The sequence below is a fragment of the Stegodyphus dumicola genome, chromosome 11 (assembly GCF_044657685.1).
Source record: "Stegodyphus dumicola isolate Sdum_Otavi_A_Nest chromosome 11, ASM4465768v1".
Lineage (NCBI taxonomy): Eukaryota > Metazoa > Arthropoda > Arachnida > Araneae > Eresidae > Stegodyphus > Stegodyphus dumicola.
The window spans coordinates 86,968,661-87,257,018 of NC_140778.1; the positions used below are offsets into that span (position 1 = coordinate 86,968,661).

Below are 288,358 nucleotides of genomic sequence, written 5' to 3' on the forward strand. Positions count from 1 at the left end.
CTTATTCACACTTCTGCAATATCGTTTTTACAGCTTCTTGACTCTTGGCACCAAAACTGGTTGGTCATTTAAGCAGCAAAACTTGGGCATTTTGATATTAAGTAAAATCTAATCGACGTGTAACAAAGCATAACTAAAAAACTTTTTTTTTTTTTTTTTTTTTTTTTTTAGCCCAAAAGGGCGTTAGCCCAGAAGACCTATTACTTTCGTTTTGCCATTTTGCTTGACACTTCAAATACTAGAGCCCTGTATTATATTTAAAGCAAATTTGGAATTTATTTTATTATCTATTTCATATTTTGTAAAGCATTTATGAGTTTTTTATTAAGAAACTCAAAGATTTCAAAGCGAGTAATAACAACATTGTACGATGGGGAAAAAAAAAAAACTCTAGCGCGCGAGACTGTGTGTACCGGAAATTCTAAACATGTGCTCTTTTAAAATTATTTTGGAATATTGCTGTTGAATTGAATTTTATGATTTAAGTTCGAAGAACATGATATTTAAGAAATAAAGGTAACACACAAAGCGTTAAAAACACCTCTCTGGGCGTAATATAAAATCTAAAGGCTTTCAGAAATTTTTTTTGGGGGGCAGATTAGTTTTCTCCCCTCTTTTCCTTCAGTTATAAATGTTAACATCACTATGGTGATGGGTACATTAATAAAAATTTTTATTTAGACCTGTGTATTTCAGTGCAAAAACTTGAATCAAAATTTTATTAAAAGTGTCTATTTAGTAAATTGACCAAAAAAAAAAAATCTGAAACATTTCAGAATTTACATTACGCCCAAAGTGGCATTTCTTAACCTTTTGTGTGTTATCATTAATTATTAAATATCATGTTCTTCGCACATAAACCATAAAACAGCAATATCGCAAAAAAAAAAAAAAAGTTAAATGAGTATTTCTTTAGAATTTCCGATACACAGTCTCGCACGCTGGGAATAAAAATGTTATTTTTTTTTTTCGTACAATTTTGCCATTGCTCGCTTTTAAATCGTTGAGTTTGTTAATCAAAAATTCGTTAAAATTTCACAAAATATGAAATAGATAATAAAACAAATTCTGAATTCTAAATTTGGGATTTCAGATGCCCATATTCGGGTGGAACGTACATCATTCAAAATTTGATGTCTAGGTCCCGTTGTTTTATCACATACCTCACACAAAAACATTCATACATTTATGCAGTTTCTTCATTACTTAATTTCTTTAAATATAATACAGAGAGCTCTAATATTTGGTGGCAACAATTCGAAAAGTGAACCGACACTTATAGTGAATCAGCGCAAAATGCCAAAACGAAATTAATAGCCCTTCTGGGCAAATTGCCTCTTTGGAGTAATAAGCATGGTTATTTAAAAAATTGAAAGTTATGTTGCCTCACTTTAAAACCAAACCTGACCAGCCGATAAATAGAATAAATAACATGGAATCTTTATTTAAATCAATCTGCTTTAAATACCGAAGCATTTGGTTAGGCTAGGTTATCTAATTATGGCAATGCATGCCATAAGGCTATTTCCCTAACAGAAGGAATGCCTTCGTGGAGGAATTTGTAAATGAAACTACCTCGCATTCACGTTTACGCATGGAAAAACTAACCATACATAAAAGTCGATTATCCGGTCCTCACCTCATTAGTAGAGGTATCACCGGAGGAAAAAAAAAGCTATTCAGACTATTCGCCTGAGTCCGAGCCCGGGTCCAGCTACCAGTATTCAGCAGTTCAAACCACTCGGCTACCGGTGGCGCCTAATGCCGTTGCCAGATAACCGAATGTCGTTAGTACAACAGCTTGCAGAAGAATTTTGTCCCGAAAGTTTCAGAGCTGGGTTAAATGGTTAAATAATTGAATTAATTTTGTCAATATTTTCAGTTTGTCTTTAATATTTAACAAATACCATATAATTTTATCCTAAATATGAAATTCTATTTAATTTTATTTAGTTTTATTCTAAATAAGAGATTTCTGAATAAAAAATTCTTTATTCTAATTAATTTAAGCAATTTCCCTCCCCATGAAGATGCAAGTCTAAGAAATTTTTGCGTTTCATATAATTTTCTTTAATTTTTTTCTCTCCTTGTAATATAAATTCTACTTTGAATTTCGTATTAGAATGAATTTGGGTCTTATAAAACTTAGCACTTTCATTTCTGAGCACCGGATGCTAATATGTACACTTTTATTTTAGTGCAGTTTTAATAATTAACAAAATGTTAATCAATTAAGCTCAAGTGAGCGCATGAAGTACCGAAATTCCCTTTCCGCTCTATCAGGGAACTGAACTATTCAGTAAATCTAAGTTTCCTGAAATAGAATTAAATACTGAATCATTGATATAAGTAGTTGAATCCGAGAGAAATAGTTTAATTACTGGAACGCTTCGAATCCAAAAAATTGATAAAATATGAGGATGATCAGAAAGAAATGCACGATTTTTGGCTTACCAAATTTCAAGGATTTAGAAGTGTTTTAAAGTGATATTGTTGTCTACAGATTATTATAATCTTGATACTGTGTCTTTTATTTCCCAACTCCAGCGAAATAATATTAAGTTTTTTATACGTAAATGATAAACGATGAGCTTATGTTCTTCTTATCATACTTAATATGAGTCCTGATGAAAACATGGTGAAAAAGCCAGTCGAAAATCCATCCCCCCCCTTTCTTCCTTCTATATATACAAGTGCTATGCAGAAAATAGTGTCATGGCAAAGGTTGCTTAAGATATGGATGTTTGTAAATGTTGGTGCGTCATGGCGGCATTCTAAATATGCGGCGAGGCAAAAGTTCTCTCGAGTTGTTTGGTGGAAGGGAAGAGGGGTGGAAGACCCCTGGATTTCCCCTACGGTGTGCTTTCCGTCATTGGGGTGGAAAAACAGAGAGAAGTTTTCACTGCAAAAAGAAGTCCAACCTCTTCCACTCCTACTCCAAAGAGAAGTCCAACATCTTCCACTCCTACTCCAAAGAGAAGTCCAACCTCTTCCGTTCCTACTCCAAAGAGAAGTTCAAGCTCTTCCGCTCCAACTCCAAAGAGAAGTCCAACATCTTCCACTCCTACTCCAAAGAGAAGTCCAACATCTTCCACTCCTACCCCAAAGAGAAGACCAACCTCTTCCACTTCTACTCCAAAGAGAAGGCCAACCTCTTCCACTCCTATTCCAAAGAGAAGTCCAACCTCTCTTTGAAGTAGGCTGTGGCAACCATTGTTCCATGTAATATGGACAAGAGAACAACAACATAGAATTGGACATTTTAGTATTTCGTCACGTGATTACTTGCGCTACTCGTACTCTACCTAGATTTCATGCCTCCAGTGTAATTGATTACACTTGAGAATTGCTTGCCATAAAAAGAATTGCTTATTCCAATTATTGCCATCAACGAAGAAATTTTTCCGTTTTATTCGGAACTTTCACGCACTCAATCGACAGCCCTAGTCGAAGACGAGATTTAGGGAAGTTAAGCGCCGAAAGATCGAAGATTTCTCCTACGAACGCTGATCTATTGATCCACTGACTATCCATCATGAAAGAAATTCGCGACAGATTATGCGTGAAATCGAGAAAGACAACTCGCAACCAGCAGAGGTAGTCATATCTCAACTGTCGGCTAATATTGTTACGAATTTTGTACATATATAAATGATTTTAGTGCAATTACATGTGAAATTGTTGTATTTTTCTGTGTAATGTAACATGAAACATGAAACATCGAGAGAGAGAAGCTATGCCGGAAGAGTAAGAATATAGGGGCAAGTGTTTTTTAACGTTGAGTGAATGGGTGTCTCAGTAATTTGGCGAGATAGCTGCAAGCTGGCAACGGTTTTGACGACTAATTTTTGTCGCCAAATTTGGAAAGAAAAAGCCAAAAGTCGCCAAAGTAAAAAAACGAAATTCGGTCAACGAGTAGGGAGACAAAAATTCCGGCCCACAAAACTTTCAGTCCCAATGGGGAAAAAGACGCTAAAGGAGACGCACCAACTGACTTAACTCACTATTCTACTAAGAGTTTGAAAGTAAACAAATGGCGCCCTCGTTAGAGGCTCTAGCACCGCTTAAAACTTTAAATTGTAGATATATCTTCAACTATTGCGTGCAGATTAACTAAAGGCAAAAAAAACTCAACCGGAGCATAAAAACTAATTATTCAATTTTTTTCCCCCAATGGCAGATTGTGAACAGTTACAAATGTAACCCAGTCCATTAATCTATACAAGGCCGGATGTGGTGGTCTCTATATTATGGAGGCACCTAATAGGTAGGCCACTATCGCCTTTCCTATGAAGGGACGGACAGACAGAGGACCAGTATATAAGAGTAAAAACATAGAGCTCAACGAACCGGATAATAGAGTGGGTATAAAGTGTATATGTTTCGTGCGTCTGATTTCAACAAAAAAAGGAGATGCACAACTACGTGATACAGTAGTCCCATACACAAAATTTCAATATTCTGCGACTTATTGTTTTTGAGTTATGCGAGATACATACATACGTACGAACAGACATCACAAAAAAAATTCCCTTCTAAATCCATTTTAAATACATCCTAAAATCTGTTTTGGAAAAAAGAGTCTTTTATTCTGTCCATTTGTACAGACGTTAGGCAAAAAAAACCGTTTAAATGGATTCGAGAGCTGTCAGAACGGATATTTTTGTTGAAATATGACAACCGAAAATTTTCGCGATTACAATACCACCTTTGTACAAGAAAGTAAAAAGTATAATTTATGTAATCACTAATATATAATTTAATATCTTTGAGTCGTTAAGTTAAATTTTATTCTGTTTGTAAATATCTATTGCGGCTTATACGGACAATATTTTGAATGAATTACATCATGGGCGGATCGTTTTAAATGAATTATTTTTCTGCTTATCTGTGACGGCTTTGAATTGCAATCGATAGTTTTTTTTCATCGTATGAAATAATCAGTAATCAAAACATCGATATCAAATCGACCAGGCGAAGTACGAAGTGACTGCAGTGAACTGTTTACATTGCGTGGAACAACTTTTCGACACAGCTGAAATGGTGTGACGTCATTTTACAACTGACAAAGCAATTCCTTCAGAAAATTTCGTAATAAATTCCGTTTCGATGATTCGTGAATAATGAGTAAATAAACTCTGCTTTATCACATATACAAGAAAACTAACTATTTAACCGAAAGAGCCTGTCTCAAATATATCGTAATTAATTTACGCGCTCTTTAATCTCTTTGAAATGACTCGGAATTTCTGGAATAATGTATTCATATTTTTTATTTGTTTTTGCATCTATTTACTTAATTATTCAGGATTAACGTTAATTTAATGTTTCCATGATATGTTATTGAGCTTTTGTGGTTTGTAGAGGAAAGTTGAAGGAACAGCTAAGAAGTTATGTTTTCAAAAGCTACTTTTCGTACTTCTTCGATTCTAAGGTGCTAACGATTGTAATATGGAGTTTTTAATTTAATTACTCTCAACGGAGGAAAAAACTTATATATTAAGAATATAAAAATATATAAAATGATACGCTAAAATACAAGACTAGAAAATATTAGGTCAGTCCATAAATTCGTGCTCATTTCTTGGTAAATTTTTAAATAATATAACATAAAAAACCACAATTTAACATTTTAATCAATTATATATTTTTCTCCATTATCTACAATGTCTCGCCATCTTAGAGGCAGCTTTTTTATGCCATTGCTGTAGAAAGACTCAGGTTTTGATGCAAAAAAATAGAAAGTTCATTGTGTACATCCTGTTTAGAATTAATTTTTTTTCCCAGTAAAAAAAATTGTAAGGCACGAAATAAATGAAAATCACTTTGGGTAACATCTGGGGAGTAATCAGGATGTGGCAAAAGCTCCTAATTAAATTGACTAATTTTTTTCAGCGTTGTTCGAGCCGTATGCGGTCTCGCGTTATCACGAGGAAACAACACTTTCTTGATATTCACCAATCGTGTGCGTATTTTGATCAATTCTGATTTTAGACGGCAAAGTTGTTCACTATAAACTTCTGAATGAATCGCTTGATTTGGTTCTAACAGTTCAAAGCGTCCTGAACGGGGTTCATCATCAATGCTGCTTTTCCAACTTAAAAATTTTTAAACCATTTCTGGGCAGTCCTTACACTAATAGTGTGTTCACCATGTACACAATTAATTTTTATCGCTGCAAACCTGGCAGATTCACCACACGAAAATAAAAAATGTAGCACAGCATGTTCGTACTGATCTTCTATGAGTACTAAAATGAGTTCGATATTTACGAAAGTTGGTGATGAACTGAATAATATGTTAGTCAAACGATGACAAGTTTCAGCAGGTTCAAAATTGTATTGTTTTAGTAAATGCGTCATATTGAATTCCACGCATACTCTTAATGCGCACGAACTTATTGACTGACCCGATATTTTTTAATAATCGACTTGTGTCTTAATTAATATTATTGTTGAATCATTAACAACAATAATATTAATTAAGACACAATAACACGTCGAACCGTTACATTTTCAAATTTCACTAGTCCTGTGAAAATTTGAAAATTTAACGCTGATTTTTGTTGTTTGACTTCTGAATTAACAATAATATTATTTTATATATAATATTTAATAACCATTAACAACAATAATGTTCCATAATCAACAATACTATTTAAAAAAAAGAAAATCTTTAGATTTTATATTATGCTCAAAAGGGCGTTTTTTCTACGTTTTGTGTGTTACCTTTATTGATTAAATATCAAATTCTTCTCACTTAAACCACATAAAATTCAATTCAACAGCAATATCACAAAATATTTAAAAACAGCGAAACACCGTATCTTTAGAATTTCCGATACATAGTCTCGCGCGCTGGAGAAAAAAAGGTTTTTTTTTTTTTTTTTCTTTTTTTTCCCCCGTACAAGTATTGCCATTGCTCAGTTTGAAATCGGTGAGTTTGTTAATCAAAAATTCGTTAAAGGTTTACAAAATTTAAAATAGATAATAAAAAGGTTCGAAATTCAAAATTTTGGCTTCCAAGTACCCATGTTCGGTGGGAGACTACGTTATTCAAAATTTGATGGCTCTAGGTACCGTTGTTTTTCACAATGCGAGAAACATTCATGCGTTGATGCAGATTCTTCATTATTTACTTTCTTTAAATGAAAATATGGCGATAATATTTGGTGGCAACAGTTTGAAAAGTAAACCAACGCAGAAAGTAAAACGACGCAAAATGACGTTTTGAGACTAATAGCCCTTTGTGTCTAACTCCCCTTCGGGCTAATAATCATTAACTAAATAATATTTTAATAATCAACAATAATACTTAATAATCATTTAGCAACAATAATATTCCTAATTATGTTAATCATTTGGAAAAGTTCATCGTTTCTTAAACAATGAAATAAAGTGAGTCGGTAATTCGGGAAAATTTACGATTCTAAGATGCCATCGATATTGAGATGCACCTGTTTTTAACAATAATAATGGGGCAAAAATATGCCTTTAGAATCGAAGACATTATTTTATTCTTAAGATCATTTCTATTGACGTTTCAGAAACTAAAAACCTTTTTGATTTTGCTAGACTTATTATTGCCTTTTGATAAATCACACTCAGTGTTGATGCAAAAATACCTCCGATGCTCTTAGTCAAAGGAATTTAGGTACCTGTGTTTCTTAATAAAAAATTGGTTAAAGTTTATAAAACATAAAATAGATAATAAAACAAATCGAAATTCAAGATTCGGACTTCCAGGTGCCTATATTCCGATGGAGGACTATATTATTCAAAATTTGATGGCTCTAGATATCGTTGTTTCTTCACAATGCGAGAAACATACGTACATCCATGCAGATTCTTCATTATTCAATTTCTTTTAACGTAATGCAGGGCGATAATATTTGGTGGCAACAATTTGAAAGGTCATACAGCCGTTTATAGCGATTCGACGCAAAATGCTGCTTCGAGACTAATAGCGCTTCTGGGCTAAAAATATATTATAATTAATCTTTGAATATTCCCCTTAGTTATTGCTGTAATATATCATTTAGGATTTGTTTGATAGTTTAATTATTAGGCGACTTGAATTCGCAAAAAAATTCATTCTTGTTGCTCTGTAAATTAAAATACTCCACTTCAGATTTTCCTAAGTTTTTTCTTTGTTTTAGATTATGATGAAAATTTACGTTAATTTATTTTGAAGACTTATCAGTATAAAAGATTAGCACCAAATATAAGCGCATAAAGTTTAACAATGTGAAATGTAGTTATAAAGAAGAATAAAGATTCTGGAATATTTTTACTAGCTTAATTTATCTGCTCCAGATCAACATGGCCTAATATATTTAACTTGAACATATGCCATGAATTTTAATCTCATTGGTTTCTTGTATAACTAGATAGAAAGCGTGAAAAATCAAAAATAAAGCTCCTTTTGCAGTTTACAAGCGTGTCTGTCTTGATGCAAGACCTGCGCAGTAAAACCTGAATAACAATTCGTAAACGAAGCAAAGCAGTCGGTTGACCCTTTTTAAGGAAACAAAAACATAAACGCACTTATAGTTCAACAAACTTTAGAAACTGAAATATTTTCGAGTGCCAATTAAACAGTCAACGTCACTGAGCACAATGATACTGCTAATCTCTCGCATGCACTATAGTTGAAGAGACTTGAGAATATCGTATTCTAGGAATAGAATCCATCAACCATTTCAGTAAAAATCTCGCGCGACGGCATCCTTCACCAAACTGGACTAGATAATGAGTTCTTGCAAATTTTTCAAATGAGGGAATCGTGATATTACCCCTTTTGCGCAGTTCTCCAGAATCCTAATCTTGGACAGCAACATTTATTTATTAAGTTGGGGTACTTTATGGTTATTTATAAATGTATTTACTTCTGAAGTATAGAATATCGTTTTGGCACTCGGTATTATTTACATTACCTAATGCAACAACTGCGTCAAAAACGTACAACTGTTTTCATTAATACAGACATCACCTGCTTCTTCAGCACTAATTAAATGACTCATTTATGTGTTGGTGGTTTATTTAATACTTTAGGGACCATGATACGGATGAACACTCAGTCGTCGAAATGACATGCGTTTTGGTAACTGAAAAGCATTAAGTCTTTTCTTGGCTTTCATATGAATTTATGGAGCGGAAAAAAATGCAACAGCCTATGTGTTTGAAAGCTAAAATAACGTATTTGTAGATTTCATAGCGCAGAAGAAATTCATGAATTAAAATCGAATAAGGCCAAAACCTATTCGCATATGCGAAGGATTCAGTTAAATGGATAAGTTTTGTCTACACGACGAATACGTATTTTACCGTGGCGCAAATGAGGAGCGATGTTTTTACTTCCTTCTACGAAGTAAAGGAAGTATTGTAATCCCGAAAAATTCCATGTACCATATTGCAAAAAAAAATATACATTTTGAACGCCATCGAATGCAATTTAACGATGTTTGTGCGTGGCAACTGTACATATGGATAGAATAAAAGACTCTTTTTCACCAAACAAATTATAAAACTGATTTAAAATGGATTCAGAAAATATTTTTTTCCTGCCGTCTACGTGCGTATGTATGTATGCATAACTTAAAAACGAGTAGTCTCAGAACGTTGAAATTTTGTATGTAGGACAGCTATAGGATATAGTTTCCCAACTCCGTTTTTGGTGGCAATCGGCTGCACCAAAAGTAAATAAATATATATATATCACTCTGTTACTAGGCTCCGTGAACTCAGTTTTTTTATTCCTACATGTTGGTAAATTGAGCATTTTTTGCTTTAAAAATGATTGAATTATGTTGCTCTTATCTTCCGGTTAAGATTTTTAGTTTTTAACCTGTATGCAATATTTATATAATTATCAACAATTTAAAAGTTGTGGAAGCTGCGTTTTGTGGAAGATTGACATGAGGTCTTTTCTTTCTTAAGAAGTAAAAATATTCTGCCAGTATTGTTGTTCTCTGCAAAAACCATTGCAAAGTGCATAAGTGCGGCTAAGCCGAACTTTTTGTTTACCATGGCAGCCATACTTGTTTACATTTGTAACTTAGCAGAATAGTGGATTTGTTGGCAATCTAAAGAAACAAAGCTTCGCAACAACAACTGTTTCTTTTTTATTTGTCTAATTTCTTTTATACATCGTTTTAGATTTATTATAGTATTTGAAGAGAACATGTGTCAACGATTAGATAATTCTTCGGATGATATAATGTTTGCTCATTCTGAGTTATAAAATGAATGAGATGTAACGCTGTTAAGTGAACCTAACGCCAGAGTGTCGCTATGGTAAATAAATATAGTCAATTTTAAAGTGTGCATGTATTCTACTGGGGTTTATGCGCTATTAACGAAGTAGATTTAATTCAATTAAATACGTTTAGGAAAAAGTGCGTATAATGCAAGGATGTCATGTGGTGTACACATCAGATTTTTCCTTTATTGTATTTGTTTCAAAAAAGACTGTGTAGAAAGAGGGAAAAAAAAAAAAAAAAAAAAAAAAAAAAACGAAATACAGGATTATTCAAAATGAATATAGCGATTACAAACGACTATAACTAAGAATTTATCGATAAGAAATTATACAGAATGTAAAATGGCTTTCGAAATTTTACTTACATTAAATGGTAACATGAACATCATCCAAGCACTAAAATATTTCACGCCATACATTCCGAGGCATGTCTAGAGACATCAACGCAAGCGCATTAGAAATGTACATTTTTAATTCTGGAAATGTTTTTCGCAAAACAATTGTTTTCTGTAGCGTTAATGTGAAAGACGTTGTTTTCAGTAGAAATTTGATCTCGGAAAATTTTCTTTTTAGCAAAAAAATTATATTAAAAATAAATTATTAAACTTTAAATATATTTCTTTAGATTTTTTAAAATTTTAGTTATTTAATTACTTTAATAATCAATTATTTAATTATTTTAAGGATTAATTATTTAATTTTTAATTATTAATGACTTTTATTAGTCATTTTATTAGTCCAAAGACGCAATTTGCCCAGAAGGACTATTAATTTCCTTTTGGCATTTTACGTGGATTCACCACAAGCGTTGTTTCACTTTTCAAATTGTTGCCACCAAATATTATCGCCCTGTATTATATTTAAAGAAATTAAATAATGAAGAATCTGCATAAATGTATATATGTTTCTCTCATAGTGATAAAACAACGGTACCTACAGTCATCTAATTTTGGATAGCGTAATCCTCCCGCGAATATGAGCATCTGGAAGCCCAAATTTGAAATTCAGAATTTGTTTTATTATGGATTTCATAATTTGTAAAAGTTTAACGAATTTTTGATTAACAAACGCAAGGATTTCAAAGCGAGATGGCAACACTGTACGGAAAAAACCGTCTTATCTCCAGCGCGCGCGACTGTGTATCGCAAATTCTAAAGATATGCTCATTTTAATATTATTTTCCGATATTTCTGTTGAATTGAATTTTCTGGCTTAAGTGCGAAGAACACGATATTTAATGAGTAAAGCTAACACACAAAATGTTTAAAAAAATGCCTTTTGGATGTAATTTTTTTAAAACTTTTAAATTTTTTAAAATTATTTATTTATTCCTGTTCGTCTTTCCTGACGGTCTACCATAAGGTTCCGGCACTTCTAATTTTAAAAAAGGCCCTGCATAAACTATTAGGAAACTAGCGTAGTCCCTCTAGTCCACTGATGGCACACCACTGAGTGGAAGTTGAGTGCAAATTCACCTTCTGCTACTATTGGAAAAGTAAAACTGAAAGCGTTCAGAATGAATAGTTTGCGTACCAATAATTACTCTTTCTCATTTCTCCCAACTTTTGGGCATGCTATCATTTAGTGGGTCGGGAATAACATGGTGAATGTCAGTTGGTTCTCAGTTGTGACAGCCATTCTCAAGCATTTGCGAGATTTTTTTACACCTCATTTGGGCTCTCGCTTTTATGAGTAAAATGCAATTCTTCACTTCTGTTATATACACTCTTTAAAAAAAAAAAAAAAAAAAAAAAAAATCGAAGCACCAAGAAGGGTTTTTGCGATCGTGACGAAATTTGGTATGCAAAAACTTCTTGATAGAACATGCAAATGAACAAAGTTTGTTTCAAGGCAAATGAACAGGATCACGCATTTCTAGTGTGCGATTCGCAAAATATATAACCAGTAACAGAGGCGGAAAATTTATCTTTTTTTGGTTGCTGCCACTGTAATTCCGTAAAGAAAGCAACTAAAGATGCCATTACGACTATATCGAAGACCTTACAACTAAACGACTTCGAACGTGGTCGCATTGTAGGGTTGCGTAAAGCTGGATTGTCATACCGAACAATAATCCGTCACCTGCAGACACTGCTGTGCAACGATGTTGGTAGCATTGGTTGTACAAGGAAATTGCCGGCGAAATGAAGGCTCTTAAAAGCCAAGGAGCACAAATGCGAGGCAAGATAGGATGATTGTTCGCCAGGCCTGAACCACCCCAACGGTATCATTGTCGACTATTCAACGCATTACAGCCACGTCTGTACCTCCCGTGGTACCGTCCACCATCTCACTGCGCTTGTCTGAGGCGGGGTTACGCTCACAGAGGCCTTTAAGGCATTTACCTTTGACCCCACAACATCGGCGGACTCGTCTGGAGTGGTGTTGCAGCTGATCATCATGGCCGCCATCAGACTGACATTGTATAGTGCTCAGCAATGAATCTTGATTCACCCTTGAAGCAGGTGACCACCGTGTTCGTGTCTGGAGAGGACGCGGCCAGCGGTCTCAATCAGCTTTTGTTTTACAAACGCATACAGCCATAACGCCTGGTGTGATGGTGCGGGGCGCTATTTCTTATGAGAGCAGGTCATCTTTAGTCATCCTCGGTATATCTTCAACAGCTCAACGATATGTTGATACCATCCTGCGGCCGATTGCATTACCCTTCATGGCACGTCATGCTGGGGCCATTTTCCAACTAGATAATGCCAGGCCATATACCGCTCGCATTATCTCTGGACTGTCTCCGTGCGGTTGATACTCTTCCTTGGCCAGCAGCCCAAGTAGCACACGACGTTGCAAACTGGTCCGAGAGGTTGCAAAGTGGTCGTGGTAACTTTTACGACGTTCTTTACAACGTTGCGAAGACGCAAAATATTTGCCGTTGCATCTTGGAAATTTGTCGACGCCGCTGACACGTCATGATATGACCGCTTTTAGACGTGGTCGTTATAGCATTTCAGCATTACTTTTAGAATGAAAAGAGACTAAATTTGCCCTTTCAAGAATCTGAAGTTCGCATAAGATTTACTTTACAATGTTTCATTACTTTATTTCATCAAAATATATTAGTCTAAGATAGATTCATATAATGAAATGCAAATTTAATATAAATACTTTTGATTTATTAAATTTAATTAGTACTAAAAATACGTGCTAAGTAATTATTTGCAATTTTGTTAAAATAATTAATACTTAAAATATTTTTATAAATATTATAGCAAAATATTTAAAAATGAAACTAATCTACTATAAAGTAAATTATTAAGTTATGCATTTTATATACTTTAAAAAATCATATTTCCAAAATCAATGCAAATCACATGTTAGCAATTATTTCGCTCTGGAAAGCTGCCAAATTCGAACAAGAAACTGCGCAATTAATTCGGATTCTAGCAGTTCTTTCAAGTAATTAGGTAAAGATGCCATCTGTAAGGCGTTTGAAAATACTGACTTCATGTTGAAATTGAATCAAGCAATGACTGATATAAATAATATTGCTTATATTAAAAGTAAATGTAATGTACTCGCAATCAAAGAACGCAATGTGAGTCTTCTCATTGTTCTGCAGCTGCTTACTTCAACTGCCTTCAGCGAGTGAAATTCTATTGCTGTGAGTTCCTGTTTGGAAGCCTCTAAAATGAGGGGAAATCATCGTGAGAATGCTGAATTTGTGCTTATTATGTGTGTGAATATCTGCTGTACAAGAAATGCTACAATGTTACTCGTGAATTTAGTTTTCGTGAAATAGTGTCTCTGTGGTCTACAGTGGTCTGTGGAATATAGTGGTCTGTGGAATATAGTGTTCGTGAAATAGTGTCTCTGTGGTCTACAGTGGTCTGTGGAATATAGTGTTCGTGTCTCTGTGGTCTGCAGTGGTCTGTGGAATATAGTGGTCTCTGGAATATAGTGTTCGTGAAATAGTGTCTCTGTGGTCTACAGTGGTCTGTGGAATATAGTGTTCGTGAAATAGTGTCTCTGTGGTCTACAGTGGTCTGTGGACTGTGGAAATAATGTCTGTCTCCAATCACTGGGGTTCCAGCGGCGCAATATTTGGATACCTTGTGTGCTTCGGTTATAACTCCTAAGCGCTATATCGCGTATCGTTCATATTAATCGATTATTGTGTTCATATTGAAAAGTTGGCTCAGAATTAATTCATACAAAACCAAAAATAACATACAACGGTAAGCCACTTTCTGGTGTTGCTGAAAATGTAATCAATACAGAAGCAACAACAATTCAAGCTGTTATGGTATGTTCATTATTTTCAAAATACAAAGAAATTACTGCACTGGTACCAGTACTCAATATGACTGCTGAAGATGAATTAGATACATGTATAATATAAGCAATTAATTAATTATTAAAATTAATAATAATGCACATTCTATAGTATATTGTCTTTTGTACAGTATGCAGAAAACGTTAATGATTTTATACAGTGTATGAAACGTATGATCGAAAAACTAGTGTTAAGGAAACATCAACATGTCTATGAAATATTGTAATCTATAATTATGTGATAATTAATTGTGTAATATTAAAGAACACTAAATATTTTTTATTGATTGCAAATTGCAGTTTTATTACTTTTCGTTTGGTATCTATTCTTCCAAACAGTGTGTAATTCGCGTTTTTTTAAATATTGCCATTGTGTATGTTTATTAGATTATCTCAATAAATGAATGTTGGAAATTAGGTTAAATTTAAGTATATTCTATTTTCTTCGCTTCCTTTTTGTGTGCTTGTGATAACAAAGAAATTCATAAGAAATAGAAACAAATTTTCATCGTGTGCTATTTAACGAAGAGCTTACTTTAACGTACTTAGCTTACTATCGTATACTATATTATTTCAATTGTTTTTGTACAATAACAAAAGGAAAGTTATTGATTATAAAAAGTGCATGATATTAATCACTGTAATCTACCACTATTCTAAAATGTAGAAACTAAAAAGAAGTAAATACATTAACATATGATGGAAAGAAATAGTTTTAAGTAACATCGGCACTACTAGTAAATACTGCAATCCATAATTATTGCACTTTTAATTGCTTACTATTTAAAAAACACAAATATTTTTTTATTAATTGGAAATTTTAGTTTTGTTACCTTCCTTCTGCTATTGGTACTTTCAAACACTACTAGTTAATGTTTTCTTAAATAGTGCTATCACGTATGTTGTTTGTTAGGTTATTATTTCATTTTGGATATGAATATGAGAAGTTATTAGATTTAGGTATATTTTCGATCACATTTATTAATTACCTTATACTGTCTTTCATTTGCATATCATGGAGATATAGAAGTTAATGGTTATATTTTTTACTGTGAAACGCGAATAAATTTATACTTGAGTTTAGGTAAAACACTGATTATGTTACCTTAAGAACCGCTTCCTAATTGATCATGACAGGGCCAATTTTCAATGTCTTTGAGATTTAACAGAAATAAATGTGATAATGCTGTTATCAGATAATGCTGTTATCATGTTTTTTTACCCACATATATATCTTTACTTTTATTTATGCCTAATTGAGTTTTATTAAAACCTACTATTCATGTTATATATTTATAATAACCACTTTCATAATTACTTTCCTTTAAGGAAAAAAAAAATGATGAAATCTTAAATAATCGTAACTGAGAATTTAAGTTATTTAAAAAATATAGTTTAAAGTACTGAAAATAATTAAGGCTGTTATTAATTATGCATATTTAGTCTAAAGAGAAAAAATTGCTTTATCTTCTGGTTTTCAGGAAATGATAAAATATTTAAACTTTAGATAAATACAAGGAATACAAAATTTTAGAAAAAGAAGAAAAAGATATTAATTATTAAGCTTATTTTTCTGCATAAATCAATATGTAACACAAGGAAGTTATGTAACACAACCAATACTGACATTTTCACAACTGTTGTAAAAAGGGGGAATTTTGCGAACATTTAGGCGTCTTTAAGACGGCACGTGAAACGATGATACGATGATTTCTCGGAACGTGATACGATGCTTTCACAACCAAAATATCACCTTCGAAAGACGCAATAATGACGTCTATGCGACAAAAACCTCATTTGCGTCTTTGCAACGGTTGCAAAACAGTGGAGTTTCGCGGACATTTGGGCGTCTTAAAGACGACATATTGCAACATTTTTGAAACGACATCCACGACGAGTTTGCAACGTCGTTATGGCGTTGCTGTTCTACTTGGGAAAAGTCACCAGACCTTTCACCAATCGAGCATGTCTGCGGCATGGTAGGCAGCCAGATTCGGGCACCACAAAATATCGCAGATCTGGAGCAACAAGTGATGAATGCCTGGCAGAATGTGTCGCAGGATGACATTAGGAACCTCTACCACTCCTTGCCTCGACGAATTCAAGCATTCATTGCCGCCAGAGGCGATTCGACCAACTACTTACTAATTTGGGCACTCAATGGGTGGTTGTGAGCCGCGAACAGATACTTATGACCTTAATTTTTAATCGTTTTATTATCTGTGTATGAGCTATACACATATTCAATTTCATCAAAAAGAAACATTTTCTTCATGGTCCTTGGATTTTTTTCAAAAGAGTGTAGTTTAAAGGAGTTGCTTTTCCTGCTATTTTTAAACTAAAAGTTATCACTTTTGCTGAGGAATGCTATGACTGGAATTGATTTGGAGTGAATAACGACGACACTACTTGATGAAGTATCGAAACACACTTTATTAGCCGGTATTAATCAGGACAGCTCCAATAACACTTTTTACAGTCGTCGAAGATCTACTATAAACACGCTGGAACAATCAGCGACACAGCCTTCAGGTTATCAGGCTATCAAAGTAAAGACAGCTTCACTGCAAGCACCAGAGTACAGCTCCCGACTCCGCTCGGTCGTTCTCGGAACTCCACGTACTCTCGAGACTCTCCACGCTACAACTCGCGATGCACTCGACGACACACAAAGCACAGCTCCCGACTCTTCGGTTCAGTCGCTGTCGGAGCTCAACACGCTCTCTCGACGATGCACTAACCGCGATACACTACGAGACTCTTTCGGTGCACTCGACGACCCACTCGGTACTCGCTGCCCGGCTGTCAACGCGATCGACTCCGCAGAGATTGAGTCGCTAGACGAGACAGCAACTCGATACTAACTCTCTCGCACTCCAGATGAGGCACTCTGACTCGCCCTCTCGATGAAGCACACCCACTCACTGACTGTGGACCAGCAGGGTTTATATAGCTTTCGGCTTGTGTTCGAGAACATTCTGGGCTAAACCGGTAAAAATTCGTTCCATAAGGTTCTCCATGCGTCCATGGCATATCGCCAATTTTGTCGCCAAATATCGCCAAAATGGCGATTTCTCGCCATATGTGGCAACCCCGCTTTTCTTTGTCATTTTATGGCAACCAAAAACTGCTTTGCGGGGAAGCCATCTCACCGCGCGTGTATATTTCGTAACAATATATAAATAATCCATTTGTAAATAAATTAAAATCCTTCATTAAATTTTATTAAATCCATAAATAAATAAATTTATAGTAAAATTATTATTATAAACTATTCCACTGTGTTACCCGGCTCGTTGAGCTCAGTATTTTTATTCTTATCTGTTGCTAAATTGTTCATTTTTTGCTTTAAAAGTGGTTTCATTGTGTTGTGTTTATGCCTTTAATTAATCTGCATACAATAGTTGTAGAACTATCAACAATTTAAACATTCAAGTAGTGCTAGGTCTAACGAGTCTGTCATTTGTTTACATTTGAAACTTAGTAGAATAATGAATTAAGTCAGTTGGTTCACCAACTTCAGTGTCTTTTTGTCCAGTGGAACCAACATTTAACTGTCAATTTTGTGTACCGAAAATTTTGTCTTCGTTGTCCGCCGGCCGAATTGTTTGTTTTTGTGTAGAAATTCTATTTTTAACTGTAAAAATTGTTCTTTTAACTGCTTTTAACTGTATTAGTTGTTTAAGGTTTTTCTCTGTTTTACAAATTTTAATGAAGGTATTTCGAGTGTATTTACAAGGAAGTCATGTCGCATTTACAAGGAATATATGCGGCACTCGCATCAAATGTTTTATTTCTGTAATGTAGAAAATTATCATATTGTGTTCGCATATTCATAATAGAATGCTTGAGTGATTTTGATTGATTTAAATATGAATGGATGTTAATCCGAATTTTTGATACTATTTGAATTTGTTTTAAACCATCCAGCTATTTATATCAGATTATTTGAAGTGCAAGACAGCTGCTCCTCTTTGTTCTTCATCAATACTCGAATGATGAATTCATGACAGCAGATTACTTCAATATTTTATTGTTATCGAGAATATGTTATGTTGTGCGCTTAATATTTTCATTTAATGCACGTTAATACAAAAGAAAAAAAAAATCTGATATCTTTCGGATTTTACATTACGCCCAAAGGGTTTTTTTAACGTTTTGTGGGTTATCTTTATTTATTAAATACCATGTTCTTCTCACTTAAATCATAAAACTCAGTCAAAGCAATATCGCAAAATAATTTTAAAATGAGCATGTATTTAGAATTTCCGATACACAGTCTGGCACGCTGAAGATATATATATATATATGTAATAATAAAATTCCATAGTCAAGAATACGCTTAATTTTCTATAATTAATTATACAGTTTCTTCACTAACTGTATATTCTTTTCATATTTAATGGCGACGTTCACTTATTTGAAAGTACGTGGAATTAAATCCACAGCCCCGTAGTCAAGTTGTTTTTCCCGCCTTTTCTACACGTACAGTTATAGAATGTTCTCGAAATATTTAAAGCGAACTGGATTGGCTGACGAGGCTGACGTCATTTCTTGGAAGCTCCGATTTTACAGAGGCTATAAAAAGACTCGCAAAAGGAATATCAGGGCTTTTTCTTAAATGTCACGATGCAGTAAACTTCATACAAAAGGTTATTAGTAATTCTTTTTATTTACTCCGGATATCTGATTTTTGTAACTGTTATTTCTATTGAATAATAATAAATGGATCCTGTTTTTTAAACTTATCGTCTGATTATTTAAGCTACGACTAAAGCTGGTACATCACATATATATATATATATATGTAATAATTTATTTCCTAAACAGTATTGATTTCTTCATTATTTAATTTCTTTAAATATAATACAGGACTGTAATATTTGGTGGCAACAGTTTGAAAAGTGACCCGACATTTAAAGTTTTCAACACAAAACGTCAAAACGAAATTAATAGCCCTTCTGGGCTAACGCCTTTTGGGCTAAAAAAGAAAGTAACTTAGTTATGTAAAAATAAAAAAATTTTAAAAATTAAAAAATTGGGAAGCTTTTAGACTTTACATTACGCTTAAAGGGGCGTTTTTTTAACGTTTTGTGTGTTACCTTTTTTTAATAAATATCATGTTCTTTGCACTTAAACCATAAAATTCAATTTAACAGCAATATCACAAAATAATTTTAAAATGAGCATATCTTTATATATTTTAAAATGAGCATATCTTTATATATTTTAAAATGAGCAAAATAATTTTAAAATGAGAATTTCCGATACACAGCCTCGCGTGCTGGAGACAAAAATGTTTCTCTTTTTCATACAGTGTTGCCATTGCTCGCTTTGAAATCGTTGAGTTTGTTAATGAAAAATCTCTTACTTAAGTGTTACAAAATATGAAATCGATAATAAAACAAATTCCAAATGAAAGCTTTCAGACGCCCATATTCGGATGGACACGTAAAATATTCAAAACTGGATGGCTCTAGGTACCGTTGTTTTAACACAATGCGGGAAACATACATACATTTAGGGTGATTCTTCATTATTTTTTAATTTCTTTAAATATAACACTGGGCGATAATATTTTGTGGCAACAAATTGAAGAGTGAAACGGACATTTTTAAAGTTTTTGACACAAAATGTCAAAACGAAATTAATAGCCCTTCTGGCCCTAACTTCCTTTAGGCTGATAAAATTATTTTCGTGTATTACATATATTAATGCAAAACTAGAATTTCAAAAATAAAGAATTCAATAAAACTTTTGTAAATAAACGTTGAACAATAAAACTTTTGCCATAAACTTATTTAATAACAGTAAAACTTTTGCGGGATTTTGTGCTTTAAATATTATAAGGTATTTCTCCCGCCTTCTTAGCGTGCCTTCGCGGTGTAGTGGTCTGCACGCTGGGCGCGTATTCCAGGGTTCCGTGGTTCGATTCCTGGCGAGGGCGTTGCTCATTTTTCATGACTCCTGCTTCCAAAAAATACCTTATGTCTCTACAAGATATTATCTACAAATATGCCGTCATCGAAATCCTATTCTTCAATAATATGAAGCGCAATAGAACTTAGTTATACAAAATTATTCTTCTTGTCCCATACCGAAACGACTGTTTAACGGCCAAATAAAATTAAGCCTGAATGTTAAGAACATTAGCAGGAAAAATTGGCAAATTTGTAAGCGTAAATAATTAGCAACAGGAATTGGCAAATTATTAACATGACAATCAGCGACAGAAATTTGTGTAATATGCATAAACCTTGCAGGAATTAAACCACGAAGTGTAAACTTGTAGGTAAGTAACCTGATAAAGAAGAAATAAAAGTAAAGTTGTAAGCATTACAAACTGAATTCTGCTACGCCAATTTCTGTAACTAGTTACTGTGCTGATAATTAACCAATTTCTGTTAGGATTTGTCTTCAGCATTTATTTCATCTGGCGTGTTATTTCTTGGCAAAAATAAACGTGTTGTTAATGTTTTACATAATTTTTAATTTTTTGTTTACATGTAAAAGGATAACAAAAAATTTAGTTGATTCATAAATATAAACGCATTTTCGCAATAGAACTAGCGAAATTTTCTGGCCTCTCTTTACAAAAAAAAATTTTAATTTATCATTAATTTATGACTGAAAAATAGTGCTTATCACTTTCCATAATTTTCTTGTTTTATACTGTTAAGAAATGTCTTAGTTTAATTTTAGTTAAAAAGAAGTGTTTTAGGAAAAATTCCTTTTGTTCTACGTAAATAAAAAAAAATAATTCTTTGTTTAATTTTAGTAAAATAAAGTAACAAAATTGTATGTGGACACCACATGACATCCTTGTACTACCTATTATATACATTATACATATATATTATATACATAAGCCATATTGTAGAGTCATTAGGATTTTTTGGAAGCAGGAAAGATGAAAAATAAGCAACGCCTTCGCCGGGAATCAAACCACGAACCTCTGGAATACGCGCCCTGCGTGCAGTCCACCACACCACGAAGACACGCTAAGAAGGCGGGAGAAATACCTTACATGCTCTCCCTTTTAAAGGGCGACTGGGGTTTTTAGGGGACCCAATCGTCAAAATCTGGGTGTGGAGATTCATTATCCACCACCCTTTTAGTTCGGGCGCCAATGTAGAGACATTAGGTATTTTTTTAACAGGAAGAAGTGAACAATGAACAACGCCTTCGCTGGGAATCGAACCACAGACCTCTGGAATACGCGCCCAGCATGCAGACCACTACACCACGAAGGTGGTAGAAATACCTTATAAGGTATACGTATATATGTTTGGTATTGTCGATTGGAATAAGAAAGGGAGGTGCATAACTAGATGATATAGCAGCCCCATATACAAAATTGCAACATTTTACGACTCATAGCTTTTGAGATACCTACGTACAGACGTCACGAAAATTCTCTTTGAATCTATTTTACAATCCTTTTTGGGAAAAAGCGTCGTTTATTATATAAACGCGTGTAGACGTCAAGGAAAAAAATAATCCGAATGGGTTTCGAAATTGTCAAAATAGATATTTCTGTTGAAATATGATACCCGAAATTTTTCGCGATTGCAACACTTCCTTTACTTCGCACAAGGAAGTAAAAATCGTGTGTTTAATCGCAGAACTTACGTAAATGAAAATTAGTTTCATGTTTCAGTTTATGTCAAACAGAAAAGGATTGTGCATTTAGATAAATTAAAAAATAAAATTTATTATTTATGAAAATGTGGGTTCTTATTATTTTTTTTTTTTTCTTAAGCAGTGTGAAGTTTCTTAAAATAACGTACGACAAACGTACGTAAAAGCAAAATGTAACTACTTGTATTGCAAGTGGTATTCCGTAGAGGAAGAAACCTAGGAAAATAATTAATGAAATAAAGTAACGAAATTTAAAATTTCAGATATAGTATACTTTCAGATACGGTTTCAAATGCGGCTTCAGATATTTTAAGGAACAGCTTACCATTAAAATGTCCTAAAACAATACTGCAACTATAAAATTAAAAGCACGAAAAACCAAACAAAAATTTTGTGTTTTTTCTTAATAAGTGATGTTTCCTGCTGCCACTTCATGAAATTCAATATTTACTTTTGCCTAAAGCTAACTCAAAAGGAATCTCAGTTTTGAAAGATCCCCTTGTTTTGCTATTTTCCCTTCCTTATACGAAGTAAAGAAAAATATTTTAATCACAAAAAATTTCGAGTGTCGTATTTAAACGGAAATACTCATTTTGACCATTCCAGAATTTATTAGGGCGATTTTTTTTAGTCCAAAGGGACTTTGTCCCTGAAGGACTATTGTTTTCGTTTTGCGTCGATTCACTACAAACGGCGAATCACTTTTCGAACTGTTGCCATAAAGTATTATCACCCTGTGTTATATTTAAAGAAATTAAATAATGAAAAATCTGCATAAATGTATGTATATATTTCTCGCATTGTGATAAAACAACGGTACATAGAGTAACCGAATTTTGAATGACGTAATGCTCCTACGAATATGGGCATGTGGAAGACCAAACTTGAAATGTGGAATTTTTTTATTATCGATTTTGTAAAACTTTAACGAATTTTTGATTACTCAAAGATTTCAAAGTGAGCAATGGCAACGTTGTACAGAAAAAACATTTTTATCTTCAGCGCGTGTGTCTCTGTATCGGAAATTCTAAAGACATGCTCATTTAAAACTATTTTGCGGTATCCTCCTCAGACCCGAGACAAAAATAAAAGCTTGATATTTTGTAAGAGGTATTTAAATAGTTGTTTCGATCACTTTGATGTAGAAAAGTGCAATAAAATTTTTTTTTTAGTTAATGAAAGCTAGAGGGGGATGTATCACATGTGATACATCAGGAACAAGGCACTACAATCAGAATTTTCTTAAGTATTAAGCAAGATTGAAGTAATTAATTTAATCTTAGTCTTTAATCACACAATACATACAATTCATAAATTCAACACGAAAATTAAGTTTTATTGGAGTTGTAGGTACATATTATTATTATTTATATTCGTGAAATGCCTTGAAACAATTTCTACTAGTTGTAAAGCATAGAAAAACCTTGCAGTCTGTACATTGTACATTTTTTAAGGCCGAGCAGTTCTCATTCCTGCACCTACTTCAATGAGTTCTACCCCCAGCCATTTCAGGCATGTGCCTAGCTTCATTGTTACGAGCTGCTTGATGTGGAATGCAAGTTGTAACTCTGCGTTTTGGAGGGGGTTCATCATTTTCATCTTCGGCTAGGGAAGGAGTGGGAGATGGCTTCTTCAGTAAGCCGTGGATGAGTGATTTGCAATACTGAGTCTAAACGCAAAATTGTCCAGAATGTTCTTCTTCGGTTCCTCTAATTCTGTCATAGTATTTCTCCTGAAAATCAAATGAAACTGGATTGAACTTATCTGTATGTATTCCCCATTGATTTGGAGCAGAAAAGTCAAAAGTTACATCCTGATCTTCATCAACATCATTCACCTCACATCCATTATCTCTTTGATAATCATCTTCATCTGACAGTTAACTCAAATCAGAATCATCGCGATTCATCAGCTCTAAAATTTCATCTGGTGTCAAATATTTCACTGAAAAAAAAATACTTATTAAATAAACAATTATAAGGAAAAAATGGGTAAAATGGAATGCAAACACCTCAACTAAAGATTTGAATTCAAGAAATAATTCTATCAATCTTCAAATCCCCCCAAAATATAACTAAAAATTAAAACAAAATTGACTTAAAAAGTGTGTTCATAAGTGATTGGGTCCCATTGTATCACAAGTGATACAAACAAATTTCACAAGTCATTATGCTTTAATATATCAGTAAAAATTTCTTTTTTTGCTGTTAACTAGTAAAACGTACATATACAAAGAGAAAGCATATTTTAAAAATAGTTTAATATTTGTATATAAATAAGAAAAAAATACTTACTTCGACGACGTGCAGACATTTTGTTTTGATTCAGAGATGCTACTAGAAATCGCTATCATGGACAAGTACTGCCATCTGTTGACTAAACGAGGAAAATATATGAGGTATTTCACTTTGTATCTTATGTGATACAACCGGTCCCAGATTTGTTTTTGCAGCTCAGCCTTCACAAAAAATTATGAAACTTTTGTATCACATGTGATACAAGGGAACCGAGGAGGGTATTGCTGTTGAACTGAATTTTATGGTTTAAGTGCGAAGAACGTGATATTTAATAAATAAATGTAACCCACAAAATGTTAAAAAAACGCCCCTTTGGACGTAATTTAAAATCTGAAACATTTCAGAGTCCCCCTTTTTTTCCCTTAATTTTTCTTTTTTTCATAACGGCCGTATGTGCGCACACAATAAAGGACTCGTTTTTCCAAAACGATTTGTAAAAGGGATTTAAAATGGACTCGAAAGGGATTTTTTTTCCTTTGAAGTCTGTAGGTAAGTATGTATCGCGCGTAATTAAAAAACAATTAGCCGTAGAACATTAAAATTTTGTATATAGTGCTGATGTAACATCTAGTTCTGCACCTTCTTTTTATCCCTGTCGGCAGTAACATATGTATATATATATATATATATATATATATATATATATATATATAATTAAACAAACATGCTCTATTCGTAAAAAGCAAATTTAAAGTTAATTAAATTTTAAATGAAATTGAATCACAAATAAATGGTTATTATTAATTATTGTTCTCAGAACTTAAATGATATTGTAGATTAGTTCGCAGCAATAATTAATCACGTATTTGTAATTCAATTTCATTTAAAATTTAATTAACTTTATATAAATTAAACCTAAAGCATCTAGAGTTGAAATTAAATTGCAATCAAAACAAGGCAATTCCCCAACAATATTAGTTATCGCAATCGTGGATAAGAGGTCTAACATTGTATTTAAACAAATCAAAATTAATATTATAAAAATTCATAAGTAGAATAAACCCGAAAAATAAAATCGGGAAAAGGAAGAAAAACATATATAAAAATTACAAGAATATAAAAATATAAAAGTAAAAAAAAAAAAAAAAAAAAAATCTCCTTTTTTCTGAAACTGTAATTCAGAACTCATCAGGCGAAACTGAATTAAAGTTTCATAATAAGAGTCGATTAATATGTTTCGAGTACATGTTTCGTTCTTCTGATTTATTTGAGATTAAGAAACGAAAAAAGATTCAAAATTAAATTTTCACTTAAAACATTAAAATTCATTTAAAACCGAAAGATCAACTTGCAAACGTATCCAGAATTTTACCTACACGCATTCGAAACACTTGGAAAAAAGAGAGAAAATTGAATAAAACATTACATTATGCAAAACTGAATACTCAAAAAAAAAAAAAAAAAAAAAAAAAAAAAAAAAAAATCAAATAGACATTATATATATATATTATTAGCAGCTTCGCTGCCAGCCTTCGTCTGGCTTTTAAATGTACCGGGAAAATGGCTGAAGGGAACAACCAAACGTTAAATTTAAAAACTGCGTAGAATTTTACTCTGCAGAAAAACTATATAAAAAAAAAGGTATTAAGTATAACAAAATTACAATGAAATAAGCAATATCCGTTAATACAAATATTAATTATCCTAATAAGTAAATTAACTAACTTCCCCTTGCAAAATCTTAAGAACTCAAATGGCATAAAGGAGGTTAAGAACTTTGTTTCCTAAAAAAATCACTCAAAACCTTTCAGTATTTTAAAAACAGTGAAATGAGCAATAAATAACATAAAAGAATGAAAAAAAAAAAAAATTCTGAAAAGCAAAGTATAATTAAGGATATTTTATCTAATATTTTCAAGAGAAAAAAAAATTACAATGAAATAAACTATATATATATTAATATTTGTATTAAGTTTATTTATATATATATATAAATAAACTATATATATATATATATATATATATATATAAACTTAATACAAATATTAATTATCCTAATAAAAATAATTAACCAACTTTCCGTTGAAGAAAAAAAAAATCATGCAAAACTTTTCAATATCTTACAAACAGTGAAATAAGCAAAAAATAACATGAAAGAAACTCAAAAAAACAAAAAATTCTGCGCACAATTTTACTCTGCGGAACAACTTTGTAATAAACATCAATAAAAATGTATTATATATATAGTATAAAAAATTGACAATGAAATATGCCAATCTCTTAAAAACAGTGACATAAGAAATACGATGAATAAATTGTTGCCAAACCCATATTTCTAAAAGAATGAAACTATTCAAAATGATGCGGTTTCACCAAAAGTCTATCAACATCAAGGAAAAAGAAAGGAAAATTGTTGCCAAAATCACATTTTTAAAGATGTGAGATGTGAGAAGTGTACTCGGAAGCTTCATTAAAAAAAAAAAAAAAAAAAAAAAAAGAAAAAGAAAAAAAGAAAAGAAAAAAAAAAAAAAAATCTTTTTTAAATACAAAATATTATCATTTTTCCAAAATTCTTTTTGTAAAAGCAGTCGCAAGGATGAAAGTTTAACGTGTCCAAAAATCAAAGAAAAATAAACTGTACATTTTTAAAAATAAACTTTTTTAGAAAAAAATCCCGTTAAAAAGGTGTTAAATAAATTTTGTTAAATAAATTCGCATTTAATCGATTTATTGAAACACGAAATTTATTTTAAGTTCGTAAAATAGCTAAGTGCTTACGTTTCATGACGATGTGAAAATGGAGTATGTAAAGTAAAATCTCGCTTTCCTATAGCCCTTTATATCTCAAAATGACGCGATTTCGTCACAAAACATAAAATAAAAAAAAAAAAAATTCGAATTCGAAAAAATCGCTCCGAGGTGCACTGGCTCTTGTTTAGATGCACCTATGTATCAAATTTCGTAGCCGTGGGTCTATTAGCTTACTCGCAGCGCGAACGAAAGACACACACATACACACAGACTCTTTCTTTTATTATATGTAGAGAAGAAGAAGATATTGCTAATATAACGCGATATGAGGTAAAAATTACTTATTTTTCAGATAATAAAACGTTGCGCATAAATATGTTAACGTGAACGATCTAGAAACAAAGAGTTTCATGCTAATATTTTGATAGTTCATTATTAGTATCATAATAGGAGAAGTTTCTGTATAACATCATATTGCACTGATTTCTTTCTGATACAACCACCTAAAATTTGGTCTTTTGTGGAGGTGGTCATCTTAAAGAGGTAATATCGAATAAAGAATGTTTCAGAAAAAAATAAATTCATGTTTTCAGAAAATAAATTTCAAAGATAGTTTTAAAGATACAAAACATAAATTTCAAAGATAGTTATCGTATTATTGGCTGCCTCGAAAATATTTACGGTACTTTTTAAATTTTCTGTCCGTTTTTTATCGTGTGTAATAAAGTTCTACAGATGTCATTCATCTTTACTGATTTATTTTTTAGTTTCTTTTTAAATGTTAAGGAATTTATGTTGCTATGTAAGCATTATTTTTATATAAAAATACTTCGAAATAAATGGCTTCTATTTCAGCAATATTCCGTTGCTAGGCATGGACCCGCACGTTTCTTCACTATGAAATTGCGCAGCATTCACCCTCCCCCTTGCCAAATGTGTTCAGTCTTTCAGAGGAAGTTCGGCAGAATTTTGAAGCTTTCGCCCATTTCACTCCTAGGTAAAAAGTAGTCAAAACTCTTCTTTTACCAACTGCGTATACAGCGCCATCTGCTAGTGAAAAGTCAAAGTAATAATTCATGCATAAAATTTCAAATTTCTTCTCCGTGCCTTAACTACTAAATGAGTTTTACTTAGTGCTAATATTTCAAGCATAACAAGGAATAATTTATAATGGAAAATTTAGCAATACTTTCTGTTAAAACAAATGATTCATTTTGGGAATGTTATTCATTTTGGGAATGTTTAAATATCAGTTTTATCGTTTAAAATAATATTGGAATTTTAAATACCTGAATAAATTAGAACCAAAGATTATTTGTTAGAATTACAGTAGTGAGATCACGTTTATTAACGTCCATTTTGATAGCATTAATAGATGAGAAACTATGACTTAATGGAATTTAACTAAGTAAATTAATATAGCTATAAATAAACATATAGATGCATACTTTTATAGCATTTTATTTAGAAAGATACTAATGGAATATATGTAACTGTTACACGAGAACTGTTCATAAAGTTTCTCAAAATTAGTTGAGTGATTCTGTACCCTTAATCTTAATAATCAGAGGGCATCACTCACCGATTTGAACTGATTTCGAAGTAATTATCTTCTCAAAGTTTGTCATTTGGCAAGGATGTATTTCGGAAGGAGACTGGCAAATTCCAATTGTGGTTAGCTGGTTAGTCTAGCACAGGGTTTCTTAAACTTTTTTCAGTCGCGACCCCTTTTTATCACTGAGATTTTTTCGTAACCCCAAGGACTCCATAGTATTTTTTAAATGTTTGTGGGACTCTATAAGTATTGCACAAATCCGACACACGCTTGAGGAAAACTGTGAATTTTTTCACTTGTACTCTAAGTGACTTGTCACTAAAACTGTCACTTTTTTCACTTGTATTGCAGTTTTAGGTCATTAACTTTAATTTCTAATTTTAAGACAGAGAGCAATGTGAAAATCTGAAATAAGTAACAGACGAAATGACAGCGTCACGTGCAAAGCAAGGAAAACGAACGTTTATGTTATAAAAAGAATGCGCCGAAGCGTTTTCGTTTTTTTCTTTGTCTGTATTGTCTTATCTTTATCTATTTTTCGGATACATTGTATAAAAATATTTGGAAATTGATAAAATTATTATAATAAAAAATATCAAAACTGCTAAAATTTTTGGCGATTCTCTGCTGCAGGTCCCGCGACCCCCTTAGGGATCGCGACCCACAGTTTAAAAAACCCTGGTCTAGCAGATCTCCGTAAAACTTCGAAAACAAGTTCTTTTTTGATGGTTGGCTTAATCGAAATGAAAAACAGGATGCCAATGTAAGAGTTAAAAAATTATGAAGGGAGAAAAAAAATAATAAAATCTGAAAGTTTTCAGATTTTAAATTACGTCCAAAGGGGCATTTTTTTTTTAACGTTTCGTGTGTTAACTTTATTTATTAAATATCATGTTTTACATATTCAAAGTATACAATTCAGTTCAACAGCAATATCGCAAAATAATTTTAAAATGAGCATATCTTTAGAATTTCCGATACACAGTTCCGCGCGCTGGAGATAAAAAGGCTCCCCCCCCCCTCCCTGTAGAGTGTTGCTATTGCTAACTTTTAAATCGTTGAGTTTTTTAATAAAAAAATTCATTAAAGTTTTACAAAATATGAAATCGATAATAAAACAAATTCAAAATTTGGGCTTCCAGATGCCCATATTCGGGTGGATACGTACGTTATTCAAAATTGGATGGCTCTAGGTATCGTTGTTTTATCACAATGAGAGAAACATACACACATTTATGCAGATTCTTCATTATTTAATTTCTTTAAATGCAACACAGGGTGATAATATTTGGTGGCAACAATTTGAAAAGTGAGTCGGACATCTATAGTGAACCAACACAAAATGCCAAAACGAAAATAATAGTCCTTCAGGGCAAATTGCCCCCCCCTTTGGACTAAAACTTTAGAGTGGTGTACATTTTTTTTCCAGAAATGTTTTTATGAAAGAGAAAAAAATGTGCAGCAATTGTTTTATTTCAAAAGAAGATGGACTGTGTCTGATAGTCCTAGAAATCTTGGTTATTAAAAATCTACCCTAAACTGGGGTTCATATCCTGATGAGTTCTGAACTGGAGTTTCAGGTAAAGGAAGATTAATTTATATTTTTATTATCTTGTATTCAGTTTTTGCATTTTCATTTTTATTTTTAGCGTTTGTACTACTATGAATTCTTATTTTAATTTTGATTTGCTTTAGCTATTGTGTTAAATTTACTTTTTACTTTAGATTCTTTAAGTCTATTTTACTTCAATCCTGCAGCTATAGCCAAGACTAGATTTAGGCTTGATAAGGCCCTAAGCTATTTGAGATATGGGGTCCTGTATAAGTCCAGATATTATATGTCAGTGCCAAATATGATTTTCGGATACCTAGAGGGTTTTTTGGAGGGCCCTTAAGAAAGCGACAGGTCCTAAGCTATAGCTTGCGTAGCTTATACTTAAATCCTGCACTGAGCCTATCTTTGAGTAGAGCCTTGAGCACCAGTAGGCGATAGTACGACTTCCCTCAGTTCCGCCCCAATTTTAATGGAGAGCAACCCGGGAAGATAGGCCCCGAGAGATTGGGCCCGTCTCCTTACTCCTCTTCCTCTACCACTAACCTCTCTAAAGGATTTTGGGCTAGGCATATATGTAGAGTGCCCCCATGCTGCAAAGACATTATACATTTACGAACATCCATGCCTTATCCGGGATTTGAACCCGGGTCCTTGGGTATCGCAGTATGCTCCCTTACTGTACTAGCAATTACTCTTCTGACACTGGAAGATAGTAGTCATAAAAGTCTATATAAGCTAGTTCAATATGTCAGCAACGGAGTATGTGATATGTATATACAATATGTAATTTTGTATTTATGCTGTGTCATGTTCTCATACATAAAGTTCGTACTGTATCTAAATGTTGTAATGTATCTGTTAATGTTTATATCTTTTATTTATGGTACCTAATTTATACTAAGGATCACGCGTACCTCAGTGGCATGCTTCTTGTAAACTTTAACTATCATGATAACGTATATGTATGGGTGTATATATCAATATGAGTGAGAGTATGTGTACTTTTATTTGTTTCGGAATATCTATGTATGTTAGTGTGTATATATCTGTATATGAGCTTATATTTATATGTATATACATATATTTTGATTGTACTCATCTTCAAGTGTCTTGTATGCACATGTATATATTTCTTTCTACATTGTTGTACTCTTCTTCAAGTGCCTTGTATGCATATGTATATTTCTTTTTTGCATTTTATAAATGTCGTCTGCTCAGCAGGGGCTGCCCAGGGCTGCGGCCTGGTAGCTAGTGGTTAACTCCCGCCGAGTTAGTAACCAATTCTGCATGGATATATTCATACCCGGGTCGGAAGCGAACTCAGCGGTTTACCTCCCCTAACTACTATACCGTCTGGGCGGCACTCGGTTAAAACTTTCATACCCTTAGTTAATCTGCATGCAACTGTTCCAAAATCTAACTTAAAATTTTGTGCTTCGAAAATTACGTTTTCCTACCGGCTAGTCAATTGCCTTGTTTTTGCTTAGAAATTAATTTTAATTGTAATTTTTAATCCAAAGGGACAATTTGCCCAGAAGGACTATTAAGTTCGATTTGGCATTTTGCGTCGATTCACGTTGCTTCACTTTTCAGATTATTGCCACCAAATGTTATGATGACAATTATACCCGTATTACATTTAAAGAAATTAAATAATGAAGAATCTGCATGAATGTATGTATATTTCTCGCATTGTGATTAAACAACGGTACCTAGAGCCATCAAAATTTGAATAACGTTATCTTCCATAAAATATGGTCATGTGGAAGCCCTAATTTGAATTTGAAATTTGTTTTATTATTGATTTCATATTTCGTAACACTTCAACGAATTTTTGATTGAGAAACTTAACGATTTCAAACCGAGCAATAGCAACACTATACGGAGGGGGAGGGGGATTATCTCCAGTGCGTGAGACTCTGTATCGGAAATTCTAAAGATATGCTCATTTTAAAATTATTTTCCGATATTGCTGTTGAATTGAATTTTATGGTTTAAGGGGACTCATACACCTTAAACCCCTCATGATCTTCGAATATGTGACTGTTGCAAGAATTGGGATATTTTATTTATTTTAAAAGCAATTACTTCCAACTTTTTACAGCTGACTACATAACATAGCTGATTTGGAAAAGAGTAACCAGAAAGTTTGTGTTGCCACAAATATTTTTGTAATTTAATCCTCTTTGTGACAAAATATTTCGCCATGTTTCCACCTTGCGCGCATGATATTTTAAAAATGGCTAATGGTGCATACTTGAAATTTGATGGAATTCTTTATATGGGTACTATTTTCTGACTGAACCAACAATCTGATGAATGATTGTTGATGATGATGTTTTAATACTGAAACATTTTATGGAGGAAAACATTAAAAATTTTGTTCATAAAATATATTTTATAAACTTATCTCAAAATAAAATAAAAATTGAACATGAAATTTTTATAATTTTAGGTTAACAGTAGTTTCCAAATGTTATAAAAGCTATATATTAAATATGGAATTAAATAATGAAACATAATGTTTTAAACTGTGCGCGCAAGTTGGAAACATGACGAAAAATGTTGTCCCAAAGCGGATTAAATTATAAAAATATTTGTGGCAACACAAACTTTCTGATTACTATTTCAGAAAGCAGCTATATTATGTAGTCAGCTGTAAAAAGTTGTAGTAATTACTTTTAAAATAAATAAGTTATCCCAATTCTTGCAACAGTCCCCTATTCGAACATCTTATGGGTTTTAAGGTGTATGAGTCCCCTTAAGTACGTAGAACATGATATTTAGTGAGTAAAGTTAACGCACAGAACGTTAAACAAAATGCCCCTTTGGACGTAATTTGAAATCTGAAACCTTTCAGATTTTTTTTTATTCCGAAGGGATTTGAGTCCCCGAAGGACTACTACTTTCGTGTTGGCATTTTGCGTCGGACTCCTATAAATGTCGGTTCACTTTTCAAACTGTTGCCACAAAATGTTAGAGTCCTGCATTATATTTGAAGAAATTAAATAATGAAAAATCTGCATAAATGTATGTATATTTCTCGCATTGTGATAAAACAACGGCCAATTTTGAATTTGAGCCATCCAATTTTGAATGACGTAATCTTACTGCATTTGAAATCCCAAATTTGAAATTTGTTTTATTATGGATTTCATATTTTTTAAAACTTTAACGAATTTTTGAGTGACAAACTCAACGATTTAAAAGCGAGCAATGGCAACACTCTACGGGGGGGGGAGCTTTTTATCTCTAGCGCGTCGAACTGTGTATCGGAAATTCTAAAGATATGCTCGTTTTAAAATTATTTTGCGACATGGCTATTGAACTGAATTTTATGGTTTAAGTGCAAAGAACATGATATTTAATAAATAAATGTAACACATGAAACATTAAAAAAACGCCTCTTTGGACATAATTTAAAATCTGAAGCCTTTCAGATTTTTTTTTTTTTTTAACTCTTCTTATTGTACTTGATATTCTAGTTTTTTTATGTAGTTCACAATTTTTAATGAAAGTGTTTGATCAAACTGATCGAATGAGAAAAAGATCTCTAATAAAATTCAAGGAAATATGTTTAAATGAAGTGCAGCAAAAATGTGTTATAATTTAAAAGGCGTACAAGGATGTTATGCGATTGATGTCCACGTCAGATATTTTTATTATGTTTTGTTTTACATTTGAGACTTAATATGAGGCAGATAATTTAATTTTGAAATGTTTCTTCTCTTCATAAAAGAACAATCGCTTTGTAAACGTATAAGGTATTTCTCCGACCTTCTTGGCATGCCTTCGTGGTGTGGTGGTCTATACGCTCAGCGCATAATTGAGAGGTCCGTGGTTCGATTCCCGGCGAGAGCGTTGCATATTTTTCATCTTGCCTACTTCCAAAAAATTACCAAATGTCTCTACAAACGTAAATAATGCTTTTTGAATTTTTAAGTAAGAGCAAGAAAAAAAAAATCAAACTTAGTGTGCACATGTCTTGGAATATACTATCGAAAATATATTTTAGACTATAATTTTGGAAATTTTTAATTGAGCAGTCATTAATAACATGTAATTAAATACAGCATGCTGTAGCATCAGTACGTTTTTGAAGCAGGGTATATGAAAAATGTGCAGTATCCTTGCCGGGACTCAAACCTTGACCTCTCGAATTTGAATATTCATATTCATGAATAATAAAAAATAATTAAAATTTTACTGCAATCTCATCTTAAATAATAGAAGAAAAATCGTACATTTTTGATGTATCAAAACAAATAAACTAATATAAAAAATACATACATTATTTCTAAATATTATTTCTAAATTTTTGTAGGAGTACTTCGTTCTGTGTCCTAAGCTCTTTTTAATGAATTTTGTTTCCTTTGAAGGACTTGAGAAATATTCTATTTTATTAAAAAAAAAGAGTAAAATAAAAATATCATTCATCGTCTCCTGTAGTCAATGCAAAAAGTATGACTCAAAGGGAACTTTAAATTAGTGAGTTTGAAACAGTTTACTAAAATGCTTTTCAAGTGCTACAGAGAACTATACGAGAGAAGACAAATACCTGCGTCTAGATCTAGAATAAAATATGACAGAATTATTGACTGTTTAGAGTCTAGGTAGTCAACAATTGTCATATCTCAGTTTTTAGCAATAAGAGATGCCAGACCATGGCCTTTGAAACACAGTCATGTAAAGTCATAAAAATGTCGAGTCCGTGACCTGCCTGACCTAATGGATTCAAACAACAATAGATGTTGAAAGGCATTGAAACATTCTTTCGAAGCGTTTTATCTGGTGCAATAGTCAGCACATTGTCCCATTAATGCGAGGATCTTGACTTCATTTCTCGAACGTATTTTCAATGACGTTTTGCTTCCAAACTATAAAAAGATCATTCTTAAGGAAATATCGACGATTTTTTGTGGGACAAATGTTTAATATATCCAGCAAACGATTGAAAGTTCTGTGATTAGAAACCTAGAACCTAAGTTCATTTCTTACATTTCCTACTTGGAAAATTTTAATAATATCTGAAGAGACACGCTAACTAAAATGTATCAAGTATAAAATGTAGTGGATAATAATTTGTCGCCACTTGGATTTGGTCGATGTATCTCATGCCTTTCTCTTTAAGTATATAACATATTTTATTCTCCCCCCTTTGCGTACCTTATAGTGTAAATCGGTGGTCTTCAATTTGTGTTCCGCGGAACCCCGGGAACCCTTGGGGCTCTGCGAGTCAAATGAGAATCCGACAAGAAAATTATAAACCACTGGCGCTAGTTGATTAGCGTTTATTTAATAAAAAATATAAATACACATTTACTAGTTATCTTTGAAAATTAATGAGAAGCTTCGTGTGTGCAGTAACGTACGAACGAGAGTATCTCCGGATTTTCGATTATTCAATCGATATGCATAGAGAAATGTTTCTTACACACCTATAAACATTTTAATGTTATTCGAAACAACGTATTTGCGAAAAATCTCTCTCAACATATATAGCAACAGAAACAAAATACGGAGGCTGTTCACACATTTTGCAGACGATTTTGCTTTGCTATGTAAAAAAAAAAAAAAAAAAAAAAGTAGTTTGCTTGGAAAATTCTTTTTAACTGCAACTTTATTTTTGAAGGTATAAATTATTATTTGCTACTTGATGGTTTCATACAATATAACGTTTTAAAGAAGCAATGGATACAAGGCTATGTTTGTGATCTTTCCAAAAAAATTTATTCGCATGTAGTTACTAAATTACGCTGTGAAAGGTGTGGTTCTTCGATATCTAAAGCTACGATAAATAATATTGTCAAAAAGAAAGGATAAAAAAGGTCAAAGTTTGGTTTCAAATAGAAAAATTGTTCCAAATACATATCCAATGAAAAAACGGAGTGTTTCGAATGTTGCAAAGGTAAGACCTTTAATGTTAAAACAAAATCCGCCAAATCAAAGGAAAGTTTCAAAATCGTTAAAATTATCAGTGTTAACTATAAACAAAGTGATGAATGCTGATTTGAATCTTAAAAAGGCAAAGAAACATAATCGTCTTTCTCCACGACATATCGCCGAAAGCAGAACGCGCTGCAGAATTCTTTATGAGAAATCCAGATAAAAAATGGGAAAGTGTTGTCGCAATAGACGTATATCTTGGGTGTACTTAAATGACTGCGATGAAAAGACATCCATTTATTATCATCAAAGAGGAGAAAAAAAAATCTTAAGACATGATTCAAAGAATCTTTTTGAAGAAAAAGAACGTTTTTTAAAGGGATTTACGATTGTTGCTTGTCTTTCATATAACGACAAATAAAAATTAAAAACATTGCAGAAAACTGTTTGGTTGATTCCATATTATCTGGAATATATTTTATACCAATATCAAAATATGAAATACCTTCTCTTTACCCTCAGTACCATTAATCAGTAGAACTTCAGCAAGATAAAGCAAGCAGCTACAAGTCAAAATCAAAGCAATCAATCAGTAGAACTTCAGCAAGACAAAGCAAGCAGCTACAAGTCAAAATCAAAGTAATCAATCAGTAGAGCTTCAGCAAGACGAAGCAAGCAGCTACAAGTCAAAATCAAGGCAATCAATCAGTAGAACTTCAGCAAGACAAAGCAAGCAGCTACAAGTCAAAATCAAATTAATCAATCAGTAGAACTTCAGAAAGACAAAGCAAGCAGCAGCTACAAGTCAAAATCAAATTAATCAATCATTAGAACTTCAGCAAGACAAAGCAAGCAGCTACAAATCAGAATCAAAGTAATCAATCATTAGAACTTCAGCAAGACAAAGCAAGCAGCTACAAGTCAAAATCAAGGCAATCAATCAGTAGAACTTCAGCAAGACAAAGCAAGCAGCTACAAGTCAAAATCAAATTAATCAATCAGTAGAACTTCAGAAAGACAAAGCAAGCAGCAGCTACAAGTCAAAATCAAATTAATCAATCATTAGAACTTCAGCAAGACAAAGCAAGCAGTTACAAATCAGAATCAAAGTAATCAATCAGTTGAACGTCAGAAAGACAAAGCAAGCAGCTACAAGTCAAAATCAAAGTAATCAATCAGTAGAACTTCAGAAAGACAAAGGAAGCAGCTACAAGTCAAAATCCACTGTTAATTTCCTGGAAAAAAAAATGGAACAAGGAACAGGTATCAAGGCATTTCCTTCACTCATATCCCCACTCAGTCTTCTGATGTATCATCCACGAATTTTTGCGCTTTTAGACTTTTAAAAAATGAGTTGTCAACGACCTACAACTCTCCTTAGGATCTGGAACGTTTTTCAAGATAAAATGGGATAAAATACCTTTTTTAATACTAAAAAAGTCTTTATTTATCTTGAGAATTACAGTATAGAAAGATAGTGAAGAAAAATTAAAACACAAAAATTTTATTTAAAATATTTCGGAAAATATAATGAAAATCGTTTAAAAAATGCGAACAGCTAGATGCTTTTGAACAGGCTGGAAGTCAGTGACGTCACATAAAACCAAATCTTATAGAATACTAACCTTGGGAAATACAAGCAAATTAACTGTTGTCTCTCGGCTTTTCTCTCGCATTTTGGAAAAAAAAAAAAAAAAAAAAAAAAAAAAAAATTGTTGCGTTCTACGGGCTCGTGGGTTTAGAGTGACTGGTAACAACATTTATTAAACACAATGAAAACACAATATTACTCAGGACAGTTTCAACGTTTACAGGCGTTGAAAAACTACGACAAACATGCTGAAACAATCAGCTACAGAACCTTCAGACTATTAGGCTATAACGGTGAAGGCAGCTTCACGGCAAAATACTAGTACAGCTCTCGACTCGGTCTATCACTCTCGGAAGTCGGCACACTCAAGATAAAACTCGACGATACACTAACTCGCGATACACTTCTTCTCCGCGACAGGCAGAGTTTATATAGCTTTTGGCCTGCCTTCGAGAATATTCTGGACCAAACCGGTAAGAATTCGTTCCAGAATGTTCTCCATCCGTCTATGGCATAACGCCAATTTTGTCGCCAACTGGGCGATTTCGCGCCAAATCTGATAACCCTGCCTTTTCTTGAAATTTCATGGTAACGCTAAACGTGCTTTGTGGTGAAGCTATCTTATCGCAGTTGGGCAGTTCGTAACAATATAAAATTGTTTAACTAATCAACATAAAAGTCAGTCTTCATCAGAATTTTGGCATTTTGTAACAATATGGTTAGTATTTGGGAATCTGATTTCTCCCAAACAACTTGCAGTGGAGTATTTAGTAGTTATAAAAAAAAAAAGTGTACCTTTAAGGCACGGTATAGAGAGCTTTAATTGAAAACGGATCAATAACGGCACGTTCCTTTCAAACTTTCCTCCGTAATCATTGCGCAAGTTTGAGTGCATGTTTATTTTTTGCTTATATGCTGTATTCGTAACTTGCATCGCTTGGTTATTTAACGAAATAAAAAGCGATATATTCTTTCAAACTACCGCTAGAATGACTGGCGCCGAAATGACTGATTTTTATCATCGACAGTACGACGATGTTAAAAGACCAATTCGTCGGATTTGTCTAAATAATAAATAAGTAAAGAATCAAATGAAAGGAAATAAATTTAAAAATTCAACAAATTAAGAACTAGGGGGGGAAAATTATATTCTGCTCAAAGGGGCGTTTTTTTTAACATTTTGTGTGTTACCTTTATTTATAAAATATCATGTTCTTCACACTTACACTATAAAATTCAGTTCAACAGCAATATCGCAAAATAATTTAAACAGATCATATCTCTAGAATTTCCGACACACACTCTGGCGCGCTGAAGATGTATGTATGTTACTGTGAAAGACCGAAATTGGAGAATGTTCTCTTTCACCGGAGAATATCAACATTCACCAAATACGTCGGTGAAAGACCGAATATTTCTTGTATATTCGGACCCTCACCGGTGTATGTCGACAATTACAGATATGCTCTGGTGAAAGTCGAAAAGAGAGGTCATAAAGTGCCATAATAGTTTAAGTTGTTGCAATAAGTAAGATTTGAATCACATAATTTAGTAAGTGTTTTTATTACTGTTATTTTATTTTCTTATTTAGAACGTACTGTATAATTAAGTAAGTTTTTAACTTCTATTATTTTCCTTTCTCATTTTGAATGCATTGTGTGTTTTAGGTTCTTATGCTCTTAAGTTCTTATTTCAAGTCTCAAGTGCGTTTATTCGCGACTGAATTACGGAGAAGAAAATATAATATTGTTGTATGTTCAACATTCACCATTAGTACACTGTGAATGTCGATATTGACCGGTGTAAGTCAGAAATAAGAGTATTTGGAAAATATTTCTGACATACACCAAGAGACTATGTGAATGTTGACATTCACCGGTGAAAGTCGACATTCTCCAGATTTCGATGTTTCACAGTAACATATATACATTTTCCCTATGGTGTTGCCATTGCTCGCTTTAAAAAATTCGCTAATGTTTTACAAAATATCAAACAGATAATAAAACAGATTCCAAATTTGTGCTTCCAGAAGCCCATAGTCGAGCGGTGGACTACGCTATTCAAAATTTGATGTCTCTAGGAACCGTTGTTTTTTCACAGTGCGAGAAACATACGTGCAGATGCTTCATTATTTAATTTCTTTAAATATAACGCAGGGCTCTAATATTTGGTGGCAACAATTTGAAAAGTGAAACGCCGTTCATTGTGAACCAACGCAAAATGCCAAAACGAAATTAATAGGTTTTCTGGGCAAATTACCCCTTTAGGCTAACAAAGTAAGAACTAGAAAAACTTTGAAGTAGTATATATTATAGTTTTTAAGAAGTAGTCTATATTATAGTTTTACAATTATTCGGATAAAAAGACGTGTAACGAGCAAAAAGAAACAGTATTAAAAGTAGCGGCAAATAAACTTTTATCTTACAGAAAAACAGTTATGCTTTTATCTTTTCAGTTACAATTTTGAGATGACGGCTACAGGCAAACAAATCGGCATTGTCTCGAGTAATCCATGAGTTTCTTCCTTGAATATACAGTTCGCTACTTTTCTTCTCCTCATAAAAGTCCTTGAAAGATTTAGGTCAAAAATACTCTAAATTCTCATTTCCTAAATAGGATCTCATCTGATTTCTCAATTTGTGCCACTTGTATCTAGCAAGGAGTTTCAGCTATAAATTCAGTGCAATATTTGTACTCTTTTCTGTAATGCTTTTCAAATACTTTATATTATAACTATGAATTAACTTTTGCCGTTTCTGAATTAAGAAATACAACAAAAAATTTAAAAAAGAGGAAATTACGCCCGTAACATTTTGTGTATTACCTTTATTTATTAAATATAATGTTCTTCGCACTTAAACCATAAAATTAAATTCAACAACTATATCACAAAATATTTCAAAACAGCAAAACAGATTTCCTTTATAATTTCCGATACACGATCTCGCGCGCCGAAGATATAGAATGTTTGCCGGAGAATGTTTTTTTTTTTTTTTTTTTTTTTTTTTTTTTTTTTTTTTTTTTTTTCCCGTACAGTGTTGCCATTGCTTGCTTGAAATCGTTGAGTTTGATAATCAAAATTTCGTTAGATTTTTACAAAATTTGAAATAGATAATTAAATAAATTCGAAATTCAATATTCGGGCTTCCAAGTGCGCATGTTCGTTTGGAGGACTACTACCTTAGTCAAAATTTATTTCATAATGCGAGAAATATTCATGCATTAATGCAGATTTTCTATTATTCAGTTTCTTTAAATATAATACAGGGCGATAATATTTGGTGGTAGCAGTTCGAAAAATGAGCTAACGCAGAAAGTGAAACGACGCAAAATGCCGTTTTGAGACTATTAGCCCTTTGAGTCTAGAGCCTTTGGGCTAAAAATGGGCATTTTAAATAATTAATTGATTTAATCTTAAAGTAGACACGTATTAATAATAATAGTAATAATACTTGTAAAATTATTTTTATCAAAATTTCCATTCTTTTTTATATTTGAGTATGATAATTCTTCCGTGTCCATGCATGAAATGACCATTTTTTCCCCTCATAAATTATTAGAAAAACGCTATATCCCGCAATTACTAATCTTGCATGGTAATTTTCAATGTAAATAACATTTGCGCGTAGTTTATTAGACGTGATATTGTGTTAAAGCATACTGTTTAGTTTAATTCTAATTAAATTATTCATAAAGAAATCAAAAACCAGTGATTTTAATTCTTACGCGGTATTTTTCAACGGAGAAAAATTTTACTGCATATAGTACGTTTGAGCCAGATAAAATGCGCAGGATTGGCAAACTTTATTTCAGTAAGAATTTCAGATATTGAAATTCAAGAATGCTCGAGAGCAGCAACTAGACTTTCCAAAAACCCCAAGTCCGTATTTGCATCATTTTAAAAGACATGAAACAGGTTTCAGATTAAAAGAAACGTCATTTACTGTAGTATATACTATCGTGCTTTAGTGCCTGAAACGTAATATGCAGTATTCTGTGAAGTTCGTTTCTTTGTAAGCACACAGGCGGCCGAGCATTAAACTCGTTGAACACTGGTAATTCGATTCGACTTCAAGTCCCAGGAAATGGGCTGGGTGCATGGAAGTTTCCGGAATTTCCCCCGTGTGAAACGGGGAAACCAAGCAGTTTCCCTTAAAACATTTTTCGGTACTATTCGGTTTTGGGGGCCGTAAAAAATCGCCAAACTATTGTTGATGCCAGTGCTACCAAAAATAATTGCGGCAATCCTAACGCAAGAAAGGAAGTGTAATAGTAAATAACCATCTAAGATTGATTAATTTAGATGAACAGTTAATTTCATATAATACATTTTTATTACTATAATTTATATAAAAAAGGCTAAATAGGTTGTAGGTTACATGCACTTTTTAGATATTAAAGAATTTTTGATTAAGAAACTCAATGATTTCAAAGCGAGCAATGGCAACACTTCACCACCGACACACACACACACACACACACACACACAAAAAAAAAAAAAAAAAAAAAAATCTCCAACGCGTGAGACTGTATATCGGAAATTATAAAGATATGCTCTTTTTAAAAATCTTGTGATATTGCTGTTGAATGGAATTTTATGATTTAAGTGCGAAAAAATAATCTCTAGATATAATAAAAGAAAGAGTCTGCGTGTCTTTCGTTCGTGCTGCGCGTAAGCTAATAGACCCAGAGCTACGAAATTTGGTGTATAGGTGCATCTAGACAAGAGCCAGTGCACCTCAAAGTGATTTTTTTCAAAATTCGAATCAGATTTGTTTTTATTCTATCTTTTCGATTTTATCGCATCATTTTGAATAGTTTTATTCTTTTAAAAATGTGGTTTCGGCAACACGTTTTCATTCAGTTGTATACTGGACTACTGACTGTTGAAAATCAGCACTGTTGCCACTTGGAAAAATGAGGGCGATAATTCTGTGCCGTTTTTAATTTTAATGTTTCTCTTGGACTCTGTACGTTTGTTGAGAGAAGTCAACGGGAAGTTGGTTAATTTATTTATTAGGATATGTAATATTTGTATTAAGGGATATTGTTTATTTCATTGTAATTTTGTTATATGTAATACCATTTTTTAAAAAAAATGTGGTTATTTATTTATTTTTTTTTTCCTTCCAGAGTAAAGTTCTGCGCAGTTTCTAAATTTAACGTTTGGTGTTCCCTTCAGGCATTTTTCCGGTACATTTAAAAGCCATAATAATAACATAAATAATAATAACATGTTCAATGGTAACATATAAATCGATTTATGTGTTACATTGAATAAATAATGGTAAGACACAAATCGTTAAAAAGCACCCCTATAGGCCTAATATAAAATCTGAGTTAAATAATTTTATAATTTCCTTCATATGTAAGTTTAAGCACTTGACAAATGACCTTAACTCTTATCTTGTTCAAATTTAATATCGACCTTGCACTGTGATGAACAGATAAAATCAGCAACCGACTCCAAATACTTTATTAAGGAAAATAATTTTTTTCCTGACAGTGATTTAGCTCTGATAATTTAATTTTTTGCTGTTACCAACATGATTGTCAAGTTCGGAAGTGAGTCTCTACGTAAAACATGCATCTGATTTGCGTGCTTGACATTTGTTTATGTAAGCAATTAAAAAAAAAAAAATGAAAATGGACAAAAGAGGGGAACTTCTTTCCACTTCTACGTGAAAAATCGTTTGAATATCCGCTCAGTTTCCTTATTAGGTAAACGTCCACAGGAAAAGTGGGTCAAAATGCCGCTAGAGGAGAAACTTCTGTGAAGTTCTTAGTTCAGTAAACAGAGATGTATGATGAAAGAGTTAAGATGCTTGCTGATAGAGTTGATAATGTTGCACAGACATCTTTTGCGAAAATACCGGTTTCCTGTGAAAACTTTGCTAATCGAAATGGTGAAAGACGAAAATGCAGTTTTCATTAGTTTATATGTAGAGTATTCACATTTCCAGATTGAGTTAATAAACTATAACGAGTTGTAATGTCATTAATAGTCAAATTAGAATAAAAATCTTACACACAGATTAAAAATTTCTTTTTAAATTATATATATTAAAAAATGGACTGGAAACTTCCAAAACTGGAACTTTTCAACTGAACTGGAAACTTTCAAAACTGGAACTTTTCAACTGAAATGGAAACTTTGCTAATCGAAATGGTGAAAGACGAAAATGCAGTTTTCATTAGTTTATATGTAGAGTATTCACATTTCCAGATTGAGTTAATAAACTATAACGAGTTGTAATGTCATTAATAGTCAAATTAGAATAAAAATCTTACACACAGATTAAAAATTTCTTTTTAAATTATATATATTAAAAAATGGACTGGAAACTTCCAAAACTGGAACTTTTCAACTGAACTGGAAACTTTCAAAACTGGAACTTTTCAACTGAACTGGAAACTTTCAGATTTTATATTAGTCCCCCAAAGGGTTTTTTTTAACGTTTTGTAAGTTACCTTTATTTATTAAATGTCATTTTCTTCGCACTTAAACCATAAAATTCAATTCAACTGCAATATCGCAGAATAAATTAAAAACACCATATCTTTAGAATTCCCGATACGCAGCCCCTGGAGATAATTTTTCTTTCCGTACAGTGTTGCCATTGCTCGTTTTTGAAATCACTGAGATTGTTAATCAAAAATTCGTTAAAATTTTACAAAATAAGAAATGGATAATAAAATATATTCCAAATTCTATGTCTGGGCTTCTACATCGAGTGGAAGACTACGTTATTCAAAATTTGATGTCTCTAGGTGCTGTTGTTTTTTATAGGGCTAGAAACATGCATACATTCATGCAGAGTCTTTATAATTTGATTTCTTTAAATATAATGCAGGGCTCTAATATTTGATGGCAGCAATTTGAAAAGCGAAAAACCATTTTATAGTGGACGACGCAAAATGCCAAAACGAAATTAATAGCCTTTCTGGGCAAATTGCCCTTTTGAGCTAAAAAATTATTTTTAAAAAATAAAATCTGAAAGCCTTTTGATTTTATGTAAAGCCCAAATAAGCATTTTTTTTTTTTTTTCCCGCATTTACAGACACATACACATTTCGAGAGTATTTAGGCTAACACCACTTTGGGCTGAAAATATTTAAAAACCTCAATGATTTTGAAACCTATCTTTAGAATTTCCGATACACAATCTCGCGTACTGGAGATAAAAATGTTTTATTTCGTACAGTGTTGCCACTGCTCGCATTGAAATTGTTCAGTTTTTTAGTAAAAATCTAGTTTTACAAAATATGACATAGACAGTAAAACAAATTCCAAATTTAAATTGGGGCTTCCACGTGCCCTGTTCCGGTGGAGAACTATGTTATTCAAAATTTGATACTTCCAGGTACTTTTTTTTTTTTTCCACAATGCGAGAAACATACTGTTACGAAATGTGCAGGTGCGGTGAGATCCCGCACAGCAGTTTTAGGGTTGCCATAAAATGGCCAGAAAGGCAGGGTTGTCACATTTGGCGAGAAATTGCCCATTTGTTGACATTTGGCGACAAAATTGGGGAGATGCCATGGACGGATGGAGAACCTTCTGGAACGAATTCTTACCGGTTTAGCCCAGAATGTTCTCGAACACAAGCCGAAAGCTATATAAACCCAGCTGGTCCGCAGTTAGTCAGAGTGCCTCGTCGAGAGGGCGAGTTAGTGTGTTTCATCTAGTTAGTCCGTGCGGATATGATCGAGTTGACAGCCGGCCAGCGAGTGCCGAGTGGGTCGTCGAGTGCATCGAAGAGTCTCTTAGTGTATCGCGGTTAGTGCATCGTCGAGAGAGTGTGTTAAGCTCCGGGAACGACTGAACCGAAGAGTCGGGAGCTGTGCTCTGTGTGTCGTCGAGTGCATCGCGAGTTGTAGCGTAGGGAGTCTCAAGAGTACGTGGAGTTCCGATCGGGAGCTGTACTCTGGTGCTTTGCAGTGAAGCTGTCTTCACCGTTATTGCCTGACAATGTGAAGGCTGCGTCGCTGATTGTTCCAGCGTGTTTATTGTAGATCTTCGACGACTGTAAAACGTGACTTTGGAGCTGTCCTGATTAATATTGGTTAAATAACGTGTGTTTCGATACTTCATCAAGTGCTGTCGTGGTTATTCACTCCAAATCTGCACGAACCCGAGAAGAAAATAACGTAACACGAACCCGAGAAGAAAATAACGTTTTTCTGGTGTCAGAAAAAAACGCAACAATACATACATTCAATCAGATTCTTCATTATTTAGTTTCTCTAAATATAATACAGGGCGATAATATTTGGTCGGAACAAATGGAAAACTGATGCAGTCATTTATAGTGATTCGACATAAAATGTCGTTTCTAGACTAATAGCCCTTCTAGGCTAATGCCGCTTTGGCTAATAATGAAGAATGTGCATGTGTGTATGTATGAATGTCCCTGGCATTGTGGGAAAAAGGTGGCGTTTAAAGCCACCGAATTTTGAAAGCGCATAGTTCTTTACATGAATATGCGTACCTCTAAGCCCGAATCTTGAATTGTGAATTTTGTTTTTATTTATTTTACGCTTTATACGAACTTAATGAAATTTTTCTTAACAAAATCCGCGATTTAAAAGCAATGCATTTGCCACTTCTCAAAGATATTTAAGTTACAAATTTAATAAAGAATCTCAGCTATTTAAAAAAAACGCGCTGCCATTGTCCGAAATAAAATATTTTTATCCTTTGAATATCTTTGGATTAAAATATTTTTATCTTTTCAGTGTGTTGCCATTCGGAAAATAGTAAGGTACAGTAGAACTCCAATTATCCGAATCAATTTGGACCGGACGCCATTCGGATAATCAAAAATTCGGATAACTGGATTTTTTCGGAAGAAAGCGTCTACGTACTCTTTTGTTAATTACTGTATGCACTGTATGTTGAAGATCGGTAGAAAAACTATTTTTAAAGAAAATGAGGTTTCTAATTAATTGAAATGAAAAGGCAAGTACTGTACAGTACTTACAAATGCTGAAAGTCATTGCTTGCTTAATATCTCGGTCAAAGTAAGAGAGTAAGGTGCAGTAGAACTACAATTTTCCGAGTCAATTGGGATCGGACCCCATTCGGATAATCAAAAACTCGAATAACCGGATCTCTTCCGAAGAAAGCGTCTACGTACATTTTTGTTTATTACTGTGTGTACTGTATGTTGAAAATCGAAGAAAAAAACTGTTTTAAAAGAAAAAGACGTTTTTAATTAATTAAAATAAAAAGACAACACATTCCCGTACATGTTATATAGCGTACTGTACAGTTTCAGCATTTGTAAGTACTGTAGAGTACTTACAAATGCTGAAAGTCATTGCTTGCTGAACATCTCTGTCAAAGTAAGCCTGTTACTTGCTTTAAAGGGTAATCAGCCAAGCTTCTGAGCCAAGATCTTAGCTTTTTCACAAGGAATCTGACCCGAAATTGGATTTCCATAGAACATTGCTGCAAAAAACGACATCTTGTAAATTTTTGTTTGTTGCTGCCTTCAGTAATTTTCTTGAAGAACTACCATCTTCTTTTTTAAGCAGTAACACGAAGTTTAAAAGTGTAGGTTTGCTCCTTTTTGATGTCTGAAATCGTTGATTGTCCAACACTATGTTTCTGTCTTAATATTTTTCTTGAATTCTGAAAACAATTCGGATAATGAGCAATTCGGATATTCCGAGTTCGGATAACTGAAGTTGTTCTGTACTTCATTTTAATTTCGAATTTAATCTGCCTGCTACTCATTAACAAACTAAGCGATTTGAAAGCAATAAACGCAGTTCTTCATCTCTTTTATTATTAATTACTAACTACTGGATCATGAACTTACACTAGCTGAACTCGTTAAATTCAGTATATATGTGTATTTTTTCTTTTTTGAAACTATTTTAGGGGGATAGCCACGCAAGCGGCATAAAAACGATGCACTTGTAGTATGGTTATCACTCGTTAATACGAATCCCAAAAGACAGAAAAATAAAGAGTTCGTGTTCATTAACTTCGTGTTAACTGGAAACTGAAATTTTGTTTGGGGAATAGTTAGTCTTCACTTTAATTATTTACAGTATATACTTGTAGTTATTTAACGGGAATATACTGTACACTGCTAGGACAACTACTCTCAATTAGCCAGTGAGAATCAAATTAAGCATCACCGTTAACTCAGCCTACAATGAAGATGGCTTGAAGTTTGTTTACATTCTGCTATTGCCTGAGTTGTGCAAAAATAGCCAGGTGATCACGGCGGATATTATTAGACGGATGAGGCGTATTTCTCCTTAACTGGAAACATAAACTCCAAGAACTCATACAATTAGCTGACGAAAATCTTCATGATGTCCCATCAGCGCCTTTACGCAAAACTAAAGAGACTGTGTGAGGGGCAACGTAAGCATATTCGTTCTCTGTTCATAACTCTTCGAAGCGATCACTTCCGTAGGTACGCAAACGTTCGCCATCACAAGTCGTCGGTATACAACAACGTTGCAGAATTACGTAATTCCAGAATTATAGCAGTGAAACGTAGTTAATGACATTGCGTGGGTACAAACTGGTGCTTACCCATCCGGCCACATGTGTCCGACTTGTGCTGCGAGAGCAGTTTGGAGATAAAATCATCTCCTATAACTTTGCAGTTGCGTTGCCAACGCGATCTCCCGACCTCACTTTGTTCTATTTCTGGTTCTGGGGTTATCTGAAATCTAAAAAATACACATCTGTCGGAACGGAAAGATGCCATAGAAAGTGAAGATACACAGATTTCCTCCTGCGATATTACATTCCTCGTTGTTGTCAAGAGTCTCCGTCATGCAATGCATTAGCATCTGCTAAGATGGGCATGTTGAAAACTTGTAGTTCCAATAAAAGTTTCTTTTCCTCCTCTCCTTTCTTGTGTTGTCACTGGTCTTTTACAATACTCTTCTTTGCAGATGTTGGTCTTTTACAATACTTTTCTTTGCACTGGTCTTTCACAATACTGTTCTTTCCAACGCCGGCAATTTACTTCATATGTGTATCTGCACAGGAAAAAGTGAGTGTTGCCATTCGAAAATTTTGAAATTTTCTTCACTGTAGCCGTAACCGAGAGGGCTATATTGTTTTTAATCTTCAAATGCTTGAGTGCATACCTTCAAATACCAAAATCTGAAATTTTATTTCAATAGGTTGAACGGATATATAGACCACTAGGAGTGTCAAATATATCGAGGAATTTTTTTGTGTGGGCCAGTCTTGGTGGAAACAGGAACCCTATTGCATTGTAAGCTACATATCACACGTGGCCAGCCAGCATCTCTCAGGCTTCATACAGCCTTTTAATTATTTTTCAAGGAAAGTTGATCAAAAGTGTTATTATTAGTATTATTATTAACGATATTAATGACCATGAGCTGGTGTTAATGAGTACTTGTAACCTAGAAAATGTAAAGTCAAACACAATATCTAAAATCAGGAAAAGAAAAGCAAGGACTTTTGGCAACGGATATTATTAAAATCTTCACAGGTGCTTTGGAATTCAATGTAATTTTTATATTATATATGATTAATTCTTACTCTCCTATTTCTGATGCTAATATTATCTTCGGTAAAATCCTAGTATACGGTGCAGTCTTGGCGCGACTTTGAAAATTATCGCCAACACCAAAAATGATCCAAAAAACGTATATACACTATATACTATGTATATACACATAGTATATACACTATATACTATGTGTCTATATACATAGTATATACTATGTTTAACTATATATTTGCTTTGAATGACTCGTTAACTACTCATCGCAATGTCCGGTTTTAACTGCTTAACTTAAAGTCGCAAAAAGTAGCCAAATCCCGTGTGCACCGGATACTAGGATTAAACCTTATCTTCTTTATTAACTGCTAAAATATTATCAAAATATTTTGAAGAATCTATGACGAATCTTCTTAAGTACATCTAGCAAATTATTACAAAAAAGGATTTATATCTTTTTTATCCTTATTGCTAATGGCGAAAGATTTGCGTAGTGTCTCTTATCTTGTTCAGCTTAAAACTCTATTTACAATAAAATGTATGGTGGAATGTTTGGTAAGGGTATAACGATACGGGACTTTCTACACTCTTTTTCTTTCTACGACACAAGAATACGACAGTTTTCTCTCTACGACCAATATCGAGAAATATACATATCAAACAGAAGTGTGTGGTTTATTTAAAAACGTTGTTGACGCCACTTGATGAGAATTCATTATCATTTTAAATAATATTATTATTTCTTTTTTATTTGTCAATTTTTGGATGATGCTTGTGCATATTGGGATGAATTTTGTATAATATAGCATGAAAAGTCTGAAGAAGCGAAATTTTGCTGGAAAAATAAGACTAAGTCTATTTAACACTGGGTAATGGCTATCTCGCTAAATTGGCGAGATATCGCCAAGCTGGTAGTGGTTTTGGCGACTAATGTTTGTCTTCAAATATGAAGAAAAATCGCCAAAAGTTGCCATACATGGTAACCATTTGCCGACATTTTGGTCCAGTCCCTGTATATCTATAATTGGTACTGTAACTGAATACCTGTAATTGACCCCTATGTGTAACTGTACATATTATGCAGTATATATATATATATATATGTACATATATGTATATATGTGTAACTGTACATATATCCACATATAACTGTACATACATTATATTATGTAACTTTAATTATATATGCTTTCTAGTAATTTCTAAGAATGGAAGGTACCAGAGATTTCTCGGCGTCCGAGGTGAAACTATTAAACCCTGAGAGAGTATCAGTACTCATGTTTTCAATTCGGAGTCGACTTCGGAGTACTGAGAAGATGAAACGGTCCCGCTGTTTCAGGAACAGGAACCAATGTGTCGGACATTTATGTGAAGCTCTGTCCCTCCTTTTTCCCCAAATAAATGTTTTCGAGTTAAGTCAATCAATGAGATATTACGAAAGCCACCATCCGGCAGTCGTTTACTGTAATGATGAAACAGTGAAAGAAAAACAGTTGAACATTAAAATCAAAATAAATAGTATTTAATTACAATTACACCTATTATTAGCCAATCAGCGGCAGAGCGGTAAAATCGCTAAACACTGGTAGTTGAATCGGAGGTTCGAGTCCTGCGAATGGCTGATTGCATGAGCATTTTCATGGTTTTCCCCATTTGTGACGTGTACAGAGCCATTTTCCCTTAGAAAACTCTCCATGGACGCAACCCACCCTTTGGGCAGATAGCTCTCGAATGCTTTCTCATAATCAAATAAACCAAAATCATCTGTTATTAAATTAAGAATACTTTAAGAAAGCAATTATTTGATAAATTTTAATTCTTATACGAAAACTGAACTAAATTAGGAATAAGTGACCAAGTTTGCAAAGCTTTTTTTATTTTATATATATATATTTAATTTTCATACGTCGAAAATAAATTTACGGGAATTGTAATTAAAATGAAACAACTGGAAATTATATAGTTCTATTTGATTACATGATGTATAAAATAATATGGTCAAAACGATTCATTAATAGCTAGCATCTTCAAAATGCCTAAAACGTAAATGACATATTTATTTGACTTCAAAGAAAACATCAGGTAATGCATGGTTTTTTTCCTAGTATCCAATGTTTACAGTTTTTTTATACTGGCGAGACATGACAGATTTGGCGACAGGGTAAAAGCCTCAAAAAATAGCATGCAATTTTAAATCATGAATCCCGTACTAAAATTTAATTATAAAACGCACGTTATAGTTCAAACTACGCACAGAGTTAAACTCAAATGTAAGATATAATTCTGTAAACAATATTCATGCACGATAATAATAATAATTTAAAAAAAAACATTAAAACACATCACAAAAAAAAAAAAAAAAAAAAAAAAAAAAAAAAAAAAAAATCTGAAAGGTTTCAGATTTTAAGTGCAAAGTGGCTTTTTTTTTAACGTTTTGTGTGTTGCTTTTATTTATTAAATATCAGAATTCTTTGCACTTAAACCATAAAATTCAGTTCAATAGCAATGTCGTAAAATAATTTTAAAATGAGCATACCTTTACAATTTCCGATACACAGTTCCGCGCGCTGGAAATAAAAAGGTTTTTTTTCCTGTAGACTGTTGCCATTGCTCGCTTTTAAATCGTTGAGTTTGTTACTCAAAAATTCGCTAAAGTTTTACAAAATATGAAATAGATAGTAAAACAAATTCCAAACGTCAAATTTGGTCTTCTACCTGACCATATTTGTAGGAGGATTACGTCATTGAAAATTCGGTGATTCTATGAATACCGTTGTTTTATCACAATGCGAGAAATAAACATACATTTATGCAGATTTTTCATTATTTAATTTCTTCAAATATAATGCAGGACTCTAGCATTAGGTGGCAACAGTTTGAAAAGTGAAACGGACATTTATAATGATTCAACACAAAATCGCAAAACGAAAACAATAGTCCTTCAGGGACAAAGTCCCTTTGGACTGAAAATCATTGGCGGTGTTATTAATCAACGATAGTTAAATAAAAATACACATGTTGTTGAAACAGGAAACACTAATGTTTTTAAAAGTATGTGGAAAAACATGAAGCTGAACTGATAAGGTATTTCTCCCACTTCCCTAGCGTGCCTTCGTGGTGTAGTGGTTCTGCACGCTGGGCCAGTATTCCAGAGGTCCGTGGTTCGATTCCCGGCGAAGGCGGTTGCTAATTTTTCATCTCTCTGGCTTCTAAAAAATTCTAATGACTCTACAGTGGCGCCCGAAATAAAAGGGTTGTGGATGATGATTCTCCACACCCAGGATTTGGCGACTAGGTCCCCTAAAACCCTAGTCGCCCTTTAAAAAGGGGAGTATATAGGGTATTTCTCCCACTTCCCTAGCGTGCCTTCGTGGTGTAACGGTAGCATGCTGGGCCGATATTCCGGAGGTCCGTGGTTCGATTCACGGCGAAGGCGGTTGCTAATTTTTCATCTCTCTGGCTTCCAAAATCCTAATGTCTCAAAACGCATCTTTCCTATGCTCGGATTCCATTGGAACTGACGAGAATTAATCACCCATTTTCTTCATTTCACGAGAAACGTAACATACCAAAGTTGTTTTTGGAATGGTTTAAGCAATCTGATGCAACGCATCCATGCATATTCCTCAAAATTAGATCGCAAACGATCGACACAAATGTAAACAACGCAACACTAAATCAGTAGCGACTAGCAACAAGTAAGCTTCGTTTGGATATAACATGATTGACGAGTCAGCTGACGAGTGTAGAAGGAAGCTACACAGGTTGAGCTTCGGCACATCTTAAGCTTGTCGAAGCTCAACATCTTAGCTTCGGCAAGCTTAATATGTTGAGGCTAAAGATGATGAATCGTACGTAATAGTTGGAGTGGCATGGATGCTTCAAAGACGGAAAAATGCCCTTGAAGACTTGGGAGACCTTCCACGACCATCCATGATCACCCGCGAAATATAGAATGAATTTGAGAACTTGTGCATGCGATGTGAACTTGAACTTGCTGGTGTGTCGAATGGGTCCTAGCAAAAAATTTTATCGTCTGAAATAAGCGTGAGGCGTGGCAGTTGCGAAGTTTATCCTTCGTCCGCTGCTGATCTCTGAGAAGATGGAACATCGCAGCTCAGTGGCTAAGTTCTGCATAAATGTCCCAGGGATAATCCGGCTTCACGTCCAGAATCATATCCGGTGGCTGGATCCAGCATGTATCTTAGAAGATTATGGATTTAAAATTACCTCGAGGCCGCATAGCAGCAGGGGCACGAACAGTGGCACTAGTGACTTACTGCACAAGGTAATTATTTCGAAGGCAAAGATGTACTTAGGTAAGAACTTAGGTAAGTAACGTACTTTAGTGCCAACAGAGTTAGTGCAGGAACTTCTTGATACATCGTTTACATAGATAAAATTCCCTGTCTTGCATCGCAAGAAATACTTACTTTCTATGCAGAAAAAAGATAACCTAATTATTCTATAGGAATAATACCGGATAGGTTGTAATGTAAATACAAATATTAAGTTTCATGTATCTAGGAAAGAAGTACGTCAGTCTGAATTTTTGAAAGTGAAATAAAATTTAACCATTGACGGTAATAATTAGAACATGTCACTTTGTTAATTTTGCCTTGTCACCTTCTAAACCAGTTGTCGGGCATTACATTAATCACATTTATAAGACCTCAGTGTGAATGACGGGTTACAAAAAAAAAAAAAAAAAAAAAAAAAAAAACCTGTTCGAAAGTCAGTGACTTGTAATATTAAAAATTCTGAAGGAACTATTGGAAAAATAAATTATTTCTTTTGCTATATAGTAGAACTTGGAGCTTCTGAGAATGAATCAACCGTGGATGTCTTGAATACGTCAGAAATTTTTCAGTAATTTTTTTTTTTTTTAATCTGCCTAGCGATGCTGATCGTGTTGCAAGTCACATGGCTGTGACTCCTTTTTATTTCAGTTTCTGAAATATCGAACAATGAATGTTTTCCTATCGAAAGAATTCCAAAGCTGCTCGCACACCTGTAGCAACTTTTTCCTCTTTTCCAAGAAAATATTCAAGAAAATTTTTAAAAGAATATTCTTAGAAATATATAATGCGTAAGTCTCCAGAGCAGAAGCCCCCGATGCGCAAATAATTTCGTTTTTGCATTTATTTTTAATTCTTCCTTCACGATTTTGCTGTAATGCGAAGCTTAACGTGCGTTAAGCAAGCTAGAATTCGCTTAATATGAGAAGTTAAAAATCAAGCTAAGCTAAAATCAAGCAAGTTAAGTTAAAATCGCCTTAAACTGCTTAACGCGATCTTAACTTTGCTTGGAACTAGGAGGAGAATTCTCTGTTTACTTACATATTTTGATGTAACATGGCATTACGCCTTTTTAAAAATTCTTGTGTAAATTTAATTCCTATAAAATATACCTTAAAAAATTAAAGAAAAAATTGTTAGTCATGTCATAATGGATGAATCATAATAGTCATGTCATAATGGATATCATAATGGAATGTCATAATGAATTCTTAGTCATAATGGATGTCTTTTATGCTCAAAATCTGTAACGTAATTTTTACTTTGAAGTACACGTTTTTAGCATTAAAATCCCAAATTCTTATGTATAATTTTTTTTAGTTAGCATAACTCTTCAAAGTCGTGCTCTATTAATTCTACAAAAAAAAAAAGAGCTTTTTGATTTTTGTTATATTTATCGAAACCTTAATTTAGTGTTCTAATTTAAATGCATTTAGAAAATTAAGCTCAATATGAATGGGAATAATAAAAGTTAATTAGTTATAAGAAAAATTTTTCTTAAAAATTTTATAAAATCTACTTCATTCGAATTGAAGTGAACAAAATGCGTCGAAAAATGGCTATAATAAATTGTGTTCAGAAATAAAGGAATTAATGACATAATGTTTCCTTATGAATGATAATTTACATTATATCTCTTCAATAATATATATATATATATATATTGTAGAGACATTAGGATTTTTTGGAAGCAGAAAGATGAAAAATTAGCAACGCCTTCGCCGGGAATCGAACCACGGACCTCTGGAATACGCTTCTAGCGTGCAGACCACCACACCACGAAGGAATGCCAAGAAGGCGAGAGAAATAGCTTATAAACTCCCCCTTTTTTTAAAGGGCGACTGGGATTTCTACGGGACCCTATCACCAAATCCTGGGTGTGGAGAATCATCATCCATCAACCTTTTAGTTCGGGCGCCACTGTAGATATGCATTATAATATTTTTGGAACAGGAGTGATGCAAAAGGAGCAACGCCTTCGCCGAGAATCGAACCACGAACATCTGGAATACGCTCTCAGGGTGCAGACCACCACACCACGAAGACATGGCAAAAAGGTGGGAGAAATACCTTATAATATATATAAAGATTTCTATATGATTTTTTTTTTTTTTTTTCAAAATATATTTTAGCTGGATTCTTATTTCTGCAACCAGTTTTTAATTTCTTCACATATGCTGTACTTTTTCATATTCTCCCTCCTTTCGGAAATTGGGATATAGTATAGAAATCTAATTGGATATACGAATATTTATTTAAACATTTATTTAAGCTTCTCGTTTAAGTATTTACACCTTTGGCTCTAAATCGCTAATATTTGCATTTTCATTTATAATAAGAAATGTGTTTCAGTTTTTAAAATATATATGTATATAAAAAGAAAAAACATAACATTTCGAAACTCATCTCGTGTGCTTTTCTATACTTCCGTAAATCTAATTGTTTCAGAAGAGGCGTCTCTGATTCACTATCGAATTGACTCAGCTGGTACTTCCGGCAGATGATCAGACGCGACTGGAACCATTTTTCAAATCATTTTGCGACACCTTAAAAGTAGGTGAATGCAGTAAACTTTGGTTATCCGAATTCGGAGTAATTTCGGGTAACATTTTTTCCGGATAACTCGTAGTCAGACTGCTTCAGAAAAACAGGAGTGTCTTATATTTGCTCATTTTCTAGGAATTAATACTTTAAGCCCAAAAGGGCATTAGCTCAGAAGGGCTTTAGTCTCGAAACTGCATTTTGCATCAAATCACTAAAGGCGTTGAATAACTTTCCAGATTGTTGCCACCAAATATTATTGTCCTGTTTTATAGTTAAATAAATTAAACAATGAAGAATCTGCATGAATGTATGTATGTGTCCCGCATTGTGAAAATACAACGGTACCTAGACCCATCATATTCTGAATAACACGGTCCTTCACCCGAATATGAACACCTGGAAGCACGAATTTTGAACTTCGAATTTATTTTATAATCTATTTCATATTTTGTAAAACTTTAACAAATTTTTGATTAAATAACTCAACGATTTCAAAGCGAGCAGTGGCAACATTACACAGAAGAATAAAACATTTTTATGCCAGACTGTCGACTGGAAATTCTAAACATATGCTGTTTTTAAATATTTTTAACCCAAATATTTAAAAACAGCATATGATGCCATAAAAATATGGAAAAATTTAGAGTTTTGTATAACATTTGGGCCCAAATGGTTTTAAAACGTGTATATATGTGTAAATGAAAAAATTCCCCTTTGGGCGTATTATAAAATCTGAAAGCTTTCAGAATTTTTTTGAATATTTTTTAAAGATATTTAAAACAGAAAAGAATAAATATTACAATTTTCATTTTGAACTCATATTTTAATTAAATCGCATAAAGGAAGTAATTTACGTCTCTTTCGATAAAAGTAAATAAATATATAAAATATAAGTAAAGGGTCAAATTTTTATGGCAACAGTAAAATAAACTACAAGTGGCAAATTCTTCCGTCATCTTGAATAACAATAAAACGCTATGGATTACAAGCAGTGTTTCCAAAACTGTGTTCCGAGAAAGTTATGAAACTGAAGTTATTTGACAACTGATTTCGACATAAAATTAAAAGAACTATAGTTAAAAGAATTGTGAACAAGTTTATCAAAAAAAAAAAAAAAAAATCCGAACTTAATAAAACGAGCTACTCATATTTTATTTCCTTTTGTGACAACCTTTTTAAGCGTGGCGGGTTTCCCACATTGCACTGCAACAAAATCGAAATATAGTAACCGACTTGATGTTGCATCTGATATAGGAATTCGAGTTTCTAACATTGTGCCTCGCATAATAAAAGAATCTGAAACCTGAAGACTCAAACCACATCGACGTCATTGAAAACTACATTTTAAATATTTCTTAGTATTGTTTATTTCATTTAATTAGTTCTGTTTACTAGACAAATGGCCCGGATTTCATTTAATTAGTTCTGTTCACTAGACAAATGGCCCGGCGTATCTAACAAAGTTCTAAAATAAGTCTAAATGCGGCATTTAAATTTCTACATGTGTGGTTCAGCTGTATTTCTATCTAAATCAACTCAGTCTAATTTAAAAGGGAATTTATTAGAATACCAAACAAATTAATCTAATCTAGAATCTATATAACATATCATCAGCAGCATTCGAGATGCATCAATCAAATCGAAAAGTAAGCTCTAAATTTCAGATGGTTGCCATTTAGTGTTTTGTAAACCATTGAGCTTCTACTGATTTTTCGTGTTGCCGTTCAGAGGCAGAGGAAAATGTGTCTTCAAAGAGAATAAGCTTTATGGAATCAATTTTTAAACTAAAAACTGATAAACGTTTCTTTTTATAAGCATGATATAAAAACTGGGATAAATGCTTGTTTTGTTTATCTAATATATCTGTGTTATCATTCATTATAACCAAAAACTCAAATTTACTCTACAGGTCCTTAAAAATTTTAGAATTTAAAAAGTTTTCCGCGATTAGAAAAGTTTCAGAAACATTAGCTTAGACCAGTGTTTCCCAACGTGGGGCCCACGTCCTACGGGGGCCAATTAAATTGTTAAGGAGGGCAATTCGAAAATGGACTATCCAGAGTTTAAGGGAACAAGGGATGTTCAAATTTCGCATTTTTTTTTTAGAGATGTTGAAATTTTTCGAATTTTCGTTTTTTATTCCCAAAAATAAAGAATAATGTAAGTTATGTACACGTAAAATGTTTTTAAATTGCGGTGCATTTAAAAAATATTTTATAAAGAATTTTCGCTCCAGACATGGACATTTAAATGCTTAGAAATTTCTCCCTAAAATCATTCAAGTTTTTCCGCGAACATTTCAATTTTTGGAAATTAAAAATTATGTATTTGCAAGGGGGGGATAAGAATTTTAGAGATGATTAGGTGAAGCATAGCACAAAAAAGGTTGGGAAACACTGGTTTAGACCCTTAGAGAAAAGCAAAATTTTTCTTAAAATGCGTAGAATATTATTATTATTATTATTAAATGGAACTTTTAATGTTTTCAATTTTGATAATTTATTCATTCCCAGAGGAATCTTTTAGCATATGGCAAATTTCAAATTGCATAATTCTTCTAGACCGCTGGCAGTTAAAGATCTCTAGGAGAATGATTTCACAGCCTACGCATTTTCTATGGATACAAATATAGTCATCATTTGTTTAAATTATGAAATATGTATTTATTTTTTAATAGTGAGAGAATGAAAAAAGACTATTTAAAATTACCGGAAATTACTGGTTTGCTGACTTATTTATTCAGTCTAAGTAACATATTAATAAAGTAAATCATTGGTTAAGCAACATTTTCATAACGTAAAGCTCGTTAAGGAGGTTAATCTGGGTTTTACAATAAATAACAATAAGCTCAAAGTCTTCCTATGTTTCAATTATATATATGGAGCGTACCCCAATCAACTGCAATTAATACTAAAATTATGATGCTTTAACATTATTAAAAAAATCTTATGTGTACACCACATGACTTCCTTGTATGGAATAATAAATTATACGCATTTTTTCTTGCATTTCATTTAAACTTATTGGATTGAATTAAATCTACTTCGCCGACAGCGCATAAACCACAATAGAATAAATACATTCTTTAAAATTAACTCTAGTATTTGTTTACCATAGCGACACTCTGGCGCTAGATTCACTTAACAGTATTATATTTCGTTCATATTTATAACTCATAATGCACAAAATTTATATCATTTAAAGAATAGAATTATCTAATCGTTGCCACATGATCTATTCAAATACTATAATAAAGCTAGTACGATGTATAAAAGAAATTAAGCAAACAAAACAAAAAGGAAACAGTTTTTCACAGACGATTCAGTATTTCTCATTCAATTAATTCAGTTTTCACTTCGCGAGAAGGCAAAAATACATAAAAACTCAAAATATCTGTATTAAAAATTACGAAGTAAACACTTATTTCCTTGAAAAATTTCCAGAAAGGATTAAGCATGATTTAATTGGCAATAATAATAAATGAAGGCGTTATCTTTGTTATTGCGAAGCTACGTTTCTCTAGATTGACAACAAATCCACTACTCTGCTGTTTCAAATGTAAACAAGCAATGGCGTCATCAAAAAATTATTAGGCTTAGCGGCTCTTAAACAACTTTAAAATTGTTGATAATTCTAAAAATATTCCATACAGATTTACTAAAGGCATAAAAACTTTAACCGGAAGATAAGAACAATATAATTCAATCATTTTTAAAGCAAAAAATGTACAATTTACAAACATATAAGAGTAAAGAAACTGAGATCACTGAGCCGGGTAACAGAGTGGATATATGTATATAAATATATTTATATACGTTTGGTGCGGCCGATTGCAACCAAAATACGAGGTGCACATCTACATGTTATAGCAGTCCTATACACAAAATTTCAAAGTTCTGAGGCTACTCGTTTTTGAGTTGTGCGAGATACGTACGTACGTACATACGTTCGCACAGACGCCACGAAAAATTCTCTTCAGAATTAATTTTAAAGCAGTTTTATAACTTTTTTGGAGGGAACGAGTCTTTTATTCTGTTCTTACGTACAGATATCATGCAAAAACATCGTTAAATTGCATTCGATAGCGGTCAAAATGGATATTTTCGTTGAAATATGCTGCCTGAAACTTTTCGCGATTACAATACTTCCTTTTTACTTCGTACAAGGAAGTAAAAAATTAAATAATTTCTAAAACGTTCTTATTTTGTATTAAATTAATTTTTTTCCCTTCCTACCGCCATCGATAGTCCTCTTCGGTTCATACTCTGGTACCTGAGCCGCAGGCTCTACCCCTGTCGAACAAAATTGGGTATTTCCTAATTGTGAAAGCAATGAAGCAAAAGATGAAGTAAGAATAAATTAAGAGTACGCCCTTTAAGTTTTAGATAGTTAATAACTTGTGAGTTGCTTGGTGAACTTTGAAACCAAAATAAAGCGTTTATATATATATATATTATAAGGGAATTTCGAAGCAGTTAAGTGGATTGATAGTCTTGCATGCGAAATTTAGCAAACAAAAATGTTAAATACAAAAAGTAGGCATGAAGCGTATAAGTACGTTGCAAGAGACACTGGTGCTGAGGACAATGAATACATCAGGATATGGTGTGTAAGAACAAAATGGGAATACGTACAGTAGAACCAATATTATACATAGACATTCTGAATATGCTAATATAATATACAAGAACATAATAAACAAAACATAATACGTACAGAAACAAAATATCAATATTGTCACTTAGAATTGCCGTGGGGCGTGTTACGTTGGCAGGGTATTTTAACATTGTATTAATCAATACATTATATGAAATCTATTCGTTATTACTTACAGAGGTGCCCATGAAAATGTCTTCGAATAGATTAAACAGTAAGAATAATTTGTCGATGGAGTTTTCATTAGCATTAATTTCCGACGTTTTAGCCTCAATTTTGTGTACAACGTTTGAAGTAGAACAGGTTTTGAAAATTCCACATAAATCTTTAATAAATTTAATAGTATCCAGGAAGGCATTAAACTCAAGCTCAGTCTTTTTTCTGGTGTTTTTAACAGTTTTTTCCAATTCAGATATTTGATTCTGCACTGTTTGTTTGTCATTTTTGACAGCGTTTTACGTAGGACTGACCAGCATTAACCTGGGCAATAGGCTATGTACGTTTTACAGAATTTTGTTTAGTAGGGTTTAAACCCTACCAAACAAAGTTGCTTACGTTTTGTTCAGTAGCCTTGTAGAGACATTAGGATTTTTCGGAAGCATGAAAAATGAAATTTCGTCTTTTAATTCAGTAAGTAAAGAAGTTGTATACCAAGCTCAAAGTTAGTGGTCCATGCTAGCAGAAAGAAATATGGTGCCTTTAACGTTCATCGACAGATGGCGCCATCACCCTACTATTCCGAAAATTTACATTGGAAATTTTTATAATCCCGTGTCTTTAATTAAATTTCTTAGTATTAGCTAATTATTAAACTCCTAAATATATTAAATTCGTTAGCTCCATAACAGGTCAATACGAAGCTAAAATATTTCCAGTTCTGCAAATCTGTGTTAAGATTAAATTTTATTTCTTAATAACTCATAAATTATTGATGTATATAGGAGACACGAACTAAATATTCGCACCAAGGCATTCTACAGTTGCAGATTAATAAGCCTTGAGTGCTTTGCTATAATCTAAATAATCTTAACCCATTCTGAAGTTGATCTAATTTGCCGCTTTGTGTCATGCTTCATTTAGAAAAGTGGTTCTCAATCTTTTTTAATCCGTTTTTTATAAATTAGACAACGAAAAAGTATAGGAAATATTTATAAATACCAAAACTTGAATAAAAGTAGTTTTTATAGTCATAAATTAAAACTAAATATCTAATAAATACATAAATAAAAGTTAGACCGTCCCCCCCCCCGTTGAAAGTGCGAAATTTCCCTATGGTTGAGAACTCCGGGTTTTGAATGTATCTCACAATTTGGTGGGTTTGGTATAATGATACCTTTTTAGACTTTTATCATTTCCCTTTTGACTCATACTAGTATGCCATTTTGGGAAGGAGTAAATAAATTGAACTAGTTGCAACAATAGAAACTAAATGAGTTAGAGCAAAATCTAAGAAAAGGAATAACATCTCAGTGTCCAAATTAGGTGGAGAAAAGGGACGGTAAAGTATTAAACTTTTGGGAAAGCTCTCTGAAGCAGAATAGCGAGAAACCGCTAGTAATTATGAATTCGTTTAAAAAAAAACTATATCGAGAAAATGTTTGAAATGAAAAACTATGTGGCCCATTATTGAGGCCGTTATTCAATCGAAAAGTATAAACAAAGAAACCTTTTATTAGAAAAACTGAAACATCAGTGATTTCTACTGTAAAGTCTTCATGGATGATTCGCGAATAACCGGGTCCAATGATGATACACCACATCCACATCCATCTCTTTTGAGATCTGGTCTCAATAAGGCTATGCCTTTTTCGAATTTCCCTCTTCAGCATTAGCATTGCAAGGCTCTGTAGAGTAGTTAAATTCGGAGTTTTTCTATATTCTATTAAAAATGTAATGAGTTTTTGTCTCAATACATTTCCCGGATAATTGTGCATACATTTTTCCCGGATAATTTCGCATGGTCGTTAAGGATTGTTTTATTGTAAAGACATACTGCTCAGCCTGCCCATTACTAGGTGGTTTAAATGGTGCTGTGGTTTTGTGTTTGATTCCGTTACTCTATAGGAATATCTTAAACGCGTTTCATTCCATTACTCGGCAGGAATATCTTAATGTGAAGTAAACTGTGTCCCGTTATCACTCACTAACAATATTGGTAATCTGAACCGTGAAAAAAATCCGGTAAACATTGTATCATTTTGAATGTCGAGCTTGATTTCATTGGATAGGCTTGTGAGCATCGACAATTATCAAAAGCGTATGCTCAAAAATAGATCCTGCGTAATCGATGTGAATACGTTCCATTGGAGCGCTCGGATACTCTCAACGATAAATCTTTACTTTCGGAGGATCTATTTTATGTTTTACACATTCAGAACAGTTTTTGGAAGTTATTTAGGTACACAAAATGTTTTGCAGGATAAGCGTGGGAAAGTACTCATTTCCAGTTTGTCCGGGAAAATACATAGTCTTTTAAAAAACTGGCTGGCTCCTGATAATCCTTCCGATAAAGAAACTGAATTGATGCAGAAATCACGCTTCTATTACGAATATTTCAATGCGGCGGTGAATGGTAAGTCAATTGAAACTAAAAATGGCAAGGAAAACTTCTGTTACCAACAAAAATGTACCTTTATTTGCAGATATGAGAGTTCATAAGAGTTTCGGTTTCGCATGCCGCTCATTAAAGAATGAAACACTGTTGCCAATTCGCAGTGGCTAAAGAAAGTAAGAAAATAGATGTATTTGTCAATACTTAGTACATTTCAACCAAGAGATATAAACGAAAACCAAGTGAAAATACTTTATTTTTTCCCCTAAAAAGTGACGTGAAACTGATAGATGCATATAAATGAGAAATGTATAATTGGGGGATTGTTGTATTTATTTTATTTGTTAGAGAAAGTATTCTTGATAATATTCACGGTTCGGTTAAGACAGCTTAGATTCGTAGGCAGAACGTACAGTTTATGATCCCCAGCATTCACAACCTTTGTTTACTTGAGAAGAAAATAAGAAGATTAAAGTTATTTGGAAATCTAGATGCCCCTTAAATACAAGCACATTGTTAATCTATGGGCAATTAGGCTGTGTTAATGTTTCGCTATGTAAGTAGATGACTGCTCTTACTGCATTTATGTGAGAATATTTTTCGCAATGTGAAATCAAAATTAACTGAAATTCTACCTAACTCTCCCACCCACACATACACTAAAAAGGTTTAACAACTTGTTAAAGAATAACAGTATTTTAAAGACTATTATTACAGTCTAAAAAAAAAAGATTAAAAGCAGGAATTAACTTATCAGTCGCAGGTATTTAACAATTTTTTTTGAAGAGATTATAAACAGGGGGCGTCAACATTTAATAATCGCAAAAAAAAATTTGAGGTATTTAAATAACAGTTAAAGATTTTGAATTGGCATGGATACAGCCCCAGAAGTACAGGTCGCAGATCCGGCTACTGAAACACCAAAAAATAACGTCATGGACACTTCTCCCAGTCCGCAACCAATGCTGACGCTACCATCGACCAATCCTAACACGAGCTCAAGAAAACCACCGCCTATCATGGTTAAAGATGAAAGATTCAAATTTTCAGAAGTTAAAGCACTCCTCATCAGTTATAATCTGCAGGCTGAAAAGGATTACTTTGGTCAATTAATTCAGAGTGGATTTAAAATCCAATCCAAATCCCCTGCGCTTTATAAACAAATCGTACAGGTCTTCAAAGACAACGGTATTCGATATCACTGCTTCGAATTGCCTGAAAACAAATATGTTAAGGCTGTTATTAGACATCTCCCCAATGACACGGACGAAAGCGAAATTGCTGAGTATTTAACTCAAAAAGGTTATAGCATCATCAGAGTGAATCAACTCAAACGAAGACGAGACGGAAAAGTCATAAATATGCCTCTCTTCTTGATCACCCTGGATCGTAAGGAAAAAAGTAAAAATATCTTCGACGAAGAATTCATCCTAGGAATGAGGATTAAAGTAGAAAGATACCGAGGTAGAGCTGGACCCCTGCAGTGTTTTCGCTGCCAGGGATTTCACCATGCTCAGACACATTGCCACCATGAACCTCGGTGCGTTAAGTGTGGAGACGCTCATCAATCGTTTTTATGTAAAAAAGACAAGAATACTCCCCCTACGTGTGCGAATTGTAAGATGACTGGACACACTGCGAACTTTCGTGGTTGTGAAAAGTTTCCAAAGCCTAAAGCTCAGGTTCAGCCATCATTTTATGCAGATCGAGTAATTAGTAACAAATCCTACTCGCAAGCCTTAGCCAGTGGACTTGCCCCTGAAGCGGTAAGCGAAGCTAAAACCATTCTACATGAACTTAAAAGCTTTGTCGCAATTATTCAAAATTCTGGACTTCCCCTGCTCTTCAAGCAACTAACCCAAGAAAAAAACGCTCTACCTCAAGAAAATGTGATCTCAGATAATGGGCCAACACACTAATAAGGCAAATTTAATCCGCTTCATGGTGTGGAATTCAAATAGTCTCCGCAATAAAATCTCAGAACTGCAAGAATTTCTGTACGAGCACGATATTGACTTCGCGCTCATTACTGAGACACATGCTCAAAGATGTTACAGTCTGAATATCTCCAACTACAGAATCTATCGCTGTGATAGAACTAGCCATCGAGGCGGAGGTGTCGCCATCTATGTGAAGAGAAATTTACCATCTTGCCTAGTTAAAGAGTGTAAAGACTTTGGTTGCGAGCTGATTACAGTGTGCATTACCCTTCCGGTGTACAAAAATATTTATTTCAGTGCTTTTTATAATCCACCGCATAATGTGTTAACTTATAACCTACCAGACTCAATCCTTCCTCCTGATACTCCTACGATCCTGGCAGGAGACCTAAATGCCAAGAGCATCGCATGGAATTGCCGTAAAGGAAATACAAACGGTAAAACTCTACAAAATTACATTTTAAGCCATCCTGTTGTTATTTACACACCGGACGAATACACTTATCGCCCGGACAGAATAGAATATTCCGACATTCTGGATATTGTTTTGTCCACCACAACTATCCCTATCACGCTTGAAGTATTGCACGAACTATCCTCGGATCACTTACCGATCATTGCTACTTTAGGAGTGAACAAAAGTAATACTGCTTCCACTAGGAAAATTACTGACTGGCAGCGCTATGAACTCTTCATGAAAGACAGTGTTCTTGATGTCAGAAATTTGATCTGTGTTGATAACATCGACTCTGCAGTATCCTCATTTACCTCAAAAATTCAAAGGGCTATTGAAAATGCTAGTGATACAGTTGTAAATACAAACACGCTCTTCCGACTGCCGCCTAAAATATGTCAAATGACGAGGCATAGAAATCGCCTCAGAAAAATTTACAACCTTACCTGGGATCCTGTCGCCAAAAGGGCGATAAATCGCCTAAACCGGGACATCAAAACTGCTGTGAAGCAACACAAGGACGAACTCTGGTGTGAAAAAATGTGCAACTTAGATTTCTGTGACGGATCTCTTTGGACTTTAATAAAAAACCTGAAAGCAAATTTTGTTACCAATCGTCCCATCTTCCATAACGGAGTTGTTGCCCTTTCAAATGAAGATAAAGCAAATGTTTTCGCCTCGCATTTGGAACTACAATTTACGCCAAATGATTGGCCTGTGGACAGAAACTTTGAACTTTTCACCCTTACTCATGTGAAAGATTGGCTAAATGCCCCCACAGCACGAAATATTCCCAAATTTGCTACCCCTGTAGAAGTGTCTCAAATTATTAAAAACTCAAATCACGCAAAGCTCCCGGAAATGATGGCATTTCTAATACTGCAGTTAAAATGTTACCTCCCTGTGCAGTAGCGAATTTCACTAGCATTTTAAATGCGTGTTTATTTAACTCCTACTTTCCACAGCAGTGGAAAAGTGCAAAAATTATTTTAATTCCTAAACCTGGAAAGGACCACACGAAACCAGATGGCTATCGACCTATTAGTCTCCTGCCTGTGCTCGGAAAAATTTATGAGCGCATTATTCTCTCACGTATGCAATCCTATCTAAACATGTTGCCTCCGGAACAATTTGGTTTCCGCCAGCACCTTTCTACTACGAAGCAGTTGTTACGCATTACTGACTTTTGTGGCTCTGCTTTGCATAACAAACAAAGTGTTGCTCTCCTCATGTTGGACGTGGCGAAAGCCTTCGACCGCGTCTGGCATGAGGGGCTCATATCCAAATTAATTACTGCTAACGTGGACCGAGAAATGATCTTGACAATTCACTCCTTCATTACAAACCGGACTTTTTGTGTTTGTGTGAACGGTGCTATCTCCTCGTCTAGAAATATCCATAGCGGTATTCCGCAAGGGTCAGTTCTAGGACCTTATATGTATCTATTTTATGCTGCTGACTTTCCTCAAGCATCTCAAAATAACGCTATTCTGGCCTGTTATGCAGACGACACTGCCCTGGCAGTAAAGTCTGTTAATATGAATCACGCCATCAAAAAACTACAAGATGTCATTTCTAGCATTGAACGATGGTGCGCGCAATGGAAAGTCCAAACAAACGCAGCCAAATCTCAACTTCTCCTCATACGCAGAAATAAAAGGAACACACCTGTCAAAAGAGGACTTTATCTATTTAACGAAATTGTTCCAATTGTTCCCCATGCCAAGTACCTCGGAGTGATTATAAATGATCGCTTAACGTGGACTAACCATATAAATTACGTCAGGGATAAGGCCTTACAAATTATCAAATGTCTCTTCCCAATTATTGGTAAATACTCCACTCTCGACCTGGGAAAAAAGCGGCTCATCTACACGTCTGCGATCAGACCGATCATGACTTACGCCTCCCCAGCGTGGGCCGCCCTGACCAAAACTGACCTCAATAAATTATGTGTTGTGCAGAACCGCTATCTCAGGATTATTACGAAAGCTCATTATTTCGTGACAAATAAGTGTCTACAAGATGACCTCAAGATCGACCCCTTAGATAAGTTCATCGCAAAGCAAAATCGGAATTTCTTCAGAGAAGCCCAGGACTGCAATCATATGCGTCAATTTAACCTCTTTGAATATGAAATATTGCACGAAGACAGGCACCTTAGACCATTTACTGCATTTATCTTCAATGAAAATCAGAACTTTCCAACCTAAGTTTTTACCCTGTGTTTACTTGGAAAACTGAAATGCTTAAAGTTAAGCAGCCACTATCGGGGTCAAGGCACGGGAGGGTGACCTCCCACGGGACTACGAACTAAAGTCTTCTACTGCTTACTGTAGATCTCTCACTGCTCCTATTGGTTTCAAATTTCTTTTATTTTATTTAATTTAACTTTTAGTTTACTGGAAAGTATGTTTTTATGTCTCTGCAATTGAATATTTTGTAAATAGCAAATTCTCATGATTTTCGCATACACGTCTCAACAGCCAATCAAAAGACCTCTACTAAGAGATATCTTTGACTGCTTCTGCTGGACTCCCTGCGGAATTTTACTTTTGTATATAGTCTTTCTAGTTGTAAGAAAAATGCACTTTGATGAGTTTATGCACTGAATATTTGTAAAAATGCACAATGTACCTGAAACTCGGACCAGCATCTCTCCAGCCGACCAGACACCGCTATAGCCTCACGTGACAAAGTAGTCACACCTTCTTTCATTTTGCATCCTGTCCTCCGGACACACTCAAGCATTTGCTATACCTGCAATGTACTTTTTAATTCATGACAGCCGGTATACAGCTTGCTATCAGCAAGCTACACACGGCAATAGTGGGAAAAGGAAAGGTTTGAATTGGCAACATCTCTACTCTCTACCGCCCCCAATCAGATTTCGCTGTCTTTAACTTTCCTGAAAATATTGACTAATTGAAGTAGTGTCGTCTGTTTTAGTGTTTCGCATACTATTAATTCTTAAAAATGATGGACGGGACGACTGAAGGGCCACCTCAAGATGCTACACGTAGACTGCAACCTAAAAAACAGACTTTAGATGACGCTTATGCTGCGCCTGCTAATTTCCTTGAAATTGACGTGCTCAATCCAATTACGCATGGAGTAGCCCGAAAACGTTATACTGATTATGAAGTTCGTTTACGGGTGAGTAAATTGCCGAATCAAAAATGTCAGTAATTTATTTATTAGCCAAATTATTTAGAAGAAATTACAGCAACTATGAAAGTTATATGTATGCCTCCTGTCACTCCTTAAACGGTTTTAATGCTCCTTAAACGGTTTCTAGAAAATCAGAAAGTATGTATTATTTGATGCATAAAGTAACTTTTTTTATGTTGAATTTGGTGTTGAGAAGGAGAGTTAATTTTATATACTATCTATAATTCGCTTTTAAAGAGAAAGATAAAACTGTTCCTTGAAATTCAAAGTTCTTGGTCAAAGTTTTCCCATTTGTCGCTCCGGTTAGCTATCTCTTCTGTGTATATAATGCTGTTATATGATATAAGATTAGTATTATGTGTGGTCAGTTTTATTGGATTTCATTAAGTTTTTAAAATCAGTTTGATTTTGGGAGAACTTTTCAATTTGATTTCTTTCTGAAATCTACATTAAACTTGACTACATACATAATTATAAGGTGATAAAAATAGACAGGTTAAAGGAAAGTTGGATGAATTTTTTAAGTGCATACATATATACTTAAAATCTGTGAAAGCTGCTACTCTTATTATTGCTATAAACAAAGATTCCTGAAACAATTTTAATGTTTCTGTTCTTGACTTCAGTAGGACAAACCTGCACTCAAGTAAAGACCTACTTTAATAAAACAGCAACATATTTGTTATAGTATTAGAATTTTATAGTATATGCATATAAAGATATCCTGTCTTTTGTTGTCTCGTAAAAGTGTTAAAGTTGATTTTTCTTAATATTAACCATGCATCTTGGAATATTAAAGTTATTTGTTCAGTTTTATCATGTCTGTCTATAACTTCGCCTTCTACCAAAAATTTATTGCAATTTTTCCTGGTACTTATGTATTATCACAACCATATTGTCACAGTTAGGTGAATTTTACAGGAAAAAAAAAATTACTATAAAAAATTATGTATTAAATACATATTCTACATTTAAACTTTATATTTATTCCAAAAGCAGTTGGCAAACCAGGTTATAAATGGGTTTTTATTATGTTAGAAATTTCACATTGGTTGCTTTGTAAAAGAATTTGAAGCATTGTTCCTTTAGAGATTTTGTTGCAAAATAATGTATTCCTGCAGAAATTTTACCTCTCTTTCTTTTATTATAGAAAAATTCTACAAGTACAAATTTTGAAATCAAGACAAAAGGCAATCATAATTTTTCTATAATAGCCATTGAAACTTGGAATGCAACAAAAAGATTGCATACAAAAATGCTGACATTGGAAACTGAGTATTTGTCATGCGAATGATTGCCAGAATAATTGTTATGGACAGAATGGGGGTGTATTCTGAAGCTTTGGTAATATATATTAAGGTGGTTTTGATAATATGTAAATAGCCTTTTCTCTTCTTTGTAAATTTAAAGGAATGTTCCTCCCTCCCTTTTACCATGTTAAAGTTTTAAATCATCTATTTTATGCCTTAACTCTCTATATGTATAACTTGCTTACTCTGACTGAGTTAGACCATAATGCTTGGTATGGACTTCTGAATTTTCACATTTAATTTGCAAACTAATCTTAGCTTTCATATATAACTTTCATAATAGTTTATTCTTTTAATAATTTTCCTTTTTGTATAGTTATATCTGACAGTAATATTTTATCATGGCAGGAAAAAACAGTGTGGTTCTTATATCTTTGTGACTGAATTTTCTGTAATTACCCCTTTATGTTTATAGCCCACCATCGCCCGAGCGGTAAAGTCGCTGAACACTGGTAGTTCGGTCTGAGGTTCGAATCCCGCAAACAGGCTGGCTGCATGGGCATTTTCGGGGTTTTTCCCATGTGTAACGTGTATACGAGCCAGTTTCCCTTAAAAAGTCCTCCACGAAGGCATCCCTCCCCTGAGGCAGATAGCCCTAGTGTGCTTTCCCATAATTAAATACACCACACCTTTATGTTTATATATGCAGTACAAAGTCTGAAATCATGCTACATCTGGACTTCTGGACCACCAGACAAAAGTAAAGAAATAAAAGAATTCCTTTCTTGTAAAGCTTAGGAATGGAGAATATAATAACAAAAGGAAACAAGTGTGTCATAAAGGCAATTTTTCTCAGGATTAAGTGAGATTCCTGCACATCACATTAAAACATCTAGCTAGGGAGTCGCATTATGGCCAGTAACTGTGTATTGATTGACGCTTGCCTGACTCAGAGTTTTGAGAGTTGTGGGGTTGTAGGGGGCACGGTAGGCATTGAAGGTTTCGCCACCAGGTGCAATTTCTGTCTGTTGTAAACTCTAAAACTTTTCCCTTCCTTAAATTCTAATGCCCAGTGCCTTTCCTAAATTCTGCCATCCTAATTTTTGTTGCCTGTCTTAATTCCAATTGTTTTTACACCCATAAATTCTGACATCTGGTGCAAACGCACCAGTTGCACCTGCTTTGACGTCAGCCATGTGGTTGGGAGGGAGGTTAGCATTTTCTGACTTAAATTATTAGTGAAGGTACAGTGTTGTCATATCCATATGTCATCTTACTAGATTTAATTGCTGATTTAAACTCTGAAACTTTCCAGTATCCTTAAAAATCTTGATTTACTGTACTGGTATGGTATTAAAATGTATACATATATAGCCGTTGATAAAATATGTGAATATCTAATTAACTTCTCCTTTTAATATGGTGTTTGCTTATTTAATTTTTTTTTAATTCTTTGATGTATTAAATAAAATAAAATCTGTGTTCTTAGTCTTGTATGTCACTACAGCTAGTGCTTGTTTTGAATCAGTGCAGAATGAAATTTTTAGATCAGCAAACATTAAAATATAAGCGGTTACACATTAACTTTAGATATTAAATGGAGGTGAGTCATTCCGAAGTTTCCAGTCATCAGGAATGTACGGGTGTTCTTGAGTTTCAAATAATGAGTTCGTCGTTGCAGTATACAGAGCCATTTTGGGGGAAATTACTCACTTTTAGGCCTTTTTCTAAGCGCTTGAGAAAGTGACTCAACTGAATGTCTGATATAAAACAGTGATGTCAGTAAGAAATTGTTATAAAAAAAGAAAGCTGATAGAGTGGAGTTTCAAATATGGAATCAGAAATAATTGAGAAATCATAAATAAATAATTCGATAATTTTATAACATCAGCCAACACTGAAAGCAGTGATAATGAGAAAGATAAAGTGCTTTAAAAATGCCTTTTCCCACTGGGGTTTATCTGAGCTAACGGAGACAACTGACGTAACCAACCCATTACGTCATCTCCAAAACCAGTTTTTTCCCATAGAGCAGCAAGTTGAAAAATCTGAATTGCAGGCATAGTGGAGCTAGTCAGCACTTGGAACTGAGTTAGCTCAGATAAACCCCAGTGGGAATGGTCCTTAACTGACAGGAAGTTAAGTGAATTGTTAAAAACAGAACAGGGGACTGTCTGATTGTGCAGTGGAGATTGACCCAAATGAAAAAAGAAAAGGACACTTTATGAGAAGCAATACAAAACTCTGTGTACCATACCGCAAAACAATTTTTTGAGTTGTGTCGGTCATTGACCCAAGCAGAAATCATCAGGTTTTTAAAAATTAGTATTGCATTCTTAAAAAGAAGTAATAGAAATCCTTTCAATGAACATTTGTTTTGCTTTTTCCTTTTAATTTAAACAATATTTAAGTTTATTTAAATTACATGTATGTACTTAATCTGAATTATACCTAACACATTTTTTCCCATAGAAAATTTTGTGGATTGGGATTTTTTCATACACCCAATGTATTAATGGCATAACTGCCACATTTGGCAAAGGTTTAATGTAACATCCTTTCCTTTTGTGGTTTCAAAGGGTGATTATGTCAGATGAACTTTTACAAAACATTTTGGTTCATTTTACAAAATTATATGTAATATTTGTGTTTGATTAAAATTATATTATTCAGCTAAATAACAAGCATATTAATGAACAAATTAGTAAAAGATAAATTAGTCTTGAGAATTTTTTATAAAAGAACTTTAAGTATTAATTACTGTTAACTTGAAATTACTGAAAGAAATCTAATGAATTTTTCATTTGTAGACAAACTTACCTGTTTTCAAGTCAAAGGAATCCAGTGTCAGGAGGCGATACAGTGATTTTGAATGGCTTAGGAATGAGTTGGAAAGGGACAGTAAAGTAATTTTATATTGCTACTCTTTAGTTACATTAATTATAATTAAGTTTTGTGTGATTTTATTTTAAAAAGTAGTTATAAAAGTGTTTATTTATTATAAAAAGTAGTTTAAAAATTTTTAAGTGTTATGTAAAAAGTAAAGATTATTTGCAGACATCACTAAGTCTGCAATGTAACATTTTGAATTATAATTGGTTATACAGTATAAAGTCTTTACTCCGGATATCCATAATCCGGAATGATCTATAATCCGGACCTCAGAGCTACAAACTTTCTGCGCATGTGCATGCACATAATACGTTTATGCATGCGCATTTAATGTATAATGGACGGCATAAGCTAGGCTAAAATTATCTGTTTCACTTAATGTTGCAGATTGCGTTGTTCCTTATTGTTCCAATTGGATCCGGCTTATTATTTTTTGCAGACAGTTGGAGCAATTTTATAAAAATTAAGCTTGAACTTTCGATTATGTCAAAAAGAGTTTCCGATTCTGGAGCTGCCAAAGGATCTAGAAAGCGAAAGCATGTTTCGATGTCCATCAAACAAAAAGTGGAATTGCTGCAAAAAAGGGATAAAGGAATGAGGAAAGTGACAGAGAGGTTAGTGAAAACGAAAAAATTTCGATTGGCAAAGTTAGTTGGTATTCTCAGCACAGAAATTACAAGCCTTGAACAGTGAAACTTTGTAACTGAACAAGAAATTATGTCTGTTTATAGAATTAAAGAGAAAGTATTAGCACAAAAAATGAAACAACCTACATTGAAAGAAATGCTTAATAAAGTAAACAAATAAATATTAAGCTTTTTTTTTTTGTAAATTTTGATACCCTTTAGATCATAATTGCTCTTTATTTCATAAAAAACGGTTTCATACTTTTGGTTTTATAATTTCTGCATGCCATCTTACCAGATTTAAATTGATGATCTATAATCCGGAATCGCCGAAGTCCCGACAAGTCTGGATTAAAGACTTTGTACTGTATTTTACAGAATGAATGTTGCTTATAGAGCCAGTTATTAGTTTCGTAGTTATGAAATTACCAACCTAAACTTACTTTTTGCTTTAATAAGTAAAGGTAACACACAAAACGTTAAAATAACACTCCTTTGGACATAATTTAAAATGTGAAACCTTTCAGATTTTTTTAAGGAATTTTTTTTATGCTTTACATCTGTGCATTTGATATTTTTTCATAATAAATATGTGGTGGAGAATTCAGATTCTTAATTTCATTTCCACACTATTACCAATCTGACAAATCATTATTTATTATTTTTTGCTTTCATCGTTGCAATAATGTACAGGCAGTCTTCGGGGAAATGTCATGCATTGCCTTTAGTGCTACAAAGACTATTATTATTTTTGTAAATTAAATCTTTCCAGGTACACCAGCAAGCACCTGTGTCCAGTAATTATTTGATTGTAGTCGAAATTGCCTATCATATTTTTAGAAACTTCAAAGTTCAACAAATAATCTCCTTTTTTCCTGAAATGTTCAATTTCTCTTTCCAACAGTCATAATAGAAATCCTTGATTTTTATGAATAACTATTCTCTTTAGTATTTGAATATTGAACGCATCCCCAGCATTACACATAGCAGCCTCTTTTGCCAGCATGCCTTCCCTCTCATTGCCTATAACACCAGTATGAACTTTCACCCAATTCATTTTCACTTCATATATTTTCTCAACTTTTAAAAGATCTTTTATACATGAGACCAAAATATTAGTGTTATCAACATCTTCTAGTGTTTCCAAGCTAGATAATGAGTCTGTATATATATTAATATATGTTTTTGCAATCAGGATTTCATTAATCCATTTCAGAGCAAATATAACAGCAGCCAATTCAGCTTGAAAAACTGAATTGTAAGGTTTAAGTCTAATTTTGCCGTGATCTATTTCTGTACCAAACAAGTAAACCACATATGCTGCACCAATCCCATTGTCATAACCCGAACCATCAGTAAATATGTCCATTTTTTGTGCACAAACATAGTATAGAGTTTTCTTCCATCAAAACAATTTGTCATTAATATCTACTCTCAAATTTCTGTAATTTTTAAAAATTTTGTTATGTGTAAGTTTTCAGTTTTCCTGTATTAATTTTCTAATAATAAAATCTGGGTTTTAATGTAGCTATTACTCATAATTAATGTAAGATATTTCCATCTAGATTGTTGTCCCTCCACTTCCTGGAAAGGCATGGAAACGACAGCTTCCATTGAGGGGTGATGATGGAATTTATGATGAAGAATTTATTGAAGATAGAAGAAAAGGCTTAGAAGTTTTCATTAATAAGTAAGGAATTTTGCCAGGTCTATTAGTTTGTAACTGCTAACAATTATTTGATATTTATTAATGCTATTATAGTTGACAGTTTTTTTATAGAGGAGAATGTGCTGTATATCGGTAGATGATAGAGTTACTAATATAGCTCAGCATTTTAGGTACTGTGAGCAAAAAAGGGATGGTGTCTATAAATTAAATTAAAAGTTCAGTAGAATTCATAATTGATGCTTATTGTGTTTTTATCCCTTCCCCCCTCAAAAATAAAAAGAAAGTATGTTATCTTATGTTTAACTGTAATTTAATTTCAAAAAGTAAAGTTATCTTATGTTTTTCTGTAATTTAATTTCAAAATGGCATTAATATTGAATAGATCTGAAAAAGGATTCTTCAGTGTAATTTTTTCATTATCTTAATTATTTGAGGAAAAGTTTTATTTAAAAGATTTCAAAAACGAGAATTCGATAAGTTCATATGCAAGTAGAAAAGAATACTCTGAAAGAATAATAGTAGAGGCCAATTAAGAGACAGCCTTTGAGTAATTGATGAATATTTCATTTAATAAAGTGTAATTAATAAATCTTGAGGTTTTTTTTTTAATAATGTATATATAATGAACTTGACAAAATAAAAACTGATAATAATCAGCAAAGGAGAACTTAATGAATCATGTTGTATTTCATAATTAATTAAATTGTAAAAAACAGCATGCTGTTCTCCATAATATACTGGCATATAGAATTTCAAGAACAGGTTTCAACTTTCCATTGCAGTTGCATGGCTATAGTGAAATTATACAGCAAGCATGTTGAAGCAGGTACTTTGACAAAGAAAACAGCAGTTAGTAGAAAATGCACAAAGAGATTATTCATAAATGTATTTATTACCATTGTGGTGCTACGATATACACTCTGCATTACGTATGTGCAACATTTTAATTTATGTATTGCTGTGGGAAAAAAAAATTTATGCTTATGTATTACCTTGCCAACCTTAAAAATTGATGTAGATCCCAACAAAGTTACACGAATCATTCGTATGGAATTTTGAGCTGCACTTCTGTCTGCAGCTCTTAAAACAAAATATTTGTCAGTCTGCATAATCCACCAAATAGTCACTGCTGCAGAAGTATTTGACCTGCTTCATAAAACGGGTTTTGTCAGTTTCTGCTGTTTTGATAAGCTGTCTGATTTTACTAGCAGCTCTGTTTAGCATTAGTTATTTGTTTTAAACCTGTTGTAGTTTTATTGGCCATATCCAGCTGTTTTTTCCCCCATTCTACAGATGTTAATTCTGTTGAGCAGTTGTAAGTGAACCAAAGTGCTGTCACAAATGTGATTTTACAGCCATCAAACCATGTTTCTTTTTGAATGAATATTCTTTGTCACAATTTTTCATTGTTGCATCACCATTGTTTATGTATGGTTACGTCAAATAAAAGAGCAGATATTATGAGTTTTTCATGATGCCATGCTTATTGATAATCATATCCTGTCATGTTCTCATGAGAATAGGCTGCTAGTCAGTATGACTATGAAAAACAAAGGTCTTTTGCTGTTAGGCGAACCAAAGGTCATACACATGGATGACAAGTCAGTATAGGCCGATATTTCTTTTTTAAAGAGGGATGCTTAGATTCAAAAATTCATGGAATCATGACTGAAAGGCTAGAGGAACTTGATTTAGAAACTGATCATATTTAATATTGGTATTGGAATTTACTAAGAGGAGATCTACTACACCCTTGGATTCCAATATCGTCGACCAGCTGGTGCAAGACTTAGCACTGCTAAAGAAGGAAGCTTCCGTGGTAAAGGATAAGTTGAACTAACCTAATAACCCTGGATTACCCAAAGCTAGGATTAATAACAAAACTATTAAATAAAAAATTGTAAACCAAAAATAATGTTGAAGATAGCAATGGTTCTGATTCTGAAAGTTTCATATTTGCAACTCAAATGGCAAAGTATTTAAAAATTGACCAAAATAAGCAAAATCTACCTATTAAGAATATAGCTTATGGGAAGAAAAGAAGGAAGGAGGGGGGAAACTAAGAATACTGCTAATTATAGCAAATTTTAGTAGTCACAGCTTTGAGGATTTTCTAATCCATGGGGCAAACAGCACTGATACAAAATTTTAAGGAATCTGAAGCCTTTACCATACAAGAAAAATGTCCAAAAATGTGAATTCTTAAAATTTTACCATTCACAAAATATGACCACAGAAAGTGCATCATTTTTCAAGAAATGCAGTGAGCACTATGTTATCAATGCTAAATGCCACAAACCCATTAAAGATTGTATTTAGTGGGCTTTACACCTCAACTGATAACAAAAAAAAATATTGTTATGTAATACGTATGTTAATCCATAGCACATGATACATTTTGTCTTTAAACATCGATCATGAAACCTTCATTATGATGTGCATATAGTGCTAGTTGGTTCTCTCTCTCATATATTTTTAAAGACTCCTCATCTGATAGTTTTCAAAAATTTGCAGTATTTTTAAACATGAAGGACTAAAGAAAGTTTAAATCTTGTCTCTAGTCTTTTTAATTTCCTGATGCATACAGAAACCAATTTATGTTACCTTGAGAATTCTGTGGTGTATCTTTTGTTGGCAATACTAATTATAATACATTTATTTCGTAAATTTTGTCATCATGGTATAATAAGTCTTCAGTTTAAACATCATAACTTCAATATTGATGGAAAATAGCTAGTAGCACATTTTAATCTTTCATAGATATTTCTCCGAAATCAAAATTCTGGAAATTTGCTCTTATCTTTCTCACTGTCTATTACCCCCATATTCTTGTATTCTACATACAGCATTAAATAAATGTTCATGTTATAGAGAAAAATCTGCCCTAATTCTTTTTGGAAAATTTTAATTTTTTCTAATTCCTTTTATGAATAAGTTTTTCTTGGTCAACAATAAAAGTAAATTTAGAAGATTTAAAATTAGCTTTGATTTGAAAATTAGCTATTGATGGGCCTGCTATTTGTGTTGGTGTGCTGTTCGTTTATGTTCAGTAAATTGTTATTCAGAGAAGGTACTTTTCTTATTTAATGCAAATATTATATTTTCTGAAGTGCATAGATACAAGTTTCAGATTTTCTGTAGATTTTAAATTAAAAATATTGTAAAGTTACATACATATCTTCATGAAACTATGCTAATTTAGTAGATGTGCCGCCCACACAGTATAGTGGTTAGTCGAGCCAACTGCGATACTAATGGGCTTGGGTTCGAATCCAGGTGAAGGCATGGTTGCAACTGCCCGTTCTTTCATAGGAGGCAAAGGTGGTCGACATATTAGGTACCTGCATAATAAAGTGACCACCACTCTGGCCTTAATAGTGGCCAAGCTGAAGTTGTTTGAGGGCCTGCCATTCCGGGGGGGGGAGAGGAATTTAGTAGATATGTGTTTGCATTTATCATGTACCAACTCAGTCCTCGAAGACACCTTCACTTATTTATAATTAATTTACTCCAACACATATGAGCTGCTTAGAGAGGGTTATGTGCATTTTTTTAAATTTCGGCTCCAGACACAACAGTTCCAAACCTTCTTTGATGTAAAAACTTCACATGGTTTTGCCATTTTAAGATCTGTATAAAATTATTTAGTACGATATTATTAAAACATTTTGCACTAAGTTTTGGATGATTCAACAATTTAATAACATTTTTATTTTTTATTTTTGTGAGAAATCTTCACTTTCACAATCAAAATTACATAAGAGAAGTACCTTTTAAATAAAAAAGATAAATTTAAAGCATTTCAATTGCTTTTATTAAGTGTTTGTAAATTGTCTATATTTTTACTGTTTTATTTCTTATGTATTGATATTTTGATGGACCACATACATAAATTTGTAAACTTTTTTTTTTTAAGCTGTATTTTTGCCTTTTAGTTTGCTAATTTTAATTCTTATTGCTAATATTTTAATTTTTTTAAGGGTTGCTGGACATCCACTGGCTCAGAATGAACGCTGCCTTCATATGTTTCTTCAAGATTCACAAATTGACAAAAATTATGTTCCTGGAAAAATTAGAAACACATGAAAATGCCATGCCATAAACAACTTGAGTTATACTTTACAGTGTCCTTCAATTCATGCAGTCATGTTTTGTCTTCTTTTCAGTGGGACTATGTTTATTTCCTTTTATCTTCCTTCAATCTTTGAAAGTTCAAAATACTAATATAAACATTACACTTAGTTCTGTTGTAAATCTCTTTAACTTTATTATATTTTAAAATGTTAAATTATTTATATATATTCAAATGCAATCAGTATAAAATACCAATGTGTAATGAATGACTCTTGAAATGTTTTCACAAGAAGCATTCCCATTTTCATTTCAAAATTAAAATCATTTATTAACAAAATTTTAAGCTTTTGAATTGTTACACTATTTACATACCTTAATCAGATTTTTTAAATGCAATGTTGTTTCATATATATATGCATACATTTAGTTTTGCCATTCAATCACATTTTCTTATATTACGAATGCAGATTTTTTAATGACTGTTTATTGTTGAAAATGATCTTTGTACATTTTTCTTAGGATCAATGAAGTTGTAAACTAATAGAGAATAAATTTGACTTTTAAATCTGCATATTTTTGCTGAGTTCAATAAAGTGTAAACATTCATTAGCTGTTCTTTTCATTGTATCAGAGTGCTTGATTTCTGAAACGATAAAATTTTAACTGTCGAATGTATTCCACACCAGAGTGCAGAAATGAACACACTTCTTTTTTAATCAAACTGCTTGCCAAGATGGAGACTTAATAAAATATATTAAAACTGTAAGCTCCATTGTAGCAATAATGTAATTAAAACACTAAATATATCTTCATCTCCTTGAATTAAAATTTATTCATTATAATTGTGCAGTTTATTCTTATCTGAAAGATAAATGATTCTTAGATTCTTTTTATTCAATTTCTCCCCCTTCCCAATAAGCTGTTTTCTGTTTTTTATAAGTTTGAAAAGTTTTTAATCTTCCTCCATAATTTGTCTAGATTTAATATCAAGGCACCTAGTGAACTAAATAGCAAATTATTGCTGAGTTCAAGTAGTTACTACAGAGACTTGAGAAGGGTTAAAATACCCTTTTATTCACTCAAAGAAATAATAATGGATAGCCCCTTCTCGGGGTTACAGCCTCCACGTAGGCTTTTATAATAAGAAACTAATCCAATACTAGACTAAATAGACTTATTAATTTAGAAGTTAAACAACAAAAATCAGCATTATATTTTTTAATTTTCACAGGACATTCCATTTGCATTTTGGCAGCTGAGAATGATGGTTCGGTAAAACCATCAAACTAGTCCTGTAAAAATTTGAAAATATAACACTGATTTTTGCTGTTTGACTTCTAAATTAATGCTTGTTTGTCATGTTATTGTATGTTAATCTTGAAACAGACTTAGCCAAAGCTAGACACGAATACCTAACATAGTTGACACTTAAATTAACCTAGCCAATGGTTCTCAACAGGCACATACGATATGGCCAAGAGTACTAGATTTAAGAACGAAGTAGCCAGAGGGCAAACATGCTCCACTAAGCACTTTCTCTCAAAGTAAACTGAAATTTCCTTAAATACTTCTAATTTATTTGCAGAAAATGCAATACTAAAAATTCATTCTAGTAGAGACTAGTAGATGGGAAACAAGAATAGACCGTAAAACTTGTTTAAACTTAAAATAACTGTTAGAAACTTAATGTCTGCAAGTTCTTTGCCAAAACTAAGTTAAATTTTTTTTGATTGGAAAAAGCTTTTGTAAATAGTTTAAATGAATGGCAATAATGATTGATTTTGATAATGCTAATTCTGAATTCAAAAAGCTTGCAATTCCAGTTTTTAATGCAATTATTATACATATGTGAAAACGATTAGCCTTTTTATTATGTGCTGCTTTGAATTGGTATAACTTTTGAAGTGGATTGTTGTAAATTGCTTCTTTTTTAAATATTTTGTAGCAATTTACTACAGTGTATTTTTAAAAATTTATTATTACAGCAATTGCACCAAAAGTAGATTTATCAGCGACATAATTTGCTCCAAACTGTAGCAGGTTATTGCGTAGCTGCAATTAATTCCTGAGCTATCTGGTTTGATTCAGATCTGGAGAATTTGAAAGCCAATACTATCCACTAAATTTTTTTATTTCAAGTCACTGACGAATTAAAAATTCTCAGTGTTCTTTGTTTTGATTAAGAAGGTGATTGTACATACCTAAACATTTCATTGAGGACTTTGGAAAACCTGCATCACAGTGTTATGCAAAATGTTAACCTTGTTTTACTAGTTCATTTTATTCCTCCAAATGCCTTCTGAAACCAACCGTTTTCCAGCTGAGTTATACGTATGCAGCCATCTTACTTTGAAGCAAGAAACAGAATTAATGTCTAGACAGTTGTTACATTAACTGAGGATGTAACTCAAAATGCACTTTTATACTGATTTATTGTAACCATGTGGAGTATTTTATGAATTCCTTTTAAATGAACTATGCAACCAATACTAAATTTTATTATGCTGAAATAGCATCAAACTTATTAAATTTTTTTATTTAAAATTATTAAGTAAAAAAAAACCACTGTTGATGCAGATTTTGAATAAAACTATCATTGTTGAAGGCAATGATACTTTTTTTTTGGGGGGGGGGCTCCTGAAAAAGAGGGTCCTCTGTTTTATCCTTGAAATTGCTAGGTTTTTTTTTTTTTTTTTTTTTTTTTTTTTTTTTTTTTTTTTTTTTCCTTCTTCCTCCCAAAATCTATGCCAAGCAACAGTTGCATTTTTTCATGCATGATTTTAAATCCCACATTAATATGTGTGCCTTCTATTTTTTTCTCATTTTACATATTTTACAAATGTTTAGTGTGGTTTCTGTTGCTGAAATGATAGCCATTTGTGAAAACTCATTTTGGCTGACACTTGGCATTGTTGACCCTAGCATTAGTGATATGGTTTTGAAAATCCTGGAGGCATCCAGGATTGACTGGAGAAAAGATGGTTATAGATTGTTTTTAAGTGAAGGCATAAGGATAGTGTGCTCAATAAACTCCCACAGATTAAAGTAATGCACAAATAAATCCAAAAACCGAGAAGGACATCAAATAAACACTTCTATCTCCTCACCTATGTATCATATCCATTTTTAGGGGCTGTTTTTGTAATATCCTTGTATAAGGAAATAATCCTTGTATAAGGAAAAATTGTAAGGGAATAAGTCTTCTTCACCTTTATTTCTTTATGTTATCAACCGGCTTTGGAATATGTGAAAGACATATATAGTCTGAATTGATATCTGCTACATCAGTTAAAAGTAGAATGCTGAACATTTGTGAAATATAGCCCACCCCCCAAAAAAAATAATTTACTCTAATAAAATTTCATAGCACTTGCATAGTTTTTAATGATTTTAAATATTTCATGGTATTATGAATATTTTTATATTTAAATAGCCAAAGAATTGATTTGAATGATTCCATGCATGACGACTATTCGCTGTATCAAGACTATGAAGTTTAGCATGATCATAAAAGAAATAGTTTAATGAATTGTGTTCATTGCTGTGCAGTTGTGTGCAACAACTGCTCTGTTTACTTCTTTTTTTACTTTTCTGCATATCTCGTATTGATTTAAGGTTGTCCAGCAAATTATTGTAGTATTAGGATTTTTCTTTCAAAAATTATTATTTTGTGTTTCTGACAGTTGATATTGCAGGGATGATTCTGTTTCAGAATTTTTTGCTTTTTTTAAATCTGCAGTTTCCTATTTGTGAAATGTAGACTCATTATTATTCTCAAATTTAGTTTTAAAACAAATATACCATTCAGAGATTATAAAAATTTAAATTTTAAGCTATATAAAATTTAGTGAGAGATCAAAATTCTTGTGTGAGCAAACTAATTTTGCTCATATCTGATAGAGGAAGGTTACTTTTGCTGTTTGTGTTGTATAGAAATGGGGGGGGGGAAACTGATATTGGAAAGTTGGCTAAAGCATTCTGGCTAAAGAAAACAAATGCCCTGTATTAAAAAAAAATGTTTAAATCTATTTTAACTTGCTTACTGTTTTAACTTAAAATGATTAAATCTATTTTAACTTGCTAACTTGCTTACTATTTTAACTTGTACCCATTACTGAAAGTTCATTTATTTATATGAATGATATGACAGGATGTAGAACATCTTTGAATACTGAGAGTTCAGCTAGTTCTCAAACTGAGAAATATTGTTTATCTTCATTGTACAAATATACATGTGTAGCTTTTGGGTCAGAAAATCCTTCTGGAGATGCTGTTGTTAAAGATATTAAAGAAAATTTACTAAATAACTGGACAGATTACTAAAATTCTTTACAGTCCATGAATCATTCTCTTGCATTTAGCAGTTTCTCACCTGCAACATTTGCATACTTCAAGTTCTGATCTGTTGCTTATAAAATTTAGTGAAAAGCCGTTGTCTACTTCAAAATGTCTTGCTAATCTGCTAAACTTTCTTTTGTTACACTATGTATTATGTATGTATATATTGAATGAAATAAAATTTTAAATCATGAAAAAAGCTTTTTAAGGTAACTTTAATTTAAATCATGAAAAAGATTTTGAAAGGTATTTGAAATTAAGTCATGAATAACAAAAATTCAAACTTTGAAAAAGAAAATTAATAAACCAAATAATTATCTCCATTGATCTATTATCGTCATTGATCAAGTATTTATCATTATTATATATATTAAGATACAAAAATATGTAAATCAAAATTCTAAGTTAAATTTGCAATAGCCTCTTACCTCTTTGTTTTAATCTAAATATTTCCTCTTTACGTTCTAAAAACATTAATTGCTCATGATAAACTTTTATAGGCTGCACCATTTCCAGATTAATCCATTTCATGTAACAGTTTTACATAAGCCTGGTGATGTAAAGGTTTTGTGAACTACAGCTCAAAACAGCTGATAATAATTTTAAAGCATTATTGATTATCTAATCAAAATGTATTGAAATTGAGACTAATCCACTATGGATTGAAATTTTATTCTGCACGCATCCCATTTGCCTATGCTCCTTGGCCTAACTAGACTGTGGCTTTCTGCTTCTCTTCTTACTGCAAAACTGTCAAATTTATAAATATTCTCAACAGGCATGATTAATGAGCCAAGTTATTTGTCGTTGCAAAACTTAATTAAACAGGAATATTAAATCTGCTTCAGCTGCCCCCCCCCTTATGGATCAACATCTATGCACTCGGTTTTCTGCGTCATCACATTTATATATATATAAATATAGCAATTCCCGGAAGCTGAAGCTTCCTCTTCCTTCATAAACTCTTCTCCTTAAACTTTGTAATTATTTTTTAAATGGTAGCAGCTAACTGTGTGAAATGGTGTAGTGAAACATAAATTAATTTTTAATAAATTACAATATGTATATTGTTGCATGCATACACAGTTGCATAATAGATTGAATCCCTGCAGAACTGTTGATAACTTGATAAAAATTTATTTTACCGAAAGAAACACTTCACAGTTATGAAACTTTCCACAAAAATATTCGTGCAGCTCTTCACAGTATCACGAAGTACAATCAGTAATTGTACTTCAAACTACTAAGGACATTAAACACAGCATAATGCAAAGTGCATCTAAAAGGTAAAGCTCTCATGACTATCTCAATACTCTGAGTTCAGCCTTGAACTAACAACAACCAAGAGACATATTCTCTCCTGTACTGTGTACTGCTGTAAAGAGCTGTACGAGTATTTTTGTGGAAAGTTTCATAACTGTGAAGTGTTTCTTTTTTTAAAATAAATTTTATAAAGTTATCACCAGTTCTGCATGCATTCAATTTATTAGTAATCCTTATGCATACAGCAATATACATATTTTAATTTATTAGAAATTACTTTATATATTATACAATAACTATTCATTCTCCGGTCTTGTATAGTTTTCTCCTGACCACGAGATATTTCTAGTACCAGCCAGTTTCTTAATGAAAGCCTTCATCAAGACAAACTTACTTTTAAGCATATAACCCTCATCTGCTTTTCTACCAGTCCAATTTCTGACATACAAGAAAGAAGTTTATAATCAGAAGGTATTCATTTGCACAAAAAAAAAAAAAAAAAAAAAAAAAAAGTTTATTTAATGCTAATTTTTGCCTAAATTTAGTTTTTCTGATACAGACGAGCTGTACTTAATTGGAGAGGCATCGAAAAGACAAAAGTAAGCGATGCATTTTTTCCAAATACCGTGTAGTGGTTTCATCAGTTTTCCTTTGGCATTAGGAGCCCAAGTAGATGAGATCACTAAATCCAAGTAATCAAATGGTTCCTGTAGGTAAATAGGCAATACATGTTTTGTCATGGTCATCTAAACTAACATAAAAGATTAGCAGATATTGGAATGCATAGTTTTGCTTACATTTTTTAATGTAAATTGAAAAAAAGAAAAGTTACATTTGTATGTGATTTATTTATTGTAAAAAAAAAGTATGTAATGAATCACTTTAGTAATGAAATTATTTATACAGTATTTCTCGAATAAGTTTTGAATATTAATAAATTTTATTATTAATAGCTTTTTAAATAAACTATTAGAAAATGTTAATAAATTATTTGATTTGAAAGGTGTAATAAAATCCTCAGAATTATTTTTTAAATATTCTGAAAGATATTGCATTGCCCTTTTTCCTTTGTCTCTATTTCCTTTTTCACTGTTGACCTACATCAGTACGGCAATTAGAGATTCATTCCAAGATGAAAAATATATATATTGTGATAAAACTACTGTTTTCTAGTACCATTTTAAAAGTTGTAAAATGCAGGAATTTAAAAGGTAACCATACGATTTTGTATATTTTCTTTTCTTATTTCCCTTCATTTTATTTCGTGAATATAATTTATGAGAGTTTAGAATCATAATTTAGAAAACTAAATGGCAAAGATTTTGGGCTTTGGCATAGGAAAAATGCAGTTTTTTTAAAATTCACTGCATATTTAAAATTTTGAATCGTGTATTTGTACCAATTGAACAAGAAAACATATTTCTATTGAAAGCTACTTTGCAATTACAATAATTTGAAATAGATCCAAGTTGTTTTATTTTATTATTATAGTATTGCATATTTCTCTGGAAAACGATTTCGGAGCAGTAACACCAATAAAATTGTCGCCCTTAATTTGCAAATCAGAGCTATTTGATTCTTAATACTATTTCAAAACTCTCTGAGTAAAGATTTCTGATTCTATAAATTCTTTACTTTGTTGAAAAGGACAAGTGAGTTAAGTTCCAAGTTCCATTCATCATTACTCTTAAATTTTACTCTCCTGTTGAAGAGTCTAAAAAAATGCAAGTTTTGCTACATTCATTTGTCACATCAGCAAGACATTGCAGGATACATTTACGATCATGCAAACTTCTGTGCATATTCAAGATCTTGCAGATTCCGTAATACAGAATCCTATATCTAACACGTTGATTGATGTTATTTGAAGATATTCAGTCCACTTTAATTTTTGAATAACTGAAGTAATTAATGCCGCCCAATCGGTATAGTGGTTAGCGTCGCTGAGTGCCCTACCAAAGGGCCTGGGTTCGAATCCCGGAGAAGGTATGGACGTTTGTAAATGTATAGTATCTGTGCAGCATGGGGACACTCTAAATATGCCACGAGTCGAAAGTCCTCTCGATCTCTTGTCAACTTGAGCTCCTTGCCACCAGGAATTTTGTCGCCTTGGGCTGACTGTAGTGAGCATTAGCAACAACAACAGCAATAATTAATAAAATAGTAGCTGCACGATTCGCCTCAAACCATTCGTGAACAATTTTGTCAGGATTACTTGGTGCATTATGCGGTGATAGTAATGACTATTGCTGAAGCTTTTGTTGCTTTAGAACACAATCATCCTTTATTTTGATATACAAGCAATTGAGAAATAATCATTTGCATTTAGGGAATGCCCTAATACCTACTAGTATTATATAAGCTAAAGCCATGTTACAAACTATTACGCTGCCCCGATATTCTACCTGTGTCTCACAGTGGTGTACTGGACATGAAGTCTCCGAGAGTATTTTCGGAGGAATCGTATCCAATAAACTGCCCTTTATTCTTTCTGGGAAAAGCAATGACCTATCAATTTCTGTCTAATGTGCACTGAAGCTGTTGCTTCCCACGTGTAAACATCGTTCATGATCATCCAACTGATTCGCATTACTGCTATGATTTCAATGGTATAGAAACTTCACTACTGACACATCTTTTCATCAGCCCATTCTGTTTAGCTTCGATATATCTCCATCGTTGTAGTGCGTGGGCGTTTCACAAAATTTACTATTTTTAAGGCTTCTGCTGGATAATCACGGTTTTCCTCCCTTTTTTCAAGTCAATCTGCCGCTTTTCTTCTTAATTAAGGACATTGCTGTGTTGATGGATGTCTAAGATCCCATTTTATTTCTACCGTCAGAAGCCCATGCCCCTGGGATCAAACCTATTACGGTGAGACCAAATTTTGATTTCTGGATTTTTGAAAAATGATACTGAAACGGAATTTTAAGACCGTATTAACGACGAGTTCAGAACCATATTAACGATGACATTTGAAATAATTTTAAAAATTATTAATTCTAAATGCTGGGCAAAGTAACATTAAAAATTCACTGCGTGAGCTTTATTTGAATAAAGCCACATCTCTGAAGTACCGTCGCAATTAATGGACTAATTTTTGACTTGTTAAGCAAATATCAGTTTTTAAATGAAATATAAAGGAGTATACTTTCAAGGAACAATGAAAGCTCCTTTGTTAGGAGCTAGAAAAGCTCCTTTGTTAGAGCCTTTTCAAATAATAGGAGTGATACTTAGCAAGTCTATTCAGTTGCGTTTTTATAATAAACTTCAATACCTTTTTTATTACGTTTCTGTTAAGTAATTTTTTTCCTAATTGCTAAAATCACTTGTATTCTTTGAATAATTTTTAGAGGTGAGGTTTTTCTTCATTAGCTATTCTGAATTAAGGTACTTCGAATTATTTGAAATTGCGTTTGTAAAAGTATTCTGAAAGCGTATGCATGGAATTGTGATACTAATTGCGATCTTTTGCATAGAATTGCGATATTTTTAACCAGGTGATAAAATTATTTTTGGACATCTTTCGCCTCAGCTGGTTATCACTGAAGGCCGAAATAGAATTTCTTAATTGCTTTGGTCAAGTCTTGCATCATTTCAGTTTGGTAGATGACCACGTCATATACACTTTTTCCTGTATTTGAAGTGAGATATTGAAATTTTGATGTTAAGAGTAAATATTAGAGGCAGCACAAATAAAAATTACATTTTTACTGCACAAAGCAAGAGGAGCATGGAATGCCCAGTGGAAAAAAATGGCACAACTTTAATCTTCTTCTTGCTTCCTCTGTTTTTGAAAATTTAAGTATATGCTGTAGCTTTGCGGGCTTTGTTACTTATGTTTCGAACTTGAAATTTTAATTTGAACATTATTAAAATATCTACATCTTTAATGAAATTGTCAATGTTATTCAAATAATTTATGCCGTAGACTTAGCGTGAATGAATGCTGTAATATAGCCTCAAATATTTTTCCTCAAGTAGCCCTGCGATAATTCAACTCAAGTAACATAAACAAAATCAACGTGTTTCGCACTGAAAATCACTATAATAACGAGTTTCAAGCTGAAAATTTTAAAGTTATATTGTTATTGGATGTGAGGAAAAACAAAAAGGTACAGTTGTAATTTTTATGGATTACTAAGCTGACAGAACATATTTTGCGTCTTTAAAAATTTTATATTTGTTTGACGTAAGTGTTACAGAAAACCAAAAGTGTAAATTCGAAGTTATTTTTAAATTGTAATTTGTCATTTCTTTTTAATATTAAATTTTTACAAAAATTGTTTTTGTCGTTAACATTTCTGTCTGGTTGCGACTGAATAACGGATGTTTTTTCAAGCCTTGGTTAAATTTCGTGGTTATTTTTTTTTTAAATACAAAAGTGTTGATTTTATATTTTCGTGGTTCTGGAAAAGCAGTTGTGAATTAATTTTAATTGATTTGCATTATGCATCAAATAATACATGATAAGAATGCGTAATTATAATAAATCATGGAATAAGTTAATCAAACGAAAAATATGAAGGTGTGTGTTATATTTGAGTAAAATAGTAAAACCGTAGTTAATCAGAAAGCTGGAGAAATTTTATATTGTATTACAAGATTCTGAAAACCAGCTGTGGCTAATTTTTCACAGCTTTTTTCTTTAGAGTTTGTAATGAAAACAAAAGATTTCAGTATATTACATACAAAAATAGTGAATCATGAAATCTGTATCGCTCAGGGAACATTTTCAAATATTCTTCTCTTCAGATGGGGGTACAGCATAATTGCTGATAAGTATTGATAGAAAGTAATGCAAAAGATCGTGAATTTTAAATTACGTATGTATATAAATACAATGTGATAATCTTGCATAGTAATGTGACATATTTATATCTACCTTTAGCTGTTACAAATAACTTTTCTGCTGGCTGTCTTGATTAGTGTAACTTGTCCTAATTATATTATATGAATAAAGTTCTGTGTATGGAAACTAAGAACTGGCTGTAGGGTTGGGAAATATGAAAATGTGACAGATTGCGCCTTATGTCGTATGTGTTTGAAGTAATAAATTAATATTAAATGGCTACATATTGTAAGTATATTTGGCAGCTAGGTAAGAGGATTACTTTTCTGTTAGGTAAAATCCTAGTATACGATGCAGCCTTGGCGTGATTTTGACAATTATCGCCAACACCAAAAATGATCTAAAGAACGTCGCTATTTTGAAAATTATCACTAACACCAAAAATGATCCAAAGAACGTCTATATACTATACACTATATACTATGTGTGTACATACATAATATATACTATATATATTCTTTGAATGACCTGTTTACTACTCATCGTACATGTCCCATTTTTACTGCTCATCATAAAGTCGCCAAAAGTAGCCAAATCCCGTGTGCACCGCATACTAGGATTAAACCTTCTGTTATGGATGGAGAGAAAGAAAAATGGAAAAGGCAATTATGGTGTGTGACATGAAAAGGTTGGCAAAATAAAAAATGTTTCAAATTAACAAGGTTGCAAAAGAACTCGAGAGCAGCAATAAATTTCTTGTGTGTGAGTAAAATTCTCGGTTGATCTTTACAATATGGTAACTGGTATTTTGGCGACATTTTGGAGGCGATAAAGGTTACTACCTGGGACTTTGGTAATAATGTGAGCAGTACTCAGTTCCGATTACGCATTATTTTGCGTGAGGGAAATGAGAGGTCATGTGATATTAATGGACGAATTACGGTTCTTTAATCGGAAAAGGGAAGAAATCGGGAAAAAATGTGGAAATTTTGTATTTAGCTTTATTCTGTGTTGTGTGAAACAGTGTTGTTTAATTTTTGGATCCTATGGCCCTAACTAAAGTGAATTCGAAATGGGTATTTAGGCATTGTGATAAAGAGAAGTTTGCTTTTTATTTAGCGGAGGAAGTATGGAGGAAAAATTCGCACAAAAAATCTTTCAATAATTTTATTGAAAGAATTAGAAAAGTGTATCCGCCATGTAATCAAGATTCTGAAGAAGATTAGGTAAGTTAGTATTTTTAATTATTTGAGGATATTATTTTTATACATTGTTCTAAATGTAAGGTGGAAAGGAATTTGGTATTATTGGGAAAATTGTTATTAGCAATGATTTAGTTTAAAGTAATTAGGATTGTAAGGTAATTTTTATTAATTTAATGTATGTGCTCATTTATATTTTAAGTAGTGTTTTTGAATTTAATTATATTTTAATTAAATGATAGTTATTTTGTGAATTTTATGTTTGTAGGAATTTGGTATACGTTTAAGTTGAAATAAACGTGCATGGAAATAATTTAAATATTTGATACTAAGTATTTGTAATGCTTGCGGTATGAATTCGTTGGTAACGTGTATAATGTAATAGATGATTTAGAGGTAAAAGTTTTTGGATATTTTATTTATTTTATATGTGGAAATGTTCATATTTGTAAAGGGTAAATACTTTTTCGCGATCAGGTAATTTCATATATGTTCTTTTTACCGGGTTTAAAGATTGAGAAAATTGTCATGTATTTTCGTGAAATTTTTCTAATTTATGAGAAAAAAGCAGTGTACATGGATATAGTGAAGTGTGCGCAATGCCATTTTTGTGCAATTCTGGGATGTTTTTTTAAGTAAAAATAAGTTGACGTGTACATGGTTTATGTGTATGTGTTATTTTGAAAAACCCGTAAGGAGTATGGTATTGTGCACTTTTTCCCAATTTTGCAGTGAATATTTGTCATGATTAAGCAGTTTTGTTTGATAAAATTTCTAGCATAAGTGTAATTCGGCTAGTAGATTGTTGGAAGAAGTGTTCAGTAGATAAAAAGAAAAGAAACATGTCTTTACTTCGTGAAGACAAAATGGCGGCGGGGAAAAAAAAATAGAGGTTTGCTGTAGGAGAGTTGGTTGCCAAATTTTTGCCAAAAAATTGCCAAGTTACCATAATGTAAAGATCAACCAAATTCTCAGGTATTTACTAGAATTCACAAATGAGAGTATTTCTGTGTGAGAAATGTAATAACGTTATTTGTAAGAAATTAAGATAATATAACAGACGTTTTTAATTGAGACGACAATGCCCCAACCAGCTAACAGATTGCAAAATCTGTAGTATAGTTCTAGATTCAGAAAATAGTACTACCAATAATGAAAAAAGTGACAGAAATGTTTTTGAGAATAACAGCATTTCGACTGACAATTTAGTAGAAATTCTTGATACTGCTGTTACAGGACTTGAACAGTGGAACTTTGTAACTGAAAAAGATATTATATCTAATTGTAGAATTAAAGAAAAAGTAATAGTGTAAAAACAAAGCAACTTAAACAATTTACTTTGAAAGAAATGTTAAGTAAAGCAAATAAATATTGAGCTTTTTTTTTATTATTTTAATGAATAAATTTTGATTCTCTTAAAGTCATAAATGCTTTATTATTTCATAAACCACTATTTTATATTTTTATGTTTGATTAATTATTATATTAGTTGTTACTCTCTTTTTTGTTTTATAACTGCTATCAAATTAATGTTGATTTTGCATTAACAGTTCATGTGATCCCCAGTATTATGCAGTTAATTAGTATTAATATTCCGAGAGTGTAGAAGAAATACATGCCAGCGTCAAGCATAAATTTAAGCAAAAATGAATTTTTGATCGACTTTTTGCAGCTGCAAGTGGGGCCCTTTTCATCTAGAAGTAAACTTGTTCTGAGTGGTAAAAGTATAGTTTAGGGTACCCCTTGGCGATTTTTGGCAGTACATGGATACCGATTTTGTGCAATTCTTTGACTTGTTATTTTGGCTTGCGGCGATTTTTGCGTCAAAAATCGTCGCTACACAAAGCCAAAATAACAAGACAAATAATTGCACAAACTCGGTATCCATGTACACATCGACTTATTTTCACTTAAAAAAACCCGAATTTTACAAAAATGGCATTGCGCACTCCTTTGACTTTATCCATGTACACGTCGACCTATTTTCACTTAAAAAAAAAATCCCCGAATTGCACAAAAATGGCATTGCGCACTCTTTTAACTTTATCTATGTACACGTCAACCTATTTTCACTTAAAAAAATCCCAGAATTGCACAAACTTGCATTGTGCACTTCCTTTACTTTGTCCATGTACACATCGATATATTTTCACTTAAAAAGTCAAAGGAGCACCAAATTCTACAATATAGGCAAACAAAAAATACATAATCTCAATAAAATACATTTTAAACCAAACAATAAAATAACATAAAAAAAGGAAAAACATGTTATACATTTAAGCACTACCAAAAGCAAATACTCACTTACCATGATTTTCGAGTTCGCTTCGTACACCCAGAGCCACGTAAAAATCAAAATATCAATCATACTCAAATGACTTTTTTCAAACCAGGTACTCTTTCTGATCGAACACTTCACATAGTGACCATCTGAACCTTTCTTCCTACAAACCCATTCAAGTCCATCTAAACGGTTTTAACATACACCACAAAAATGCTTACAAAACATGCCATGATTCAAAATTTCCCAGAATCATGCACCCGATTACGTCACAATACGGTTTCCATAACATTCAACTACTCAGGCTACCATAAATGAAACAACAACTTGGCGATAAATCAAACAACAACTTCGCCATAATACAAGGGGTACCTTAAAGTCTACTCTACCCTTCTGAGTTTTATGTTGAATCACAGCCAATTGAAGGTCGATTTTTCCTGTGTAAAATATCGCATTGATAGCTTAAGAGTAAATGAACAACTGTTGAGTGGGTTTTTTTTTTTTTTTTTTTTTTTTTTTTTAATGTTCTAAATTGAGTTCTATATTTTCTAGTTAGACAAAATGCAGACACAAAAACAGAATGCTGTCAAACCAAAGCAAGTGAAATTATGGAAGAATTCTCCCAGTTCGGACAAAAAAAGTGTGAGTTAATTTTAAATATTCTTATGTTAAAAATATCATTGCTAATAAATTAAAGCAATACATTTATATGTTAAATGTGGACAACAGTAAAATTAGGTAATGCTTCAGATTTTATTTTAATTGAAAAGAGTAGGCGGAAGTTTAAATCATTGTAAACGTTGGAATGTTTTTAGTGCAATTTAAGTTTTATCAGACTATGTCTGAATTATTTTAAGGCCTCATAGTGGCTGCTTTGTTAAAACTCTTAAATGCTGGTAGTTTGACTTGGGTTTGATGCTAAGTGAATGACATGGCTGGTTTTGTAATTTTAGTACCCCGTGTGTAATGTGAATAAGGTTCTCTTAGAACAACAGTTCATAAACTGTTTGTCTCACAGAGCTGTTTTTAAAATCAATAGCATCCCTTTAGCTCATCTTACATCTTACAAGGTAATAGACAGGGGGAGAGGATAAGAGATCTAAGCAATTGTACAAAGGCCGTAAAATCATGTTTTAAAAATTTTGAAATGTATCAGAATACAGTACAAAGTCTTTAATCCGGACTCGTCGGGATTTCGGCTATTCCGGATTAGGGGTTTTTCCAGATTATAGATCATCAATTTAAATCTGGTAAGATGGCATGCAGAAATTATAAAATTAAAAATATGAAACCGTAATTTATGAAATAAAAAGCAATTATGATGTAAAGGGTATAAAAATTTACCAAAAAAAAAAAAAAAAAAAAAAAAGCTTAATGTTTATTTGTTTACTTTATTAAACATTTCTTTCAATGTAAGTTGTTTAAGTTGCTTTGTTTTATATGCTAATACTTTCTCTTTAATTCTATAAACAGACATAATTTCTTGTTCAGTTACAAAGTTCTGCTGTTCAAATCCTGTAATTGCTGTGGCGAGAATACCAACTAACTAGTCATTCGAAATTTTTTCGTTTTCACTAACCTCTCTGTCACTTTCTTCATGCCTTTATCCATTTTTTGCAGCAATTCCACTTTTTGTTTGATGCACATAGAAACACGCTTTGGCTTTGTAGATCCATTGGCAGCTCCAGAATCGGAAACTCTTTTTGACATAATCAAAGGTCAAGGTTACTTTTTATATAAAATTGCTCTAACAGTCTGCAAAAAATAATAAGCCGGATCCAATTAGAAGATTAAGGAACAATGCAATCTGCAACATTAGATGAAATAGATAATTTTAGCCTAGCTTATACCGTCCGTTATACATTAAGCGCGCATGTGTAAACGTATTATGCGCATGCATAAATGCTATACATGCACATAAATGCTATGCATGCTGTTTATGCATGTGCAGAAAGTTTGTAGCTTTGAGGTCCGGATTATAGATCATTCTGGATTATGGACATCCAGATTAAAGACTTTGTACTGTATATCAGCTTTTTCCTCATTTTTTACCAGTGCATGATAATCAACGTACATGATATTTGCAAAATGTGGCCATATATGCACCCCTTCCATGTTCAACACATTTAATACCCATTTAAAGCCATCAAGCAGATTCGCTAGAGCTGATGCAAAGTAATGTTCAAATGAATCTTTCAAAGCATCATGTGCCTGAAGATATATATATATATATTTGCGTATTGTCTTGGTTCCTGATGTTATTAAAAAAGCTTTTTATAAGATGTAAGTAGGTGGTGTTTCCAGTTTTCATGTTTTCTAATCATTACATTCATTTCTTCTTGAAAGAAGGCACTTTGGTGTTTGTGTCAAAATCTGTGGCACTTTCTTCTGTGTAATGATAGATTGATTACATTCACTTTGCTGAAAATAAGAGCCAAATATGCTATTTTGCACACCAAGTCTTCATCATTTAAAACCGTCACTAACAGAATGTGATGGTCTGTGAGAAATGCTGCTACCTGTGTATGCAGTTCCATTGAACATGTGAAAGCTTTTCCTGTGCAAAGGCATTTTACTTTTTAATATGCAGCAGAATTTATTCAAATGTGGTAAAGCACACACACGCTATCTGCCTAAGGGAAGAGATGCCTTTATGGAGGATTTTATAAGGAAACTAGCTTGTATTCACATTACAAAACAGGGAAAATGATGAAAACCAACCTTGCAGCCCATCTACTTTCTTGGGATCAAACCCAGGCTGGATTGTCAGTATATTTAGCAGCCTTAACCATTTGGCAACTTGTGGGCTGTTGTTACAGCAGAGAGGACTGATGGTGGCTAGCTACGTCTTCATACATCAGTTTGAAGAATGTGGATTTAAGAGGTTGGGTCTTATTTTTTAGTGGCATTATTTAGTATTATCATAAGCTCAGTATTTTTCTCAAGGCTAATTCGTGTCTGTGAAGAATTCAGTGACTACTGCTGCATTTCCCTGTTTTATCTTTAATTTTGGAAATGTTTCCAGCATTGTGACTATCATATATTTGCATAGTTTACTCATGGTTTTTCTTTTACTTAGATGAATTTATACAAAAGAAAAAAATATTTCATTCCTTGATGTGTTGGTTGATTAAATGGTCTCCAAAGCAGAAGGTCCTAATAGTTTTGTAAGTAAATGCAGTTAAGAGGTGTCATTGAAACCACCAAACTGGCAATACCAGTCTATACATCTGCTTTTAGTCTGACACTGGTATACCCAGTGTGACTGATAAATATATATGAATAGAATGATAGCTTTGAGGCCAGGGCTGTGGAGTCGGTAGGAAAAATGACCGACTCCGACTCCTGGAATTTTAAAGACTCCGACTCCTCCCTCATATTTATATATATATGTAAACATGTACACATGGGTTACAACTTATTTTTTTTTAATATAAAAGAAGTAATAAATGCTATAGAAAAAAAATTGATGGCATAGCAAATTTTTTATATTAATTAGCATTTATTATGAAATGGAAAAACTGGCATTAATTATTTCTATGAAACAGTATAGCTTCGGCAAGATCTTTGTTGGAGGGCCATAGATCCGATTTGTAAACTTCAGAGCTGAGAAGAGTCTTTCCATACTAACTTAAGTAGGAAGAAGACTGTTACTGTTAAGGCTACTTCTTTTAACTTTTCAGGGCAGATTTTTGTAAGTTCTAAAAGAGGTTTGAAAAAAATATGATTGCAAGCGCAATCATATTTTTCTACTTCTTCAAAGGCCGTGTAGAAATCTTGTTTGTGTTTCTTCATTTTTATATTTCTAAAGCTCTTGGTTCTTTATTTTCATTCGCTTTGCCTTAGCCTTTTCAATATTATCCAAAAATATTTCTCAAAATCTAATTCATCACTGGAAGAGGATGATGGAGACTCAGTAACAATGTTTGCAGTTTGACTGTCCTGTTTCAAATTCTCCAATTGTTCTGAGAATAATTTCATTCTTATTGAAAGTTCGTTGGTGGATTTCTTTGCCTTTTTAATTTGTCTGTCATCCAAGAAAATTCGGTGTCCAAGAAAATTTAGATCTACATATATTGAACCCAGCAAGATCTCATTGTCTAGCAAACTAGTTTCTCTTTTCTTCATTGAAGAAATGATTCCCTCTGCAGTAAACCCTCCATTTCAGAAAGGACAAACATCCCATTTTTCCATTCTCGCCTCCTGTTAATGCTTCAGATGGCAGCCTTTTTGTGGCTATATATGATGTAAAGAGAAGAGTTTCCGATTTTGCAAGATCATTCCACAGTCTTTCTGTTAGTGAAACGTTAGGGTTATCTACATCTTCTAAAACAGTTCTTAATTCTAAAACCCTCTTTATCATCAAATGTGTACTTCCTTATTGCGTTGCTTGATCAATAATTGCTCCTTTTCCTGCTTGCTTCCTAAGAATGACATCAATTTTGGGAGTTGCTGCTTACCTAAGTTTACCAGTGAGATTTGTAACTAAATGAGTCAGTTTAATCACTAATGGCAAATATCACATCCATCCTCCTCCCTTATATTTATTTATTAATATGTCAATAAAATATAAAATAACTATTTATTAATCTATATACTCCATAAATAAAAATAATAACTCAGCTTGTCAGTAATTTTTTTTTCAATTCATTTTAATTTCATGTCAAATTCAAACTTTCCAACAAAAACTGGTGTCGGAGTCGACCTGTTTTTAGCGACTCCAGCTCCGACTCCTTTTACCCCAAAATCTGCCCGACTCCACAGCCCTGTTTGAGGCACCATCGTCTCCATAGGAATGCCTCTTAGGAAATGGTAACACATAATATGCGTTTTCCAGAGTAGTTCTGGGTCTTTCTCTCGATGATATGATAGATAACAAAAATGGAGAACAGAGTTTCCGATCAACGGAATCTTTTTGTAAAAGTTTACTGTAAATCACTGTATAAAATGATTCAAGGGAAGAATTTTGTCACCATTCTGAATATCCTCATTCATAACCAAAGAGCCTTGTAAATTTGCCAAAGCATGATATTTTGGAAAATTTTTATATATTTCCTGTTAGTAATTGCTGCTGCGCCCCATACGGGACTTGCATACGTCAAAATAGGCCTTATCATTGATTTTATAGAGCAAAATCTTGTTTTTCATGAACAGGTCACTTTTTCTAGCAAAAAATGGCAGTAATTGGATTTGTCAACCTTTGCATTGGAAATTGTTTTTTGAATGCGAGGTTGCTAAGTTAATTTTGAATCAAGTATCACTCCTAGATACTTATAAGTTTAAACCCAAGGAATTGGTCTTCGGAATAATTGCAGGTTAGGTAAATTGGGGTGATTTCTTTGGATTGAACAAAGCGGCGGCACATTTTGCAACATTAATTTTGATTTTCCACAATCCAAGCCAGAGCTCTAGGCTTGAAAGATAATTCTGCAGTGCATAAATTACCATGGTGATGTTGGTATGTTGAGAGATGCTAATCAACATTAGGTATAAAGCTAGATCAACATTAGGTGATTTACGAATATCATTTACAAAAATGTTGAACATATGAGGTGAAAGTAAACTTCCCTGAGGGATGCTGGCATACATTGGGTGAGGAGTAGAGTATTCGTGATTAACTCGCACTCGAAAGGATCTACCTGCCAAGTACAAGTTAAGAATTTTAATGAGCTGTGCTGAAAAACCAAGCCGCATGAACTTGTAAATGTAGTCAGTTCGTATCTCGCAGCTACAAAGCCTACATTACAGTTGGTGGGAGGTCTTTTGAGGAGTTTCTTTGAGTATGTGTACTCCTGTTAAAAAAAAAAAAAAAAAATGTTTTCTGAAGCGTTTCCTCTCATTGTTGTATTAATTCTTTAAATGTGACAATGGAAAACTACCCTTTAATTTCTCATTGCTTGTATTCTGACCATACATTCTATGATGAATATTGCTTGTATAGCTGCCTTCTATTGCCACCAAATGTTTTGCTCACTTGTTCAGATTTACTCTGCATATCAATTTACAGTTGGTCTGATGATTTAAAAAGTCAACTTTGAAATGTGAAACCTTCAGGATCATGGTGACTGATATGCTGTTTTAAAATTAAAAATAATCTTATATTTCATTTTTGTAACTTGAATTATTGTAAAATGTCTTTAATAAAGGACTAGATACGTTTTTATGACTTGAAAATTTAATGATTCCTAAAGGCTTAATTTCTGTGTCAGGCATTTTGTGTTTCACTAAATTATTTAAATGAGGATAGTGGGATCAGAAATTTTAATTTTGTATTCTCACCAATTTTTGGAATTTTATCTAACCATTTTAACATCTTGAAAAACTTTACTGTTATCCCAGTTACCAACTAAAAATTTAAATATATGATTACAGAGTTCATCTACATTGTTTTAAAACATTGTAAGCATATAGTAGAAGATATATGTAATATATTGCTTAAGTAAACAATAAGCATATACGAAAAATAAATTTATTATCCCATATGTTTTGTTGTTATGATGACTGAATTGAAGAAAATTTCAATTTAAAAGAACATTATTGTGTACTTAACTACATTATTTTTTTTTTTTCGCTTTAGACTAAATTTAATTCTGAAAAGAAAGAAGCATTTGGAATAGGAAAATCAAATACATATAAAAGTGCTAAGAGGAAGAAGTTTCAACAAAACAAGAATGTTAATGCAGGCTATAACAAAAAATGGAACATACTTGGGAAAGATCAAGCTGAAACACCAAAAGAAGGAAGCAATAAAAGGAAAAATGAAAGTTCTGAAGGTACTGGACCTAACAAAAAGGCTAAAAAAAGCAGTATGACATTGAAAGATAGGAAAAAGTATCGTTTATCAAAAAAAGGAAAATTAGAAACTTTTGAAATTGGACAGACTCTAAAAATTTTATGGGAAGAATTACGAAGGTAATTAAGTTTGTTATTATTTTTAAGTTGAATGCTCTGTTGTTAATTTTTTGCTTGTATAAAAGCCTGGGAATTTTTTGCTTACATGGAAAACCTTAGAATATAAATTGCAAATCTTTCATTAGCATTCTGTAATATATGAATTATCCAATAGAACTCTGGTGTGTTATTCATTGTCCTTTGCCACCAAAACTCAAAGACTAGCTGCATGCATATGGATCCTGTGTTTATGACTTCTGCTTACTGTAAACTATGTCTTCACGCGTCTATCATGTCGTTATATGTTCACAACCTTTTGTAAATAAATTGTAATTAGTTTGGATTTACATTCTTTGCAGTTCTTATTTACAATACTTTTGTGATATGATAATAGTGAGTGGCTTAGAATGTAGGACATTATTTTGGCATACTTTGATATACTTTGAGTTCCATTCAATTAATGGGCGTTATTTTCTTTTGGACTATTCCCTTATCAGTGAAATCAACTCTTCATCATGCTTTACACTTGCTAGTTTTTGAAAATGAGATGGGTTTTTAGTTTAGATTACTTTGCAGTTAATCAGAACTGTAGTATGTAGGATTCAGAAAATTCTCACTAATGTTATAAAATGGTGTTCTACTGCAGATGATAAATGTTTGAAGAATCAAAGAAGGAATTAATTGAGTACATAGGCTGTATGACTTTACCTCCACATTGTCTAAGAAATTAAAAATTTACTTCAAAAGAGGAGTTCATCAAACGGGGTAAAAATTTTGAAAGCCAAATTAAATGGTTTAACACGTTGACTGCCCAACACGAGATAACTCATATTAGTGCTCTTCTTCAGGACGCCAAATACGAGTTATCTCGTAGTTTCTTGCCACTTTTGTGCCAATAAGATGTCACTTAGTGCATGTTTTAGCTGTACCTAGGCAAAAAGTCGAAGCATGTCTCTACGAATCAACTCGTAGTGGGTTTCTGAGAAGAGCTTTGTCTAACAAAAGCCAACTGCGAAATAATTCGTAGGAGCTTTTTTCTCCAAAACAAAAAATCCTGTAAACTTTTTAATAATTGTTATGAATCATAATTGGTATTTTTAATAATATAATATTAAATCAATTTGTCTTCTCGGACTGGAAACGAAGTAAAAACAAAGTAGTGTGAAAAAAGGTAAAAACATTGAAGGACTTCATTTAAATTTTGCATTGAAACTTAAAGACCAGAATCAATTTAGAAGGGGTAATCAACAACATTTTGAATAGAAAATAAAAGTGAAAAACTCCTTGATCAGTGATCATCTTTATGTGGTGTAAAAAACACAAGAACAGAACTGCCTGAGAGGGTCGGTGACTTAACCTCACAAATGCTTTGGGTCTGGGAAGATGGAGGGAAGAACCTGTTAAGCGAGTTGGATAAGAGAGTCGGTACTCAGCTGACTGAGGAGAATGCAGTCAAATTTTGTCCACAACATTAGTAGTTTTAAAAAGTTGAGATAAAATCACCTTTTGAGGTATGAAAATTAAATACCTATCCTTTCTAGGAAGGGACAAAGAAGAAATTATCAATTAAGTGTAGTTATATGCTACTGTGAAAGGCTCTTTATTAAAAGAGCATAAAACGTGTTCCAGCAGTCAATGCATTTTGTATTTGAGGCTCGGTGGCGGGAGGGAAAAGAACAAGGAGTAGGGATTCACAAGGGCCTCGTGTTTTCATACTTTCATCTTTTAAATGGATTGCTGGACATTCTGCATATAGAACCATATGCAATCTCTTTTTAGAGGATGCAACTGCAGGGTCATAAACAGGCAAGGCATATAACACTGAGTTTCCGGCATTAATGAATCTTTAATAAATTGTTCGAAAGTTGCTGCATTAAGTGAGAGATGGGTAGAATTTGAGTATCACTATGAATATTCTCATTCCTTACAAACCATGGAACATTCAGCATTTGCTCTAGCATTTTAGATTGAAAAATTTGGGTGTTTCCTGTTTTGGGTATGTTTTCTAATAAACCTCCTAGGTATTTGTAATTTGGAATCCAGGGAATTGGTTCACTGAATTTATATCGATGAGAAGAGTGGTTCATTATTTTTCTTTGAATCGGTACAGAATATGCTAGATTCTTTAAATGCAATCCATAAGGATTTTAAGAGCACATTAAACTGTTCTTTACAGTGTAATTATCAGATATCGCACACTATACAAACAGAATTATTGCGATCATATAAGAATGTAATTTATGATTGTCTCATTGACTTTTGACTTTGAAGATCTCCATTATGACTATGCATTTCATACAGACTCCATCTACAGTGGATTATGTGTAGTTTCTATGGAAATTCCTGTAAAACATTGAAACTGGGAAAATATGGAAAAAAAAAAACTAGACTTTACTGAAAGGGTAGCAAAGGAAGTGGTATTATAAAGCATTTTGTTAGTTATGTATATTTCTCGTCTCTATCTAGAATTTAATTTTTTTATTTAAATGTAGAAATCGGAACCCCAAAGCCTCAAAGACATATGGTTTATGGATTCTAATTTTCTTTATGATTATTTATAATTTTGAAATACTTGCTTCAATAATACATGAGTTGATACTTCAATAATACTTCTACATGAGTAATAAAAGGAAAATTTCTAATTAAATCTGCATTTAATTTATGAAAAGTATTTTTAATTGTTCAGTTTTTTTTTTCATTTTTGGATTGTAGTGTAATTAAATTAGTTATATTTAATGGTAAATTACAAATTAACTAATATTTAATTAAAAATTGAGTCTTACATGCACATTTTCAAAGTTATAAAAATGTCATTTGCATGTTGACTACTGACTAGTTTTAATATCTGTGTAAAAGTTGTAACTTTCACATGTGTAAACATACAAAATAAGCAACACTTTATCGTTGAAAGCTAACGAGGGCAGAGCATGAGGAGTCAATGCCATTGAGAGTAGTTAGTTTTTCTTTGCCCTTTTACTGTCTGCTTTCAAAATGATCTTAATGATTTTTTATCTGGATGATTCCACTCTAAAGACTTTTGATTTTAAATGATATGTATTAAAGATATTTTAGAACCTGTGACATGAGCATTTCGAGTTTCATGAAATGCTAATCCATTTTGTAGGACACTTTCTGTGACTGTTAAGCACAAATGGCTTAATTAAGATAAAATGACATGCCGAACAAGTATTAATTTAGAAGTCAAATAACAAAAATCAGCATTATAATTACAAATTTTTAGAGGACTAGTTTTGACAGTTTTACCGAACCATCATCCTCAACTGCCGAAGTGCAAAGTTGCGAAGCAGCTGAGGGTGATGGTACAGTAAAATCATTGAAACTAGTCCTGTGAAAATTTGCAAATATAATGCTGATTTTTGTTGTTTGACTTCTAAATTAATACAAATGGCTTGCATTAAAGATCATAATTAACTGCACAATTATCCAAATTCATAAGAGGATTGATTAAAGAATCTGAAAAATTTCTAAAGGTCTGTTCACACTAGGGTTTATCTAAATTAATTGAGACATCTGGCACAGCTGATATTGCTCCCTGATATTAGCTCCTTGATGATTAGCTCAAGCAAGCCTGAGTTTGAAAAGCTCTTAAGAGGCTAATTGAGTTATTTAGTACAGAAACCAAAGTGAATTAAAAAAAAAAAAATCTACCTTTGCTAATTGTTTGAAAATAACCATATAAGAAGTGCAATTACATTTCTTATTTTGTTTTTGCTGTCTTCAAATACCTTTTGAACTAAGTTGATTGTAGGGGACTTCCCTTATGAGCATATTTTTTGTTCCAAATAATGTAATTAGGAAACATTTTGTTACATAAATTATAAATACATAGCATAAATTATAAAAAATAAGTAACTCAAATAAAAAATTGGGTTATGTTATAGATCGTAAAATATTTTTAAATAATGTCACCATATAATATACATATTTATGTCACCATATAATATACATATTTAAATTTATTATGTTGTTAATAATCAGAAACTGCATCTAAAGCCCCGTTCACATGCAAGGCTCTTTCGCACAGCCACCATTTGTATTAGGGACAAACGGTGATATGAAGCAATTTCGCCTTCAGGATGGGTTCAGATGCACATTGTCTTCCATCCCTTAATCCATAAGCCACTGCGAGCAATGAATGATGTCATAAACGCGAATCAGATTGGCGGATGTCTAACATTTACTTACATCTTTTTTGACATTGCTTACTATTGCTATAGAACACTATTGGAGTTTAACTCTTTAATTAATTAAAATACACCTAAATTAATTTAAAATGCAATGTATATACGAGACCAAATGATTAAAAGAAGAAAAGAAACCACATATGCTGCTGAGCGGTTTTAAATAAAATGTTTTGTGGCTACTAAAATTTCAAACAATGCTTTTTGAAAAAATGAATAGAACGACAAATTAATAGCATTAATATTAATTATAAATGTTTTAATATTGATTATAAATGTTTTAGAAAATATATTATAATTAATTCATCTGTTAAAATTGTTTTGAACATGTTTTACGAAGATTTTAAATAAAAGCTTGTAATTTATGCTTTAATTTTAAAATTTAATTAAAAATAAATAATGATATTTAATTTAATTTTAAATTAAAGCTTGCAATTTTATTAACCAATTGAATAGCATTAGCCTTTATTTTATATATATGAAATGAAATTCAGTGATAAAATTTTTAAGAAATTTGAAATGATTTAATGACCGTACAGACAGCTTATATTCTTTAAACTGCATTTTCTTAATTTGCATTTCTTTGATAAATCCAATCCTTTTATTTAAATTCCTAAAACTTATATAGATCTGGTCTAAATTATTTAATATTTTTACCTCTTAATTAAAATTATATACTTTATAGAAACAAGAATGGGTTTTACTGAAAAGAAAAATTATTCGTGGAAATATAAATATTAACTTATAAAAATTATAAGTGGAAATGTGATTGAGATCATATTTGTTTCAAAGTTTTTGCATAAAAATGTGTTTTTATTTTTTTTTCAGAAACTTATTCATTAATTGCAAACTCGATCCTTAAAGTTATTAAGAACTTTCTAATAAATACAATAAGAAAATCATTGAAAATTGTAGGAGAAGAATAACATTTTGTTAATCTTTTCATCCAAAAATTTAAATAAATAAATTAAAAAAAAAAAAAAAACTGGCAAATTTTTTTGTTCTCAGCTTAAAATTATTTTGTCTTACAAAATCATTTAATAGCATTCATAAAAGTAGATAAAATTTCTTAAATAAAAAATTCATTCAAAGGGTACTGAGTCCCCTTGTCGAGTTGAAGCCGATATGTGCGTCTTTAGTTTTAATTTGAATGGTATTGCTGGAATACCCAGCATCAGATAACATTGTCCGTACTTGTTTACAAATTTCCGTATTTCGTAGTGTTCTATGTAATTTATTTAGATGATATTGCATCCTCAGAAGATATCTACCAATGCGATTGTTTCGCTGACAGTCCAGCAAGCAGTCAGTTTCACGTCAGCCATGTTGTTTGTTAAAATTAAGTGAATCGCACAGTGCAGTATGAGAAATCTCCCCATTTCCCTTGCTCCCGAAAGGTAGGAAAGTTCTACCTCCAATTCGGAGAAGCAGTTAATGCTTGTTGCCGTGTGAATGGGACACTTTTGGAAGAACCAGTTTTCGCTATCGGTCGAATCTGCTCTTGTGAACGGGGCTTAACTGGTTACAGATTAACTTAACTAAAATGTTGAAAATATGTACATGAAATAATTATTTTTTTAAATATCAGAGTAGATGTCATAAACCATAGATAGTTCTTAACACAATTTAAATTCGTTTTTATTCTTATTAAATGAAAACTCGTTCATATTTTCAGTGCATGTTTTATGTATAAGCTAAACAAGCTATAGCTTAGGGTGCCCTCTCTTTCTTGGGAACCCCCGAAAAAATTAAAATATAGTATAACAAACTTATAAAGGGCCCCTTATCTCAAATAGTTTATCAAGTGTAAATCTGGCTCTGCATATTTTCTATCTGTTAAAGTTATTTCATAGCAGTTAAAATACTTATTCTATATTTACTCTTTTGTAATTTTTTACCTTTCTATTCTAGAGATGACTGCAAACCTGAAAGAAAAATTCAACTAATAAAGCAAGTCTGTGAATTACTAAAAGGTCGAGTGAAAGAGGTAATATTTTGTTATCATTAGAAGTGCTTATAGATGAATAAATTCAAATGTTATTCTAACTTTAAATATATGGCAAAAATCTTAAGAACTATAGTTTAAAGTATATGTCTTTGTTTAAATATGTTAAGATTTATTTTAAAACATATTGTTTTAAAATTGAACAAAATTCAGTTTTAAAAGAATGCAAATTTAAAGTTGATTGATGCAAGTTTTTTTTTTTTTTTTTTTTCAAAGAGAAAAATTAATCTCTGTCATTTTTTGGAAATAACCATTTAAATAGGTAAACAGTAATAAAGGAAACAACAATTTTTAGTGCTATCTATCTGGTGAAACAAAAATAAAAATATGAAAATAAAATTAAGTTGATGAGAAAGATATAATCCTTTCCATACATCATTGGAATTTCAAACTAGATTAAAATAAAAATTATTAAATAAAGTTAAATTTTGGTTAATGTGGAAAATGTTTTAAAAAAATCTACTTCAGAAATTCTTGGATTTTTGTAGAAAGAAAATTTTTGCGGATGATTAGCTTAACCTATTTTGACACAGGATTCACATTCCTTGATTATTGAAATTCTAATGCTTTCTTACTTTTACCGAGATACATTAAATCACAGTTGGAAGATACATTATAAATTATCTCTGAGAATTAAAATGTGAAATAAGACCTTTTAAGGATTGAACAATTTATAAATATTAATAGCAGAAGAAACTTGGAGAGAGTGGAAATTATTCTGTTACTATATAGTCTGACTGAAAAATTTAAGACTGATTTTTTTAAATTCAAAGTACTCTGTAGGCCATATATTATCTCCCTTTTAACCTTTTGAGATTGGGGATTTGACTCCTGTAAGAGCCTTAAAAAGTTGGTATTTTCATACCTTATGCTTTTGCCTTTTTAAGTAGTCCGTTGCTGTTTACAACAGTGGCACTTTTAGGTAGTTTGATTCATCCTGAGAGAAAGATAATTTTATTTGTGCTTGAGCTCATTTTTCCATGTTAAAGTGTTATATTTTTTCCACTTATTTATGGCAGTAATTGCTCAGTCTGTTTTGCCTCCCGCTCTTCTTTCACCATTTTAGATCCTCCTCCTCCTTTCTTTTCCAAAAGATGATTTTTGACATATTTTATAAATAAAACAGCAAGAAGTATTCCACCCCCTGAAAACTTGGAATCTCTGATGTATGAAACCCTCTGACTATCAGTTTAATATCTGAGTTAAGGTTTCTAGCACAATATTTTGTATTAGAAGGTATTCTTTTTACTGATGAAAAACTTTGATTTACAAATTAATGTTCATTTATGTATTTAGATGTACAAACTAACAATAGCAAGCTAACTAAAGCAGTATGCTATTTTTCAAAATGTAACAACAGTATTTACTGTGTGAAGAACTACATTATTATTTTCTTTTTTTGGATTTATTTTGGAACACAGTATTTAAAAAAAAGGGGGGAAGAAGATATGTTTCTTTAGAGTGTGCATAAGAAAAACTGCAAAATGCATTTTGGAGCAAAGAACCAAAGTTTTTGAGAAAATAGAAAGATATAAATTTAAGTTTGCAAGCTGTAGTAAAAGAAAATACAAAAGTATTATGCTTATATATGAATTTTGCATCCATTCTAGAATTTAAAGGTGAAAGAAATTTTATTTAAATAAATTCAGAGAAGTGCAAGCATTTTTGATTTAAATAAAAGCCTGTTAATAAAACTATGGAAACATATTTCATAATCATAATTTTGAATGCTCTGCTTTCTGAAATTGTTAAAATGATATTTTTGTATTTTGTTAATGTAACTTGCGTAGTAAAACTATGGAAACATATTCGATAATCATAATTTTGATTAGTTTGCTTTCTAAAATTATTAGAATGATATTTTGTTAATGTAACTTGTTTAAGTTTCATCCAGATGTGTATAAGCAATTAAATTAAATTTTGTTCCTAAATGCTAAACAGCATTATCTTTTCTTTTCTTTTTATGTACAGTTTACATTTGCTCATGATACTGTTCGGGTCCTTGAATGTGTGTTTGCACTAGGAGCTGAAACTTATCGTTCTCTTTTATTTGAAGAATTAAAAGGTAATATTTTTTCATAGTTTTATGAGAACTTCTATGCAAGCTGTGACTGCTTAAATTAAAAATTATGCAAAAATCCTACGTGATGAAAAAATATTTGCAGTTTTTATCTTATTCCATCTTGTGCGTCACTCACTCGCTGCAGAATTTTTGAAAATATAATTGTTTCTTTTATTCTTTTTAATTCTTTAATTTTTAATTTTTATTTATTTATTTTAGTGTTAGTGTATTTAAAAAATGAATTCTTTATGAATATTTTGTATATTCATTATTCTGTGCTTACATATTTTCTTGTTGACTATTTTAGACAAGTAAAAATTATGACCAAAGAGATAATCACTACATGATATAAAACAAAGTCGCTTTCTCTGTCCCTATATCCCTATGTATGCTTAAATCTTTAAAACTACGCAACGGATTTTGATGCAGTTTTTTTTTTTTTTTTTAATAGATAGAGTGATTGAAGAGGAAGGTTTATATGTCTAATAACATCCATTGAATAGTGGAGAAATACTGTTATTTTTGAGGTTTCTAATGTGATGTCGTAAATAATTACATTTTTTTCGCTTACATTGCAAATGCAGGCTGAACCCTACGAGATTTATCAAAATAATGTACTAAGTATTGTACACATTGAAAAGGTCTACAGATTTAAAAATTGCAGGACGTAGCGTTTGCGGCGGTACTGGCCGGCCGGGGCGGCGGGAGCGTGCCTATAAATAGCACGTCGGAGGCCGCGGTTCTCCCTATAGCAGTTTGAATTTAGCAGCGATCGGACGCATTTATTATCGGAGCTCTCTAGCGAGGAAAATAACAATATACTTAATAAAAATGTGCTTTTCAGCGCGACAACGTATCAGTAAATATAAGTAAGTTACAATAAATAATTGTATGATAGTAGTTTTAAAATATAAATGATATTCTATTCTAAGGTTAATTTTTAAATTGCACTTATAGTAATTATAAGTACATAAGGTTAGATAAGATTAGATTAAATAAAACCATAATTTATGGATTGGAATTTTTTATTAAGATCTTGGTTAAAATTTAGAGTTAAATCAATTTAATATTAGGGAAATTATTTTCAAAAATCGTAATTTAAGGCGAGGTATGCAAGTTCAGAAAAAGAACTTAATAAAATACGTATCTTTTGTTGTTGATGATTGTTGATTATCTTTTGTTTTTAGTCGCACGAATAGCAAATTATTTTTTAAGTATTTTTAATTTAATTAAAATCGTAGTTTAAGTTGAGGTATTTCAGTTAAAAAAAAGAACTGAATAGAATAGGTATCTTTTGTTTTTTTATGATTGTTGATTATCTTTTGTTTCTAAATGGTGAGTATGTAGATATTTTTTACTGTGGCACATACTAATAATATGGCAATTTGTTCATAGGTAATCATACATATAGAACTGAGTAAATTTTTTACAGAAATTATAAAGTCATGTCTAGAAGACGTCGTCGTTCGAACATAGGTCGTAGTACAGTGAATGCCAGAACAGTACGTTCAGCAAGAGATGAAGAATTGTTTTACTCCAAATTTAACGCGTGCGGGCCACGGTCAGTAATGAATAAATCAAAACTACTGGATCGATTTTAATCATTTTTTCAGTGAGTAATATAGGCTATATATTTTATACCCGTGCAAAGCCGGAGCGTGTCGCTAGTTAGCAATAAAGTGGATAACTTAGCACCTATTGAAATTGGTGACAAGTAAAAATTGTCACCAATTATCACAAAAAATGAAGCAACTTAAACAACTTACATTGAAAGAAATGTTTAAAAAGGTACACAAATAAATATTAAGATTTTTTTTTTTTTTTTTGTAAATTTTACCCTTTAGGTCATAAATATTTCGTTATTTTATAAATCACGATTTCATATTTTATAATTTCTACATGCCATCGTACTACAAACTGATGATCTAATATCTGGAAAAATCTCAAATTCGGAATCGCCGAAGTGCTGACAGGTCCGGATTTCGGACTTTGTACTGCATAACTAAAAGTGAGCCCCTAAATGTTATGGATATAGATTATATCAAGAATTTCACACATATAGTTAAATGAAATCGTTAAAAAGTAAAACAAAATACATGCATTTCGTACTGCTATATTTAGTTGTTTCAAGACTTATTTACAAACAATTTGTTGCAAGCAGAGTATTAAGAAAAGATAGATAATGAATTTAAGAGAGATAATTAAACATTGATGCAGCTTAAAGATAACAGTTATTTCATTTGCTTCTTATTTCAGCTCTTTGTAATATAAACGTGAAAAAAAAATTTTTTTTTTTGAGAGTAAATTGATAATAAAGAAAGCATTTTAAAAACTCTTAGCAAATTCAACAGAAAAATTGAATGTAAAAGAAATAATAAGCATTGCTTTTACAACAGCAACAAAATAGTCTGGAAACGAGGTGGCATCATCTAGTATAAAAGTGATTAACTAACTAATGAAATTTGGTAAATCACCAGTTGGGACAATACCAAAAATTCATTAGAGCAAATAGCAAGTAGTTCATTTCTTTTTGACATTTTTATGTTTGAAGTATATATAGTGAATTATTCTTATAAAGAAATATATATTTAAGTATAATTCTGTATGAAAAAAGATCAAAAGCATAAGAAAATTAGATTTTATATTTTTTCAAAGCTTTGTTTTACGATGTTTTGTTTTAATACTTTAAGATGTTCTCATTTGTTTTAGTATTCTATTGAATTATAGAGTCATGAATTTCATCTCTGTTGTACAGTTTATTATTTTAAATCAGTTTTTATTCTGTTATTACAGGAAAAGCATGAGTTAATTTACAACTTACTCTTCTATCGTAGTAAAAATTGTATAACTTTTAATTTAAGTCATAATAAAAATTTAAATTCCAACTACTGTAATTTTGTTTGATTAAAACAGCAGAAAGTTCTCATAAGTCTGATGATTTTTGGCAAACTGTTTATTAAGCAAATGTTTAAAAATTGATAATCAAAACAACATGATAGTTTGTTTCAATAATGCATTAAAAAAAGCCTGTTACCAATAATGTCCCTATATAATTAGCAGTCACCAAAGCCCCATCTGTTTACTCTCATACGAAGTACAGTTTTGGTGCAAAGTTAACTCAGCCTTTTCACTTTTGCATATCCTCCCCTTCTAGCCAAGAAGCAGCAGAAAATATCTTCCAAGATCAACATTTCTTTTTGCTTTGGCATCATTTGCTATATGTTACTATTTTTTAATATGAAATTTTTGTGCTCTTATTGATGCAGATTTCACTGTTGACATTTGAGAAGCTGATTTTAGGCAATGGCAGTTTTTAAATTGGAGGATTTTCAGTCTGCTGCATTTTCTGTGCATGGCATGAACATATTTAATTTGTAGTATATTATAAATAAAAATATTTAATATCATTTTTTTTAAAACTTTTGGGACATTTTGCCCATAATAGTTAGTTTACATGTAATAGATATAAAAAGCGTGGGTTCTAAATGCACTTAGTTGGTAAAAGCCAAAATGTGTTACTTATGTTAGGAAATAAAGTTGATGCATTTTTACTAATGCAAGCAGTGCTTTTCAGGCAGTTTAAAGTAAACTAGAACATACTAAAAAACAGGATTTATTATTACAGTTGCTGGTTAACCACATATTTAAACTATAGTTTCAGTCTGAGAAGGTTACACTTTCAAAATTCCTTTTCTTTCTTCTGTGTGTAGTTGTATATAAATGTATAAAATCTAAGTAAATAGATTTTAAGACTTTTCTAAAAAGCTGTTACTGTTAAAGAAGTTGAAAAAGTCAGTCACTATGACAAAAGAATTGCACAAAAGGAAATTCTTTTAACTGCTGTTAATGTTTTTGCCATTAAAATTTAGAATTATAGTAATAATGTCTGAAAAAAACTTTTAGATTTTTAATGTTATTTATTACACATTTATGTTTACCTTAGAGCACAAAATTTTGATGTGCATCCATGAAAACATTGATTTATTTAAATAAAACTAAGCATGTAACTTGTTTCATTTATTCTATTCTGCCTCTGCTTTGTTTATCTTGAATTGTTTCTTTTATTTAGTTTGCTTTAGTCTTTATGTTTACATTAACAGAACAACTCTCCCGATTTAAGCGGGAGACTCCCGCTTTTCGACCACTTTCCCGCCAACCCGATTTACAATATATTTCTCCCGACTTTTTCTTATTCTTAAAATTTCTCACGACTTTTATGCAACTTGGCTTAATACTTTGTTATATGAATAAAAACAAAGTGCTTTTGGATGTCTAAAAGCAATTGAATTATTCTACATTATATCTAAAACAAAACCTTGCTAATCAGATAGCTTCTGCTTTGTGAGTGAGAGCATTATACGTATCCAGAAACGTCGTTCTCCAGTTCTCCAATGGGTTTCGAGCTCCACTGCGTGTCAGCTGGCATATATTAGCCAATGAGGACAAAGTAAGTTGTTATTTGGACGTGCTTTAGTTATTTCTTTCATTTTGTCCAGAGTTGTGTGAGTACACGTGCTTTAGGGAAATAGTTTTAGAAATTATCATCTTTTGTTACGTCTGTGAGAAAGTGAAATACTCGTGTACGTTTCAAAAATCGTACACAGTTGACTTTCATTCCATTATTTCCTCAAAGAAATGTAATAAATTTGCGATGTGTACCACCCGTCGTTGCGATTTTTCGATTTCGCATGGTGGAAGGGTGGATGTTCTCAAACATGTACGTACGCAAAAACACAAGGATAACATGAGTTGTTTTTAAAAAAACGGAAAATTAAATTTTTCTTCGGAAACAAAGGACCAAAAAGTTATTAATGCAGAATGTCTGTTCTCTGCCTTTTTACTGGAGCACATCCTGCCACTGAATGCATCGGATCACGCTGCAGCTTTATTTAGAAAAATGTTTCCCGATAGTGAAATCGCTAAAAAATACTCAAGGTGCAAGAATCAAAACAGGATCAATTGTTAAAGAAATGGGTTTGAAAAATAAATCTTCAGTTATTGATAGCATTAAAACAGCTCCTTTCTGCCTCTCTACGGATGGAAGTAATAATACCGATTCAAAACTGTATCCAATTGTTGTTTCTTTTTTTGATCCAGAGTCTTCAGAAATTGAGTGCAGTTTACTTTATGTTCCCACTTTAGAAGGACATTTGACAGGCTTTAATATAGCACAGCTAATTATTAAAACTTTAAAAGAAAACTGCAGGCACTCTGGATAATTGCTTAGCACTTGGTGCCGATAATGCACCAGTATTTGTAGGCTCGGAAGGCTGGTGTTGCAGGCATCTTAAGAAAGGAAAATTCAGATTATGAGGTGCACCTGTCACCTCTTAAATTTAGCAGCTGAAAAAGGGGCAGCTTCTTTACCAATAAATGTGGATGAACACATCGTTGATATTTATTATTATCTTGAAAGGAGTTCTAAAAGGAAGGAAAAATTGAAACAATCCATCCAAGTCTTCATTCAAGTTTTCTAATTGTAACAGCTGCATAACAGCAGTTTACAATTAGAAAACTTGGATGAAGTTATAAAATCAGCTAGGATTAACACCCAGTGGAGTTTAATTGGAAAAGTGAAAGGTGCTGATGGAACTGTAAAATATAGTGAACTGTCTAGAATTGTGTTACCATCTTGACAGTTCCCTATAGTAATGCAGAGTGTGAGAGGATTCTCAGTGTTGTTGCGAAAACGAGGACTAAATTTAGATCTAATATTAGTGATGACACTTTCAAAAAACTTTTATTAGCGAAAACAGGCCTACGTGGCAATTGCTGTGAACAAAATTATGAAGTTTCTTTCTTAAAGAAAGCAAAATCTGCCACTGTTTATAACATTTGTACAAAAACTAAAGTGTCTTTTTTTTTTTTTTTCCTTAAACGATGCAAGTAATAAAAATGTTTTTTATGTGTAAGGTATTTTTTTGTTGCTTGCATTTAAGAATTAGTTACTATTTAAAGTTAATTCATTATTAAAAACTATACTTTTATCATTTAAAAAGTCTTTTTAACATTGTGAAAAATCTCCTGATTTTTGAGTGTCATAGGTTGGCAAGTATGCATTAAAAAATGTGTTTTCAGAATGTATCATGCCTAATTATGGCATCTAAATTGGGGAGGGGATTGAAAATGTTCTTTCGATTAAAGATAAGCTAACTGCTATCAATAATCTAAACACAGATGAATTTATTTCCCAATGTATTAATTGCGGTTACTGCATTTTTTCTTGTATGTTTTGCTGAAAATTGTAATTGAATGAAAAAAAAATAAGATGTTGGAATATAAATTTTTGTTTAGTTAAAGTGAGTAACCAAGAACACATGGTTTGCTTTTATTCTCTGAGCAGCTCGAGTTTTTGGATCTCTCATGAAGACTTGTAATCAAAGAGCCTTTATTAGCTAAATTTGTATATTTACTTACTTTAGGCTCTATTTTCATAAACTTACATTCATTAAGATGACATGTATATTAATAAAGAAAGTAAGAAAGCAAAATATTATGAATTGTAAGTTAATATATATATATATATACACACACACCATATGACAAAAAATCTCATGACAGGTTAAAGCCAACCATGGCACTCAGAGGATTAATAGATACCTTTATAAAGAAGTATGAAACCATTCTGATCTCATATAAATTGAATAATCAAGATTTTGTTATATTTTTATGTGATTGAATTTTTTAGTCATGATGATTTTAATTTGTTTAAGATGATATCATTCCTTTGGCAAAGTCTAAATATGGAAGATTTTTGCTATTGAAAGTATTAAAATATGGGTGAGTTTCTTTTTATGCTTCTTTTCTCTGTTTTATATTGTTGTAGTTCTAATTTATTTTGTATTTGCAAATAATATGCTGTAAAATTTTAAATTCATTGGCTCCTGAAAAAGAGGGTTTGGTTTATGTGATTATGGAAAATCCTCGAAGGCTCTCTGCCTAAGGGAGAGGAATGCCTTTGGGATGGACTTTCTAAGGGAAACTGGCGTATCCATGTTACACATGGCAAAAAATGGCGAAAACGCCAGCCTGTTCACGGGATTGGAATTTCGGACCAAACTACCAGTGTTCAGCAACTTCACCACTCTACTGCTAATGGGCCCTGAAAAAGAGGGACATGTGTCCAGTTGTCTCGAAATTTATAGAATTTTATTCAATATATAAGGTAAACTAAGGTTGCTGTTTTACCTAATTTTAAATTTTACATTGGCATGCTTATTTTCCAGTTGGATGCTTGAATAGTTATTTCATGGAATAAATATATGAACCAAGTAAAGAAAATTAAAGTTTATAGGAATAAATAGGAGAATATGAAAACAGCCCATTTAAAGACCTACTGAATGCCATAAGTTTTATAATACATAATTTTGCACGTTTGAAAATGTGCGTACAGTTTAGCAATTTAGAAACATATAATCTTTAACATTTGTATATTGACCATATTAGTCATTAAAATATTTGGTTATAATCAATAAAAGATTACTTGTTTTGTATAATATTTGAAAATGGAAAATGGTTGGCCACATGGATGTTTTATGCATTTAAGTTCTGTAGATATTATCTCCTTAGAAAGTACTTAACAAAGGCAGCTTTTCAAGCAGCTGTATACCATGTGTTATATTGTAGCAATTATCTGTTAATCTCTCATCATTAATGTTTGAATAACAGCTTTAGTAATTGGAAAATTTATTACACGTAAATGTGACTGTTCTATTTTAAAGCAGTGGTCATAAGCTTAAATTGCGTGCTGGTCGAATGCACAATCTGAAAGTAGCTGATGTACCAGAATTTTGTTTTTAAAGAAAATGACAAATTTTGCTAACAAAGGGTATTTGAAATGTATTTTAGATTTTGTTTATTAAATATTTATCAAAACTTACATGTGCAATAATAATTTTGCAAAGGGAAAAATTATTGTCTGACTTCAAGTAATTAAAATCAAGGAGTCTTGGCAACACTGTATTTGTAACAAATATGTAACTGAAATATCTTTGCAGGCTGCATAAAATTGCTTCATGGACTGCATGCATTCAAGGGCCTCCAGTTTAAGAGCACTGTTTTAAAGGACTCTATTTTTAATTTCTTCCTTCCTTTTAATCGTTCCTTCATCTTTCCATCCCCCTTTTTTTGCTTTTGTTTTGTTTCGTTTGGTGGTTTGTTTGAGGAATATATCTAATATCAGAAATTGTTAATTTACTATAAAAATTACACCAAACTCTTGCATTTGTTAGATATTGTAAAATGCAGCATTTTAGGTTGAATATTTTCAAGAATTTAATATTAAAAACAATTACAGCTAAAAAGAGAATTTGTGGGTTCATTGCAATTGCAAGATCAAAATAGAGATTACTTTAAGTTTCTGTAAAATTTAAGATATTTTATTTCTCAATATGTAATGTATTTTCTCCCTCTTTAGCGCATGCCATTGTGGTGTAATTAGAAGCATGTCCGGTTAGCAGTCAAAAGTTCAGAGTTTGAGTCTCAGCTAGGGCACTGCACAATTTTCACATTTTAGGAATACAGATGTAAAGGGATAAACAATAAATAATTAAATATATTTTAAGATAATAGATACATTTAAAATATTATAAGCTCAGGTCTCATGACAATAACATTCTCATAAACCAAAATCAGTTTTTGATAATCGGGATTATTTTCATTAAATTTTTGGAAATAGCCACATTAAGTCTGCATTTTTGTGACTCTTCTATTATCTTCATAATGGAAAAACTGCATTGGGATTGTATAGGCTACCAAACATGAATGCAAACTTTTAACATTTTTAGGTGTTTGGAGGGGGCACTTGTTATCGAAAGTCATTGTCTGCAAATTTGAGTGAAAAATGAACTTGCTCTCCGTGCTATATGTTTCCTTTTGGTATACATGTTACTGCTACATTTTATATAAATTATTTCATTGTCAGTGACTGCAAATATTTCAAGTGCACTAACAGTCACTTTTAGCATTATATACTCTTGTCATGTACTTAAGGGAATTTATTAATTAACTAATTTTGTGATGCAGCTGATCACTAAAAAGAATGTTTGTTTAGTATGTAAATAGTGTATAGCAAGTTTTCTTAGTTTGGCAAAAATTTAATTTGAAAGTTTCTGAAGAAAACAGTGTCTATTATAGTTATAATAGTAGTGCTTTGGGGATTCAAAAGTAATTTTTTTTTAAATCCAAGTCATATTTAATTAGCAATTTTTGTGTGTTCAAGTGGTACTGTAATTAATTTATCCCCAGCACAGCCAATGTGCACAATGCTTCTAGTAGAATGGATTTTAGGCGACTACAATACACACCTTGAAAACTTGGAAAAGTCAGAATTTCATTCTTCTGTTTGAATGGCAACCCTGCTGCTATGTCTGTGGTATAAATCATATGACTCCTTTTGTCTGATTCCTCCCTTCAATGCCAGTGCTTTATTTTCATGTGCTATTTGTGTACCTGTTTATTGGCTTTAATACAGCGTCAGATTCTATTGAAATTAATTTTAGTGACGCATGTAAATGCATGCTGTGAGTGATTATAGAATGATATGTAAGTTTCCGAAGATTGATTGTTAAATTTTTCTAGAAACAGTATTTGTATTACATTGAAGATGGTCAGCATCTTTGAAGATGACCATGGGAGTGCCTAGAGCCATAGACAAAGAGAGAAATCTTGAGATCTTATGATTATCATGTGCTATCTAAATCTTTAGGCAATAGTTGAACTTCAGCAGAGTCAAATTTTTAAGATATTCTGGGCATTTATTCTAGTTATTCTTTTATTTTCAGTTAATATACCTTTTTTTAATATGCATTAAATTCTGTCATATCTATTGCATGAATTTAGTGTCTCATTACTTTTCTAATTGATGTTAAAAACTGAATTCATTAGGAGCATATTTGTTATTATACAAACAAAAAGAGTATATGAAAATATACTTTGGGGGGGCTTGTAATTAAAAAGTGTTGTGTTTTAGGGGGATGGTTTAAGGCAGAAGAATTCTTACAGAACTTTGAATGCCTTTTAAAGCTCTTGAGTATTCTCCCCCTCCCAGAAAAAAATGTTTACATTTTCTAATTATTATCAAATGATATTTTGTTGTTTTACAAAAATTTCTTTTAAAATAAACTAGTTATAAAAAATTTTGTTATTCTTTGTTTCAAAAAAATTGTTTCATCAAATTCTTAATAAAACTGAAAGTAGTGTTTCACCAGAAAGTATTTTTTAAAAGATACTTTCCTTTAATAAATAAAGCATAATTAATACTTATACAAGTATCGTACTGGTTCAAATGCAATACAACCTTACATATCTGAAAACCATATAGTTTTCAAGATATTTTACAGAGACTGGACTAGGCTAAGGCTGATTGTCTGTGTGTGTATGCTTTAATTGCTGGAAGAACATTTCATTAATGTTAGGTGGTATAGATAGCATACAGCACAAGCACATAATTTATTAGTTCGTACACAATCTGAAATTTAACACTGTGATACTGTAAAGTAACTTCATGAAACTGTAATGGTAGGTTTATGTGTTTATTGATGAATTCATAATGCTTTTGTTACAGTTTTAACGTATTCTGCATTTTATGTAGTCTTTAATACAAAATTTCAAACCATTAATGATTTGTTTGTCAACTAAAGCAGAAAGCATTTGCTGTTTTATTTTTTATATTGGTTTCATAAAGTGTGCAGTATGTATCAGAAGAAATGCAACAAAATTAAATGGCATATACAGAAGATTAGAAGAAACAAAACAAGCTTCGCTACTGAAATAGTTCTGTCCATCATTTTTCTCAAGACCTCTGCAATTTCAAAATATTGCATTGTCATTTTCAGCTGGGCAAGTGAAGGAACTGTATGATGTTCTTGGTGATGTTCTCTGTCTGTATATTGTAGATTTGAAAACATACTAATTTCATCTTATAAAATTATGTGAAACTAGTTTTGCACCAGAAGTCCTTAAACACAGCAAAGGACTCATTGCATGTATTCAGTTAGCATTTCACAACATTTGGGAATCTTTGAAAATGTCAGACAGGCAATGTTAATCATACTATATTAATAGTCAGCAAGTTGAGCACTTACTATGAGATTACTTCATATGGAGGGACATCTTGAACTCAGTTAATTCTTTTTACATAACATTTTTTGTACTTCAGAAAAGGGAAAAAAAAAAAAAATCTATTTATATTTTCTTTTGCCCTTCAGGAGGAGGAAATAATGAATATATAATATAATTATCTCTTAACACAAAATGCATATTAACATAAAATGCATGAAATTTTGAATTTAATAGAAATACTTTTTTTAATTTACTTTTATTTTTAGTACCAAGGAGCATAAAAATGCAATAATGAAGGCATTTCATGGAAAGGTCATCTCACTGATGAGGCATACTGTAAGTATATATTAAAATATTCTAGCTTTTAAGCCCAACGGGCGTTAGCCCAGAAGGGCTATTATTATTATTATTATTATTATTATTATTTGTCACTTTGCGTTGGTTCACTATAAATGTTGATTTACTTTTCAAATTGTTGCCAACATTAGAGCCCTGTGTAATATTTAAAGAAATTAAATAATGAAAAATCTGCATAAATGTATATATGTTTCTCACATTATGATAAAACAACAGTACCTAGTGCCATCAAATTTTGAATAATGTAATCTTCCACTGAATGTCAGCATCTGGAAGTCTGAATTGGAAATTTGAAATTTGTCTTATTATCGATTTCATATTTTGTAACACTTTAACGAATTTTTAATTAAAAAATTCAACGATTTCAAAGCGAGCAATGGCAATACTGTATGGGGGGGAGAGAAAAAAACATTTTTATCTCCAGCGCACAAGGCTGTGTATCGGAAATTCTAAAGATAGGCTCATTTAAAAATTATTTTGCAAAATTGCTGTTGATGTTGAATGTTATGGTTCTGTGCATTTGAATTGTTTTACAATCAGTTAGCAGAAATTTTCCAACTTTAAAGTATCTTGGGCTTTTGCTTAGCCTTATTAGAGATTTCAGTTTTTTGTTTTGCTGTACTGGCAGTGAGCAAATTTATCACATATTTTTTTTTTTTTTACTTTTCCTGTTAATGTGCATTTAGTCTTTATTTTACTTTATAAAAATGTTAAAATAGTCCTATTGCATCTAAGTTAAAAATATATTTGATTCTAAATATTAGGTGAAAAGTATTTTTCAATGTAATATTTTTGTATTTTTCCTTTGAATTAACATGAGTATTAGTTGCTTCTTTGCATTTAGTGAAACACAGACTATGTCTTTTTAAAAAATATTCTCTATGCAGCAGTGGGATTTTCAACATTTAAGTTCCTTCTTAATTCCATTGCATGTAGAGCCACCAAATTTTGAATATATGTAGTTCTCCACCTGAACATGTGAACCTCAACGCTTCAATTTTGAATCTCTTATTGCTCATTTTATATTTACTGCAAATTTAATGAACTTTTGATTATAAGTGATTTAAAAGTTAGTGTTGGCACTTTGCAAAGCATAAGATATTTCTATTTCAAATTTACTTTGAAAACTCAGTGATATAAAATGTTTTGCCACGCACCAAATCACGGTGCATTGGTCTTTCAAATTTTATCATACTGCTGAAAAATGGCAGCACTTAAAGCCACCAAATTTTGAACATACATAGACCTCCAACTGAAAATCTGCATCTTAAGACCGGAAATTTGAATTTGTGTATGTTTTATTTCATATTTTGTGCAGAATTAAGGAATTTTTGATAAAAACTTCAATATAAAATGTTTGTGCTTCTACTCAGCAAAACATAAGATAATTTAAGACATATTTGAAATTTAAACAGAAACTTTAATATTTAAAAGAAATGTGTTGCCACCTGGCAAAACATAAGAAATTTCAGATTTAAAAAAAGAGCTCAGTGGTTTAAAAGAAATGTGTTGCCACTGCCTGATGTAAAATACTTTTATTTTCCACCTGCCAGTTTGTTGCCATTTGATAAAGCATGAGATATTTAATTTTTCTTTCAAATTTGTTGCATTATTAATTAAAAAACTAAATGATTTAAAGAGTATTTTCAATAAATAAAGAGTATTTTCAATTTTTATTAATTACCAGCTGAACTGTGAAATTAACTTGATACATATGTTTCTTTTTGTGATTCAAATTTCCAAAATCATTTGTATTGTACTTTTAAAATTAAAAAAAATATTTTTCTCTCCTTTTAGTGTGTGTGTAAAATATAAAATATCTACCTTTCTAATAATAAATTAACAATAGCCCCTTAACTCCCTTAACTATATATAAATTCAACATATATTCATATTTAGGATGCAGCTGTAGTATTAGAAAGTGCTTTCAGTGAATGTGCATCTGCCACACAAAGATTTGAATTTGTACAAGAATTCTATGGCCCCAGTTATAGGTATTTTAAGGTATGTATGTGCTACTCTCTTTGATGTATAAAAATATCAGAAATAATTTATAATTATACTTTTTTTTTTTTTTTTTTTTTTTTTTTGTAAGACAACTGAATTTCATTCTCTAAAAGAATTATTTGAAAAACATCCTGAACAAAAATCTACTGTTATCCAAAACATGAAAGATGAACTCATGAAAGTGCTAGATAAGTAAGTATTTTAAATGATTATTTTTGAAAAGCTAATTGTAATGATCAATCCTTTAGTAGTAGCCATCAACTTTTGTCATTTTATATGTTATAATATGACGTTATTATATGTTATAATATGATCAAAGACTGATTCTTCAATCCTTGATCATATTATTAGATGTTCTAATGTGTTTGAATGGGATGTTGTTTATGTTAATATGCAGCTTGAGAATATATTTTTACAATAAAAAATTTTTGTCTCTGCTAATGTTCTTAAGTAACATTCTAAACTTAGTGTAAATATCAGTTATTGAAAGTATACTTACAGTATCGGTATACTTTATCTGAATTTATTTTCCCCTTTATTCTTCTGTTCAGAATAATTCTGGTATGTCAACTTTATGATGCCAGTGAGTACTTCTGTACGTGCAGCATGTTGCAGTATCAATCCAAAATTCTATCCTTAAACCATTATCTGTTGTTGTTTAACCACGGATATATGTGCTTACATGTTCAGCACGTAGAGTTATTAGAATTTTTTTTTTTTTTTTTTTAAACAGGAAATGAAAAAAAAGATCAGTGCTCTCACCGGGACTCGAATCTGGAGCTCTTGAATATGCATTGAGTGTGCTACATTACACTACAAAGGCATGTTGAAAGGAGAGGTCCAGGTTCGAGTCCTGGCGAGGGCATTGATAATTTTTTTTTTCATCTCCTGTTTTAAAAAAAAAATCCTAATGACTCTACAGTGGTGCCGGAACTGAAAAAGGTAGTGGATGATGATTCTTCACCACCAGGATTTGACGATTGGGTCCCCTGCTTCCCAGTTGCCCTTTAAAAGGGGAAGTATATAAGGTATTTTCTCCCTTCTGTCTGCATGCCTTCAAGGTGTAATGGTTAGCACACTCGGCACGTATTTGAGAGGTCCGGGTTCAAGTTCCGGCGAAGGTGTTCACATTTTTCATGTTTCTCACTTCAAAAATGTTAATGACGCTACAGTGGCTGCCTAACTAAACGGTGGTGGATGATTATTCTTCACCATGGTGTTGTAAAACAATTTTTTAGCCTCAAAATTTCACAACAAATTAATAAAAGCAGAGAGCAAATTGATTCCTCTTACCTTGTATCCAATGCAGTTTCATGCAAGATGATAGCTAATTGAAACGTGTAATCCAAAAGAAGTAGTAGTCGGAAATTATAAATTGATATATGAAAATAGATTAAAATTCGTTAGTATTCCATAATACATATCAAAAAGGGAGTTATATAATAGAGAGTGTATCCTTTCCTGAAGGAGTGAGAAAAGTAAGAGTAAAGAATAAGCGAGTTACACAATTAACTTATTTTGCAGTGTTTCCAATTTACATTGTTTATTGCGCTATTGGTGACAGTCTCCATTACTATATACATGCCAACATAGGTTCCCTAATTCCCAGTTGCCCATTAAAAGGGGCGAGTATTAACTACATGCCTTCTTGGTGTAACAGTTAGCACACTTGACGCATATTTGATAGGTCCCATATTTGACTCCCTGTGAGGGCATTGCACATTTTTCTCGTCTCCAACTTTAAAATAACCTAAGCCCCGTTCACAAGAGCAGATTTGACCAGTAGCGAAAACTGGTTCTTCCATCGTGTCCCATTCACATGGCGACAAGCATTAACTGCTTCTCCGAATTGGAGGTAGAACATTCCTACCTCTCAGGAGCAGGGTAAATGGGGAGATTTCTCATACTGCACTGCGCGGTTCTCTTAATTTTAACAAACAACATGGCTGACGTGCAAACTGACTGCTCTCTGGACTGTCAGTGAAACAATTGCATTGGTAGGTATCTGAGGATGCAATATCATCAAAAAAAAAAAAAAAAAAAAAACATAGAACCGTATGAAATACGAAAATTTGTAAACAAGTACCGACAAGGTTATTTGATGCTAGGTATTCCAGAAATCCCGTTCAAATTAAAACTAGTCACTTATATGGGCTTCAACTCGACAAGGGGACTCGGTATCTTTTGAATGATTTTTTAATTTAAGAACTTTCATCTACTTTTATGAATGTTAATAAATGGTTTTGTAAGACAAATTAATTTTATGCTGAGAAAAAATTTTTTGCCATTTTTTTTTTTTTTTAAATTTAAATATTTGGAAGAAAAGTTTAACAATTAAAATGTCATTCTTCTACAATTTTCAAAGATTTTGCCCCATATTTTCTTATTGCATTAATTAGAAAGTTCTTAATAGCTTATAGGATCGATTTTGCAATTAATGAATTAGTTTCGGAGAAAAAATAAAACACATTTTGATGCAAAAAAACTTTGAAACAAATATGATCTCAATCACATTTCCACTTCAAATCTTTTTTTTTTTTTTTCTTTCTCTTTCAGTATTTTGCAAAACCCATTCTTGTTTTTTTAAAGTATATAATTTTAATTAAGTCGTAAAGATATTAAATCATCTAGGCCATATCTATATAAGTTTTAGGACTTTAAATAAAAGTATTTATCAAAAAAATGCAAAGTGAGAAAACGCAGTTTAAAGAATATAAGCTGTCTATGTGGTCATTAAATCATTTCAAATTTCTTCAAAATTTTATTACTGAATTTTATTACATATATATAAAATAAAACCTAATGCTATTCAATTGGTTAATATAAACATAAATTACAAACTTTTATTTAAAATCTTTGTAAAACACGTTTGCTATTGAATGCAATTTAACAATGTTTTTGCATGACATCTGTACAGGACTTTTTTCCCCCCCAAAGGAATTATAAAATTGATTTAAAATGGATTCAGAAGATTTTTTAATAAATCCATGCATTCCGCATACTTCAAAAACAAGTAGCCTCAGAACATTGATAGTTTTGTGTATAGGACTGCTATAACATGTAGTTGTGCACCTCCCTTTTTGGTTGTAACTGGCTACACCAAAAGTATGTAAATAAAAATATATATGCCCACTTTGTTACTCTGTGAGATCATTTTTTTTTCCCTTATATGTTGGTAAATTTTGCATTTTTTGCTTTAAAAAATGATTGAATTATGTTATTCTTACCGGTTAAGTTTTTTATACCTTATTTTTTATGCCTTAACTATTCCATGCAGTTGATCTGCATGCAATATTTATGGAATTATCAACAATTTAAAAGTTGTTTAAGTGTGACTAAGCCCTTTTTCTTTTTTTTTTAAACCATAGCAGCTATATTTGTTTACATTTGAAACTTAGCAGAATAGTGAATCAAGTCAATTTCTTCCCCTTCAGTGTCTTTTTTCGAGTGGGACCAAAAGTAAACTTTCTGTTTTGCATACTGAAAAATCTGCCTTCTTGCCTGCTGGCTGAATTGTTTGCTTTTGCGTAGAAACTCTAATTTTAATTGTAAAAATTGTTTTTTAATCATTTTAACTGTGTTAGGTGTTTTATATTTTTCTACATTTTTCAATTTTTAATGAAGATATTTTGAATTTTTATGAATTTTTGCCTTGTTGCCAAGTGAGAACTGAATTGATTGAATGAGAAATATATCTCTAATGAATTTCTAGGAAATAAGTGTTTCGTATTAGCAGCAAATGCTGTCGTCAGTCTGTATTGGACAGATTAGAATGTTTACGCATAGTGCATGCACATTAGGTAAGCGGCACTGAATCGTCTCTGAAAAAACTTTTTCTTTTTTATTTGTTTAATTTCTTTTGTGCATCATTTTATATTTATTATAGTATTTGAATAGAACATGTGGCAACGATTAGATAATTCTTCAGACAATATAATTTTTATGCATTCTGAGTTATAAAATGAGTTAGACGTAATGCTGTTCAGTGAACCTAGCTGCAGTGTCACTATGGTAAATAAATATAGTGAGTTTTTAAAACATTTATTCTATTGTGGTTTATGCATTATCAACGAAGTAGAATTCAATAAGTTTAAATGAAATGCAGCAAAAATACTTATAATTTAATAGTCCATACAAGGAAGTCAAGTGGTATCCGCATCAGATTTTTTTAACTAAGTCAAACTCGTTTGTCGAATTTCAGGTCTGTTATCAAGCACAGTATTGTGCACCATGTTTTGCTACAGTTCATAACGAACTGTGATCCAGAGTCTAGAGCAGAACTGATTGAATCTCTTCGAGATGCTGTTGCAGAAATACTGCATACAAGAGATGGTTCTAGAGTAGCTATGCATTGTGTATGGCATGGGACTCAAAAGGTACGTATAATATGGAAATGAAAAATATGAGCAACTGGTGCATTTAATTAACTCTTATTTTTATTTAATAACCTTTCTTGTGATAAAGTTGATGTAGGAAGTCATTTTTATCATTTTTTTAAATTTTAATTTATGTTATTCATAAATCTTTAACATATATAGAAATTTAATTGTGAAAAATGTACCTATTACAAACACAGTATTTCTGTTGCTGATATAGCTTCATGTGGCCTGCATTATAAATCACCCATGAATTACTTACGCTTATGTATAGAGCTAAATTTGGTTTATTTTTTGTTTTAACAATATGAAAGTAAAATGTAGTCTCTTCATATGCAAAGAAAATTTTGAGCAAAGGAGCAGGAAAATAAAGATTATAATATTTTATTACTACTGAAGAACTGCAAACCTTCTTGTTCAGGAAGTCCGGATGGAAATTTCTTTAGATTGATTCTGTGTTTCTTAAAATGAAAATTTACTCAATTAACAGAGGCAAAAGGTCCAGGTCCAGCCAAGAAAAGGCATCCTAATAAGATGAGATGAACATAATGGCTTATCTGCCCCACCATGGTCTCCATCCTATTCAGAATTATTTTAAAGAAAAGAGAGACCATTTTAAATAAAACATGGACCATTCAAGAAAATTAAAGCAGATGCGCAGTAAGATGAATGACAGCTGAGATTTGCAGCTTTTAGTTAAAGTCTGGGAAGATATAAACTAAGCTAAAAAAAACTCTGAGAATGGGAGGTGATTCTCTTAAGCATGTGCAAACTTCAAGGGGGGATAGGTTATTCAGAGTTGATTACATAGCAGTATAGGAGTGGAAACCCAGTCTTTATGTGCCAGTGTGCACAGAAGAAAACACAAGAGATGAAAGAGAGAGTGATGAGAATAATAATATTCTAATCAGCAAATTATTGTGATATTGAAAGGTCACAGTGTGTATTCGAAATTACAGCTGCCAGCTACAATTCGAGCATAACATCCGCGCGGCTTAGAATCACGGATGTTTTGGAATATATTGAGATCATGCTAGCTACGTGAAAAGTTACTTCTCACCGGCCTTGAGTGTTTCATAAATCAGGCTTTGCAGGTAACCCAAAGAAAAAAAATATAGGCAGGACAGATAAATGAATAGGACCACCACAACCAATTCACCTTTAGCCAAATGTTGAATTCACATGTTGGCAAATGGAAAGAATAAGGCTGATATCCCATTATTCTGAAAGCACATATTGTTGTGCTGCAGTTCCTGGATGCTTTGCTCATCTTACAATGTGAGCAATACTTCCCACAAGACTTACACTGTCTCTCCAGACAAACAGGCATGAAATATGTGGGCCATTAGGTGGTAACCACCAATGTCTGCTTCAAGCATTTGTGAAAAACTGGTTTTGTGATGCACGTGCTTGAATACCCTTGGGGTTATTCACTGCCCATACATGTATGTTGTAGCAACCTTCTTTGCTGAAGTATGCCTCGCTGATGAACCGGATATTAGACGAAAAGTGGAGTTCTGTCACACACTTCTGCTTGAACATTCACAATGCATAATCAGCTAGAGGCAGTTGCCATATATAGATACAATTGGTTCGAGTGCAGGATTCTAAAGGCAGTGGTTTAGGAAACAGCAGGGTTTGTGGCGATCACTCATGTGCTGACATGTGGATTTCTTTCTGCATAACGGAGTACTATCTCTAATACTTCAAGTTTCTGTGCAATTTGTTCTTGATTCCGTTGATTTGTTCCAAAAGATCCTGCATTACAGGATCTTTAATACACTCACGTTTGTGAAAATTGCAACACCATGAAGGACTTACGCGAGTGAGCTGAAATTTTCAGGAAATGCAAAGTAGCGCATGATATGCAAATGATTAGAATTGCAAATCCGTAGCGCATGCGTATGCTGAGCAGCGCCCTCTGAACGGCTGATGGATCCGAATAAATAGACGGCTGTAGCGAGGCGTGTATGGTTATCGGTGGTTATCTGCTAGTGGTAAATGTTAACTCAATCTGTACTTATGCCTCGTCGACGAAAGAGAGCGAGATTTGAACAACTTACAGAGTTTGAACGAGGGAGAATCATCGGCCTTCGTGAAGCTGGATTGTCGTATCGTGCAGTAGCCTCTCGTGTGCAGCGTAACAGCAGCACAGTGATGCGCGTTTGGAAGCAGTGGACGGACGAGTGTCGGACAACTCGGAAATCCGGGAGTGGACCCCGAAATGTGACGTCAGCTCGCGATGATAGACACCTGGTCCGCATGGCGCGGATGGACCGTACAGCTTCCTCTAGACAATTGGCAGCACTGTGGTCAATAGCTACAGGTGTTTCATTGTGTGCTTCATCAATTCGTAGACGTCTGCTGCAGTGTGGACTGCGCGTACGGACTCCTTTATACAGGATCCCCCTAACGCACGACCATCACCGCCTGCGGCTACAATGGGCCAATCAGCATAGAGACTGGCGTGCTGATTGGCAGCATGTCGTGTTTTCTGACTAATCCCGCTTTAATTTGTGGTACCATGATGGCCGCATTCGTGTCAGACGCTATGCCGGTGAACGCCACCTTCCGGAGTGCATTATCGAACACCACAGTGGACGAACACCCGGAGTTATGGTCTGGGGCGCCATAGCATATCATAGATGATCTCAATTGCTACGAATTGTGGGCAATCTGAACAGCAACCGGTATATCCGTGAAGTTCTACAGCCCGAAGCTGTTCCCTTCCTTCAAAGCTTGCCAGGCGCTGTATTTCAACAGGACAATGCCCGCCCTCATACTGCTCGGATTGTTAAATCCTTCTTTGCAGCGCAGCAGGTACAGCTTCTTCCTTGGCCTGCGTGTTCCCCGGATATGTCGCCAATTGAACATGTGTGGGATGTCATTGGTCGGCGTCTTGCTCGTGATCCTCGTCCTGTTGCGTCTGCAGACGAACTTTGGGTACGCGTACAAACGATATGGAATGCTCTTCCTCAGTCAGACATTCAAACTTTGTTTGACTCCATGCCACGTCGTGTAGCAGCACTTATTGCGGCGCGTGGTGGCCACACAAAATACTGATTCTGATCTCTTGTTCTTGTTTGTTTGCTTTGAACATTTAATCATTTATTTGTACCACTACCACTCAACTGTGTATTAAATTGCATTCAATTATGATGATTCCTTCTTGGTGTTGCAATTTTCACAAACGTGAGTGTATAATCATGCAAACACCTAGTGATTCAGAATCTGCCTATTCAGGTATAGCTCATTGTACTAATATTCGCATACCACTATAATACAGTGTCTTGCCTAATATTCAGTTGCTCTATATGTTAGATGCATATCTGCTAATTCAGATTTGTTGAAATCTCCTATTTCCTCTGTGGTTGATTGCTGAATGCTGAATTTTGCATGCAGAGGTTTTATCTCTTCCATAGCAATACCCTTTAGCATGCTACAAATGCATTTCCATCCCTATATTGCTTTATATTTCTGAACTGTCTCTAAGTAACCTACCCCTCTATGAAGTTTGTCCACACTTAAGCGAATCACATATCATATTTACATACACTGTATAGTGTATGTAATATACACTGTATAGTGTAGTGGTATATACACTGTATAGTGTATGTAAATATTTATTATGGCTAATAAATTAGTAATTCTTAGTACTGATATTATTTTAAATATACTTTGAAACGTTTTACAGTGTTTTATAATTATGAACCTGTTTGAGAATGGTTTAAGATTGTTTTGGTTTATTTAATTATGGCAAAGCAGACTAGGCTATCTGCCTAAGGGGAGTGATGCCTTCGTGGAGGACTTTCTAAGGAAAAATGGCTTGTATACACGTTACACATGGGGAAAACCACAGAAACACCCATGCAGCCAGCCCGTTCGCAGGATTCGAACCTCAGACTGAACTACTGGTATTCAGTGACTTTACCACTCGGCTGCTGGTGGGCCAGTTTAAGATTGTTCCCATAGTAAACTGTTGGATGCAATATTCCACACAATTAGTGTTATCATAGATTAAATTTTGCTTATTATGCAAAGCATTGCTATATACATAAACATACACTGATTTTTTATATATGTTATATGGTTACTACCGTTAAAAGTCATTAATCCGGACTTGTCGGGACTTCGGCGATTCCGGATTATCGATTTTTCCGGATTATAGATCATCAGTTTAAATCTGGTAAGATGGCATGCAGAAATTATAAAATTAAAAATATGAAACCGTAATTTATGAAATAAAGAACAATTATTATCTAAAGGTTATCAAAATTCACTAACCTCTCTGTCACTTTCTTCATGCCTTTATCCATTTTTTGCAGCAATTCTACTTTTTGTTTGATGGACATCGAAACATACTTTCGCTTTGTAGATCCTTTGGGAGCTCCAGCAACGGAAATTCTATTTGACATAATCGAAAGTTCAAGCTTACTTTTATAAAATTGCTCTAACAGTCTGCAAAAAGTAATAAGCTGGATCCAATTAGAAGATTAAGGAACAACGCAATCTGCAACATTAACTGAAATAGATAATTAGATAATTTTAGCTTATACTGTCTGTTATACATTAAATGCGCATGTGTAAACGTATTATGCGCTTGCGCACATGCATATGCGCAGCCATAAAGGTCTTACGCATGTGCAGAAAGTTTGTAGCTTTGAGGTCCGGATAATGGGTGTCTGAATTAACGACTTTTGACTGTATTAACATTTTTAATGTACTGTCAGATATGATAGAATGATAGTAAACTCTCCCTGTTAAGTTTGATTTTTTACTCTCAGAGTGTAAAAATGTATTATTTTGTAATAAATATTTCTCTGGGAAGTCTGAATTTTTGAAATCTTTATTATGTTACTAGATAAATTTACTATGTTCACCAGATTATTTTTTCTAATATTATATATACATGCACTAGCTATATTAGCTTTCCCATTTCTTCTAGGATCGTAAACTGATTATAAGAAGTATGAAGACATTTGTGGCAAAAATCGCCATGGAAGAATGTGGCCATATGGTACTTTTAGCTTTATTTGATTGCATGGATGATACCAAAGTTTTGATGAAGCACATCATTAAAGTAAGTGTGGAAGTTTCCATTTTATGGATTGTTTTAGTAAAATAAATGTATTTTACTTTTTATGGTTGCTTTTGTTGAGAGTTGAAAATTATCTTTCTGGTTTGGTTTTATATTTAATTATGATAAAGCATATGCCTGAGATGAGGGTTGCTTTTGTGGAAGTCTGTTCACCTGAAACTGAGCCGAGGTCGAATTGCCAGTGTTCTGTGATTTTTATCACTCAACCACTGGTTGGCCAAGTTTTCTTTCTGATCAAAAGCAAATTCATGGGAAGTAAAGACTTGCACATAAGATTAATTGAAAAAAAAAAAAATAAGAGCTTTCTGTATTGAAAATATTTGGGTGAGAGTGAATTCCCGGAGAGCGTGCTTTGGTCCGTGGGTCTGCCCTCCGGATGAATCCGGCACTGGGTTGGGCACTCTGTGTGAGGCGTTTGTGTCACCACGCTCTGGCCAAACTCTAGATATAGGTGGACGTGGCGCTATACCAATTAACCTCAATGGTAGAGGCATGGTGCCCACGCCCTCCGTCGCATGTATTGAAAATATGTATAGAGTTACCTTCAAATTCACATTTCTACATTGACTTTCGCTCATATAAACTTCATACGAACTTGTGAACTTTTGGACTTCTTTTTAAAGAACTAAAGACTATTTCATTATTATATATATTTAGACTTTTTCTAATTCTCTTTGACTATGTAAAAACTTTACTGACTATTTATAACTAATTCTAGGCAATATTTGTCAAAATTCTAAATTTCATCCTGATTTCATTGGTTTATTTTTAATTTTATATATTTAAAAATTTTCTTTTGATGTCTACATTCTTACATTTTTAACTACATTTATCTGTTTATTTTTTCAACTGTATCTCTACACATCTCAAAATTGTATTACTGTAATAATTGTATACATGTTTTATATGTTTCTTTGTACACATTCTCTAATGTAAACTCTATATCATTATTCATAAATGTAAAAACTTATGTAAAAAACTTTATTGTGCATTTAACATTGAGTGAATGGGTATCTAAGTAATTTGGCGAGATCTCGTCAAGCTGATATTGGTTTTGGTGAATAATTTTATCCCCGAATTTGGCGAGAAATTGGCAAAGTCCCCCAAATATGGTGACATTTTGGTCCTGCCCCTCTATCACGGTGATATGCAATAAAATTGAATGAATGTAATTGACCACTATGTTAGCTGTAACCATAATCCACACTCTTATTGCTTTCCAGTGATTTCGAGAAGCAGAAAGTACTAGAAATATCTTCCTACCGAGTGAAAATAATTTAAGGTCTAAGAGAGAGCATCTGCTCTTGGTTGCTTGGTTAGTGTTGTTGCGAGTTTTTTAGTTCCGCGTGAACTTAGATATCCAAGTTAGCTTTTTCTTTAGATGCACTTTGCATTGCATTGTGTTTAATGTTCTTAGTAGTTTGAAGTATAACTGCTGATTATTAGTGCGATACTATGAACACTGTTATAAAGAATGGATGTATGTATTTGTGTTCCTATAAAACTGTTGTGGCAGTAGTAAAATATCCCATAAGTAAAGCATTAATAAAATTTTGCAGAATCTATTAGAAAGGTCCCTTGTCATTTTACAAGTTATAAAAATCTAGCTAAAGCTACAATTTTGAAAAACACTTTTTGACAGTAGCACTCTGATGGCACTTGTGACAGTTCTTTGTTTCTAGACTGTTAATCTTATTGTAGATCAAAAGTTTTAAAATATTCATAGAAAAAGTCAAATGATCTGGACTTGCTTGCATCTGGTCATTACTCCCTTAACAATCTTCCCACAATTATCATTCAGACTGTGGACATTAAGCCGAGGAAAAGAGTACTGTAGTTCTTGTGAAAGAGATTTTTATTTTTTATTTCCCTTCTTATTTCGAAATTCTGAGTAAGCCGAGGAAAAGAGTACTGTAGTTCTGGTGAGAGAGATTTTTATTTTTTATTTCCCTTCTTATTTCGAAATTCTGAGTTCCAGCCTGTGCTGCCTTTTTGACAAAACACGTTCAATGATAATACCCGATGCCAACTCTCCCCGTGTTGGTGGTTTCCAATCATACTCCCACCAGCCCAATTTATAGCATAGTTCTCCCAACTTTCTCTAATATTTAAAACTTCTCATGAGAAATTTGTGGCGAGTAACTATTAATGTTTAAAGTGTATTGCCAAGTAGTAAACTCTCCCTATTAAGTCAGATTTTTGCAGTTTTGTGTGTTTGCAATTAAAAGTCATTACATAATCTCACTGAATGTTCATAAAACCCAGTAAACCACAGAAAGAGCATTAAAGAACAAATGTGTCAAGCATATAAAATAAAATAGAGGGTTCAAAATATTCTCTTTTGATGAAATTAGTTCTCATGACGTAGATATTCGACACAAAATTGCTGCAGATTTTGTGTGTTTGCAGTTCTGGGCTAAAATAAATCAATATTCTGTTTGTCATTGCAGTTTTTCAATTTTGTATGATGGAAAGGCCGATGAAGCTTGACTACTTCATTATTTGCATACAAAAAAGTGATTTGGGCCATATAAAAGTGCTTATTTTCCTCTACATTACATATAAAAAACACTGAAGTTTCTTCTATTATTTGTTACATTTCTTTTATTATGTCTTCAAGGGAATGTAATGTGTCCTATTTGTCATTACAGTTTCTCAATTCCGTACGGTGGAAAGGCCCATGTTCTTAAACATGTATGTACACAAAAATACAAGAAAAAAGTGAGTTCTCTTGGGGGTGGGGAAGAATTAAAATTTTATGTGGGAACAAAGGACCAAAATGTTATTAATGCAGAATGCTGTTCTCAGTCTTTTTACTGAAGCACAACCTGCCTCTGAATACATCAAATTATGCTGCAGCTTTATTTAGAATAATATTTCCCAATAACAAAATTGCTAAGAAATGCTCAAGTGCGAGAACAAAAACGGTTGCAACTGTTAAAGAAATAGATATGAATTACAGTTAGAATGTGATGTAGGGTTTCTAATATTGTTTGGAGAATTTTTTTGAAAACATAATAAAAAAACTTACCTAAATTTCCTATGGTACTACTTTGTTAGTACAGTTCCTGTTATTTAAACGATGCCAAGAGCTTTTGTGCTAATGGTGTGTGACAAAATAGCAATCTTATGCAAAGATGTTTTCATGGTGGGCAGACTTAGGATTGCTGGCCACATGCTGATGGTTTCCAAAGAGCTCCAAGGAGGATTACCACTTTGGCATGGTTCATTAACAAGGGGGTTGTAAGCTGCATTTAAATTACACGAGCAGTAATAATAAGAATATATCTTTTCTAGTTTTAATCCCAAACATTTTTCTCTTGAAACAATTCCATTTCCTTCATTTTCTCTTCTTTTTTGTTTTGATTTTTGCTCTTTGAATGTATGGAAAATTGCAAAAGTGATTCTGTTCATGTCATATGGACAGGCATCTATAGGGAAAGGAATTCCTCTGCTGATAAAGATATTAAAGAAGCTTCATCATAGATATCTGAGTGCACATTATATCATTTTGTAAGTAAGATTAGCAAATTCTAGACACATACAGATTTTTAGAAAAATAAAAGTTTTTAATAATAAAAATAAAAGCTGAAGATGAAAGCTAATACTATAGAAGGTGATGGAGATTAGTAATAACATTCATTTGTTTGCTGAAGCAAATGAATTTAGAACAGTAGTTAAAATGAAGGAAATATATATAAATTAGCTAAATTATCTGGCAAAATTTCATATTAGAGATACAAATCTTTTGTAATGTTATGGGTGCTTTATATCTTTTAATGTAAAACCTTGTAATATCATTTTAAAACCAACACAATAAATTATAATTATTTGTTACTTTAAACTACAAAATTTCATAGGAATCTGCTTTCGGTAGTTTATGAATATTTTTACAAATAAAAGGGTTTTTTAATAACTATGTTAATCTTTATTAAGATATATGTAATTGTTGTAAGAGTAAAATATAAGTGTTTAAAAAAATTACGTTTGTAATTTTATGTTAACTACTCAAAAATCTTTAGAGAGTTGGTTTTATCCATAACCTATTTTTTATTAAATTTGCTTGGAGGGGGAGAAACGCTGCGGCGCGCAATGAATTGGAAGTTGATCTGTCAGCACTATCTTTATCTTCAGGGCAGATGTTTTTATTTTATTTGGCTTATAATTCCTTACGAAATGTAGTATTTCATCTCGATGTACTCCATCTTTGATATGATTTAAATCAAATTCCTCGTCATTATAATTCACTTCTGATAGTGAAGAAAGTGACACAGAGGTTATTGAAAATGAAGAAATTTCGATTGACAAATTAGTTGGTATTCTCGACACAGCAATTATAGGACTTGAACAGCGGAACTTTGTAACTGAACAAGAAATTATGTCTGTTTATAGAATTAAAGAGAAAGTATTATCACATAAAACGAAACAACTTACATTGAAAGAAATGTTTAATAAAGTAAACAAATAAATATTAAGCCTTTTTTTAATTTCAGCATGCCCTCTGACCATATTTAAACTGATCATCTATAATCCGGAATCGCCGAAGTCCCGACGAGTCCGGATTAACGACTTTTGACTGTATCTTCAAATGCTTTATGTCTCACTTTTACTCTAATCTGAAAACCCATTTTATTCTGATTTTTTTATTTAATTGTTAGTGATTTTTGTTTTTTAGAATTTTACTATTAAAAATTTAATGGTAAAATTAAATTTTTTAATAGTTATTGATTAAATTATTTTTTAATAATTTAATCAATAAATCAGTACTCATTGATTATCTGCCCAATCTTGAAAACAATTAGTAGGCAACTTGCTATGTTACTGAGGGAGGAGTGGGATGTTTTGTTTCCTTTTAATTTAATTATTTTGTTATTAGTTTATGTAATATTCAGTGTTTTATTATAGATGTTTTTTTATAGTTTTTCACATTTTTTTATTATGAATATATCTTTCATTTTTAATTTCATTTATTTGTTGCTCGTTTATGCTGTTTTCAGTGTGCAACCATTTTTAAAATGGCTGCTATTTTTTGCATCTAAAGTTGGCAAAACATTAGTTGCCAATGATTTGTGGATAATCCATACCAATATATCTATTGTTTTTGTAATGCCTGTTATTACCAAAAAATCCATTAGTTATGAGTTATGAGAAGAATTTACATAATTTAAAGCAGTGAAAAATAATAAAACAGAGAAAAATTTATTTAAAGTTTTTAGTTTGTTATCTTGTTCAGTTTGTTAAATGCAGATAATACGTAATTTTCAATAACTGAAAATTTGATTAAAAATTAGGAATGGTAGCAACAGTTACAGATAAACATACAAATTTCAGTAATTTATATTTTAGAACTTTTAACATGCTTTCATACCATTCATCATTCAAAGAACTGTGACTTTTTTTAACATGTAAAACTTTAAATTTTATAACAAAAGCCAGTTTCTTGTATTCTGCTTGTAAATTTTTGTATCACGTATAAATTAAGTATCACAGTAGATTATAGTTTTATAGTAATTTCATTCTTTGATGCATAAATATGGGTTATTTACTTAATTGCGTTGCAAGCTTAGTTTTTAAGGAATGCTGTGGAAATGTTGGTAAAATTTTTAAGAAATATATAGATATATTTATTATGCATTTTTGTTGTTTGAAATTTAGTTTTACAGTAAATTGTCTAATGTAATCATGTTTGCCTGTGACTATTTTGATAACACTAACCAAATGGTGACATTAAATGATTATAAAAAATACCCTTTAAAATAGCAGTGGAATTTAACTGATATAATATGAAAACTTTCGAACATATAAATAAGTACATTCACAAAATTTTAAGTAGAAAATTGCAAAAATTTGTCTATGAGCTTTTCATAATATCTTCAATGCAAAAGTTCATTTATGAAGTGTTCAAAACGTTTCTGGAAATAATTTGACCAATGCTTTATCCATAATCTTAATACTTGGACTTAAGTATACTTAATACTTTTGCATTGGAGGGTATCCCTCATTCACAGGAAGAGAGAGCATGCAAATTCAAAATTTTAAATTAGGCAAAAAAGCGATCTTAGTTTGATATAGATGCTTTCAGAGTATTCCCCCTTTCCTCCTGAAAAAGAGAGACCAGTTTTTAGTCATTCTCAAAATCTATTATTATTTAAAGTACACTAAACTATGCCAAATTTAATTTGCTTTTTTTTGGCCTAATTTTAAATGATTGACTAAAATGCTAAACAAGCTGTTTGGTGACGTAATCCCTTATTTGGGGGTACGTTTTGATCACTGAATAGATTTTGTAATCAAGTTTTACCTTATTTAGTAATTAAACTCAGTTTTAAAAAAATTTCTATAATCTTTTGATAATACTAATCAAATTGTTGATCATAATGAGCGATCTATGTTCTGTGCTTTCTTATACAAACAGCAGGAAAAAGTATTGAGAGTACGGCAAAGCACACTAGCGCTATCTGCCTAAGGGGAGGGATGCCTTCGTGGAGGACTTTCTAAGGGAAACTGGCTCGTATACACGTTACACATGGGGAAAATGCAAACAGCAGGACTTTGGCCATTCAGTAACAATGTCCGAATGATAACATTAATTGCGATCACATTCAATGGCATTTATTCTCTATCATCATCTTAAAAAAAAATTATTTTCTCATTTTATGAAGCATTTAATGAAGTTAGGGTGTTTAATTTATTTTTAGCAAGAAACTTCTCAAATTATTTGTCATGTGTAATATTATATATTATTGATGAATACAGAATGAATATTTCATTAAAAATATGGAATAGTTTGATTTGGGTTATTTGAATATGGTAAAGGATGTGAGGGCTATCTGCCTAGAGGGAAAGAATGCCTTTATAGAGGACTTTCTAACTGAAATTGCTCATATTCGTGTTATCAGGTTCAATGTTTCTTCTAACCTTCTTCGGAAACATACAATGACCTGACTAGAACAGAGAGCTTACTAAAGCCATGTTCACTAATTGTAGTAAGTAGACAGGATACAGACGAAGGGTATACAAAACCCTTTATTTTTTTTTCTTTATATACAATGACTTCCGTACTTCGGAATACAATGACCCTCCACTCGGGGTCTAACTTAAAAGATATCAAAATAAAACTAAACTCTAATTTAACTTTAGAATAAGATTGGCCTTATAATAACAGAAAGCGTATGTAGCACAGAGACTGTGAACACTACAATACGTTTAATTTATCAAGAGGATTAAAACCTCTGGCCTGGAAGGCAAAGTAGCAACTGCGTAACTTCTAAGGTAAGCGGCCTGCTTCGAACTCACGGCTTCCTCTCTCTGCTTGGCAAAAAGGCCACACTTAAATACTTGGCGTTTGCCAGACAATTTTGCATAAACTCCTTCACGCTTATAATTCTGGCCGGAAGTAGAAAATAAGAAGTGATAGTAAAGATTTAAAATAAAATAAACGTTAGTAAAACTTAAGATCCTTACATACTTCCCGCCAGAGTTAATTAGTTTGAAACTGAGGTCTAAAACGACCTTGTTGAAAACTTTTAGCTCTAGAAACTAACGCGAGGCCAAACTTTTACAATCATAACTTAGCTAGAAACTAGAAAATTTTAAAAGAAAGAAATTTGTTACAATAGCAGCTCCCGGAATATACAACAATCTTTTTTCTTTTTTCATCTGTACTGCATCAAAACAGGAGCTTTATTCAATTCTGGTTCCTTCCAGAGATCTGGAAGGAAAACTAGTTTAATGAAATGTTACAGAATGACATTGCAAATAACATATAGAATATACTTTTCTTAACATTCTTATTTCATTCATGACTATTTTAATTATCTCTCCCCGTGCTCTCTGACATGTGTTGTAAAAACACCAAACACGAATGTGTTTCTGTCTATGTGTTCAACACTTCCTCCTACAATCAAAACACTAATGTGTTAAAATTCAACATACGAGACCTCTTAACACACCCTAATTTCAACTCTAGACCCTGAGGTACTATTCTGAAAGTGGCTAACTCTAAAGTGTAGCGTCAGAGAGCCTAACTACATCATTCAACCTTTAACACATATTCACCATGATTTAATCTTTACAGTCACACGAATAACAAATTTTTTAACATTACTTTCACTTTTACCATATCACGTTATTTCTAAACATTCAAAATAACAGTTCACATGTATACAAGAACATATCAAGATGCCGTTAATTTTACACATTTGAAAACATACATTAGTAGTACATTGTTAACTTCTATTCTTTTCAAAGCAAGTGCCAATTCTTTCTACATTGAAATAATACTACATTTCAAAAAGTCTTTCAGACTAAAACTTCTTTCTTGTTAGAATGTTTTAAATAAAATTTATACAATAACTTTTTACAATATTTAAGTCTTTATACAACGCTATTATACATCAACTTTAGTTTTACGCGCAAGTAATTGAAAAACATAATAAGAAAATCGGTCACAACTCATTTCTCGCCCTTTTGGCGATAAAGGTAGACCTCGCATGAGGTAAAACTTCTTGAAATCTGCCACTTGCAGTAAGAATGAAAGATTAACTTAAGTTTGTAAAGTAACATAAAATTTTACTTATCTTTGTAATATTCAGACATCCTTTTCTGGGCCCAGTCTTTAAAGGTGCTGCAGACCGTAGCTTGGTTGATCCTCCTTCTTGTACGGGCTCGCCCTTCAGTGCTTTCCTCTGGAAGCTTCCGTTTTTCACCACTACGGCCACCCTTGAACATCTTCCTTCTGTCCTCTGCTTGTGGTCTTGGCCGTTTGAAGGCAGCTGGTCTTGGTGGAACCGGGAAACTTCTGTCGTGATCCTGCTTGGACCTCGTTGTTGGCCGTTCAAATTTTTCTTGTACTTTTTCCTCCGCCGCTGATGGCCCTTCCGCAGTTCGGCGACTTTTGCTGCGGAGAGTTCTGTCAGATGAGTCAATCTTCCGTTTCACAGCCGGGTTATAGTTGCCGTCCTTTCTCCCGGTCTTTTCCACATACGTCGTCCTTCTCCCTTCTTCATTCTGGGGATGTTCGTGAACTCTGTTTTTTGGACGGTGGAACGGCTTCTTTTTCTTTGTACCTTCAATTTTTCCGCGGGGCAATTTTCTTTTCACTTGCTTCTGTCTCTCATTGGCTTGCCCTTGTACTTGTCGTTTTCCCACCTCTGGAACTTGTACCTGCGGTGTCTGCCGTACCGGATCCTGCAAAAGATCTGAAAAGATTTGCATTTTATTACGGTCATAGAATGGTTTTATCTGGTCAATGTTTGCGGAACAGGTTTCACCATTTCTGGCTTTTAACACTACAACAGCGTGAGTTATTTTTTCTATAACATATGGTCCTTCAAAGCGTGGAAAAAATTTGGCAGTTTTATCTTCTGGTGCTGAAGAAAGTGAATGCTTAATTTTTAGTACTTCATCCCCTACTTTATAAGTTACTCCCCGTCGTTTCAAGTCATAATACAATTTTTGTTTTCTTTGTGCTACTTCCGTATTCTTTTTTGCTTCTTTTATTAGTTTTTCTATATCACCCATTTTAAATTCTGGAGCTCTTTGTTGCACATAAAATAGTTTATCTAACGGTGTTATAACCTTTCTGCCTAGAAATAACTCAGCAGGAGTTTTGCCCGTTGTATCATGTTTTGCGGTCCTAAGGGCGAAAGCAAATTCATTGACATAGTTATCCCAGCTTTTATGAAAATTTTTAACATAACTACGGATAATTTTCACTATATTTCTGTTGACCCGTTCCGCTATATTTGATTGCGGCCGATACGGGACCATTTTTAAATGACGTATGCCCAGTTTTTGGCACATGTCTTCAAATATATTACTTACAAATTGAGGACCATTATCCGATATAACTTTTAGGGGCGCCCCGTATTTTAAAATATATTTATTTAAAATAGAATCGGTAACTAATTTCGCGGAGGCTCGTTTTAAGGGAACAATTTCGGTCCATTTACTAAAATGATCAACTATAACAAGGAGATAGCGACTTTTGTTTAACTGACTTTTTGGGAAAGGGCCCAATAAATCGATGCCGATTATTTCATTTGGAAATTCGGATTTAATACTATTTAGAAACCCGGCCGGGCGGAAATTAATATAATTAACGGCTTGACATGTTGGGCAGGACTGGACATACGCCCTTGTTAACTTTTGCAGTTCAGGAAAGTAGACTGCCTCGCGTACGCGTTGAGTAGTTTCTCGAATACCAGCATGAGAAGCTAAAGGGCTGTCATGGAGCTCTTGCAGGATATTTAATCTAAGACTAGCTGGGATAACAGGTCGAAATTCATTGTTGGAATTCGTAGTTTTTGTATAAAATAATAGACCATCTATTAGTTCGTAATGGGCCGCCCTATTTCTTATCGCCACAATATCTTGGTGGCTAAAATTTTCAGGATCCTTCAAATACTCATAAATACTTCCAAACTCAGGATCCTTACCCAGTTCGGTTATTACAGTTTCTCGGGAATTTATTGTACACGCTGTCAGCATTGCAACTTTTACGGTATTACCCTGTTCGTCTAATTTAATTCGTGACAGGGCATCTGCTACGATATTTTCCTTTCCGGGGGTATGCTTGATTACCAGATTATATTCTTGCAGCTTGAGTGCCCATCTTATTAACCTTGGGGATAAATTTTTTCCAGAGTACAATCTAGTTACCGCCGCATGATCAGAATATACTGTTATCGGCGCCTTTCCAAAATAGACTCGGAACTTTTGCACTGCTAACAGAACTGCAAGTGCCTCTCTCTTGGTCGTGGAATAGTTTCTTTGTGTTTGATTTAAAGTTCGGCTAAAAAATGCCACTGGCTGCTGATTTTGCGAAAGTACCGCTCCTACCGCATAATCCGAAGCATCCGCTGAAATTTCTAAATTTTCATCCTTTTCAGGAAATTTCAACACAGGGGCTTGCGTTAATGCTTGTTTTAATATTTCGAAAGCACTATTGGCTTCGGCCATCCACGAGAATCTTGCCTTTTTCCTTTTTAATTTTAACAATGGCTCAGCGATAGCCGCAAAATCTTTTATAAAGGACCTATAATATGAACAAAGTCCTAGAAAAGAAGAGAGCTTCTTTGCCGTGTTTGGAGTCGGATACTTTTGTACAGCGATTATTTTTGATTCATCTGTCTCGATCCCTTTTTGCGATATTTTGTAACCTAAATATTTTAATTCAGGGGCTGCAAATTTGCATTTTTCGACATTAACTTTTAGACCGGCCTCATTTAATAAAGAAAACACCTGTCTTAAATCCTGTACATGTTGGTCTAGATTATCACTAGTAATAATGATATCGTCTAAATAGATAAATGTGGACTTTCCGAGAACAGGTCTTAACACAATGTCCATGCATCGCTGAAATGTTGCTGGGGCGCCTGAAAGGCCAAACGGCATTCGCAAAAATGCATAAGTGCCAGACTTGGTTATAAAAGCAGTCTTAGGCACGTCCTCAGGCCGGATCCCTATTTGAAAATAACCATTCGTTAAGTCTAAAGTTGTCATAAATTTGGTTGATTTTATGTTCCTTAAAATTTCTTCTATAATCGGTAACGGATATACCGGATATTTCGTTATGGAATTTAATTTACGGTAATCAATAGCGAATCTCCACCTTTTTGGATGCTCCAAAGGATAATCATTATTTTTCTTACATAAAACCACCGGACTAGCATAACTACTTGAGATAGGCGTTACGATCTTTTTACGTAGCATATCGGTAATATGCCATTCTATAATTTTTTCCTTATTCTTATCATACCGGTATAGTTTTTGACGAACCGGCAATGCATCTCCGGTGTCAATACTATGGTTAGTAACCTGGGTAAATCCTGGAATATCACTAAATAAGGAAGCAAATTCACTTACCACTTGTCGGATTCTATCTTGCTCGTCATTAGGCAGGTGGTCGAGATTTAACCTTGGCGGTTCAACCTTTTCTACACGCACTGGTTTCATCGTCAGCTTAAGAGACGCTTCATTAAAATCCAGTGTAGCTTGTGCGTCTGAAAGAAAGTCTATTCCTAGTATTAAGTGTGCTTGCAAATTCTTTACTATAAAAAACATCACCTTTACTTGTTCGTCCTTGATACGGATGTACAAAGGTACTTTACCTACGCACTTACATTGTTCTCCTTGCGCCGCTAATACTGTTGTATTATCCGCATTATATATGCGGTATTTCCGAAAATACTTTCTAAAAAAGACTTCTGCCACACAGGAACACTGCGCGCCGGTATCCAGGAGTGCGGTGGCCGGGATATTATTTACCAAGACTTCAATCTTCGGAAGAGTTAAATTTTTCACCATTACTGTATTTAACTTGTAGGAAGAGGGGTTTTCGTGGCCTTCGGATTTCCGCACCCTCTCGTCAGCAGAAATCCGTTTTAGTTTAAATTATTTTTCCTTTCGGTGCTTTCCTTCTTTCTCCACTGGCCTTGAGACTTTTTTCCTGGGTTGCTATTGAACTGTCGACGTTCGCCGGCTGTTTTTGAATGCTCGGGTTTCCTTGCCCACTGATTCGCTTTTTCTCCGTAGCCATGTGCTTGAGTTTGCTGTAGTCTTGGCGTACCAAATTGGTTTCGCTGTTGATATTGGCGTCTTCTTTCGACGTCCGCCGTTCTTCTACTTTCAAACTGGATTGCTAGCTCAAATAACTTTTCCAGTGTAGTCGGATTTCGTAATTCAATAAAGTCTTGCACTTGGGGTAGTAACCTCGGCAAAATCACTTGAATTATTTCAGGATCTGGACGGTTTCCATACAAGAGCTTGAAAACGTGAATTTTTCTTAAAATAAAGCTCGAGATGTTTTCCATTCTTTGTTGATATATACTGAAAAGTTCTGTTTCTAATTTCGCACGATCCCTTACAACAGGGAAGGCTTTTAGTAGGGCAGTCTTGAAATTTTCGTAGGTATAGGTGGGACTTCCTGCTTGACCCAAGAGACTTCTGCCGATACATTTGAACCAGTTAAGCGCTTGGCCCCTCAAAGCGCTGGTAGCTAAGGTAACTTTTTGAAACTCGTGCACGGGGTAGAGCATGAAGTGGTCATCCAATTTTTCCAAAAAACTGGTTACCTGTGAGTTTCCATTAAACGTTGCTTCTGGTTTCATCGAAGCGCGCATGGTCTGGACAATATACCCAAATCCTTCCAGGGCGGCAGCTGGCATTTCTGGATTCTGAGCTGTTTCTGCAGGCAGCACAGGTTCTTCTTGAAACTCGGCCATGGTTATTCTTCGTCCGGCGCCACTATCAGGTTCAATGTTTCTTCTAACCTTCTTCGGAAACATACAATGACCTGACTAGAACAGAGAGCTTACTAAAGCTATGTTCACTAATTGTAGTAAGTAGACAGGATACAGACGAAGGGTATACAAAACCCTTTATTTTTTTTTCTTTATATACAATGACTTCCGTACTTCGGAATACAATGACCCTCCACTCGGGGTCTAACTTAAAAGATATCAAAATAAAACTAAACTCTAATTTAACTTTAGAATAAGATTGGCCTTATAATAACAGAAAGCGTATGTAGCACAGAGACTGTGAACACTACAATACGTTTAATTTATCAAGAGGATTAAAACCTCTGGCCTGGAAGGCAAAGTAGCAACTGCGTAACTTCTAAGGTAAGCGGCCTGCTTCGAACTCACGGCTTCCTCTCTCTGCTTGGCAAAAAGGCCACACTTAAATACTTGGCGTTCGCCAGACAATTTTGCATAAACTCCTTCACGCTTATAATTCTGGCCGGAAGTAGAAAATAAGAAGTGATAGTAAAGATTTAAAATAAAATAAACGTTAGTAAAACTTAAGATCCTTACAGTGTTACACATGGAACAACCAGCCCATTCATATGGGACTGAAACTGTGTTAAACCTCCCAAGATTCAATGGCCTTAAGCACTTGGCAACTATAGAATAGTTTTAAATAGAATATAATGAATATTTGTGCTTTTGTACAGTTACTAATTACTTTTATGAAGTATCACTGTATCTCTGATGTTTCTTGCTGGACACCCATCACAGGGATGTTTCGGCCTTCAGTCGCATTGCGCTCCATGCTACTTTTTCAATAAAGCTTCTTTTTATCCCTCTGATTTCTCTTGTAGTAAGTGTTGTTTACATTACGCATGTCCTTACGTATTAGGGATCTTACGGTATTAAATGTGTTGATTTGGAAAGCTTTTGTACAAAGTTATATTGAAAAAACCGTCTCGTCCTTAATTTTTGCACACCAGTGTATATTGAGAACTTTTAATGTCTTGAAAGAATAAAATTGAATTAATAATTATGCTTTTAATGTTATGCTTTATAACATTAAAAGCATAATTATTAATTCAAGTTTACCATATTTATGCATGCTAAATTAATACCATATTGGTATTATTCATGCTAGACTTTAGAACATAGTTAAATAAGAATACAACAGTACTACTGCACTTAACATGACTTATATGCAAAATCTTAAATGATAATGGTGCTAACTGAAACCTTGTTAAAATTTAGGTATATACTTTTAGTGTTTGGAATTAAATGTAATGCTGTATATTATAATTTAGATTGCCATTTCAGGAACTGATCAGCAATTTATTTGAAATTTCTAAAAATGTTCATGGCAAAAAAGTTTTGATTTACTTGCTTAATCACCGTGATCCTCATTTTATTCACCCAGATGTGATTGCTATTCTTAAATATGGAGATGAACATGCAATAAGGTAAAATTGTGCTTCTTTGATAATAAAATTGATTTCAAGAAATTTTTTTAAAAAAATATATTGTGACAGTATTTATCATAAAGCTGAGAAGAGATATAATCACTCAATGTGCATAATTGGTCTCTACTCTGAGATTTTAAGAACAAGTATTATTAAATGTTAAATTATTTTTATTTTATAGAACTTTATAATGTTAGTTAAAAATTCCTTTAAAAAGACATGAGTATTAACAGATATTAATTTTTAGTGCCTCTTTGTTAATAAGTCCACTTTGTTCATGAATTATTTAGGCTTTCCCCCCTTTTTTTTCCCTTAAAGTTAGTAAAATGTTCAGCATCAGTGAATTAAATAGTAATGTTTTCTATTTTCTTCACTGCTGTAATGTTACTGATAAGCATATGAAGATTTAAACCTTTTGCTCTTTTATTAATACCATCATTGCTTATGGTTTTTTAAAGTAAAAATTTCCGCCCTTTGAATTGTTGATTAATTGAAATTTTGCTGTGGCTTTTTTAATCGTCTCAGTAGCATGATTACTTTTATCCTGTGATCAGATTTGTTGTTTTTTTATGCATGTTATCTCATAGCTTAAAATATTTTTTGGTTTTATTTCCTTTAATGATGTAGATATCAACGTTATGAATGTAAAGACTGCAAAAACCATTATTCAAATTTAACTGATAACTTCTATGTAAATGCAGCTCATTAAGAGCAACTTCCAAAAAGCCTAGCTGCTAGGCTGTTAGAATAAATACAAAAATATTGTTTTATTATTATTATTTTGTTGTTAATAAAGTATTGTGTAGTTATTCGTCGTAATTGGTAATAGTGCATTTACTTTCATTTGGATGTGCTTAAAGTGCTTTGCTATTGTGTCATTGATGTATTCATTCTGTTTTCACTGAACATTAAAAAAAGTTTTTTTTAAAAAAAAATACTTATGAGAATAATCATGGGTGATAATTCTGATTCTCTTTTTTTCTCCCTCAAAATTTAATTTTTTTATTTGTAGAGTACTTTCTTTATGGCTTTTGATGCAAAGTTCAGTGTGTTATTGTAGTGTGAAATTTAGATTCCAAATTTCTTCCAAATTTCATGGTTTGGAAATACATGCAACCAGTGTTCAAGAACTGATGCTAATACTTTTTGTTCCTGAAAGTTTTACTTTTTTTTTTAAATTTCATAACACCATAATGCTATTTCAATTTCATCCTCCTGCACTATAAGAAATTTTTATAACCATCAATGCATGACATTAGCTTATGATTGTCTAAGCCTTTGAGATCTGGTGTTTCTTCTTTTCAGTTTTTACTATTAGTTTGTGTTTCATGATATCCATCAAATTAGTAGACAGCTTTAAAATTTTCACAACACAAACTTTAATATACAGATTTATTTACAAGTACAGTTTCATAGTTACAGAATTATTTACAAGTACAGTTTCATAGTTTTATATTGAGAACTAAAGAGACAAGCTCTCTTCATCGCAGCCAAGACGATCTCAATGCCAATTAAATTTTCTACATGTTTTATCTCTCTTGCCTGCATTTGAATCAATAAACTTTTTACATCTGAAAATGGATTGTGATTCAGTGCATCCTGATATACAGTTTGTCATTTTTCATTATTAGCTTTTTGAATTTTGGAGTTCATTCTTGTTTAAATTAATTTCCTTCCATACCTTTGTTTACATTTTCCAAAACTTGGCATCTTTTGTTTATAAATCCGGTGAGTTTTTCCCAGCTTGGTTATTCAGAACCTTATTCCATTTCGTGTAACTTACAAGTGTCAATAGAATTGAAAAATATTAAAATAGTTTCGCAAAGAGGGTTTCTTTGTAATTCCAACTGTTTTAATGATTGAAAATTTCTTTCGATTTTATCAAGCATCTGTCTTAAATTAGATGTGGATTCACGTTTAACTTTGTTTCATTTATATGGCTTATAATAAGCAACTGTGTATTTTCAAAAATTTTTTTCAATGCCTCAAATAATCATTTACCATAATTAGTTTTTTTGCATTAGAGTGCTGGTTGAAGATAATGTAACATTTGTTTTCTGACAACTGATGATTAATATCAATTAATGCCATAAACTATGATTTGAATGATAACCATTCAGCATATAACCTGAGAACTCAAGAAGATTATTTGATGGTAATTTTATTTTACAGTTGCTAGAGGATGGTTAACATTTGCAATAGAATTTGGATTAAGAAGTTTTTGAAAGCTTATGTCACATGTTCCAAGGTCAATGAAGCTTTTGAATAATATCCGTAATATCCGGTGGCACTTCATCTTGTAAAAATGACTTTATTCTCCTAATCTGCAATTTGATATATTCTCGTTTTCGATTAAAGACTGTTACTTGTGAGAGTTCAATGGGAGCCTTTTTTTCACTCTTCGTTTTGCCTTTGAAATTTTTGTGTTAAAAACAGTTCGAACTTCTCTGGCTTGGTGGACGATGTTTTGTGATATCCGTCAAATTAGTACACTGCTTTAAAATTTTCACAACACAAACTTTAATGTGCAGAATTATTTACAATTACTGTTGCATAGTTTCATTTCAAGAACTAATACAAGCTCTCTTCATTGCTGCCCTGACGATCTCAACTGCCACGAGAGCAGTGTTGCCACAAAAGTTCAAAGAAATAAATGTTAGCAACGAGAAGAACTTTACATTCATTACAGTTTGGCTGAAAACTTTAATATGTATCACTTGTTAAGAATTCGTGATAAAATGTTGTTTATCTGATAATATAAATTAATATAATAATGCGGCTATTTCTATATAAATCAATAATAGTTCATTAGTTCTTTGTATTTTTGTCATTTAATTATGTATTTTAATACTTTTGCAGCAAAAAGGATGCAGAAGTGCGATGTGCTGAGCTTAGATCATATGTTTCTGGGCCTTTTCTAGAATTAATCGTATCAAATATCCGCACGATGTATACAGATAATGCATTCTGTCTTTTTGTTGCAACAGTCTTAAAGTTTGCAGTTGGTAAGTTACTTAATTATTATATAATATTATTAAGAGTAATTTTGATTGAAGATTGTAAGTATTGAATTATTGTCTTAATTTTTCAGGAGACAAATCTGAAGCTTTCAAAGCAATAGCTGAATTGGCTGCAGTACCTTATACCTCTGAGACTAAAAATACACATGCTATTGAACATGCTGGTTCCAGTTTCATGTATAAACAACTAATTATTCAGGATAAAGAACGGGATTCTGGTTGTAAGTATGGTTTCATAAAATACATGTTTCATAAGATCATGCTAAATATCAGTGTATCAAACATGAAAATTGCAGTACTGTCAAATGTCTTTTAATGGTTACATTAACTGGCAGCTCTGAATCACTAGACTCTTGAAAGTTAGAGATCCAATGCACTCCCATTTTATAGACATTCCTGATAATGGATGAAAGATTTGGTCCCATGACAATCTGCTAATGGGAAATTCATTTCTACTCATTGAAATTTAATCTGCAGATAACCAAGCATAGTTTCAGGAGTTTATTATATAAATGATCAAATTATAACATTGCTAAAAAAAGAGATATCGTTAGTTTTATATATATATATATATATATATATATAAACTGTTTAATCTTTGAATAGCATAACCTCTTTTATCCTTTCAAGCGATGTGTCACTGTGTATATGTTAAATTGATTTTTAAAACATTTTGTTTTTTAATATTTTTTATTAATCTAAATTGTAATGATGAAAATTACCATTAAAATAAGTAATTATGCAAATTTATTTAACCTTCTGAGCTGCGCAGGGTTTTAGATCTGTCATGAAGACAAGATATTCAAACAGCATTTACTATCTTAGCTTTATAATTACTTATTTTACTCTCTATTTTCATAAACTTGCATTCATTAAGATGATATTTACATTATTAAAGAAAGTAAATCTTAATTATAGGCTAATATATGCTGAGTAACAAAACTTCTCATGACTGGATAAAGCCTGTCGTGCCTCTCAGAGAATTATCAAAGGCCATCTAAATACTCATACTAAGTAATTTTGCAAATTTATTTAATAAATGCCATTCTTCGTCAACAAAAACCTGTGTTGCATAGTGAATTTTGTGTGATAACTTATAGAAATGTGTAACGGAACTTCATATGTGCAGACTAACTGGGACCACAACCCATCCAGACTTTTACAAAATACAGATATTTGGACCCCTCCTTTTTTAAAGGAAACCAAATATATATCAAAGCAAGAGAAAGATAATTTTATTTTTTCATATATCCTTAATTATTTTCACAAAATAATCCAGCTAACAAAATATTTTCTATTGCTACTAACAAAACAAAGTTCCTCCTTCATTATCAGAACAGCATGCTTCCTCTTCAATGGCATGCCAAAGTAAAGGAATATTTTATGCTCAAAGCAGGAAAAATGTCATTTTATTCCTCAAGAATAAAAATCATGTTCAGGAAATGAAATTTATAAGTCGCACACAATTATATGGTTTGTGAAAATACTGAAGAAATCTGTTGAATATCAACAGTTAGATAAGTGTTATCGTTTAATATCTACTGATAAGGGAAGTGAATCTTGATGCTCATGCAACATTCCTAATTAGATAATTCCAGTAGTACATTCATTATCATACTATATGTAATGTAAATGGATGCAAGCCCTTCACCTTCCTTTTTTATTTTATTTTAAAGATGGTATACAAAGTTTTAGAAGTTATAACTTAAATTTTTTTCCAAAAATTTATTTAAAAATATTTAAAGATTAAGAATATTTTTAAGAAATTAGAAAAAAGAGTGAATGTTATTTTTATTAAATCTAAATTCCAGATTATAAAAGAAGAAAGAAAAGAAGTTAAATTAAAAAAAAAGTTATTAAAGAGATGCAAAACTCAGTCAACATTATCAAGCTCAAATTTCGGTGCTAATTTAAAAATAAATTTAAAAAAAAAAACTTATGCTTTTTTTTATATGAAGTTTAGCACTTGGCATTATTAAAGGTACAAAATCAAAATATGGAAAAAAAGTATATATCATTTCAGGAAAACTCTGTGTCAAGATATGTATGTTAGAGCAAAGCTATATAATCTAATATATATCCTAAGTTGTACTTCCAAGACAGGTAAAAAGCAAGTTGAATTTCATTGCTTGTTCAAACAGAATGGGGGATATAGAACTATCCCCTTTTCTTTTTGCCTCATCATACCTAAACATTGGTAACTCATCCCAGGTTCAAATTCTGATGAGTGACTGTATAGTGTTTTTATGTTTTTTCCCATGTATGACTTAAATGTAAACCAGTTTCTGTTAGGAAGCTCTCCATAAAAGTATCCCTTGCTTAAGCATGCAGCCCTAATATGCTTTGCATAATGAAATAATTCAGTTCAAATGCTGAGCACTTTAATTTGTTCAAAGTTTATTAGAAGTGCATCAGTCTATAGATGATAGTATGAAATCCAAATTTTTATAATTTCTTTATTAGGATTTTTCCAGATTGTCTATGTAGGTAATATCACTAAGAAGAAAATGGCTCTGTTTATAATATTAATGTGGCATGTTTAAAATATTTTAGAAAATTACCTACCGTATTTGACAGCATATAAGATGCACTTTTTTTCCTAAATTTGGTCTCAAAAAAAGTTACCTGCGTCTTATACGTGAAGGACACAGTCTTATACCTGAAGGTAATTGCATTCAATAATTGTTTATTTGGCTTTTATGAAACGTGAGAACTAAAAGGAACCACGCTATTGAAACTTTTTTTCCTTGTGTGTGGCTGTCTAAATAAGGGTGCGTCTTATATGCTGTCAAATACGGTAATTACTATCTTTTGATTATTTTTGTTTTTTAAAAATGGGAAGTGTTGGTATTATAATTTCTGAAATTTCAAGACAGTGCATAATCTGGATTTTATTTATTCTGCAATGCTCTGTAAAAGGCTATGTAAAAAAATAATAAATATATTATTTAAAGAAAAATGAAAGAAGATATAAAGCTGTATAAAGGTGGTTTTTTTTTTCCCCCCAAGAATTGCTGAAAGGTGTTTGATTAAGTGAGATTTAAAATTATTTTCATTAAAAATATTTTTATTTTGTTTTATCCAATGGTACAAAAATGAAATTTTGTGATTATTAATTTAAATGAAGATGGTTTTGAACCATAGGCATTCCATAACTTGTAATCATTGGCATTGGCAGTGAAAAATCCAAACAAGTCATTTCAACATCCATTAATAGAGAAATCTAAATCAAATTTTGAAAGAAAAAAAATAAATAAACTTGCATATATTCATCACCCATATATCAGGTATGCCAAATTTTGAGCTTGAATCTGGACTATGTAATATACATGTATACACGCACAAATATCTTTTATTACACTGCTGGCCATTAAAATTGCAAGACCAGGAGGAAGGAATAATTTGATGAATTTCAAAATCACATGAAAGGAAGAAGTTGGGATGTGCAAATGATTAGTATTTCAGCACATTTAGACAACACAGGATGGAGAATCATCTGAAGCACTGCATTAAAAAAAGTTGTGTAGTGGATTTCTCATTCATAAAATGCTGTGTAAGGTTGGAATTTAATCAGAATACTGTGTTATGCCTGGAATAAGAAGAGGAAATACTTACCAGCAAGTTGCAAAATTCGATACAGTTTCAAAAATCTTATCGAAAGTGTAGATTATCATTTCATGATATTGCTGGTTGCACTGGTCGACATTTCAAATACTGTCATGTGAATTTGGAATCACTGGATTGCTGAGGGTCATACTGAACAGCATGCAGGATCTGAACGCCCTCCTATGACTAATGCCACAGAGAACGGACATAGTGTGAAGTCAGCTTTGACAAATCTGTATGACTACATCTCAGACCATCAGTCAGGAAATGGGCATGTTTGCAGCATGCCAAGTATCAGCTCATAAGGTGCATCGATGTTTGCAGCAGAGTGACCATTACTTTGACTTCCCTTAATAATGTAGCATAGAGAGAGGCGGCGACTGTGGTGCACCTAACAACAGAGCTAGGTACAGGAGTGTCACAGTGCTACCTTTTCAAACGAGCCCTGGTTCTACGTGAAGTATTCTGATGGCGTGTTCTGTGTGAAGTATTACATGTTTGGAGTGTCCGAAGAAACCGCATGTTGTCTGCTTGCATTCAATATTGGCCACAATATATTGCACCTTGTGGATAGTTTGGGTAGCCATTGGATACAAGACACACAGATTGGTACATTTGGGACCTCTTACATCCAGTGGGTGTGCTCTGTCTTCGAGGCCTCCAAACGCCATGTTCCAACAAGATAATGCAAGAACACATGTTGCACGTTGTGATCTGACCTTGCTCGATACACAAGGTATTCAATTGCTGCCCTGGCCCCAGATCTGTTACCCATCTGGTCATGGGTTGCTGAGAGACTGGCCCGCGACCCTTCTCCAACGAATACAGTTGCTGAAGTGTGGCATAGACTTGAAGCAGCATGGAACGAATTGCCCATTTCTGTCATCCAAGCCCAGTTTGACTCCATGCCTAATTGGATAAGGGCCATTTTAGCTTCCAGGGGTGGCAGCTGTTTCTGCTAATTTCGCACTCTTGTAAACTTCCAAAATGCTTACAAATTTAATCATTTTGTGCCATACAGTTTACGTGCAATAAATATCTTTTTTGTATTTGCTTTCCTTCATGGTATTGCATTTTAATGGCCAGCAGTGTATTTAGTAGAAGCTAAGAACTATAACATTGGTAATTCAATCAGCCAGTGAAACACTCAGCCATCAAGATACTGTGTGTTGCTTCATAATTAATTAATAGTTAAATGAGTCATTTATTTTTCTTATGTGTAATTTTTATAATAAATCAGCTAACTACTTCCACTATATATTGAAACCCCAAAAAGCATTTTAATTTATTCTTAAATATTTTTTATATTAGTCTTAAATATTCTTCAGATGTGAGTTATGGTAGCCTTTTTATATTTTTATTGTATCCCGTGCTCTAAACCAATGGTCTGAAACTCGTATTTCAGCCTAAAGCGCAATCTGAAAGCAGTTGATAAGCCAGATTTTTTTAACAAAGTCAAATATTTTAAACTAAATATTAAATTCTATTTACTAAATATTTATCAAAACATGCATAGTAATAGTAATGATGTGAAGAAAGAATTTAAAATTATATTTATTTTCTGTCTGAAATCTAAAGGTAACAAATTTCTGTTAGTTGCACTCTAATTCAAATGTATTGACAGCTAAATATTATATTTTCAGACTAATATTTATTTGGAATAATTCTAAAATATTAGATTAAATGCTAAATAATTTATTTTAAACTTCAAGTAAACAAATTACGAAAACTTTCCAAGTAACAAAAAACTTCAGTACAAATAATTACGACATGGTGTCTTTCTCTTTGTATTTTAAATTTTCTTTGATTTGTGCAGAAAAAATTAGTGTATTTGTAAATTACGAAAACTTTCCAGGTAAAAAAAAAAAAAAAAACTTGCTTATAAATAATTACAACATAGTGTCTTTCTTTCTGTGTTTTAAATTTTCTTTGATCTGTACAGAAAAGAAATATGTGTATTTGATAAGTATAAACTTCTTTATTTTTTACTACAACTGTCAGCTACAATGCCTCATAGCATTTAATTTTTATAAAGTTTGTAACTGGGGAGAAAAATTACTAGAAACTATTTTTATCACGAACTGTAGACACTCATATGTCGACTTGGTTCATTTCAACTGTGAAAAAACTGTTCATATATATGTGCACTCCCAAACAAAATGAATATTTTTATTGCTATAATTCATAAATGAGAGTATTTATCTTTTAACAAATAGAAATGAAACTTTTTCAAGTCTGTATCTTAAATCTATGAACAAGAGTTATACTGTCTCTATTTGTTAATTAGATCCATTTGTACTCAATTTATTTTTGGAAGTGAATATGCTTTAAAATTGGACTCCAAATCATTAAAATCTTAAAACATTTTCTTCAAATTTTTGTCATAATGAGTTTTAAAGTCATAATAGTATATTTGATTTGTGGGAAATATATTCGCAGATTGTGTAAATGTACTTCAAGGTCCACATGCAGGCTGCTTTTCTGAGACCATTGTTCTAAGCTGTTACCATTTTCTGAAATTGTGTATATTTCTAGAAACTTAAGAACAATGTTAAATGACTTGCTGTTATTATTTTTTTTTTCAGCTGTGAGCCTATTTTAATTTTTTGATGCTTTAATCTTATCCCATTCCCTATATTACTATCATTTGTTAAATTTTTTAAAATATATATGGTATAGATTTTCTGAAAAAAATGTAATGATGTGTCAAATTTTATATTTTAGCAACTTTTAGTGAGATTCTTGTGAAAACTGCTCCTCAGGGTGTAATGAAATCTTGGGCAGAGTGTAATAGAGGAGCATTCTTATTGGTCAGGTAATAAATTTGTTTTTTAAAGATTTTATTATAAATGTCTTTAGAATATATATTTTTGTCTTTTAGGATAAAAATTTCTTATATATTAATGTCTTTTAGAATATATATTTTTGCCCTTCATCTTGCTTAACTTTTTATGATAGCTATGAAACTAAGTAAGATATTGGCTGCAAGAATATGTATGTTTTACTTCTCAATATTTTTGATAGAATAATTGCAAATTAATGGAAGAAAAAGTAATTTTTAATTTGTTTTGTTCTCACCCAAAGTAATTTTTCTGCATTTATTTGCAACTAATAGATTTTATTTTTCATAAAGTCATTCATATCAAATACTAGCATCAAGCGCATTGAGTAAATGGTAACTTGCCATAATTAACAGCAGTTTTGAAATTTGACTATTCAAAGGCAAGTGTATTTATGGAAAATGGCAAATGAACTTACCACCAATTGTGAGGTTTGGTTGAAGGTCCTATCATATTCCTTGAAAAACTATTTTTTATAGTTCAAATGTTGCACCTGCTATTTAAGTAAATAGAAAACATCTATTGCTACAGTGTGAAAAAATATTTTCAAACATTTTGTGTTTCTAATTTTATAACAATAATTCAGCAAAAACCCTATTATTTATTAGCATTAATGTACATGTTTATGTGCATATTTCTTCTTTCTTAAATAAGAAGCAGAGATTCACTGTTTATAAAGACATGTTAGTTAAAACAATAGTCTTTATTATATTCCCTGTAAACTGTGCTGAGTTTTTGTTGTGCATATGTTTTTATATGTATTTCATAGAATTATGCACATGTTTTTATTTTCTTAGTCAATTACAGAATATTAACATTCAAAATATTTGTGATGATTCATAAGATGTGCTATGTAATACATTCTGCACTGAAGAACTAAATTTTTGCATTGCTCAGTTATATGAATATCTCTGCAATATACAGCTGTCAGTAAATTGAATAACCACATTACTCGTCATTTTTATTCAAGGGGACTTTTTAATTAATAAATGATTGGTTTAAAATTGACTGGCTCAGTGCTTTCATGCATGATTGAATAAATAATTTCTTAATATTATTATTTTTTTTATTTTTTATTTTTTATTTTTTTTCCATAGTTAGAACAGTTATGTCTAAAAATTCATTAGTCTTTGGAAATATGTTACCAAAGTTTTATTAACCATGAAAATGAGTGGCATGCTGTAATCTTTGATGAAGTTTTAAATAAAATTAAAAATCTACCATAAAATGTTCATTTCCTTAAATGTAGTATTTAAAATAAATTAATTAACAAGAGAGTGAGTGATATTGCATTTTACTTTCACAAAGTATAAACATACAAACTGTTTCCAAGTTGGAGAAATAACTATGTAAATACCACAAAACTCAAAGATCACTCCAAAAGCATGAAAAAATTTTTTTTTTAAATTAAAGCAAATGTGATTGCATTTCTGAGAGCATCTTCATTATGGGGTTTGTGTATCGAGAAATGTAAAAGAAAATTATTTTGTTTCTGAGCTAACACATGCATAATTCAGATATTTTATATTTAAATGAATTTTAATTGGAAAAAATTAACTATATTTTGCATTTACTAGCTTAGCCTAGACAGAACAGAATAGAAAAAAACTTGGATTAAATTTTAAATTACAGAAAATTGTAATGGGAAAGTTAAGTCCAAAACGTGGGGGAGGTATTCTCTTCTACCCTTAAACATGCTATTATTCCACATTTTTCAAACTAGTTTTTTTAGTACACAGAAACATTCCTGGTTTTATAAAATTTAAGAAGATTTTAAAGTAAAAAAAAATTACACCCTTATTTTTCTTCAAGCAGTCAGATTGCCCCTCTCCCAATACCATTAGTGAATGTTTCTTACTTATTAATGCTGCCGCATTGTTGTGAGTCCTAGAGGTTCTCCCCACATAATGTTTCCTGTTGTAAACACTCATTTTCTCCACTTTTAACAGTCAGTGACAAAAATGCTGCATTAAAATCTGATCATTTGTGTGGCTTCATAATCATTCTCTGCAGTCATCCATATTGCACTTGTCCATCTGTGTAATGATTGTTGCAGCATAAGTGAATGCAAACACGAGCACTCATGGTGCAACTTAACTTCATGTTGTAGGTTAGTTTCATTTTGGTTAGTGATGTAAGCTGCAATATGCGAGCTTGATTTGAAATTAAAAAATTAGGTTTTGAGTTTAATATATTATTCAGCATTTCCTCATACAATACACAGTAACATACTACTTTTTTCAAACATGTAACTGTGTTTCTGACTCACCCTGTCTATGTGTTTGTATATATATATATGATGTACCAGCTTTTATCAGGAATAAATAAATTGTTGAAGAATCATAAATGTAGTCGTAGCTTAAATTATCGGACGATAAGTTTAAAAAACAGGATCCATTTATTATTGTTCAGGAGAAATAGCAGTTACAAAATCAGATATCCGGAGTAAATAAAAAAAAAGAACTACTAATAACATTTTTATGAAGTTTACTGCATCGTGACATTTAAGAAAAAGCCCCGATATTCTTTTGCGGGTCCTTTTATAGCCTCTAGAAAGTCGGAGCTTCCAAGAAATGACGTCAGCCAATCCAGTTCGCTTTAAATATTTCCAGAACATTCTATAACTGTACGTGTAGAAAAGGCGGCAAAAACAACTTGACTACGGGGCTGTGGATTTAATTCCACGTACTTTCAAATAAGAGAACATCGCTATTAAAAATGAAAAGAACATACAATTAGAATTTTAAGAGTAATTTTGACTACGGAATTTTATTATTACATATATATGTAATGATAGCACAACATTTTTGAATATTTCATATTTTTTAGAATGATGAATTCGCAGATACTGTTTTACAGAAACCCAAATAAGGAATAAATGTTCCTTTGAGGTTATTAGCATGTAATCCATGGTGACTAATAAATGTGACTAATAAAATTTGAAAGCATTGATGTAAGGACACTTAAGACATAGAAGTGCAGAAGTACTGATGGCGTAGATACTTGATGCTTAGAGCGTCCATCCATTTTGAAGAACTTGATGCTTAGAGCATCCATCCATTTTGAAGAATAAACAGTCGAGCCGAATTAAATTCCGTATTTATTTAAATTCATATTTTGGTGGCCACAATTCACTTGGCACTCCAATCGTACCTATTTCCAGAACATTTGCAGTTTTGATACTATAGCGATAGAACATTGCTGCAGTGTCTTAACAGGAGGAAAGCATAAGCCAGAAGAGAGAGTGTCTCAGTAGTAATGCAAAGGAAGAAGGAAGACAAACATTTTGGTTTACAATTTGGTGATTGGACAAGAGGCATCTGCAGTAAGTGTTACTTAAGATCGCATGATTAATCTGAATGATGCAGTTTAGATTTATAGCACTATTTCTTAGACAGAAAGATGAAGCCCCGAAATTTAATAATAAAGGTTATAGCTGATTAAAATTAGAAGTTTGCTTAGGTCATTTAAATATATAAGTTATTTTGAAGAAAATTGTTTTTGTTGTATGAAATATATAATAACTCAGAAATAACTGATAAATTAATTTGTACAATGTATTATCTTTGCAGCCTTTTAGAAACATCAGTATCATTAGTTGTTGATAGAGTCAAAGAAGAAATGGATGGTTATAAGAAACAGTTAGCAAAGAAGTCTTTCAAAGGAGCAGAAATACTTTTGAAGAAACTTAAAGAATGATTGTAAATATTACTGTATAATTAAAAAAAAAAATTTTTTTTAAACAAAACTTATGGCATTTTTAATTTACAGTCAACTCTTGTTACAATCAAATCAGATGTAGGAATCAGTGTACGAACCAACACAATTGTTCAAGTATTCTGGAAACCATTTCTTTTTCTATTGATATCTCTGAGACTGCAGCTGTTGTTCATATTAATGAGAGTTCAATGTATTTCAGTTTGAGTATAATAATCTCAATAAGTACTTTTTGTAAATAATGCAATAATCAAAATATAAAACTGGAAGTCATTAGTTGTAAAAATACTAAAATAATAATTATCACAAAATTCTTAAAATGTAGTGTCAAGTTAATAATTCACACATTTTAGAATGCAGTTTTATTTGCTTGCAAAGTTGCATCTTAAACAAGAAATTAGCATTGTTAACTTTACATATTTTAACTTGTTCTCTTTGTAAATTATATCTTTTTATTTAAAAGAAGCTTTGGAAAATAGAGTAAAAAAATGGCACATAATTTGCATTAAAACTTTCAAGTGTCTTGTTCTTTAAGTTTTGAATGAAATAGAATGAGAAGACAAAAAGTCAATTAACAGCAAATATAATTAAAAATGCGCATCATTAACAAGTGCAGTTAGATTAAAACTATTTTAGCATATGCCTTTAAAGGCTTTAAAATGCTAGAAGATTATAAATTAAGGTAATAAGTTTTCCTCCAATTTTTCTGTTTCATAATGTTGAATATAAGCCCTATAGTTATGGCTCTGATGCTTAGAAGAATTCTTTGTTGAGCATTAATGTGATTATTAAAAATTTCAGCATATATTGCACTCATTGATAGTTTTAACTGATATATAACAACAAGGTTAAAATATTTCTTACCATCAGTTAAATAAAAATGGAATTTGTGACTTATAGACAATATATAAACGATTAATAGTTGATGTTTGAGAACGAGTAAGCATAACTGAGCCAACTTTTAATTACACTTTTATAGGGAAAGATATTAAAAAATTAGGAATTAAATAAATGCACTTGCAAATGTAGATAATAGTAATATAGTAAAAATTATTGTTTCTAGTGTATAAAGTTTTCAGATTATGATTTACATTGCTTAAATTATTATTAATAGAGGTGGAATAGATGTTAAATTTTCTCAAATTTGGGCCTAAATCCTTCAAATGAAAGCAGTAATAATGATTTTTTAAACTTTGTATTAGTTTTTTTTGGTGGGGGGGTTAAACTTTGTATTAGTTTGCATTAGACATTTTTCTATAGCAAAGTTTGAAATCTGTTTTCTGTCAAAAATGTGATTTTTAAAAATACAACCACATTAATTAAGAATATACAAATGAAATATAAATTTGTAATTAAAATTTTAACTATGAGATTAATTTTCTCAATATAATTTCATAAAAATTTTTCAATAACATTTAAAATTCAACAGCCATGATTTGGATTTTGCTGCCAGAGTGAACTTGTAATGCACCAAATGTTTTTACACATACATTTGGAAGTTATGGCAGAGGCTATTAGTAAGTTTAAAAGACAGCCATGTTTTAGTAGTTCAACTACTAGACAACTCAGGTCATATAAGGTGCTAACTTTATATATTGTGGCATGAGCTTTTAGAACTTCAGGACCTATCATTAATAATAAGTCAAATATGTTCAGAATTATCAGAGCTATTCAATAAGAAGTACTTTGAAGAATTTTCTAGAAAGCTCAGTTTACTGATTGCTTGAAATTTCCAGTAGATTTAATTAGATGGCATTCTAAAAGAGTGTGTTATTACTCTGCATTTCTGTCATCACGTACCAAAGATGCTTTTCATTTCCTGAAAGTTTCATTTGGTCCTGATTTCTACATAATGTTGCTATTCTCCTAATATGAGTGCATATATACATGATTTATTCAATTGAAACTATGTGGATATAGCTCTATAAGTGTTAAATGTTGTTGGTGATCAACTGTGGCTGTCAGCCACCAGTTCATGATGTCACTATCAGGTGGAAAGGCTTTTATTCTAGGTCTACTTCTTTATAATAGCCTTAATTATAAGTATTAACACCCAACAAAGTAAATGAAGTGGTGAATGGTTGTATTTTGTTTCAAGATCGTATTTGTTCAACTTTTGCATGGAAATAGCTCATATCAAGTCTATTATCATCAATCTGTGAGTGAGAAAATAAAGTATTTATGATGTTGAAAACTGAACCTAAGTTTGATGCCCGGTGAAGTAGCTGGCTAGGGGCATGGTTGGTTTTCATGGTTTCTTCTATGTGTAATGTTGAATATATGCCATTTTCCCTTTGAAAGTCTTTCATGAAAATTGGCATTTAGCCCTCGTGAGCATTCCAATATTTGAATAACACAAACTGATGAGAATGTAGTATAATGATGTGGCCAGAGAGACCAATATTACATGGGTTGTTTCTGTGGAAAAATTCAGAATCTTTTTTTGAAGATGTTTCATACATCAAAAACACTTAATTATTACAGATCAATAAGATTCTATATTTCTAATGACATAGCTTGAGGGTGAGAGGAAAGTTCACTCTGAGCGACACTTTTTGCATTACACATAACTTAATTCTTGGATTGGTCTTGAGTTTTTATGTTAACTTATATTAGCATGTTTTATTATTTAAACAATTTGTTTTTAACAACCACACTTTCAAATAAAAGAACAATTGCAAAAAATAAAATATAAATCTAACAAAATCATTTCCTTTTTCTATTGTACCTGCATTTTGTATTAAAAGTAAAACAATGAAACATGGGGCTAAGCTATTATTTACTTGCTTTTATTATAGCAGTTTTTCTTCAAAAGCATTTTACACAGTCATTATACAATGCAAAAATTCACTGCTTTTTTAATCCCTAAAATTCTTAGTTCATTATTAGTTTTTTAAATTTTTTACAGATTTATATCATCATCAAAAATGTTCGAAAGGTACTTTTTGTATTGTTTATGCATTTTAGTCGAGAACCATGTTATCCAATTCATTTGTTACTAGAGCAAATGAACAAGTGAAATGTGTTTACTGGGATAGAAAAGCATTTAAATTTTTAATCAGTTAAAGTTGTAAAAAAGGGCATATATTTTATTACATGCACCTGGAATTTTTACATTTTAAAATCCCCCCCCTTTTTTTTAAAGAATATTTTCTGTTTCTGTTATTTTAGATGCTTAAGACATGAAATTTTTTCTGTTTTATGCAGAATTCTGTTACCTCTTTTAGTAGTTTATTTATTTTTCACTATTGCAATATAAATGTTTGTGTGCAAGTGAACTAATTTTAAAAAAGATGTGTTTACCCATTTGCAATAATAAAAGGGTGAAGATTTGGAAAGTCAGCATTTCTTGCAAAGCTGTTTTCAAGAAGGGGGAAGATATTCCTTTTTCATACACATGAAGGTGCAGTTGATATGGCAAAGCACACTAGGGCTTTCTGCCTTAGGGGAGGGATTCCTTCTTGGAGAACTTTCTAAGGAAAACTGGCTCTTATACATGTTACACATGGGGAAAACCCCATTTGCCTGGAATCCAACCCAAGTTGGAGCTACAAATGTTCAGTGATTTTACCGCTTCGCCTCTGGTGGGCCTTAGGCACATCAACAATGGCATTTATCATGCCATTTGTGTTATGGAGAGCTTCAGAGACAGTCGTAACAATATACTGCACATAGTCATCTTTTTTAATTATAGACGCTGGGTCAATAGTATTTTGCATCCTGTGTCCAAAGAATTGTTATATTGTAACTGAAGCTTCAGTTGCACATACTAATTTATTTTTCAACCTGATGCACGGATATCTTCAATTTGTGAACACAATAAATGAGTGGCAGTGAATTATTATTCTTATTTTGCATCATTTGTTACAATATTCATTATAATATTAATTATACCATTATCTGTTTTTCTTTGCCTGTCAGTGATACTGTTAAATTTAGTTCATTTATAAAAATAAAATAAAGAAAATTTTATGATTAAACTTTTTACCTTAACATGAAATTTCACATTTTTTCATCCATTGAACAATCATCAGTTGATGTGGAGAATGGCATATGTTTTAATGCACATACATTGTGAGCATAACATTTCTATTGGGTTGATATTAGAAATATTTTATATCATCACTGGCTGTAATTACAAAAGTGTCACTCTCTTACCTTATTTCAGTCTGCCAGTGATGATGTTCTAATTTAGTTTATTCTAATGGTAGTTATCTTTGAAATATCTTTGAAATTTTTTAATTCAAAACAATAACATCAACTTCTTTCATGCAATAAATATACATCAATCAACACATTGAATTATGTTTATATAGAAAGCAGAAAATTTCTAGTGGACAGCACTAAAATCTAAGTTTAAACAAATATTTCGTACTGCCATGTTTTTCTAGCAGAAGAAGACCAAGGAGGTGAAGTAAATATACCACAACCTCTGACAATAATTGTTATTATTAGGTGTGAGAAGACTTTGTCTAAGAAAAAAATTGATTTAAAATTCTTAAAATCTACTTTTTTTAATACCTTGCATTTATGAAATTTTAACATACTGTGTACAGAACCACAAGTAAGTATTGAAATAAGGCACCTTCTTTAACCCTTTGCGGCTCAGTGTTCCACTACATGGAACACCTAAGTTGAATCGCTTCTGAAACCTTTAAAATCAACCGTAAATAGATAAAAATGCCTTTATAATATACTTTGAACTTTTCTTTTTAAACAGTAGATAGCAGCATATCACAAGGAGACACAGAATTTTCTTTTATTAGGTGTTATTAAAATCCACTTTTTTTCAAGTAATTTTCTCTATTTTTTAATGATATAAAAAATTTTATTTGGAAAAAAAAAATTAGGCATAATTTTGCTGGCTGTACTCCAAATTATTTGTTCTATATTTTTTTAATCTTTCATACAAAAACCATACGCAGAATCATTGAATTACACCGGGTGTTCCATTAGAGGGAACACAGCCTTTAGCAATCTCATAGAATATCCGTTGTTTACGTTTTCTGTTTCCATTGTTTTGGCGGGGGGATGAATTCAAACAAAGCAGTATTGAGGGGTGAGGTGTGTTTTGTGTTATGAAAGCCTTAATATTGGCATCTCGAATTTTTTGGTAGTAGGTTTTAGGCGAGAATTTTATTAGTAGCTTGACTGATCTTTACTTAGACGTGCGCGAATATTTTGCTGTCGCTTTTTAGTCTCATTCCCGTTTATTTTCAATAATTGTGTAGATAACTTTCGTGTATGTATATATTATAGGCTTATTTTTCTTTATTGTTAATATTAATCATAGTTAATTATTTTAATCGTAGTTGGTTTGTGCTTCCATCAAAAAGGTGTGACTTGCTTTGAACAATTTCACAAAGCTAAGAAATAGGAAAATTTGTAAATATTTTTGTATATAGGACTTGTGTATATAGATATTTATCTCATTTATCCATATATATTCAAGAATATTGTGTGTATCCTAGAAACCATGTATACAGCCATAATACAGAGTTTTTTCATTCTTATACAAATACTTCTACTCAATTTCGTGCTTCACTGCAATGCTCGCTTAGTCACACTTTTAAAAGCTCTGGCAGCGCAGTGTTCCACCTCATGGAACACCCACAGAATTAAAACGGTAAGTGCAATTTTTATAAACTTTTACCTGTATACTCCTTTAGGACTAAATAGACTGCATACAACTTTTTTTATTTAAATTCCGACGTTAACATATAGTGCGTCGCAAAGGGTTAATGTTGCTGTGTGATAACGTTTTCAACACTTTTATATAGTTTGGCTGCGTAACGTAGCAGGCCTTCTTGTAGTGCACCCTGGATATTGTGGAAAACGAAAAAGCTGATACTTTGGCTAAGAAAGAAACATTCATAATGCAATGCACTAATCGACTGCTTTCATTTCATAGGACTAAATTGTTCGTTAACCTGACTCTTAAGAAAAATCTTAAGCAGTATATGATTCAACGTGCTATGAATAAGAGTTGGAGGCTTTTGGGGAAAGAGACAACTTTCATTCCCAGTTTTCCAAGAAAGACAACAGTAGCTGTGTTTAGATGTCTGACCGGAAACCACCTCTACAGAATTGGAGTGGTGGATTCCCCAAACTGTAGTTTGTGCGACTCCAATCAGCCTAGGAGTTTTGAGCATTTAAATAATTGTATTGCACTTTCTCGGTAAGAGGTTCATTGTTAAAAAGTATTGGAGAGCCCGTGAACTAATGGCTTAAGCGCTAATGTTTGGCATTTGTAAAATAAATAAATATAGGTTGGCCGCTGTTCAGGAAGACAACAGCCTTCACAATATATGTGTAACCAAGGCCTTAACAAGAGCCACAGTAAAGACGCACATGAAGAACAACTTTTAACTCAAAAAAGGAGCCTTCATAAAGGTGCCAACACCTTTATGCTGGGCTTCAAATACAAACAGAATGTTAGTTTATTTCCTTATTAATACTCGTAGAATAAGCAAAACTCTGATTTGCATAGCAGTTTCCAAGTATAAAGGTGTCAACATCTTTAAGAAAATAATGGCTTTTAAGTTGAAAGTATACATATATATCTTCATAGAGATGTTGGGATCCTTATGATCTTCATAAAGATGTGACGTGACCTCTTTTATTTTACGGCATTTTGACAAATATCTGGGTAAATAGTGAGTGTCTTCATACAGATGTTGACATCTCAATGAAACGGTGCTATTATAAAGCAGTACCGTGAAATAGAAGAGTGGTTTCAAACTGGGGGCCAGGGAAGACGTTTCACTTATGTATTTGCGGCAAGTACGGTGTTGCAAACATTTCAAGATGTTAGTTTATATTATTTTCCATTACAATTAAAAATTAACATGAATATCGAGCCAAAAAAATTTATAAAATGAGCTTATTAATTTACAGTGTAATCAGAGTCGTAGCTAGGGTTTTCAGCGCCCAGGGACAACTGAAGATTTCGTGCCCCCTACTGCTTGCCAAGGATGGAAAATATTTAATTCTAAAATGTCGTAACGTCAGTTTGGCGCCCCTTGGATTCTGCGCCCGGGGACTGATGCCCCCTCTAGCTACGCCCCTGAGTGTAATTACACTCTGGCACAAAAAAAAAAAAAAAAAATTATGCACTCAGGAGGAAACTAACTACTATCATGAAGCTTAACATGTATATAGTGTATGAGGAGATAACAAAATGATTACATAATTCAAAACAAAAGATCGTTTTCTTGAGAAGTTATGGCATGAAAAAGATTACAGATTAGTAAGTAGTATAGCCATCTGCCGAAACATGGCTTGGTATAGAATCAAGTAGGTCACTTATGACGCTCTGAAGAAGATCAATGCCATAATCGTCGCAACTGGGCATTTAATTCAGCATTATTCCAGGACGGCTGCAGTTGCTTTCCAAGCACGTCCCAAACGATTGGCGAGTGGTCTGTTGACTTGGCAAGCCACGGGAGAACGTCATATTCTTGAAAACATTGTTGGGAGAGCCGAACATTTTGTGTACGAACGTTGTCTTCCTGATAAATGGCATCTGGGCGCCTTTATAGCATAGGTAGTACAACCGGTGTTAAAACGTCGTCCACGTAACTACGAGCCGTCTCAGTGCCTTAAAGGACGACTAGAGGTGATCTTGTGTCCCAAAAAATCGCTCCTCACACTGTCACATCTTCAATCGCCATATGCTGCTCTATAACAAATACCTGATCGGACCGCTGGCCTGGCCGCCTCAATACGCGTGTGCGTTGGTCATCAGCATTGAGACTGGATCAGAATTCATTGCTGAAATTCACATGTCTCCAGTCGGTCATACTTCAGCTTGCCTGAGATCGGCAAAAATCCAATCGACACTGCCTATGATGTGGAGTCAGGGGTAGACGTCGGCCGCATATACTAGCATCGGTCAGTCTTCTAATGGTTTTCTTTCATACCACCAGATGGCTGAAAGATAGTAAATGCTATCTTTCAGCCATCTGGTGGTATGGAAGAATCACCATCTGGTGACTGAATCGTGGCTATCGATGCTAGCCACGTTGTTGGTGTGGAATTGGCCGCTGTTATTGTGAGATCCTCACGCTCATTTGTCCTGACCCTCCGCGACGATAGACTATTGTGGTGATGGCGATAAGGAGCGCGCCTTGCGCCCTCCGATAAGTGTGGCAACCCTAGAGGAGAAGTTTCTTACGAGTAGCGAGCAGAGCGAAACAGGCAGGCTGTCGGGCAGCGTGCGCGAAGTTCCTAAATAAAGCTTAATTTTTATTGTGCACTATGTCTTGTTAATATTATATTAATGCAGTAAGAACATAATCTGTGATATGGAATTCGAGGATTGGTGGTAAAAACATAACAGGAAATTTCCATAATGGTAACCCGGACTGTGTTAAATCGTATGAACAGTTCTCAAGCACTTTCGGTTTTGACTACAAGCCATCACTCAAGATCTCCAAACCAGAAGTAATGGATTACATCGGTTTTCGTCCTCCGGATCACAGATGAGTAGTAATTATAGATCATTTTATAATTCTGTTTTCTACTTATCATTTAATTTCATTTTCTTTAGTTAAATTTTTCCTTTTATTTTGGCTTAAAAACCTTGCACAATGTCTGATGTTTATGCCGTCCAAATTCCGGTTTATAACCGATCAGACCCATCTTTATGGTTTATTATGTGTGAAAGTACTTTTGCTCTTGCCACCCCCAAACCTATCACAGAATCCATTACTAAATATAATTATATAGTTGCTCATCTTCCTCCAGATACTGCATCAATAGTACGGGATTTACTTATGAAACCAGACCCTATTGATCCATATGCAAAGCTTAAAACTGAGTTAATAAATCGTTCAGGAGAATCTTCTCAGCAAGAAATTCGCCAATTATTATCTGGAGAAGAATTAGGTTCTCGAAAACCTTCCGATTTGCTTAGAAATATGAAACGTCGAGCAGAATTTTTAAATGTTCCTGATAACTTAATGTTAGAATTATTCCTTCAACGTTTGCCTTCGACTGTTCAGTCTATTTTGGCAGCGGTGTCCAATTTAACTGTAGATAAAGCTGCAGAAATTGCCGACAGAATTTTAAAAGTAAATCCAACCCCAGGGACTTGTGCCGTTTCTCGCACAGTCGATCAGTCTCTTGAGGATAAATTATTTAAACAAATAGAAAAATTAAACAAACGTATTGATCGCATTTCTCTTTCTCGTGGTCGCTCGCCAAATCGCGGAGATCGCAATAAGGAAAGAAGCAATTCCAAAAGGAGAGATTATTCTGTTTGCTGGTATCATAGACGTTTTGGGAAAAAGTGTAGAGATGACAAATGTACAAAACCTTGTTCATGGCAGGGAAACGAAACCAGCAAAGAATAGAGGCGACTTATTCTTTGCCTCAAGTTTTACGTCGCCTGTTCGTTCGTGACCGTAGAACAAACCTTTCATTCTTGGTCGATACCGGCTCTAACATGTCCTTACTTCCAGCAAATAATTCTCAAAAACGGAATTCTCCCCAACAAACACTTTTCGCTGCTAATTCTTCTACTATTCATGTTTATGGTCAAAAAACACTTTCTTTGGATTTCAAATTAAGACGACAGTTTACATGGACTTTTCTTATAGCAAATGTTAGTACACCCATTCTTGGAGCACATTTTCTCCATTTCTTTGAATTGGTGCCTGATCTCAGAAACAAATGTATCAAAGATTCAAAAACGCAGTTTAAAACTGTCGGTTGCGTGAAAAATGCAAGCATTTATTCAGTAAAAACTGTGTTTAGTGATACACCATATCACAAAATTTTAAAAGAATTTCCTTCAATTACTAGATTACCAGATCCTAACCAACCTGTTAAACACAACACCGTTCATTATATCATAACTAAAGGTCCACCTGTGGTTGCAAAACCTCGTCGGTTGGCTCCAGATCGCTTAAAAATCGCAAAACAAGAATTTCAAACTATGATGCAATTGGGGCATTTGAGACCTTCGAGCAGCAATTATGCATCCCCACTTCACATGGTTCCAAAAAAAGGAAGTCTGGAATGGAGACCTGTAGGAGATTATCGAGCATTGAACGCTCAAACAATAAAAGACAAATACCCTATTCCATGCTTAGCCGATTTTACTGCTGCATTGCACGGTACTAAAATTTTTAGTCATGTCGACCTGATTAAGGCATACCATCAAATACCGATTAACCCAGCCGACATCCACAAAACCGCCATATGCACACCATTCGGTTTTTCGAAAGTACCCGTATGCAATTCGGCTTATGCAATGCATTCGCGACTTTTCAACGTTTTATAGATGAAGTCACGCGGGATTTAGAAGGTGTTTACGCTTTCGTCGATGACTTGCTCATAGCCTCTAAAGATCCTGAGGAACATTGCAGGCATTTGAAAGCTTTATTTTCCAAACTTCAGGAATATGGACTTTGCATAAATGTTTCGAAATGCACCTTTGGTCAAACGTCTATTGATTTCTTAGGTTTTCACTTAATGAAAACGGAATTGAACCTCTTCCTGACAAAGTCAAATGTATTTTATATTTTCCTCAACCTACCACTCTTACTCAGCTTCGCCGATTTTTAGGCATGTTTAACTTTTACAGACGTTTCATACCTAAAGCAGCACATATTCTTTCTCCTTTAATAAAATTGTTAGAAGGCTATATTAATAAAACGAAATCTCGTTCTCGTGTTCAGGATTCATCCCCACAATTAAATTGGAACGAGAATGCTGAACAAGCCTTTATTGCTGCCATAAATGCCATTGCTCAGGCTACCCTTTTGAGACACCCTATTCCCGGAGCCCAGCTAAGCATCTGGGTAGATGCCTCAGACGTCGCAATAGGCGGCACACTTATGCAGTTGTCTCAACAAACATGGGAACCTATAGCATTTTTCTCTAAGAAACTCAATAAAAGTCAACAGAAATGGTCCGCGTACGATAGGGAATTATTTTCAATTTATTCTGCAATTAAGAAATTCCGACACATGTTAGAGGGCAGAAATTTTATAATTTATACGGATCAAAAACCGTTAATATACGCTTTTAAACAGAACCCTCATAAATGTTCACCTCGACAATTGCGCCATTTAGATTTTATTTCTCAGTACTCTCCTGATATTAGGCATGTGCAAGGTTCAAAAAACGTCGTTGCTGACGCTCTTTCAAGAATTGAAATTGATTCCATAACAAAATATCCATTTTTGGATTTTAAAAAAATTTCGGAAGCTCAACGGCATGATCCAGAGGTACAAGACCTTCTCAAAAACAACACATCATCTTTGAAACTGGAATTTAAACCGTGCCAGTATTCTGATGGTAATATTCTTTATGACATATCAACGGACATTCCTCGTCCATTTGTTCCGAATTCCTTTCGCAGACTCATCTTTAATCATCTGCATAATCTGTCACATACAGGAATTGCAGCTACTACGAAGCTTATTTGTTCTCGTTATGTATGGCCCGATATGAAACGTCATATCAAAAATTGGGTGAAATCCTGTGAATCTTGCCAAAAATCGAAAATTACTAGGCATACTAAAGCACCACTGGGCACATTCTCTCTTCCTGATGTACGTTTTTCAGAAATCCATATGGATATCGTTGGACCGTTACCTCCATCAGAAGGCAATGTGTACCTTTTGACTCTAATAGATAGATTCTCCAGATGGCCTGAAGCCATTCCCATCCCGGATATGAAAACGGAAACCATTTGCAGAGCCATCTTCAACTGTTGGATATCTCGTTTTGGCTGCCCATCGATCATAACAACAGACCAAGGTTCTCAAATGAGATCCGCACTTTTTGCAGAATTCACGCGCATTTTGGGTACGAACAGAATCACAACAACAGCCTATCATCCAATGTCCAACGGCATTGTTGAACGATTTCATCGACATTTAAAATCTTCTCTCAAGGCTCACGAGACCAATAACTGGACTGAAACACTACCAGTTGTTATGCTTGGTATTCGGACAGCCGTAAAGGAAGATCTACAGTCATCTTGTGCTGAACTGGTGTACGGCACAACTCTCAAGCTGCCTAGTGATATGATAACGTCATCTAAGATATCTCCGTATGACACACAATTTATCACGAATCTTAGGCATAGAATGCAACAATTGAATCCAATAGCAACATCTGCACATTGCCAAGAAAAATGTTACGTAAGTGCTACCTTAAAGTCGTGTACGCATGTATACTTACGTGTCGATCGAGTAAAGCCACCTCTGTGCCAACCATATACAGGTCCGCATAAAGTCCTTTCTAGAACGGACAAAACTTTCACAATTGATGTTAACGGTCTGAAATCTACTGTGTCTATAGACCGTGTGAAACCAGTCTATTTGCTTTCGGACTCTAATTTGCCTGAACTGAAAACAAATAAAGACTTAAAGACAGTTCAGCAGAATAAATCTGCAAACGAACTCTCTAAGACACAAACTGTCACCAGATCGGGAAGACATGTTCACTTCCCTAAGAAACTTGCTTCTTACATAACAATTTAAAACATTTTTTTTAAATTCATATCTTAACATATTTCTTGTTATTTCATGTTTATTATATGTGTCAATACCTTGTTATATATTGAATTGCATTTTGATCTTTTCTAATTTTATATTCTAATTTTGTAATCATAAAAAAAATACCCGACAGCACGGATACTCTGAGATAATTTCATAACCCATGTCGTTCCTTTGAATAGCCATTGAAGGAACTGGGGGGAAACTCTGTGGTGATGGCGATAAGGAGCGCGCCTTGCGCCCTCCGATAAGTGTGGCAACCCTAGAGGAGAAGTTTCTTACGAGTAGCGAGCAGAGCGAAACAGGCAGGCTGTCGGGCAGCGTGCGCGAAGTTCCTAAATAAAGCTTAATTTTTATTGTGCACTATGTCTTGTTAATATTATATTAATGCAGTAAGAACATAATCTGTGATATGGAATTCGAGGATTGGTGGTAAAAACATAACAGGAAATTTCCATACTATCTTCAGGGGCGTAGCTAGAGGGGGCATCTGTCCCCGGGTGCAGAATCCAAGGGGCGCCAAACTGATGTTACGACATTTTAGAATTAAATGTTTTCCATCCTTGGCAAGCAGTAGCGGGCGCGAAATCTTCAATTGTCCCTAAGCGCTGAAAACCTAGCTACGACTCTGACTATCTCTTCCGTAATCCATTGCCGCCAACATCGAGCTACAACCATATTGCAACGACTGAGGTGGCGATCGCTACGCCTGTTTAACGAACCTGCTTCCCTAAGACCTAATATCCGCCCCTTCTCAAAAACTGACAACTATTCGTACTGCTGCCGGTTACGTCTCAGAGGCATCTCTAGTCACAATACCATCCATCCAGGTCGTTTCACTAGCTCTACGGCGCGTGCAATTATGCTTTCAGGCATGAGCATAGCGCGCTTACCCTTGTCTTACTCGCGGCTAATCGGACCCGACACCCCCTGAGCTGGTCAGTCGCTCTACCCATATGCCTAGCACCAATGATATGTAGAGCTGCCTTCACAGGAATAAGACAACCGTTTCTACTTTGGTCTTTTCAGGCTCAGCAGAGACTTTTAACGGTGCCTTGGTAGTGTCAAGTCTCTCTCACCCGGTACGATCTAGATAAAATTTGTGGAGTTGGATGTACCATTATGTATGGTCTATTCAGTGGTCTCGGTCAACTTTGTCCTTCTGTCTGGGGCACTGCATATAGTTTGAATTTAAATCGTTAAACTTCAGTACAATTAGATACAAATCCCTGCGCATGCTCTTCTTCATAGCCCCCCCCGATATGTGACGTAAATACGAGTCAATACAAAGCAATGGGATTGTGAGATATTTTTCTTCCAAATAACTACTAATTTATGATATGACTTTTAGTTTCTGTAATTGGCAATAGCGGTTGCATCGACCTTTGAGCTGAGGGAGAAAACGTGGTTCTGGAATCGGGTAATTGTATTTTACGTAACTTATTTACAGGAACAGGTAACTCTTTTAAAGTTATATATTTAACAGCAGATTTGGCGTAAAATATTGTTAAGTGACATTGCAGATTGTCGTTATTCTTTCATTCATTTATTTAAAGTCGTTTATAATTAATTATTCCTCGCCATTACAGCAAAAGTTGTGCATGAAAATCAGAATCCAATTGGGATTGTTATTTTATTTAAATTTGTTTCTGTTTCATATCTTTAACTTCAATTGCCATATAAAAATTTATCTATGATTATAAGAGTGGAAAACTTTTCGACGTCAACCGTTTTACAAAATAGTTTTAAATTCATGACGTACGTTGGACTTTAAATATGGCCATCCGTGAAGTAACAACTTCTTGTCAAAGGACTCTTGAGCAATATCTCTATCCCTCGAACGTTGATAGCATTACATTTAAATATGACCGATACCTTTGGGTAAAAATATATTTACGGGTACCCTGTGGCGAATTTTGGCGGTGCATGAATACCGAGTTTGTGCAATTCTTTGACTTTTTGTTTTGCTTGTGTTCGCTACACAAAGCTTAAATAAAAAGAAAAAGAATTGCACAAACTCGGTATCCATGTACACTTCGACCTATTTTCACTTAAAAAAGCATCGGAGAATTGCACAAACTTGTCATTGCACACCCTTGACTTTATCCATGTACACATCGACCTATTTTCACTTAAAAAAAAATCGGAGAATTGCACAAACTAGGCATTGCGCACCCCCTTTGTCCATGTACGCATCGAACTATATTCACTTAAGTCAAAAGAGCAGCCAACAAGAAAATATATAATCTCAATACACTACACTTTAAATCAAACAATGAAATAGCATAAAAACAGACTCCCACTTTATTTTGGAGTGTTTATTGTGGTAACTGGAGTAAGCCCATATCAGGAAGTGAAGCCAGTGCGTACATAAAATGTAACGTAGGTCTCAATGTCAGCAAGCAATGTAGCTGATGTTTACAAATTCGTTCTCTATGTTCTAAATATTCAGATTACATATTAAAAGAAGAATGGGAGATTTATAAACTTAATGATTAATTATTGACAAATAAACAGCACCAGTTAAAATGTAAACAAAACCAAAGAGGAGTCGGCCAACTACAACACAACTGTCATGACATTTCATGGCTTCATTGTAGGGGAAACTTAGATTCTTTATTTATTTTAAGCTCTGTGTGTTCTGGATGATCATGGTTAAAAGATGTGATTTAAGCTAATTTGTGAAAATTGGCAATTTAACTGTGAAACACAGTGACGGATAGGGCCGGCAGGTGGGAGTGACTTCGGGTCGATCTATGAACTCGAATGATCGAATTGGCACAAGTGATTCTGAAAGACAGCCCTGCACGTGAGGGAAAGTGCGTACAAGTAATACGTTCACTCAAAAGCATATCACACATAACATTTTTCTTAAAAAGTTTCCAGTTAGTAAAGCTACTCTTTACCCCTTAATTTCTCGAAACACTGTACTTTCAATAGATAACAAGTTGCTTATTTATAAAACTGTATTGCGTCTCATACTATGTTATGCTTGCCTGCTTTGGGCATATTCATGCAAATCATGTAGGAAAATGTTACAGCAGGCATTGTGTCCTATATCACCAACTCGACCTGGTATGTTCGAAATAAAAAACTTCATGATGAATTAGGCATTGAAGAACTGAAATATTTTTATTGCAGGCTTGCTCGGAATTTTTATGCTAACCTTGCAAGTATTAACAACCGTGTTATAAGGTCTATGATTATGATGTAAATGATCTAAATCATTGTAAACGGCCTATGGCCATACTTAGTACTCATCTTGTTTGATTTGACTTACTTTACCTGTACTGTACTTTATAACTTATTCTATGAGTTAAGTGCACCAGTTAACTCGCACTATCTGTATTATATGTATCTCTAGACTCGGGTTAAAGCCATCTCTTTTCTTCTTTCTCAGCTCTCCCAGGTGGCATTTTCAGATCTTTATTGAAACTCGGTGCACACTTTATTTCTGCTAGAATATCTTATTATCCCATTGCTCAAAAATATGATCATAAGGCTAATCTTTGGAATATGGTAACAGGTAGTTTGGCGACATTTTGGTAAGGCGATAAAGGTTACTAGCTAGGACTTTAGCAATAATGTGAGAAGTACACAGTTCCAGCCACAGATTATTTTGTGGTGACTTTTATAATGGATAATTTTAGAGGGAAAAGAAAATTAATGTAATTTCTGGCATATTTTATTTAATTTACACGTGCAAATGTTCATCCTTAGAAAGAGTATATGCAAGCTGAAGATATAAAAGCTTGCATAGTATATATACTTTTTAGTGATCAGGTAATTTCATACATGTCCTTTTTACCGACTTCAAAGATTCACAAAATTTTCCTGCATTTTTGTGCATTCTATTTTATGAGAAAAATTATTTACATGTTTAATATATAATGCCAAAAAATCGCTGAGTTACCATAATCCGAAGATTCACCAAAATTGGATATATAATTGAGGAAAGATTTGCTTAGACACCCAGAATTAAAAAATATTTAAATGGCTAATTATGAATTAACTGTTGTTTTGTGTTGATAATTATATATTGTTATATATGTGAAATAAAGTATTACTTTTCTGCAAAGATATATTTTTATTTTATAAAATTATTGGTACTATTCCGTTTTGAGGACCGTAAAAAAATTGCAGCGAAAATATAAGCCCCAAATCTAGCAAACACGCCCATTTAACAGCACACCAAATCTAGCGTACGCGCTGATTTCAGATTGCATAACTTTATATCATTCTATTTATGTTAAGATGCCATTGAAGTACAGTCAAAAGCCGTTAATTCGGAATGATCTATAATCCGGACCTCAAAACTAAAAACTTTCTGCGCATGCGCCACGTTGACACATGTGCATAGGCGTTTACGCGTGTGCGTAAGACCTTTTACGACTGCGCATATGAGTGTGCGCAAGTGCAGAATACGTTTTCGCATGCGCGTTTTATGTATAATGGACGTATAAGCTAAAATTATCTAATTATCTATTTCAGTTAATGTTGATGATTGCGTTGTTCCTTAATTTTCGAATTGGATCCGGCTTATTATTTTTTTCAGACTGTAAGAGCAATTTTATAAAAGTAAGCTTAAACTTTCGATTATATCAAATAGAATTTCCGATATATATTTGTTAATACATAAAGGATCTAAAGCGAAAGTATGTTTTGAAATCCGAAATCTGTTTATCAATTTCACGCTGCTCGGCGGGGGGGGGGGGGACGCCGCGCGGCGGGCGCGTAATGAATTGGAAGTTATTTGTCAGCACTATCCTTATCTTCAGGGCAGATGTTTTTATTTTATTTGGCTTATAATTCCTTACCAAATGTAGTATTTCATCTCGATATGCTCCGTCTTTGATATGATTTAAAACAAGTTCCTCGTCATTATAATTCGCTTCCGATAGCGAAGAAAAGTAACAGAGGTTATTGAAAACGAAAAAATTTCGATTGACAAATTAGTCGGTGTTCTTGACACAGCAATTATAGGACTTGAACAGCGGAACTTTGTAACTGAACAAGAAATTATGTCTGTTTAATAGAATTAAAGAGAAAGGATTATCACATGAAACGAAGCAAAACTTAAACAACTTACATTGAAAGAAATGTTTATTTAAGTAAACAAATAAATATTAAGCTTTTTCTTTTTGCAAATTTTGATACCCTTTAGATCATAATTGTTCTTTATTTCATAAATTACGGTTTAATATTTTTAATTTTATAATTTCTGCATGCCATCTTACGAGATTTAAACTGATGATCTATAATCCGGAAAAATCGATAATCCGGAATTGCCGAAGTCCCGACGAGTCCGGATTAACGACTTTTGACTGTACTAGTTTAATTTTTAAATCCTTTTTTGATATCCTATGGATTTAACAATTTGGGAATTGCCCATGACAAAAAGTCTGCAATAGAATTTTGGGTAAAGTGCAGAATCATCCACTGCTTAATGCGTTTTCAAGAATTGTACATACTCTGTATCCATGTACATATTGACTTGTTTTCACTTAAAAAAAAAAAAAAAAAAAATCCCAGAAATGCACAAGAATGACACTGCGCACACGTTTGACTTTATGTACACAACGACGTATTTTCACTTAGAAAGTCAAAGAAAATTGACAAAAATCCAATTTTTTTTTACCCTTGTAAAAGGCGGCAAACAAGTAAGTGGGCGATTCTGCACTTTACTGAGAATTTTTCAAAGAAAAGGCATCATTCATTATAGAAAATTATGTTTGAACAACCAATGAGATGAAATTATGCTTTAGCGATAACTCGGTAGCTAAATAGCGATGCAGGCATCCATTCAGCTATGTTTAGCAATTTTTATATAAATTATAATAATGATCTGAAATGGTTATTTACTCTTATGCTTCCATTTAATCATGTTTAGCCTTTTTTATATAAATTATAATAAGAAAATGTATTATATGAAATTAGCTTTTCATTTAAATTAAAACATCAATATTAGATAGTTATTTACTCTTATTTTTGGCAGCACTGGCATCAATAATAGTTTGGCGATTTTTTACGGCCCTCAAAACTGAATAGTACCAAATTATTTTTTATGTTGATGATGATGATAATAGTAACTTATATGTATAATGGCATTTCATATGAGGGCCTTAGGCCGACTTTTTTTACTTGCCAGGGCCAATTTCTTTGGTAATCTGCCACTGGTTAAAAAATCATAGTAGTACTTCTTTAACAGAATAGTATTGTTTTACAATACTACAACTTGAGTTTCCCTATAAAGGCAAGATGTTTATTAATTAGAATCAATTTTAGTTTGGTAGTAATTTGTTGGTTTAGGTTGGTATCTAGATTATTAAAGACAACATGAAAGCAAAATATTTAAAATAACTAAGGATACCTTTCTGTTAAACATCTTTCAGTTGAAACTACAGCTGATTATGTACAAGTCAGGTGTGCCTGGAGCCATTGGTACCAAGTAGACGTTAAAAAGTTACTAAAATGTAGTGATTTAGAAATAAATCATCATTGGTAATATCATTTTTTAAGTAAAGAGGTATAAGTAATTAAACATTATAAAAACTTGATTCAGGTTTTATTAATCTTTAAGACATATTTATCCCTTTTTCAGTTGTAAATAATGGCACCTGTAGCAGCACCACTTTTAGATATTAAAGAAGATATTGATTCCACATCAAGAGACAAGGGTATCAATGCTGTACTCTTGGGACCACCAGGTGCTGGGAAAGGAACGCAGGTGTGTGTAATATTTTTGTCAAGAAACCATATTTTCTCAATGAGATTTGAATTTAATGCAGTATCCTTTCAGAAATTTTCCTTTTGAATTTTAACTAATTCAGTAATAAAGAAATTATTAATTTAACAAGAGTTTTACTTATTTATAAGGTATAATTATATTTGTAGTCAACAGCTGTCACTTAAGATATAAATAAATACAATTTTTTTTTATTTTATTTTTTATTATTATTATTATTATTATTATTATTATTATTTTTGTGGTTGGAAGTTAATACATAAGCTGCTAATTTAAAATAAATAACAAACACAAGCAGCTTGTTTATTATGTGGTTTGCCTATGGTTTTTGCTTTAATTTGAAAAATGTGGAAATTTCGCATACAGCAGAATTAGAATCCCGTATTAAGAATTTAATAAGCATATAATCTAATGTTTTTGATCAATTATTATTATAAGATTTACATTTTGCTTAGAGATAAAAGCAATTTGTAAATTTAAAATTTTGAGCCTTTTTTTTTTTAAACTTCATTTCACTTAGATATAAAAACAGAGTAGTATACTTTTTCTATAACTTTAAAATTCTGAGGCCTTTATTTTACCTTATGACCATATTATGTAGAAATTACTTGTATGTTATTCATGATTATATATATAAAAAAAAAAAAAAAATAAATAAATAAATAAATAAATAAATAAAAATAAAAAAATAAAATAAAAAAATAAAAATAAAAAAATAAAATATATATATATATATATATTAGATTGTACCAAAGTATGCTAGCACTACCTACCTAAGGAAAGGGATGCCTCCATGTAGGACTCCTGAAGGTAGGTGGTTCACATTTATGTTAAACATGGCAAAAATTATCAAAATACCCATAAGACCAGCCTGTTCAATAGCATGATCTTAAAGTTTACTTTTGTAAACTGGTATGAGTAAAATTTTATTTTAAACAAGTTACAAAGATAGAATTTGAACTTTTTTTCAATTTTTAAAAAACTTATTAACGCGGAGAAATTACCATTTAAAATAACTATATATTAAAATCAAATTATGACCAAGCTTAATGAATTGTCATTTCTTTAGCTCAGTTTTTTTTTAATTAAAATGTATCAGTTATGTAATTGGGTAAAAGTATATTTACGGGTGCCCCTTGGCAAAAATTGGCGGTATATGGACATCGAGTTCATGCAATTCTTTAACTTGTTATTTTGGCTTTATGTAGTGACGATTTTGGCACTAAAAATCACTGCTACACAAAGCTAAAATAACAAGTCAAAGAATTGCACAAACTTGGTATCCAAAAATTGCCTCTACACAAAGCTAAAATAACAAGTCAAAGAATTGCACAAACTCAATATCCATATACACATCGATCTATTTTCACTTAAAAAGTGAAGGGAGCATCCAGTTCTACACTAGAGCCAAACAAAAAAATATATAATCCCAATAAACTACATTTTAAATTAAACAATGAAATAACATAAAAAAGGAAATTCATCTTGTAGCATCTAAAGCGCTACAGGAAATATTTACTTATATTATTTAGAAATTTTTGTGTCTTCAGTCCATGGCGCACAAAATTCCTTAACAGCATCCAAAAACTTTCCTCAAACCATGTTCTCTTTCTAATAGAACACTTTATATGGAACCTTTCTTGCGACAAACGCATTCAAAGCCGTCTGAACAATCTTTACATTCGACCATATGCATTTCCTTTGTACAAAGAGGACACTTATAATTCTGTTGAATTATATCCAGTGAAGTTTTTTTTTTTTTTTTTTTTTAAGTATCCTCAACCAGACAGCCATTTTACAATGCACAGCGTATTGCCTAACTTACATCTAACAAACATTTTTCCATCAGTCAAATTCACTGCAATCGCACAGCCAATCACGTCATACTAGGGTTTCCATAACATTTAATTACCATAAATGAAACAACAACTTCACGATAATCCAAAGGTACCCTTAAATTGCGTTAACCTGTAACTGTTTTTTTAAAAAAGTCTTCTAATTAAAGTGTAATTACTACAGTTATGACTACAAAAATACATGAAATGCTTTCTCAGCACTTTCAGAATTGTATTGAAAATGTTGTTCAAATTTAGAAAATAGTTACAAAATGCTCTGAAGAGGCAAAAGATTATGACCTACTATAATGTGTTTCACATAAAACATTATAACATAAAATATTATGGCCTACTATAATGTGTTTCACGATGGCTTGCAAAACAACTGCAGCTCATCTTGGCATGGATGCCAAAAGCTCTTGGTAGATGACTGGAGACACCTACCAAATGTCTTAAGAAGTGGTCACAGTGAATTAGGTGGCCAGGACATTCATTGGAATTCATTTTTATGCTTTATTATTACTCTTTCTAAGTTTTCGGGCCATAACAATCTGCGATCTATCAAATTCGTTTCTATCAGCAACCCTTTCCATCACTCGCAAAAATGATTTCTTACCTTCCCCACCAGCACTTAAAACCATTCCCACTTAATCACGTGCCCCCCCCCCACGTCATCCAGACTTCATTGAAAAATGTGGGGATAGTCGTAATATTTTGGCTTGTCAGTGTTTGAAAAAAGATGTACTCAATGTATGCCATTTTTTATAATTTAATTGTTTAATTTTATTTAAGCTGTAGCTCTAAACTTCAGCGGTGTGAAATAAGATGAATACTGCACTGCAGCAAAACCATAAAAGTTTTCAATCTACTCATACTATACTTTTTATCATTCTATTATTTTTTTATTATAAAATGAAAAAAAAAATAATTAAAAATTTTTCTGCAGCAAGTGGCTGGGTTATTTTTAAATGATGTGTATAAAAATAAATTATATATAAATATTTATGGCAGTAGTGGTAAATTTTTTTTAGTTTAGCAAAATCATACTTAATCAGTTCTCATAATATTACTACATAATTAATTATTATTCTGTCACACTCATTGCTTATTCATAATTGTAATCAATTTAGCTTTCATGTCTGATTTAAAAGATTTACCACATTCACTGAATTGAAAAAAAGTAAAGCAGCCTTTTGTTTTTACTTTTAAATATCTTCAAAAAGAAAAGAAAAAAGGAGTACTGTCTACATTTATTTGATTTAAATATTTTTATGAGCATCGTAATTAAGGTGGCTACTTACTTCTATGCTATCAGGAAGGTATAACATGTGGGTTAAAGAAACATTGTTTTAAATGAAAATTTAATCATTTATTGTTAAAGCTTGCTCTATTGGCTGTATTTTTGGTACTTTATGATTATTCACATCTCATGAAAAGTGGCCCTTTATGAATTAGCTGTCTTTATGGCTCATAGGTATTGTTCTGTTCATGAATTATATGTACTTGAAAAATATGTCAAATACAACAGTTTTATCCAATGTTAAAACTGCTTTTGCATCTGAAAACACCAAATTTTTTAATTTTGTCCTTAAAATATGTGTTACTGTACTGATTAATAGTGTTACAGCTGAGAAGAAATACCCCCCCCGAAAAAAATAACATTATATGTGTGTTCTGTAATAGGAAAATTAATTCTTAATCTTAATTCATGTTTTTTAGGCTCCTCGTCTGAAGGAAGAATTTTGTGTTTGTCATCTTGCAACAGGTAACTTTGAACATAGTTTAAAATGATCTGCTATTGATATATTTTAGTTTTTGTTGGGCTATTCAAATTAAATGCTGTACTTAATGATAGGCTAACCTGACAGTATACATCAGTACATGACCTTTTTGCAGTTGTTCCCCACTGTTTTTCTTAATTGCTGAACTACCTGTGGGATGTCCAATTTCTTAATTTGCTGCATATTTGGAGACTGATTGCTGACAATTTATTTATGCATCTAAATTCTTTTCCGCAATTTACTTCAAAATTAGCCTTTAAGGCCATCTTTATATAGCCATTAAAGGAGTTACATATTATAGTTATAATTAATATATTTAAAGCAGTTCATTGAAACTGACTCGAACTATCAGATCATTTCAAATTATTTTATGGCTTGAATAACATGCTCAGTAACACTTAATATTTTAAAATCTATGTCCGATAAATTAGATATATATGCTGAACGACTATAAAATATAAAGCAACACTTGTTTCTTAATTCTTTCTTGATTTTATATACTTGCTGCATTGTTAGTTACAAAACTACACATTTTACATTTAAATTTGTCTCAGCTTTTTCAGTGGCTTCAAAAGCAAGATTCCAATTTTTATGTGTACTTGCTACAGTATTAGTTACTAAACTAAGCATTTTACATTAAATTTTTTTTTCAAATTTTTAATGTCTTTAAAACAAGGATGAATAAATTTTTGTCTGTGTTTATGATGTATTAATAATTCCCTATAACTGCATAGTTCTGTTGTACAAACACATTGCATATTATTGGTTGATTGTGAGCATTAGAAGAGTTGTCTAGAATCATACATAATACATCTGATCAACTAAAGCATTACTGCATTTCTCTGATCTTCACGTAAAAATATATATATTATATATACATATAATGGATGTTGCTTACACGTTTTTCATATTTGGTGGCATTTACGATTGAGAATAAATATTTTCAGTAATGTGCTTCAACAAAACTCAAATAGTATTCATTTTTAAATTGATAATGTTTGAAGGCCTTTCTCTTTTAAAAAAAATTTTGTTTCAGTATTTGTAAATAATTAATTAGAACTTATCACAGTTTTCTCTAGAAATAAAAGTAAATTGTTCTTTTACTGCAATAGCAAATTTATTGTTAACAAAATAAAATTTATGATTATTATGAATCTGTAAATACTGCATAAACTTATATATATTGAGTGTTTATTTGAAACCTTTTTATTTAGGAATAATATTTCTGTTGGAACGTACTACTTGCACTTCTTTGCATATTCTGTAGTTTAAATGTTTTATGCCATGAGTTTATTAAGCAGTCTTTTTTTTTTTTTTTTTTTTTTTGTTATAATAATTTATCAGAATGACATTTACCATAACTTTTTAAACCATTTTAGAGAATTCAACATTTTTATGGATATATTGATATTTAATCCTTTTCCAGGAGATATGCTTCGAGCTGAGGTAGCCTCTGGTTCAGAACTTGGTAAAACATTGAAAAAAGTAATGGATGAAGGTAAACTAGTCAGTGATTCATTGGTTGTTGATCTCATTGACCGAAACTTGGACAAGCCTGAATGTCGTAATGGGTTTTTGCTAGATGGATTTCCTCGTACAGTTGTCCAAGCTGAAAAGGTATGTTTTATTTGATAATATATGATTATTTTCATAATAGATTTTTGTAGAGGGATTTCCTTTTACACTTGTCCAATCTGAAAAAGTGTATTTTATTTGGTAATATATGATCATTAATATAATTTGGTGAAAATGTGTACTAGAAAGTTAATTCAAACAGACTGTGTCTGTAACTTTGTATTTCCTTACAAAACTTCATTGTTATTCTTGTTAGATTCCTTACTTATCGCATGCAAATAATTTAAAATAATTTTTACTGTATAACCAAGTTACATATTTTTTAATTTTGTAATGTCGCCATTTTGAAAGTCAATCGCCTAAATCTGCAGTGAAGTAAATTTTGACTTTACAATTAAATTGAATGTCAGTGGGGCCCATCAAAGGCTATAAACATCAGAGATCTTCAAATTTATGGCCATTGGTGAGCAATCCATGAGTCATGTGGAATATTACAATAAATGTGAATAAAAAGGAATTCCGGAAAGAGTGATTACAAAAATGTCATATTATCTTAACCTTTTTATAACTGAGTATTAACACCTTTTTATCATTGTTTCTTTAATATTTTCTAATAGCATATTTTAATATGGTAATTTTGTTATGCGATAAATGTTAGTATTAACATAATCAAAGCATTTATATAAATATTAACAAAGGATAAATAATCTGTGCATTCCAATCAACTAATGAAAATCAAGCAATTTATTAAGATATATTTAATTTTCTTATGAGTCATAGAATTACTTAAAAATATTTTGAAGTATTTTATATATGCAAATTAGCAAGAAATACTCCAAGTTATAATATTTAAATATTTTTGTGGGTATAGCATTATGAGATTTGTTATTTAAAGTAATCAGTATTTTATAATTTCAGCCTTTACTATGACTTCTCTTTTCTGTTTCCTCACCAGAATGTAAATTGAGTTAGAGAATATTTAAGCTGAGGTTTTAGGATTGTTAGACAGAGCATATTTCTTTCCCTTCGTGGCCATGCTACATAGTTCCTGCCAGTTCTGATAAGTTCATAATTATTCGGCCTTGTGTTATTGCTGCAAACATTTGGATTTGATATGCTGCTTAGAGCTTTTGAGCCAACTTAAATTTAATTTTAATGATGCAGTCCTTGCCTCTTAGTCTGCATTTTAAATATGAATTTGGGCTGTTACCTTAATTACACTGCCACAAATTGTGGTTGATTCTGTTAGCACTAGAAGTGCATTTATGTCTAAAAGTTCTAAAATAAAAAAATTCTTTAAATTTTTAAGTACTTCAGACACAGTGATAATTCCCTTTATGTCTGTTAGGAGTTAGGAACTAGTTTGTGTTCCCAAAGCAAGCGAAATTCTACATTGTATTAAAGTTGATTTTTGGCATAGAAGGTGATACTAGTCACTTTTCTGCAAAGCTTAATTTTTTTATCTTTTATTATATAGTTCAGATCTTTGCAAAATCTGTCATTTGGCAAATTTTTATATTGGCAGAAAAAGATGTCTGTAACAAAATCAAAGTTTACAGCTATGGAATTTCTGAATTCATATTATAAATAGTCAGTGTTTATTAATGCTTAATAAGAAAATATATTCTTAAAGCAAATTATTTTTTCATAAAAAAGATAACAGTTTGGTAATGATGTAATATGTGATCTGCCACATATTTATTAGATAGTGCCACTAAAATGTTTTTAAATCTGAATGTGCAACAAAATAATGAAAAAAAGGAAATGGTTAAAACCACAACCAACTAAAAGCAGATCACATATTACATCATCACCATGTCATAAAAAGATAAAACTGTTTGATAATGTTGAAATATGCGAGTTTATAACATATATTTATTTATTTATTTATTAGATTGAGCCATTTAAATGTTTTAAATATGAATATGCCAAAAATGATCGGAAAAGGAATTATTAAAACAACAATCAAGTTTAGTGCTACAACTAAGTGTAGTAGATCATTTACTACGTCATTACCTGCAATTTTATAGCTGTATTTGTGAATTTTTTATGCTAAAATTACAAGATATTGGGTGATTGCAAAAGTTCATGCCCAGTTTGAAACCAAATTAACTATAGCTCATTTCTCCAAAAATGGTGTTTATCAATCATTAATGTATCTTCATCATTTTCAATAAGTGTCTCCTAATGTCTTACAAATTTTTGAATGTTTTCTTTGTGGAAACTGCATTGTTTCTCTTCAAAGGAAGTTGTAAGGTAGTTTTTAACTTCTTTCAAAGAATCTTTCTTTCTTTTTTTTTTTTTTTTTTTTACTGTTAAATTTATTTTACAAAGAGCAAAGCAGATGAAAATCTGAAGGTGCAAGGTAAGTGGAATAGGGCAGGTGGTAGAAGATTTCCCATTTTTGTGCTTGAAGTTTTTGCAGTGTCTGTTAAGCTATATGTGGTTTAGCATTATCATGGTCAAAGATGTTCCATTTTCGATTTATGAAATTTGAACAATTTGCTTGGATTTGAGCTCTAAGTTGGGTGAGTTGCTCACACTATTTCTCATTAATTATTTGATCATGTGAAAAAAGCTCATATCAATTTATTCCTGTGCAGTCTCGCCAGACATATAACAATATTTGCATTAAATACATTTCATTTTTTTTTGCTATAGATTTTTCTTTTTCACTTCCATGCTTCTAGCTTTATTTTGTTAATACATAACCCATTTTTCATCTCCAGTTATGACATTATCCAGTTAGGTTCATTTTGTCAACAAGTGAGGAGAGGCTGTGGAAGTATGGTTCACATTGTTCCTTTCTGTCAAAACATGCAGAACCCATATATTGAATTCCAAAGTATATCCAAGTTGCTTTAAATGGTGGAATCTCATATTAAAAATCATATTCCTGCAGACATTTTACTGCAGTTTCTTCCATTGCATGCAAATCTCACAAGTGTGTACTTGATGGAATTTAAAGCAACAATATCAGAAGTTGTTATAAAAACTGTTGGAACTTGGAATACAACGTTAAGAATCTCCATGAAAGTTATGCACATTTTGAAAATTTAGCAGTTTTTATTAAGTTGGTGGTGTTAAGTACTCATAAGTACTCTTAATGGCTTATAGAGCTATTTTCTTGAGTCTTAAAAGTGTAATGACTTTTTTATGTTTTTGCTGCGTAATTGTCTTTTGCTGCATTCTTTTTAAATTGTTAGAATATTTAAAAAGCAGTGGAATTCTTTTAACGTATCATGTATATTTATGTTATATATAAATATTTGAATTTATAGCTGGATGGACTTCTAGAAAAAAGAAATACTCAATTAGATTCTGTCATTGAATTTGGTATAGATGATAGTCTTCTGGTTCGGAGAATTACGGGTCGATTAATTCATCCTCCCAGTGGAAGATCTTATCATGAAGAATTCCATCCTCCAAAGAAGCCAATGATTGATGATGTGAGTAGCTTATTCTTTTTTAATTTATTGAAAAAGGTATGTAATTGGAAATAACATTTATATGGATTTATAGTGAGATATTTACCGCTGTAGTTTGTTCTTGAACTGTGCAAGAGTTAGTGGTCTAATCCGGGGTTTCTTAAACTGGGGTTCGCTAAAAATTTTAGCAGTTTTTATATTTCTTTAACTTATTGTAATAATTTTACAATTACCAAATATTTTTACACAATGTATATGAAAATAGATAAAGATAAGGCTATGCAGACAAAGAAAAAAGGAAACGTTTTGACGCATTCTTTTTGTAAAAACGTGCAAAGCAAGGATGCAAAGTCATTTTGTCTGTGACTTATTTAAAATTTTCACATTGTTCTATGTCTTAAAATTAGAAATTAATGTTAATGACCTAAAACTGCAATAGTATATTACAGTACAAATGAAAAAATTGACAGTTTCACTCAGGTGTGTGTCAGATTTGCACAATACTTATGGGTCCCAAAAATTTTTTGTAAATTTATGGGGTCCTGAAGGCTGCGACTGAAAAAAGTTTAAGAAACCCTGGTCTAATCTATCCTATTTAAGGAAAATTCACTTAGATTTTTTCTTTCCTAAAACTAATTAATAATAGTTTTTTTTTTTTTTTTTTTTTTTTTTTTTTTACTGCTGAATAGAAATATTGCTGATTATAAAACAGCCAATTAACACATATTTCTTAGATTATATATATTAGATCTAATTAATTAGACAGTTCTGGGTTCTTTAGTTGTAATAGTGAATCGAACTTACTCATACAGTAAAAGGCTATGGAAATAATTCTGTGGGAAAGATGTTAAAGAAATACTTGAGGGCATTTTATGATACAGGAAAGGAACCTATTAAGTAAATTTTAAAAAATTTAACATTAATTATAGCATTTACAAGTATTATAAATATAATCGGAGAGAGAAAAGTCAGATCGAGTCCTGCAAACAAAGAAAATCTACCCTAATTTGTAAAGTACTATTTTTATCAAATGTATGCATATGGTTTGCAGTAACCAAACACCAGTTATGTTCTAACAGGATGAACTAAAGTTTAATTTTTGATTTGCTTGAAGTAAAGGTCTTGAGCAATATATGGAGTAACTGGTAGCAGTTGATCCTCTGTGATGCTTCACTCATGTAATGATATACAGCCCTTCAGTTCTGCTTTAACCCTTTCCAGCACGCTAACTTTGAAAGTCAGAGATTAAAAAAAAAAAAAGCTAGGCAGTGTAATTAGGCCTTCACAAGTAAAATTTTGTGAAGATAGCATTTATCATTTTAATTCTGTGGGTGTGCCCAAAGTGGCACACTGATTGACTAGAGCTTCGAAAAGAGTGCTGAAACGAGCATTGTTATCAATGAACTGACCGATGAGATGTGGAGAAACAAAGAATACAGACTCTCAGTTGTCCTAGATTATTGGTGAGCCCAGTCTGGCCACACCTAGGGTTCGCCATTTGATTTTAGGCAAGATTTCAAGGTAAAAATTTATAATAGAATAAGAAGATTAACATACAGCCAAAAAAAAAAAAAAAAAAAAAATAACATAGAAATTTCTTTTTAAAAAATGAGGGTCTTAAAAAACTAAACATGGCTAAAATATATGGACTGGTTTGTGTTGAGCTGCCATCTACTATAAATAAAGAATGTTCAGAGTAACCTATAAACCATTTTTCATTCAATTTTTCTCTGCATACAGAAGGACATTTTTATACCTTTTTCTGTTTCTATCTCTAATATTTGTAAATGTTAAAATATAAAAAGGTTTTTGAGTTTGTTTTATTTATCTTATAGATTTCTTTTACTGTATTTTATTATAAAATGCCCTCTAGTTTATTTTTGAAAACCTGATTTTTTTTTCCCCCTCAATAATCATTTTCCTATTCTTTGAATGATGTACAGTGCCCACTGCTTATTAAACTTATTCATTCTCATTAAGTTCCTTAAACTCGCACCGTACAAATTACAATTAAAAAAATTCTTTTAAATCCTAGTCTAGAATCATTCTTATATAAACTAAGAGCCACTACTAACTATAATTCGCTATTTTTATTCTGTTCTGTTCAGAATCACATCAGACAGACAAGCCGTCCATCCAAGGGCTGTTTTATAACTTTTCATTGAAATTTTTAATAATAAATGGCACTGTTAATATCACACTGTCGAAATAATGATAAACATAATATAAGATTTAATGGGAACATTTCTCTAGGTAGCACATGAAGTATTTTCTCCCTTCTTTCTGCATGCCTTTGTGGTGTAATTGAGTGCATACTCAACATATATTAGAGAGGTCCAGGGTGTGAATTTCCGTGAGGGCATTCAACATTTTTCATGTCTCCAGCTAAAATAATAATGATTCTACAAGGATACTAAAATATTGCTGCACTCAAGGTGATGTTGGTCATCCAAATACCACTGAAACTGCAACATTTGTTGTGTTATTTATTTTTTTAATTGAATGCTTATATTTGATGTCAGTAAAACTTTTCTTTCAAAAATTTTGAATTTAAGTGCTTAATGATACTTCAGGTTAGGATTCAAATGATTAAAATGTACGAAGTTTTGCACTTTTAAATCTTTTTCATGATTTGTGGTACTTGAACATTCAAATTTCTAGTTCCATATTACACTGCAACATATTGGTATTGTATGCGATCTATTATAAAAATGTATGTACACTTTAAAAAATGGTACACGTATTGATTTCATAATTGAATTATCTTTACCTTGTTTAGTATGGTGTTTGTTCAACATATATTAGTACTCTCATGATGATATTATTTGATACATGGTAGTGAGTCACAGTGGCTTTTGGGGACTTTGAAGAGCATCATGTAACACAAGAAACTGGATATGCTGGAGGTCCTTCATCAATAAATTACAGCAGCAGGTGCATTAACCTCTGTGGATACACTGACTAGTGTTCATTGTTCAAGCAATCACTTGCTGTTGTGCTATGTGTCAGCTGCTAATGGCCTATATTAAGTCTTACCTAACCTAGCATATGTATGATTATATAAACCTATAATTAAATTCAGTACTAACATACAATAAAGAATTTTTGTTAAAGTGTGTATACATATTTCTGTTAGACTTTGTATTTAGTCAAAAGTAAGACTTCTTCGAATATATGTCCATATGTATATTTTAAGAAAATTTTTACGAAGTAAAAATGTATATGAATAATTAATGACAGTGTAGTTCTGACTAGAATTTATTTGATTGTAATTAGAATGAAACAATTTACAGGAATTATTGTTAGTTTTCTAGAAGTGTGTACATGCTTAAATAGAAATACATACAGAAATCAAAACTTATATTATAAATTAAGATATGTTTATTTTCACAGCTCTCAATAAATGTATTTTGTTTTTCAGCAAACTGGAGAACCACTGATCAGGAGATCCGATGATAATGCAGAAGCACTACGGAAGCGACTTGAAGCATACCACAAGCAAACAAAGCCTCTTGTTGACTATTATAAACAGAAAGGTATCCACACATGCATAGATGCATCTTTGGATGCAAACACAGTGTTTGAAAACATTAGAAGGACGTTCATAAATGCCAAGTCCAAAGATAAAGTTATTTTCATGTGATGTGGAAAATGTTCGAATAACAAATTGGCTGTATGATTGATTACCTTATAGTACACATATTTTTTAATATTAAGATGATTCTTCTATTTGAAATCAGAGATGTTAAAAAAATCAGTTTTAAACATTGGAAGCAGATGATGGACCAATGTACATAATAATGGTCTCACCTTTGGACTTTAGGAGCTATATTGCTCTTTCTGCTTAGTATATTTGATACTTTTATGATTTTTAAAATCATGAGATTTTCATAAAAGTATGAACTTTTTTATGATTTATGTGTAATGCCTGCCAATAATTTGAGCAACATATTTTTACTAATGGTTTAAGTTATTAAAAAATTATGATCAAGGAAAAAATGCTTCGTTTGTACAAAGCAGCAGTTATTGACTACTTTAATCTATTGGAAGAGGTCCGAATTTGAAAAATTTATTAAGTGAATTGCCGAATTTTGATATATTGTAATTTTTTCCTTGAAAGGTATTTACTATAGTGTACATATTTTATTACTAGAAAAATACTCATCTATATAACCCTATTTTTTAAAAATAAGCTAAAATTTATTTCTAAGATATTACATATATATACAAACTAATGTGTAACTTATTCAATCTCTGATTTTAAAAATTGTTCTTGATATTCTTCTCAGGCAAATATGCATTCATATTTTAAAACTAGAAATAGAATTGTATCTTTTCAAAATAGAGTAGTTTTATGCACTGTATTTTGAAGCTTTTTACCTTGTAAATTTTTGCATATTTTGCTTTGTTGCTGTTTGTGTTAAAATGTGAAAGACTCAAAACATATCATGTATTAAAAATAACAAGATTTAATTTTTTATTGAGCTTGTAATTCTTTTGCTTCTTCTCTGTTCTTTTTGTCTGATTAAGTCTCTGTATCAGCACTTAACATAAATAATATAATAAGTTGCACTGTGATTAAAACACATATAATAATATAAAAAGATACAAGAAAAATCTCTAAATAGTATAACAGGGTTCGTGTCCTTAGGTTTTATGAAATTGATTTTTGGTCCTTAATTTTGGCCAAAACGGAAGGAGGTCCTTAATTTTAATCATCTGAAATTTCTGTCTGTTTTTACGACTGCCATTTTGAAAGTGAATTATCATTTTGGAGAAATATTTTTTGGTGATTCATCAACAAATATAGTTATCTTTTGAATTAATGAATAGGTTCATGGATTATAATTTGTTCCTATTTCTAATATAAACTGTGTGATACTCAAGTTTCTGAACAAAAAGTGAAACATAGCATTTCAAAATTATTTCATTTTTTTCTAATGAAAAGCTCTTAACAACTTTTTGGCAATGTGAATTCTTCATTAAACAGTTTCAAATTTGGCAAATTATCAACATTTTGCCGATTTTAAGATCAGTTTCTATAGAAAATTTTTAATTTGGAAATCTGGGAATTTTTCGACATTTTTTAAAACATTACAACATTAAGTTAAAGTAATGCTAGTACATTGAAATTATATTCAAGAAATAACATTAAAACAAAATTTTTATATTTTTTGCTATCATATTATAAAGTGACATTACTTTCCATTTTAGCAACATATTATACAATATTTTGAATCAGAAAAATAAACAAGGTAATAAATGCATAAATTGTGCTTTATGAAACAATTCTTAGCAAAAGCAAAATAGCTATGTAATTAATTAAAAAGTCTGTTTTAATTTTTTCATGGGAAGAGTTTTTCCATGTAATTGTCTCAGAATATGCATCAGTTTTCTCTGTAAAATTAATTTTACACTTTTTTATCGAAGATTTTTTTTTACGAAATATTTCTGGCTTTTTCTGTTACAGAATTGTTAGGGGTAATTTTTCTGAAGGATATTAGACATTGCAACTTGGAAAATTTAGGAGGATTTGAAGACCCACGAATCTAGAAGATTCCAGAAAAATGTCTTGGTAGTAACACGTAATGGATGTAATTTACAGAAAGGCTTGTGGTGAATTTCTTACTTTTTAGAAGAACAATTGAAAACAAAATATTTAAATGTTTGACTTTTGATACTAAAGTCTTAGCGAGTTTTTCTTCCCTTTATTTTCTCTACTTTTCACTAGATGCAAGCATGGAAAATATCAAAAAAATGCTTCTAATCTTGTCGCATGGACAAGCATTTATAGAAAGTAATTTTTCTAATAAAGAAATTGAAAACTGGCAGTTTAAAAAATTCATCTTATATGTCTCAGTGCATCATAAGCAGGTCTGGTGCTAGGCATTTCCCACCTAGTGCAATGTTTGTGGAGCCTAAATTCTACTGTCTAGTGCATTCCTAAATTCTAAAAATTGTATCGCATTGGCTCTATAACCGACCCTTACCATATATAATTTCATATTTATTTTGAATATTCATATTATTAAAGAAATAAAACTAGCACCTTTTCCTATACATTCTAAATGCCTACTAGTTTTTTAGAATAACAGGACTCTTTAATTAAATCCAAAACTTCTAAAATGAAGAGGAGACATATTGAAGAAAGAAATCGAATACATAAAGAGAAAGAAAATTATTTTTCAAAAATATGCACAGTTATTATTTTGTAAATTAAGCAGTTGCTTATAATTTCGGCCTTTAACTAAATTTCCCGTTTCCTCACCAGAATGCAAATCTTAAGATAGTTTTTAAACAAAGGTTTTGGGGGTTGTAAGAAAGAATTTGTTTCTGGTTTCCACTTGCATACTGCATTAATACCTATCAGCTCTCATAATTTGCAATTATTCGTGTTTGTGTTATCGCTGCTGATATTTGAATTTGTTATGATGAGTTACAAGTTTGCTACTGAGCCAGCTAAAATTAAATTGTGTAGTCTGACTTCTAGTCCATATTTGCAGTTTGAATTATACTGTTCCTGTTTAATTACTACAAGCCGTAGTTGGTTTTGCTAGCATAAGAACACGGCTTTATGTTTTAAGTTCTTTTTAAATAAGAGGTTTATTTAAACCTTTATTTGTTCACGCCTGTCAAGGGTTTTGGAGTATTTTAACTTTTGCCAGATGAAGTAAAACCTCATAGTTACATAGGAGAGAGTGACAAGTTAGGAGATAAAACATGCAGAAACTAGTGATAATATTGGTTTCCATGTTGAAATAAATTTCTAAATGTTAGAAAAGACGCATAAAGAGAAGGAAATTGATATAAATTTACCAGAATATCTGGAAAGTCTTCCATTCAAAAAGATGTGTAAATATTTTGTTGAGTATTGTTGCTTTTACTTTTTTAACAATTTTTTTTTAAATTAATAGTGACAATCGTTAATGACTAAGGGTTACCTAACTAGCTAATTTAATTATCTATTAATAATTGGTCACCATTTAAAGTTATCTGTGCATATTAAAGTGAGTTATTGCCTTTCATTAATACTTACTGTGGTCACAAGTTACAGCAAAATAATGTAAAAATTAATATAAAACTTATTCTTTGCATCTAGTGAGACTTAAAATAATGCAAAGCAACTTATCACCTCTGGTGCTAAATGGCTTATTAGAACCTTAAAATATATTAACTGGGTTACAACCCCAGGAACTCTGCACGAAGCTATGACACTAACTGCAAGAGATGGGCAGAGCTAGCCTAACTTTCAAAACTTGCTAGCGGTACCCACATCAGGCTTTCAAGTTTGTTCTGATCAGCAATCTCTCTAAGCAAGCAGCAGTGGCAGCATAATCATACTGATTATGATTTTACCTTATGCCGTTTGACATAAAATCCACCTGCTATTTACGAAACCTCTAAACTGAGCAAGAACATGACAAAAGACATAAAAGAAAAATCAAATATAAAGCTAACTGTTAGTAAAGCATAATTAAAATGTTATAAAGGCAGCGGTTCTCAACCTTTTGACTAACGCAAACCATCTATACAAAAATTGAAAAACTTTGATACTAGCACTGTATTTTACAATAATTTTCAATTTCTCAATAGAAATAAAATTTTTTTCCCCCATTTGCACAACCTGTTGACAATTTGCATTAAATATGCACACATAAAAAATATTAGATTAAAAATTGGTTACCATTTTAATTATCAAAATTTAAGTTATAATATTTAATTCTAAAATTTATTCTGAAATGTGGGCCTATTTCACTTAGCTTTAACTGTAAATTAGGAATCCACTTAATTTTGTTCTGTTTTTTCCCTGCTCGCAAATATAACATGGAAGAAAATCCCTGTTCGCACAAATAGGCAATTTAATAGCTTTACTTGAAATCCCTTTAATTTTTTGGGGGGTGAGGGGGTTCAGCCAAAAGTTAACGTGTTATTTTTGAAATCTTCAGTTAAGAATTCCATCACAGAAAATTTCTATCAATTGTTCTTTTTCTTCACGATTTTTTAAAAATTTAATTGTTAAAAATATTTTTTTACTTGCTTTGTTTCTTTGCGTACCACTGGTTGAGAATTTCTGTTACGAGATATTTCTCCTGCCTTTTTAGCATGCATTCATGGCATAGAGGCCAGCACACTCGCCTTGTATTTGAGAAGTTTGACTTCCGGTGAGGGCATTGCTCATTTTTCACGACTTCTGGTTGTGGATGATGATTCTCCACCACCAGGATTTGGCAATTGAGTCCCCTAATCCCCAGTCGCTCTTTAAAAGAGAATTATATAAAACATTTCTCCCGCCTTCGTGGTGTAATAGTCAGCACGCCCTGTGTGTGTTCGAGTGGTCCGAGTGCCGGTGAGGGAATTGCTCATTTTGTATGTCTCCTGCTTCGAAATCACCTAATATCATAAAATTATGTGAATTTATTGTTTCCATTTGTTGATGGGTCCTTAAAAGTACTTAATTTCCATGTGCAAAAATATGTACGAACCCTGTATAATAAAAATCTTTGTTTCATAGCACATTCTGTGAAACAGCAAAGATTTTCTAAATCTTAACTAATCGCAATGGTGAAATCATGCAATCAGTTCAATAAAGCAATTATTAAATTTTTTTAATTAAGAAAAATATGTTATTTTTAATTTTCTGTTTGTACACTAATTTAGAATATATATTTAAACAAAATTCAGACTTTAAATTTTAAGCAATATGTAGGTTGGAATAAACAAAATATAAACAACAAAACCATTTTTTATGCTACATTTTCTCACGGTTCACATAAAAGTTTTAAGGTTCTGAAACATTCTTATTAAAGTGAATTATATTTTTTTCCAGTATTTTCATCTTTAATTAATAAAATTTCCAACTTTGTATTTACTTGTTCAACCAACTATAGCAAAGTATCTGAGGGCCATCTCAACTTGATGCATTATACAGTTAAAAGTCGTTAATCCGGACTCGTCGGGACTTCGGCAATTTCGGATTATCGATCATCAGTTTAAATCTGGTAAGATGGCATGCAGAAATTACAAAATTAAAAATATGAAACCGTAATTTATGAAATAAAGAACAATTATGATCTAAAGGGTATCAAAATTTACAAAAAGAAAAAGCTTAATATTTATTTGTTTACTTTATTAAACATTTCTTTCGATGTAAGAACCGTAATTTATGAAATAAAGAACAATTATGATCTAAAGGGTATCAAAATTTACAAAAAGAAAAAGCTTAATATTTATTTGTTTACTTTATTAAACATTTCTTTCGATGTAAGTTGCTTCATTTCATGTAATAATACTTTCTCTTTAATTCTATTAAACAGACATAATTTCTTGTTTAGTTACAAAATTCCTCTGTTCAAGTCCTATAATTGCTGTGTTGAGAATACCGACTAATTTGTCAATCGAAATGTTTTCGTTTTCAATAACCTCTGGGTCACTTTCTTCACTATCGGAAGCGAATTATAATGACGAGGAACTTGATTTAAATCATATCAAAGACGGAGTACATCGAGATGAAATACTACACTTAGTAAGGAATTATAAGCCAAATAAAATAAAAACATCTGCCCTGAAGATAAGGATAGTGCTGACAGATCAACTTCAAATCCGCGGCGTGAAATTGATAAACAGATTTCGGATTTCAAAACATACTTTCGCTTTGTAGATACAAATTACATATTAGTAAATATATATCATAAATTCTATTTGACATAATCGAAAGTTCAAGCTTACTTTTATGAAATTGCTCTAACAGTCTGCAAAAAATAATAAGCCGGATCCAATTTGTAGATTAAGGAACAACGCAATCTGCAACATTAACTGAATTAGATAATTTTAGCTTACCTGCGTTACACGCACATGCACACAAACATATTTGCAGCCGTAAAGGTCTACGCGTTCTCGTAAACGCCTGTGCGCATGCGTGAACGCAACGCATGTGCAGAAAGTTTGTAGCTTTGAGGTCTGGATTATAGATCATTCCGGATTATGGGTGTCCGAATTAACGACTTTTGACTGTATATATATATATATTTAAACAAATTTAAATTTTAACAAACGTCTATATGTGTAAATATATATATATATATATATATATGTAATAATTTAGATGGACATGATTCAGATTCTTTCAAGTCATGGCCAATATTGTAGATGTGTAAATATATAGTTTCAGTTAGATGTTAGCTGTCATGCTGTTTTCACACATTTCATTTCTGGATAAAGCAATTCTTGAGAGGTGCATCCTTAATGTAAGTTACACATGGCAGTGGGTGCAATCACGATGTCCGTTCTTCACATTTGTGTCATTTTACATTCTATAACATTGCAACTGATGAAATAAAGAGGTGAACAGTGACTTGTTATATGGACAGGAAGCAAGAACAGGAATGTGTTTGTACATCATGCACATAAAAAGGGGACAGTTCTATATCTCTCATTCTACTGGCCGATTGTCGAAATTTAACTTGCAGATGTCTCAAAAGCACGACTTGGGATATATATTAAATTTATATGTAGCATTGTTATTCCATAAACATAGGTATTTTGACACAAAATCACTTTTCTAAAATAAGATAGCAATTTTTGTCAATATTTTGCCAATGCCAATGATTATAAGTTATGGAGTGCCTATGGTTCAAAACCATGTATCTCCACATCAGAAATATATCTAAGTAGTGAGCAGAAATAGGAAAATTGCCTAATTGGTTATCATGATGCACACTAGAGGGAGCTACATTAGCTCGAGAAAGGTTAGGGATAGGAAAAATCAAGTTTTGATTTTTTTTGGAAGTTTTATAATTTAAATTTTTTTTTTTGTATTTTTTAATTTTATGTAATTTGTTTTCAATATTTTGATTCTTTAACTCAAATTAAGCTTAGATATTAAATTTTGTAATTTTTAGTGAGAAATTTAAAAATTTATCTTGTCACATTTTTTTTTTTTTTTCCCCCAGGTTGCGCTAAGAATAATTCATTTGGCGAAATTCTTAATTTATAGCAACGTATTTTTCTTTCCTTTATTTCGTTGTACACGAGGGGAAAAAAGGTCATCGTTTATACTTTGAAATAATTTTAACAAAATGCATAAACCACATTTGCGTTATTATCGCTTGTAACAAATATGTTAAATTTCTAAACGTGCTGATATGTAAATTCATGTGTATCTTAATAAATTTTGAATAAAACTTTAATTTTTTGCAGGTATGCTTATGTTATCGGTTATCATTCAAAGTTTTTTCCAAGAAATTGATAAAAATTGTATAAAAATACAAATTTTAAAAATAAATCATAATAAATGGGCGAATTTTATTTGGAATGAACCTAAATTTCAAACTTTGAAAAAAAGAAAATTTGAATTTTAAATCTAAATTTTTAAAACCTGAAATTTACCTTTTTTAAAACAAGTATTACAAAACTTTGACATAATTTGAATCGCAGAATCGAAATATGGAAAAAAATTGGTATGTTATTTCAGAAAAAGTCCAATTTTTGTGTCAAAATACGTATGTTAGAGCAATGCTATATATAAATATATCCGAAGTCATGCTTTCAAGATGTGGAAAACGCAAGTTTAATTTCGACAATCGCTTCAGTAGAACGAGAGCTATAGAACTGTCCCAACATTTTTTTGGGCAAGGTGTACAAACAATTATTCCATAAGCATGCTCTTATACTAAATTGTTACTGTTATGTCATCAGCTTAAACTTTTTCTTCCTTAAACATTGTTAACCTTACAATTCAGTCAATTTTGAAAAAATATAAAGAATATTGCTGATTTTGTAGCATAACAGAAATAAAATACGCTATGCATTTTTGTCTATGTCAGCATTTTTGATTTGGAATTTGAATACTTAAAACTGACATTTAGTTATTCAGTATTATTTTCAAAGCCAAATCTAGAGGTCTACTACTCTGGACACTAGTCGAGATTGATGGCAGAAAAACCGGTCAGGATTCTCTTTCCACTTGACAGGAGAGCGAGTCTGACTCCTTCAAATTCCATGGGCGAAAAATGAAGTATAAATTCCATGAAGGGATGTTTATTGCATAGTAACCAGTCTGTCTCAGTTCTACATTGCTCGAGGCACAGGGAGAATACATAGTTAGTTGTCAAAAGTACTCTTTCACATGTGCGTATTACCGAGGATGGCAACAGAAAAAAAAACTGCCAACAAGTTTGAGTTAATGGTACCATTCTTTAGATAATATCTGCAGCTATTAAGCAGTAAAATTGATAGCACATTCAGTAAAGAGAACAGGAAAAAAGAAATGAGAGAAGTAATGGATATCTTAAATGCAGAAGGAACTGGCTTTTCCAAAACTGTAGGTATGTAGAGAACAATAAGCATAATTTTACATATGGTCTTTTGAAAAATGGAAATTTTCTAAAAAGTTACATGTTTCTAAACTATTTGTGAATAAGAATTTTGTGAAAAATATTTTTTTGTCTTAAAAGGTTATGCAACTATATCATAAATCAAAGAATTGAAGTATGGCATTATGTACACGTCTTTTGATATTCGTATTGAATTTGAATTAAAAAATTTTAGCAAGTGATGACTATAATAATGATTTTATTTATTCATGAATTTTACCTATCACATAAATACAGGCAAAATATGTATTGTAGATAACAATACGCAGCAAACTGTGTTTTTCCTGAGTGTTGTGTCGTCAGAATTGTTCAAAAGCATAATATCTCTACATCTTTGCATAAATTCCAGATCTTTTCAAAGCCAAAAATTTATCTGCATTTACTTTTTTACTTTTCCAAAAGGAAATATTATCGAACTCTCTTGTGACAATAAATTGAAGACAAAATTCAGTAGTAGGGAACTAAGTCACTTTCTGTTATTATTAAAAGAGGAATAGGCTAAATGTGACTGCATATTTGTGATAGCCAAATTCTTAGTTGTTTGTTTAAAATTTAATCAACCTAATTGTTTTAGTTGCTTGCTGGAATTGTCAGGTCAGACAGTGTTCTGAATTAAGGTGCTATGATTTACCATGAATTCCATAAACTGCAAGTGCTTGGGAATACCTGGCATATGTCATATTATTTAATTATCAAAAGAGTTAAAGTTAGTATAAAATTGTTTGAAAACTATTAATGAACCTATTGTGTAGATTATTTACAAGCTGTATTTATCAGGTGATTTATGTCTTTTAATATTTTAATTCAAATAAAATAACATTAAAGTTCATTGAAAAGGACCTTTTAAAGTCCTAATAAAGTTTAATATGTGCATATTCTTCTTTAAGAATTATTTTATGACAGAATATTCTGAAGAATTATTTTATTTATTTAAAATAAGAATTATTTAGAGAACAGTATGACCAAACAGAACTTACAAAAATGAGAATATCACCTTCCATCAGAAAAAGCACATTTTTTTATATGGTCACTGTAGAATTTTCTATTCTTATGATGATTATGATTAGTAAATGCCCTAATTAAAATTAAACATGAAAAAAATCTGATGGCCAGTCTATTAAATTATGCAAAATAGAATTCCGTAAGAGGTTAACAAATTTTGCAATATTGAAGTAAAACGATGTATATCACCTTTCAAAGAGGGAACTTTTGTGAATGTAGTGTACTCTTGATTAACCATGCTGGAGAAGCAGGTCACAGATAACTGAACAACACGTATAATCCAAGTTATGTTTTAAATGTATATATCTAACTGTAATATAAACATATACAGTGAAAGAAAATGCAGTACATACTCCTATATATGCCCTTTTTTAAAATCTGAATAAAAAATGCATAAAACTGATGTAGTATTTAAAAGTACACCATATAAAAAAATCTGGTAACTAGTTATAAATCACGACCCATCAATGGGTGAGCGATAAAGGCCCAGAACACTGGTAGTTTAGTCCGAGGTTCTAATCCCGCAAATGGGTTGTCTGCATTGGCATTTTCTTAGTTTTCCCCTTGTGTAACGTGTTAATACGAGCCACTTTTCCTAAGAAAGTCCTCCACGAAGGCCTCTCTGTCTTCCGAGTAGTGCCTTAGAGTGAATATAACGAAGGCCTAAAAATAATAATAGTTATAAGTCATGCATTAAATATTTACAAGAATATAACTGGAATTATATAGGAGATACTGAAAACTGACATTCATATCGGCACAATCAAAACTACTTAATCTTTTTTTTATACTCAAAACAATTTAATATGAATGTTGAATTTAGGATGTGCATAATTTTAATACATACTGTATATTTTTAATGCATATCAATCAATCAATATGAGTATGGTAGGGATATCGCGTGATGTGTCCTGCTCAATGATAAATATGCCACATGGGCGCATGACAGTGAAAACCAGACGAGGCATAGGGAGGTCGGAGGCAAATGCATTTCATAATGTATTACATTTTTATACACTACAGTTTAAAATAAAAGTAGAGGGAAATATATTATAAATTAAAACATAAAAATTCGAAATTTATGAATTACTCATCAAAACATGAAATTAAGTATACGGACATTAATTTTAAATTTACACTTTTAATTTAAAAGTATGCACTCGACTTTATATATGGAACAGAAAAACACCAAATATATTATTTTCCCTAAAATTAAATTAAGGAATTACTTATGTGATAGCTAAATGGCCAGAAGCATATATCGTACAAATTTGGAAACAAGCAAATTATTCCTTATCTTTAATTCAGAAATTACTGCTGTCCTTGGTGTGCATATTCTGGTAAAGCATGGCCTTGATTCATTGATAAGGATCCGTGCTATAGGTTTGGTAAATCAAAATAATCCAATAAAAGTAGAATCATCAGCATTAAATGCATTATTTCTATCACAAAACTTGAGAAATTAAAATATCCAGTGACATCTGCCATCTTGAATTTAGCTCTAAAACAACAGTCAGAAAGTTAAACAGCAACTACACATCTGATGAAGTTTCTGACACATCAATCTTTGTAATGATTGAGACGATAACACAACACTCGCTCCTTGTTGAGTAAATCACAAAAAATGATCGTTCTTCCATCTTGAAGGTGTCCAGATTAGGGCCTCTAATTTGAAGATTATGGCTGTAAGTAGCATATTTATTAACAGTATTAATTTAAAAAATTTTCAGTTTTTCTGCTCAGTAGCAATACTTTCATGCTAATTATTGCAGCATTCAGAAACAAGAATTACTCCTAGATTGTTATTCTTATTTTTATGGCATATTTCATGCTTATACTTTGCAATCTATAAATCTTGCAGGATGCACGTCTAAAGAGTTCCAAACCCAAAATAAAGTACAAAAATTGCAGAGGCCAAAATGTGTAGTTTACTGACAAAAGTTTCTAGACTCAGAACTTTTTTTTTTTTTTTAGATTCAGAAATCTAAACTAAACTAACTTTTATCCCAGAAGGGCTGTTAGTCTCAAAACAACAGTTTGCTTCAAATCACTAGAAACGACTATCATTTTCAAAATTGTTGCGACCAAATATTATCTCCCAGTGTTATATCTAAAGGAACTAAATAATGAAAAAATCTACATGAATGTATGCATTTTTCTCATATTGTGAGAAAAGCAATGGTACTTCAAAGTCATCAAATTTTAAATAACATAGTCCTCTATCCGAACATGGGCACCTGGAAGCCTAAATTTGGAATTTGTTTTATTGTCTATTTCATATTTCGTAAAACTTTAACGAATTTTTGATTAAAAATCTCAACGATTTCAAAGTGAACAATGGCAACACTGTACTGGGAAGAAAAATTATCTAGCATGCGAGAGTGTCTACCGGAAATTTTAAGATATGCTTTTTTAAGATTTTTAGCCCAAATGCTCTCGAAATGTGTATGTGTTGGTAATAAAACAAAAAGTAAATGTCTGTAAATGGGGGGGGGACGCCCTTTTGGGCGTAATGTAAAATCCAAAAGCTTTCAGATTTTTTTTTTTAATTCCACGAAACGTTTAATTACTGCATTGATGTGTTATTTTTACAACATTATTTTGTAGCTATTCATCATTAACAGAGTACAAGTAAATTCATGCTGCACCATATATTTTGTTAGCAAATTTGTATTTACGGCATTGAAGTAAAAAATATACTACTATACTTTGATATCATTATATTATATTACCGTTATAACTACATTATTGTAATGGCGCATAATTACAATAAATTACAGACAAGTAAATGTATTATTACAGACAAATAAATGTAATAAAAAAATGTAAATGTTCGCAAAAAGTGTAAATGTCTGTAAATAGGGAGGGAAACACTTCTTGGGCATAATATAAAATTTGAAAGCTGTCAGAATTTTTTTTAATATCAAGAAACTTTTAATTACTGCATTGATATATTATTTTACAGCTTTATTTTGTATTTATTCATCATTCACAGTAAGTAAATTCATGCTGCACCGTATAAGAAAAGATGCCATATATTTTGTTAGCAAATTTGCATTTAATGATACAGTCAAAAGTCGTTAATTCGGACACCCATAATCCGGAATGATGTATAATCCGGACCTCAAAGCTAAAAACTTTCTGCGCATGCATCGCGTTCACGCATGCGCTTAGGCGTTTATGCGTGCGCGTAAGACTTTTACGGCTGCGAATATACATGTGCGCATGTGCATAATACGTTTACGCATGCACGTTTAATGTATAATGTTGCGTTGTTCTTTAATCTTCGCATTGGATCCAGCTTATTATTTTTTGCAGACTGTTAGAGCAATTTTATAAAAGTAAGCTTGAACTTCCGATTATGTCAAATAGAATTTCCGATATATATTTACTAATATGTAAAGGATCTACCAAGTGAAAGTATGTTTCGAAGTCCATTAAACAGAAAGTGGAATTGCTGCAAAAAAAGGATAAAGGCATATCCTTTGATTATCTAATAATTCCGAAATATGTTTATCAATTTCACGCTGCTCTGCGGGGGAAGGGAAACGACAATGAATTGAAACAATGAATTGGAAGTTGATCTGTCAGCACTATCCTTATCTTCAGGGCAGATGTTTTTATTTTATTTGGCTTATAATTCTTTACTAAATGTAGTATTTCATCTCGATGTACTCGGTTTTTGATATGATTTAAATCAAGTTCCTCGTCATTATAATTCGCTTCCGATAGTGAAGAAAGTGACTCAGAGGTTATTGAAAACGAAACATTTTCGATTGACAAATTAGTCGGTGTTCTCGACACGGCTATTATAGGACTTGAACAGCGGAACTTTGTAACTAAACAAGAAATTATGTCTGTTTAATAGAATTAAAGAGAAAGTATTATCACATGAAACGAAGCAACTTAAACAACTTACATTGAAAGAAATGTTTAATAAAGTAAACAAATAAATATTAAGCTGTTTTTTTTTTTTGGTAACGTGGCTATCTGTAATGTGGCTCGTTATTAACAAAAAGTGTATTTTATTAAAACGTGCCGGTGTAACTAATTGTAACATAGGATGGCATATTGTTGCATACTATACTGCAAAGTTTCCTTCCTTTAAAAAAATTTTTACGATTGTATTTAAATTATTATTCGCAACATATAACTGTTAGACAGATAGCATTTCCATCAGTTTCGTGTAATACAGATTTAATACAAATACATAGTACAAAATTTCTTAAACAAAATCCTTCATCACGTAAAATTTTAAATCTTTAATATTCTTTGACATGTTTCTTTCCCTCAGCTTATGTACATAAACAAGATTCTTAATATGTGTGTGTATGTGTGTTCAGCTTCATATCATTTTTTCGTCTTCCTGAAATAAAAACATCATAATTTTTTTATCATACTGGAGGTAATCTGTTTTTTGCATATATGATATTTCAACTTATCATATATTTCTTATATATGATATATATGATAAGTTGAAATATCATTTATGCAAATAAACTTTAAGAATTAAATGTAATGCAATTAAACTTTAAGAATGCATCCACGTATATATTTTATAAGAAATGCTAATTGCGTTAACTTTTTTACGAAATTAATTATTTTTTAGCTCTCGTATTTGTTATATTTGATCCAGAAACATTTGAATGCTGTGTGTACTAGCTTCAAAATTTTGAAGCGCATATCTCATTTTAATTAGTGTGATGTATCAATATGCTATGCATGAATTCTTGTCTACCTGGTTGAGTGTTTTGTGGGCTGCACTTGAAGTAATACAGATTCATGTGGAATCCATATATATAACATATGTAATTAATAGAGGAGAGACTTTTTGTTTTAGGGAATAAGGCTTTATTTTTTAAAATATGCTGTCAATGATATTGAAATACTTGGTATTCAACACTAGCAGTCGCAAAATTTTATATTCCCTCCGTCCAAAACTAGTTGCTACACTTAGGTCAAAAGTTTTCTCCCAAATTATTTACTACATTTCAAGTAGGTGGAGTCAAAATAACCTTCGATGCAGTTTAGTAGTTCAACATCAGTAAAATTACACAATCTGTTTCAAGTAATGTAACGCTGCATACTACATTTTTATTCTCAATTTTTACTTTCCACAAATGTAGCACTTATTTTGGGACAATTTTATAGACGCAAATGTAGAGGGTTCGCAGCTGTTAAGCAACGCCCCATTTTGTAAGGACTATACCGCCCGTATTTCAGAAAGATCGTGTTTATGTGATTAAGGCAAAGACTCAAGGGCTGTCTGCTTAAGGTGAAGGATGCCTTCGTGGAAAAATTTCTGAGGCAAACTGGCTCGTATACACGAGGGAAATCATTGAATTTACATTTAATTAGCCTGAAGATTTTATGCGATTACTGATGGAAGAGTCCTTACAAAATGGGACGTGGCACGTGACTTAAGGGTGTGGAAAAGCTGGATTTTTGAACTTAATTTGGTACTGATATAACGAAGGAATGCTTGGTAAGTAAAGTTGTTGATTGATAACGTAGCACCCTGAAATCTCTGGAAAATGTGCAACAGTATTCAGTATGAGTCTTCAGTATCAGTATAAGTCTTCAGTATCAATAATCAATACTCAAATGTAGCAACTAATTTGAGACAGAGGAAGTATATGATTCATTGTGATTAAGGTCATACATGTTATTATTATATGCTGTAAGTGATATTCAAATACTTTGTATTCATCACTAACAGGCTATATTCATTGTGATTAATATTATGTATGTCATTAATATATTCTGCCGGTGATATTGAAATACTTGGTATTGTTTTGAATATCTGTAGTGTTGTGTTTATACTTCAGAGCTCTAAATCTGCATTATTTAAAATTTTATTTTTTTGATATTTCCTAAAAAAGTATTTCATATTAATAAAAAAATAGAAAAAATCTTCAGTACCTAAAACCAAATCTCTTTTAGAAATACTTTTTCTCTTATGTAATAAAAATGTTTTTATCATCTTTTATTAATTTCTTAATTACATATTTAATAGTGGCTCCAAATTATTTTGTTGCAGAGGACAAGTAATATTAATACAATGAAAATTTTGCGCTGAAATGGTTTATGTTTTGAAACTACCTTCTAACTTCGTACTATATAAATAATTTAAAAGTAAAACATGTGCTCTAAATTACTCTTAAATTAGAATAGGTAACTCTAATAAGTGCAATCAAAAATAGCATATATCAGGAATTAAAATCAGAATCAAGTAGCTGACGGTTATAGATGAAAAAAGAAAAAAGGGATAACTTGAAATTTTTTCATGCTTTCTTTCTAAATAAAAATATTTTGATTAAAAGAAAATGCATAATTATGACTACTACAGATTAATCGTTTTTAAATTCTGAATATAACAAGACAATTATTTGTCTCGGGTACAATTCTGCTCATTGTTAACGTCGCAAAGCATAGCGGATATAGTAGCGCCATCTTGTGGTCAGTAGAAATTTCACGGAGGCCACCGAAAACACAAAAGATTATTTTTACACTGGCAGGCCTTGAGTATAAGTTGGCCTTGCATGGAGTAACATAAAACAAATATTCCATCCAAATAAAATAAGTTTTATGGGTATCACACTAAGGGAAGGAATCAAAGTTATAGCTAATAATGAAGACAGCTATAGAAACATTCTCAAAGAATTAAATGTTGAACATTACTCCTATATTTTACCCCAAGACAAAAGCTTAAAAGTTTTGATCAATGTGCTTTTTCTCACCACATAAATTGATGAAATAAAAGTGACCTAGAAAACCTTAACTACAGTATCATCGAAATAAAGCAAATGTCCAGACTTTAGAGGCGGAGAAGTTATAATGCTCCCACTTTATTTAGTTACTCTCCCCAAGACTGAAGTGTCAAAACATATTTATCATGAAAAATTCTTGTGACCTTGTTGTAAAAATTGTAGAATGTAAAGGTAGACAAGGCCCAATTCAATGCTTTAACCACTCGCAGGCAGGGTGCAATTACACACCCAAATCTGTTAGATGCAGTGGTCAACATTATATTAAAGATTGCCCTGACAAAAATAATGCAGAAAAACCATTGGGCTGTACGAACTGTGGTGGTTCTCACACATCAAGCTATAAAGGATGTGCGAAAAATAACACTGAAAAGACAAAAACCTATTCTAACCGTATCATAGAAGGAAAATCATATTCACAAGTGCTTTAATCCGGGGTATACTCGGATACTAAAAACGAAGCTAAAAAAATTTTCATGGGTCTGGTGGAGATAGTCACTGTAATTAAAAGCGCTGGATTTTTACAATTCACGCAACAAATAAAACATCTTAACCAATCTAGACACTCCCAATACTCAAAATACAGATAATGGATCTAAATAGTATTAAAAAAGCTCCAATTCGAATTATGACTTGGAACGCACGCAGTCTGCTAAACAAAATGCAGCAGCTACATAATTTTCTACTAATTTACGATATTTATGTTGCAATAATTACCGTAACTTTTGCGAGTACATGTTATAATTTAAAAACAGCAAATTATAAGTGCTATAGATGCGGCAGACTGAGTCACAGAGGCGGGGGTCGCGATCTTTATCAAAAACTCTCTTCAATCGTGTCACATTAGTGAAGACTGTGTCTGTTACTGTATCTGCCTTACTTATATGGGGTTGTTTACTGTCTTGTATAATCCTTCCCATCATCGCTTGGATAGTGAGAAATTACCTGAAATACTACCTAAGGACAAGCATATCATCCTTGAAGGGGATCTTAATGTAAAAACATCGAATGGGGCTGGAGACGCACTAACAGAAATGGTGAAGAATTATTGGACTTCATAAATAATCACACAATTTATTTCTACGTGCCTACTGAATTCACTTACTTGCGGGATAACTCTCGAGGAGGTGATATTAGACATTATGCTCTATTCCCATGTGTTTGGAGGTTAAAACAAAACTGATTCAGACCACATGCCAGTTCTAGCTACGCTAAACACCAGTAAATGTAACGATGCCAAGTTTAGAAAAATCAGACTGCAGTGTGTATTACATTTCCTTATTAGAAAAACCTCCTGCCTTTAAGAATTTAAGGACAATACAGGAAATTGATCATACCGTAGACGTCCTTAATAATAATTCTCTTAATGCCTATAACAAAGCCGTTAGAAAGGTTCCAACGGATATTAACGCAGATAGACTTCCACTTTCTATCAGAGACAAGATTAAACAGTGAAATAGACTGCTCAAATGTTGGCATATCTCATGGGACCCTAAATTTAAAACAGAAATGAACAAACTCAACAAATGCATAAAAGCATAAAAAACTACAGGGGAGATTGTTGGAATAACAAAATTCTTAGTTTTAATGAACCTAACAACGCATTTTGGTCTTTCGCCCGAAAACTTAGAAGAAAGCTGCAGTGTAACAAACCTGTTTATAGTGATACAAAAATTGCACTTACCAATAAGGACAAGGCCGCAATTATGGCAGAACATTTAGAGAGGCAGTTTATGCCCAATTTAAATCCCTGTGATAATTTGTTCTCCTATGACATAAGATATTTCATTCAGGAATGGATCAGAGGTTCAGACGTCAAAAATAAGACTGACTTTATTGACGCCGAAAGAGATCAAAAAGATCATTAAAAAGATGACAAAAAGTAAAGCACCTCGGATGATATCCTCAATGTCTTCATGAAAAATATGCCGATCTGCACTGTTACCAAGTTTACTAGCATTTTAAATACTTGTCTTGAGAATAACTATTTTTCCAATAAATGGAAAAAAGCCAAAGTCTTTCTACTGCCGAAACCGGGTAAAGATGTTACAAATATTGACGATTATAGACCCATAGGCCTTCTCCTCGGATTCGGAAAAATCGTTGATAGGGTTATTTTGAAAAGAATAGAACCACATATGAATAAACTACCGCCGGAGCAATTCGGCTTCAGAAAAAGGCTCTCTACGACGAAACAACTTGTCAGACTGTGTGAATTTAAAGGGGTTTGCGTTTCATAATAATGGAAGTGTCGCCTTACTCATGCTGGATGTGACGAAAGCTTTCGACCGCATCTGGCATGAGGAGCTCATTTATAAGCTTATTAGCCTTAAATTTGACAATTTTCCGTAACCACAACTCTGAATATAGACGTCTAAATGCTGGCGTCGCGCAAGGCTCAATTTTAGGACCCATACTTTATTTTATGTGATCGATTTTCCTACACTACAGATTTTAATACATTTCTTGGATGCTATGCGGATGACACGGCATTAGCCGTGATGTCACTAAATCGGGAATTCGCAATTAAAAAGCTCCAAGAAATGATACCTGCTATTGAAGAATGGTGTACCAAATGGCGGATTTCTATCAGAAGTCACAACTTATCGTAATGAAGAAAAAACAGCCTAGAACTCGACATGACTATTTAAGTCTTTAACGTAGATGTTCCAATTGTAAGAAAAGCCACCTTAGGTGCTGTTCTCAATAATAGATTTACTTGGAGCGAACCGATACTCACTTACGCCTTCCCCTGCTTGGGCGACTTTGAGTAAAAATTATTTAAAGAAGTTACAAGTAACACAGAATAAATTCCTACGAATTATAACTAATGCCCACTACTATGTCTCGAATGACACCCTTCATAGGGACTTAAAGATTGAAAGAGTCGAAATTTTCTTCCATAAAATGAACAGCAATTTCTTCGACGAGGCACTTAATTGTCAAAACCTTCAATTTTTCAAATTGTCTGACTACGTGGTTCTACCTGAGGATTACAAGTTCCGACCACTCGTCACTAACCTCGCCCGTGAATCAAATTTTCCCTTTTCCTATGCAACATCACTGTATCAGAGATCATCATTCGTTGAGTGGTGTACGACACGAAGGCCTTTAACACTACATTTTAATCATTCCCCTAAGGACCTGTAAAGTTTGTAAAATTTCCTGCAAGGTTTATGGTTTCACATCCATACACTTGAGATGTACAACTATTTGGAGTTTTTATCCGTTCTTTCAGATTTGCCGTATTAAGAGCGGCCGTTCACCATTGTAAATCAATAAGGGCATGTATTTTACACACCGCCCACTCGAAGGCGAAAAACACAATAATACTGAGCATACTATCTATGTGAGAAGTTAACGTTGGACGTCTTGCATTAGAAAGCCGTCGTCGACAGGTACAGCAGTCATTCGTAGTCCAGCCAGAGTCCGCGATCATAAGCATCTTTTTAATCATCTGATTCTACAATTTTCATTAGTCATCACAGCTTGGAACCTTGCAAATAGTTTTTCAGCCGTCGATTTTGCCGTCCGTATCTTCTCTACTTGTGAAATAATAGTTTTGAGGAAACTACTAACTTTCCTGGCTTTGAGCCAATACAGAGCTTCGTTCGTTTCTGCTGGGGTGTGGAGCTTTGATTTGTGGTGCTAATTTGCTATTATACCTAGTCGGAAGTGGCAAATTGTGCTATAGCGTTGTGTCAGAATTATACACGCCAATACGTTTTTTGGTGGAAAACACTCTTTACAACCAGATAAAATAACTGACTATTTTTTAATAAAGTTATGAGGTTTTCATATATAACTGTGATGTAATTTTACATTTATTTTTCATTTTACTGCTATTTTACATTTAAAATTGAAAAATTTCTCATTTTAAATAATTTTTTATCATAATCTTCATTTTGTGAAGGAGACTTGCACCATAGTGAGATATTTAAACTCAGCGTCATGTTTACCAATACTGAGTACCTGAATGATTAGCTAATAAATTCGCTTATCCAACTTCATTCACATGTTTTGGTTACTTTACATCCCAAACGTAATTCTATGTATTGAAGCAGTGTCTGGGTTAAGCATTGCGAACTAAGTAAACTGATACATGCTACATCGTGAGGAAAGAACAATTTCTCGACCACACTATGATGCAAACATCGAATGCGTGAGTGACATATTTCCTTCAGTCTTATTTAACTAATGCATATGCCTGATGTAATTTAATCGATATAACTAAGTGAACTTACACATGCTTGACCCTGAAGGAAAACAAATCTGTATATTGTATTGGAATACAGTAGCGAAAGATTAAGATATTCTGTGTAGTGTTATTTAACTGCTGCATATGTTTTAATTTTGATTCCATATAATTTGTTTTTAATTATAAGAGAAAGACAAATAATCAAATACTAAACACTATTTTGAGTATAACAAAAGAATTTTAAGAAACAACCTGATATAAATACATTAGTAATTAAAAATATTTAATTTGAATACAGGCTAAATTGAAATTAAGATGTAGGATAAGTTTATTAGTTTTATTATTGTGAATTTATGCATAAGAAATGTATTTTAATTATTCCATTTTTAATGTATGAAGGGAAGAATAGGGCGTGAAAATCGAAGATTATTTGCTAGAGAAAATAAACACTCCAGGATAAATGTTCTATAGAAATCTTAGGAGTTTAAGGGATTATAAGAGTGCTTTTAGATAATACTGAAAATATATGCACTTCTGCTGAAATCTGAAGAGAATCAATATAAGTAAGTGACTTTAAAAGAATGTGATAAGTCTATTTAAAAGTATAGGGATGTGATATTAAGAAATTTGTAGAATTTTAGGGTAATTAAATATGAATTTGTTGATTTAAATATTTTTATATATTTTTTGCCTGAGTTATGTGATTTAAACTGAAAATCACGATCATATATTTGTGATGGAATGTCAAAGTTAATTTGTATTAAAAAAAATGCACGAGCAATGAAAATAGATAGGAAAATACTTTTTAATTATGTTATTACCGTGGTTTAGCAGTTATGCCTTCATGTGTTTTCTTCAACAAGATATATTTAATTTTAATGCAGACAATACAACACAAAAATATTGACAAATACCTTGTTTTCCAAAATTTATATCCCTTAATTAACTTAAATATCCTTATTCATTTTCTAATGCTTTCCTTTAAGAAAAGGATGTTTATTATTATTTTCAGCATTATTATTATAGTTTATTCATATTCGTACGAATTCTGTGCATAAAATAAATATTTGTTTTAACAAAATGCTTAATCAGAAAGTATATACTCGGTATTTTCGGTATGTTATTATAACTATTGCATATAAAATGATAGCTTACATTAGTTTACAGTTTTTCTATTACCCAAAATCATGTAGCAGACGCGGCGACCCATGTGCCTTGTCACCTGGGTGACGTCACTACCAGCAACCAATGGCACGCTTTTTCCGTTCCTGGCCTAATCTTTAATATTAAAGAACCTTGGGTTCGAAGGGAGCCACTTCTGCTGCTGCGAGCTTTTCCTTCTTAACATTTAAGCCAGCGTTAGCGGCTTAGTGCTTAGACACTGTATAATACCGAACTATTGCTGAGAGCAACTTTGCCGGTGCTTGAAAGAAAATCCGAAGGCACATGACATATAAAGTTCCAGACGTGGGAGGATCTCGGAAGAAGAATCGGAGCAGGTTCGAACAGGAGGGGCCACAAACCACGCTGGGCGGAGCAAAGCGAGACATCCTGAAAAGACACCATAATGTTGTGCCATCTATCGGTGCTCGTAGAAACAGATCAGTCATCATTCAATGGTAGATGTAAATTAAACATCTATGCCATCTAAACGTTCAACAAGGCACAGTGCGAGCTGCTGCAGTCTTCTTTTTCTTGAAATGAAAAAATGTAATAGTCTAGAATTTTGTCAAAGTCCATTTCTCAGGATTCAGAAGAATCGTTTGAAGATGTAGTCACTGCTTACATGCTAATTGCTTATGCTTATATTAATTAGCCCAGTTAAGCTTTAATAAACTATATTCATCTAATCCCGTAAGGACAATCAGAGTGTCAATTATCAGCTAGTTCCTAGCCGGGAAATCGGAGCAAGTAAGGAAAAGAGGGCCCATCGGCCATAGTGACAAAAAGCCCAATCATCAAAGTAACTTAACTCTTACTCCTGAGACAAGAGTAATAATCATGTGTATGGAGCTGTGAAGATGCAAAAGAAATAAAAATACATGAAATGTGCATAGGGATACAGTGTTAAACATGTAATAAATAAATGAAAGTGAAATACTGTATGCATGAAAATGTGTTATTTACATATATAAAAACGAGTGGGCTAGGTGACAAAATTGTGATACCTCATTCTGTGAGCCGTGAAAGACCTAATATTATTGTTCTTCTCAGGAATGCAGACATAGTTCAGTACAGCATTAAAGTTTCCTTTACTGCAATTCAAACCTTTGTCAAAGAACTTGCTGTTAAATTTTTGCAGACATTTCTCGATATATTCAACTTGTAAATCATCGTGCAAGTGTTTGTTATGGATGTAAAACTGCGCTGCTGTAATGGTGCGTAAGATTTTGTTTTGAGTCACCTGCAATATGTTGATATCTGAGCTCGTAGCAGTCGCTCAAACAGGGGACGCATAGCACATAATTGGTCGTAAAATAGAAATATAAATCTGCCTTTTCCTTTTCAGATCTAACTGTAACTAGCAGTACTTGCAATTGTTGAGCAACTCCTATGGTCTAGTTTTCAATGTAATTGACATGCATACTGCACGTGAGTCTTTGATTCAAGTAAACGCCTAAATACTTAACCTTGTTTACCATTGGGACACTTTGGCCGAATAGATAAAGTGGCTGAACTGAGATAAGTATTTTCTTCCTTCTAACAAAAAGTAGCTGTGATTTAGTCGCATTGATGGAAATCTTCTACTTGGAGCACCACTCTTTAATGTCCATAATAATATCTTGTATAACAGAAATTGCCCTGCTAGGTTGAATAGATCTGACCGCTAAAGCGGTGTCATCCGCGTAGCAGGCCAGCAATGTATTTCTTTTGAGTTTATCCAGCGGGAACTCAGCCGCATAGAAAAGATAGAGTACTGGGCTAAGACAGGACCCCTGGGGGACTCCTGCAGCGATAGTTTTATATACAGAATGACTCTGCTTGCAGATAACTGTAAAGTAACGATTTGAAATATAAAATCATGTGAGTAAGATCATTTCTCTAGGCAAATTCATCATTATTAATTTATATATCAAGCCCTCATGCCAAAAGCGGTCAAATGCTTTGGTGACGTCCAGCATGAGCACTGCATTACAACTCTAATGATGCAGAGCAGAGCCGATAAATTCCACAAGCCTAAGCAAGATGTAGTCACAGTAGTGTTCCTGTTCCTTCACCTAATGCTTCCATGACTTTGGTCACGCTGTGCTGTTTAATAAGTTCAAAAATTTCTTCCGCTATTCCAGCCTGTCCTTACAGGCATTTCATATGCTAATGTAGTTAATAAGCAAAATAGTAAATCTATTGATCAATCTGAATCGTTAAGCAGTACTGTCCCTAATGCAAATGATGGTATTAAAACTAATAAGACTAAAAATGCAAATGTTTCTAGAAATGTAATTAGCTCTAATGATGTTGGCCTTGCGGGCCTTATAGAAATCGCTAAATTCTTTAAATAACTTAGGATTATGTTTAAGGGTATCTCCTTAATGGATGTCTTAAGGTAAATATCAAACAAAATACCTGAATTACAGGCAACTAATAGTGCGACTGATAAATTTTTCGTATTATTTGAGTTATTTGAAGATGTCTTTGGCAATAATGTAAACACTGACAATGTGTAATATCTTTAATATGTTGAATATTATTACATGGAACGCAAATGGATTGTCTCAAAAAATTCATGAGAGATTTTATAAATGAGTTTGACCCTGATATTATGTTCCTACAAGAGCACAGGCTTGGCCCTGCCTCTTCGATTTTTGTGCAGAATTATGCTGTGCATATATCCAACAGAGCACCCACCACCTCCCGCCCGAGAGGGGGAGGAACTGCACTCCTGATTAAACGCTGTATCCCCCAATCACTTAATTACAAAGCCGCAGCTTTCGGTCATTGAGGAATCAGCTATTACACTCACAACAAACACTTCTACAACACACACTTTTGTCTCCACCTACACACCTCCAGGACGTAATGTTCAGGCAGTCCTGGCTGACCTACAAATTTTACTAACTCTCGGCAAGCACATCATAATTGGTGGAAACCTAAATGCACGACACCGCGCGTGGAACTGCTACAACTCAAATGATACTGGACGTGTAATCTTTAATTTGGCCAACACGGCTAGGTTACACATAGCAGATTCAAACACACCAACACGGCATACCTCTGGGTTTACGAGAATTATTGACTTCTTCTTGCTCGGAAATATCAGTGTTCCACTGGATATTTTCGTGCTTGACGAACTTTCTTCGGCCCACAATCCGGTTAAAATGATTCCCGACATCAGTAGCTGTACCACATCAGACACTAGAGCCTTTTGCATGGACTGGCAAAAATTTGTCAAAGCTTTGTCACGATACAATCGGGGATAACATTGATAGTTTTATTCAGGAGGTCACGGAAAAAATTATCTCTGCTCACAAGCATGCAAAGCAAGAAATCGTCCACAGAAAGGTTAAAAGAAGTAAGGAACTCGCCAGTCTCATCAAGCAGCGCAATGCTGCGAGAAGGAAATTCCAAAGAACTCTCTGCAGAGATGACAATCAGCTGTTTAACAGACTATGCAATGCAGTCAAATCTCTTACGCATGCACGGGCACAAAACACTAGACCAGTTACCTAACCTCGCTCTCAGCAGAAGATAATTCTCTGTGGAGGGCAACCTCTAGGTATACCAAATGCCACAATAAAATTCCGCCCCTTAAAGGCCCTCAAAGGATCCACTACACTGAAACTGAGAAAGCAGAATTATTAGCTCAGCTCCTGGAATCTCAGTTTTGCACAAACAACATAGATGACCCCACAACAGAAACCCTTGTTCACAACTTCCACTCCACTTTCACAACAAACTCAAACATAAACAACATCCCTTCAGTAATGCCTTCGGAGGTAGTAGGCTATATCGATAAACTCAATAAAAAGAAGATCCCTGGGTTAGATGGGATTACTAATGAAATGTTGAAAATATTTCTCAGGAAATTCATCTTCATGCTGTGCAAAGGTTTCAGTCGTATGCTCCAGTTGCAGTATTACCCCAATTCCTGGAAGGCTGCGAAAATAATTCCCATCTTGAAACCTGGCAAGCCGTCTACTAATCCTGGGACGTACAGGCCAATAAGTTTGTTATCGTCACTGAGCACAATCTTCGAGGCTGCTCTTCTTAAACGCATCAATGGTCACCTTGAAAGCCATGATATCATCATTGCCAGCCAATTTGGATTCCGAAGAAACCTCGGAAAAGCTAATGAGCTACACAGAGTTGTTGAATTGATTTCAGATGGAATGAGAGACCGTAAAGTCACAGGAGAAATCTTTATTGATATAGCCAAGGCCTTTGACAAAGTATGGCTGGAGGCCCTCATCTACAATTACACAACCTAGGCTTTCCAGGTTATATCACAAACATTACCAAGTCCTACCTTGCAGGTAGAAACTTTGTCGTTCACATGCCTGGAACAAACTCCACAAAACATCCCATTAGGGCTGGGGTCCTGCAAGGGTCTCTGCTAGGCCCAATTTACTTTAATATTTATGTGAATGACATACCCACAACACAGGACACAAAATTAGCTATGTATGCAGACGACACAGCGATTCTTTCATAAAGTGCATTTCCCGATTCAGTTATCCAACGATTACAAAATTACATACATGCACTTGAGATTTGGCTTGTACAATGGAAAATTCAAGTAAACGTCGACAAAACTAAAGGCATCCTGTTTACTAGGAAGCAAAAATTCAAGAAGAAACGTCAGAATTAAATTCGTCACTTCTACGGAAGCTCTGTCTCCTGGGCCAACCAAGTCCCTTATCTTACGGTGATCCACTTTCATGGAACCCACACATAATAGCTAGTATTCAGAAGTTTCGAGCACGTAAAGCTAGACTCTTCCCCTTAACTGCTCGAAACAGTGTTTTATCTATAGATAACAAATTACTCATTTATAAATACATTCTGCGTCCGCTACTTTGTTATGCATGTCTTGTAGGGGCCTACTCGTGCAATAAGTACAGAGGAAAGTTAAAAGTCGCTCAGAACTCCACCCTCAGACAGATTGTCAACGCTGTGTGGTATATCAGAAATAATAGGATACATGAGGAACTGGGTATTTGTGTTTTTAAGATTTTTCTATTACCAAATTGGAAAAAAAAAAAAAAAAAAAACACGAAAAGCAAAGCACTCTCATTTTCATCCTGTAATGAAATCCCAGACTACAATCACAATGACCTGGACAATAAAGACAAGCCTCTTTCAATTCTTAATGTATGGTTAATGTAGCTGTTTTATATTGTACCTTATTTTTTTTTTTTTTTGTATGTGACGTCTAGTTACTATGTATGACACTTTTTATTTTGCTTATGTTATTGTATACCCTTATTAATTCATTATTTATTTTGTATTATTTTGATTATCCTCTCCACAACTTAACTATCTGTATTTTTGGCACCATTTCTCTAGCACTTACTCCCATCTATATGTACTAACGCTTGTATTGCAGGGTTTTTACCAGCTCGACGGCTCTCTGGATAAAGAATTAGCAATTAATTCCAATTAAAAAAAATAATTTCAGTTAAGGTTATTTTTGTTCATCATTCGAAATTTTCTAATTATTCTACATGGAGTAGGGCTTATGCCCAGGTACCCGGGTGAACCAGACACCACTCCACTGTCAGAATTAAATAAAGGGAGCAGAAATAAGAAAATTGCATAAGTTAGTTTACTTGATGCAAGCTAGAGGGAGCCACATATGCTCAAGAAAGGTTAGAGACAGAGATAAATATAAACAATTAATAAAATGAAATTTTAGTTTTTATAATCATTTTTCAAAATTTTAAACTTTTTTGTAGTTTTATATTTTAAGATTTTTTGATATTTTTCATAGTTTTTTATACACAATACAAACACACTAAAGCAAAAAGCGGGTAGGAAAGAGTCTACGATTAATAGGCTCATTGGTATGTGGCTCTATGTAATAGTGCAAATATAGCAAGGTAATCACGAGAAAATATTCAAAGCAGAAGTAAATTCTGCGGGAAGATATGATTTTTAAAATAACAGATTGATAATTATGTGAAAGGCCACTTTTCAGGTTGGTGTGAGTAAATTATAGCGAAGATGGGTAAGTTATTGGCATATTATGGCAGCGTAACAAAAGACGCCCTTCCTTCATGGAGGTTGGGCTGGAACTGAAGTTGGAAAACGCTCGAACGAGATCTTATGCTTTTTCATAGTTTCAGAGCGCGAAGCACTTTTTTACTATGTTTCCATTGAAGTTCTTATTTGTGAAGTAGAGTAATCAATATGCTGCTCGAGTCTGGTGATGCAAAGATGTCCGGGTCCGCAATCGATCGGCGATTTTCAGTTGGGGGGGGCACGTAGTCATGTGCGTACGGGTGCCAGTGAAAAAATTGAGATGTAAAAGTTAAAAAAAGGTATCTGTAAAAGACAATGTTATGGTGCTAAGATATGAGCTGGGTATTTGTGCTTTTCATGTGGAATAGGTGAGTATCTGAGGCTGGCAATTTCTGTGTTGTGATGGAATTGCAAACTATGTGGAAAACTTTTGTGGCTGTGTGTATGTATTCTTGTACAGTGCTGATGTTAAGGTCTGCGTGTGTAGTGTGATTTGGAATGTACCAGGGTGTATTGACGATCTCACGTAATAATTTATTTTGCAGAATTTTTAGCCTTTTTAGATTTGTCTTGGAGGCCTGTCCCCAGATTTGGCAAGCATAAAGTAAGGCAGGTGGTAGAATCATTTTATAAAGGATAAGTTTGTTTTTTATTCATAGATTGCTGCTTCTTCCTAGGAGGGGTAACATAATGGCTGCTGTGATTTTTAATTTTTCTGCAGTAATTAAACTCGGACTCTCGTAGTTCCGAGTTCCTTTTTAAAAAGCTTTAAAAAGATTATGCCATATAATTGCTTATCAACTGAAGTTGGAGGAAATTGGAAATCGAAATCGGTTCAATGGTTAGGCGGCATTTAGTAGCCTTTACTGCTTTAACCGTCTCTGTTGAGGAATATGCCCTAAGGCGTTGGAAAAGAATTCTAAATAGCAGGCGAATAACGCTGCACCAACTAGGAGAAGCTAGAGCAAGTACTCAAGGTATGTGAGTTGTGAGATTTAAAATTTGGATGTTCAAGCATGTGGGCGCATCTGTATATCTGGTCCAAGCACCTGGTGACCTCATTTGTCGCCTTTCGTTTTAATTCACAGTTCTTGCTTCTGCGCGGATCCCGCACTTACAACATCTTTCTGGATTAGAGCACAGATGCTGTGAATGCCCAAATTCCTGACATCGATAGCACTGAATTATTCTTCTTTTGGGTGCGAATTTTTCTACCTTTACTTTTATACTGAACATATTGTTCAGCTGATGTATAGATTGACCTTCCTTTGTTTTTTCGTGTTCCAGCAGAAATATGGGGAGTTTTTCTGCTGTATCGCATCTTCGTCTGGTAAATTGCTTGACTTTCTTAATTGGGAACTTTCTTCTTTCCCAAGTCGACAAATATTTTCTCCTCTGGCATCGTTGTGGGCAAATTTTTCAGAACAACTTCGAGAGGTTTTCCACTTAGCATCTGGAACGTATGAAAGGGTATGCTTTTCTTCTGTAGGATACTTGGGGCTTTCCTGTAATCATCAACAGTCTTGACATTCACATATAGTAGTTTTGACTTCATGTCTCCTTCGAATTCCTTGCTGCATGTCTGCAGTAGAATTTCATGAATTTCTGAAAAGTCGCTGAACACTGGTAGTTCAGTCCGAGGTTCGTGTCCCGCGAACGGGCTGGCTGCATGGGTATTTTCATGGTTTTCCCCATGTGTAACGTGTATACGAGCCAGTTTCCCTTAGAAAGTCCTCCACAAAGGCATCCTCCCCTTAGGCAGCTTGCCCTAGTGTGCTTTGCCATAGTTAAATACACCACACCATGAATTTCTGACCAGTCAACTGCATTCTGCTGGAATACAATGGGTAGGGGGGCCGCTTCATTTTCTTTGGTTCCTCCTCCTTCAGCATCACTGTCGGGACTAAGAGTTTCGAATCTACTTTTGCATGAAATTTCCATCTTTTCTTCTGTATTAGCTTGTTTCACTGTTTTCTTAGGTGTAATCCATCTCTCTTCATCAGTTTTCTGATGCATGGAATCGATTATCTTCAGTAATCGGTCCAGGCCTCCGTCTCGTCTCCTGGCGTCAGCGGCTATCTGTTTTGGCGTTGTGGGCTCGTACTTACGTCTGAATTCTTCAACATCAAGATCTGGGTTGCTCTGCTTAGCAAGGGTGAGGACTTCTTCATATCTATAATTTTTCAGTAGGTTTTTTTTATCAGTTTATCATCCAGTGGGTTAGTTGCTCTTTGCTGCTCGTGAGTCAATCCATTTCCTTTTCCCATCTCATCATTATTAATCCATCATTATTAATCTATCATAATTATCTCATCATTATCCTTTAATCTTGGGGTTTCTACCATCCTTCCTTTTAGTGGAATGTTCATATTCCGTATCCGACATGGCCTTAGCCTTCTTCGCTTTGCTTTTCTTTTCTTTGGCAATCACGATAAAATATTCTTTTCTCAGGGGGTCTAGAATCACAGAGCTCATATAACTCTACTAGGAGTAGTAGAGTTATATGAGCTCTGTGATTCTCGTTCACTATATTCGTCTTCATCGGAACTGTCTCGTGGAGTCCTATAGAAGGACATTTTTGTCTCCCGAAGGTACCAAAACTGCTATCAATAGTAAAATCACCGACCGCCTAGGGTACTGGGTTAGTATCTGTTCAAAGTTGAGCGTGCGAAAATGGCATATCTTTTCTATCCTAATGTGACAAAGTTCGTAGGTGAAATATAATTTCGTGCGAGTGCGATGTTTAAGCCTTCAGATACAGCAGGCGTTGAGTTAATTCTCCTAAAGATGTCCAGGGTGTAAATGCAATTTAGCTACTGTTACCCTAAACATGCAATAAGTCATATCTTGTGCTATGTGCTAGCTTCAGAAGGGCGAGAGCTCGACTGAGTTGAAAGGCGTTGTTTCTGTAGGTACTTGGGTGCGGTGGTCATTCGAGCTGTAGCAGTCACGAGTGAAGTAACTATCGCAGACCAGGGTACCTGGGTTCCTATACCCTACAAACAAAAAGAAGTTTCTGAATCTTGAGAAGTAAGTGAGTATTGTCCACGAACAAAGATGAAAGGCTGAAAGTAAATTAAGATGAAAATATTAATTTTGCATAGAGGTCATCTGCCTATTAGTCTGTACAGTTTGTAGCAAGTCACGAAGTTTCTCAGCTAAGTTGATATTGCGAAGAAAACTAAGAATATCAGAAAAGACTTTAAACAGTTCTTGAATATCCGGGCTGATGAACCAGGATAGGAGTCCTTCCATAATTTTAGGCTACTTTGCAGGCTTAAGTCTCAGCTTCTCACTGTAGCTGGCTTTGCTCGCAGTTCCGCTCCGCCGAGACTCGGTTGTTGTCAACTCAGGAAAATTTTCCTGGGTGACATCTGGGGGTGGTTTCCTCTAGGTCCTGGGCTGTCCTCCTTTTTCAAACCTCTTCTTATAGTCCGCGCAACTACGGCAACTGCTTATATGCTCCCCTTGACAAAAAATGCAGCATGGTTTTTCCTCAGGTTTCCTCGAGCAGGTGTTACTCCTGTGCAGCCCTCCGCACTTCACGCATCGTTCAAGGTTATTGCATAGATGCTGAGTATGACCAAAGGCCTGGCAGCGGAAACACTGCACAGGCCTTTTCTTCGGGTTATAGTTTTCTACACGTATGTCAAAGCTGAAGACGTTGTTCATCTGGAAGATCTGGTTCCCTTCAGTATTTCTCTAGAGCTCGACAAAAAAAGGGCAGTTTGGCTTCTTGTACTTTCAAACTGCTTTACCTTGACCGCAGGAAATTTTCTATTTCTCAGATCACTAAGAATAACGTCTTCCTTGATAGAAGCAGAGTGTCCCTTCAAAATCACTCTTATATTCCTTTCATGACGTAGTTGGTACGTATGAAACGCATAATTCCTTCCCTTGAGGAGTTTCATCATTGTCTGGTAATCTGCATGACTTTTCACATAAACGTGGATGGTTTTGGACTTGACACTCGATTCGTAACTGCCTGGGCCGATTTTGGCAAAAAATTCATTGATCGACAGCCAATCAGGCGTATCGCACGGGAACACAAAGGGCGGGCGCATTTCCATCTCAGTAGTTGCGCCTTTCTTATTAGCATCTTTTTCTCCAAGCTGCTTGAAGGGATTTCCATGCGTAATTTCCATGGCAGCCTCTTTCTCCGGGGATTTTGCCGTTTTCCATGGAATTTTCCACTCGTTATCTGTGTTTTCATTAACCACCTGGCTCTCCGCCTTTTTTTGGACATCTTCATCGCGCTTGAGTTTTTTAGCATTATTAATGCTCTGTGAAATCGGCGCTTGTTCGTCTAGAGATGGTTTCACGAGTTTCACAAGGTGATCCATTCCATGCTTTCTAATGCTTTTCATCAGATACTCCATTTTTTCCTGATTGGTTAGAACAGAAATGCCCTTCTTACCATCTGTGCAATGCTTGACTTCCTTCTTTTTTCCTTTTTTAACAAAATCCTCTACATTCCATTTCGCCGGTTGAGATTTCTTCGAAATTCTTGACCTGTCCGGGTCCATTCCTTCGTCATCATCTGAAGAGTCAGCTAGTGTCCTGTAGAAGGACATTTTGGTGTACCTAAATCACAACTAGAAATCGCAGTTAAAAAACTAGATCACAACTAGAAATCGCAGTAAACTAAATCACAACTAGAAATCACACTAGATCTAACTAACTAACAACTAAATCACAACTAGAACTAGAAAAACTAAATCACAACTAGAAATCGCAGTAAAAACACCTCGCCGTCTGCCTACTAGACTGGGACAGCTACTGCTCGCTTCACCTCTCAGGAGAATAGATGAGAATCAGAATCCCGTAGGCGGATAATCAATCAATCAAATCAATACATGTATTGCCAGGCTATCGCTAATATATGCGATGTTGCCGGCTCAATGACAAGTCTGCCCAAGAGGCATGGACCTTACAAGAAATAGACTAACCCAAATGGGTTTTCTCCCTCGTCTGAGGCGTTCCCGGCTGTCACCTTGATCACATCCGGTGGAGTAGGCACGACTTGCAGAAATTTAACAGTGGTTGCCTATTGTAGCGTATATAATTGTCAAGAAAAAGCTGGTTGTAGCACCTCATTTCACAAATCAGAATTTCTACATATTTTTATTTTTGAAATTGAGATTGATTTTTAAAAATTTAGCATATTTATCAAGCATAATTAACGTTCCAAGTAATTATAAAGCTATTGCATGCTTAGCAATAGCTCAGGGCTGGATATTTTTTTAGCTTCTTTTTTTTTTTTTTTTTTTTTTTTTTTTTTTTTTTTTTAATGCAAGGAAATTTGTTGTAACTACTTCTTTTAAACAATAATATTTTAAATCTAAACTAATAGAAAATTTCAAACAAGCAATTTTCTCTTGCAATTTTTATGTTTTTATTTGTGTAAATATGTAAAAATTACTAAAATATTTAAAAACGAATTTTGGAAAGTTTTGTATAAAATTCTCAATTGTGCTACTTTTTTAAAATTATAGTTGAGTATTATAGCACAATTTATTTCTATAAAGGAATTTTATTTCAATTATATTTCATAATACATCATACTGATAAAAACTTTTGACTCCTTAAAAATTTTTATATATTTAATTCTAATATGAAAATTGTATTTAACCGTAATAATTAATTTTGCTTGTATATTATAGTGATTATTTTTTTTAATTTATTTTTAGTTCTGCATAAGATTTTTTTTATTTACTGTTAATTTAATTTATTAGCCCAAAGCGGCGATAGCCTAGAGGCTGTTAGTTTCGAAGTGGCATTTTGGCGCTGTTTTACTATAAATGTCCGAGCCTCCTTCCTAGCAAATTGTTGTTACCAAATATTATCGCCTTATATTATATGTAAAGAAATTAAATAATGAAGAATCTGCATGAATACATGTATGTTTCTCGCACTGTGACAAAAACGACAGTATCTAGAGCCATCAAATTTTGAATAATGTAATCCTCCACCCGAACATGGGCATCTGGACGGCCGAATTTCGAATTTGTTTTAATCTATTTCGTGTTTTGTAAATCTTTAAAGAATTTTTGATTAACAAACTCAACGAGGGAAGCACTTCCGCAGAGAACCCGGTAAATGTAAACATCGCCAACTTTGGCGATAATAGTTCAAACCTGGTAACCTAGCTAATTCATCCTATTCGCTTATGCGAAGGTTGTCGTTGCTCGCATTTGGAGATTTATATTATTTTTCTCTTATTTATTATTATTTTTTCTGAATTTTTTAACAACTAATAGATAGAAATATTTTCGCGTAATTAAAGAAGTTTTCATTGAAAGATGCCGGTTCTCGGGATCAAAGGAAGAAATTATGGCGGGAGGGGTGAATGCTAATTTGTAACATGGCTGTTCACGTTATGTTCTTAATTATTAACAGCTGTAAGCACGCAGATCCATGAGGTTTCCAACCCCTATAATAATTTTAAAATGTATAAAGTTCTAGTTTTATTAAAAATGCTACTGAAGAAAATTTGATTACTGTTGAAGGTTATTTGTATTGTGAAATATATTATGAAAAAGGATAGGTATTTGTTTCAACGTAAAATGCTTTAAATGCAAGTAATTGCAAAATAAAATGCTTTAAACGCAAGTAATTGTATGCAAGTAACTTGAAGAAAAAAAAAATACTTAAAACTATGTAAAATGGATATATTAATACATCAATCAACAGGCAAAGTACTTAATAGTGAAAAAAGACATTTGTAATAGAAATATTAGTATTCTATATGAATTAGAGAAAATACATATAAGTATATCGTAAACGTAAGTATAAGAATGCTAATTGTTATTTTTTAAATGAATTTTTACTTCCCGTTATGTTTAATACATTGTTTTCTGTGCTAACTTGAATTTAATAGAAATTTATTTTCGTATATCACGTTTAACCTGTTAGTTTTATATCTACATACTTATTATCTGTGAATTTTTACTACCATTGTCTGCTAACTTGAAAGCTTGGCGAGTAAAACTGCAACGGCGCCAAAGGGTTCTTTCCCGAAACGCCAACGGGTTCTCTGCGGATGAAAACCCTCAACGAGTTCAGAGCGAGCACTCTACGGAAAACAACAGTTTTATCTCCAGTGCGAAAATTCTAGATATGCTGTTTTCAAATGTATGTGGTTTACGGGCGAAGAACGTGATATTCAATAAATATAGGTAACACACAAAACTTAAAAAAAAAAAAAAAAAAAAAAAAAAAAAAAAAAGGTTCCTTTTGGGCGTAATATAAAATCTGAGTGCTTGTAGGTTTTATTTTATCTTTTATTTTCTCTTCCTTGAGGAAAGAAGATTTTGTCAAGTCTCACCAGAAAAAGTATAAGAAGGTTAAAACTTCGAAGAAGTCAAGTAGCAGTGAGAATGCAGGACAGGTAAAGGAAGGAAAAAGCTGGGTGGAACTAGCAGAACAATTTGGAGTAGAAAAGAAAAAGTTACAGTTAATAGTAGATTTGTTGTCTCCCGAAAGGTACAAGCAACTCTGGAACGGAAAAGCAAAGAATTGCCGTGGAAAAATATAAAGTAAGAAAAAATGTGGAAGCTATTGGTGAGGATCCCACGCCTGAAGCAGTTACAAGCTGCAGTAAAGAAGCTACTCAGATGGCCATGGATACTAGCCCAGTTGTAATTAGCGAAGAGGAAAAAAAAGTTTTGATCGGGCAAAAAAATCGGCAAAAAAGGTGGAAAATACCCCACTACAGGAAATATCTTACGAAAACAGATTCAAGGTACTTGAAATGCAAAGAGAGGAGGAGCCGTTCAGATGGAGACGCCCCCGCCCATTGTACTCCAGAACCAAGCCGTGGATTGGTTGAAATTGGAAGAAATTTTGGTAAGTGTGTGCAAAGAGGAATTCGAGGCCGAAATAAAGGCGAAAACAATGTTCGTAAAGGCAAGGCCAACTTATACTGACAATTTATACTTATGAGTATAAGTTGGCCTTAGTAAAGGTAAATACCATCAACGACTACACAAATGCCACCAGTTTACTGCAAAGAAGAGGCATTCCTTTTCATACTTTCCTAATGAACTTCGGAAAGCCTGGTGCGGGTGGTTCTGAAAAACTTACCTGTTAAAATCACAGAGGACGGGATCTTTCAAGATTTCAAAAGAAGAAACTTCCCAATCAGGAAAGTTAGGCAATTAAACGGTCAAGGAACAATAATCAAGAAAAACTGCCGATCTACTTACTCGAGCTAGAGAAAAACAAAGCATTCCCAATCTGAACTGTATGTTCAGCGTGAACATAAAGATTGAGAATTACACCCCGAAGAAACGCTACCGCCATCAATGCTATAGACATGGACCTTATAAGAGATAGACTAACCCAGTGGGCGGGGCGCGCGTCACCGACATATCGGCAAGAAAGAGTACGGACGATCTGGTTTACTTTAACACTGAAACCTATGGCGCTTGTATCACATAACTCTTTTTAAGTATTAAACGTGATACGTTGTATAGTGATGAGATTATGAAACCCACAGTTTTTTTACAAATAGGATTTACTATATCTCATTAACTACTTTTTAATGCATTTCGTGCAATTTTTCACGCGTAATTCTTGTACACATCTTTACTTTGGTAAAACGGTAAAAACTCTAAGCGCAAAATTTATTAACTTAATTTTGCGTAAAAATAAAGTAAAATTAAATAAGATTGATAGTACGCGATGCTTTGAAATAAATAAGGTAAAATTAAACAATATCTGATAATTTTGTTTTAATTTAATGAACATTTTCAGGCAAAGATTTTCCAAACTATAATAACATTACAAAACGATCATATTTATTTGATTACATGATCATTAAATTATTAACATTAAAGTGGATTAGTTATTTTAATAATTCATAAAATTCGGGGCATAAAATTTTCTGAGCGTAATGAAGGGAGAAAAAAAAGATAAAATAAAATCTAGAAGCTCTCATTTTATATTATCCCCAAAAGGAACCTTTTTTTAACGTTTTGTGTGTTACCTATATTTATTGAATATCATTTTCTTCGACCGTAAACCACATATATTTGAAAACAGCATATCTTTAGATTTTCCGCTATGAAGATAAAACTGTTATTTTCCGTACAGTGCTCGCTCTGAACTCGTTGAGCTTGTTAATCAAAAATTCGTTAAAGTTTTACAAATTAGGAAATAGATTAAAACAAATTCAAAATTCGACCGTCCAGATGCCCATGTTCGAGTGGACGATTACATTATTCAAAATTTGATGGCTCTAGATACTGTCGTTTTTGTCACAGTGCGAGAAACATACATGTATTCATGCAAATTCTTCATTATTTAATTTCTTTACATGTAATACAGGGCGATTATATTTGGTAACAACAATTTGCAAGGAGACACGGACATTTAAAATAAAACAGCGCAAAATGCCGCTTCGAGACTAACAGCCTTTCTAGGCTACCACCCCTTTGGGCTAATAAATTAAATTAACAGTAAATAAAAAAAATCTTATCCAGAACTAAAAATAAATTTAAAAAATAATCACTATAAAATACAAGCAAAATTAATTACTACGGTTAAATACAATTTTAATATTAAAATTAAATGTATAAAAATTTTTAAGGAGACAACATGGTGTTTATCACCATGATGTATTATGAAATATAATTGAAATAAAATTCCTCTATAGAAATTGTGCTATAATACTCATCTATAATTTAAAAAAAAATAGCACAATTTAGAATTTTAAACAAAACTTTCAAAAATTCTTTTTTATATTTGTTAGTATTTTTTACTTATTTACACCAATAAAAAGCATAAAAATTGCAAGAGAAAATTGCTTGTTTGAAATTTTCCAGTAGTTCAGATTTAAAATATTATTTTCTAAAAGAAGTTGTTACAAATTTCCTTACAACATAGGAAAAGCTAAAATAATATCCAGTCCTGAAAGTATGCAACAGCTTTATAATTATTTGGAACGTTAATTATGTTTGAAAAATATGCTAAATTTTTTAAAATCAATCTCAATTTCTAAAGTAAAAATATGTAGAAATTCTAATTTGTGAAATGAGGCGCTACAACCAGCTTTTTCTTGACAATTACACACGCTGCAATAGGCAACCCATGTTAAATTTCTGCAAGTCGTCCCTACTCCTTCGGATGTGATCAAGGTGACAGCCTGCAACGCCTCAGACAAGGGAGAAAACCCGTTTGGGTTTGTCTATTTCTTATAAGGTCCATGGCTATAGATGCCAGGAGTGGGGCCACTCGCAACATCTATGTAATAACGTACTTCGCTGCTGTAAGTGCGGCAAATATCACAGAAGCAACCAATGAACCCTAAAGAATGAAGAAAAGCCGACTTGTATTTTCTACGGAGAATCCCATGTTTGCAGCTATCGTGGTTGTAAGGAATATAAGAAAAAGTTTGAAGCAAGGAGAGCTCCGCCAAAGAAGTTTATTGCACCCTCAACCGATGGAGATTTCCCAGAGCTGAGCAAAAGTGACGAAAACGCTAAACAAAAGAAACCTGTAGGAGCCCTGTACAGTGAGAAATTAAAGGAAAGAATTAACCCTCCTCCTAAAGTTCCTAGCGGAACCTTCGATTGGCTTGGTGATAAGAAAGTAAACAGTTTCCTGAAAACAATAATTTCCCAAATAGCTGATCAGAGTTGCAAAATCTACAGCTGAGAAACTAATTTCTGGTTTTAATGCGACCATGCTGCTGGTGAAAATTGCAGAATCTGATGAGTAAGAAGTTCCTGATCGACTTCAGGTCTCCGAGCCTGCTCGGACTGGTATTTTGATATACTGCTTTTACGGAAGATTTTGTATGAACTTTAGCCTTCTCACCCTTACCTTGCTCCCTCACCCGACACCGTTGCAGCCTCAGGTCATCACTCTTTTCGTCTCCATGGCAGTGGTGTTAAGTAACACCCGTTCATTTACAAAAACAACTGCGAACGGCCTAAGGGCATCTTTTATTTATCGGTCAATACCCTTCGGTGGCACGTACCGAATGTTAAGTGATGATTCTGCTTAAATGCTAATTGCTTATGCTTATATTAGCCAAGTTGGGCTTTAATAAGCTATATTGATCTAATCCCCTAAGGACAATCAGAGTGTCAACTATCAGCTAGTTCCCAGCCGGGAAATCGGAGCAGGTAAGGAAAAGAGGGCCCATCGGCCGTAGTGACAAAATCTCTGATCATCAAAGTAACTTAACTCTCAACCCTGAGACTAGAGTAATAATCACGTGTATGAGAGCTATGAAGATGCAAAAGAAATGAAAATACATGAAATCTGTATAGGATACAGTGTTAAACATGCAATAAACAAATAAAGGTGAAGTAATGTACGCATGAAAATGTGTTATTTACATATTTAAAAACGAGTGGGCTAAGTGACAAAATTGTGATCCCTCATTCTGTGAGCCGTCAAAGGCGTGATATTGTAGTCCTCGGGAATGCAGAGGTTTTCACAAAGGTTTGAATTGCAGTAAAGTTTCCTTTACTGCAATTCAAACCTTTGTGAAAAAACTTGATGTTAAATTTTTGCAGATATTTCTCAATATATTGCTGCGTGCGAACGGGTTCGTTATGAAATGAATGCAGAAGTCCGTTGAAAAATGAACAAAAATTTATTATTATCACAACAAAAATGCTTAAATTTTCTCAAATTATCATGCAGTATTACAATATCCCACAGTAGTTATCTTATAACTACTCAAATGTCCAATAGAACGTAATTAAAAACAGCTAAAGAACGCTACTCCGCGAATTCGCTACAATCAACAAGAGCAGTTTTCTAAACAACAACAAACTAAGCAACTACAGCAAACTGAGAGGTTTTCCTAATTTTATAAGATTTTTAAATCGAGTGCGAGAATTTTCTGGTACTTTCTCGAAATGAAAAAGACATATTTATTTATTTAATGTTAAATGCACGTGCTCTTGTATTTTTAATTTTCCGGCTTAGCTTTCAACTTTTAATATTCGTCACGCGCTGCACTGCGCGGGAAATAAAACCATTTAATTTATAATTGAACTAACATTAGCTTTTTAAATACCAAATTCGTAACACTGCCCCCTTCCCAAGGACTGCACGTCCCGTGCAGTACAATCCCTGGACAGGAAGCTAAACTTACAACTGTGGCATAAATGCATTAATAAGCATTACATTACAATAATAAACAACATGAACAATAAATGCAATTCATAAAACAAATCAAATGCTATCAAATACAAATCAAATACTAAATACAAATCAAATCAAATACACATTTAAAAACAAAAAGGACCATGGTCTTATACTATATTTACATTACGTACTATGGCCATAGTAATGATCTAACCTGTCGTAATGAAAGACTTTAGGTTTAGAGTTCGAAGACTTACGAATCCGAACCAGGACGTCATTCAGCCGCCTGTTTAGGACTGTGTACGGGCCACCCCAAGGTGACTGTAATTTCGGACAAAGTCCTTTCCGTCGAGTCGGATTCCACAACCACACCTTGTCTCCTTCGTGGAATTGATGTTCAGTAGCTCTTGTGTCGTATCGGGTCTGTGATGGTGAATACCCGGTAGTCTGGTGTTTCTTTCCGACCCTAATAGGATTTCGGCAGCTTTCTGAATAGGGTCTTCCATATGAGACGACGGCGTTTCCAGGCGATGATTCCTTTTGAAGATGGATCGTCATGTCTTCAGATGCTGAGAGCAGCTTATTCTTTTTGAAATCTAAGGAAAAATTGTGTTTCCTTAAAAAGTCCAATCCGAGTATGCATGGATCTATAATATCCGCCACATATGCCGTGTGATTGAAGGCGGCACTTCCAAACGTGATGTTCACGTTTAACTTCCCAGCTATCTCGATCTTGTCACCAGACGCAGTCTGAAGGGTAACACAGGATGGCGTCCAAATAAGTTTATCTTTAAACTGTTCAGCTAAATCTTTCCTAGTGATGGTAACATTAGCTCCTGTGTCAGTGATCATATTGCAAGGAACACCATCGATATGCCCATTGATGGACAGTCCGTTATTGTTGCCACGCATCCTAGAAATATTGAGTGCTTTAAAACAAGGTTTTTCATTATCTGGCAACCTCCATTCCTTGATATGGTCATTAATTTGTTTCCTCCTTCGTTGCTGGGAAATGGTCTCAATTTCCGTGCTCCGGGGTGTTCTGCAGTTCCTTCGTACGTGGCCTTCAGTTCCACAGTTGCAACATTTTGGTTTCTTGTCATTCCTTTTTCGTCCGATGGCATTTAATTGTCTGTTCAACTCGTCTGTCTTATTTTCCGTGCTCTGGGGAGTTCTGCAGTTCCTTAGCACGTAGCCTCCAACACCGCAGTTCCAGCATTTTAGAACTGGTTTCTTTTCACTTCTGTTCCGTCTAAAGCCACTGGCTTGTCTGGTAAAATCATCTGTTTTATTTTCCGTACCTCGGGGTGTTCTGCAATTCCGTCGTACGTGACCTTCACTACCACATTTCCAACACCTTAGAGCCACTTTGTTCTCGCTCCTACTCCGTATCAAATTGTCGACTTGTCCGGCTAATTCATCTAAACGAGCCATCAGTTGATCCCCTGGCTCGTGGACTCGCACAGCTCTGACTGGGTAGCGATCTCTACGAGTTGCTTGCTGGGCTGCCTCCAATTTTACGGCGTACAACAGAGCGCTTTCTACATCTTTAACATCCGTCATTCGCAGTGCCTTCTGTATTTCGGGATCCTGGATCCTATCGATGAAATATTGCAGCGACAGGATTTCTCTTGTTTCTGTCGGGCATTCCGAAAAGGCGAGATGGGACAGCCTTTCAACATCCGTGGCGAGCTCCTGAAGTATTTCGGTAGGCTTCTGTTGACGAGATTTTAATTGGAGGCTGCTGTAGTCTTTTAAACACTTCTCCCCAAAGCGCAGCTCCAAGGCGCCGGACAGAGCTTCGAAATCTAACCTTTTGTTATCGGGAAGAGTCTGAAGGATATTCGCTGAGTCTGCTCTTAAAGAAGCGGCGAGATGACAGGCCTTAGCTTGGGAATCCCATCCATTCGCATCCGCCACCATAGAAAATTGTGTCTTATACACTTGCCAGGATGTCTTCCCATCATATGTGGATAGCTTCAGAGATGGACGAGCAGGAATCGGTAAGAATTTAAAATCATCACTCTTGCTCTCTGCCGTCGCTACGAATTTCTTTAAAGTATCCATTTCTTTGGCAACTTCAGAAACTCTCTCATCAATTTGTTGTTCGATTTGATGTTGCACGGCACAAACTCTTCGTTCAATTCGTTCCTCCACAGCAGAAACTCTCCCTTCTATTTGTTCTTTGACGGAGGAGACTCTTTCTTCAATTTCTCCAACCTTACTTTAGACCGAGTCTATTCTACCTTCTATAGCCTCGAATTTGTTTTCTATTATGCAGGTAATTTCTCTTTTCATTTCCTCTTGACCTGCTTTCATCTCGTCTCTAACAGATTTCATCTCGTCTTTAACGGATTCCTGTCCCGCTTTCATTTCTACCTGATTAGATTTCATCTCTTCTTGTCCCGCTTTCATTTCTTGCTGGCCAGTTTTCATTTCCTCTTTAAATGCAGCAAAGGCTGATATCAGCTGTCTTAACTGCTCTTCCATCGCTCTTGTGACTGGCATTCAAACCCCACTCCTGACACCAAAAATTGTTGCGTGCGTACGGGTTCGTTATGAAATGAATGCACAAGTCCGATGAAAAATGAACAAAAATTTATTATTATCACAACAAAAATGCTTAAATTTTCTCAAATTATCATGCAGTATTACAATATCTCACAGTAGTTATCTTTTAACTACTCAAATGTCCAATAGAACGTAATTCAAAACAGCTAAAGAACGCTACTCCGCGAATTCGCTACAATCAACAAGAGCAGTTTTCTAAACAACAACAAACTAAGCAACTACTACTAACTGAGATGTTTTCCTCCTTTTATAAGATTTTAAAATCACGCGCTAGAATTTTCCAGTACTTTCTCGAAATTAAAAAGAGATATTTATTTATTTAATGCACGCGCTCTTGTATTTTCAATTTTCCGGCTTAGCTTTCTTTTAATATTCGTCACGCGCTGCACTGCGCGAGAAATAAAACCATTTAATTTATAATTGAACTTAGCTTTTTAAATGCCAAATTCGTAACAATATTCAACTTGTAAATCATCATGCAGGAATTTGTTACTGATGTAAAATTGTGTTCCTGTAATGGTGCGTAAGATTTTGTTTTGAGCCACCTGATATCTGAGCTCGTAGTAGTCGCGCAGACAGGGGACGCATAACACATAATTGGTCGTAAAATAGAAATATAAATCTGCGTTTTTCTTCTAAGATATAACTGTAGCTAGCAGTACTTGTAATTGCTGAGCAACTCCTCTGGTCTTGTTTTCAATGTAATTGACATGCGTACTCCACGTGAGTCTTTGATTCAAGTAAATACCTAAATACGTGGCCTTGTTTATCATCGGGACACGTTGGCCGAACAGGTAAAGTGACTGAACTGAGACTAGTATTTTCTTCCTTCTAACAAAAAGTAGCTGTGATTTAGTCGCATTGATGGAAGTCTTCCACTTGGAGCACCACTCCTCAATGTACATAATAATATCCTGCATAACAGAAATTGCCCTGTTAGGCTGAATAGATCTGACCGCTACAGTGGTGTCATTCGTGTAGCAGGCCAGCAATATATTTCTGTTAAGTTTATTCCGCGGAAAATCAGCCGCATGGAAAAGATAGAGTACTGCGCCCTTGGGGGACGCCTGTAGCGATAGTTTTGTATCCAGAATGCTTCTGCTTGCAGCTAACTGTAAAGTAACGATTTGCAGTATAAGATAGGGTGAGTAAGATCAGTTCTCTAGGTAAATTCATCATTATCAATTTTATATATTAAGCCCTCATGCCAGACGCGATCAAATGCTTTGGCCACGTCCAGCACGAGCACTGCAGTACAACTCTTATGATGCAGAGCAGAGCCGATAATTTCCACAAGCCTAATCAGTTGTTTAGATGTGAAACGTTCGGTCCTAAATCTGTATTAATCTTCCCGAAGTAACTGTAAATAAGGCTGTAATTTCCTTAAAATTATTCGTTCAAAGATCGTGCCTATATTAGAGAGCAAGCTTATGGGCCTGTGATTCTCCGCCTTAGTGATGTCCTTTGCAGTCTTCGGAAGTAGGAAAACTTTTGCGTACTTCCAGCAGTCCGGAAAGTAGCATAACGTAATGCAAATATTAAAAATGCTGGTGAGTCTTGTGATCCTACCGCGCGGGAGGTTCCTGAGTATTACGTTAGTAACTCCGTCAACACCCGGCGCTATCTTCGAGTTCAATTTGAAGATAATATCCATAACTTTTCTTGTATTAGTTAAACCATCGCCATTTAGAACCGTGGGCGCACCTAGCCATTTTTCTACTTTCATTCTGACTTGGGTCTCAAAATGAACACTGCAAGGTGTCCGATTGGGAGAAAACTGCTTTTCAAGATGTGAAGCGAAAATCTGACATTTGTCAGTATCTGAATAAGCAGTCATGCCGTTGGCAATAATTGGCCTATCACTCTTTAACATTTTTGTAAACTGCCAGAAGGCGTCACTGTCTACGTTTAACTCCTCCATTTTATCCTTCCAAGCTTCACACTTTAATTTTTGCATATCAAGCTTAATATGCTTACTGATCCTATTTAACTCCGTTTTAATAACTGGGTCCCAGGTGATAATATACCTCCTTCGCAGCCTGTTTCTTTCGGCTATGAGAGATTTTATGTACCTTGAGAACTTAGCGATTTTACTAGACCTTGGTGGCCTCATAGTAAGCGTCATTAAGACATGTAGTAAACCTATCAATCTCCTTGTCAATATCAGAAGGGCTTTTCATAACACCTAATTTAGGGATCCTCACTTTCACAACATTGTGGTACATTCTCCAGTCGGTATGGGTCTTAACATTAGTATAATTAATACTGGTGACTCCTAGTGTAACAATCACAGGAGTATGATCAGAGCTTAAGCAGTCTCGAACATCCAGCACCATATTAATTCCTGTATTAGACAAAATGATATCCAGAATATCAGGCGTGTATCTGATGTTGCTGCGCATGAACGTCGGCACGTCAGGCGCAAAAATACCAACTGGGTGGTTACTGATATACTCTCTCAGTATTTTACCATTGTGGTTGTTGCTGCGGCAGCTCCAATCTTTATGCTTACTTTAGAGATCGCCACCAACAATCATTATTGAGGAATCGGGAATAATATCTTGTAACATTTCCTCAGTTAGCCTATTATTGGGGGGGGGGGGTTGTAGATACCTGCAAATAAGGTATCTCTTATTTTAAGCAAGTTAATAGAGGCAGCCACAATTTCATAGCCCTTGTCTTCGAAATTAAACATGATGAATATTTACAATGAACGTAGATGAGTGCTCTTCCTCCTCTGTGGTGTAACCTATCACATCGGTAGGTTCTATAATTTTTGATGCTAACTCTGTCTTCTGGAGTGATCCGCTTCTCGGAGATCAGGCAAATATCAATGTCGTTCTCATAGTCTTCCAACTCATCTTTCTTTCCTCTCATGTTGCTAGCGTTCCGCACTAACATCTTGATTGGCCTAAAATTATTGTCTTCCCTAACCACGATTGGGTTCATTATTGTCCGCATTGAAACTACTAGGAGCTAAATTTACTTGTAGAACGTCGGAAGCCTTAATAGCCTCAACAAGGTTTTTAAGTCCTTCAACAATACTTCTAACTTCATCTAGAGTATTCATGGTTTGCCAGCTAACATCGGCGGCATAAGATTTATTGATAACTACTCTATCACTGAATTTCTTCAAAGGCGGATTTTGAGTATTTATTTTGGGAAAATTCGGGTAGCCCCTGTGATTGCTTGTATGATCTACTTGGCAATTTATACACTTAGGTTTTTCTTCTCTTGGCTTGGGGCAGTCTTTTGAATAATGATCACCAGCACATTTCATGCATTTCGGGTCATGCATACATCCTGCCTGGGCATGATGAAATGCCTGACACCGAAAGCATTTTACCGGCCCTTTCCTTCCTTTGTAAGCTTCTACTTTAACATTCAGCAAACATAATTTAGTTATATTATGTATCCCTCTCGCTTTCTCATTCCTGCTCAAAATAACCAGAAACAGGGCCAGATTAAATTTTTCTCCATTTCTGCGTCTTACTAACTGCGATACTCGTTCAACTGGGAAACTTCAGTTCATCAGCTATCTCTTAGGTTGGCGCGTCGATCGGTAAGATGCGTATCACAACATTAACCTTCTTGTTTTCGGGTAAAATAAATAAGTGATATTTCACTCCTTTCGCATTAAGTAATGCTGTTAAACTCTTATGAGTTTCTATACTGTCAACTTTTAGCTCATAGTAGTCTTGAGCTTTCAGTATACCTGATTTTAGCTTAATTCCTGCATCTTTAAACATTTCCTTATATTTTGACCAGGAGTATTTACCACCCTGTATAATAATAGGGGGAGCTCTATTGCTCACTTTATTTGGATATATGAATTTATCAGCATCCTGCTCATTACTTTCCGCAGAATTGGTGCCAGCTTCATAATCAGGAGCATCACCTATTAGCCCAGCCGGGCACGTGACCTCATCTGCAATACCGATAGGCCGCACCATGCTTTCCGTCTGAGATGTACTCGCAGCCGCCTTCTCGAGGATCTCACTAGATGGCGCCACATTAGCGTGGCTACTAGCCGTTACTTTAGATGGGGCCTTAGATTTCTGAGGCGCAAGCGAGAATACATCCTTAGGAATTATAGCAAATTTCTTTTTTTTTGGGGGGGGGCTTTTGCAGCGGTTCCTTATATTTGATTTAATGGGGTTTTCGTCAGCATTTTCCGAGAAGGGATCAGTATCCACAGGGAGGGTAGAAAATCTATTGTTACATTCCGTAGTCGGAGAATCTTATTGTCTCGTCTCCGCTTATTGCTAACTGGTTGGAGACCTTGGAAATCCATTTCCTTGGGGTCCTCATCTGGTGTGTGTGTGTATTTAATTATGGCAAAGCACACGAGGGCTATCTGCCTAAAGGGAGGGATGCCTTTCGTGGAGGACTTTCTAAGGGAAACTGGCTCGTATACACGTTACACATGGGGAAAATCACGAAAACGCCCATGCAGCCAGCCCGTTCGCGGGATTCGAACCTCAGACCGAACTACCAGTGTTCAGCGTCTTTACCGCTCGGCCGCTGGTGGGCGGTCCTCATCTGGAACTGTTGAAACAGCAGCAGTAGTATGATTGAGGGCTAAATTAGGGAACATAACATTGAAGTTGGGCAAATCCTTCACTAGAAACTTAACAAACTTCTCGGTCAGTTCATATAGGAAGGTATCATGGGAATCCAGGGTGCCATTTTTCTAATGGCTCCTGAATTCCTGGTAATCAATTGCGAGTTGTTTTAGGAATGCCATAGTTCGTAAGCCAGTCAGTCGTTTTGCGAAAAAATCAGAGTGAAGAAAGTGCAGTCACACAGAAAAATAGCAGATACACTTTAAAAGTGCATCACACACAGGGCACTTAAGGCCGTTTTACAGTACCCAGAACGCAAGGTTCAACGGGCCTAACCTTCTATTAGCGCCAGCAAATGCAGAAAATTAACACAGTAACAATTCGTAGTATCATCCTTGAACGAGACGTTCGTTGCAACGTGCGCCTGGACTGGAGTGTCCTATCCCGATCGATGTTGTATCACTTTTCGATCCTTAATTTCATATCGTGCGTGATGGCATGACTGACTGATTAATTTATTGCCGGACTACCACACAGTGTGCAGTTTTTCCGCTATATCTTCTGCTAAACTCTGCGCCATGTATAGGATCACTAGGGAGGTAACGGAGGGAACCGGAAACAAAAAAATTAATTTTCAAATTCACAGGCCTAGACAGGTCGACCAGTATGGTTGGTGCTATTTAAGGATAAATGACATTTATTGTTGCTATGATGAAAGTACGGTTATAAATTTCAGTAAATATTGAGAAAAATTACACTTTATTAAAAAATTAATAATTCTTTATATTGAACAAATGCATTACAATTTTCAAAAACTATTACATTGAGAAGCAATTAAAAAGCGAATTCTGTTAATTTTTTGCATTATTCAATAATTTACAAAAATGTGCTCTACCAAATTTCTTTAAAAGTTCAATATTTGGTGCACTGTGTTAAAGGCGGGTCTTAGGAAAACAGTAGATGTGGATAGAATTTTACGTCTAAGCCTTTCTTCGGAAAGAGCACGCAAAGTCAGCTAAAATTCAAGCTTTTGTTTTTGATAAACACAAGAAGAGACTTTTTGCCCCCTAAGTTAATATTATATAGAAGTTTAGTTTTGTCAATTAGTAGAAAGAGGCGTTGACAATGAAAGAAAGCTACAGAAATACATATACGATTCCAAGTCGTACAATTCCAAGAAACAGCTTCAGAAATACATATACAATTTGTAATCTGTTGCAAACTGATGATTTTGCCAGGAATATAGCATAACACGGCCAGTCAACAGAGATGTTACCTCTTGGTTGAGATGGTGGACGTATCCGGTTCATTAAACTGGTGTCAAGAAAGACCTTTCACATACATGCACACTGGTTTCCAAACTTTCAGCAACAAACCGAATCTAATCATAACTCAAAAAGTTATGCAACCAAATTGGACGAAATTTGATGATAATACTTATTATACGACTTTTAACTAAAAACACATATAAAAAGAATGTTATACAGATTATTTACATTTTGTGACATCAAAAGTACATAAAATCTTTTGAATTCCGACATACAAATTAAAATATAAAATATTCTCTTGCAGAAACTCGTGCACGAGTCACGTGCCAATTTCTTGTTAATACTGAACGCTGCCATCATCTGCCCACACAAGAATGAAGCTGTGGTCTCTATACTTTCGTGTGGTAGCACTTGCAGGTAGCGAAACTTGATATTCATTTAATATTCTCGGTTCGAACTTTGTCGAGGTCCTGACACAGCACTAAAAAATTGCCAATGTTTCATACATTAGATAAGAGGTACGAAGTGGATTAATAAACATGAACACTAGAAATGATGATAGAATCTTATAGCAACCACTACAAATGATAATGAAATTATTCAAATATTTTATATCTATAAAGATAAACATTCAGTTTCGATTTCACTATACATTCTTAAAGGTTAGTTTCTCTCGCTACGTGCTGGAGAGGGATTAAATGTTCTAATTCTTACAGAACAACATCTCTCTTTACTTCGTACGAAATACCGAGTACATTAAATAATTGTTGATGATAAGGAAGTTGGTGTAAATTGGAGATAACAACCGCTCAGTTATAGTGGAGCTGAAAAGGAGGTGTGGTGTTATTTAATTATGGCAAAGCACACTAGGGCTGGCTGAAAAGGAGGAAAAGCAGTGGAAACTGAGTATTACAAAGGAAAATTAAAAGAAAGAACAAAATGAAAAGCTTAAGAAAATATTCCTTAACCTAATGAAAGGAATTGCTGTGTGTGGTAAGAGTGCCGAATCCACCGCAGGCAGCTCAGATTGGACACTCCCCCGTAAAACAGCAAAAATAACCAATGATGATACCGCAAGATCTGAAATTTCACAGCAGAATAGATTTCTGCTGTGAAATTTCAGATCTTGCGGTATCATCATTGGTTGAACAACATCATTGGTTGAACAACATATTCAACAACTCTCTTTACTTCGTACGAAATACTGAGTACATTAAATAATTGTTGATGATAAGGAAGTTGGTGTAAATTGGAGATAACAACCGCTCAGTTATAGTGGAGCTAAAAAGGAGGAAAAGCAGTGGAAACTGAGTATTACAAAGGAAAATTAAAAGAAAGAACAAAATGAAAAGCTTAAGAAAATATTCCTTAACCTAATGAAAGGAATTGCTGTGTGTGGTAAGAGTGCCGAATCCACCGCAGGCAGCTCAGATTGGACACTCCCCCGTAAAACAGCAAAAATAACCAATGATGATACCGCAAGATCTGAAATTTCACAGCAGAATAGATTTAGCAGTATTTCCATCCGAAATCTGGATTGAAAACCGCACTGAAATTACCCCTGGCACCGAAGGTAATAAATTGCAAAGGTACTCCGTAATCCAACGCCTTGGTCCCTTGGTCCCGATGGTAATAAATAACATGCCTCCGATAGGCATCATGCAAGAAAAAGCTGAACTGCTTGGAACTTGATAGCACAAGCTGAATATGAATCACAACTTAGAAAAAACTCTATTTTTATTTTCCCGAAAAATACTAAAGAAAATCCGGAGAAACTAATGAAAAACTGCCTCTATATTTCATTGAACTAGACAACACTGAAGGAAATGCAATTTCAATGTAAACAACATTTTTAGCTTCACCGTCAGGATAGAAAAGACCGAAGTTCAGGAAAGCGCTATAAATGACAGAGATACCTAGTGCTATAAATGCCAGAGGTATGGGCACACACAGCACAGATACCATCACCCTGCACATTGCTGTAAATGCGGACTTTATCATAGACGAGCGAATGTAATATGAAGAAGGAAAATCCCCCTAAATGCGTTTTCTGCAAATTAAACAACGAAAGTTCGTACACGGGATGTTTAGAATTTCAACAGCGAATTGCCGAAATTAATAAGAAAAAGTTCATCGAACCCTCCTTTCTAAATTCCGAAGCAAGCAAGAAACCCAGCGCGAAGAAAAACGATGAAAATTTCCCGAAACCCGTAAAAGTTGCATCAATAAATTTGAGAAGGCGGAACTGGTTGCAAACCTTGGAAATCCCTAAATGGGTGGGACTAAGCTTGTGACGTCACAATGTATAGAACATGGACCTTATAAGAAATAGACAAACCCAGTGGGCGGGGCGCGCGTCACCGATATGTCGGCAAGAAAGAGTTGGGACGATCTGGTTTACTTTAACATTGAAACCTATGGCGTTTGTATCACATAACTCTTTTTAATTATTAAATGTGATACATTGTACAGTGATGAGATTATGAAAGCCACAGTTTTTTTCCAAATAGGATTTAATATATCTCATTAAAGCACTTTTTACTGCATTTCGCGCATTTTTTTCACGCGTAATTCTTGTACAAACATCTTTACTTTGGTAAAACAGTAAAAACTCTAAGCACAAAATTTATGAACTTAATTTTGCGTAAAAATAAGGAAAATTACATAAGAATGATAGTACGCGATGCTTTGAAATAACTAAGATAAAATTAAACAATATCTGATAATTTTTTTTTAATTTAATGAACATTTTCAGACAGTGACTTTCCAAACTATAATAACATTACAAAACGATCATATTCATTTGATTATATAATCATTAAATTATTAACATTAAAGTGGATTAGTTATTTTAATAATTCATAAAATTCGGAGTATAAAATTTTCATTCTGTAATGAAGAAAAAAAAAGATAAAATAAAATCTAGAAGGACTCTTGTTTTAAAGTTTTGTGTGTTACCTATAATTATTGAATATCATGTTCTTCGCCCATAAACCACATACATTTGAAAACAGCATATCTTTAGAATTTCCGCACTGGAGATAAAAATGTTATTTTCTCTACAGTGCTCGCTCTGAACTCGTTGAGTTTGTTAATCAAAAAGTCGTTAAGTTTTACAAAATATGAAATAGATTAAAACAAATTCTAAATTCGGCCGCCCAGATGCCCAACTGTCATTTTTGTCACAGTGCGAGAAACATACATGTATTCGTGCAGATTCTTCATTATTTAATTTCTTTAAATATAATACAGGGCGATAATATTTGGTAACAACAATATGCAAGGAGACACGGACATTTATAGTGAAACAGCGCAAAATGCCGCTTCGTGCTAATAAATTAAATTAACAGTAAATAAAAAAAAAACTTATGCAGAACTAAAAATAAATTTAAAAAATCTGATGTGTACACCACATGACTTTCTTGTATTGCAATATTAAATTGGAATTTAACATTGGTTGCCTATTGCAGCGTGTATAATTGTCAAGAAAAAGCTGTCTGTAGCGCCTCATTTCACAAATTAGAATTTCTACATATTTTTAATTTTGAAATTGAGATTGATTTTTAAAAAATTTAGCATATTTATCAAGTTTAATTAATGTTCCAAATAATTATAAAGCTATAGCATGCTTTCAGGACTGGATATTTTTTAGTTTTTCCTATGCTGTAAGGAAATTTATAACTACTTCTTTTAGAAAATAATATTTTAAATCTGATCTAATAATTTCAAACAAGAAATTTTTTCTCGCAATTTTTATGCTTTTATTGTTGTAAATAAGTAAAAAATACTAAGATATTTAAAAACGAATTTTTGAAAGTTTTGTTTAAAATTCTAAATTATGCTGCTTTTTTAAAATTATAGATCAGTATTATCGCACAATTTCTATAAAGGAATTTTAATTCAACTATATTTCATAATACGTCATCGGGATAAACACTTTTGACGCCTTAAAAATTTTTAAACATTTTATTATAATATTAAAATTGTATTTAACCATAATAATTAATTTTGATAGCATTTTATAGTGATTATTTGTTTTATTTATTTTTAGTTCAGGGTAAGATTTTATTTTATTTACTGTTAATTTAATTTATTGGCCCAATGTGGCGGTAGCCTCGAAAGGCTGTTAGTTTCGAAACAGCATTTTGCGATGCTTTACTATAAATGTCCGTGCTCCTTGCAAATTGTTGTTACCAAATATTATCGCCCTGTGTTATATGTAAAGAAATTAAATAATGAAGAATATGCAGGAATACATGTACTGTGACAAAAACGACGGTATCTAGAGCCATCAAATTTTGAATAATGTAATCCTACACCCGAACGTGGGCACCTGGACGGCCGAATTTCGAATTTGTTTTAATCTTTTTCATATTTTGTAAAACTTTAAGGAACTTTTGATTAACAAACTCAACGAGTTCAGAGCGAGCACTGTACGGAAAATAACAGTTTTATCTCCAGTGCGCAAGTTCTAAAGATATGCTGTTTTCAAATGTATGTGGTTTACGGGCAAAGAACATGATATTCAATAAATATAGGTAACACATAAATCTTTAAAAAAAGGTTCCTTTTGCGCGTAATATAAAATCTGAGTGCTTCTAGATTTTATTTTATCTTTATTTTTCCCTTCCTTACGCACAGAAAATTTTATGCTCCGAATTTTATGAATTTTTAAAATAACTAATCCACTTTAATGTTAATAATTTAATGGTCATATAATCAAATAAATATGATCGTTTTGCAATGTTATTACAGGTTGGAAAATCACTGCCTGAAAATGGTCATTAAATTAAAAAAAATATCAGATCTTTTGTAATTTTACCTTATATATTTCAAAGCATCACGTACTATCAATCTTATTTAATTTTACGTTATTTTTACGCAAAATTAAGTTCATAAATTTTGTGCTTAGAATTTTTACCGTTTTACCAAAGTAAAGACGTTTGTACAATAATTACACGTGAAAAAAAATGCGGAAAATGCAGTAAAAAGTGTTTTAATGAGATATATTAAATCCTATTTGGAAAAAACTGTGGCTTTCATAATCTCATCACTATATAACGTATCACATTTAATAATTAAAAAGAGTTATGTGATACAAAAGCCATAGGTTTCAGTGTTAAAGTAAACCAGATCGTCCCTACTCTTTCTTGGCGACATGTCGGTAACGCGCGCCCCGTCCACTGGGTTAATCTATCTCTTATAAGGCCCATGTCCAATATCTCCAATCTCTTATAAGCACCTTATAAGAGATACACTAACCCAGTGGGCGTGGCGCGCATCACCGACATGTCGGCAAGAAAGAGTAGGGACGATCTAGTTTACTTTAACACTGAAACCTATGGCGTTTGTATCACATAACTCGTTTTAATTATTAAATGTGATACGTTATATAGTCATGAGATTATGAAAGTCACAGTTTTTTCAAATAAGATTTAATATATCTCATTAAAGCACATTTTGCTGCATTTCGCGCATTTTTTTTTTTTTCACACGTAATTATTGTACAAACATCTTTACTTTGGTAAAACGGTAAAAACTCTAAGCACAAAATTTATGAACTTAATTTTGCGTAAAAATAAAGTAAGATTAAATAAGATTGATAGTACGTGATGCTTTGAAATAAATAAGGTAAAATTAAAAGAGATCTTATATATATATATATTTTTTTTTAATTTAATGAACATTTTGAAGCAGTGATTTTCAAAACTATAATAACATTACAAAACGATTAATTATTTCATTATATCATCATTAAATTATTATTATTAAAGTGGATTTTTTATTTTAGTAATTCATAAAATTCGGAACATAAAATTTGAGTGTAATGAAGGAAAAAGAAAATAAAATAAAATCTAAAAGCACTCAGATTTTATATTACGCCCGAAAAGAACCTTTTTTTTTAACGTTTCGCGTGTTACCTATATTTATTGAGTATCATGTTCTTCGCCCGTAAACACGTACATGTGGAAATAGTATATCTTTAGAATTTCCGCACTGGAGATAAAAATGTTATTTTCTGTACAGTGTTAGCATTGCTCGCTTTGAATTCGTTGAGTTTGTTTCTCAAAAATTCTTTAAAGTTTTACAAAATATGAAATAGATTAACACAAATTCGAAATTCGACCGTCCAGATGCCCATGTTCGGTTGGAGGATTACATTATTCAAAATTTGATGGCTGTAGATACTGTCATTTTTGTCACAGTGCGAGAAACATACATGTATTCATGCAGATTCTTCATTATTTAATTTCTTTAAATATAATACAGGGCGATAATATTTGGTAACAACAATTTGCAAGGAGACATGGACATTTATAGTAAAACAGCGCAAAATACCGCTTCGAAAGTAACAGCCTTTCTAGGCTACTGCCCCTTTGAGCTAATAAATTAAATGATCAGTAAATAAAAAAAAAAAAAAAAAAAAAAACACTCTTATGCAGAACTAAAAATAAATTAAAAAAATAATCACTATAAAATAAAAACAAAATTAATTATTACGGTTAAATATAATTTTAATATTAGAATTAAATGTATAAAAATTTTTAAGGAGTCAAAAGTGTTTATCACTATGATGTATAATGAAATATAATTGAAATAAAATTTAGTTTTACAAAATACGAAATAGATTAACACAAATTCGAAATTCGAATATATGCCCATGTTCGAGTGCAGAATTACATTATTAAAAATTTGATGGCTCTAGATACCGTCGTTTTTGTCACAGTGCGAGAAACATACATGCATTCATGCAGTTTCTTCATTATTTAATTTCTTTAAATATAATACAGGGCGATAAACAATTTGCAAGGAGACACGGACATTTATAGTGAAACAGCGCAAAATACCGCTTCGTGCTAATAAATTAAATTAACAGTAAATTAAAAAAAAAAAAAAAAAAATGCAGAACTAAAAATAAATTAAAAAAATCTGATGTGTACACCACATGACTTCCTTGAATTGCAATATTAAATTGGAATATTAAATTATACGCATTTTTTCTTGCATTTCATTTAAACTTATTGGATTGAATTAAATCTACTTCGCCGACAGCGCATAAACCACAATAGAATAAATGCATTCTTTAAAATTCACTTTAGTACTTGTTTACGGTAGCGACACTCTGGCGCTAGATTCACTTAACAGTATTAATAATTATATAACAGTTAACTTATAGAATAATTTTATAACGGAAACTAAGTTAACTGTAATATAATCCAATAATTATATAACCGTTAACTTATATATTTCTTTCATATTATAACTCATAATGCACAAAATTTATATCATTTAAAGAATAGAATTATCTAATCGTTGCCACATGTTCTATTCAAATACTATAATAAAGCTAGAATGATGTATAAAATAAATTAAGCAAACAGAACAAAATAGAAACAGTTTTTCACAGACGATTTAGTATTTCTCATTTAATTAATTCAGTCCTCACTTCGCGAGAAGGAAAAAATATTTAAGAACTCAAAATATCTATATTAAAAATTACGAAGTAAATCTTAAACGCTTATTTCCTCGAAAAAATTCCGGAACGGATTAAGCATGATTTAAATAATAAATGAAAGCGTTATCTTTCTTGTTGCGAAGCTAAGTTTCTCTAGATTGGCAACAAATCCATTAGTCTCCTGTTTCAAATGGTCAATGGTCGCCATTAAAAAAGGCTTAGCGGCAATTAAACAACTTTAAATTTGCTGATAATTCTAAAAATATTGCACACAGACTTACTAAAATCATAAAATCCTTAACCGGAAGATAAAAACAACATAATTCAATCATTTTTAAAGCAAAAAATGTACAATTTACCAACATATAAGAGTAAAGAAACTGAGATCACTGAGCCGGGTAACAGAGTGGATATATATATAAATATATTTATATACGTTTGGTGCGGCCGATTGCACCCAAAATACGAGGTGCACATCTACATGTTATAGCAGTCCTATATATAAAATTTCAACGTTCTGAGGCTACTCGTTTTTGAGTTATGTGAGATACGTTCGTACAGACGCCACGAAAAATTCTCTTCAGAATTAATTTTAAAGCAGTTTTATAATTTTTTCAAAGAAAAGAGTATTTTATTCTGTCTTTACGTACAGATATCACGCAAAGACATCGTTAAATTGCATTCGATAGCCGTCAAAATGGATATTTTCGTTGGAATATGCTGCCTGAAACTTTTCGCGATTACAATACTTCCTTTTTACTTCGTACAAGGAAGTAAAAATAATCACTATGAAACAAAAGCAAAATTAATTATTACGGTTAAATACAATTTTAATATTAGAATTAAATGTATGAAAATTAAGGAGTCAAAAGTGTTTATCACTATGATGTATTATGAAAGATAATTGAAATAAAATTCCTTTATAGAAATTGTGCTATAATACTCACCTACAATTTAAAAAAAGAAGCACAATTTAGAATTTTAAACAAAACTTTCAAAAATTCGTTTTTAAATATTTTAGTACTTTTTACTTATTTACACCAATAAAAAGCCTAAAAATTGCAAGAGAAAATTGCTTGTTTGAAATTTTCTATTAGTTCACATTTAGAATATTATTTTCTAACAGAAGTAGTTACAAATATCCTTAGGAAAAGCTAAAAGATATCCAGCCCTGAAAGCATGCAATAGCTTTATAGTTATTTGGAACGCTAATTATGCTTGATAAATATGCTAAATTTTTAAAAATCAATCTCAGTTTCAAAAATAAAAATATGGAGAAATTCTAATCTGTGAAATGAGGCGCTACAACCAGCTTTTTCTTGACAATTATACACGCTGCAGTAGGCAAACACTGTTAAATTTCTGCAAGTCGTCCCTACTCCTCCTGATGTGATCAAGGTGACAGCCGGAAACGCGTCAGACGAGGGAGAAAACCATTTGGGTTGGTCTAGTTCTTATAAGGTCCATGCCAAGACAACCTTGACCTGGAAATCACTCTCAAAATGTTTGGTATCAGTATTCCCTGGGCGAAGACCTAGGTGTTATTTTAGACCAAAAACTTACATAGGCCCTCCACACGTGTACGTGTCTCACATATACGTGTTACAATAAGTTTCGAGCTGTTAAAGCTTTACACCCTTAATTGCCAAAAACTCGAGCTCCTCAGCTCAAGCAAGTAAATTGGGAGCTTCTCAAAATTCTTCGATCTTCCTTTTCTAAATCGTTTGACCTTTTCGATAGGGAATTTCCTCTTTTTTTAAATCGTCAAAAATAGCTTCCTCTTTCACCGGTCCGGCAGATCCTTCAATATCGCACGGAGAGGTTTGTCACTAGGCAACTGAAAAGTGTGATACGGCTTACTCTTCTCCTGCAATGGTCTTGTGGCATTACGTTAGTCCGCTATCGACTTAACATAAACATAGATCGCCCCAGACTTCACGGTCGCCGCAAACTCCTCCTTACATGCTTTTCTAAGCAGTTCATCTACCGCCATCCAATCCACGCTACGTTGCCGGAACACAATCGATGGGGGTGTCCTCCTTGCTGGCCCCGTCTTCGCCCGGGTTTTCAGCTTCGCTCAGTACTTCGAATTTATTTTATTTCGGCCTTCCTGCATTTCGGACCTGAGACTCGGGGCATGAAGGTGCGTAGGTGATCTCCCTCTGTGCTACGTTCTGATTGCATTTCTGTTCAGTACCAGTGTTAGCACATAAAAGGTTTTCACATAGGTCTTCAGTGTCCGACGTGTTGTAAAACGGCCTTAGTGAATTTGTACTGATTTAATTTTATTTTTCGCGACTTCGATAATTTACAAGTGTGAACCAAGATGGCTTTTCTGCTGCAAATGTTTAAAGAATTCGCCAGGCTTGGAGAACTCAAGAAAACTTCTACCCTAAACCCTGATGAAGCGCTTACGCTAAAGTTCCTGACCAAGATTATGTTCTTCCTGATGGATGACGGGACTGACTTTCAATCCATGTGTCCAGGCTTCAATCCTCAGGATTTCCCGAAGCTGCATTCAGAGGAACAAGGACTGGAAGATATGGAGTTTCAAGAAGTCAGAAACAAAAGACCGCACAGCCCCATCAACGGCGATAAGGAACCTAAAGCCGAATTTCAGAACAACAGATATTCTGTCCTCCACGACGAAAGCGACGATAATCACGAACCGAACGCTGAATCCTCTTCAGTTATTCCTCAACCTAATAAAAAGCAGAAGAAGAAAAAACAAATCAAGCATAAACTTTCGTAGTAATTTCATTTGGAGCGCAAGCCAAGTGTAATTTACAGGAAAGCTTTCCTGCTCCCAATCCCGTCACGACGGAAAACGTCACGTCAATCAGGAGAGCACCAGCGAAGTCACAGTTCAACCGACCAATACAGAAGCCTCACAGGACAAGGAGGTTAGAACCTCCTTGTCACAGGATGACGATACAGATGGATTCCAGTATCCGCAACGTAAAGCTAAAATCCCGCCAACTACGGTGAAAGATGCTGATATCACATGGAAGCACCTAATTAAGTTGTTAGATGACCATAAATGCCAGGATTATAATGCAAGTATGAAGGGGGATTATCAGTTTGACATAAAAGTCTCCACGACTGATTCCCACAGACAAATTACTGCTCTCTTCAACAGGAAAGGAATAAAATACTACACGCATGTCTTACCAGCCGAGAAAAAGATTTAAGTGGTAGTAAAAAGCATACCCTAAAACATTAAGCCTGGACACATGGATCCTACACTCCGCCGGTTGACGTAGGAGAAGCTCTTACTGAACTTGGATATCAAGTTGAGAATGTGATACAACTCACACGACGCAGAGCCCCGGACATAGTTAAAATGCCTTTGTACTTGGTCTTTCTCCCTCGTAACGACAAAAGCAGGACAATTGATCAGCTTGAATATTTAATGTGTCTCAGAGTGAGTGTTGAGACATACAAAGGAAGAAGAGGCCCTACGCAGTGCTATCGCTGCCAGGGTTTTTATCATGCACAAAGTACATGCAAACTTCCGCCTCGCTGTGTGAAATGCGATGCCGATCATGAATCCAGGGAACGCACAAAACCCAGAGACGCATCCCCCATTTGCGCAAATTGTGGACTAGTTCATGTCGCAAGCTATAGAGCTTGTAGTGCCTTTCCTAAATCTAAGCCGCAAAAAGGCAGACTTTTCTCAAAGCGGGTTATAATTAACAGCTCTCAGATGCAAAGTGCCAGAAATTCTGCGGAAATTTCTCAGAAGCCAAAGAGGTGATTGCTAAGCTCACCATTGCTCTAAATATGCTTAAGGACTTACAACCAACTAAATTGGTTGAAAATGTAGTCTGGCCCCAATCCAGCCAAAATGAATAATTTTTCTCGCAACTCGTATACACCGATCGAAATTATGCTGTGGGATGCACAAAATTTAACAACGAAACTTCATGAATTCCAGGATTTTGTCGGAAGAGAGGATGTGGATATATGTTTAATCACAGAAACTCATGCTATTCAGAGTAAAAATTTTCGTATGGAAAACTTTATTTCCTTTAGATGCGATAGATGGTGCCACCGGGGCGGTGGCGTTATCATTTACGTGAAAAGGTCGTATGAGGCCTATTTGATTAAAACCGACAACTCTAAGGCGTTTGAAATGGTGAAGGTTCAAGTAAAGCTTTCCAGGCTTGGAAAAATTAACTTTTGTGCAACATATAACCCTCCAGACAATTTAATTGACGAATAATTTCCTTGATGAATTGCTTCTCAGCCAAGAACCCTGTATAATCGGGTGTGATTGGAACTCAAAACATGTGGACTGGGGCTGCCACAGTACAAACAGGAATGGCAAGGTAATTTAAAACTATATGTGTAATCACCCAGTTTATTTATTCATCCCTGAAGAAGCCACCTACTGTCCGAGCGTCCCAGGCCGGCATCACGATATTCTAGACTTTTTCTCTCAACGGATAACATCCCTATTTCCCTTGAGATGCTTGCTGATCTTTCATCAGATCACGTTCCTGTTATAGCTAGAATAGGTGGAGCTTCCAAGACAAATCCAACTGGAAAGAAAATAGTAGACTGGAACCTATTTCCCAATATCGCTAGCACATCGAAATTCAGTTTAGGTTGTCTTAAGACTAAACCAGACATTGACGCTGCAGTAAAAATGTTTACCAATAAACTTCAGGAGTTCCTACAAAATGCAACTACAGAAATGGGGGAACAATTACCTGGACGGCACACTTCCTGCATGTATCAGAGCAGTTATTACTGAACGGAACAGACTTCGCAAACAGTACAGTAAGGATTGGAATCCAGCTATTAAGACGGACATAAATAGACTCACAAGGCACATTAAAGCTCTCATCAGTTAGCACCGAAACGAAGTATGGAGTCACAAAATAGACAACTTAAATCTGGTTAACGGTTCATTTTGGAACATAGCGCGGAACCTGAAAAGAGTCCATCATCATTCTCAGCCGATCAAAACAACACACGGTTTTGCATATACCGATCATGAAAAAGCGGACACTTTCGCAAAGTATCTGAGCGAGCAGTTCACTCCGAATGTAATGCCGAATAATAATGACTCTGATATTGACAACTTTGTTCAAGAATGGCTTGAGATTAGCACACCGAAAAACACGATTAAGCTCACTACTCCTTTAGAAATAAACGATATCATCAAGCACACCAACTCAAAAAAGGCGCGCAGAAGTGATAAAATAACAAACAGAATGATGAAGAACCTGCCCACTGTCTAATTACCAAGCTGACTAGCATCTACAATGCTTGTTTGACGCATTCACATTTTCCAACTCCGTGGAAGCATGCAAGCACTTTTCTGATACAAAAACCAGGCAAGCCTCCCAATGAACCGGCCAGTTACAGACCAATTAGCCTCCTGTCGACATTGGGAAAGATTCTTGAAAGAATCATTTACAATAGAATTAAACCTTTCCTCGATATTCTGGCGGATGCTTTCGAAGACGACTATCCACTTCTCATCAGTTAGTCAGAATCACTGAATATATTGGAGCGGCTTTACATAACAAAAATAGCGCAGCTATCCTCATGTTAGATGTGGCAAATGCATTTGACCGCGTCTGGCAGAGAGGACTTAGTTTTAAGCTCATCAATTTGAATTTTCCTCGGAAATTTATTCTCATCCTCAGCTCATTTTTCAACTCCCGGAATTTTTCGGTGCGGCAAGGAGATTCCAGTTCAAACCCACATCAAATTTATGCTGGTGTGCCACAAGGAAGTATCCTTGGACCAATATTTTATATTTTGTACGTAAATGACTTCCCAAAATTCAGACAAGACCCTAATATTATGTTAGCATGCTACGCGGATGACACCGCCATCATCGCGAAGTCCAAACGACCAAACCACTCCTTGGAAAAGATTCAGCAGATTATTCCTGGTATTGAAGGATGGTGTCAAAGATGGAAAATTCAGATCAATCTGGAGAAGTCAAAAATTTTAGTTATCAGAAAATTCAAGACCACAGACCCCCCTCACCTGTAATGTTACGCTTTTCGAGAAAACAGTCCCTACTGTAAGTACGGCAAAATACCTAGGAGTCATTTTAAATATATCGTTTACCTGGAATGTACACATAAACAGTGTGTGTGGAAAAGCGTACGGCATTGTGAAAAAGCCTTACCCACTACTTTCTAAGAACTCTGGATTAAACCTTGCACGCAAAAGAAGGCTTTACACTACAATTGTTAGGCCTGTTATCACACATGCCTCCCCGGCCTGGGCAAGTGAAATTCACCGGCTGCAAGTTCTGCAAAATAAGATCCTCAGAATCATCACGAACCCCCTTACTATATTATAAATGAAGATTTACATCGCAACCTTCATATTCATTATATCAAAGACTTCCATTTATCCAAGATAAATGGAAACTTTTTCAGCAAATCCAAAGACCAACAGTACAGCTAACTTTGAGCATATTCTGAGATATGAAATCATCCCGGACGATTTGCTCAACCGACCTTATGCTGTACACTTAATTAGGCAAGCCAATAATTAAGTGTTAATAATTAAGCCAATAATAAATAATTATTGGCTTGCCTAATTAAGTGTTACTCGTCAGTACTCCGTGCTGACGCTCCGTATGCATCTTTCCACATCATCTCATCTGACTCCAATCTAGATTTCGACCAATCACAGTGAAGTGGCAGCAGGCTATGAGCATCTTACGGACTTTTAGGAGTAATTACTTTGGACTTGTTCTTGTTTGGACCAGTGTTGCAAAAAGCTCGCGTCAGTTTCTGAGCCCAGGCGAAAATTGCGCCGTATTTCCTTTTCGCCCTGTTATTTCTCCCTTCAGACGAAACTCAATCAGGAATTTTCGAATACCAGGCTTTGCATGGAACTCTTTGCATGACTGGGAAGTATTGCTCCGGCAATAGAAACCCAGTACAATACAGTATATCGCAGTATCGAATCTATTTTCTCTCGTAAATTCCATCCTCTCTTTCTCAACAATTTTAGGAGTTTTCCTTGGCGAAATCCAGGCGTCTTCACTAGTTTCCTTGTGGTTATCATCCGTTTTACGTTTTAGGTTTCTTCGCCACCTGTGCACTGGGTGATCTCAGTACCTCACTAATTGCAGTATATCCTTTCTCCGCAATAAGTTTCTGTATAAGCATTATGCTTTCCATGTCCTTGTCCTCTTTAGAGCTATTCATCCCCACATTAGGATCTTTGCAAGCTTCATTATCCAAAGTCTTCATAAATTGTTTCTTCGCCACTTTCTTACCCTTAAGAGGAATCGGGAAAGTCCTTTTTACCTTGAGAGAGCTAACCGAACTCCTTAACTCGTCCTCATCGCTAGAATCACCAGGTGTCCTGTAAAAAGACATTTTGGAATACCCGAAAGTAGCTACAAAAAGTTAATCACTGACCGCCTACGGTTACAGGGCCAGTATTCGTCAGAACAGTCGAAGAGATCTGCAATGCAACCTACACACTCGCTGTCTCCAAACGGGCTATTTTCTCATGTTTCACCTCCTAGTAGAGCGGTGCACCTGAGCCGAAGACCCTAACCCCTGTAGAACAATTTTAGACGTTTCGATTCGCGTTAGAGAGTAGCCAAAAAATTTCCTCGAACGTTAATAGAAGAAATAAAATCGATTAAAGCTGTTGGTAATTAAAGATGAGTAGTTAAGCTAAAAATTTTAAATTAAGGGTAACACATATTTAAAAATGCAAAAACATAGTAACTGAAGGCCAGAGGGTCGTCGAACAAGTGGGCAAGAAACATGTAGATAGCTGCAATATTCAAAAAGTCCATAAGAAGGGAGAAGTAAAAAATTTACTCACTGCTATGTCATCTGTATAACTTGCTGCAGTGTCTGAAGTATTCCAAGGCCTTTGACAGAGTCTGGCTGGAGGGCCTCATATACAAAATCATTAACCTGGGCTTCCCAGATTACATCACACACATCACACACTCTTACCTTATGGGTCGACACTTTGTCGTTCGTGTTAACAACACCATCTCTACCTCCAGGCCTATCAGGGCTGGGGTCCCACAGGGGTCCATTTTGGGCCCACTCTACTTCAATATTTACACGAACGACATCCCACACACACCACACACCACCCTAGCAATGTATGCTGATGATACGGCAATTCTATCACAAAACGCATCTCACGGCTCAGTCATACAACAGCTACAAAATCACATTCACACACTGGAGTCCTGGCTAACGGCATGGAAAATCAGACGAGGAACCTCTTCACGAGGAAAAAGAACTTGGATTATGACATCCACATCAAAATGTATGGCACGCCTATCCCCTGGACCAAGCAGGCCCAATACCTAGGTGTCACATTAGACCAAACTCTCACATGGACCCCTCACATCACAAAACTTCTTGCAAAGTTCCGGGTTCCTAAAGCTACACTTGCCCCCTTAATTGCCCGGAACAGCGTTCTCTCTATTGATAACAAATTACTCATTTATAAAGCCATGTTGCGTTCCATCATCACTTATGCCTGCCCTGTCTGGGGGTATACATACGATACCCATATACAAAAATTGCAAGTGTTGCAGAATATTGTGCTAAGAAAAGCGGCGGGTTGTCCGTGGTTCATTAGAAACGCGGCAATCCACCGTGAATTTAACATACCTTATGTAAAGGAATATATGGCCACTCTGGCCCTCAGATTTTATCAAAACATCCCCACTGTTTGTAATCCCACCATACCAGTATTGAATTATGATTATAACAGCCAGGCCTTCAAAAAAGGCCTAGGGCTGTACTAAATCATCTTACATAACCTGTTGTTTCCAACTAATATTTGCTCTATGTACAATATTTCTGATATTTAAGTGTGAATATTTAAATTTGCAATCTACCACCATGTTTATTATAATATACTACTTTTTTCATGCTGCATATATGTACTCAATTGCTCGCTATGCTTATAACTTTGTGTGTTGTAAACTGTGTGTCACACTGGACTCTATGGACTTGGTTGCAAAAGGCATCTCTTTTTCTTACTCTGCACTTGCCCTCGCCCGATGGGGCGTGTTAGCCACTGCGGTGGCCAGTCTCTTCGGGATCTTCACCAGATTATGCCATCTTCACGTATGATCATACCGGCGCCAAATTAGGAACTGCATTTGATCGAAAATCGCTCAGTCAGATATACTAGGGTAGCGCTCACGCGCGGGCACCTGACTGCAATGTACTGACGTACTGTCGCTTGATCCGAAGTATTCCTCTCAATTTTCCCGCTAGGTTGGCACTCTGAAGGAAACCGAGGATTTCTGAGAAAACTTTTAGCTTGGATATCCGGTCCTAGAAACCGGGATAGAACACCTTCCAGAAAGTTTTTCGGGCCGGGGGCTTGCTTCTCACCTTCTCGCTGTAGCTGACCCTACCTGGGGTTCCGGTCTGCTGAGAAACGGACTTAGATAACTCCGGGAAATTTTCTCGTGAGGCATCTGTGGGTGGTTTCCGCTGACTTCTGGATTTATTTCCTTTTTCGAACTTCCTCTTGTACTCCGCACAACCACGGAAACTACTAGCATGGTCCCCTTGACAGAAAATGCATCGGGGCTTATCTTCTGGTTTTTTCGAGCAAGTATTTTCTCATGTTAACCTCCTGGTAGAACGGTGCTTCGGTACACCAGAATACCTGGAACGGAGGCCCTACCCCTTGTAGAATATTTTAGCAGTTTCGAATGATGTTAAAAAGTGGCCTAATTTTACGTAGAATTCCGCTGAAAAATAATTTTGATAAACTGGGAAAATTATCTAATGATTGAGATGTAGTATTTAAGGATGAATAATAGGCCCAGAGATAATAAGGCCCAGAGAAAGCTGGTGAACAACAGCTGGTTGCGAATTGAATTAAGTTACTCACTATTAGGGAATTCCATTGAAGTTTTTACAGTTTGTAGAACTGCTCTGAGCTTCTCTGCAATATTCACATTCTGTAGGAAACTGAGTATCTGGAGCAAGATTTTGCCAGTTCAAGAAGCATGATAAAAGTCCTTCGAAAACACTGGACGCAGGTCCTCTGTTATTTTGGACCTTCTCACTGTAGGATGTTTTGTTAGTCCTCTGAGCAGGGCGATTGTCACTCCTGCGAAGTTGCGGAAAGTTAGCCGATGGTCACTTCTGGTGCAGGTTGCCGCTGGATTTTGGTGGTGCCTTCTTCTAAAATCTCCTCTTGTAGGCCTCGCATCCACGAAAGCTGCTCACATGGTCCTTTCCGCAGTACATGTAGCACGGTTTCTCTTCAGGTTTTTTGGAGCAAGGATTGCTCCGGTGTGCTGCACCGACCGCACTTCACACAGCGTTCTGTATTGTTGTACACGTGCTGAGTGTGATCAAAGGCCTAGCAGCGGAAACACTACGCAGGCCGTTTGCTCGGCTTGTATTTTTCAACACGAATGTCAAAACTGAACATATTATTCAGCCGATGGATCTAGTCTCAGTCTAGGTTGCGTTTCAGCTCGATAAAGAATATCGGGAGTTTAACCTGTCTGTCCTGCTTTCTGCTCATAAACTGTTTAACTTTGACGATCGGGAACTTTCTTCTCATCAGGTCATTCTTGATAGCCTCCTCCTTAATAGAGGCAGGGAGGTCCTTAATAATCACTCTGATGTTCCTCTCGCTTAACGGTTGGAACATGTGAAAGGCAATTCCTTTATCAGTTAAAATTTTCATCATTTTCTTGAAATCGCCTTCGCTTTTAACATACACATGAATTGTCCGCATCTTAGAGCTAGATTCGAATCCGGAACCACAGTTTTGCTCGAAAAGTTTGTCGATTTCCAACCAATCAGGCGTGTCGCTGGGGAACACAACCGGCGGGGGCGTGTCAGCTGCTGGCGCTCCTCCTTCCTTTTTCTCCGTGCTGGTTTCATCTAATGCCTGGAAACGGTTACTTTGCGGGACTTCAATCTTTTCCTCATTTTTCTGCACCTTTGCCGTTTTTCTGGGTGATTGCCATTCCATTTCTGTTTCACTTTTATTTTCCACATGTTTATCAGGCTTCTTAGAAGTTTCCTTCGTAGAAATAATCTGACCATGTCGTTCTTTCATTAGCTCTTTCTCGCTTGGTGTTCTGCAAAATTCTTCCAAGAAGAGACTCCGCGCATTCTGGCCATTTGCTTTAGTACATCCATCACTTTTGTATTCGACAGTTTATCCGTAGACTGTGTCTTAGTAGATGATTCTTCACCTGTCACGTTACTTTTGCCTTCCTGCTTTTATTTTTCTTCGGTTTCCGTTCTAATAGAAAGTCCTCTTTCCTTAAGGGGATTGTCTTGTTTGACTGGAACGAGACTTCAGACTCTCCTTCACTAATTTCCTCGTCAGAGTCGTTGCTTTTCCAAAAAGACATATTAGTTTACCCGAAGGTAAAAACTTGAGCGAAAAACTCAATAACTACCGCCTACGGTTACTGGGTCAGATACGTAAGAAATATGTAAGGGCACACACCTGCAGTCCTCGACTCGCTCACAAACACGCTTTTCTCAGGTCAGAATCAGAATCATCCCTTAAGTGGTACTAAATACAAAGAGTTTTATCCATTAGATCAGGTGCGCCTTTGGCATATCACGGTTAATTTTTGAAATAAACGGGTGCATGAGCACCACCGCCCGCAGGCGAGAAAAAGGGTCGTAGGTGGCTAATCCATGCGGTCGAACATGAAACGTCCTCTCAGCATCTGCATAAGTCCTCACTAAAAACCCAGTCAGCGTTGAACAGCCGAGGCCAGTCACGTGGGAAGTCACCCTCCCATGAGCTGACCCCGCAAGAGGCAACTTGAAACAATGAACTGTGAGAAAGTAGAGAAAATTTTTTTAAAGACGAATTTAGTTCTTGAGTACCACTATTTAAAGAGGAAAACTCAATTAATTCTCCGTTTCTGCAAATTTCAGGATGCACATGGCTGCTTTAAAACCGACTGATAGCTTCTCTGCAGTGGTTTTGGCATTTATGATTTTGTCAATTTGCTCGACTATACTGCTCAGGAAATTTCGAATTTTTTCGTCTTCAAGCCACAATAAGGCTTCACTAGCTTCTTTAGGAACAGCTAATCTTTTCTGTTTCACTTTCTGGCTGTACTGCGTTCGAGTTCGCGGGATTTCCGAGTTCCGGAAAGTCCTCTTTACTCCTGGTGAAGGCATCTGGCTTTCTGAAGTCCGTGTTGTGAAATGAACTGAAGTAATAACTGGCGCGAGGCGCTGCTGTTCGTGACGTCAGCCTGCGTGCCGAGTGTTTCGAATGGATTGCTTGTAGACAGTTCGAAAGTTGATCTCGGAAGAGTGATACTGTTTTGAATATATTTGGTCTATATATTTTCTGTGTTCTGCGCAACATAGTGGTATCCTCGGCTGGACCGGGTGCTGTGAATTAGAATTTTCCGATTGAACTTTTGATTTTGAACTTCGATTTTGAATATACTTTGAAGATGGATTTGATCGCTTTAAAGGCTCAAAGAAAAGGACAGAATTGCGTTTTAGCAAACCTCAAGGAAAACCGAAAGTGAATTAACTAAAGAAATAAGAGATTTAAAAATACTTTCGATTTTGAAGTGTCAACTTTGTGATAAGTTTCAGAGACTTGACGTATGCCAGAGTGCTATATCGCAGCAGATTTTGCAGACTGAAGATGGAGAAAAATTATTTAGTGATGATTTTCAAGAAGCAGAGGATTACCGAGATAAGTTTCTAGAACAGTGTGCTCAAATAAATGCGGAAATACAAGCCTCCTCTCTTCCAAGTAACTCCAAATCTAGGAAATTTAAATTGCCTAAAATTGAGCTTAAATAATTCAGTGGTGAAGCTAAAGATTACCTGACGTTTTGGAGTCAGTTCCAGAAAATCCACGACGACAAAAGTATCGTGGATGAAGATAAAATGCAGTATCTGTTGCAGGCCATGGAACCCAAATCGAAAGCAGAACGCCTAGTCCTTAGCTTACCGGCAACGGCAGCTAATTTATCCCAAAGCGATCGAACAACTAAGAGAGCGCTTTGGACGCGAAGATTTACTTGTGCAAATCTATGTGAGAGACTTGTTAAGCCTAGTGATGAAGAACGCTGTAACCGGACGAGCAAAAACTGATCTACCCTCCCTGTATGATGAACTAGAAGGAAAATTGCGAGCGTTGGAAAGTTTGGGGAGAACCCAAGAATAATATGAGGATTTTTTGACCCCCTTAGTGGAAAGTTGCTGATCCCATGGGAAAGAAGCAGAAATCACGACTCCATTGAAACTAAAGGGACTCGATCCTTGCAACATTTAATGAATATCTTAAAACAGGAAGTTAAGGGGGAAGAGATGGTTCTACTTGCAAGAACTGGTTTCGCTTCCCAACAGAACCATCGTAAGAAAGACTTTAACTACGAACAGGTAAAGCAAAATGAACCCGTAACAGCGTCAGCTCTAGTAAGTCTTGAGAATTCAGGTAATAGTGTTCCGAACTGTAATTTTTGTGAAAAGAAACATTTTAGTCAAAAATGTTACTCCGAAAAAGAAAAAAAAAAAAAAAATTTACTTTAGCTGAAAAACAACAATTGTTGCTGAAAAAAGGTGCTTGTTTTTTTTGTCTGAAAAGAGCGAGTCACATTAGTAAATTTTGTCCTTTGAAAGGTAAGTTAAGTTGTTCTATTTGCAAACGTTGTAATCATTTTGATGTAATGTGTAATCAAAATCTAAAAAATAAAGATCAGATACATGTTTCAAAAGAGAGTTCTCCTTCTAACTGTGGCAGAAGCGAAATTATATTTCTGCAAACGCTGCGTGTTCGAGTTTGGTGTCAAGGTCGCGAGAAAATTATTCGCTGCATAATTGATAGCGGAAGCCAAATTAGCTACGTTAGTGAAAGTGTGATGAGTCAGCTTAAAGCATCTCCACTTCAGGAGGAGACAGTTATACATGCGCTGTTTGGGGGGGGGACGAAACGAAACCTAAACAACATGAAGTGTTTTCGGTCGAGGTCAGCAATTTGAAAGGAACCTTCGCATGCAGTTTTGAAGCACTTTCTGAAAAAAAGATTTGCGGTTTTATTCCTAAGGTTAAAGATAAAGAGATTTTGAATGAATTAAAAGAAAAAGAAATCGAATTTTCTGATCCATTGCGAAAGGAAATTGAAATTAACCTTTTAATCGGAGCAGATCTTATAGGAAAATTATTGACGGAAAATTCTATTGGGGTTTTCATCCGCAGAGAACCAGTTGGCGCTTCGGGAAAGAACCCGTTGGCGCCGTTGCATTCTTACTCGCTAAGCCGATGAACCGAGCCGTAAACGTGATTTTTAGTGCATGTAAATTCAAGTTAGCAGATGAAACAATATAATAAGCATATGGTAGTAAAAATTCACAGATAATATGCATGTAGATGTAAAACTAAAGGGTTAAACGTGATATACGAAAATAAATTTGTATTAAATTCAAGTTAGCACAGAAAAGAATATATTGTTAAGCATAAGACAATATATAAGCATTTATAACGGAAATAAAAATTCATTTAAAAGTATAAATTAGTATTAATGTACTGAAATTAACCGGTTAAACGTGATATACGAAAAAAATTTGTCTTAAATTCCAGTTAACACAAACAATATATTCCTTAGACCAGCAGTTGTTTGCTAATTTTGATGACCATGGTGATGCATCAAACTATTCTGTCATCTTAGATAATCAATATATTTTAATTTCAATTTAATCATCTATTTATGCCACACCTGCCATCCTCTGAAAGGTTATTGTTAGAAAAGCATTAACAATATATTATCTTGTTAAAATTTTACGCCATAAAAATTGCTTTATTCTCATAATTTTAGATGACAATAACCAATAATAAAAATAAAAGCATTACTTAATTATTTAAAATGCACATGCACATTTTTTCGGTCTACGAAAACAAATTATTTTAGACTTTGGAAACCTCATGGTTAAAGCTGTTAATAATTAAGAACACAACGTGAACAGCCGTGTTACAAATTAGCATTCACCCATCCTTTCATCCCGAACCGAGAACCGGCATCTATCTAGGAAAATATTTCTATTCGTTGTTAAAAAATTCAGAAAAAATAATAATAAATAAGAGAAGAATAATATAAATCTGCAAATGCGAACAACGACAGTCTTAATTCAACAAAATAAACGCAAGAGGAATGGTTGCAAACTTCGAAGAAGCGAATGGGATAAATCCCAAGGGTTACCAAGTTAGAACTATTATCGCCAAAGTTGGCGATGTTTACATTTACCGGGTTCTCTGCGGAAGTGCTTCCTTCTATTGAATTACGGTCCGGGGTAACGGCTGTCGAAACGAAACTTGGGTGGACGGTATTTGGAAAACGAAATTCGGGTGAAAAGGGTAATATTTTGAAAACATTTTCAATTCATGTCAGGAGAATTCCTCTGAATGAGTTATGGGAACTTGAAAAAATAGGAATATGCCCTCCAATCGAAACTGTTAACATGAAAGAAAGTTTTAATTTATCTGAATTTGAGAATAAAATGAAAATTCTTCCAGATGGAAGACATCAAGTAGAACTTTTTTTCCCATGCAATGAAGGGCAATTAATTTATAGGCATTGGAGTGTTGTGTTTGGAGTTTCTTCCAGCCCCTACTTGTTGAACGCATCTATAATGCATCTATTAGAAAACTCTCCACGTCAATATAGTGAAGTTGCTCAAAAATTAAAATCGTCATTTTATGTGGATAATTGTTTATCTAGTGTTTTTAGTATTGATGAACAGTTTACGTTTATTAAACATTCCAAATTAATCATGTCAAATGGATGCTTTAACTTGCGCGGTTTTGAAAGCAATGTGGCTGGTACAAATGTTGACAAACATTCAGGGGATACTTCCGTTTTGAGGGTAATTTGGAATTTGGATAATGATACGCTGAGGTGCTGCACAGATACAGATACATTTGTAAGGATCTTAAGGATCTTAACGTTTATTTTATTTTAAATCTTTACTATCACTTCTTATTTTCTACTTCCGGCCAGAATTAATAGCTTTAACTTATTTATGCAAATTTGTCTGGCGAACGCCAAATACTTAAGTTGTGGCTTTTTGCCAAGCAAGAGAGAGGAAGGAGTTAGTAGAAGCAGGCAGCTTGCCTTAGCAGTTTTACTCGGTTGCTGGTTGCCTTCCAGGCCAGAGGTTTAATCCTCTTAATAATTTTAAACGTATTGTAGTGTTAACAGTTCTCTGTACTACATACGGCTTCCTGTTAATATACGGCCAATCTTCCACGTAGGCCCTTGTTTATTATTCCAAAGTTAAGTTAGAGTTTAGTTAATATTTTTATATTCTTACGTTCGGACCACAAGTGGTTGGTCTCTGTATTCCGAAGTCCGGAAATTATTGTAAAGAGTGAAAAATAAAGGGTTTCGTATACCCTTCCTGTGTATCTTGTCTACTTCCCACATTTATTGAACATAGCTTTAATAAGCTCCCTGTTCCGAGTCAGGTTCTTGAATGTTCCCCAAGCAAGTAAGGAGAAACACAGAACCTGATACATTGACATGTGATACGAAAATCACAAAGAGGACAATTTTGGTAATTGTGCAGACAGTTTTTGATCCTATTGGTTTATTAACGCCAACTACATTGCTTCCGAAACTGTTGTTGTAAAAATTGTGGAAAGTGAAAATTGCATGGGATAATGAATTGTCTCCAAATGATGCAAATATATTTTGTAACTGGTTTAAAGAACTGAATGTTTCGAAAGATGTTACTTTGCCTCGATACTTGTTTATCAATGACACGTCTGAATTATATGTATTTGTGAATGCTTGCAAGGGGCGTATGCAGCGTGCGTCTTTGTTCGATCAGTATTTAATTCTAAAGTAAAAATAAATCTCGTACGGGCGAGTAAGTCTAGAGTATCGCCTTTGAGACCTTTAAGCATTCCTCGCTTAGAATTAATGGCCTGTTGTATAGGTTCTAGACTTGCAAATTCTATTATCAAGGCTCTCAGTTTGCCCGATTTAAAAGTTACCTTCTGGTCTGATTCAACCACTGCCCTTTGGTGGATAACAGAGCAAGGAAATTGGTCCGTTTTCGTCGAAAACAGGGTTAAAGAGATTCGAGAGTTGACGCGAGGTCATTCACGGAGACATGTCCCAGGGAAACTAAATATTGCCGACTTGTTATCGCGCGGATGTTTTGCGAAGCAAATGCTTCGGTCTAGATGGTGGGAAGGCCCCTCGTGGTTGCGAGAAGGCCCTGAAAACTGGCCCACTGGTAAGATTATTTTTCTGCATGAAGAAGTAGAATTGGAGAGGAAAAAAATAAAAATAGTGAATATTGATCTATCAAAGACGCACCCCTTGGCATCGAATCGATGTATCCAATTATGACAAATTGATTAGAATATTTGCATGGATATTTAGATTTGTAAATAATTGCAAAGATGGTTCTGAAAAGAATAGAAACATTGAACTTTCACAATATGAAATTGAAAATTCTGAGAAAATTTTAATTCGTTTGGTTCAAAATTATTATCTGACTGATAAGAAAACTTATAATTTTATTGAAACGCTCATTGATGATGATGGTATTCTGAGAGTTAAAACGAGAATACTAAATAGTGATGAGCATGAATCTTTTCTGTACCCAATACCAGAAAAATGTGATTTCACTAAGTTATTAATCAGAAATGTACATAATAAAAACTGTCATGCTGGTCTTCAGATGATGCAATGTATATTACGAGAAAGATTTTGGATAGTCAGAGCTAGAAAGGCCATTAAAAATGTCCTCTTTAACTGTATCGTTTGTAAAAGGTTTAAAACTAAGGCTATGTCAAGCGAACCGACACCTCTGCCACCAGACCGAGTTACGGATTGTGCGCCATTTGAAATCATAGGGATTGATTTGGCTGGACCGCTGTTTTTAAAAAACGGAGGAAAGGCGTGAATCGCACTGTTCACGTGCGCTGTGTACCGTGCCATTCACCTTGAACTCGTAAATTCTCTTTCTACTGATGCTTTTCTTCTGGCGCTTCGACGATTTGTTACTAGGCGCGGACGCCCTAGAATAATCTATAGTGATAACGGGACAAATTTTCGGGGTGCATCTAATGATTTCTCAAAACTAAATTGGGCTAAAGTATTAAACGAAACGGGAACTGAAAGGATAATCTGGAAATTTATTCCACCTACTGCAGCTTGGTGGGGCGGCTGGTGGGGGAGGTTGGTTCGTACAGTAAAGGAATTGCTGAAACGTACTTTAGGTAAATCAGTGTTATCATATGAAGAACTTTATACTATTATTTGTGATTGTGAAACTATACTTAATTGTAGACCCTTAACGTATGTTTCTGAAGATCCGCAAGAATTATTACCTCTGACACCCGCCATGTTTCTTATCGAGAACAGAAATTCCAATGTTGAAGATCTTGATGAATTAAATTCGTCAAGTCTTAATAAGAGATTAAAGTATAGAACTAAATTGTTAAATGATCTGAGACAACGATTTAGAAAAGAATACTTTAGTCAACTGGTTCAAAAGCATAATGAAAAACGATCTCGGGAACCTGCAGTAGGAGAAATAGTACTGATGGGGGATGATAACAGAAAACGTTTATTTTGGCATTTAGCCCGAATTACAGAATTGATCCCTGGACGTGATGGAAAGATTCGTACGGTTAAACTTAAGACCCGGCATGGAACAATACGACCAATACAACGCATCCTTCCTCTGGAGATACAGGCCAATGACAGAAACATAATTCCTGATAAGAAACTGGGTGCAGAGGAATCTAATTCTAGTGCTGGGTGTACGTTAAAAAGGGGAATTGCACCTTATAAAATGGTGATGCAACAATATTCCTCCTCTGGACGACTTGTAAAAGCTCCAAAAAGACTTGATCTTTTAAATAATGTTTGTTATGAGTTTGAGACCTGAGTCTCAAGGGAGGGAGGATGTTGTGAAATGAACTGAAGAAATAACTGGCGCGAGGCGCTGCTGTTCGTGACGTCAGCCTGCGTGCTGAGTGTTTCGAATGGATTGCTTGTAGACAGTTCGAAAGTTGATCTCGGAAGAGTGATACTGTTTTGAATATATTTGATATATATATTTTCTGTGCTCTTCTCAACAGTCCGGCTTCTTCTCAAACTTCTTAAAATACTGCACACAACCAGGGTAGCTACTCACATGGCTTACTTTACAGAAAAGACAGGTAGGTTTTTCTTCCTTTTTCAGAAAGCACTCATTACTTCTATGAGCTTGGCCACACTTACAACGTCTTTCCAAATACGTGCACAAGTGCTGGGAGTGTCCCCACTCCTGGCACCTGGAACACTGATTCGGTCTTTTCCGAGGGTTGAACTTCTCAATCACAACATTCACACTGTTTAAATTGTGAATCTCTTGGCCATTCTTGTTTTTCTCCAGCTTCAGCTGCCAGATCGGCAACTTCTCGATGTTATAGTTACGGCTTCTGCAGAATTGTTTAACCTTCACGATAGGAAACTTCCTTCTTTCGAGGTCTTCACGTATGGCATCTTCAGATATTTTAGCTGGTAAGTTCTTTAGGATAACCCTTAAAGGTTTTTAGTGGCTCATCAGGAAAATATGATGGGGTATTCCTCTTTTTTGTAGAACTTCAGTTGTTTCTCTGTAATCTGCCACAAACTTCTCCATTTATTCTAACCTCCTTCGTTCAACAGCTACTGCAAGAAACCCAGACCAGCAGATGGTGCCATACCTGCAGTTTACTTCATGATTTCTCTGGACATTGAATTCTTACTGAGACAAAGGGTCTCAAATTTTTCACATACACGTTTCGCATACACGTTCGCGTTTCGAGCGCTTCACTAAGGAATATTTATCACAAGGCCCATTGTGGACAAAATTGATAGAACAGGAAAGTACTGTCTAATGCAGTAGAATGCCTGTATAAAACACATAAGTATCCAAGTATGATAGCAGGATAGCAAATTTCCTTCTTCCTAATAGCGTCATTAAACTTACCCATTCTTATCTCTACCGACGCAGGTTTCAAGTAAGATGCGGGGAAGCTCTCTCATCGAGAAAAACGATTTTCCAAAGCGTCCCTCAAGGTTCAGTTTTAGGACCGAAATATTTTAATATTTTCATAAGTGACATGCCTGTTCCACTACACTCAAGTATTGAAACTTTTTCCAAATGCAAGCAAATTCTAGAATGTGGATTTATATTTCTAGAAATCCACAAAATGCTCGTGACAAACTCCAAATGCAAGCTAATCTAATCAACAGATACTGTGAAGATTGGAAAATTAAACTTGACGCAGCTAAATGTTGTGTTGTTTTATACCGCAGATACAAGGAAAATTATCCTGTTAACTACAATATAAAAATAGATAATTCACCAGTTCCTGTAGCAAGCTTATATAAATACTTAGGAGTGTACGTCGACAAAACTTTAAATTTCAAGGATCATATCCAGTATACCATCCATAAAGCTAATGCAGCATTCATGTCTCTTTACTCCCTGCTTGGAAGGAAATCTAAATTAAATCTGAACATCAAGAGAAAACTTTACATCACCTTCATTCTACTTTATGCAGTTCCTGTATGGGCGACTGCTAGAAAAACTGAACGACAGAAAATAAACGTCTTACAGAATAAGATTCTTTGAAGCATTACCAAAGCACCTTGGTTTGTGCGTAACGCGCAAATTCATTAGGATTTAAAGATTCTGCCGATTCACGATCAAGTACTAACTACTGCACACAACTTCTTTAAAAAAAAAAAAAAAAAAGAAAAACTCGCAATACCCGGCTATTAAAGAACTCACAAACTATGATCCCACAGACGAACATGTAGTAAAACGACCGCGAACTATCCATCATAATGCATTATGGTGGTAGTGTACAGTATATATATTTTATTCTACTTATTTCACGTATTTTAATGCTCTTCATTTAACCAAGTTTTCTTATGTTTTGGACTATGCTCTGCCAAAGCTTATGGACTTTGATTGCAACTTATATTACTTACCTATTTTACTTATTATTTCTATTTAACCAAGAATTTATTTAGTACTGTGTAGTGTTTTATAGCAAAGACTTTGCTTACAGTGAAAAATTTTAGTTTGCGGTCTTATGACTCCTTCACTCGCTACTGGCCATCTCGCATCACGTGGTGTTTACTCTGCAACTTTAATGAAATAAATTTTCGTGCATGATTAATTAATTGTACTGTACCTGAATTGTGTTTCTGAAGAATAAGGACATTATTATCTTATTCAAATTCACCTTTTTTAACTTCTACAGTCTTATTTTACATTTTATTCAGCAATTTTATGAAACTTAGGACTTATTTTGCACTGACCACTGCTAATGACATGCCATTTAATTGCATTTAAAATTTACTATTTACTTAGCTTATCTCATGACTTTGATCTCGCCTTCGGGTGTGGTGTATTTTTGAGTATACCTCTTATTTTATTATGATTAATTACTAAGGGCCTTTGGTAAAATGTTTAACTACTGGTTAGAACTCTTAGAAGTTGATTCCAGAAGAAAAGATACGATTCTAGATCCTTAATAGCAGGTTTGTTGATAGTGAGCTGCTTAATATGAAATTTTTTAGCAATTTTATAGTAGAAGGATTTGAGGGGTCGAATACCCAATTCTTCATAGATTCTGTTGTTCCATATGTACCATTGTGCATTTGTAATCTACCTGAGGGTTGAGTTTTGTGCTACTTGCAGCTTGTCTCTATATCTATTACATGAATAGGCCCATACAGGGCATAGCATAGTAATGAACGCAGAATGGATTTATAAATGAGTAATTTGTTATCTATGGATAAAATACTGTTTCGAGCAATTAAGGGGAAGAGTCTAGCGTTACGTGCTAGAAACTTCTTAATAATCTCTGTGAAGTATGGGTTCCATGACAGTGTTTTACTGAGTATCACCCCAAGGTAAGGGACTTGCTTGGTCCAGGGAATTGAGTTGCCATAAAAAAGAAGGTTCTTTTTGAACTTTTGCTTTCTGGTGAAAAGTATGGCTTGCGTCTTGTTGATGTTGACTTGAATTTTCCATTTCACTAGCCAAGCCTCTAGTGCATGTATGTAATTTTGTAGATGTTGGATAACTGAACCAGCAAATGCACTTTGTGTGAGGATTGCTGTGTTGTCTGCATACATAGCTAATGTTGTGTTGTGTGTTGTAGGGATGTCGTTCACATAGATATTGAAATAGGTGGGCCCTAACAGGGACCCCTGGGGGTCCCCGGCCCTAATGGGATATTTAGTGGAATTTGTTCCAGAGACATGAACAACAAAATTTCTACCTGTTAGGTAGGACTTTGTGATGTAAAGTGGGAATCCCAGGTTGTGTATTTTGTAAATGAGTGCCTCCAGCCGAACTCTGTCGAAGGCTTTAGCTATATCAATAAACAGTCCTCCAGTGACTTTGTTGGTTGAGAGCCCATCAGAAATCAGCTCCACCACCCTGTAGAGCTGGTTGGTGGTGCCTAGTTCCTTCCTGAATCCAAACTGGCTTGGGATGATGATGTTGTTCCTTTCTGAATAGTTATTAATTCTCTTGAGTATAATAGCCTCAAAGAGTTTGCTGAGAGAGGATAGCAGACTGATGGGGTTGTACGAACTTTTCTCATGTGATTCATGATACTTCTTAAGAAGTGATTGATTTCGGTTCTTGTATCCATTCTAATGCTTCCTTGTATTCCTTCGGAGGATGGGGGGGTTCATCCTGCTTTGAACTTTCTCACTAAAAAGTCATATCGGTTGACTCTGGTTCTTTTCTTCATCTGGTTTTACGAGCTGGGGGAAATCTGCTGAAGTAGAAATCGGTGGTGCTGCAGGCTTTGGTCGTGATTTCTTAGCTTCGAACCGTTTCTTATATTCTGGACAGCCCCTGTATGAAGATAAGTGCTGCTGTTTGCAAAAAATGCAAGTTGGTTTCTTTTCAGGTTTAAGGGGACAATTTTTACTTCTGTGCTGCAGACCGCATTTGCAACAACAGTTATGTTATGGCTTATTCACAGAGGTGTATAACTACGAAGAGTTTTTACCTGTGCATTCTAAGTTACCACATTAAGAACGGCCGATCACGGTAGTGAGAAACTATGGGTACATAACAGTCCACCACCCGAAGGCGAAAATCTAAAAATGCCGAAGCATGCAGTCATTAATGCCTTCATTCAAAACGAGAGAGTTTATTCAGAGTAGTCAATCGCGCTGTGATTCGTCGAGGCCAATCACGTGGGTGGTCACCCACCCAAGTACTGACCCCGAGATCTGCTGGTAGAACACAAGGATTCTAACCTCCTTGGTAGAACAGGAGGGCATGTGAACTCAGAGAAAGCAAAATTAGTAACAAAAGTATGCGTAAGTTCGGGTCAGGGGGAAACCCTTAATTTCCTTCTTCTGCAAGCTTCATAAGCATCATCATAACTCTGAATCCCGCTGTAAACTTTTCCGCGGTGGATTTTACTGTGCGTATTTTCGCAATGTGCTCTATCATGCTTCCTAGAAAACTGTTAATTTTTTTCATTTCTCAACTAGTTAACGGCCTCACCAAGATCTACAGGGGGAGGTTGAAGGGATTCCTTGACTTTGTCATTGCGGGGAAGTGCTATTTTCTTTCTTGGTGTGGTAGAGGCTCTGCTAGGAAGTATTGGGAAGTTATCGTCAATCTTTACAAATTCCTTGGGGTTTGATGTGTATTTCTTCTCTGTTTTCTTTTCAAATTTCTTACGGTAATAGCTGCAACCACGATAGCAGTTAACATGGTTTTCTTGGCAGTAAATAGAGGTGGATGTTTCTTCCTGTTTGAGGAGTCATTCCTTACTCCGATGAGACTTTCCACATTTGCAACATCGTTCTGGGTTAGTGAACAAGACGGTTATTCTACGCTACGAGAGTCGACAGCAAGTTGTGGGCCGCCAGATATCGCTTATAGTGAAAAACAGGTCTGCCCAACATCCTATATTCTGTGAGTACGGAAGTTGTAGAAACCGCGCAAAAAAGTTTTGCCGCGTCGTCAATCAGGGTTGTGCAGTTGACGTACTAAGTAGACAATGGCTTCGTATATGTTTTCGCCGCTGATTTTTTTCCATATTTAAACGAAGAATACGGTCGTAGATCTCTTAATCGGTGGCGAATTTATAGAAAATACGTTGATGCTTTTGCTCTGCCAGAAGATGTTTTCATTGCGTATTTCAGATTGCCAAAATTTATAGTTATTTTAATTTGCGATGAACTGAGAGAGTATTTGAAGCCACATTCAGAAAACAAGAACGCAATTTCTACTGAAAGAAAGGTTATTTTTACTATTCCTGAAATTATAGATATAAATTGTAATTATCCGATAAGCTTCTACTCGATTTATGTACAGCAAGAATTACCTTTATTTTAAAATCTAACAGTTGAATACCTTGCGAACAAGTACACAAAAAGGAATGTTGTTCATTATTACGCGAAATTCACACAACTGTAAAATAAAAATTAAAAAATAAAATTATAAAACTATAAAATAGCTTTATGATATTTTTTCAGTAGCAGTACTACTACTAGTGTGATACTTTTAAAAATAAGTTTTAGCCCAGAAGGGCTATTAACTTCGTTTTGCCATTTTGCAGTTTTTCACTTTTCAAATCGTTGCCACTAAATATCATCGCACTGTATTATATTTAAAGAAATTAAATAATGAGGAATCTGCATAAATGTATGAATGTTTCTCGCACTGTGATAAAGCAACGGTACCTAGAGCCATGAAATTTTGAATAACGTAATCCTCCATCCTAATATAGGCATCTTGGAAGCCAAAATTTGGAACTGGGAATTTGTTTTATTATCTATTTCATATTTTGTAAAACATTTATGAGTTTTTCATTAAGAAACTGAATGATTTCAAAGCGAGCAATGGCAAAAATTGCTACAATTGTACGGAAAAAAAAGAGGAAAAATACATTTTCATCTCTAGCGCGCGAGACTATGTATCGGAAATTCTAAAGATATGCTTCTTTTAAATTATATGATTTTTCTGTTGAATTGAATTTTATGGTTTAAATGCGAAGAACATGATATTTAATAAATAAAGGTAACACGCAAAAAATTTAAAAAACTGGCCTTTTGGAAGTAATATAGCATCTAAAAGCTTTCAGTTTTGTGTGTGTGTGTGTATAATTTTATTACGTTTTGAAATTGGTTTCTAAGGAAAACTGGCTTATATACACATTACATGTGGGGAAAGCCACGAAAACGCCGATGCGGGCAGCTCGTTCGTGGGATTCGAACCTCGGACCAAACTACCTGCGTTCAGCGACTCTATCGCTCGGCCGCTGGTGGGCTTATTAGCAGAATTATACTGTACTATTATTGTATTATGCTATAAAGTAACAATGCTATAAGACTGAGACATACCTTTAGAATTTGCGATACACAGTTTCGCGCGCTAGAGATGAAAATGTTTTTTTCCTCTTTTTTGTTCATGGAATAGTACTTTTGTAATCCATTAGTATTAAAAAATCATTGTTTCTTTCCAAACTTAAAAGAAATACTGTTCATAGCAAAGTTCTCATTTTTATATTGTAAAAGAGATATTGGTTATTATTAGTTTTCTATTTAATGTGTCGAAACGCTGGCTTGACAAGGACTTCAACTGCAGAAAAATATTTAAAGAAACAGTGCGAATCGTGGGGGGGGGGGGGGGGGAAATCCCCTTCAGTATATTTAAAAAACACTGATAAATTTATAAAATAATCCGAATTAATGTAAAAGATTTTCTTATATGAAATTATCTGAGTGCATTTAGTTACAATATTATTAATGCGAATTTTGTTTTGAAGGTAAAGAAAATATTTTTTCGCGCTAAATTAATTAATGGATTATTTATTTTGAGCAAAAAAAAAAAAAAAAAAAAAAAAAAAAAAAAAAAGAGCACGAAAATCCGAGTTTTAATTTATCGCGAAAAGTCAAAGAAACGTTTTGTCAAAGAACGATTCATCTTAATCCGTGTTCCTCAATTTCCTATATACGTCGTACATTGATTATTTTTAAATTAGTACTTGCATTGTGAAAATAATATTACTATCTTTTAATTATTTTCACAAAATAAAATCTTTTGAGAAGGAAGAATATTTTAAATCAGTTTTTATATATATAAGAAATTAAAGTAACAGCAATGTAATATTAAAAAAAAAAGTATTAGTAATTGTGTGACAAAAATTACAATACGAATTAATCATACATACAAGATAGATTAGTATAATTTTTTTATATATTTTATATTGAAAAAAATATTTTCTTTCATGTTAATTATAGAATAATTTTTTTAAAATAAAAAATTTTGATGCGTGTGTGATAGCTGAATGCAGCAGCAATCGGCCATACTGTAATAGCGAATGAATTTTAGTTCTTTTCCTGAAAGAAATAATTTTCATAGAAAAAGAAAATAAAAAAAAAGGAAGAAATATTTTCTTTTAATTTCTTACTTAAAGAAATATTTTTCTAATATTAACTGTAAAATAAAATGCGTGAAAACAGCTTAATATAAGCATATTAAAAAAAAAAAAAGAACTTAGTTTGCAATTAGATTGTAATGCAAGTTAATCATATTATAAATTTAAATGAATAGAATTGTTTATTTCTAAAAAGATTTGAAGTAAGCTTAATTCATTTACTCTTATCTATTTACCGTTGCTTTCATGGTATCCCGTATCACTGTTTATTTATTAGTCCTAAATTCCTGCGTTAACTTTCCCCTTAAGAAACGGGATTTTCCTTCACATAACATAGCAGCATATTCTGCTGCGTGTTGGTCATAATACTGTTTTGTGCCATTATTTTCAAACTACAAATGCAGCGTGTGAGTTAGTGAAATAATAGGAGAATATTCCTAGAACTTCAGGCAGCGCGCGCTATAAATTTCGTCACTCGTCTGTACTCACAGCCGACTGTGTCATGGCCTTGAAGCGAAATCAGTTTCGGAAGGTCACGTGATCAAAATAGTCGATCTCTTTCGCTTTACCATAATCCCAGAGTTAAATTTTACCGAAAATAGTAGTTTGTCTTAAAATAAATATAAGTAAAATTAATAAACGTGAGTAGGTTGTACTCACATTAAATTTTTCACGGTGCAATATTTTTACAGGTGGTAAAAATGTATATCTTCAATAATTTTTTTAACAATTTGTACTTCGTTTATGTAACTAAAAATATCATTGAGAATCACCACATGCGAACTTTATTTATGTAATTTTGATAAAAATGAAATTCATTTAGGTAATTTGAATCAAATTTATTGCCAAAATAATATAAAATCCACATAAGGGGGGAATTCAATAGATTTATGGATGCAAATTTTAGATTTTCATACTAGTAAAATAAATATTAAGGGAAAAATTATTTTGTAAAACTCCATGCCGCTACCATTGCATCAGCTATATAAATTTTTAGAAGTCAAATACCCAAAGTCATCTCTCTTCACTCCATTCACTAATAAAATCTGCATATCTCAATTTTATCGAAACAGGGAAATGAATTAAAATTCCTTAAATGCTAGAAAATTTGAATATAAAGATGAAATTACAAGCACGTTATACTATAAATAAATCTTTCAAGATAATTTCAAAGAGCTAAATGCTAATTGCATTCATAAAAAAGGACAACCATCTATTTGTACCAGTTCCAATTTTATGTTGAATCACTTTTTCCAAACTATCCAAGAGATAAGTGATTAGGCTTCATTTTTATTTTTAAGTATTTCCCCAAATTACAGGCCTATTCCACTATTAAAAATAAATTCATAAAATTTGGAGCTGTACCATATACATACATGCTACATATTATTATACATAATCTATGCAGAAACAAAGCATAAATCAAAATAAACAATTGAGTTATTAACTGAAATTTATTAATTTTTTTAACATTTTTATATGAACATTTTATATGAATTTTGTCATTTTTATATTTTGTATAATTATTTAACATTATTTTGCAAATTATCAAACATATTTTCTAACCGAGTTTGTAAATTCATTCCACAAGTGCAAGAAGCTGTTAAATTAAAGTAACTGTATAAGCCTTCCCAGTGGAGCGGTGTTTGAGACACCAGGGTGCCTGTGCCAGAGGCACTACCCCTTGTAGATCATATTAGACGTTTCGATTCACAATACAGTTAGCCAAAATAAAGAATATCGAACAGTTTTTTTTTTCTTTTTTATATTACTTTTGTAATTTTTTAAATTTTGTTTTATTTATTTATTTAATTTTTTTTTTATATAATATTTTTTTTATTCATTAAATTTTTTTTTTCCTTTTTTAAATTGAGCCTGAACTCATTTTTTCTTTTAGAATAAACAAGGCCAGAAAGCAGTCGAGCTGGTGAATTGTCCTGGAAAGGAATGTGTTAATACATGGACAGAGAAGTGTGAAGATTTTGGTGCCGAAGAATAGATAAGCAGTAAGACAACATTGAAGCTACTGGTAAGTATAAAAGCAGTACAAGTACACCATATAAAGAAAACAGTATAGTATAAATAAGAGAGATATAAACTAGTACACAGTTACATAATCCAAATATTTAGTAAGGCCAGCGGCCTGTCTTTGTTATTCAGATCATTAAAATCATATGTTGCAATCTTAATGGCAGGGTTGGTTAAGGTACTTTGTTTCATGTGGAATTTTTTTGCTATTTTATAATAAAAGGACCTTAGCATACATACACCAAGTTCCTCATGAATACGGTTGTTCCTGATGTACCAGGGAGCATTAACAATCTGCCGAAGCATGATATTTTGAGCAATTTGTAGTTTTCCACGATATCGATTGCAAGCATAAGCCCAGACAGGGCAAGCATAACAGAGTAATGGACGCATAATGGTTTTATAAATGAGCAGTTTGTTATCGACAGATAAAACACTGTTTCGAGCAATTAAGGGGTAGAGTCTAGCTTTACGAGCTAGAAACTTTTGTATACTAGCTGTAATGTGTGGGTTCCATGAGAGTGTCTTACTGAGGATCACCCCTAGATAAGGGACCTGCTTGGACCAGGGGATGGAGTTTCCATAGAATTTCAGGTTAGACTTGAATTTTTGCTTTCTGGTGAACATTATTGCTTGAGTTTTGTTGATATTGATTTGAATTTTCCATTTGATCAGCCAAGCCTCTAGTGAATGTATGTATTTTTGTAATCGTTGTATAACTGAACCAGCAAATGCACTTTGTGATAGGATAGCAGTATCATCAGCATACATGGCTAATGTTATGTCGTGTGATGTTGGGATGTCGTTCACGTAGATATTGAAGTATGTGGGTCCTAAAAGGGACCCTTGTGGGACCCCAGCCCTGATGGGGTGAGGTGTAGAGTTTGTACCAGATACGTGAACGACAAAGTTTCTACCTGCTAGGTAGGACTTAGTGATGTTTATGATGTAGCCAGGGAAACCCAGGCTGTGTAATTTGTAGGTGAGTGCCTCAAGCCAAACTCTGTCGAAGGCTTTTGCTATGTCAATAAAGACTCCTCCAGTGACTCTTCGGTTCTGAAATCCCTCTGAGATGAGTTCCACGATTCTGTATAGCTGGTTGGTGGTGCCAAGGTCTTTTCGGAATCCAAACTGGTAGGGAATGATGATGTTGTTGCTTTCCAGATAGTTGTTAATTCTATTGAGGAGTACAGCTTCAAAAACCTTGCTTAGCGAAGAGAGTAGACTAATGGGTCTATAGGATTCAGGACTGGATGAAGGTTTACTAGGTTTTAGTATGGGAATTATCTTGGCAGTTTTCCAGAAGGCAGGGTAGTGTTGTAACAGAAGCATTTTATTGAAGATTTTGCAGAGGAGAAAGATGATCTTGGTAGGTAGTTTCTTAATCATTTCATTCGTGATTCCATCTAGGCCAGGACTTTTCTTCTTCTTGATTTTATTGACATAGCTAGTCACTTCCGAAGGCATGACAGGAGGGATGTTGTTAGCGTATGGATTTGTTGGGAGCGTGGAGTGAAAGTAGTTGACAAGTATATCTGTTTGGGGGTCTTGAATGTTGTTAGTGCAAAACTGAGATTCCAGGAGCTGTGCAAGTAATTCTGCTTTCTCAGTTTCAGTGTAGAAGATCCTTTGCGGGCCTTTAAGGGGCGGAATGTTATTGTGGCATTTGGTGTACCTTCTAATAGCTTTCCACAGAGAATTATCATCTGCAGAGAGCGAATTGAGGTAGCTGGTCCAATTGTTTTGTGCTTGTTGTTGTGTGAGAGACTTGACTTTGTTGCAAAGTCTGTTGAAGATCTGCTTATCCTCTCGACATCTAGTTCTTTGAAACTGTCGTCTAGCAGCGTTGCATTCCTTGGTAAGCTTGGCAAGCTCTCTAGATCTGTGAATCTTTTTCTTGATGATTTCCTGCTGTGCATTTTTATAGGCCTCATTTATTTTGGTGGTAAATTCCTGAATTGAACTATCAATGTGGTCCCCAGTGTGTATTGTTGGTAGTGTGTATGGGATGTTGTTTAGAGCTTTGGCGTAATCACGCCAGAGAGTTCTGAAGGCTCTGGTGTCTGTTGTGGTATAACTACTAATGTCCAGAATCATACGAACCGGATTGTGGTCAGATGATAATTCATCCAGCACGGAAATATCCAGTTAATAACTGTATGCAAGATAACTTATATAAAATATCCATTTGCTTTCCTGGCATAAGAAATGCATTTTCCATGTTTTTAAGAATTTCACCAAATAAGAAATAGACAGTTGAAGATTTTATTAGAGTAATTTTAGATGGAAAATTCTTAATTTTCCCCTTATCTAATTCTTTAAGAAAACCAAAAATATCATCTGCTGTATCTACTGAATAAATATTTTACAACAAGTCCTGGCAAACATTGCATTTGATCACCCTTAATTTTTTCATGGCATCATAACCTGAAACATAAACTGGCACTGCTAAAATATCAGAAGAAATATTTTCTATAAAAAAATCATTAATTAGTAAATTTGAATAATCAATTAATATTCGCAAAAGTAAAGATAGAATTCTTATCATAATCTGGTAAAAGGGACAGTCATATTTGATGATGAAATTATAAAACGAAGCTTCTTCTCATTTTCTAATAATTGTAGGTCATTTATTTAATAATCTGAACCTGACATTTGCCGATACATTTCAAAACGTGATTCAGGAGCATCAGTTTGAAATTTTCCTAACAATATGTATTCAGCTTCATACTTTTGAAACAAACATGGAATCAATTGAATGAATGCATCTGTAGTTGTTATTAATGCCTGAAATGTTTGTGGTGATAAAGTTTCTTTTATTGGGACAGAATGTTAAATATGCTATTAGAAAGAAATAATCAAAATAAGGAATTCCTAATGTACTATTCCAAACAAATATTCAAAACAACACTATGCGAAACGTCCAAACTAATGTATTCGATGTTATGTTAAAACGAAATACTTGAATAGGATTGAGAACAGCTACAAATTTTCCTAAATAAATCTAAAAATTAAAAAAGTATAAAACGAAGTATAGATAAAAATATTATTTACCTTAGCGTTAGTGATTTAAAATCACTTAACAGCAAAATATACATCCAAAAAATCTACGACCACGAGTTCACAACCACACACTACCACGAAAACACATCGACCATCTCGAGCACGTGACTTTTGCGCTTCAAGGCCATTATTGGCTGTGCTGCACTGCGATTGGTCTAAAGCTCCTTGAAGTGCTGGGAGTGACCCCACTCCCGGCACTGGTGAGCACTGTGTTGGCCTCCTTTTGGGATTGTACTTCTCAATCTTGATTTTAAAGCTGAACATGTTGTTCAGAATAAATATTGCATAGCCAGCTTAATTCTTCCTCAGCTCAAGCAGAAAAATGGGAAGCTTCTCGAAGTCCTTGGATTTTCCTCTTCGGAACTGTTTTACCTTCTCGATTGGGAATTGACGCCTTTTTAGGTTATTGAGTATTGCTTTCTCCTTTACTGTATACGGTAGATCTTTCGATATCGCTCGTAGTGGTTTTTCGCTTGGTAGCTGAAAAGTATGAAAAGGCTTGCCCCTCTTCTGTAGTATTTTCATTGCAGTTCGATAGTCCTCAATGTTTTTGACGTAACGTTAGCTGTAGATTCAACATTTGCCTCCAGATCTAGATCCTATGCTTCTTTGAGTGGTAGACGGTCCTAAAAAGAACACTTTATCATTACATATTTATCGCACCCTAATGAGGGTTCCAAAGTGGGTGCGTATTCCTTAAAACAGGGCAAGTGGCAGGCTCCAATGCTGCCAAGAGAAGAAAAAATTCCTTTTTTATCATTGTACTACCAGTCGTTAAGGTGGCGCCATCTCTCGGTAGCCATGGAAGATAGTCTGGAAACAAGGAAGTTACCTTGTCTGGAAAGTCAAAATTAGGCTGAGCTTGTACTGTGCCGCCATCTGTTGAGGGGAACTGGAAGGTTCTTGAATTCTGGAACTAGGTTTAGTAAGGTAGCATAAGTGTCGCCATCTATTGTTCAGGTGAAATAAGCAGAGGATGAAAGTTTTTAGTAATGGCATAATCTGAGCAATTAAAATGGCATTTCGAAAAATTTAATTATCTTCTGAGAATCGGAACGTTAGCTCCATTAAATTCTTCTGTGCATGCTTTTCGTAGAAGTTCGTCTATTTCCATCCATCTATTCCTTCGCTGCTGAAATACGATCGGAGGGGGCGTTTCTTCCTCATGAGCTCCTCCTTCTAGTTTCTCAGCTTCCTTCAGTAATTCGAATTTCTTTTGGAATTTCCATCGGAACTTCTTTTTTGGGTAGCTTTTTCCACTTTCTTTGGCGAAATCCACGAGTTTCTATTGCAGACAGTCTTCTCATGTTCATCACATTCTGTTCTGGGTTTTTTCGCTGTTTGGTCCTTTGGTGAGCACACATCTCCTAGCGCATTTTCCTTTCCATGCTCTGCAATAACCTGTACTAAATACTTTATCTTCTCTTCTCTGGTTTTATCATCCATTTCCATACTGGTGCTTGTACCTGCTGTATTGTCCATACTTGCTTATTGTCCATATGTCGTCTATACTGCTATATTGTCCATATGTCGTCGGCTTAGAATTCCTTTTTTTCATTTTTTTGCCCTTCGGAGAAAGCAGATAGTCCTCTTTCCTTAGCGGGAAGGTTTTGTTAGGCTTAAATGAATTAGCAGAGCTCCTCTCGCTTAGTTCATCATTATCGGTGATATCGCCCGGTGCCCTAAAAAAGGACATTTCAAAGTATAGAGGTCCTATAGAGGTTGCCCTAAGTTCCCCTCAATTAAGAAAAACATTAACAGTTCCACCACCAAGCCAGGCAAAAGTTATGCTCAAGCATTGAAATCAACGGTTAATATGGAAGTACCAAAGGCTCCAATTTCTACTGCTGATAATACTGTACGCCCAACTTTTGTAAAACCACCTGTTGCCAATCAGACAGCTAATGGCAATTTTAATCAGCATGTAAATAATCATTATAATTATAATACCAAGAATGATAAAAATAATGAAGTTAGTAATACATCTGCTATTTCAGAATTGTTTAGAATTATGAAAGAAATCCAAGGCCTAAAGAAATCCTTGGACATGTAATAAGCATTTATAAAAATAAATTGCCTGAATTAAGAAAATGTACCAATCTCCTAGATAAGATGCAAGTTTTGCACTTAATCTTTGAAGAAATTCACGCCTTATCTAACTAACTCAATTATGGCTTGTTATTTTCGTGTAATAACATGGCTTAAACCACAAAATTGATGAATTACGTCTGTTTATAAATGAGTATAGTCCTAATGTTTTACTTCTACAGGAACACAAGTTTGGTCCTGCAGTGTCATTTGAAATAGCTAACTATGTGCTCTATCGTCTTGATCGCAGGAGAATCAACCATCACTCTGAAGGGGGCCTAATTATCTTAATTAAGCACTCTATCGCCCATTACCAAACAACACTGCCACAGCTTTTAGCCCTGGAGGCCCTAGCTATCACAGTCACACCACTCACTACACGACCAGTCACTTTTATCTCTACCTACGTCCCATCCAACAATAGATCACATGTAAACATTGTGCAAGATTTTGATGCACTTACTAAACTCAACAGCAAAATCATTTTAGGCGGAGATCTCAATGCACAACACCATGCGTGGAACTGCACGCACAACACATTACTTGGAAATATAATACACCACTTTGCCACTAAGGCCGGTATTACAATTGCAGCTTCACGAACCCCAACACGTTACGATGGTAGGTCTGCTTCAATCCTTGACATATTCTTACTCAAGGGCTGTACATTTAAATCCATTGACAGTTTGAATGAATTAGAAACTCGGCAATCCACCGCGAATACAATGTTCCATATCTGAATGAATATATGTCCACTCTGGCCCTCAGATTTTATAGAAATATATCTAAGGTTTCCAACCCTACTATACCTGTACTAAGTTATGATTACAATACTCAGGCCTACAAAAAAAGGCCTTGTGCTGTTCTAAGACACTTAAATTAATTATTTATATGTATCTGTACCAATTGTTCTATACCTCTGTTTCTTTTATGTATCTATGTATACCGTTATGTCTTCTCCACTATAAGTTATTCCCACTCACTATAATATACTGTTTTTCATTTTTGCATTGATGTACCTAATAACTTGTTATTTCTTTAGTTTTGTGTCGTCTTATGTACTCAATTTACGAATACGAATATCTAAAAGTGTCACATATATGGACTCTGGACTCTGTTGCACATTGGCATTTCTTTTTTACTACTTTACTCCGCACTTATCCTCGCCCTATGGGGCATGTTGGCTACTGAGGTAGCTCAGTCTCTTACCGATCGTTTGGACTCCATCTGCATGAATAATCTCTGCTAAGTGCTACTATTTATTCACTCATATCAGCATTGATCGACCTAGCAGGAACTTTATGTGTTAGAAAATCGCTAATGACGTTATCCTAGGGTAGCGCACCATGCGCGGGTACCTGTCTGCAAAGTACTAACGTACAAATGCTTGATCCGAAGGTATCTAAGAGAATAAGTCACTGACCGCCTACGGTTACTCAGTTTCGTCAAAAAGTAGGAGAGATCTGCTATGCGTACTACACACTCGCTGTCTCAGCTCCAACTGATAGCAGCAATCGATCGATATCATATGATAATTACTACATTAGCAGCAACGTTCAATGTTTCAGCATAAATGCTGGGTGTGTCCGTATTCCTGACATCTGTAACATTGTGTTACTCTCTTCTTGAGTGCATCCTTTTCAGTCTTAACATGCACACTAAACATGTTGTTTAGGTGATGTATCGAATGTCGATCTTTGTTTTTTTTCCGAATTCCAGCAGGAATATTGGGAGTAAATTGTTGAACGTGAATCGTCTTCTTTCGAGGTTTGCAATTATAGCTTCCTCTTTCATCGTTGACGGCAAGTTTTCTAAGATAACTTTCAGTGATTTTTCGCTGAGTGACTGAAAAGTGTGGAAGGAAATATTTCTCTTCTGTAGGATAGCAGTAGCTTTTCTGCAGTCGTCTACAGTTTTAACATTCCCGTATAATAGTATCGTTTTCACCTCTCCTTCAAATTCATTACTGCAAGTGCTTAGTAAAATTTCGTGAATTAATTCGCTTTGCTTAAGGACAATAGGCGGAGGCGTTTCTTCTCCTCTGGCTCCTCCCATCTCTGCTTCATCTGCGGGGTTCAGGACTTCGAATGAGTTTTCTTGCGGAAATTTACATTTTTTCTTCTGGTGGGATATTCTTGGCCGTTGAATGAAGTCTTGAAATCCTAAATGCTTTTATTCAAACACTAATACCATTTGCACCAGCCCAACGCTCCCACTTCTCAATCGTTGCATTATACACAAGGATGTTTCCTTCATTAGATAAGAGGTAGGAAGTGGATTTAATAAGCATAAAAACCAGAAATGACGATAGAATCTTATAGCAACCACTAGAAATGATAATGAAATTATTCAAATATTCTATAGCACAGTGAGTTTTGCGGTTTCTATATCGTGAACTCTCGTAAAGCCGTTATCACATTAGCTGTTTGTTGCCGGGACAAAACGTCTGTAGCAACAGCTCTGAGAAACGGCCCTTGGCGAAATAGGGTTACTATCTTTACTTGGCAAACAGGCTGAAAGCCAAACAAGAATCAGTTATCGCTCAGATTGGCGAAAGTGACGTTTCATTTCAAGTGACACTCGCTTCTTCGTGTTGTTTTGTATCGCTCACACGCTTTTCGTTTTAAACTTTATTGTTAGATATGGGGAAGATAATAGAAAGGTGATTGCTATCAAGTTCATCACTTTGATCTCCACTCTGGCACTTCATGTAACAGATAAATACACTTCTGGTTATTGCATTCAATTATATCAGTAATAGCCAAATTCTGTATACACTCTAAGAATAGTTTAAAAACATGTGCTGGATAAGTCTATTTATCATCGCTTATGTGTATTTTCTGTTGTCTGCATTTCAATGAAAATTTGATGGCTCACTGGAAAATTTGTGACCTGGTGAAAGCATTTTCTGACTAACTTTATGGCTCCATAATTACTGTTCTGTCCATTCACATGACAAAAATCTATATAGCTGATATTTACCTCCTCACAGCCAGCAGATACTATTCAGCAAAATGAAGATCAAATAAAGCATATGAATACATGAGCAATCAAACATGTGCGAGTTGTTTACTGTCCCATAGAACACTCGGTAATATACCTAAAACACATTAATTATACCAACTCTAGAAATTAGGTGTTCACATCATGAGTTTGTTTTATGGTTTGGTTTATTGAGATTACAGCAAAGCACACTAGGGCTATCTGCCTAAGGGAAGGGATGCCTTCGGGGAGGACTTTCTAAGGGAAACTGGCTCGTATACACGTTACACATGGGGAAAACCACGAAAGCGTCCATGCAGCCAGCCCGTTCGCGGAATTCGAACCTCGGACCGAACTACCAGTGTTCAGCGACTTTACCGCTCGGCCGCTGGTGGGCTCAGTTGGTTTTATGTGATTACCGCAAAGCCTCGAGGGATAACAACAGGAGGGATCCCTTTGTAGAAGATTTTTTAAAACTGGCTCGTATACCAGTTACAAATGGGGCAAACCAAGGAAACGTCATGTAGCCAGCCCGTTCGCGGCATTCTAACCTGAGACAGAACTACCAGTGTTCAACGACGCTTCGGCCACTGGTAGGCCCGTGCACTTAATTGGAAAGTGCAATTCATTATGTAAACAGACATGAAGGTGATAATCAGTTGTGCGCTGTTTTAAGTAATCAAATGTTATAAATGCACAGCTGTTACATTTCTTATTATTTATTAGTCATGTTTTTATTACGTAGACCATACGTATGATATAATTATGAATTAACCCAATAACAAAATGTGTACACTCTTTAGTACTCAAATACTCATCAATTATTTTTCAACTGATTATTACATACTCATAATAATTTGCAAAGAACTGATAGCTATAGTTGCTGCCAATTACATAATCGTTATCTGAATTAAAAGTAACTTCAAATAAACGTCTTGGCAATGTTCATTTTTGTATTCATACATACATCTATATATACACATCTAATAAGTCATATATTTACATACAGATAGAGAGATGCGATGTTTTAGAAGTTGTTAATATATATTTATTAGTATTAATGTAATGAATAAGATTTATATTAATGAATGTATATACAAATGTTTTTCATCATGCATAATAATAAATCCAAAAATTTTCAATGTTTCAATATGTAGCATTTACAATAAAAGTATAGTTTCTAATGTATTTATAATCCAAAAAGTATTTCATTAATAACATGAAAATAATAGACAAATTTAATGAGTATTCTCATTATTACATAAGCTATGCTTTTCTTTTTTATGCATCTTTTATGCTGTTTAAAATGTGTCACTGATTATGCAGTTAACAATTTAAAAGATAAGTAATTAGGAGAAAAGCCGCGCATATACAAACGGATTTTAAAAAATTATTCAACTTAAATTTAAGAAATAAAATTCTATTATATAACAGTGTTATAATACACGATCAGCACGAAATACGACAAATTTGGCGAACTTTTGGCTACGAACAATTTGTAAACAAATCCGAAATGCAAGAATGTCGTAAAATACTGTCAACTCTGAAATTTCCACGATTATATATTTAATGAATATATACACATTTAAAAAATGACTCAGGCAGTTGTATTACAACAAAACAGCAATAATTAAATCGGCCTCTATTTCCACCGTCCATCACTTCACAGTGAGAGCCATCGCCATATTGAAAGTTAGCCGTGATCCTTCAGAAGCTGACCTTTCGTCTGATTGGTTGAACGTTCGAGGAACACGTCTCCAGCCGGAACATTTTGGGAAAAGTTTTAAAATGTTGCTTGTAGCCGGAACACGTTCCTCCTAGCTAGACGAAACATTTCTCGGAAGCCTGCCGCTTAAAGCCGTGCTACTAGAATCTCGTTTCTCGGAATTGTCCCGGGTAAGCGCGCGCGTCTATAGATGTGATAACAGCATAAGGTATCCGACCTCGTTCTGGTACCATTTTTTTTAAAAATGGGTTATATTTTAACTATAAACATATTAATTTGAAGATAAGCATATTAATGAATGAATATAATTTAAAACGTAATGGAAAGTAATTTTAATTTTGAAAAAAAAATGGTAATTTTTGCTTAAATTTTGCTTTTACGGCAACAATCACGGTGAACAATATATACATAAATATGCAGTTTTTTTAATTTGCATTTATGTTTACACTTAAAATAATTAAGAAATATTCATATATTCTTGAGGATATGTCAAAATGTATAGTATTTACTGTATATTTTTCTATTATTACATCCAAAATCTAAAAATAAAAAGTAACAATTCAACTTCTAATTAATATTTCTAAAATCTTTTGCTTCAGAGCATGCATCAGATTATATGAAACATATATAGAGAGTATCATTAATTTTTATCCATAAAATTTTGAGTTATGGCTGTTACCATTGGCAATATTTACAGAAAAAACATTTTTCAAGTTTAAAGTTTTCATAAAATAATTTCTTAGTGAAAGAAGCATCCCAGATAATTAAAATTCCCCTGCTTTGTAACTTGACACCTTGTTTTTTTCTTCCCACACTTTGCACCTTTTCTTTCGAACAAAGCGTAATTTTTTCTTTGGGTTTTGTAAAACTCGTGGAATGCCACCAAAAGTCATGATTTTGCACTTTATCAAGTTTTCGAATTCCCTGCTGAGTGTAAAATTCAGGGCACATATCTAAAGTTGAAAATGGTTCAAGCAAACCTATAAGTGCATCATTAAATAACATTAAATAATACAACACTTACATTTGCTCCAAACATTTAATATTCGCAAGTTTATGAATGTTTTTTTCGGAACAATTTGCAATAAAATGCCATTAAAAACGTTCCTTGATATTTTGAGTTTTGTCATGTAGACACCTTTTAATAACTCTTGTTTATGTAGTCAACTCCATATATGTAGGTATAATAAAATTCAAAATACTATATATTGATATACCAGGGGGTTTTGCCTAATTTTTTTCTTTCTGATTTTTTTTTCCTGATTTCAGCAATCACACATTCATACTTGCACCAATTCATTAATTATTGAGCAGCGTATTGGCTTCGAAGAAGAGCAACAATGGAACAAGCAGTTAGTACAACCTAACTGCTGCATCTCAATTAAGTTTCAAACATGACTTCTAATTGCAATCCCTAATTCTGCAGTTTATCAATAAAAGAATCAGTCAGTTTACCTTTTCCTTTCAATTCAGGAGCGGAGTTTTTTACTTTTCGTAGTCTACTACCAACCCTTTTCTGTACATGTTCAATGCATTCCACTTTCTTGACCGAATCTTTACCATATATATCTTTTCCAATTAAAAACTCCTTAGAATCCCCATCCTCATAATACTCCGTGTACTTCAGCTTTCGTAATGATCATTCAAACAGGGGATAAGCACCAACTGCTTCCATACCCGAATCTGCTTCTTTATAATTTGCAAACAATTATGTTACGCTTTACATATGCTGTGCTGAAGATTGCGTGCCATTCTGTTTATTTTGTTGCAAATGATGCAAAAATGTGACATAGCTTTCAAATTAAGCTCTTTGTCAACGCTAATCGACAAAGCAGCAACACATACATTCAACGTCGAATACCCTCTGCGCCAAACTAAATACGAAATTAAAGGAAAAAACTAACACCATATTCTTAAAATGTATTACAAAATATCTGAACTTAGAACGCAGGTTTATAATTTACAAAATCTTCATGATAAATAAAGTTTCTAACTAGGTATATCTATTTAAACGCTCACTTCCGGCCCAGAATATTGGAACTTCCGGTTTATTCAGTTACAGAAAAATGCTTGTAATTTCAGTTTTAATTAACCTATCAACAAGCAAAAACTTGTATTTGATAGCTAAAGATGTATTCTTTAAGATAATGTAATAAATTAAAAATCGAAATTTTGACCGAAAATCGTCTTTTGTACGAGGTCGGATACCTTAAAGCATTGTTTCTTTCGCTATGTGCTGGAGAGGGACTAAGTGTCTAAGTTTTTAAGTTGTCAGCGAACTGTTAACGAAAGAATATGTATTGTTGAGAAGGAAAGCTTCGCAGCAGCAGGAGTGGCTCCCTCCGAACGAAAAGGAACACAACTGCGCATGCGTGAAATATCTGTCGCCAAAAAGCTCGAATCTGATGTCGAAGATCGAACAGGTTCGACGTTCACGTTTATCAAGAGTTTAAAGTTTTCCCTATATATTGACAGATATAAAATCAGACATTAAACTGGGATATGGGTAATACAAGTTCAACTAGTAAAGCAAAAAAGCACGAAAATACGAGTTTAAATTATCGCGAAAAGTCAAAGAACGATTCATCTTAACCCGCCTTCCTCAATTTCCTGTGCACGTGGCGGAAGTGGAAAATCTCGCCCAGGTACATCACAAAGGCGGAAATTCTCGCCAACATGTTCCGTCGCCTAATCCCATGAATTGGCATGAATTGAAGTATCTATGAGTATTGAAGTATCCTGGGGACTTTGACTCAGAAGTTGTTTACCCTGCGGGGTACGTCATAGTGTGAAATAAATCCACTTTATTTAAAGTGGAAAGTTTCTGGTGTAAACATCGTCGCTTGGGTGTCGCCATCTATTTGGAGTGTCAGGAAGTAACAGGAAGTAAAATTCAGAACTTAGTTTTCCTCTTCTGCGAAATCAAGAGCAATCTTCACTGCTAAGAAAGCGATAGAAAGTTTTTCTGTACTGGATTTAGCGGATTTAGTATTAACTGCAACATCGTTCATATCTTGAATGAATTTGAAAAAACTTGGGATATTGGATTATCATTATCTACTGGGATCTTCTGTTGTTTAAAGACGGCGCTGAATGGGATGTTCCTTTGAATTTCTTTAATTTCAGTTTCAGATTTAGATGCGAGTGCTGGGAAATCTTTAAGATTGGGAATATCTTGGGTTTTCTCTGCAGGTTTAGGAGTTTGGAAACGCTTTTTATAAATCGGGCAACCACGGTATGACGATACGTGTTCTCCACGGCAAAAATAGCAGATGGGTTTTCCTTCACGTTTTAAAGAGCATGTATTAGATCGGTGATTCTGGGAACATTTACAGCATATTTCTTTTTTATAGCAATTCGCCTGTGAATGTCCTATAGCTCTGACACTTGAAGCATTGAATAGGTCTTTTAGTTTTAGGTGCATATTTCTCAATAGTGATGTTGAAGTTAAAAATATTATT

The 288,358-nt window shown here is 33.6% G+C and overlaps 3 protein-coding genes, 1 long non-coding RNA gene and 1 other non-coding gene across 9 annotated transcripts; 4 read left to right on the top strand and 1 right to left on the bottom strand.

Annotated features, from left to right (window-relative positions):
• The first annotated feature begins 52,381 nt into the window (after positions 1 to 52,381).
• TRNAT-AGU (transfer RNA threonine (anticodon AGU)) lies at positions 52,382 to 52,455 on the top strand. Its single transcript has one exon. It is a non-coding gene; the product is annotated as a tRNA-Thr (tRNA).
• A 16,114-nt stretch (positions 52,456 to 68,569) lies between these two features.
• On the top strand, positions 68,570 to 80,004 carry Snx3 (sorting nexin 3). The gene is made up of 4 exons (XM_035370087.2): positions 68,570 to 68,872; positions 72,948 to 73,043; positions 75,221 to 75,345; positions 79,305 to 80,004. The coding sequence occupies exons 1-4, from the start codon at positions 68,693 to 68,695 to the stop codon at positions 79,408 to 79,410; spliced, it is 507 nt and encodes a 168-aa protein (XP_035225978.2). The 5' UTR covers positions 68,570 to 68,692; the 3' UTR covers positions 79,411 to 80,004.
• Positions 80,005 to 88,970: 8,966 nt separating this feature from the next.
• On the top strand, positions 88,971 to 159,260 carry peng (Pumilio and CPL domain-containing protein penguin). Of its 2 annotated transcripts, none has more exons than XM_085826960.1 (16): positions 88,971 to 89,114; positions 93,827 to 93,916; positions 99,852 to 100,186; positions 106,279 to 106,354; positions 108,344 to 108,437; positions 115,148 to 115,214; positions 119,762 to 119,831; positions 121,752 to 121,856; positions 121,948 to 122,051; positions 126,061 to 126,235; positions 131,181 to 131,315; positions 145,904 to 146,046; positions 148,906 to 149,051; positions 149,138 to 149,287; positions 155,397 to 155,487; positions 159,085 to 159,260. In XM_085826960.1, the coding sequence occupies exons 2-16, from the start codon at positions 93,836 to 93,838 to the stop codon at positions 159,209 to 159,211; spliced, it is 1,899 nt and encodes a 632-aa protein (XP_085683086.1). In that variant the 5' UTR covers positions 88,971 to 89,114; positions 93,827 to 93,835; the 3' UTR covers positions 159,212 to 159,260. The 2 variants fall into 2 exon arrangements, with proteins under 2 accessions (XP_085683086.1, XP_085683087.1); XM_085826961.1 differs by having other exon boundaries at positions 89,056 to 89,114; positions 93,831 to 93,916.
• A 13,769-nt stretch (positions 159,261 to 173,029) lies between these two features.
• Positions 173,030 to 191,588, top strand: LOC118198417 (adenylate kinase-like). Of its 4 annotated transcripts, none has more exons than XM_085826963.1 (7): positions 173,146 to 173,164; positions 178,137 to 178,245; positions 178,346 to 178,471; positions 182,044 to 182,089; positions 183,532 to 183,722; positions 186,962 to 187,129; positions 190,530 to 191,588. In XM_085826963.1, the coding sequence occupies exons 3-7, from the start codon at positions 178,355 to 178,357 to the stop codon at positions 190,749 to 190,751; spliced, it is 744 nt and encodes a 247-aa protein (XP_085683089.1). In that variant the 5' UTR covers positions 173,146 to 173,164; positions 178,137 to 178,245; positions 178,346 to 178,354; the 3' UTR covers positions 190,752 to 191,588. The 4 variants fall into 4 exon arrangements, with proteins under 4 accessions (XP_035225975.1, XP_035225973.1, XP_085683089.1 ...); XM_035370083.2 differs by lacking the exon at positions 173,146 to 173,164 and adding an exon at positions 173,176 to 173,200; XM_035370084.2 differs by lacking the exon at positions 178,137 to 178,245 and having other exon boundaries at positions 173,030 to 173,164.
• Positions 191,589 to 200,386: 8,798 nt separating this feature from the next.
• On the bottom strand, positions 200,387 to 281,252 carry LOC118198423 (uncharacterized). The gene is made up of 2 exons (XR_015044064.1): positions 278,093 to 281,252; positions 200,387 to 201,144 (listed from the first exon to the last, which is right to left on the bottom strand). It is a non-coding gene; the product is annotated as an uncharacterized LOC118198423 (long non-coding RNA).
• Between the last annotated feature and the right edge of the window lie 7,106 nt (positions 281,253 to 288,358).

Bases quoted from the DNA above. Each gene is read 5' to 3' on its own strand.
- LOC118198417 (XM_035370084.2), top strand. From the start codon at position 178,355: ATGGCACCTGTAGCAGCACCACTTTTAGATATTAAAGAAGATATTGAT. The intron at 178,472-182,043 runs GTGTGTGTAATA...CATGTTTTTTAG, and splicing joins GTGCTGGGAAAGGAACGCAG to GCTCCTCGTCTGAAGGAAGA. The intron at 187,130-190,529 runs GTGAGTAGCTTA...TTTGTTTTTCAG, and splicing joins AGAAGCCAATGATTGATGAT to CAAACTGGAGAACCACTGAT.
- Snx3 (XM_035370087.2), top strand. From the start codon at position 68,693: ATGATGGACGGGACGACTGAAGGGCCACCTCAAGATGCTACACGTAGA. The intron at 73,044-75,220 runs GTAATTTTATAT...ATTTCCATCTAG, and splicing joins AGTTGGAAAGGGACAGTAAA to ATTGTTGTCCCTCCACTTCC. The intron at 75,346-79,304 runs GTAAGGAATTTT...AATTTTTTTAAG, and splicing joins TTAGAAGTTTTCATTAATAA to GGTTGCTGGACATCCACTGG.
- peng (XM_085826960.1), top strand. From the start codon at position 93,836: ATGCAGACACAAAAACAGAATGCTGTCAAACCAAAGCAAGTGAAATTA. The intron at 119,832-121,751 runs GTAAGTATATAT...ATTCATATTTAG, and splicing joins TCTCACTGATGAGGCATACT to GATGCAGCTGTAGTATTAGA. The intron at 121,857-121,947 runs GTATGTATGTGC...TTTTTTTGTAAG, and splicing joins CCAGTTATAGGTATTTTAAG to ACAACTGAATTTCATTCTCT.